At 32.8% G+C, this 288,358-nt stretch overlaps 10 protein-coding genes and 1 non-coding gene across 17 annotated transcripts in view; 6 read left to right on the top strand and 5 right to left on the bottom strand.

Moving 5' to 3' along the window:
- The window catches only part of LOC126776565 (biotin--protein ligase), a 17,428-nt gene extending 9,987 nt beyond the window's left edge, over nt 1-7,441 (bottom strand). Inside the window, exons 1-8 of one of the 2 annotated variants that reach the window (XM_050499186.1) lie at nt 7,015-7,441; nt 6,600-6,859; nt 6,191-6,344; nt 3,309-4,164; nt 2,234-2,429; nt 1,711-1,835; nt 687-713; nt 1-127 (exon numbers count right to left, since the gene is read on the bottom strand). The exon at nt 1-127 is cut by the window's left edge and continues 6 nt beyond it. In XM_050499186.1, the coding sequence (XP_050355143.1) occupies nt 1-127; nt 687-713; nt 1,711-1,835; nt 2,234-2,429; nt 3,309-4,164; nt 6,191-6,344; nt 6,600-6,859; nt 7,015-7,150 (1,881 nt within the window). In that variant the 5' untranslated portion in view covers nt 7,151-7,441. The remainder of the gene's footprint in view (nt 128-686; nt 714-1,710; nt 1,836-2,233; nt 2,430-3,308; nt 4,165-6,190; nt 6,345-6,599; nt 6,860-7,014) is intronic. The other variant, XM_050499187.1, reaches the window with a different exon arrangement.
- Nucleotides 7,442-11,490: 4,049 nt separating this feature from the next.
- Nucleotides 11,491-22,399, top strand: LOC126776589 (uncharacterized). Of its 2 annotated transcripts, none has more exons than XR_007669959.1 (8): nt 11,491-11,659; nt 13,899-13,954; nt 14,026-14,160; nt 15,522-15,660; nt 15,994-16,055; nt 16,787-16,935; nt 17,388-17,527; nt 21,993-22,399. XR_007669959.1 is itself a non-coding variant. In XM_050499235.1 (8 exons), exons 1-7 carry the CDS (start codon nt 11,575-11,577, stop codon nt 17,517-17,519), a joined length of 744 nt encoding a protein of 247 aa, XP_050355192.1. In that variant the 5' UTR covers nt 11,491-11,574; the 3' UTR covers nt 17,520-17,527; nt 21,993-22,399. The 2 variants fall into 2 exon arrangements, 1 of the variants encoding a protein (XP_050355192.1); XM_050499235.1 differs by having other exon boundaries at nt 16,787-16,921.
- An 87-nt stretch (nt 22,400-22,486) lies between these two features.
- Nucleotides 22,487-31,247, bottom strand: LOC126776590 (mediator of RNA polymerase II transcription subunit 29). The gene is made up of 5 exons (XM_050499236.1): nt 30,945-31,247; nt 30,585-30,646; nt 30,332-30,416; nt 28,286-28,384; nt 22,487-22,707 (listed from the first exon to the last, which is right to left on the bottom strand). Exons 1-5 carry the CDS (start codon nt 31,143-31,145, stop codon nt 22,591-22,593), a joined length of 564 nt encoding a protein of 187 aa, XP_050355193.1. The 5' UTR covers nt 31,146-31,247; the 3' UTR covers nt 22,487-22,590.
- A 380-nt stretch (nt 31,248-31,627) lies between these two features.
- Nucleotides 31,628-35,485, top strand: LOC126776586 (DNA repair protein RAD51 homolog 3). Its single transcript, XM_050499229.1, has 7 exons — nt 31,628-31,769; nt 31,934-32,064; nt 32,416-32,522; nt 32,593-32,759; nt 32,839-32,967; nt 33,806-33,997; nt 35,121-35,485. Exons 1-7 carry the CDS (start codon nt 31,725-31,727, stop codon nt 35,151-35,153), a joined length of 804 nt encoding a protein of 267 aa, XP_050355186.1. The 5' UTR covers nt 31,628-31,724; the 3' UTR covers nt 35,154-35,485.
- LOC126776582 (annexin B9) lies at nt 35,161-51,137 on the bottom strand. 5 transcript variants are annotated; one of them, XM_050499224.1, is made up of 8 exons: nt 50,998-51,137; nt 50,701-50,738; nt 49,905-50,081; nt 43,129-43,333; nt 40,642-40,871; nt 38,630-38,726; nt 37,481-37,662; nt 35,161-36,379 (listed from the first exon to the last, which is right to left on the bottom strand). In XM_050499224.1, exons 2-8 carry the CDS (start codon nt 50,728-50,730, stop codon nt 36,329-36,331), a joined length of 972 nt encoding a protein of 323 aa, XP_050355181.1. In that variant the 5' UTR covers nt 50,731-50,738; nt 50,998-51,137; the 3' UTR covers nt 35,161-36,328. The 5 variants fall into 5 exon arrangements, with proteins under 5 accessions (XP_050355181.1, XP_050355177.1, XP_050355178.1 ...); XM_050499220.1 differs by having other exon boundaries at nt 50,701-50,735; nt 50,994-51,092; XM_050499221.1 differs by having other exon boundaries at nt 35,161-35,953; nt 50,701-50,735; nt 50,994-51,092.
- A 2,850-nt stretch (nt 51,138-53,987) lies between these two features.
- On the bottom strand, nt 53,988-60,315 carry LOC126776570 (protein Pixie). Its single transcript, XM_050499196.1, has 12 exons — nt 60,245-60,315; nt 59,800-60,014; nt 59,284-59,499; nt 58,648-58,855; nt 58,283-58,469; nt 57,625-57,746; nt 57,362-57,462; nt 56,995-57,172; nt 55,752-55,873; nt 55,242-55,438; nt 54,461-54,695; nt 53,988-54,154 (listed from the first exon to the last, which is right to left on the bottom strand). Exons 2-12 carry the CDS (start codon nt 60,010-60,012, stop codon nt 54,107-54,109), a joined length of 1,827 nt encoding a protein of 608 aa, XP_050355153.1. The 5' UTR covers nt 60,013-60,014; nt 60,245-60,315; the 3' UTR covers nt 53,988-54,106.
- A 4,472-nt stretch (nt 60,316-64,787) lies between these two features.
- LOC126776587 (copper homeostasis protein cutC homolog) lies at nt 64,788-66,621 on the top strand. The gene is made up of 4 exons (XM_050499230.1): nt 64,788-65,015; nt 65,689-65,834; nt 65,915-65,950; nt 66,028-66,621. Exons 1-4 carry the CDS (start codon nt 64,985-64,987, stop codon nt 66,601-66,603), a joined length of 789 nt encoding a protein of 262 aa, XP_050355187.1. The 5' UTR covers nt 64,788-64,984; the 3' UTR covers nt 66,604-66,621.
- A 2,786-nt stretch (nt 66,622-69,407) lies between these two features.
- On the bottom strand, nt 69,408-178,640 carry LOC126776579 (uncharacterized). The gene is made up of 8 exons (XM_050499213.1): nt 178,362-178,640; nt 90,234-90,469; nt 85,956-86,167; nt 75,855-76,030; nt 74,694-74,800; nt 72,458-72,645; nt 71,055-71,167; nt 69,408-70,369 (listed from the first exon to the last, which is right to left on the bottom strand). Exons 2-8 carry the CDS (start codon nt 90,434-90,436, stop codon nt 70,145-70,147), a joined length of 1,224 nt encoding a protein of 407 aa, XP_050355170.1. The 5' UTR covers nt 90,437-90,469; nt 178,362-178,640; the 3' UTR covers nt 69,408-70,144.
- Nucleotides 178,641-196,141: 17,501 nt separating this feature from the next.
- Nucleotides 196,142-196,214, top strand: Trnar-acg (transfer RNA arginine (anticodon ACG)). The gene has a single exon. It is a non-coding gene; the product is annotated as a tRNA-Arg (tRNA).
- A 4,314-nt stretch (nt 196,215-200,528) lies between these two features.
- Nucleotides 200,529-207,551, top strand: LOC126776609 (uncharacterized). The gene is made up of 3 exons (XM_050499258.1): nt 200,529-200,825; nt 205,597-205,795; nt 207,404-207,551. Exons 1-3 carry the CDS (start codon nt 200,642-200,644, stop codon nt 207,549-207,551), a joined length of 531 nt encoding a protein of 176 aa, XP_050355215.1. The 5' UTR covers nt 200,529-200,641.
- A 25,410-nt stretch (nt 207,552-232,961) lies between these two features.
- LOC126776571 (transcription factor SPT20 homolog) lies at nt 232,962-285,145 on the top strand. The gene is made up of 6 exons (XM_050499197.1): nt 232,962-233,087; nt 275,229-275,347; nt 281,193-281,242; nt 283,022-283,211; nt 283,325-283,579; nt 283,995-285,145. The coding sequence occupies exons 1-6, from the start codon at nt 233,063-233,065 to the stop codon at nt 285,075-285,077; spliced, it is 1,722 nt and encodes a 573-aa protein (XP_050355154.1). The 5' UTR covers nt 232,962-233,062; the 3' UTR covers nt 285,078-285,145.
- The last annotated feature ends 3,213 nt before the right edge of the window (nt 285,146-288,358 follow it).

Here is a 288,358-nt window from a genome sequence, read left to right as displayed (position 1 = left end):
GAATATCGCGACGCCACTGTTGGTAAGATCCGTAGCCTGGAGCAAGGATGGAGTACGCCATGTCTCCTCCGACGCCAAGACTTGGATGTCGAGTTCATGACCAGGGTGCCCAGTATACTTTGATGGCCTGAATTATTTCGTTATTTTAACCAGTAACCAGATTAATATTTTAAAGTCATAATTATATACATTATTAAAAAAAAGAGGATTAATAGCAACACATTATTACCGGAATTAAATTATATCAATATTTTCTGAATTAAAAAGCATTTTTTTTTGTAAGAAATCGATTACAATCCTAAAAATATGTCTCTAAACATGCTTTATTGGGTAATTATTTAAGTCGTAACATTACAAGAAAACCAAACTACTGCTAGTTTTCCTTTTAAGGATTTTCAGCTGAAAAGTCAACTGCCGATATTAACAGAAATATCAAATGCATAATGTGATTTGTTATATAGTTTTAAATATATCGATATCAAGCAATTAGCAATCTGAAAAACCAATACGATTTTTTAAATAGTAATCATTTAAAATATCATAAAGGTGATGTACAAAAACAAAAGAGGCAAAATCACGTCACTACACATCAATAGCAAATACGAGTAAAGAGGTTCAGTAGCGATATATACATACATACGAAGCTGTTCATATCTATATACGTATAATAAAAGCGTATTGCGTACCAACACATATTAGCGTCCTGACTCGCTCTGGAAAACCATCAAAACTCTTAAAATAATATATATCACATTTACGACTATCTATATAAATAATTTTTTTGTTTTTCCTTAATGTATATAGTTGGAAAAAGTTTTACGATGACATAATTAGTAAAAGTTTTACGGTCACGATTTCGACTCCCAGTCTTGAAAAAAAAACATTATAAATATTTTCTCGCTCCATCGTCGACCACATCTTGAATCGAGACTATTGCGATTAAGTGCAAGCATATATATTACATCAATTTGATGGTAGGGCTTTGTGGAAGCTCGTCTGGGCGGGTGGTACCAAACCATCCACTTATCAGATATTCTACCTCAAAACAGCAGTACTTAGCATTGATGTGTTCCGGTTTGAAGGGTGAGTGAGCCAGTGTAATTACAGGCACAAGGGACATAAAATCTTAGTTCCCATGGTTGGTGGCGCATTAGCTATAAGCGATGGTTGACATTTCTTACAATGCCAATGTCTAAGGGCGTTTGGTGACCACTTACCATCAGGTGGCCCATATCTAGTGGTCTATGTCGGATGGTGACCACTCACCCATTACCGTCTACGTGTCTATTCTATAAAGAAATAATCTAAAGGGTTTTTCCACGAATTTACTGTTGCGTGATTAATGAAATCCTCTAAACGACATTGTTCCACATTTTTGTACCAATCTTTCCCATAAATAAAGCATCAATTATTTTAGCACATTTACGTACGAGTTGAAAATTTAATTAGCTGTTGACCTCAGATCATAGGAATCATCATATGAGCTGAGCTTTCAATACATATATTCAATAAGATGACAACAGTTTATTCCTTAATTTAATTTTAAAAAGTATTACAGATAGGATTTAACTGCTATTTTTGCTGCTGGCAATCACCTTATAGAAAAAGTAAATAAAACACTTTTAAAGCTACCATCAAAAAATCAAAAACAGATAACATATAGACATGTCATAACATATATCATATATATAAGTATGTAAATATCCTTACTGTCTATCGCTTTCAGTCGAAAATTGTTTCTTAGCAGGGGAAGCTTGGTAGCAGAATATATGGTGCTTCATCTTGACCGACTTCCACTTATCGTATGAGAACTGAACTACTTCATTCTCTCTTATCTGTAATGAAGGAGATGGATCTAACTCACTAATAATATAAAAAATACGACAAATTTTAAGTACTTAATAATATAATTTAATTCTATTTTATAGCATTTTTTTGACATTTGGGATATCTTGAAAACTTGACAACAAAACATCGAAAGAACTTATTAAAAGTAATCTCTCGCTATTCCTTTAGAAATACTGAATGATGTTTGAACCCTTCCTATTTATTCCGGAGCATAACCTTAGAAGTTTCAGGAGTGATCCGCCCTTGCATTATGGTAAAGAAAAACGGATTTGAATATTCTGTTTATTTAACAAGTTACGGTGATAAGCTACTTTGCGTTGGACGAAAAAGGACAAAAAGACGCTAGGGTTGGCCCTACGCCCGGGGAGGGAGTAGTCCGGCGTACCTCGGCAGTCTTGTAGTGCGGCAGCACGGTGTGCAGCAGGTCGGAGCAGAGCGCGAGCAGGCGGCCGCCGTCCAGCAGGTGCGCGAGCAGCAGCGGCGCGGCTCGGCCGGCGCAGCCCGCCACCGCCACCAGCGCCGCGCGCCCGCGCCACGCGCCGCCGCACAGCGCCTCGCGCGACACGCTGTACACCGTGTACCTGTACACGCCCGCGACGATCGACAACGAGCTTTTCGTTAAGGGCCATTCGATTTCGCTCACATTTCCTCCTTCACGAATGTATTGAATTTATGTAATTTGTTTTTCTAAATATTTTACTATGCTTATGCTTAATCCTAGGGGATATTCAATAAAACTTATTTAACATCCATGAATTGAAATATATTGGTAGAAGAAAAAATAATTATAGTGTTATTGCCATTTATACTAATGTCATAAAAAATCGGATTTGATTACAAAAATAAACGTGTTTAACTAGAGAGAATCAGAGAGTGCATCTGTTTTTGCGTCCAAGTTTGTGCACTATAATTATATTCTGAACCACTGCGCGAATTTGGCCATTGCTGCTCCTTTGAACCGCAAGGGCCGAAATCGATTAGGAGGATAACAATATATAATTATATAATTTATCACTTTAGACGGACAAGACCGAAACGGTTATTGATGTTATAATATAATTTACCCAAATTTGACTGCCTCGTTGGTCTAGTGGCTTGATGGAAGGCTGCAGATCCGGAGTTCCTGGGTTCAACTCCCAGGTCGGGCCAATAAAAAGTTATTGAGTTTTTCTGTCAGAAAATTCTCAGTAGCAGCCCGGTGTTTGAAAGTTGGAAGTGTGCCTCGGAAAGCACGTAAAGCCGTTGGTTCTGCGCCTTTACTCTTTCCGGTCGTGTCGGATTGCCGTCCCATCGGATTATGAGAGTTAGGGAATAGAGAGTGCACTTGTGTTTGCGCAAACACTTGTGCACTATAATATCTCCTGCGTAGTTGGCAAATCTCTCTTGAGATTGGCCGCCGTGGCCGAAATCGGTCTGGAGGACGTTATTATTATTATAATTTACCAAGGGATTGAACTTACCTATCGCAATCTAAAACTTTCTTCAGAGACGCTTCTAAATTATCTCTAGCCACTATACTATCCGAATAAATTAAAACGTTCGGTGATTTAGTATTCACTAATGGACGGGAACTTTTCATGGACCTTGGTGTCATTTGAGACGGTGAACTCTCTGGAGTCTCTTCTCGTATATAAGTTGTCGTCTCCATTTGACTCTGAGGCCGTTTCGGAGCGGTCGTACTAATTACCCGTTTATGCGTCGTTATTGATTTTATTTGACTCGATATATTTAACAATGACGATGAAAGTTGACTAGTTCCCTTCTTTAAATCCAATTTCAAACTAGACTTCTTTGGTGTTATGTTGTGTTGTATTTCAACGGTAACATTTTCTAAAACAACTTCTTCAGAAGCTACATTTTTTTTCTCTGGTGATTTCCCTAAAATCTTTTCGGGGGATTTACCAAGTTTTTTCTCGGGTGATTTATGCGGTACTTTATCAATCAATTTCTCTGCCGATTGATCTGGTGACTTTTCAGATACTTTAACTTCTGGCTTCAGTAACGTCTTAGAAGTCTCAGGTTCTTTAATGTCTTCGTCTGATAGAGATTTCGTTGTAATTGTACTTACATCAGTCAAAGTAACATTTCGTCTTCCGACGGTGGTATCATATACTTTGTCACTCCCTCCGTTCATTTCCACGAGGCTCCTTCTGTCGGACTTAATGTCAACAACCTTTGATAGTTTACGTAAAAGAGCTGCGTGGACAGGCCACTGAAATTCTTCACGAGACTGTTTAAGACTATGTTGAATTTCACTTCGGAGACCTCTCATCGATAAATCAGTAGCTTTGTTTGGTTCTCCAGATATTTGAACAGCTGGAAAATATTTTTTATATAAATCGGAAATAGAAAATAAAACTTTTTATATTAATATTAAACTAAAATATTAAATTAAATAATATATTAGGTCCTTACATATGAAATTAGCGTTTTGTCGTACTGACCACTTTGATCTGAAATATCTACTCTTTGGTTAAGAATTCCAAATTCAAATTTATAAATTCATTTAGCTGGTACATTTGAGTTTTGAAAACAGTCATTCATTTGTTTTTTCCTCATTATTTTTTTCTTTGGCGTCGCTTATTACCGCACAATGGCAAACATGAAATATTGGTATAATTTACGAGTACGAATTCTACCGTGGTACCAGTGCTGCAGAAACAGCTCGAAGGATTGAATTGGAATGATGTGTGCGGCGCTGGTGTCGCAAAAGAAAGCACGGTACGTTTTTGGTTTCAACGTTTTCGTTCTGGAAATTTCGACCTTCAGAACCGACACAATAATGAAGAGATTTTAAATCGAATCATTACTTGTGATGAAAAGTGGATACTGTACGATAATCGGAAGCGCACGTCGCAATGGCTGAACCATAGAGACCCAGCCAAATCCTGCCCTAAACGAAAATTGACTCACAAAAAGATACTTGTGAGCGTTTGGTGGACTAGGGCCGGTGTCGTTCACTACAGCTTTCTGAAATCTGGCCAAACGATTATGGCAGATATCTATTGTCAGCAACTGTAAACCATGAAGGAAGAACTAGCAACGTTGTTTAGCAAAACAACCGAGATTGGTCAATCGCTCTAGGCCACTGCTGCTTCACGACAACGCAAGACACACAAAGCACAACAAACAACCACTAAGTTAGATGAGCTACAATTGGAATGTCTGCGACATCCACCATACTCCCCGGACCTTGCTCCAACAGATTACCATTTTTTCCGGAATTTGGACAACTTCTTACAAGGAAAATTCAACTCCAATGCGGCAGTCCAAGCCGCCTTCAAAGAGTTTATTGATTCTCGCCCCCATGTTTTTTTTAAAGGGGTTAATGAACTACCCATGAGATGGCAAAAGTGTATAGATAACAATTGTGCATACTTTGATTAATATATTTTACAAAAAAAAAATTGACTTTATATTCCTCCCGGACAAAACGCCAATTTCATATGTAAGGACCTAATATATGCAAGCAAAGACATAATTAAAAAACGGATATTCATAGACGTATATTCAAATATAGAAAAGTTATCTTGTATCCTAAGCAACACTACATGTTAATAGTGTCCTTGATTATCTTGTGAACAATTAAGGAAACTACACATTCAGAGCAAATTGAGGAAACTGCTATAACAATCTGTATTTCCTGTTACATAATTAGAAAAAAACTCATTCATCAGTTCAGTTCGTTAAAATTATTTTATAACCAATACACGAGTAATGCTGCTTCTGGCATGATTAAATTACTTTGGCTTTAAGTTATTTTCTTATATTTACAGACATGCCATAAACTCAGTTCACATTTGAGTAAATATCAATCTTCTCCATGCCTGTACTCTTTCCGGTCATGTCCAATAGCTACCCATTGGAATTATAAAAGTGCAATTTAGTTTATACATAATTTCTGCACAAATGTCCAGTCTCTATTGAGATGGCTGCTATCAATGATCATCAAAACAAATCAGCTCTAAGGTAAATTTATTTATTTAAAATATACTGGCAGATTGGCAAATGCGCCACTTGATGGTAAGGGGTCGCCACTACTTATAAATGTTGACACTAAGAATATAGCAGTACTCGGTATTGTTGTATTCCGGTTTGAAGAGTGAATGAGCCTGGAAAATCACAATACTAAGTATGGCTATTTGGTAGTAAAATATATGATGAGTGGGTGACACCTATGCAGCCGGTCTTGCACTTTTGTGCAAGCCCTACCAACATAAAAATGTACAAAGTAATTTTATGATTTATGTAAAATTCAGTATGTGACTTGTGTTTCAGTCAATGCCCTTCCTGTGTAGATATAGTTTCAATTAAAAAAAGCATGATAAATAGTCATACTTACTTTGTATCCTAACAACTGGTAACTTGTGATCAATTATGAATTCTCCGCCAACAAAATGGAGTCCAACAATACTAAGATTTTCCATGTTCGTTTTTAAAACTATTGCTAAATGAGATCCAGCTTTCCAAGCAATTGGCTTTCCCATAGATTCCAACTAAAACAAAAATAGCTTGTTATACTTATGAAACTCAGCAAAAGATTATATATTAGAGAGCAATTGCATAGATTACATAACAAGATTACATGAAACAAAATTTAATTAAAGAGATTTTATATGTGAATTAAGGATTGATCCAGTATTTCTTAGCTCTGCATAATATCAAAATGTAATGAATGCAATTGCAGTATGTGAAACTTAAATTAAATATATTAGTCAAAGATATTTTGAATGTAAATAAAATTGTCTTACACGAATTATGTCATGATATGAACTATCTTCATGTGGCTCCATTTCACACTCAAATAATAGTTCAAGATCTAATTCAGATGACGGTGTGACATCCTCAGAACCTAAAGGCAGCCCTCCCCCACAAGAAACCCAATCATTGATTTCAATACACTGAGTTGGTTTCATACTACATATTCTTGAAGCATTGGTGTAGTCTAGGAGATCACATAAATATGCGTTTTTGGGATTTGTACATAATTTCGAACTAAGAGTAGGTGTTTCTGAAATAATCAATAAGGTACAAATCATAAAGATTATGAGCAATGTAAAAAAATATATTTATTTTATTGAAATTCTGTTAGTGACAGTGCCAAATCAAAAGTCATATTTATTAAAAGTATTTTTATTACTGAAAAAATTATTTGATATTACGTACCTGCCGCATTTTCAGGCACTTTACAAAATGCAACACTTGTGTTACCATTTAGAAACTCTAAAAGACGAGCTCGAAATGAACGGATACGCCAAGTTTTTATAAAAGTCATTGCAATGTAAATTGGTGTAAAAAGCATGCTTATTGATTTTCAATCAAGGGCACCTCCTCTAAACAAATCACAAAACCATTTCACTTAGTTTGATCGATATAATATTGGACTATATTCAAAAATCTCTAAGAATTTCAGTATCGATTCTAAAGTCCATTTTTTATGCAGTTATAATCCAATAATGATTATATAAAAATAAAATAGAATCACCAATAGGTACTTAATCCAATAGACATTTAGATTTAAAGTTTAAAAAACTTAAAAATGTTTCATTAATAGGGATAAAAAATTAATTTTGAAATTCCGTACCTAATTTCGCATTTTACAAATGCTCTAGATTTCCCAAACTAAATGTCATTTATGACTTTTTGCATTAACCATCAAAGTCAATTGTATTAAAGTTGCCAGTATTAAAAACCGAATTACATAATAACATTATGCATGATGGTAAATGCTGATATAATCAATTTAATTTAACTTCTTTTTACAAGTCATTGAATATAATATATAATCAAACTATCATTTTCAATATGTTTAGAACATAGCAGAGAATTATATTGCATACATAGAATCATTAATAATTTTATTTAAATACATTCTAATCGCAATAACGAATAAGAGTGATTTTCTTATATAAATCTATAATTATTTTATTATTAATGATGATAATACAGAGATTGTATGATTGCATCGCCTATGTGCCACCAACTGAGATTCTGGTCTTGATCTTGAAGATGTCATATAAACTTAGTGCCTATAATTACACTAGTTCACTCACTCTTTCAAACCGGAACACAACAATATTGCTCTTTTGAGTCTAAATATTTTTTTTAAATCTCAAAACTTTACTACTATCAAGGTAGGACTTTGTGTAAGCTCGTCTAGATACGTACCCACTTATCACTTATTCTACCGCTACACAGCACCACTTAGCAATATTGATAAATTTCTACAATCAAATATAATGTACTTTTTTATTACTAATTACTGTGCGCTTACTAGGTATTCACAACAACTGTCACTGGTTTTCTTCAGAGTGACGGATATATTGTTGCTGGTATGATGTCTCGATTGTTCGTTTCGCGACGCCGTCATCTCCCCTCAAGAAAAGGCTTTGGCTGGGATCGAACCTCGGCCCAGTTTTTATGTACTCAAAAACGAGAGGTGGCCTTAGCCCAACTGTGGGTCATTTACACGCTGTTACTTTTACTTTATTTTTTATATAATATATATAATTATATTTAAACAGTATATTAAGCTCTTTTATAAAAATAGACAAAAGATTAAAAATGGAACAAAATGTATTCGTTTCAAAAAATTGACATTTGTCTTTTTTATTAACCACTAGGAACACTTGCATAAAAATAATTTCAACTAATACACATATTTATAGCATTCGTGAGTTACGCGGTCATGAGATCTTGATAAGGTGTCCGATATAAGGTTAAAAACTTTTCGGACATGTGCTTTATCATAGTAGGCAATATAGATAGAAAAGTACGAAATTGTCGTATTTTTAATTCAAAATCCACTGCGAATCTTAAAATATTTACATGTTATACTTTTAAATTAGTACATAAAAATAAACTAACGCAAATAATGTACTTATTCGTTGTTGCTTTTATGTGGGACTAAAGGACAAAATTATAAGGAAACGCCGTGTACTGTGTTGTTATTTAATAATAATAATAATATCTTGGGACATTTTTACACACGGCCATCTGATCCCAAATTAAGCTTGAACAGAGCTTGTACTATGGAAACCAGACAACTGATATACTACATATACTATTTTTCTTTTGTAAATACATACTTATATAGATAAGTACACCCAGACTCAGGAGAGACAGACATGTTCATGCACACAAATATTTGTCCTGGGTTGGACAACGGACCCACAACCTTCGGCGTGAAAGGCCATCCACCAACCATGCCAACCGGCTCGTCAGTCTTATTTTGTTGGTTTCTCCTTGTTTCGAGGGCCCTTTCTTGAAGTTCCTCTATTAATAACTGTGTATAGCCATTACAATTAATTAGTCCATTTGGGAGAATTTTATAAAGTTATATTATGAAAATATTTATTTTTTATGTTAACATGAACCTTTTGGTTAACGGGGCGATTTTTAATGAAATACACTTTTTTTAAATTATTATATAATAAATCAAATATATATCGCGGCGCTGGAGTTGATATTTCGATTGCTAAATTGCATGTTGCTTTCTTCTTCAGACGAAGGTAAGTAGGAAAGAAAGGTACATATATCGGAAGTGTTTTTAATATATAAAATGAAGTAAGGAATAAATTGCGTATCAATTAGGTATTGAATTTAATTCATTAGTAATTATAAAAAAATAGTCATTTAATTTTTATATATTAATTTATGCAGATGCAATAATATTTAAAATAAATAAATTTATATTTGCGCGCCAACACCACTGATATTTACCACAATAAAATAAGTCAAAATGAGAATAAATACTTGATAATTACAAAATTTACTGTATTTAAAAATTGAAAACGGAATATTTTTGAAAATATCTTTTAAAACGTGTGTGTATGATGAACCCCTCTTTGTAATATAATAAAATGATAACATAACATAAAATGATAACATAATTATAAAACATAGAGGAACCCTCTGTCATTCAAATTATCCAGAACAAACTCCCTTTGAGTTACTTACACTGTTGAATAGTCGATAGGTAGGTACTTTTTGTACATTTACTTCGACATAATATTGTCAACATATTTTTTAAATAATCTTGTTGTCCCAGCGTCACGTGTCTTCGCCGAAGATACCAAGCATAAGTTCAAGCTTCATCATTAATACTACATGGACTTACTTCATGTTTATTCTGGTGCTCGGCAGTGAAATAAAGTTGTGAGGACACCTGCATATGACGGATGAAAGTCTGACACATGTGTAACTATGTATCAGCATTGGACCAGCTTAGTTGAATAAGCTTCAAAAGAAGAAGAGGCCTTAGCTCAGTGGGACTGTTGGATGCTACTTTATTTTATAAATACATAATATTTTTACTTAAAATCATATCAAATCAACTCGGTGAAACTCGGTGGTTATTCTTTTCCAATGTTGCAATCATATTCAATTAAATTTATATAATAATATATAATATAATCTTGCCTGAAAGACAAAAAGTAGTACTAAAAGAGTCCAGCTTGAAATTGGCTAATTCTTTGCACTTACACTTCTAGCATGTTAGAAAGCCTATATGACGAAAATGTTTAAATACATAATACCAGGCTACAATTTAATTACCCCACGAATTATTATTTCCCTAGAGTAAATAAATATCTACAACTTAGTGTTGGTGAAAAAATACGGAACTATTGTACTCTCGGGACTCGCCTGTAAGTTGTAACTTGCAACGTTAATAATGTAAAAGTTATGTCGCAAAGTCCAAAACACAGTGTGCTTACTTTAATATTGGTATTGACTCCAGCAGAAATAACTGCGCCATTTTGGAAAATGATAAGTTTCAAAAAAATATGTTCAACTTTGACTATGTATACATATTTATATTTATATTAATAATTATTTATTTATTTGACAAAAACAACAGAGGAGCTTTTGTAACAGATACTGTTTATTTTACCCATAAAAAATTTGTTACTTGACACAACAATAAAAATATGAGTGAATATGCTATAAAAAATTCTATTTATATCTTACGACGCGCCGTTTTTAGTCGTGAGATATTTGGGTCTTTCAAGGTCGCGGTTAATGCTCGATCCCCCAGACACGACAGATATAGGTACACTCAGGCGCTACCCCTACTATATTCCAAGTGAAAATTAGAATATCTTTTTTGTTATTTTGAGCAATAACGGTTAAAACTTAATATTATTCAAATACCTACTCTTCCTCATATATTACGATCCAAAAATTCAGTGGTGCTTGCCTGGTTTTGAACAGGCTATCACCGGTCGAAATTTACACGTTCTAACCACAAGGCCATCTCTTAATACAGAAGTCTAAAATAATTTGCAAATAACCGCATTTGATAAAGTGTGATTGATAGACGGAGGGCGACGAAGAAATTATGAAGATTTTATTTTTAAATTAAAAAATCAAAAAGTTTACAATCCATAAATTAAAAAATAAACCTGTTATCACGAATTTTGTTAAAGTAATGTTCACCGGAAAAACTACTAAATTAACAAAAGGTAAGGAATTTAAAATATTAAAAGTGTAACTATCAAAAAAAAAAATACTACCTGCTAGATGAATGAGATGCTTCGGTTATGTGTGAACGGTTAATATAAAGGTGATTAGTCGCGTCTGTTTACAAATTTTATATCAATTCACAAATAAATGAAATGGATAATTATTTACTTTCCGTAGTCAAGCTTCGGACAGCGTCGCGAGTGGACGATTCATAACAATATTGGAATAACGCGTATCACTGTGCCCGCGATAGTTACGAAAATGGAGTTAAATTTTATAACAACCCTTATTAAACACGATGTGAACCACAATGTGAAACAGTGTTTTAAAACGAAAAAGCCTTTCGGTGAGTTTTATCTGTATAAATATTTTCAAAATTATCAAGACATCTAAATAGTCTCATCTTAAAATATTTTTATTATTAAAATAATATATATATGAATAAATTATATTAATACATAATTTCGTTTATATTTTGTATTCTCTTTTAAGCATTTTTAATTAATTTTTTTCACTTTGTATGAACATTCGAGAGCTTTTTTGATGGAAGTGTATCGACGCTTTTAGTCGCATCTTGAGGAATCTCAAAGAAGCTTCTAAATACCACTACTAATTTCTACGTAACATAACATAACGAGTAGTCAAAATAAAAAAGACCAGTAAATATTGTACTTTAACATTTAAAAAATTCAAAAAGAAAAAATACTTTTTACAAACAATAAATTAGTGAATCCTTATATTTTACCGAAAGTAAAGAGACAAAACACTCTTATGAGTTGTTTGCTCGTTCGATAAGAAATCATTATTTATGTTAAATAATATTTAATAGCTAATAGAGATAGCTGTATTGCTTTGATATAATTATAATGGAATATTGACTCTTTGCACTTAATGTTTTATGACGTTTTAAATTATTATAATAAAAGTGAAAACACGTTTATAAAACAATGACATTTGGAACCGTGATTCTAAAATTAAATTATTAATTATCTTATTATGTGACGGCTAAATAAATTACCTGTTTGTGTTAAATAATTTCAGTTTAAACTTAGTATACAAGATAAATAATTTAAAATATATAAAATATTATTTTAGTATTATCAAAATGGATATTCATGATAATATCGTTTAATTCCAAGCCTTTAAAAAGCAATAAATTAAATGCAATTTATTATAGCAGTTCATTGAACTTAAAGAACTGTTTACGCGTATTATAATCAAATACGAATAAACTAGGATTCACTATTTGCACGTAATGTTATCATAATTTACGTAGGAGTTGCCTAATTAAGTTTAAATGGTTGTGTTCTGGATACGTGACTCAGGGCACAGTGTCAATATTTTCGAGCAGTTAGAAGTTCTAAATGATGCCGGACCGCGTCTCGCTTCCCTATTTGATCGTACTGTGTACCCGAACCGGTTATGGTTCGTATTAGTTTTGATTCTATAAAGATTTAAAAAAGTGTTGAGTCCATTTTAGAATTCGAAATCTATGTAGTGTGATGTACTCATTGCGTTTTGTAAAGCTTGTGTAACTCATAGGTTTCTATATAATGAAAATATTTTGCCAGGACTTGTAAACATATATTAATTTTTCTTTATAAAAATCATAAACAAACAAAGTTCAAAAAGGTTTGGTTTTAGTCTAAAATCTTTGGTTTTAGTCCTATCAATTATATTAGTTTATATATTGTTCACGAGAACGCTGACTATCCTGTAACAAAGATAATAATTTGCTCATCCTATTCATTCATAGAAACATTGTCTTGTAATTTTAATCAAAAAATAAATATTCATATTTCATATAAGTTAAGCTCGACATAGCATACAGTTTTATATAGCTTTCTGTGTGAATAAAAAACTTACTCACTCTTTCTTATTAATTTGCGAGTAAGGAATTCATTATTCAATACCCTACTCTCTTTTTTTTATACATGATTTCGGTTCGGACCGAAATGTTTATTGCTTTACAGAGGAAATCTATTCATACTATTTCTTACATAGATATTATTTGAAGACAGGAGACCGCGGAAACGCACGAAGGCAAACCTGCGGGTAAAAACTATAGTGGTATAAAAATACGAAAGAGGTTGACGGTGAAGGAAAACATCGTGAGGAAACTGCATGTATCAAATTTCACTCAAATTCTGCCACATGTGTATTCCACCAAACCGCATTGGAGCGGCACGGTGGAATAAGCTGCAAACCTTCTCCTCAAAAAAAGGAGAGGAAGCCTTAGCCTAGCAGTGGGACATTCACAGGCTGTTACTGAATATACAATAAGTATATATTAGACTAACATTGTAGTCAGATAAAAATGAAGTCTTTTGCGATATTTAAGCTAAAAATAAATCTCTTAAATACTTTCGAGTAGTTACCGCATAATACGATCGTGAAATATCAAAAATTAGTATGCGACATTGTTAATTATAACATAGTGTATCATATATATCATTGTAAGTCGATTTCCAACAAATTCATAATTAAGATTAAAGTGAGTTCTAACAGAATAGCATTACTGTATTCAAAAATTGCAAACGTGTTTTTTTTTTTATTATTTTATTAACAAATTCTTTTTCTTTCAGTTACTAGAAAAGAAGAAGTAATGGCGATCAAAAGTAAATTTCCAACTAAAATACCGGTAAGTAGTGTAGCAATTATCGTTTTTCTGTAACATGTGATAGGGTCTATATTAAAGTTTATTTGTTTTAGCTTATTGTTGAGAGATATCACAAAGAGAGAAATCTACCAACGTTGGACAAAACAAAGTTTCTTGTCCCGGAAGACATCACAATGTCGCAATTCCTAGTGATTATTCGTAACAGAATTAGAATAAAACCGAATCAAGTGAGTATACAAATATAATAAATAACACAAGCTGCTTAAAAATCTTAAAAAACAAATTACAGTATAACAAATATTATTACGAAGAAGTATTATTAAATACTAAACAAAACAAATCTATAATTAAATTTAAAAAATATCATAACAGAATAATTGACAAAAGAAGATAATGGTACTAACTTTTTTAAAATAGCTTAAGGACGTCGCCCTTTTAAAAATATAGCAATGTCTTCCTCATACGTGAGGGTTGTCATTATCGTTATGTGCCTTTTGTCTTGTTTATTTAACTATCCACTATTTACATGTTAATTATGACAGAATTATCCGAAACTCGCACGTAGCCTTGTAGCGTTTTTTAATACTATTACTACTACTCAAATCAAAGATTAGGATGAGACCATAGACAATTTAGTAATATAGACTTTCCATGATTTTTCATACTTCTAACATATATTTTTAATCTCGTCAAACAAGCTTAGCTTAAATATAGCGTTCAACAGAATCTACATTATTATCGACTACCCCCGTTACAAGATAAAACTTAGTTTTGTTTTATACATTTTACACATACCTACAAATCAGGATAGAGTAGTTAAATGTTTACCTTTAAATTTTATACTGATTACCTTGGAACACACGTGACAATTCATTTTCCACAAATATTAATAATCTATGAATAAGCGAAGATAATAATAGTTACAAGAGATAGACGTTTGAACGGAATCGAAAAGGTCATGTTCTTGATAAATAACCAGTAATTATAAGTACCTGAAAGTCGCATGACGTTGACACACGCGAGAAAAACATTTCTCTTATCTAAATCACGATTAACTAATCAATTACAAACAGCGCTAACAAGAAAATAATTATCATTACTTATCATAATTGGTATAGGAATTGTTACATATGTCAATTAACATAATAATTACTTGACAATTAGGTTTGAAACTTAATTATTTTATGAGCTTTACGCATCGTTTCGATTCGTAACATATACAGAGATTACAGATAGAACCCACGAGATCGCCTTATTTACGTGCCTTACACGTGTGCACATATTCTTATGCAGTCCGGTCCGAACTCGACCGGATTCGAATGCAAAAATACAAAATTGCATAATTCCGTTATTGTTAACTATAAAAACTCTTTGAGAGAACAAATCCTTTTAGCTGGTACAGAAAAAAACATTTTTACGTACCTGCTCTTGTAAACTCTTCTAAAGTTGTTCTTCTTAAATTAATAGCTACTAAATAAGATACACTTGAACTATATATCACTATAACCAATAAATATAAATATCTGTAGAATTGACCAAAATGACTCTAGCTCTAGAAGTTTACATAATTTTCGTTTTAAATTACTAGGCCCTCTACCTGATAATCAACAACAGATCTATGCTGAGCATGAGTCTAACCATGGCGCAGGCGTACGAGCTGTATGGTGATGAGGATGGTTTTCTTTACGTTACCTACGCATCTCAGGAAGTTTTCGGTTATCAAGATGGTAAGTTACTTAATAAATAATATTAATCGTTAGGGACGTTCATTAGAAATCTTTGAAACAGTGTTTGTACACTCACAAAAAAACATAGTTTTAATGAAATCTGTTTGTAGCTTACTCTTGGTCCATTTAATTATGTGAGCCAGACATAAACTTACAGAGCGTGGGGCAGCGGCGTTCACGACCTTTTTGTTAATAAATAAAATGGGTACATAACCCATAATAGTATACAGAGATATATTTTGGAGAGAGACTTGAGAACCTAACAAAGAAATTGACAAAAAACATTGTTGATATTAAAAAAAAAAGTTTCTTAATCGCATTTGTTTTTCACAGACATGACGGGATCTGACAAGGAAGTTCAAGTAATTAGGGACAGATTTCCGAATAAAATACCGGTGAGTAGACCTCCTAGTACACCTTCTAGTTTTGTCAAAGATCATAACTCAACTATTGTAAATAATCCCATCGTAAGAAGCAACTAAATAAAAAAATATATTTACTGAAAAAAATAAGTAAGTTCGTTCGTTATCAATCCAATGGCGCCGTATCTATCCATAATCTATTTTTAAAATAACTGTATGTACAATTTTTTTTTTACTTTATATACTATACTATATCTAAATATAACACGTAGAAAAAACGTTGTAACTGATAGTCTGGGGATGACCTCAATGATAATAAAAGGTTTAACTGATAACCTTTTTCCTTTCATTTATTTATTTTTATCAATTTTTATAAGTGATGCTACGAATAGTGTTTCGACCGAATACCGAACGGATCGGCCACCATTATATATTGTAAAATGGAATGACTACCTCATTCCATTATACCCTAGGGAAATTTCGAAACTACTGAATTTTTATGAACCTAATTAAAATTTATGTTAATAATTCATTTTTTTGGTCTTCGTTGAAGGACAACAACATGAGAAAATATGCTTAAAATGAAATTCTTCTACATATTTGTTCACCTGGCACCATGTGTACCATTTCGCAGTGATGTACACGTACATATATATGTATGTAACATATATATATAAGTTATATAATTAAGATTTATTTAAGCACAAGAAATTTATAACATGTTATGATTTATATTTGTACTTATATCAATTTATTTCATTTAGTTATTCGTGGAGAGATTCGCCCGAGAAAGAGAAGTTCCAGTACTAGGCAGGAACAAGTTCTTGGTGCCGCAAGAACTCACTATGTCTCAGTTCCTGTACATCATTCGTACTAAGATGAAATTAAGAGACTCTCAGGTATATTTATTTAGGTAAATTAGTTTAATGAGCAAAGCAATTTAGTTAGGTCATTGTTTTATCCAATACCACGTTTTTGTCATAATAAAATCGCAACAAAGCCAACTCGAATTGTATTGTTTGACACATTTTTGCTAATCAATATCAAATAAAAACTACAATTTTCAATCGAATTTGTAAACAAAATTCCATAGAAATAATTTTGCTTATGTAATGTAGCTACTTCATAATTTAAACAAAGATAAACAAATATTTAAGACTAAACATTTTCATGTTACCCGATACATAAAAATAGAAAAAAATGTACATTGAAATGTGATACCTCAATACGACATATATAAAACTTTAATAATTTTAGGCATAGTGAAAATTCGACAATGACTGTAGGAACCTACTTGGAGAGAGCCTAATTGATTGATTGATTAAATGTATTTAACTAAATAATAATTATCTTTTTGTGTAACAGGCGTTGTATCTGCTAGTTAACGACAAAGTGCTCGTGAGCCACAGCATGACGATGGCTCAAGCGTACGACCAGTTCCGAAGCGCGGACGGATTTTTGCACATAACTTACGCCGCGCAGCAAGTCTTCGGTTGAAACTCATGGTAAGTTTTTATTAAAAATTAACTATTTTTCCAAATTAGGTATTTATATATACAAAGCAATCCACAAACCTTGTCGAAGATTCATTTTTCACATTCCAACAAAGACATTCAGACTTACACGTCTGAACAAAGAAAAACTAATTATAAGAACTAAAAAAACAGTACATAGATATCCTACGGCTGGTATCTGCTCTTACGAAAGAGCCTATATTTTTAATTTGGTCCACTGCGTGCAATGTATATAATATGTGTAGAAATTCTGCCACATATTGTATATTCTTAGTGGGTCCAACTGCCTGATGTATGGCATAATATACCACATATTATCAATTTAAGCACAAAAAATTTCGGTGTACCTCGCACGGATTCGAACGAATACGTACTTATTCCAATGTCATATAGCCCCACAGGTACTAAATCACGCTTGTCACTAGTTTTGGTTAAGTTATATTAAACAATAGCTTAAGCGGATAGCCAGTTAATAGCCAGCTTTGTAGCTGGCTATGTGGACCCTGCAAGTAAAAATGAAATTCTACAGATAATGAATTATATAAAACAAATATACTAAAGAGCCTAAGTCATAGCAAATCATTTCATAAAAATGTAATGATGTCAAATAATGCGTCATAAAGGCAGTAAAGCTTTGCAAGGTCACTAATGTGTGCCTTAATTAAAAAAATAATTAAGTAAACAGGAACAAGGACTTCCGTTGCAAAAGACGATAATAAATGTTTACATCCATACTTCGCACTCTCTCGATACAGATACTTACATGTACATAAATAGTACTTTTCCGCCGGTGCCGTAGGTATCGCTTTTACAAACAAATTTATAATTACATTAGGAATTAATAAACTAAGAATATACTAAATAATCAGGACACAGTAATTCATAATAATATAGTTAAAAAATAATTCATTTTAATGAGTTTATTTAAAATTTAGAAAACATCCAATCTAACAGTTGGGTCCTAAGCATTGAACTTTGCTCACCAAATAGACTCAACGAAACTTCGAGACGGTTCTATACTCATCGAACGTCGCGCGGGAACATTCTCGAGAGCGGCACCCACGAAACAATAGGCAAACGTCGTTAAGGAGTTGCAATTAAATTCAAAAGTTTCCATTGTTGTCTCCCGACGATTTGTACTTTTCGATACGCATAAAATATTTAATGGGGTTTATTCCATTAATTTAAAAATACCAGAATATTATAAAAAAATAAATAGTGGACAATCTATAGATATTTCTTAGTGACTGTCCGGGGTCCGACATTACAGACATGTTATGTTAAATTGTATATTCGCTTTATTACGAGTTTATTGATTAACATTAAAGCAAAAACCGGGAAAAACAATATATTTGAATTATTATACTTACAAAAAGACAATAAAAATTTGGAAATAAGGAGATAAATTATTAAAATATATAAGAATCGGTGATCCAAAGTTCCTAGTGCCTCAATAATCTGTTTGAATTTTATGATCCGATTATATTATATACATTGATATTCTGATAATCATAGCTATAAATTATTGAAAAAAATATCAAACGCGAGAAGAATCGACGAAAGAAACTCAATGAGATTAATTTTAACACTATTGGGGCCAAAGATACGACACATTCAAGGTGTTTCGCATTATGATTTACTAGAAAGAAACCTATGGCTTATCCTTCACATACAATACAAGAAGGTTTGGAGCTTATTCCACCACGCTGCTCCAATGCGGGTTGGTAGAATACACATGTGGCAGAATTTCAATGAAATTAGACACATGCAGGTTTCCTCACGATGTTTTCCTTCACCGTCAAGCACGAGATGAATTATAACCACAAATTAAGCACATGAAAATTCAATGGTGCTTGCCCGGGTTTGAACCCACGATCATCGGTTAAGATTCACGCGTTCTAGCCACTAGGCCATCTCGGCATCCTTCCTTTTCCACCCTTCACATACTGGCAATTCCCAACAATTCCCTCTATAATTTATCTGCTACATTATAAGTTGCTATAGATATGTATAAATATATTTAAATTATATAAAAGCTTTCCTCCTTCTGCCAAGGGAATAACTTTGACCTTGAAATGACATGACATAATTGGACGAGATCTTTAATGATACCCCAGTATTCAGGATTCGTGACAAAATGACGGGTTGAAAGTCGGTAAAGGTATTATCAAAAATTTAAAAGTCAAATTTAATTGTTTGTATATCTATACTCGTCCTGGCTCCTCTCATTGAATTAAAGTATAGGTACAGTTTTGATTTATTATTTTGTTTTGATAACGTTCATCTTACAATACATAAAGAAAACATCTTCACGCCAACATGCATAAAGTTGATATGGCAGAAAACATACTTATTATGCTATACATTTGAATACGTCAAGTCATTTTATGCAATAACGATATCTTAACCGCTGTTAGCTAGTTTATCTTGTAATTATTAGTTTAATCATACATTTCAGCCTTCACTTCTTAACTTTTCGTCGAAAGTTTTTATTGTAGTAAAATGTTGTATGATTTTCATTTGCAACTTATTTGTTATCAAACAGACATAGCCCACCACTGGCATGTGGACCTTCACCAATGAATCCACAAAGCTACATTGGAGCAGCTAGGTGGAATTAGGTCTTGTCATGTATGTAATGTAACTCATTAACAGGTTGTTTACTTACAAGTATATTTGTTAATAAAATCACTTAAAAAAAGTCACACTATATATGAAGCATCTGCAAATGTTACCAAGCTGATTGATTCTATTTTAATAAAAAGCAGCCTGTTGTCAAGGAGATAACTTTAAATGTATTGTCCATTGGGCATTATCATAAAGGGTGATTGTCCCCACTTTAATCGACATAGCAACCGGAATTATTAAGTAATGTTATACTATCGCTGTAATATTAGCACTTCTATGGTATTATCTTTTCATGTTTCCATGTAACGGCCATTCAACTTAAAAATTAGAGATAATGACTTTAAAAGCTTAATCAGTTGTAATTTTTAGTTACTAAGGACTATTAAATACATTATGATTTCGAAAATTCCTTTTGTCAGTATACAATAATTATTGTTTATCTATTATAACGTAAAATAATGCTTAATATTAGTTATGCATAATTTTAATAAACTGAAATTATCAACAAACTTGCGAGGAAGTGTATTTTATCTTATTATGGTTACGCTCCGAAGAATTGCAACCCTCAATTAAACTATAATAAAAATCGTTATAGTAATAAAAAAAATTCTTTGTATTTAAGATAAATGTTAAATAATTGTTTTATAACTTACATGAATTATTTAATTTACATTAAATATTTTATTTCAGCTTATCATCTTTAGATCATTGGTTTTTAAAAAGTTTTTAATTTTAATGGTTTCTTTTTTTATACAGATAAAATATGTTGTATAAATTTAATTAAAATGCTAAAATCTAACCATGAATTATAAATATAGGCTACTAGTTAAATCAAAATGGAGAAGGTCACGGACGATAACTTATCTCTAATATTTCACTAAACGTCTAGAAATGTATAAACTGGCTTTATTTAGTCGCCGCGGACTGAGTTCCTGGGCCCGTATTATTCCACGGCACTCATCAATAAATTATTTATGTCACAATAATAACTTTATCTCGGGTCGCGTACACAAACAACAGGCCGAGGAGCGAGGACTTGATAAGAGCAATTTATGTCCTTTCTTCTATCTACAGCCCCCCAAGGGCTGACTAGGTGATTCACATCTGTCAAGATGCTCCTAAATATATATGTATATATACCATATATGTATGTTATGAAGGATTTTTTCACAAGCTGGTAACAATTTATTTATATCCAAATTATTTATATTTTTAAATTATCAGTTTGACGTTTAAATTAATACGATAATTATTATGTTTTGTGAACTAAAAATATACTTAAGTAGGTACTTTAGTTTTACTGAATATATTTCGTTACTATTGCAGTTATAGAATAATCCATTATTACGGATTTATTGTAGAAATATGAACTACTGTGATGCTGATTGTGTTGCTTAAAATATCTAAACTTGGACAGGATTATAAATGTAACAAATCTCCATATCATGGAGTTAAATATAGCAACTATTTTGGTCAAATTCACACCAATATCTAAAACATACAAGTAATAGTCTGTAAATATCCTACTGCCGGGCAAAATGCTAGCGGATACAGCCACCGTCAGGCGGGTCCACGAGGTAGATGGATTGTTTGACAAAAACTAACAGAATTTCACCCAACACATTTTTACACGATATTTTAATTCACCGCTTAACAAAGACAACGATAACTATTAGACTGTTTTTTATAATTGCGATAGCAAAACCAAGTAACCTATCTATTGAAATGAAATTTCGTTGGTATTTTAGTTTTTGAATACTATCAATAAATCTGATTTGAACTTTCTGTAAAGATTTATTCTCAATTAATACCATCTTATTAATTACAGGTCACCCCAAACTTCCCGGTTACGCGAAGATATGAAAACTGGCATTTAATTAAATGATTATATTTTAAAGACTGATAGTATTTTATTTTTGTGATAAACTTAGCATTGTAGGATTTTAAATTATAACCATTATTATATTTGGCTATATCGTTTATTTCAATGAGGCCTGTTCCAAATAAAATGTATTTAGATCATGTTATTATATTTTATTATCTGTGTATTTGTAGTGTTTTTTTATTATAATGATTCAATTGTGTCATATTTGTTACTTATGTTATTGTATAATTTTTCAATTTTTAAGAATATTTATGATCTCAAAAATTATAAGAAATATATTGGTGTCTTAATTTCCCCTGTTTTAGAAATAAGAGTGGAAATATTTTATATAATAATTGTAAATAAAAATTAGTTATTAAAAAAAATGTATCAACTTTTAAAGGATTTATTATATTTAGGAGTACATATATAAAATTATTTATCAGAAAAATATCCAATGAAATTAATTATTCTTTATTAATTTAGCATTAAATTAGACTTAATGGATACAGATTATACAATAAATATTCTTCACTCTAGAATGTGTTTCATTTCCCTCTGGTCACTCTGCGGGGGAGATGTTTTGCGCAGCGGCTACTAATGTGTCGTGAATATCTTTGGCGTATGATATTTGTAGGCGAACTGTATTCAAATACTGCGGGTAGCTGAGGGTTGTCTCCTGTTAACAAAATTTTATTTTAAATAAATGATTATATTATAGATTCTATTTACTAGAAAAGTATATCATATTAATTAAAGTACTTTTTATAAAGTTAAATTTGTAAAGTAAATTTACCACAAACAAACAATCTTTACCCGATTTTTCAATCGAAACTAGAGTTTATTATAAATATTAGCAATGATGCATGTATTTATGCCATCATCATATGGACATGGACAGATTTACTTTACACAAATAAAATAACACATACAAAAGCAACCCTTTAACACGTACGAAATAAGTAACAGCAAAAAATTGCGGTGCACTGTACACAGCGCCGTGTTGCGGCACAACGCCGTGCCATCTCCCGCCAGCGGCACCGTGCCGTTGCCAGTGCCGCACCGTAGACCACGCCATATATGAGTTCACGCCCATAAAGTCTTTAGGTAATTTCAAACTACCTCAAAGATTGCTTACTATAAAATAAGCGCCATTACCAATGTCACACCACAACACAAAATGAATTTCATGTCGATAATTTATAAAACACATCTGTTTACTTTATTTGTAAATTAAAATTAGAAATTGGATAAACGTAGACAGTGTGTTTATAGTTTGCGAGCGTATACTATATTTTTGTTGCTGACTGCGCAGGCGTCAATACGACGCGACAGTCACAATCATTTAGTGCAAGGATACAAGGATTTAATTACCGAGTTATATTTTATTTATAAAAATTCAAACACACAAACTAACACAGTAAAAGTACAAACATTCTTTCCGTCTGATATGAAACAAAAAAATTGCTCGCTCTCTTAATTTAATTAATTGCTAATCTTTTTTTATAATTTTTTGTTTTATGTGTTCAAAAAATTTACTGTAATTTGAGTATAACGCTAGAAATAAAGGTATAAATTTTTTTTGCAGAGCGCACCATAATAGTGTAACTAATACCCAAACAATACTAGGTATGGTCACGATGACTGTGATAATATGGATATCCTACAATCCGATCTATTGAAATCGGCTGATACTACATCATATATCCTAGAACACCTAGGCGTAACCACAAGTGCACTTTCATAATCAGATTATATATTCAGACGGAAAGTCCTTTATGTATGTATTTTTACCACTGCCAACTTCAAGCCTCCAAGCTGTTACTGGAATATCCTTGAAAGACATTGGCTTGACACAGGTTTTGAACCCGTCGGGCCATCGGGATGTTCAACCTTACCTAGCCACTAGACCGACGAGGCTATAAAAACCTATATCAAATTCCCCTTTTAAAACTATTTTTATACAAACAAAAGAGATTGTGAATTACTTCCCGGTGAACAAATCATAGTAATCATCTTGCTGTTCTAAATCCGGCTTCATATACAATAAATTTTCCACGGAAATGTTACTTTTACAAAATAAAGGAAAACTACATTAATTAGAATAGTTCTGATTATATAATCGCTACTATTAAATAAATAAAATAACATAATAAATAATTTACAAGATTAATGCGTTATATGCTAAAAATATCATGGCGCATAACAATTTTAAATAGAACTTAACATGAAATATATCTATTTTTTAAATGATTTATTTTATATTTTTGCAGCAAGTATTCAGTTTAAGGTTGGGAATTTAAATAAGTATGAAATGATAACACTAATAATACTATTTAATAAAATATCATCATCATCAGCCGAAAGACGTCCACTGCTGGACAAAGGCCTCCCCCAAGGATTTCCACGTTGGCCGATCTTGCGCTGCCCGCATCCAACGGCTTCCCGCGACTCGTTCTAAGTCGTCGGTCCACCTTGTAGGGGGCCTGCCCACGCTGCGTCTTCCGGTTCGTGGTCGCCACTCGAGAACCTTTCTGCCCCAGCGGCCGTCGGTTCTGCGAGCAATGTGCCCCGCCCACTGCCACTTCAATTTAGCAATTCTTCGGGCTATGTCGGTTACTTTGGTTCGCCTGCGGATTTCATCATTTCTGATTCGATCTCGCAGAGAAACTCCGAGCATAGCCCTCTCCATTGCCCTTTGAGTGACCTTGAGCCTTCTTATGAGGCCCATTGTGAGCGACCACGTCTCTGATCCATACGTCATCACTGGCAACACACACTGGTCGAAGACTTTCGACTTGAGACACTGCGGTATTTGGGATGAGAAGATATCGTGTAGCTTCCCGAACGCTGCCCAGCCGAGTTGAATTCGACGATTTACCTCTTTCTCGAAGTTGGACCTACCTAGTTGGATGGTCTGACCTAGGTAGACATAGTTGTCTACAACTTCGAGTGCAGAATTTCCAACCTTGACTTGAGTGGGTGCAACATGGATGTTCGACATGATTTTCGTCTTGTCCATGTTCATTTTTAGACCCACTTGTTGGGAAACCCTGCTGAGGTCATCGAGCATAGTGCCGAGGTCTTCCAAGGTCTCAGCCATAATTACAATGTCATCGGCAAATCGAAGATGAGTGATGTACTCGCCGTTAATATTGATGCCAAGTCCGTTCCAGTCCAGAAGCTTGAAAACATCTTCCAATGCAGCGGTAAACAGTTTCGGAGATATCACGTCTCCCTGTCTTACACCTCTCTGCAGTTGGATAGGTTTTGAGTTCTGATCCTGGAGTCGGATCGACATGGTGGCGTTCTCGTACAAGCACTTTAACACCCTGATATACCGATAATCAATTTGGCACCTTTGAAGAGAATTCAGCACAGCCCAGGTTTCGATCGAATCAAAGGCTTTCTCATAGTCCACAAACGCTAAGCAAAGTGGCTGGTTATACTCCTCAGTCTTCTGTATAACTTGCCGCAGCGTATGTATGTGGTCTATGGTGCTAAAGCCTTTCCGGAATCCGGCTTGTTCGGGTGGCTGGAAGTCGTCAAGCCTTTGCTCGAGACGATTCGTAATGACTCTCGAAAACAACTTGTAAACATGACTCAGCAGTGAGATGGGCCTGTAATTCTTCAGAAGGGTTTTATCACCCTTCTTAAAGAAAAGTACCACCACACTTCTGTGCCATGCTTTTGGCGTTTGACCTTTGGCAATGACGGAGTTAAAAAGCCTCTGAAGAGCCCTGAGGATCGGTGTACCACCCGCCTTCAGAAGCTCGGCTGTAATACCATCATCACCAGGTGCCTTGTTGTTTTTGAGTTGTCCGAGAGCCATTCTAATCTCGAAAAGACTGACGTCCTGAAAATCTTCAGTGTAGTGTCGGGTTAGTCTTGCTCTGGGATCTGCAGCATGACTACTGACAGGTGATTGAGCTGTCGTGTACAGCTGACCGTAGAACTTCTCAACCTCTTCCAACAGCTCAGATCTTGACGTGACTATTCTGCCATCCTCAGTTTTCAGCCTTGTCAGTTGACTCTGACCAACAGACAGATCTCTGGCGAACACTTTAGAGCCTTTGTTCCGCTCGATGGCCTCTTTAATGCGCATTGTATTAAATTGGCGAGTGTCGCGAGTTAGAGACTTTGAAATCCGTCTGTTGATCAGCCGATAGCCGGCAGCATCAGCTGGGGACGTCAGAATCATTTTCCGTCTTTCCTCCATAAGCCGTAGGGTAGAGGCAGAGATCTTTTTGGTTCCTTTTGTACGGCTGGTCTTGAAGGTCTTAGACCCAGCCGTACGGACAGTTTCCACAAGCCTGTCGTTGTATGTGTCCACTTCCTCGCAGTCTGCTAGGCAATCGAATCGGTTTTGGAGTTCGAGCTGAAAGGCTTCGGGATTTCGGATTTGAAGAGGTGATGGTCGGAGCGTAGACTTCATCAGTCGGGACCTCTGGAGTTTAACATTGATATTTAACGAGCCTCTTACGAGTCTGTGATCGCTCCCAGTTTTGACTGCATTGATCACGGAGACGTCATTAAATATTTGTCTTCTCGTCGACAAGATGAAGTCTATCTCATTCTTGGTTTTCCCATCAGGGCTCACCCAGGTCCATTTACGCTGACCTGGCTTCTTGAAAAAGGAGTTCATCATAAAGAGTCCCTCCTTCTCCATAAAGTCGGCCAACATCTGGCCCCGAGTGTTGCGGTCTCCAATTCCATGAGGTCCCACCTTTAACTCATCACCGAATCGTTTGCCCAGCTTCGCGTTGAAGTCCCCCATTACAACAGTGAAATGAGTCTTGTTGGTATGTATGGCTTTAGATAAATCCTCATACATGACCTCAACCTCATCGTCGGAGTGTGTCGAAGTCGGCGCGTATACCTGTATGACCTTCAAAGAATACCGCTTGGTGATTCTGAGTATAAGGTACGCCACCCTAGCCGACACACTCTCGATTTTCACAACGTTGTTAACGAGGTACTTGTGGACTATGAACCCGACACCACCTTGAGACAGTTGATCGCCCTCTCGGAAATAGAGAAGGTTACCGGATTTCAGGATCATCGTATCCTCCCCCTGTCTTCGGACTTCGGATAATCCGACGATATCCCAGTGTAACCTGCTCAATTCTTCCTCCAGTTCGATGATCTTCTCGTCGGTCCGCAGTGTACGCGTGTTATATGTTGCCAGGGCCAGAGGTCGTCGGTGTTGGTAACACGAAATCTGCCGGGGATTCTTAGCACCCCCTGCCCCGCCGTTACCACAGCTGTTACCAAGGCTAGGAATAGCAGGGCTGCCGGGGACTAGGGGCCGTGGTTTAGTTGCGCGAATCATGAGGGGATATGCCATAATCGCCACGCTTGGCAGACGGGTTGGCGATCGCAGTAAGTTAGTCATAGTACTCAGAGAGACGCTGCTGCCCGTTCTCTGGTGTATATTCCCTCGGGTCGACTTCTACGCCCCCCACGGGATGAGATGGGGTGGTGATATTCGTCGCCGTCACCACACGGCAATGATATAAAAATAATATATAAAAATAATAAAATATATAAACTTGGATATTTCGGAAGTGCCAAATGGTCACCCTGTTGACGTATGAGCGCCGTTAATACATAGCTACGCAAATAGACCGCGGAAGCCTTGGAGATAATAATATTATTTATTGCAATATTTTATAAACACTTCTTGATAACCGAGGTTACTTTGTATTCTCGATAATTATACAATTTTAAGGCTTTATACTGTAGCTGATATTAAGTTATAATATTCCAATTCATTAAAATAAAAAATATTACTAATTAAAATATAAATTCATCGAATCAGAATCGAGCCACCACATCACGTAAGTAAATTAAAAGCCGAGCAAAACCAATTATTTGGATCCCACAAGATGCATTGGCATCAGCACTTAGCACTTCAACTACCCGTATAAGTTAACCCTATACCAGGAGTTCATAAGCATTTTCAAGGAGGGTTCAGCACAAGGCGGGCTGCGGATTGTACGTGCTTTTACTAGCAGTGTTATATGTATTTATATCTCAATCCTGAAACCTAAATTGTGATGTTGACTGGCAATAAACGTGCAGGTATATTAAAATAAATATCTCAATCCTGAAACTTATGTGATGTTGCCTGGCAACATTCGTGCAAGTAAAATAATATTACAACAAATTAAAAATAGGATACATGCCGATTTCAATTCCGTAATGAACTATTAGTTAATATTAATTCATAAAGGATAAAAAACTGTTTTAAATACCTGACTTGTAGGTCCTGAATCCAGTCGCGATGGTATGACAGTGAGTGGAAGGTAATGAGCAGCAGACTGCGCTTGTTGTATGCAAGTTATCGCCGTTCTCTGAGAAAATAAAGAAAAACTAATGGTTTGTGATGGGCTCGAAAAGTATGTCTTTATGTATTTATTATGCGAAAGAATAACTATTATATATTATTCAAATTAAAGACTAAAACATTTCAGATTATATTTAAATTTTTTGGATGTAACCGGTGAGGTTTGTGCTGTTACAGAATTCACTATTAATTTTTTTTTCTCGTTACAAACCCATGAAAGTTCCTTGCTAAATTAATATAACCGTAATTATTAAAAAAAAAAATAGTGCTATGCACCAGTGACATAAAAATAATCTGTCAAATAAGAAACAATAAAACCGGAAAATAGAATAAGAAATTAAATATTGACGTTTTATTGTGATAAATTACAACTGCTCGCTTACAATTCGCATTAAGAAGTTTCCGCTCTGATAAGACTCTTTTGTCTTTTAAGTGTAGTTATACTTATTTATTATGTAAACACACCTATCAATAAGGGAATAAATAAAGCAGAAAAACGCATTAACGCAATCGTACGATATATCGCGTCAATGTGATCTAAGTATAAAGCTACTGCCACACTTGATGATACTTGTGTTTTAGAACACTTTCATATTTTTCTTAATGAAGATGTAAAACTATAGCAGCTATTATATTTTATATATAATAATTGGTATTACTATACATATTTGAGATCAAAATTGACTTCGACAAATTTTGGTCGACCACCATGAAAATTGTCACATTTTTGCAGCGATGCAGCTCTTCAACCGATTACCATGACAATTGGCATACATTAAGAACGGAGAATATAAGCGCAACTCGTATCAGACAATATTTTTAAAACAAATTGAATAAAAAATCCAAAATTATAAATTTCTGAATACATGTTAAAAATATATATTAGCGAGTACAATAAAAACAAAAACGATATAAAATCCCTTGCGTCATCACAACTAGAACTTAACTTAAAGACAATGGAAGATGGGGGGAAACGTTTAAGTATACATTATCATTATTAAGTTATTGCACTTTAACTTCTGTGACAATGTGACCTTTGGAGCTTCTGATCATTAGACCATAAATCTGCTAATATATACTCTCACTACAACAAAATAATTAAATAACTTATTTTATAACTATGTAAACTTTTAGATAAGTGAATGTTTACTACACATTAAAAACTGTAAAAGGTATGTAATTTTAACAGAAACGCCAATTTGTCTTATGTCTGAGTGTAAGTATCAACTTTGTGTATCATGATATATAAGTAAATATAATTATTGTAATGCATCCATATCGAAAAAAAAAACAATATGAATTTGAATATAGAAGCTACTAATGCAAACTAGGCCTTACCATTAAGAGTACATTGCTTGTTATTTGTTAGAGCGATAGAGTCAAGCAAAGACATCAATGATAAGGGTCTATAATAAGTAATTCTGATTGGTTGCCGGGTCAATAAGTTAATTGTTGCTCTTAGATGAATTCAAACATATGTTTACTTGGATCGTTACATAGTAACACTGTAGGTACATAAGAAAATTATTTAGAAATTTCCAAATGACTATTACATTTAGGTGACAGTTTATAGGATTATCAACATGCCTTTCACCTGTTCATAACAAGATTACATGTATCGGTCATTTGAATGCCACTTCATTGTATAATAATTGTAGGATATATAAAGATACTGGCATTTGCTTATTAACATTAGTCACAACATACATATGAAAGTTTTTTTTCTAATAAAATAATATAATAATAGTAATAAAAACTCTATGGGCGGTAAATTAATATTGTAAATACTATTTAGAATATGAGATTGTTTTATTTTTCTGAACCATTTGTCAATTGCTGTCAATTTAAAGAGTATATTAATGCTGCTTTGTTTAATTATTAAAATATTTGATTATTTAATACACTTATAATTCTTAAAAATAAAATATTAAACAAAAATCTGACCTTAACTTACCAAATGAAGTTCCATTTGATCACAAAGTGAAAAGAACTCTTCTAAATTTTTATCAAACCTTGGCACGGGATTGTCCATACCTTTCCTGTTGTTAAAGATTTATTTTTTTATAAAAAAGGATCACTGTAATATTTTGTTTCTATTTATCAAAATTTTTCACCATCATATAGTTTTTAAGACTTTATAAAATGAAAATTTTATATTTTGTTCATTTTAATGTTTTTAAATTTGTATTTAATTTTAAAATACTTACTGAGTATTTGAATCTATGTTGTAATTTTGATGTAGAATTTGTGCTGCTGATTTTAATGTCATCTGTAAAAATATTTAATTGTATGTTAAATTTGTTTCTTTTTATTAATATAAAAAAATATCTAATAAGCAATAATAATAAAACTAGCAATCATAAAGTTTTTTAAGAGAGCTAAAAATTAACCTTTTTATGAAGTGACTTCATAAAAAGAAATACAACTCAAATAGTTTTTTTAAATAATTATATATATAAAATATTTTCATATAAATATCAATTTCTCCTTGTTCTCTTATTTCACTCTTTATAATGTAGCCTACCTATTTAAAATGAATTTAAGTTATTAAATGACTTACTACTTACAGGTAAGGATTCACGTAAGGAACCCATCAATGTTTTCACTTTAGATATATTATCCATCTTGTCCTGTTGGGGCTGCTGTGGCATTGCTGGCTGCATTTGTTGGGGTGAAGGAACGGGCATAACTGATACTGGCAATTGCATACCAACGTTAGGATTAGCACCTACTGAATTCATGGACACATGCATATTCATTTGATTCATGATGTTAGTGCAAGTGGGATATGTTTTGCAAATTTCTTAATTATAATAAGGGTAGTCTTTTCAGTAGTTTTGTTTTGATTTAGAACTTCAAATTTAAATGTCAATCTAACCAATATTTGACACTATTCATTAAAAAATATTTGACGTTTCATTTAATGTGCTGCCAACTATTAATACATTGCATGTAACGTTAAGTTCAATAATTTCAAAAATATTTTTACATGTGTAATATCATTGGTTTAATTTAATTTGTTTATGATTTTAGAATTATTTTGTTCAAAAGTAGATTTATACGTAATTATTATAACTAGGTAACCAAGTTCACTCGAGTTTTTGTGATTTCTTTACAAATCATAACTTTACCTTAAGTCCATACAAAATTATCATTTAACAAGGGCAATACAGGCTTATTAGTCAACAAAGCAGAAGGTGTATTGGTTCGAAATTAAAATTAAAAAAAGTTTTCAAATTGAAGTTTTGATTATATTTAAATTTTTAGTCTTAGCAGTTTACAGTTTGCTTAAGTTTGCTTCAATAAACTTTTGAAACCTATGAAAATTAGGTAAAATTTTTTTTACAATGAGCTCTGATTTTAAAATATATAATGCAACAGAGTTGTGGCAAGTAAGTAAAAGAATTATAATTACAATCATCAAAAATATTTATACACAGGTACAATTTTTAAAATCTTTAAATATTAAATTAAAAGAACTTACTTACTAAATGGATTATAGTTTATGTTTATCCTTACTTTCATTGATAACTATGCCATATCTGCGTATTTTTAGATTGAAACCAGCGTACCTTCTATACCTACATTTAGTCAAAATCTTGATAAGGCTCTTGGTAATGATGGAATACAATTGGGTTCTCTGACAGAACTTTTAGGCCTACCGGGTTCCGGGAAAACGCAACTATGGTTTGGATGCTATACGTACTTACAATAAAAATATCTATATACATATATGCGCGAGTCGCATACGTAGAGCGAACGAGAATCGAGAGTTACTTACGCCGAGCGAAGCGGGCGAACAACACCGCCTGCTTCGCTCGGTGTAAATATAATGCTAATAATGATTTTTATTAACATTTAAAAACGTATGTTATGCCAGTTTTACAACATAATAAATTTATATTTGTAAATTAAATAGACAAAATTAATTAGAAAATAATCATGTTTAAGCATTTCATATTTTGAAATAAGAGTAAAATTAATATTATTCATAAAGTTTTCCTGACATTATTATTAAAAAAATAAATTTGTTTATAGTTTACAACTATGTGCTTCTGTGCAAGTACCTAAAGTTCTAGGTGGACTCAATTCAGAAGCTCTTTATATAGACACCAACTCAAACTTTACATTCAATAGATTTAAAGGTAAGTATGTACATAAATTAGTACTTAACTAGGCACAATACTAGATTTGCTGCATTATTTTTTGCTTTAGAAATATTATTTTCTAGCTTAGCAAAATGTCAAAGGATAATGGATTCCTCGATACTAATAAGAGAAGAAAAAGCCTTAAAGAAATTTCATTATGTCAAGGCAATTGGTCTTGAAAAGTTTTGTGCATTTTTATACCAACTACCTAATTTTATAAGGGATAAGCCAAATGTAATAAACATTTTAAATAATTTTAATGATATGATATATGTAGATAAATATAAAGTATAATATGTTATTTTGTTTACAGGTGAAACTCATAGTCATAGATTCAATAGCATTTCCATTTAAAGACGGCATTTCCATGAAGCAGAGAACAGGATTGCTTTTTAGATTGATGGCAGATTTACAAAAGTTGACTTTAAAAAATCAAATTGCTGTAAGAACTTTTCTAATTGATATTTATTTTTAAACCAGATTATATATTTATTATCTGATATATGTAATTTTATATAATAGTTCATGTATTTCTAAATATCTATTTTATATATTAATGTGTAGATTCAACTGCAAATATATCATTTAAGTACAATCATAAAAATTAAATAGTAGTTAGGTGCGTCTATGCTTATTGGAACAAAATTAATTTTATAAAAACAATTTGACCTTTTCTTTTCATAAGCATAAATGATTTATACTTACTCAAAGTACAAATAATGTAGGTGAAAAGAAAAGTAAGTAAAATGAATTAAAACTAACTTATTTATAGCACTGCACTGATAATAATTACCATGCTCGATAATTACATGTAAATTGCTACTCTTATTTTTTAATTGTTTTTTCAGTGTTATATTTGAATCATTTTAATTAGTTATTTGGTTTAAGCAAAGTAGAATAAGACCAACCTAAATAAACCTATGAGTGTCGTAAGAGCCAAAGGCAATTCTTGTTAAGTACATCCATCAATCGAGCTCATAAGCACCTCAAACACCCATTTGGTGACACGGAATTAATTCACTATCAAAAACATTTTTACAGATTTTTGTATGCATTTTGCTTACTTATGTGCAATATCCCATATAATTTATTAATTGCTTGCCTTCATCCCCTATGACTGCAAGCGACTGAAAAATAATAAACCATGTTTACAAGATTTTAATGTAATTGGAAATAAGTTTATTTTGTGTAGTATTTTTTTTAAATATTCAATAATTCCTTTTTTGAATGTATACTTAATTTTTTTTTATCGAAGGATAACTTTAACTATAATTTTTCAGGTGGTTTTAACAAACGAAATGACCACCAGAATTGGTCTGTCAACAGGAGCAATAGTTGGTTCTTTAGGAGACACTTGGTCGCATCGTTGTAACATGCGAATCCTTCTTTCCGCTCCAGAGCCCCTAGAGAATATAAGATTAGCTGCGATTCTTAAAAGTAATATTGTTGCAGAAGGCGTTGCAAAGTTTCAGGTAAACATATAGTTTATTTTCTCTAATATATAGTAATGGAACTACATATCTCGGAAATATTTTAAAATCGTCTCACCTTTCCCCTCCAATTCTTTAGAACTGGTAATGTAGTTATAACACTTACAAAATAACTGCTTAGATGAAGATTATATTATTGATTACTGGGAAAAGTATGGTGTCATTTTAAGTATGCCAAGTGCCAAGGCATAGTATCATGGAAAAGATTGGATTTTATTGTTTCCCAGTAAATATTGTTTATAGTCTCACATTGTAAAATAATTATTCCTAATAATACAGTCTTTTATAGATTGTTTATCGAAAGTTTATTCAAACGAGGTTTTTTCATTTTCTATCAATATTCATTTGAAATATTTTGAAACAAGATCCAGAACATATAAATATTCTACACATCTTAATTTTGATCATGAAGTTATAATCACCATCTTAGAAATTATTATAAATGAAATTTGCATTACTGGTTTATTCATCTCTCTAATGCTGCTGATGCCTGCAATTTCCGATATAATGGAGGAATCTAATCGCCCATATCCTAAAAATTTTCAATAAACTATGCAATATTTTCTATTTACAATTCTTCTAGCTTTACAAGCTTTAATGTTAAAAGATCACTTTCAAACTAAAGCCTGATAAATAATTTCATGCCTATATGCGTTAATATAGGCTTGGATTAATGCCAGACGAATATTGAATGATTTTCAAAGTAGTTTCAATGTTTGAAACAATGCCAAATACACTTTAATATTTTTTATTTTCCTTCAATTGTTTTTACTAGCTTTGCAAAGTTATCTTTAAATGTTTTTATATTGTTTATACTTAGAATTAAAAGTATAATCGTGCATTATAGTAATTAGTGTTAAGCATAGTATTCATTGTCCATTCCAAACCAAAATGACATGTAAAAAATACGAAAATAATTTTACAACGCCTAGTACAACTTTAGCTCAAATTAAGTTCTAGAGAAAAAAAATGTATTTTTAGTTCTTTTATACTTTAAACTTTAGAATTTGTCATTACTTTGTCGTTCTTTTATATTTCGCACATTTTATTACTAGAATGGTCAATAGATGAATAATTTATAATTATTGTATTTTTGTTTTTTCAGATAACACACGAGGGAATTCGGGACGTTCAATAAAATACGATTGAAACATACATAGTTTTATTAATAATGTATTTATGTATATATATAATACACCGTAAACAAAACTACAGCACCAATAAATATCTCATTTTCACAAAAATATCAAGCTTTTTATTTCTACACATCTCAACAGTTATATAAAGGCAGTTTCATATCGGAACTTAGCTTTTTATGTGCAATACAAACATTCAGTACATTGAAGTCTTATTATGCTTTTTCTTAAGAAACAATAGTGAGTAACACCCTTTTGTAGTCTCCTTTCGTATCATCCTGCAAAATATTACATTTGTTTCTGTAATAGAACTATTCGATAACATGCATTTTTTTTAAAACATTAATAGAAAAATAATTTATAATATGCAAATAAAATATATAATTTATTTTGCAGGATTAAGCACAAAGTGTGACTAGCACATTCCTGAAGTCACCATCTAGGTCATCCTGTAAAGATATCGAAAAACCAACACTGTAACAGTAGCAAAAATAATACAGAAACTGGCCCATAATTTCTATAAATACATCACACAGCGTGCAATTGAGATTAGCATGAGATTACAAATCACACATGAGATTAAATAATTAATATAACTTAAAAAAATAATAATCATTTTCAAAATGCATCAATAAGTAAATTGTACCAATACATGTAAATAGGGTACGACAGATTATAAATATTCACACCACAGGTTATACATGGTAGTGGCGGTTGTAACATAACTTATTTAATCTGGGGTGGGGTAGCCTTAGTAACACATTGTAGATAGGAGATGACCGAGTGAACCGTCCATCTCCTCCTGAAAAATGGGAACAACTACTTGTAAAAAAAGCAACCTCCACACTGAGGTACCAGGCACCATGCACTCGCGACACTAAGGTGTTAGCTACTGTGCAGAGAAAGTTACGTGACAATGATAAACATAAGCAAAATATACAGATCTTTATGAAAAATAAAATTTACACTCGGCATGGATAACCTAAGGCTTGGTCATACTGAAAACAATTTTTACACTAATCGTCTTTGAGACATAAGGATTAAATATATCCAAGTTTGTTTTCAGTGTGCTCGTACCCTAGCACTTAAGAACCTAACAATTGACAAAAAGAATGTAGTGAATTAAAATCTAGGTGATCTCATTCGTTGTCTCCAAGACCATCCTTGCTCACACAATTTATTCAACAAGAGTCAGTAAAGCCTTCTTGTAATCCCCGGAAGTGTCGCCCTGCAATCAAAATGTTTCACTATTCTGAGCGCTGTCTTATTATTTTGTCGAAAGCAAAAATCAGCAGTAAAACTATGATTGTATCTTTTGAATCTTTTTATATCCCCTATATATCACGGTAGGAGTTACAGGAGGGTTAACTTTTCTGTTTTTATCTACTCCCTTAACCCGATTTTGATGAATGCGTTAGATTCCTAGAAGCGCCCTAGATGTCAAACACTGTATGGCTGACATCAACAAAACATATTAGAGCGAAGGACAATCTTTGTATTTTAAAAGCGAAAATAAGCTGTTTTCGTTATGGAGGTATTCGGAGACCCCACTACATTTTGATTATTTGTAATAACTTTAATTTACGTATATGTTTAAAGGAAAATAAAGAAATTAATTGTTATCAGACAATATAACATAAACATTTCTAAACATTACTATTTAATTACACAAAACAATCAATAGAAAACATGATCTTTAAAACAATATGAATACACAAAACAATTGTGACTATGAGGAGTACAGGTTTTATTTATATATATATAAAAAAAAAATACTATTCCAATAATGAAATACATAAACAGATCTGTATAAACAAATTATTTGCTTAAGAATGATGGAAAACTCACAGTAAATGGAAGAAAAATGCAAAATGACATGTTTTTTTTTTCTCATGCTGATTATTTAATAAAAGTAAAGTAAAGCATACTGTTATGTAGATAACTTATTTATTATTTTATTCATATCATAGAAAGTATGGGTCAGCATCTTGAAAATATTTAAAAATTTATAATTAGGTTTTCCATGCTATTAGTAACAAAACAACACTAATATTTGGGTTAGTTTGATACAAAATGTTTAAATCTAATGAATGATTACTGCCCCGCTACACAATGATTTCTATTATGTGATGAATGTGGGTTATACACCTTTAAATTTTGACTACATAAAAATTAAGAAGCCAATAAAGTAATTTTTATTTATTTAGCCGTATTGGTAGCTATCAAAGTATGTACAGCGTTTAACTAATTGAGCAACCAATTCAGCTGTTACTATTAATAATGTATAGGAAATAAATGTTATTACAAATAAAAATAAAAAATTACTCACAGCGATCCACTCCTCCAGGGGCTTGCCATACTTTTCTAAGAATGCCTGTTTGATGTCACCGAGATCGATCTCGGAGCGGCTGACGACAATTCTGATGAGGGTTTTGTCGTTGGTACCCAAACCCTTCATAGAGTAGTATAGACGTTCCGCGAAGAAACCGACTTTGCTCTTCACACACTTGACTGGAAGTATAATTTGTATGTGTTAATATTGTGTAAGATTTCAGATTTTGAAAAAAATAGCGCGGTTAACACGTTTAAGTAGGACAACATTTAATTTGAGTCAAAGTCATGATAGCAAAAGTATATGTTGATTGTCCTAAATAAATTATATTTCGTTGAAAAAAATATGAAAATCATCCTATTAATTTTAGTCTATCCTTATACTTATGTATAAATAACTATAAATATGTAATAGATTTCTTAACGTCCTATAACTTCTCAAGCTAATTTCCTAACAATACATAAGTGCAGTAATTTAACAGTACAAACAGAGCCGGTTTTTTAACACCGTGATATATAAAAAGTATTTTTTTTATACATTTGGATTCATTGACAAAATCGTCGAGGTAATTCCGTGCTCTGTAACGAAATAATGGATGTATGATTCAACGCAAGGTCATAGTTAACTTCCTATTCTAGTTACAATCTAACCTTCACTTCTTATACGTCATTAATGACTCATTATGAGATTCACTCAAAGTTTTTAGTATTCCTTGTAAAACGAAACACAAATACCGAATTCGTTGTTTACCTGTGACACTTTGACAAGAGCTGTGACACAATATAAAAAAAGTAAAGTTTTTTTTGGTTTTTATATCCTGATTGTAATTTTGTTATATTGAATGATATAAAACCTTTTTCCTTAGATGTTAAAGAACACAATTTTTTATTCTATTTGTGTTACCTAAAATATACAAATTATAAAAATAGCATCTTTGACGCAGTTTATTAGAAATTCACGAAACAAGTATTTTTAATGCCGTAACAACATTTAGTAATTAACAATAAAGTAGCCCGATCAAGTGTAAAGAGAAAGTGTAACAGAATAACGGAATACACATTTTTTTAAATCTATTTAAGACGGTACTTTTATAAATGTTTTCATATAAATGCGGCTGATATTTAGTTAATATACGTATGTACATACCGATAGCAAGCATGCCTTTCTCGACGCTTCCAGAGAATTCCTTCTTGATTGTCTCTTCAATATCTTTGCCAGTCAAGGCCTCGTATTCAGCGAAGATCTATAACCACACAAATATGTTAATTTAGAAACTTGCTAGTCCAAGTGTTCAATTTAATTAACAATCATTTTTATTGCACTATCCTAATATTTTATAAAGTGGTGAAAGCTGATTGTTAATAATAACGCAAATCCTATTTTGGCATTGCTCTAGCTGGTGGTTTGAGTCAACCCCCATGTAGTTGTACTTTCGTGGCCGATTAATGGATGCACAACAAAAATTGTCTAAATAGGCATTTTCAAAGGTTTTAGGTATCTTCCACTGTGATGGAATCGACAGCACGCTAGATTAATTAAAATATTATAATTTATTGTACATAAAAAAAATTAATGTACATCAGATTTCAAAGATACAAGTTTAACAACAATAAAAATGGAAGAGATTTTTTACATATACACATTTTGTGTGTGTGTGTGTTTGTGGTTTAAATTGAAACTGATTCCTCAGATACCACGTAGTTTATTTTCTGAGCCGAAGCGACTAATTCATATATCGTATCGTTAAAATTGTATGAAATTATGAATAATTCAATATAAAGATGGCTGTGGCTATCATTAAAATTAAATGTAATGCATAAATGATTGTATACCTATTGATGAGTCAGCCAGACTGGCGGCATATCAATGTTCATTATAAGTCTAATTCATTATATTTTACACGTACATAATGTATTGTCAGACATCGGACGTGTTTACTAGCCGTAGTCTAAAGATGCAAACCAACCTTTTTTCCTATTTGCGTTTTTGTCTTTATTAAAAAAAAAGAAAATTACGTGACATTTTAAAGCCCGCCATAATTTTGTAATATCGTATTCGTATATAATTTATGTTTTTTTTTACTAAGGTAATATTCTCCCTGATGAAACGATGACAGCTTGCACAGATTCAGATACCGTAAAAGTCGTAAAACGTTATTTATTATATTGCTTGCAACACTTATTATTTTAAAGTCATAACTATTTAAAAAATCATGATTAAAACTAATAATATTAAAAACATTATGTTAATTAAATCTGTATGATAAGAACGAGGAAAATACTTCCATATTGATTTAACAAAGAATGTTTCTCCAATTGGGCTTTTGCATGCGATTTATTTATAGCTTATTCGTCATATTTCTGGCTTTCAATCACTTGAATGGCTATATCGCATACAATGTATGTATTTAGGTGATTCATGAATAAGTCTGTGACTGATTTATTCTTAAGACATATATTTTATGAATAACATTTATATAAATATTTTTTTATTCTTATGGTTCTGTAATTTTCTCTGTAAGTGATTTAAATGTAAATCTTCTGAGAAAATAAATGTCTTTAACCGTATATATCTTTTTAAAACTTATTTCAAATATTTTTAATATAGACGAAGTTATTCTTAATGGATGACATTTTAATTCATTGGGGTAACATTAAATAAATGGAACTCGATTTAATAAACTTCTCAGTTTCGTAGTAATATTTTAAATTAGGTAAGATTTCTTCTTAGTACATATACTCTTAGCTACTAAAAGAATATGTATAAAGGAAGATTTTTAAATTAAAACATAACTTAAGTAAATGGTGTTAATTAATTTTTAATTATATAATACATATGTCGGGCCGGTTGGCGTGGTTGGTACATATTTGCCTTTCACGCCGAAGGTTCGATTTCCACCCAGAAAAAGTATATATAAAAGAAAAGTAGTATATGTAGTATATCAGTTGTCTGGTTTCCATAGTAAAAGTAAAAGCTCTGCTTAATTTGAGATCAGATTGCCATGTGTGAATAATGTCCCAGGATATTATATTATTATCAATAAACGGTACGAGATATTCCATTGACAACTGAACTTGAATTTCTAAAAGTTTTTCTATGGAATGTATCTTTAAATATCGCCTAACTGTGGAATGCAATTAGTTTACTTAATCACTCACTTGTCTCAGCTGCTGATAAGAGCGTGTGATAAGGATGGAGTTGAAGACAGACTCATCAGTGCCCCATTGTCCCTCTCCGGCTGACGCCAGTGCCTCAGCGTCCGCTTTGGCCGCGCCCTCGTCGACACCCGCGTTCTCATCGCGGTTGGCCATGCACAGGGACACGCATAGACGCTTGAAGTGACCCGAGGTGTCACCTTTAAGGTCCGACTCTAAACTCTTGCCGTATACTAAAAAAATATCAAAGAATATATTGACAGCATTTTTGAACTCAGTATCTTCATAATAATATATAATAACAAGCTTGCCAGTCACGATTTTGTGCTGATGAAATAAGAAAGTAAAAAAATATTCTGAAACCCGATCGCACCGCCACTTACTGGATTTAATCTAAACCAACCAGGGACCCACCCACAAAACAAATATCAAAATCAGTCCAGCCATTTCGTAGAAATACAGTAGAGTACACGTAGCGAAGAATTATATACATAAACATACATATATATAAATATACCTAAAGATAAAAATGTTTGTTAAAAATATATTATTATATGACATCTACCAACTACGACGTCAAAAAACGCTTCTTACTTAGCTTTTTTTTTCTTAAACAAAAAACATTTAAATCCAATTACCATTAATTAATGAAAGTAAACGAAGTTTCTGCAAAAGCTTATAAAGAATAAACGTATAACCAAACTCTTTAGTAAAGTTAAACAATTTTATTAGTCTAATTACGTTGGCTCACGAACGTTGCTTTTCCATTGTCTATGAATACAAATGGCGCATGACGTTACTATACATGACCTACTAACTCATGGTCGGCGCCAATATAATGATATGCGAAGTAATATCATAATTTGTATTATATTCGTCAATTAAATGCAATAAAAAAAAACGGCCTTATAAACGTTGCTTAAAGAGTTATTACTTAAAAATGCTGTGTCTTCTTCTTTCAAATTTCAAATCAATAATAACAGAGAGAACGAAATCAATGTTTAAATAAACATCCGCTAAGTAAAGTTTATAAGTAAGGCCGTAAAATTGTAACGCATCCTTTCATAATTTTTCAAATAAACTATAAAGACTATTTGTATAGAAGATTCATTAAAATTTATATAATAATAAATTATATATAAAATATTTTCACATTCATTGTTATGTATAATATGCATTTTACGCTTTCAAAGAATTCATATTGTTATTACTGAGCCATCAATTGGTTATTAGTCAAATCAAAACATTTACGTGTCAGAACATGTCTTTAATAAAATAATTTCACATAATAAAATCGTTATCAAGATTCAGCAAAAGAAACAGTTATAATATCACAAGTAAGTATTAGATATATAAAACGCGAAGGTGCATTATTATGGTATTAATATACCTACTCTGTCATATACTGCAACCATTTTATTGATTTTAAACATAAAATACGTAAACGACAACACGCTACAACGTTGAGTGTCGTGTAGTATGTACTTGTGATCTATTAAAAAAAAGCGAGAATCAAAACAGTGGTTTAATTTTGATAATTTTGAGTACAAGTTTCTATATAATATTTCTAAATGTAAAGTTTATGGCGCAATAATAAATTACGTTATTGCCGTTACGTGTATTGCATCGAGTCTTAATTCTTATTAGACTTAATATTTTAACTTCGTTAATAATTTTTGAGTTAAACGCATTATAATAATACGTTATATTTATGTATGGTTAATGTAAAATAATCGTTTTCATAAAAATACGGTATAAACCGTGCGCAGTGCATTAGGCACATCGCGTGCAAGTTTGAAAAGTAATTTTTTCAATCCGCGATGTCCCAGAGGTATAAACATTAATCGAAAATTGAGGATTCAAACCCAAGCAAGCACCATCGAATTATGGGAAGGGAACCTCAATGATAAATGAAACTTCACATGGCAGTTATGCCTCTATGATGTCATAGAAACGTCAAGATTTTTTTTAAATTAACATAAATTCTTGCTTACATTAATGGCGTCAGGAATGCCAGCGTTTTCACGATTTTATTTAATAAATTGTAGTAAATATAATTACCAATTAATAGAAAGTTATCAAACCAATCTATGTAAGTATGAAATCATTATTATCAACATGGTTTATTATATATATTATATAAATATATAAAAAAAGTAATTAGTAATATCCTTTTTTTATAAGCGGATTTCACGGAATGTGTATAAATATCTTGTTTATAACGGATTAATTTAATGTTGTTGATGTATTTCGTAACATCCTACTCGAGTAAGACATTTTATTAACGATACAATACTACAATGGCGTTGTGCGTTCGTTTTCGGACCCACATCACAATGGTAATAAAACTTAATTTAGCTCTGAAATAATTTTGAACACTTAAAGCGAATAGAAAATGTCTTAATCAAGAACTGCACGAAAGGTATTTAATTATGTAAATAATCTAGCAAATATTTTTTAGTGTCATGTGTTAAAAAAAAAATTACGTACGTTGTTCATAAAACGCTGAAATAGTCCTTATGCCATAGTTAGATAGGGTGCAAAGGATTTCAATGATCGCTTCTTCATCAGTTCCTATCCCCGCGACCGCGTCATGCAACTCCTTAGCGTAGAAGTGTGGGAGGGGAGTCATAAGAGCTATTATCACGTTCTCGAGGTTACCGCCAAGTTCGCTCTTCAATTCACTGATGAGGTCCTGTTAAAAAAAAAAAGTTATTTGCATATCAAAGGCAACATTTCATTCATTATTTTTCTTTAGAATAGACTATTTATTTTTAAATCACAATTAATATAGAAACATTTACAACATAAAACTGAATCTAAAAAATCAAAAAGGCATCGGTGACTAGATGAAATAAGTATCTGTACTTCATACTTCAGCATTTATTATTATTCTAATTTCAGTTACTACCAAGTAATGTGAAATTTTCAAGGAATTGAGTATTAAATAGTATGTACAGGCGGATGTTTTGTATAATCTTCTACTTATAGGTTAATATAAATACAAGGCTATAATTATATTACTCATAATATAATGGCGCGCATACTTTAAACCATGACTGAAGAGAAAGCGGAGCAGAGAATATTAACAATATGACGTTCATCGATAAACTATGTTAGGAATACGCCCAATTAGTTAATAAAAGTAATAATTGTCTATGGTTAATAAAATAAATTATTTATCTATTATTTTTATTTGTAAGTAAGCAAGAGGGCTATGACTCAGAGCGAGTGGGATCTAAGCCGGATGCCTTTACAACAATAAATATGCATATAGAGTAGTTAAGAAATTATATAGACTAGAGTTAATGTTATAAGTATAACAGAATATCCGTTTAACGAACGATGTATTCAATTAATTTTGTTGTATCTTAGAGTATTCAATCTTTATAAGTCTTTAAAAGGCGTCTTTAACAGAAAGTCTGACAAATGGTCAATTTTGCTACACAATAAAATTGTAGGAGGTATTAAACTTTTGCAAATACTATCAAAGCGCAGTCAACCTTGGTATCGAAGATGTTCCTATTGCCTATATACCTATACCCATGTTATTGCTTATTTAATTGATGGACACGACTAACTAGGTACTGAGTTATATGCTTCTTTATCGGTTTATCTATATGAAACCATAGACAATTTACTACTTTTTATTCATTTGACGTATACGAAACACAACAAATCGGAGTAAGTATTGTAAATAACAGACACTCTTTTAAATACATTTTATTGATTAAAAAAACTAATCTGTTTATTTTTGTAAATTTTTGATTGGTCATTAAAACCTTTTTTACTTCGGTCATAAATAGAAAAATAAAATCTAACATAGTTATTATAATTATTGATTTGAAATTCTGTATGTATTAATTATGATTGTATGTTATCGTTTTATATATTATGATAAGGCGTGGTTCTTTTTAAAGGATTTAGCATGTAATACGTTCATTTAAATGTATAGTCTAATATCGAAAAACTTTGATTGATATATACTTTATTTATTTATTATTAATTTGCATAAATTATGCAAATGAACACATGAAATGAAATTAAGAGACATCAATTCTACAATTGAACACAAATAGATAAAAAGATATATATGATATAATAAAAAAAAATTGTTAAAAGTAATTTGTTTGTATTATAAGTATTTAAGTTGCATTAAGCCTAATTCATCACAGGACAGCTAAAACTACCTAGTCTAGAAAGCTGAAATTTGGAAAGTTTTAGAGACTTTTAGAAAGACTTTTTTTAAAAATTAGAGCGAGCCCTGTAATTAATTAGAATGGTGTTGAATATACAAAAGTCATAGTAAGCCGGCTGATGTTGACATCAATAGTAGATCTTATAGCTAAAAAGCAAACCGACCGTCAGCTGCCCAACTAGCGATGGGTTTGGCTGTGGGAGGGTGCGAAAGTGATAAAAAATAAAGTAATAGTACGCCGGTTGAAACTTTTCTCATGAATAGTTAACATCATACTGAACTGGAAAATAATCATCAGCTGCATCATGGACGGGGGATTATATGTCAGCTGATCGCATGAACTTGTAAAAAAATATGAAAAATAAAGTCACAGTACGCCGGATGAAATTTTACTATGTCATTGCATATATATTTCAAAGTATGAAAACAATAATCAGCTGCCTGGGTGGTGGTGGAAAGATCGTCAGCTGAAGCATTAAAGATTTGAAGTAAGCCGGTTGATGTTGACGTCGATAGTTGGCTCCATGATTTGGCTCGGCTTAAAATCACTACCTAAAATGCAACACTACCTCCCGGAACTGGCTGATAAAGAAATATTGTACTATGTATAAACACGAATACTCAAAAACATAAATACTCTTGCCGTAAGAAACGGTTTTAAAAGACATCGATGTTTATTTCTTTAATGACGAGATAATTATAATAATGATATCTAAAACTGTTACACCTTTTGCAAGCTTGTAAACTGTCGACTGTGACAACTTGGCAACTATGTAAACAATGATAAGATTAAAACATTGAGCGAAGAAAATAACTAGCGGCGTGCGATATCTGACCCCACGATGATTAAAATTACACTAATATTAAATTTTCTACATCTTTTTTATTTTTACGCATAATACCGTACCGTTCTTACTTATATTTTTATTATTTATTGCCGTGTTCTGTTTATAACGAGCAGTAAATTGTTTTAAACACCTTAAAAATATATGACTGAAGTTAGACATTTTTAAACATTTATAAAAAAATGTATTGGGAATCTATAAATGCCAAATTTCGAGTCTATTGGATAAATTATAATATAATGGATAAATTTGGCATAGTTACTTTTTTCGTGACCTGCGACGCTCATTAAAAAATTTTATGCCAAATTTATTAAATTATTTATACTTAATGAAGAATTACTTTGTATGAATTTTACTCTTTGCCAAAATAAGAGGCTAAAATATTTTTATCTGCCTTATTGCAAGTACTAATAAAATGAATTAAAAATGTACATATTATATGTTTTTTTTTAATCTATGTATAAAAAACAGGTTTTTCGATATATTTTTTTATCATTAGGTTGAAAAATCTATGATTGCAATTGAATATGCAGACTACATTTTAACTTCTAAAAAGAGTACAAATGTTTGACGCGGATGGTTTTAACCGTAGCCGAGTACAAACAATGCCCCAAACACCATTACCATAGCAAGTCTGACTCAGTACTTAGTGAATAAGGAAAAATTATCAAGGCCGAAATATTAAATATTTTTAGATGCCATTGAACAAATATCACTATTACTAAAGTTATAATGCCTTAACGATTAACTTGATCAACTTGGAGAAGTAGACGCGACGCTATATCGTTAAAAATAACTTCAAAACCAGGGGAATCCTGCTAATTTACAACGTTTGTATCATACATACTTGATTATATTCTTCACAAACATAAACCTTAGTTGAATCGTAACTTGGAGCGAGTTTTAATCATTTTCACATAGTCACGATACGTTACCGAATCCGATCTAACTTCGACCGAATCCTTTTTTTTTTTTTATAGAATAGGAAGGCGGACGAGCATATGGGCCACCTGATGGTAAGTGGTCACCAACGCTCTTAGACATTAGCATTGTAAGAAATGTCAACCATCGCTTACATATCCAATGCGCCACCAACCTTGGGAACTAAGATTTTATGTCCCTTGTGCCTGTAATTACACTGGCTCACTCACCCTTCAAACCGGAACACAACAATATCAAGTATTGCTGTTTTGCGGTAGAATATCTGATGAGTGGGTGGTACCTACCCAGACGAGCTTGCACAAAGCCCTACCACCAGTATTACTGGATAGTTGTTAGTTGAATAGGAAAACGGTAAACAGCAACGATTACGATTGTAACAATTTCTTAGAAGAATTTCTTCGGAGCATATAATTGTTTATCAATTTTTGTAAAGAATCTGATAAATTAGTGTAACCTGGTTAGTTATAAATGGACCTGCATGTGTGAGAAACCTCTACTGATAATTACAATAAGGTCCCAGCTCATTAGAATGAAAATTCCTTTGTTACTGTGTATAATTAAACCTTTCTAACTCGGAATACTGTAATTGAATAGACTTTGAAGCGCGTTTTGACGATAATGTTACAAGATTACTGCATCAAAATAATTTGATTCTATTATAAGTTTGTAATTTATTAAATCATAGACTAAGTCGATAATGTAAAAATGTACATGGGATATGTCATAATCATTTTGAAGGAATATAAAAGATATTAATATTTTTAAGTACCAAACCACTGGACGACGGAGCTTGGCTCGTCATTCTTTTTTTTTTTTTTTTGAAAAAAGATTTGAGTTTTTTTAGAAAGTTTATATATAGATAAATAATAGGCAATATAAGTAATTGCTCATTTAATACGATAAGATTTATTACAACTGGCGTAATTGTCATTACTTTTGCTGCGTGTTTTAATCCTATTTTGCAAAGTTATCATCTCCATCCGCTATCAGACAAAATGATGCATCAATGAAATCAGACTTTATAAGAAAATTCATTCAATTGTATTCTCGTTAAGGTATTAAGTGTATATTCTTAAAAGATTTACTTTATCAATCTTGAAGCGTTTTTACCGACACGAGAACGGTATCGGGTTTCGATACATTAACGGCTCACGTTAAATGAACAAATATGAATAACACATTTATTGATTTCGATCGCTGACCTAGACTTGCTGGCTCCTGATCTATTGAATGATTCGTAGGAAGTTTATATAATTTTTTTTTAAAGTTTAAAACGTAATATTAAAAAGTTTCGTTACCAGTATAGATATATAAGTTTTTTTTAATCTGTATTTATAAAATACTAATTCGATATATTATCGTCCTGTATTTCTAGTTCCTTTTTTAAAGTAAATCCTTAAATATTAATTTATTGAACACCTACGCAATAATAGTAAAAAACTTTTTAAAATATTATTATTGTATATTATGTAGTTATCCGATGTTATTGCCTGTTATCTGCATTGCAGGTTTAAAGTGTACAGTTGCGCTGAATGTAGGTAGCATACCTTAGAATGTAGGTCTTTCGGTTCATTGACTTAGCACGAGATCGTTTTACTTAACAATTTCAGATTTCTCAGAAAATAAAACATTGAAAGTATTGACAACGAAACATTTGCACAGTTAGCTTACTAGCGCTTTACAGCGTATAATTCAGTATTTATAGACTACCTTAGGGGTTAAATTTTAAAAATTCTTCTTTAGGCTAACTTACTCTGTAAAACGAACCCATATGTACATTTTCAAGGTGCTAGCGCCGGTAGTTCGGGCTATACATTGATGTCAATCAACTATTTTTATATATATATATATATTTTTTATAGAATAGGAAGGTGGACGAGCATATGGGCCACCTGATGGTAAGTGGTCACCAAACGCCCTTAGACATTGGCATTGTAAGAAATGTCAACCATCGCTTATAGCCAATGCGCCACCAACCTTGGGAACTAAGATTTTATGTCCCTTGTGCCTGTAATTACACTGGCTCACTCACCCTTCAAACCGGAACACAACAAGTATTGCTGTTTTGCGGTAGAATATCTGATGAGTGGGTGGTACCTACCCAGACGAGCTTGCACAAAGCCCTACTACCAGTATATATACTGTATTTATAATTGATTAGTTAACAACACCAAATTAAAATATAATAGGGTATCATATTTACTGCTATAAATTAGATGTTTTTGAATAATAGTAATAATAATAATATTACTACAACTATTACGTATATAATACGAATAAGAAATTAAATTAGAAATTACTGCATTTGCAATCATTTCTTGAAGGTATGATTCCAAATTCAAATACAAATTATGGTAAAACATTATATTATTCTAACCGCGCAAAGCCAATAAATTTCATTTTAAAGAATAAAACTTAATTTAATTATGTTTTTAGTAGGGTTGCCAACAAATTAAATAGGTTGTTATGTGTTTTCGCAAAATGTTACAGCATAATATCTCACTGCTAGTAACACTAACTTGGTAATTGTAAATGATAATTGATAAGTGTGGGATGAGCGTGAGTTACGCAATCTAAAATATTTAGTGTCAAAATTTAAATATTATTCATTCAAGAATTTTCAAATCATATATATTTTTTAATTTCCAGATTAAATTTACTGTAAAGCGATCGTTTCGAAATTTAAATACAACCGGAAAGAACCGGACAAATTTCTACGATGTGAGTCATGAAAGTTAAGGAAAAATTTAGCACAAATGTTATTCAGGATTTAAATGAATGTTTGTTTAACATTTAAAAACACGGTAGCCCTTAATATACGAGGGGATATCCGAACCGTCGCGTAACGCCTATGTAATCCAATCGACTGTGCAGAAATCTACTCGTAAGTTATTTGAGGCATAAACAAATGTAATAGTCGGTAGTAGTAGTAAACATTTATTTTACTTTGACCCGCGGCTTTGCTTGTGTGGGTTCAGTATCGGTACCCCATGTTCTGTCTGTACCTCTGACGTATATGTAAACTTTTTAATTTCAATTGATTGAACTGTAGAAACGTGAAAGCGTGTCAAACAAACTCACTTTCGCATTTATAGTACTATTAGTTAGGATTGCGCTTGAATGTCATGAAAAAACTTTAATATTTTAATATATTAATTCGGTGTTCTTTCGAGTTCAATTGAAGTCGTGCTTTGTGATAACTAAATTACGCCTTAATCGTATCAACCTTCCCATGTCAATGAGGTCATTTGTCTTAATAAAATTATAAGTGTAAAAATTACCTTTCCATAGTTAGTTTTGAAGGTTTCGGCGATTTCCAAACGTTGAACGATACCACGGCGGCAAAGGACGTCGATGATGGCCTTCTCATCGGTACCGAAGCCTTTCATGGCCTTGCGGAGCGTCTCCGCATCGGCGGCCGCTTCGAAGGGTTCCGCGGGGTAAACCGTGGGCGTACACTACAAAAAAAAATGGTTTGTTATTTTATTTGAGTGCCTACCGTACTTATGTACTAATGTAGTGTGGCTTCCTTACTTATTTTAATCTAAATATTTTTATTACTTGTACTATTTTATTATTCGATCCATAATTGAAACTGCAGGTGAGTTATTTATTTCATAGTTTGTTTCTTTCATTGTATCTGGTCAGTCTTGCGTGACGTCAGATAAATTGCAGGTAAGTTCAGAGTTGGAAACATTTTAAGTATTTACGTAATTAATACGTAGCTATGTTTTATTCAATTATTTTGTTCCATATAAACTTGTTTTTTTTCTTCAATTTTTTTTGTATATACCTATTATACAAATTATATTAAGAGTATCAAAGCTTTCGATTCATCTATATGGAGGTAATTTGCCAATTTTGGAAATTAAAAAAGATTCTTAGAAGAAATTGATTAAATTGTAAACAAACTAAAACCTAAACTTACAAATCAATTGCCACTCTATATTTAAGCTGTTTACACATTAGTTCTCTTATAAAACCCGCTTTAGCGTCAACCTTGCCCCGAAAAGATGACATCATCTCATGAGAATCGATACAGCCATAGATTGTTCCACAATGTAGGAGGAAACTTACCTTGTACGGGTAATACTGCTGTCCGCTCATGTTGTCTTCTATAACAAAAATTAAGTATGGATAACAACGTGAAAACTTAAAAACCAAACACTGGAACGCATTTACGCTTTACAAACTAAAAATAAACTACAATCACGATTCACGCGAACCGGCTTTTTCGCTTTGCAAACAAAATTGTGACACAATAAGCATTTATGTGAAAAAAAGTTAAAACAAACGTGACACAAGATTTGTTGATATTATTAAACGAAATATTTCTTTATATTTTTAATGTGGAAATGAAATATAAATACATACTTTTATTTTAATCAGCGACACACCCAACCAAGACACTAGTGAATTCCGAAATAAACACGTCGTTCGTCGAGCGCTCTCGGAGAGGTCGGGCGGAATCGTAATCGTGGCGTTTTTGTTCTCCCTCTCACTCACTGCAATAAATAAGGGCTTATCAACCATTGGTTACACCAAAAATAAACAGTATTATAAGCTTACAGATATAAAACTTATGGACGTAAATTTAACTGTATTTACTAATATTTTCTAGATATGTGATATCTTTAATAGATTTCTTTTTGCAATCATTTGAAATGTGTTTCTTCAATGGACAATTAGTAACCTATATAAAGTTTTTGCAGTGCAAGTTGCATAACTATCTCTCGTTAATTTCTCGTATCGGACGTTCAGTATATAAAGTTCAATGTAAAATACATATTAACATTTAATTTAATTTTATATCAACATTAAAAAATGTTAACAGCATATGGTCCACGTAAGCGATGATGTCATTGGCGTCGCTCAGGCCCGCGGTTGCGCTACGGGGCCGCCGGCCGGGAAACACTCCTAACGCTAAGAGACTCATGTCTTATATCATCGTAACAGGTTCCTGTTCTAGAATTTTAGGAAACCTTAAATATTTTGGTGAAATTACACGCTTTATTTAGGTAGTGGATATAATTAGCATCCTTTTAACTTAAGGAAATTTAACAAGTCAATACAATATGCATAAATGTGTAAACGTTCATCTTGTTAGGCCTGAAAATTTTCGTTGTCAAATAGAATTTCGCAAACATTTTTACATTTACCAATTAATGAAGTTATGAAAAAGACACATCAACGACATTCTAAATATTTTAATTTGCTGATAGTACAGCCCTTAGTAGTACCTAGTTATCAGCATAATTTTAATTTGGGCTTTTTATTCCGTTTATAGTCACATTAAGATTTATAGAAAGCCTAGAATTTGTAGGTGTTTAATAAGGGCATGTATATACTAATAAAATTAATAAACTAAGGTAATTTTAGTGTATTTAACTTCACATTGCGAACCATTGGTAGCTTTAAGTTTTACTGACTTTAGATAGCTAATCAATGAATTTTATAATAATCCTATAAAAATAAACCTATTATATATTAAAATATGGACGCAGAAAATTATGTTTTAGCAGTTAATATGTGAGTAAAAATCGATTTGTTACGTGGGTCAAAGGTATGGCATGACGCGGTAATCGTCAGATCTTATTCACTATTATTAGATCATCAGCCTAAAGGAAAATCATGAATCAGTCTACATGAGGTACACGAATATAATATGACGATGTATATGATTGTAAAATGCGATGAATAATAGTAAAGGTGTGTGTCATGTTTGACTACAGGAACAAAGCAGTACCTATAGTCTACACTGCTGAAGTTATTTGTGTTGTGACTTGTAGTTACTGGTTGTGTCACGTTCTTTTGTTAAATCAGTTGCATTCTATCGGTAATATTTTCAATAAACAGGTGTATTAATTAGTACCACCTTAAGGATGATTATTTTTTTCGTGTATAATCTACTTCAGCGATTATATAGCTACATCGGTTTTTTTAAACTTATCGAGAAGTATATATATTAAAATAGTTTAGTATAGCGTGCCTGTAGATACTAATTTTAGACAATGCTATGAAACACACGAAATATAAAATCTTAATGATTAATACTTACATAAAATTTAATTATTAAGTCTGGTATGGTGTAGGAATTAAATATGAGATCGCTTTATGTTTTTATTTGGATTGACTTGGTACTATCATTAAAACTTCTACAATGGCACAACAAATAAAAACTTTTTTCTAGAACTTTAGTGTATTTTTAAATATTGTGCGTCTTAATATATATAGTTTTCAAAAAACACTTTTAGGGTGGAAAATACTTAAAGACAATTTAATAACACTAGTCTATACTTCTGACAGAAGTGACCTTGGAATTAAAAACAGGAATGGTCTTAGTTAAACTAAACAAAACAATCTAATCGACAAATAAATTTTGTTCTAAAAACAAGTTTTGATATAAGTAAAAAACTAACGAAAATGACCGTCCAATGTAGCTCAATGACTTTTTTATTTTATTTAATATTATCTTAGGCACTGTATCTGAGCTTCGTGACTTTTGTTTATTCTATTTGTATAAAATTGACTGACTTCTCATTTAAGATAAATTTTTATAAAGTTTAATTTCTAACGACGAATTAAAAGCGTATTAAAAAATATTAATAACATAGTTTCCATATTCTAATATATATTTAAATATTTATAAAATTAATTGGTGCTTGTAAGCTATTACTTGAACTTAAAGTATTCGTTAAGGTTTTTTTTCTTCGAGAACAAAATTTAGAAACCACGTTTTCGCAACATATAGGCATTACTTGATGTACAAAATTCTTAATTTTCTCGCAGACATCGCCGAGTTCGAGTAGCCGATTTAATCTCGGGTTGCGAGTCACGTATACAATATAGTTGGAAGTTTTCACGGTTACAAAGACGTAAACGTGTATAGTAATTTAAATAATTATTATTAAATTATTAAAAGTGTAGCAGCGATGGGAATATATCATGTATATTATGTACAAATAATTTCATTAATAATAAGTGTGACATGCTATAAAAGACGAACAGGTAGTACATTTAATAAAAAAAGTCACATCTTATGTGGTTGAGAATATAATTCGTTAATCGTGCAAATAAAGCTTAAAATAAATTTATAACATATATGAATAGAAATAAGAATTTTTTTAAAACACAGGTATGTAATTATTTTTGAAGAAGAGTATTACATGTATTATTGATATTTTTAATAAATGTATTAGTTTGTATTTTTACTAAAGATTATATTGTTTTCTGTTACTCTTATGTCATCTGTTATTTATATATGGTGCAAGTGTTAAATAAATAAAATATTTAAATTATTATTACATATATTTCTAAATAAATTATTAATATATACTATATATTTGAAATAAAGAAAATAAACATTGTATAAAATTGATTTATTACAGTAATACAATTATTTGGAAATACACAGATGGCAGACCATCAACGTTGTGACAGATACAAGTGCTTCAATATATATAAATATTTTTTATAATAGCATTTAGTCTTCTAAGAAGAAATACTGGCCTGCTCGTTTCTGTTCTATGTCCTATAAAAAAAATTGTATTTAAGACACATTTCAAATTTCTTATATAAATTTAAATAATATTTTTAATAAAATGTATACTACTTTATATTAAGATTTTATGATAATCATGTTATAAAAGGTTCTAAAATTTAATATAAAAAATATCTAAGAATCTTTCAAAATCTTGGATTATAGATCAATACACAATGGGTGAGTAATATTATAAGATTTTTTTCATTGATATACTCAATTTATCCATGACCAAGTTATTTTGCATTTGTATAATTATTGAAATTAGCTGTAATTTTATAATAAATGCAACCATACCTTAACAGAAGAATGTTTATTGATCCTAGGTCTGAAGTTGTTTGGATCCCTTCTGAATGTAATACCCAATAATTCCAAGAACTTATTCATGCCATTGAGTAGAGACTGCGGGGCATGAGCCGTTGCGTTAGAGGATGGGGTTCCCTCAAATACGATGACTCGGTCAGCAAGGTATGTGGCCATGATAAAATCGTGCTCGACTACAAAACCTGTTCTCTTGGCATGAAGGATGAACCTGGTAAAGAGATTTATTATACATTTTCTACTTAATGAATTACACAAATTATTAAAAATGAACTAGAACAAACAAAACCAATAAAACAATCATCAAATAAGTTATAAAGGTAGAATCAATCAAAGTCTATTAAGTAATAATAATTAAATAAAAAAACATTTAGGTTATAATGAAAAGAAAGAACTAAAACATATTTTATCAATAATAATTTATAAGTATTAAACTTGAATTATTGTTGGGATTAAATTATTTTTTATGGCACTTAGTATTTCAGATGTAAAAAGAATTAAAACTAATTGCTATTCTGACAATACGGTTAAAACATATGGTTTACAGACAGAACAGAAGAACAGAACTACATGCATTCATGAATGGAGTTTTATTGATTACTACATTAGCCATTAAATTCAGCCCTTTATTACTAACATAGACACTTGACATTTCATCTCTTTTATAATTAGGATTTCCATCTATTAAATTTTTTATTGGTAAGTGGTAAAATAGTTAGTGGTACAATTGAAAATAATTAAATTTAGAAATATTTACCTTTTTATGACTTTAGCGGCAACCAAACGCTGTTCAGAATCGAGGTAAGCAGAGGGTTCATCAATAAGGTAGACATCAGCAGGCTTTCCGAGACAGAGCACCAGTGCGACACGTTGCAATTCACCACCAGACAAGTTTTGCACTTCTTGGTCCATTATTTCTTCAATTTTCATTGGCTTCATCACATCTGTTATGAACTGAAATTAATGTTATGAAATGTAATTTTATATGTTGAATAGGTTTTTATTTGTGATTTGTGGCAGACAAAGAAATGGACTATCATTCAAGTGGTCACCTTACCCCATACACATTGAATAGCATTGTAAGGAAACCATTTTATACAATAATCAATGTGTTGCCAGTTATATTTGATATTCGGGTAATAACACTGGCTTACTTGAGCTTCTAATGAAAACAAAAACAGACAAAGTATACTGTTAAACAGTAGAATAACTGATGAGTGAGTAGGCATTTTATTATATATTTTATTATTTAATTAATTGTATTTACCTGAGGATGTGTGTATGCATCTCTTATCTTGTCATGAAGCAAACTGCGCACTAATCCTTGGGATTTGGGTGATATTTTCTGTGGCTTATAACTAATATGTAGCTGCGGCAGTTGGCTAGCACCTACAATGAATTATGGAAATTATTTATGTTAATGTTGGAAATTTCTTTATTGTACACAACAATTGTAGTTGTAGTATGCATTAGTGTTTCTGTCATTAATTTGATCAAGTAGGTCAGATATTATGGCAGTATAATCAAATTAACAATTGTAAATACATCATTATTGTATGCAATCTATAAGACTTTTTTTTCATATATAATCACATAATACTCTATGAGAAAAAAAACAGATTTTATCAGTTTTTACCTTCAGATGTCATAGATGATTCAGCATGTTTCAGACACTTTTGAAACACAGGATGAAAAAACAAATCAAATAATTCAGTTCTAGCCATTATTAAGATTCAACGTTTTATTCATCAACTATAAATTTACCATTAGCCTATATAACCTCCACTGTTTAATGTCATCTACATTTTTATAGTAGAATTAATTAATTAATTTTAAATAAGCGTATTTTCACGACAATAACATTCAAAGAAAGTAAGGAAAACCTTTTAAAGTATGTAATTCCTTCAGTAGATTTCACGACAAAACCAAACATTTGACAAATGACGAAAACTTGACAGTTAAATAATTTGTGTTGCCACTTTATAATGTTATACGCAATCGGATACGTTAACTGAAATAAAACATTTCTTGCATCGATGTTGCATTATATGCATTACGCATAAAGCATTTTTTTTTAATTAATAAAATTAAATTGTTATAAAAAAACAATGTTTTTTAATGTATACATATATAAAGTAGTACGCGGTTTCAAAGTTCTTTTGGTACTTGTAAAGCTGGCCAAACACAACGTAACGTCATCGAGGCACGGAAAACATAGTTTTATCTTTTATTATATTATTTAGTTACTGAGTTTAACATTAAAGTTTTGCTATTTTCGTTTTCAGATATGCAGACTTCATAATCAGTATAATATAATGTAATTTATATATATATATAATATAAATAATTTACCCTTGCATGAAGGAATCTTTTATAAAAATGTTGCTAAAATTCTATAATAAAAATATTGTTTATAAAAATCTCTAATAACCTTAAACACAAAATAGGTATATATATCATTGAAAAAATTATCTATTTTTTGATGCAAAAAAAATTTGTAAATGGCTTACCTTCATCTGGCTCCAAATTACCGGCTAACATTCTAATGAATGTTGTTTTACCAGTACCATTTTCACCAAGCAGTACTAATATCTCAGAGTCTGAGAATTCTCCTTGAGCCACATGCAGGCTGAAGTCGCCCATTGATTTGTTCATTTCTGGATACTCATAGTGGTTCATTCTTTTTATCTGTATTAATATTTTAAAATTGGAATGATTTTGTCTGTGTTGCTTTTGTTTATGTGCAGTACATGCAGTATTCAAACTTAAAAAATATCTGTCTAGTCTAGTCTATAGATCTAGTTTTATATTTACTCAATGTTAAAAAATCCCAACTTGTTTATACATAATAAATGATAATACATAAATATAACATACCTCTTCCTCTGTAGCAGATTCTGCTACTTTAAAGACAAGTGATTCTGTTCTGAATCTCATATTTTCAGTGGGCACAAACCCATCAAGGAATATATTTATACCTGCAAATATGAATCCATTTATTAAGTAAATTAATATGAAAATTACAATAATATTAAGATGTGAATATGAGTATAGATATGGATATATTTATAAATATGCTGGATAATGAATGAATACACTAGTTTATAGTAGTAAAGTTTCTTTTTTCTATTAATACTTACCTTCTCGAACAGAGAAGGGCATAGTCACAACACCATAAGCACCGGGAACACCGTATAAGCAGCAGATGAAGTCTGACAAATAATCCAACACCGATAAGTCATGCTCTACTACAATAATGAACCTGTTAACAATTTTTTTCAATTAAGATACATAAATAAGCAATTTATTAAGGTTTTTCGCCATTTATTTTCAAGTATTGAGTTGAATCATAATGAATTCAAATTTAAAAAACATGATGATCTTAAAATTAGAATATAAAGCTTGTATAAGGAACTCAAATTTGAATGAGGAAGATACATCACATACATGTATGTCACTTCATCACTCAGATTGTCAAGTTTGTTAGTGAAAGATTTACTTTCCTTTGAAATCAAAATATACTACTTCATGTAGCCTATATTAAGAAAGTATACTAACCACTTGTAAATAGTCATATTTAAGTTAAAGCTTAAAATTTTTACATTCTATGAAGAGGACCCATCAAGCCACCCAGTTCTTTAATAAAGTATGTAGACAAATTATTTATAGAACATTCTTACAATACTTATGGAAAGTGTTTAGATATATGACTGATACTAATCTAATTATGCATATTTATAAATTCCTAAAGACTAAGATACTGTTGGCATTGTGGCAAATTATTATCATATAACTTACTTATCAGGGTCTATAAGTGAGCGTATAGTTCTTGCAGCATTTAGACGCTGCTTGACATCCAAATAGGAAGATGGTTCATCAAACATAAATATGTCGCCATTTTGGATACAAACCATGGCGCAAGCGAAACGTTGCAGTTCACCACCAGATAATGCTGCAATTTCTCTGTTACGAATATGTGTCAAATCTAAAACAATGACAAATAATAGAAATTGTACCTTATAACATTCTTTAATTTTTATTCAATATTATTATTCATTTTAAGCGGTTACTTACTCCAATTATTACTTACAACATATGTATTTTGGGAACTAAAAAGGAAATTAAAAAAAAAAATTGATAATAATAAATTGAATGATACCTACCAAGCATTCTACATATTTCAGGCTGATTTTTTCTTTCATCTTTCTTATCAAGCAATTGTCCAACAGTTCCTTTGACTGCTTTAGGGATTTGATCCACATATTGAGGTTTGATAAGAGCTTTTAAATCATCTTCAAGGATTTTGGTAAAGAAGTTTTGAAGCTCTGAGCCACGGAAATGAGACAGAATCTCTTGCCAGTCTGGAGGATCCTGATAATTATAATTTATAATTTTTTTATTTTATAAGTAGTTAACAATAATATAATAAATAATAAATTAAAATTGTACTTAATGTTATCAAGTATTTACTTAAAACATACATAGAAATAACTAATGCAAGTAATTACATCAAATAATAATTAACAATATATTTAAAATAAACAGAGCAATATTAAATAAAATAAACACTGATATTAATCAAATTTTTAATCCACTTCTAAGGATAATGAAAGCTTTAGATCTTTAAACACTTTTAATTTATGCTTTTATTGTTTCTGCATAAAATAATCTTATAGTATATACTTTACTTTATAATATTTTTGTTTTGAAATTTCTCTAATAATATATATATAATAAATTTCTTTTTTTTATGTATACCCTAAAAATTAATTATATATAATATTTATATAAAGACTCACCGCATATCTACCCAAGTTGGGTTTCTGTTTTCCAGCAAGAATCTTCAAAGCAGTTGATTTTCCAATACCATTCTGACCAACAAGACCAAGAACTTCACCTGGTCGAGGTATTGGTAAACGATGTAGTTTAAAAGAGTTCTTTGAATATCTATGTGTTGTATGCTTCTCCAAGTTTGATGGAATATTAATGATGGTGATGGCATCAAACGGGCATTTCTAAAAAAATGAATCCTCAAATAATTACATTGTATAGGTGTAAATAATAGTCTAAATAAATCATGAATCGATAACAACTTAATTTGATTTATTTTGTTACATAATAACAAAAAAAAAGTCATTAACAATAGATATTAGTAAATTGAATAATGAAGATGTTTATATATACAATATCTATACTTGTGGCTGTTTATATAATAGATATAAGACATCCTTAGAAAACAGAAGTACAATTTATGGGCGTTAAGAAAATTTATAGAAACTTGTATAATTGAAAGTTTACTGTGACATGTTACAAACCTTGACACATATACCACAACCGATGCAAAGCTCCTCCGATATTGTAGCGATCTTGTCGTTCGGAGTTACCTCGATGCACAGTTTACCCATACGCACCACAGGGCAACTTTTCTTGCATTCTTGCCTACATCTTTTGGGCTTACAACGGTCAGCATTCACGATTGCGATACGTGTAAGTTTGTCTGTCTCTTCAAAAGCTTTTTTTCGAGACATCACTGTCAAGTTAAATGCACAAATTATAACACAATAATCAATTTTAAGATGCCTTTTCAGTATATATTTCAGTCAATATGCCATGATTTCCAGGAACCTTAATATAACCTCAATAATTATCATATGGTAGACTGTAATAATAAACTAATTAAAAGAAATTTTAACCGAAATAGATTCATTTGAAAGAGTCATTTTTCTTATATATATAATGTATTAGAAAAAATCATAATACCTAATAAAATACAGCGAACGTTGGCTAGACTTTGCCTACGTTCGCGTGTCCTTACGTCTCGTAATGTCAAAAGGAACAATATTAAAGATTGTTACGTTCAAGTGAAACGCCAAATAAAAAAAAAAAGAACTGTTCGGATAATCCATCAAGAACTGTCGAAATAAATTTTATATTCATTGAAAACTCTTGTTTCAGTTAATTTATTTTATTTTATGACATAAAGTATAACTATACTATAACTAACTTAATGTTATGTTTTCATAAGATATTAACTATGTAAAAAATAACCGAATAGGTATAATAAATTTATTCTAAGAAAACAATTAAAAAATAATAATAAGCCTCCAAAAGCCCAATGCCGCATGGTATATGGATACTTGCAAAATAAATAACAAATCACTAAAAAAATTATAACCACCACAAGACCACAAAATCAGAAATAATAAAACACCATCGCTCTGAAAGTACTGATACGGTCTTAATTTCGAAGATGTACAATAAGCCTGCAGGACTGACATAGTCTATATATTATTCTGTTGATGTAGTGATATTAAACCTCATTTAGTCTTTATTCTTTTATAATATCATATGTCACTTATTTATTATGTGGAATAAAACCTTCAAGTCAAGGTTTTGTCTTATTACAATTTATTCCACATAATTATTTAATGTATTTACAAAATGGATAAATACTTAAGACCTGATCGTTTAGATGTTGATCCCTCCAATAGTTTCGCACCGAAACATTGGGAACATTTGAAAAGAACATTTGAAAGCTTTCTATCGTCTTCTGATTAACTTCACACGGCTGAAAAGGTACTTACTACTCATAAAAAATTGGATTTACTAATTAACCATGTTTCATCAAACATATTTACCTATATAAGCGAATGTTCTACATATGAAACGGCACGGGCCATATTGGATAAACTATCTATAGACACGCTCTAGCTACGAGAAAACAGCAAATTGAAGAGTCGATAGACAACTATTTCGTATCAGCCTTTTGCCGTCCACTGCTGGACGAAAGCCTCCCCCATAGAACGTCAACCATCCCGATCTACGACTATTTACAAGCTTTAAAACAATTAGCGAAAGAATGTGATTTTAAAAATGTTGATGCAGTAACAAATAAAAATGATAATATACGTGACGCATTTATTTCCGGAATTCAGTCCAATAAAATAAGACAACGTCTACTTGAAAATTTAAACTTATCACTCGATGACGCTTACAATCAAGCATTTTCTCTAGAAATAGCTGAAGTTAGTTCGCAAAAGTATAATATCAGCGTAAATGCTATTCAAAATGATTATCTTAAAGTTACTCTACTCTTGTACGACCACACATCTGAATATGACAGTACAAATAGTATTAAAAGAGTAACTAATTTTAAACGGAAGTGCTGCTTCTCCAAGCTCATTAAGAAAAGCAACTCTGCCTGCCTACATAAAAGGAATAAGAGCACACGCTCTAATCGCAGTTAGCTTTATTGATGAGAATCTCTTTAAACGATGCGGTTTGAAAAGTTGGTCTAGTAATAAAAGTATTTCAATAGCATCAACTGATTTCACATCAGTAGTTGAGGGTGAAATTACTGTACCAGGTAGAATACTAGATCACGATTATGAAGGTTTAAATTAGTTATTGTAAAAAACCTATGTGCTGATTTTTAGCTGCTGCTAGAAAGTATGGCCTCACTATTAACAAAGATAAAAGTAAGTTCTCTCAAACTACAATAACTATTTTAGGCTATAATATTAAGGACCAAGTTATAAGACCCGATGCAAATCGTCTTCGACATCTGACGTCCTTAACGCCACCAAAAGACTTATCGTCTCTACGTAGGATCGTAGGTATGTTTGCACACTACAGTCGATGGATACCTAATTTCTCTGAAAGAATTCACGCTATATCTCACAATAAAATATTTGTTATTATTATTATTATTATTAAATAACTTTATTGCACACTCACAGCGAAAAAAGAAAAGAGAAGCCATATTATATAAATAAAATTGTGGACCTCAACATGATGCGTGCAAGGGCGGTCTTATCACTCAAGTAGTGATCTCTTCCAGACAACCCTGCATTAAGATGCTGGCAGGACCTAACGTGCGAGTGCACTGTACATACATATATATAAATGTAAACAATACATACACAAAGATATATATATATATACATTTATAAACCATACAACATATATCAATACATATATGCATAAATACATACATACATATATCTATTTACAATACAAACATTTATAACATTAAGAGTGGACAGATGAAGTGTGAAGGAACTAGATAGGTTACAGAGATAGGTAATAGTTTTTAGTACGAATTTTGACGATAGAAATTGAAGAGGATTGACGGATATCTGATGGAAGTGTATTCCACAGTCTTACTGCTTTTGCCGTGAATGAGTTAGCATATAGTTTAGAGTGACATATAGTGACATAAAATATTTCAATTCTCTGAAGATTTAATACAAAGATTTCAATCTCTTAAATCAGACATCATGAAATCTGCTTTGCATGTAATTGATTATAGTCTTCCTTTAACTGTCGAGACAGACACCTCTTATCATTCTATTGCTGCTGTTATCCCAAGATGGTCGACCTGTCGCTTTCTTTTCTAAAACATTAAATGTGACAGAACAAAATCATTCAGTCATTGAAAAAGAAGCTTATGCGATCGTAGAAGCTTTAAAAAAATGGAGACATTATCTAATTGGGAAACCTTTTCGATAAATAACTGATCAAATACCTGTATCATTTATGTTTAATAATAAATTGACAAACAAAATTAAAAACGACAAAATACAGAGATGGCGCTTAGAATTAGTACCATTTAAGTACGACATAATTTAGAGGCCTGGTAAAGAAAATGATGTTGCAGATGCATTATCACGCATATGTTCCGCAACTAAGGAGATACGAAATTAATTTCATTACATGAAGCTTTATGTCATCCTGGAATTACAAGAATGGCTCACTGGATTTAAACAAAGAATTTACCATACTCTATCGAATACATTAGAATCATGACAAGATCTTGTCGTGTTTGTTTAGAAATAAAGCCTAATTATGTACGAAATCCTTTTCCCAGTCTTAACTTAATTAAAACAACAGCTCCATTTGAAAAATTAAGTGTAGACTTTAAAGGAACAATTCCCAGTAATACGAAAAACAACTATATACTGACTGTAATTGATGAATATTCGCGTTTTCCGTTTGCTTTTCCGTCAAGCCATGGTTTTTGGTATGCCATGTTTTATACATTGTGGTCGTGGTAGAGCATTCATGTCTTCCGATTTAAAAGAATTCCTATATAATCGTGGTATGGCCACGAGTCGAACTACACCATACAATCCTCAAGGGAATGGTCAAGTAGAACGCCTTAACGCTGGTGTATGGAAAGCTATGCAACTAGCATTACTCTCGAAGAACATGTCCTTTGGGAATTATTTGCCTCAAGGCAGGGCTAATTCCCAATTCTGAATAGACATGTTCTTGAATGTAATGCTTGAGCATTACATTAAATCCGTTCTCTTCTTTGTAGTGCTACAAATTGCACGCCAAATTTAAGAATTTGAATCCTTAAATGAATTTAAAATCAACTTTTTATTTTCAGGATGCAAAAATTTCTAACATTATGCCAGATCAATCTACCATATTTGATGCCGTTGCCGGTCCATCCAGAATTTATATTTTAACAGACTATAATGCAAAAATCACTCCGACCAACCGACCAATTCAGCAATGTTGTGTGCGAGTCTTCAAAACAAAAAGGTGATTGGAAAAGTATCTATAAAATGCACTGTAGTTCGAAATTCCCGTCTTAACTTCTATCTCTAGTTTTTGTGGGCGGAATATAGGTGGTGCTGGTCGCTAAAAAACATTTTCCTCAAAAAATTTGAACGAAGTCATCATTCTTCTCTCTGAGTGTTCTGTGGTCAATCCAGTGCTGCCAACTTGGGGGTTTTACTCCCAGCTTTGGGGGGAATCAAGATGTCCAGGGGTTTATTTAGGGGGTACATTTATTTAGGGGGTCTATTATTCAAGATTCTTTTTTCATTAAAAAACATATGACTATACAATTTATATTAAGCCTCAAACGCAACCAACAAACTAAAACCAAATATTAACGGAAATATCAAAAAACTATAATATATATAAATTGAAATAATCAGCTCAATGGTCAGCGTGCTTGTACAACATGTGGGAGGCCCGGGCTTCGATTTCTGGTCACCGAATGAAAAATAAAATTCGTTTAATTCCATTGATATCATCATTAATATTATCAGATCATTAATTATGATATGTAAATGTGTAAAATGCACCCATGCATATATAAATACAACAGCTATTTTATATTACTTGATTGTATTTTTAATTTGTATTTGAAATTACCTCTGTGTGTAATTTTTGTTGTACCAAGTGAAAAAAAAATTAGGGGTTCTTAATCGATATTTAGGGGCATTTGAAGTTGGTCCTAGGGGGAATATTCTGTAGGAGTTGGCATCACTGGGTCAACTATAAATGACATTTCAGCGTCAAAATACAACCCTTGTTTATTTTATTTTTTATACTACTATAAATTATGTTTGCGATGTTATTTTTTGTTTATGATTGAATGCATATTAGTTATGTACTCAATGGAATTAATGAACTTTTTACCTTTCTAAGTGTAGCAGTAAGTGTCCAACGATTACCAGTTGAAGTGTTGTGTTCTATAAAATGTATGGAGAACAATATCCATCAGAAGCTAGTATGTGAAACATTTGGTTATCATTTTTCCTAATTGACACATATAATACGAGATTTATACATAAATAATTGATTTAATTATATAATGTGGTTAATACTTAAGATTTATAGTAAAAACGTCGTAACAATAAGTGTTTTGCTGCTTGGAAACTTATGTAAATCAATTTTACTGCATAGTTTAAACTGATAGCTGACTGCTGATTACTACTACTGATTAAATCGTCTACTAAACCTTAAATAGAATATATTTAAATTAATTTATTTGAATCTCTTAGCTCACTGTAACATACCTACCAATAAATACTATTTAATACTAAACTGACTGAATTTTAATTTAATAATAATATAATATTTATAATATCGGTATTTTATTGGAATGTATCACAACAATAAATAAGTTATTCCAACCATGTGTAAAAGGTACACACTGTTTATTGTTAAATAGTTGATAATTGGAACAGCACAATCAATTGGTTCTGATTCTGAATTTTCCAGAACATTCCTTTATATGAATCGATGAAACTAATTTGTATCACGGCCACAAAATTGTAATATTAATAATTTTATTAATATTACAAATTAATAATTTTATTTATTTTAAATTGTAATAATAATAATTTGTCTCTATATATTTAAAAATAATTATTCATAAACAACATTATCTTTTATTACAGAACTCAAATTAGAAGTATGTATCGATAGCTTGGAATCTGCAAGAAATGCCATACAGGGAGGTGCAGACGAGTTAGAAGTATGTAGTTCACTTGCAGAGGGTGGTCTCACTCCTTCACCAGGCCTTGTTAAGGAGATCTTGCGACTAGTCAGTATAAATGGAGCATGCAATTATTTTACATATTTTATAAATTATTATACTGTATCATTTCAATTACATTTTTCCAGGTTATAAATAAACCGGAAACTCCGAGAAATAACAAGGTTTGTTTTATGAAATGTTTATTCCGTAAAATTTGAAACATGTGTTAAGAAATTATAGTTTTTTAATTTATTTTTAGAAACCAAAAGTGAATGTTATGATAAGATGCAGAGGAGGATCAGATTTTTGTTATACAAATAATGAAATGGAAACAATGCTTGCTGATATCGAAATTTATGGAGTTTTTGGTGTCGATAGATTCGTCTTTGGAGCGTTGACAAAAGAACAGGAAATTGACAAAGAGAATTGTATGAAAGTTCTGAACAAAGCACGTCCTATACCAGTCACATTTCACAGGGCGTTTGATTTGTGTAAACAACCTAAAGTTGCTATCAATGATATTATTGGTTTAGGTTTTAATAGAATCCTGACCAGTGGACAAAAACCTTCGGCTGCTGATGAAACAGCTCTGCAACTACTTGATTTCTTATTTAAAAAATATAATGATAAAATAGAAATAATGCCCGGAGCTGGTGTAAACTGTGATAATGTCACGTTATTTGTTAAGTCCGGTTTTAGTATTATTCATAGTTCTTGTAAAAAAATAAAGCAATTACCTGATGTTGGTGGAGATTTGAATATGGGTAGCAATAAAATGTATGTTACAGATGAGAATATTGTAAAAAAAATTAAACAATATATGAAAATAAAGTGACAGTTTGAATTTGGGTTTTTTTTGGGTTTTTTTTTAGTTTTTTAGTTAATAGAAAAAAAAGTGTAGTGTTAAATGTCTGAGATTGTCAAATTTAACAAATTAAATAAAAAATAAATAAATGTGCATGGAATATAAATATGTAGTGAATATGTAAGAGATATCTATGAGTTTAATTATTATTGACAATGGGTACTCCAGATCGGGATGTTGCAGCTGTTTTTAAAAAATTGCGAGTTAACATTCTAATTAAGACAATTTCTCACGTCCTTGCAAAAAAAATCCATGGTTTATTAAATATCATTAAATGACAGATTACGAACATTGCATTTCGGCACGATACCGAAATTGCTGTAGGTAATTGAAATAATAATTGATGCTCGTAAACCTAGAGTTAGTTTTATTTTTAATTTTGTCTCATTGATATATAAAAAAACCCGGGTTTTTTATATGTCAATGTTCTGTTTACATCTTTTTGCGGGATAACTGCTTATCTTTGTAATGTCAAGTACATTATAAAGATAAGCAGTACATACATACATACCATCGAAATTGAGATCTCATTTTAAGAATATATTGTGTTAGTCATGTATTTCATAATTATTCCAATTTATTATCTATTACTAATGTGTTTTATTTCAGCCTGCGAATGCGGTGTATTATTATTCACCAGTTAGGTATCCATGAACTATGCACCATTTTTATGTTTCAGAAAACAACTTTTTATCGTTCTCTCCAATCTGTAATTTGTCGTTCTATAATCTATCCCTTGGGCGTACTCGGAAATGGGTATAGAAAAAAAAACGTTTTTACTTTTGCATTTTTAAATTTCTTGCTTCGTGTTTATAAGTGATGAGTTAAACATTATATACGTATAGTAAACTCTTCGTAGTTTTAACAACATAAATAACAATTCCTATTTTTGTTATACGTAAATGAGCAAATAAAAAACTAGCAAATACTTAATAAAAATTTCTTAAAGACGTCAAACCAATAAAACGGTCATCGGTCGGGTTCGTGACACGCCCCTGCCAGATCCTGGTCTCCGGCGATACTCCCCAGTCTCCAAGTAGCGTTTGTACACTCTTCGCACTGCTGAACGACTTAATTTTAGTGTTCTAGCCACATTTCGCTGACTTAACCCCTCATGAATAAGAGCTACGACTTGAGCAGCTTCTGCTTCAGTAGTATCCATTTTTTATGTTTAAACTTATTAAAATTATTGTTTTAACAAAGTTTCATACACTTAATCAATAATAAACATCGAACCGAGATGACTCCGCGTTAAGAACTGGAAATAAACTAACCATGCACTTTGTGCACAAAGTAACGTTTTCTTATCAATACTTTAAAAATATTCCAAATATCCTCAATAACACTTACAACTCCTCCAAATCAATATCAAGTGGGTAATAAAATGTTAAATGTATGTCCCATAAGTAAAACAATCCACCTACGTCGTCGCATAGTTAAGATAACAACTTTGTAAGTAAAAAAATACGGGTGGGTCGATTTTTTTGGCGGCCAGTGTAAATTAAATACAACCTAGTTGTGGAGATTTAAAAATAAATAATAAAAAAACTATCTCGATAAAAATCGCACGTAATTTATCACATCATATTTTTCGGAAAATATTTGCGCGTTTTCGTAATGGCGCCATTAGTACCCTAGAGCATAACGGATACAATATCGGAGCGAAGACCTAACGACTCCTGTTATGATGACCTTTAAGATAAAAGTAATAACTATAGTTTTACATTCAATTTATACCCTTATGCATTCCGGGCTTATACCGTTCTAATTTTTCATATATTTATTAAAATACATACATAAAGAACACATGGATAGTAGCCGACAATTGTCGGTTAAAATCCTGGCAAACAAACATATTCGTAGTTATACTCAATGATAAACTTATGTTTTCTTCATGTGCTTACAATTCAATTCGTTAAAGATAAAATCCACATTTATATCTGCCAATCGAAGTAGCCTGGTGAAGCGCAAATTTCTTCTCTTTTTTTAAAAATTAATTTAAGGTTTAAACGGTAAACAGCCCTTATTTTAATTATTTTAAATATAAAATACTATTCGAACTATATTAACATATTAACACTGTTAGAAAAAATGGGTTTGGTTTTTCAAAAATTCGTCTTTAGAATTGAATGGCTCAAAATACGAAAGTACAATATGTCAGCCATAAGGTTGTTTAGAATGATTGATGTAGAGGGAATTTTTCAAAGGACCACCGAGGCGAAACTTTTGTTTAGGTCGCGTCACTCCATCGCTCCCTACCATTTTCTCCCATCAATCATGGCACACATACATTTAAATAAAATGTTCCTAGTTTTTCGGGATACATGATATGATACATATATGCTCACACTTTATTCTAGACAAATTTTCCGTAATAGACAAAAAATCAGGGTTGTATGTACTTGATTTGTGTTTTAATTATATATTTGTGGTTCGTTTTATGTGTTTCCTTATTGTAAAATCAATAAAAAATTAGATTTATATACTTAATGAATTAATGGATTTATATAATGATTGATTTATTAGAAAATTTGGTTCTTAAATAGGTTTCTTATGTTATTTCTAGTATCCGGTTTGCACGTTTGTGGGAGGAGGTAGTTGGTAGGTATCCTATTTTCTGTATCCTTGATATACTGTATGCAAAATTTCATGATGATTGGTTGAGTTATTTAGTCGTGAAGGCGTTCGAAACAAACAAGTTAGTAAACAAAGTCAATTTCGCATTTATAATATGAGTTAGGTTAGTTACTTAGACATTAAATAAAACGAACATAATAAAGGATTAATTTATTTACGTGGATCCAAGTGAATTTATATTAATAGTTACAATAAATTACATCTAAGGTATAAAATAAGGCTGTATTGTGAAATGTGAAAACGCTTAAATTTAAGGCAGTTCTTGTTTACCGTGTCGTGCAACCGTGGGCTTATAATGTAACTTATTAATTATAAGTTACAAGACAATACCTCTTTTTTTAGACTAATTATTTACATTATTAATTACACTATGAAGCTCCTAAATACCTAATGTCAAATTGGTCAAATTGCACAAGTTAAGGGTAAAGCGATTTATTTTATATGCAAGCGAATTGTTCTTCATTAATCTATTTCTTACGTTAATTCGACTAGTTCAGTTAGTGCATAAAACACTTTTAGTATTAGGTAAGTATTTTAACTAGTATATTTTTATAGGTAGTATAACTTTTTTTTAATATTTCCATTAAAATATTAAAAGAATCAATATAAATAAATTATAAATATTCAAAAGGCAAAATATAAATTACTCAATGAAAAATATATCGTCGATCATTAATATAAAGGTAATTAAATTTTGTTTTTCTGGTTTATTTTGTCATTTGCCGATTAAACTTTTTTCTTGTATCAATTGTGCATTATAATATTTTTCACATTAAACAACTTATCCTATGTCTATTTAGTCTTTCTAATAGTATTTTAGTAATGAGTCTTATAGATAATATATTGTATTGCTATTATTATCCGTAAAAATTGACTATACAATGACTGAATGTCTATTGGTCTTCTTGTCAGGAGCATAAGGTTCTAATTTCGCTGGCTCGGTGTTTAAAGCGCTATAGTCTACAGGAAATGGTGGCTGTGGCAGGGAATCCTTCGGCGGAACGAGCACCCATTGCCCCGGACCGTTGGGATTCTTCCCCATCAACCAGTTAGTGAAACAGTGAACGTAGGTACCATAATCGAGGATTAGGTAGCTATTCTGAAAGAACAGTTAAGAATTATCAGGGAGTATGAATATACGTATAAATAAGCTTGATTTTGGCTCGATTATTAGTACCACACCATAGTCGTAAGTGCATCTATCGGTCACGTGTTTCAAATCCGAAATAAAACCACAAAATTTTTCAGTGTCTAAAATTATTTTCGTATTTCTTAATGGTATCGAAAAACACTGTAAGGAGATCTACTGTGTTAAAAGAAATATCTTTAACTTGTGGAGCATCGAGTGGTGGAAATATATTTGAAAAATTTTCTGTATCTATTTTCTAACAACGGAACAATTATGGCCACTAATTTTATTGTATAAAATATCCATTGTCAAGTGCCATTAGTTGGTAACGTTTATCTTATATGGTTGCAAATCACAAAGCCCCAGTACATAACAATTGAGTTTTTCTGTAAAGATATTCTCAGCAGCAGCCCGGGTAGTTGGCAGTTCTTACACGCCCATACCTAATAAATTCTGTTGGTCCTGCATCTGAACTCTTTCGAAACGTGTTGTATTTGTCATCCTATTGGTTTATGAGAGTGAAGTAATCGAGAATACATCGGTGTTTTCACATAAATTCGTGCACTTTAAAATCATGAGAGTAGTGGTCATCTCCTTTTGGAATAACCGCTGTGATGGAAACTATAAATACGAAATGAATATAATATATATTTACACTGGTCATTCTGTCATAAGCAGTATCAATAATTTCTTCGACCCTGTTAGCTGGCAGTCCGATCACGGAGCGATAAAACGCGGCGAGCGCTGGCTTCTTTATTTCTCCTGCATCTAGTGAGCAGAACAATAAATTTGAGAATAAAATATATTTTAAACTATTGCAGACATTAGAAACAAAAATATACTTGAATAATATCCCTTTAAAGAATTTTGTAGAAAAAGTTCGGAAGGCCATTAAGTTTATTTGTTATGTGTGTTGTTGTTTAAATCTTAACTTAAACTTGTTTAAATCTTACATAAGCTTGATCAATTCTCTAAACTGAGAATTATCTTTAGTAAAATGGGAATAAAATAAAATAATTATATCTAAAGTATGTTTTATCTACTTCAATATGTATAAATTTTATTTAGCTACGCATTTTCAAGCAACATTTCAATATGAACAGGCCTTGACCTATTTATTTGTTATTATTCATTTATGTAGTGTCTTACGCATAGATAATCTTTAACGTTTTGTTTTTGCGCCTTAACGCTTTCATTATTTTAAAGAAATAACCACCAAATTCACCATTTTTTAATTTTACTGCTGCTTCACCCACATGCATGTCCTACACATTGGGTCGTATGTTTTATAACCAATTTTTTTTTGTAACCGTGACAACTTTCATAATGATTGTTGGAGTAGTTAAGACTTGAAAGTGTAACAAACAAGCAAATAAACTCACTTTCATATTTATGTTAGTAGAGACTGCGAAAAAATATTAATTTAAGGATTTATATTACCTATTTCATTTAATGATTATCTTTTACAATTTTACCTATTTATTACGATAATTCAATCTATATGTATTTTTCTTCTTAATTCGCAATGAGAAAAGTACATATTCGTTCGTGTTCAGATGAAATTAGCTTGTTCTTTTTCTTCCGTTGGATCCGTCAATTAAAAGGTACTCGTGTTTAATGAAATCCGTATATTATCCAAGTTCCCAGACTTTTCTTATAATTAGTATTAGGATTTTCTGATGTGGCTAAAATGAGGTTGGTAATCAAAACGAATTTTGCGTTCAGAATTTATATTAATTGGATTTATCCCGTTTGTATTTTCATGATATTTTCGTTGTGTTAGATAATAAAGAACTGTAGAACCTTTTTTTAAGAACAAACTCGAAACTCGGGAAACGGTCGTGAAATGTCAGAAAACAATATGAGACGTTGATCATAATAATTATAATATTTCAAAAATACACTCTTCCAAACCGTTATCACCATAAGTCGGTCAACATATCACGGGTAAGTACGAAGTAAGTAACTCATAGAATAGCACTGCAGACCTTTTGCTCCTTAAATATTTAACCATTGCTTTTTAACGAGTACCTTTTACTCTATTGTTGAAATACTCACTTTCTCTATCTACAACGTGAAAAAGAATCTTGCAGAGGTATTGTAGATAAAGTGGCAGATCGACGAATCGGCGCATTCCATTGAGATGTAAAGCCCATCGCGCCAACCAACCTTCAAGCGTCGTCCTTCCCGGTATTCCTCCGGCTTCAGGTCCGCAAACTCGTCTGTAGTATGGTAATTCGGCCCATCTGTTAAGTAATAACTAATTTATACAATACAGACCCGGATTGAAATTGCCCGAGCAAGCCTTAAAAGGTTGGAGAAGGTTTTGTGCAGCCGTAAACTATCTATAAAGCTCAGACTAAGAATATTCCACTGCAATGTCTGGCCAGTAGTGTTATACGGTAGTGAGGCATGGACTTTGCAAGCTGACACCCAGAATGTCTAGAAGCTTTTGAAATGTGGTGTTACCGCAGAATGCTCCGTATTAGCTGGACACAGAAAGTTTCGAACGTGAGAGTACTCCAGCGCGTCGCCAGTAGCTGGAAGTTACTGCTCAAGAAGAGAAAAACCGAGTATTTGGGCCACGTCTTGAGAGACGAGCGATACCAACTGCTAATGATGGGCAAAGTAGAGGGCAAACGACGCACTGGAAGAAGAAAAAAGTCCTGGTTGCGCAACATCCGTGAATGGACGAAGATCGCCAGCGTGGAAAAACTATTTCGCTTGGAAAAATTCACTGAGCTGACGGCCAACCTCCAGTAGTGAAGAGGAACAAGAAGAAGAAGATACAATATAATACAAATATATTTTTTTCATAATAATACCCAAAAAAATAAGATGAGAGAAACAGAAAAAAGTTGCCACAGAAGTATAACGTTAAATAGTATTATATACAAAAAATAAATATAAAAAATGCTAACATATTATATAAGACGAGCTCGATTTACGATTGTTTTATATAATATTAATATGTATATAATCACTAAATGTAAAATTAAACAGTCTGGACAGGATGAGTACTGCTGCAGCTTTATGAGCGTTAGTTCAATCTAAGTTCCACGCGATGGGAAAAAAAAAGCACCATCGTTGATCTAGACACGCGGTAGCGTGTCAAGCCAAGTTCAAGCTAACAGAACTGGCGAGCACTACCGTGTGTAATATTACACGAACCATTTCTAGACACTTTTGACCCCATTATAACTCAAAAACTATTTCACATAAACTTGTCAAATTTGGCTCATATATTGAAAGTTGCGAGATACATATGTGCTCCAAATTTCATAAACATACCTCAAACGGTTGTTTTTTTTTTTTTTTATAGAATAGGAAGGCGGACGAGCATATGGGCCACCTGATGGTAAGTGGTCACAAACGCTCTTAGACATTGACATTGTAAGAAATGTCAACCATCGCTTACATATCCAATGCGCCACCAACCTTGGGAACTAAGATTTTATGTCCCTTGTGCCTGTAATTTTACTGGCTCACTCACCCTTCAAACCGGAACACAACAATATCAAGTATTGCTGTTTTGCGGTAGAATATCTGATGAGTGGGTGGTACCTACCCAGACGAGCTTGCACAAAGCCCTACCACCGGTATATATTAACTTATATTATAGCCTTCACAAGTTCTAAAGCTGTAAGTTCTTATTTTATTCTTCCGAAATTTTGGCTTGCTGTTAGAAACTAGCCATCGAACATAGGGATCTTCCATGACTGATAATAATTCGTAAATGAGAACTAGCCAAGCTTAGAATCTTAGGCTTCAATATATTATCGTAAGTTATAAGAAGAAATGATATTTTAAGTTGTAATAAAATATTTAATATTGTTATAAATAAATTTCAGGACTGACCATTGAATTTGGCACCCATTTAGATTAATTTCTTTTGTCGTTGAAGTCAAGAACCAAGGTATGTATCATAATTTTGAACTAGGCTCTCATTTCAGATTTATGTTTTTGATCGGATTGAACTATTTATAACTAGTATCTAAAAAACTCTGTGAGTAAAATTATGTTTTTTTAACATATGTATAAATATATTTTAGAAAGGATAAATAATTTTTATTTTCACATTCAGTATGAATTATAAGAATAGGTATTGAAATAACGTGAGAAGAATATATAATTTAATTTGGAATTATTAAGGTATCTTTGAAGTACCTCATCTTAATAAACGTCGCATTTGTATAATATTTCAATTTCTGAAAACGAACTCTAATGCCGATAAATTGCGGTAATTCGTTATGGCGCTTTTGCTTACCTTTGTGTACAAGATCAGTCAACTTACTTGGGGGGCAACGGATTGAGGAAATTCTCGATGAATTCCCTCTTAACTTCCAAGAGTATGTGAAACTCGGACGAGTTTGTCGACCAGTCGGCGAAGTGGGCCAGCTTCTGTAAATACCTCGCTAAATTAATTTAATTGATCCAATTTCTTACTGCTAATACAAAACGCTTAGGACTGTTTTATTTCAATTATTCAGTTAAATTTATTTTTTTTAAATTACATTATTCAATTATGAAATTGCTTTTTTCTATTTTATTAATGCTATCACAAGTACTTGATAAAATATTCAGATTTTTGCATAATCAAATTCATAAAACTTATTTTATTATTATTTGATTAAATCCTAGAATTAATTTAAATGAATAGGTAGAAAAAACACGACACAACCGCACAACCTTTTTTGTACAAATCAACAAAACGATAATCAGATTTTTTCACGGTTTAACATTAATCCCAGGATCCGATTAGTGCCGTTTCAGAATGAAAGGCTTACAAAGAAACTTTTTAAAAATTCAATTTATAAAAAGTTAATTCCTTTCAATTTTTACAGCTTACTACACAGATAATTTAAAAAAAGGATGAAATGTTTTTTCTTTTAAATAATTATAAAATAACTATTTGTAATTTCGCGTTTGCTAATTTTATTGATACATCGCTAGATTCAATATACAAGGCTCGCTTGTGATAAATTTTATTTTTATGTAGTTATTAAGCCATAACCAGCATTTATTAAACCTTAATTTGATATTTTATTTCTATATTTATTTGAACATGAGTTTTATGGTTAAAGTCTTTTTTTATAGTATAGGTAAGTGGACGAGCATATGGGCTACCTGATGATAAGTGACCACCAACGCCCATAGACATATGTAATGTATATAAATGTGTACAATGACAATATATTTAATAGAAATGTTAATTATTGCTTACATCGCCATTGCGCCACCAACCTTGGGAACTAAGATGTTATGGCCCGTGTCCCTGTATTTCCCCTGGCTCACACACCCTTTTAATAAAAATACCAAGTACTGCTGTTTTACGGTAGTATATCTGATGAGTGGGTAGTACCTACCCAAACGAGCTTGCACAAAGCCTACACTTGGTCATATTGTATATGTGTTAAATAAACTTAATCCGTGTAAATACTGAACTATTGTTTACCTCAAAAAAGTTATCGAAGTCCTGATCACAGATGACATCATCGCGGTCGTGGTCGAGAAGCTCGGTGAAAAATAGAGTCATTTTGTCTGATTGCACAGAACTTAGTTGAGCCAAAGGTTGTTCTTCTTCTAGGTCTAAGCACTCCAGATCTTCACTGCATCGGTTTACCCACGTCGCTATTGAAACAATAAAACACTTACATTATATTATTTGATCCATAAATATATTTTATTGGCAACAGAAAGTATTTTTAGATTATTTATTTATTCCTAAATGTTTTGGAACCTAATTTATTACAAATCGTTACTGGCAATTATTACATGCATATTTGAAATGTTTAAATTGTAAATGTCTGAGAGAACGGTTCCGAGAGAAACGTAAAACTTGAAAACAAAAGATCTGCGATTTCGCTCTGAGCAATCTACAAGTTCTCTTGGTGTTCTAAAATAATGTGAATTTAGAACAAACAGTTGCTCCTTTTCAACCGTTTCAAGGACCAGGATCGCAGAAATTGCTTTGATATCGTTCCCTTGAAGGTTGCTTTTCTAAGTAAAGATGGGATTACAACTTACGATAGCGAAAAAGCCCATTTCGCAAATCGAATGCCTCACACGTAACTATCTATATAATTTAATGTTTTTATGCACTTACTAGTCAAGCCCGCGGCTTAGTCCACTTATGTTTTTGGCACCGTATGTTAAAACGTGTATGCAAAATATAATGATGATCATATTTAAGTTAGACATAAAAGCGCAATAGACATAACAAACTTACTATCACATTACACATACATAAATTTGATTAATAAAATTTGAATAAAAACACTTGTACAGCGATAACCCTGTTATCATCGTTATATATATATATGTATATATATATATATATAAATATATATAAATATATATATATATAATATATATATATATATATATATATATATATATATATATATATATATATTATACTTATCTTTGGAATATAGTATTAGAGCTCTACGTAGGCTGTGGCGGTAGATCACCGCACTGCGCAAACCATTGTGTGAGAGTTAAATTAGACACGTGATTATTTGAAAACTGAGATGTTACACGTAGTATGTGTAGAGTAGAGGAACTATTTGGTCAATAACATTGCACAGGTATATTATCCCTGTTTAGTATGAAATATTCTTCTTCGATGTCTTCATATTAATTACCTGTTGTTAAGGATTTTATCGCTTGGCATGGGCAGCATTTGGCAACCTTCGTCAAGTCCTCAAGTCGTCTGTACCGCAATATTTGAAGACGAAAGTCTTCAACCAATGCGTCTTACCTGCCATGACATACGGTGCCGAAACGTGGACACTAACTGCGGGACTAGTCCACAAATTCAAAGTCGCTCAGCGTGCTATGGAGCGAGCTATGCTCGGGGTATCTTTGAAGGATAAGATCAGAAATGAGATTATCCGGAAAAGAACCGGAGTCACCGACATAGCTTGCAAAATTAGCAGGCTGAAGTGGCAGTGGGCTGGTCACGTATGTCGTAGGACCGATGGCCGTTGGAGCAGACGAGTCCTAGAGTGGAGACCGCGAATCGGCAAGCGCAGCGTAGGGCGCCCTCCAGCCAGGTGGACCGACGACCTTAAGAAGGTGGCGGGCACCAACTGGATGCGGAAGGCGGAGGACAGGGAGCTTTGGCGCACCTTGGAAGAGGCCTATGTTCAGCAGTGGACAACGATTGGCTATTGATTGATTGATTGATTGAAGGATTTTATATTCGAATAATCAATATTGATACTGCAAAGAATTAAGTCATATGGTTGGTCTACCAATATTAATAGTACTTTCTCACTCGGCTCTATTGATACCAAAATATAAAAAAATGCACTTTTTCTGGAAAGACACAACACATAACCTTAAAAAGCAAATCTTTATCTAAAAAAAAAAAAAAACAGAAATTGTTCGAGCCGTTTCCGATTTATACATTATGTTTGTCACGGTAAATGTCACTAATAAGGTAATAAATAATCTTCATTATTAATAATGACCACATTTTTTTGTTTAATGTGATAGAAACTTTGAAATTCATCACTTTTACCGGTTGTTATTAATAATATAATTGAGAAACTACCTCGTTGGTGGATTGATGTAAGGTCGCAGACCTGGCGGTCCTGGTTTCAATGCCCAGGTCGGGCCTATAAAAAGTTATTGGGTTTTTCTGTCAGAAAAATTCTCAGTAGCAGTCCGGATTCTGGAAGTTGGAAGTGTATGCACACCCGTGCCTCGGACAGCACGTAAAGCCGTTGGTCCTGCGCCTGAACTCTTTCCGGTCGTGTCGGATTGCTGTTCCATCGGATTATGAGAGTTATTCAATAGAGAGGAAGGTCTGGAGGAAATTATTATTAATTGAGAAACACTGTTTTGGTTATTTTTAATTGGTAGGTAACTAAAAGGTTAATATGATATGATATCACAGTACTTACTCAATAAAACTTACAAGTTATGACAAGACTGATTTCAGCCACGGTGGCCATTCTTGAGAGAGATTTGCCAACTACGCGTGACATACTATAGTGCACAATACATAGGCCTACTTCGTATTCCCCCAATTTCACAATCGAATAATGGGACAAAAAAACGGACATGGCTTTACGCGCTTTTCGAGGCACGGGAGTAAACACTGCCAATTTCCTGACACCGGGACTTCGTTTTAATAAGCATTATTAATATTTAGAAGGAAAATTTAGAATCATAATTAAAGTTTATAATAATATAAGTATTGTCCTGTACATACTACGTAGTATTATATTATGTAAAGTTACTCGTATAACGTATTTGATTGATAATTAGCGTCACAACTTACGTTTACGCACAACAAGATATCCGTGCGTTCAACAGATATGTCTAGTGGTTGGCTTAATGTGTCTTTTTATTATATGTATGTTCTTGTTTTGCCAGTTAAATTCATGAACACGTGCAAATCTTTCATGTATTTGTTGAAGTTTTAGCTTTAAGGCCTCATTTGTATCTGCGCTATATTTTTGTATTTGTTCAATAAATTAAATTGTTTAATAATAAGGTAATAAAATTATTAACGAAATAAATAAAATAATTCAAACTGCTACATACTGTTGTTCAATTCATTGTCAAATTTTTTAGGTTTATATAAATAAATGAATAAATAATTGAAGTGTCTGTCTATGACTTCAAAATAACTGTCTCTTTAAGTTCATATTTATTTATGGATATTTGCGAGGTACCAAAACGAATGCAACAATTTATTTATTTACTACAATTTATATAATTACAGTAATATATTAAACAAAATCAATTAAGATTTTGATCAATTAGATATTATATATTACTGTAATTATGTTTTTAAAATCTCATCCAAACTATGAATATAATAATTTCTGTTACTGGGTTATAGGACTAATACAGTTATATATATAGTGCACAAGATTTTCTAAAACAAATAATACAAAATTATTGCCTCCACTGGTGACAGGATATCTGATTCATTTTTCGCAGAGATAATTAAATTCGAAAATGCTGATAGCATTCACGCCACCTTTTCACGCGGTCATAATTTGTGCATTTTGTAACTATTTTAATTATTGGTTTGTATATACTTATTTAAATTCTCAGTGTGAATAATTTGAATGTAAATAATTGTATAAATTTCAATAAATGGGAATATTTTATGCAGTAATGTATTGTGAACTTTAACTATTATACAAACAACAACTTACATCCTCAGTGTATATGGGTGGTGGTCACCACTTACCATCAGGTTGCCCATTTGCCAGTCGGCCTACCTAATTCATAAAAAAAAAACAAAATTAATTGGAATAATTATCTGATTTATTGGCTATAATTTTATGAACGTATTACAAATGATATAGTTATATACAATTATTGTATTTAATAAAGCGTTAGAACAATATTTATAAACTAGATAAGAAGATTGATAAAGAGAGAAAACATATGTAAATCACTAGACAATCAGTACTTTAAAAGTAGTTCACGATTTTTTTTGGCCAATCACAGAAAGTTCCAGATAGCACTAACTCTAGTAAAAACTGAATTGGATAGAAGTATGTTAGAAAAGGAGACAGTTTGATGTTGAAATAATATTTATTGCTAGCAAACCTCCACATATTATCTATAATTACGAATATACGCAACGCCTCACTTATTTAATATCAATTACGATTGTACGCTCCGGCACAGTGAAAATTGATTTATCAGAGCCACATGCGTCTGGTACCGAATCACCATATTTAACATTATAAGGAATCAAAACTTTAAGTTCATTATACATTTTATACCATACTGCTTCACGAATATTTAATATCTTCGGTAATATCCTGATATCAACAAAATCATCAGCGTTGTCGCCTTGGCGCACAATTGTGTATAGAACTCTGTTCTTTATCCTCACTTCGATATCCATGTCGTCTAAATCGTAAAGTGAATATTTAATCACGTAGCCGAATTTTTCATAAACTTCCGAGGTTCTAACGAAATTTTCTAAGCATATTCTTCTCATGAGTTTATCAGCGGAGAAGATTAAATCGGCAATTTTATCAAAGTATGCGTCTTGTGTTATGTATCGGACAGTTTTGATATGTGATAATGCACTCGATCCATGACTCCTTCTGTGGCAGTAACAAAACTGGTAGAGTTCGAAAATTATTACAAAAAATGTTAACCATTTCATAGTTAAGAGATTTATGCTCTGGTACGATTTCGCTACGAGTTTCCCGTTCAAAATCGACTTACTGACTGATAAACACTCGTGTAAACAGACACGGTTTTACGAATTGAATTATTTATATAAGAATTATTATTGCTGCGTCTATATTTGCTTATTATTATCAACATAACACATGTAAGTAACATATTATAGTCCAGGAGTTGATGGAACAAAATGCAGGAAAATCTTGAATAATCAGATTACTGATGACATTCAAAAAGTTGAAAACGCATTGTAAAAAATAATATAAAATAGTTTAATCATATATAACAGTAACAGTAACAGCCTGTTAATGTCCCACTGCTCTGCTAAGGCCTCTTCTACCTTTTGAGGAGAAGGTTTGGAGCTTATTCCACCACGCTGCTCCAATGCGGGTTGGTAGAATACACATGTGACAGAATTTCAATGAAATTTGACACATGCAGGTTTCCTCACGATGTTTTCTTTCACCGTCAAGCACAAGATGAATTATAATCACAATCACAATTTAGCACATGAAAATTCAGTGGTGTTTGCTCGGTTTAAACTCACGATCATCGGTTAAGATTCATGCGTTCTAACCACTAGGCCATCTCGGCTTTGGTATAATCATATATGTATTTTTATATATTATATAGGCAAAATCGGCATGTGTATTGTCAGTGTGATCACAGTCATTATATAAACCAATAATGCATTTATTGAAAACGTTAGGTGACTAATTAATTTTTGTTTTTTTTTTATTACTTAATACCTAATATGTACATTTTGTAAGTATATCGAAAAGCAAAAAAATGCTTGGACTAAATTATTAAAATACATGATAATGATAATATCCAATCGGAAATAATTGTACCCGGCCTGTAGAAGCTGCGTTTTTTTTATCATTCATTTTTATCATTTATTAAATGAACAATAGTAAGCTACAAACGAGTAGTTCATGTATGATTTTTTGCTTCGTATTTTTTATAAGGATATAAAATTATGTTTTACTTTATATAATACTGTGCTACGGCTATATTATTCTGGATTATGGCTCGTCCCACGTCATTATGCCTTGTCGCAAACTTGCGTGAGCGTGCATGGGGTTGTGTGTGCCGTAACACGAACTTTAGACATAAAGAAAGAAAAATTATTACAGACAACAGTAAATACAAGTAGTAATAATAAAATGAGTAAAAAATTGGAGGGTCCTCGGAAATAAGTGTAAGAGTAGAGGAAATCTAACCTAACCTAACCTAATCCAGTTTGACTCATAGGGCTGAGATGCTTGAGACTGAGGCAACTCTCTCGAATGATGTCGTCGTGTCGATGACGTTCTCGTCGCGCTCGTTCAAGTAATTGGGTAATATGGCGTTGCAGACGTGGACCGAGGTAATATCGCGTTGAATATTTTTTCCTTTCCATTCCTTGTTGTATAATCATTGCATATTACTTTTCTATTCTATAGGATATGGTTGAAAACGATTGTGGCTTGTTGAGAATTTGCAGTGAAAGAGCTCGGTGTTCCATTACTTAAAAATAATTTCGGTCCGCGGCTTCGTCCACGTGTGTGGGGTGAGAGGGGTAGTAACCTATGTCTTTTTCTTTAAGTTCATTAAGAATTTCATGAAGATCAGTTGAGTAGTTAAGATGTGAAAGCCTAGCAAACAAAAAAAAATTTTAAAGACTAATTAGTTTCCAAACGTACCAATTAGAACATTAAAGTCAAGCTTAGTTTATTGAACTTATAATACAGACATAATAGACCAGGGTAGGTTTAATATTATCGTGAAGTAGATCATATGTACGACCTACCTACATGTCATGTACATGTATGTAGGAGTACGAGTAGACTATTTTGCTCTAAAATAATTTATTTTCTTATGTACACATATCAACGACCTTTCCTACACTTGATAAGGTTGGCTGTGAGCATTAGGCTTTTTACCTCATACTATTATACAATATATATTTTTGTGTTATACGATATGTTAGAGAATTATTAATATATAATTGATAAGATGAAATTCGTTTACGAGTTCATACACACATAATTAGTAATATATAGTTAAGTTTTAATACTATCTTAAACGTAACTTAGGATCGGCGATATTATCTTAATTTTTATCGTATGCTACAAATCGAAATTTGCTGGTCAAAATTTGTTTCAGTTTGTCTCTCTGCTAAGCCTTGAACGTCAGGCAGGTTTGATAATTTTATGTTTAAGAGGTGGATATACGTTGTTGACCTTATTCCATTAATCGTGAGTGTTACCGATTAAAACCCTCATGCAGGCCAACCCCTTTGCCAATGCTTACTATGTGCCTTTGTCTGTTCACCTCAACGTTACTTCCTGCATTGAATTATTTGGCAACAGAGGAGTTGCATCGCGATTTGTATGTATCGATTTTGAAAAAAACTCATATTCTTTTATGTACCTTCTTACACGATAGTAAATATTACCCGATAATGAAAATATTCTAAATTCTACTAAGCTTGTCGAAGTACTTTCGAAATGTCATTTTATAAGTTAAGTTATCGTTAATTAAGTTACCATTTTGGAATGTGCATTCCAAAAAAAGGCCATCAGCAAGAAACTTGGATTGGTTTAATGGTTTAGGAACGCATACGAATACGAACGAATGTATAAGTTCCTTTGCCAAAATTTATAAAAAAATGATAAGCGCGTCACCGCCCGTTGTAGAAGAAGAATATCACTTTTGGCGCGAAGTTTGGGTGGTTCGAACATACAATTATCTGAATTGTCATTTTTAGTTGGTTTTGTTAGCATTTAAAGTAAATAATGATTGTTTTGTTTGTTATTTGTATAATTTTTATTATAAAGTCAAATACTTATGTATTCTTTTTAAAAAAGTCATTTTGACTTCTGGTTTGTAAGAATATTATATAGAAGATTGAATATCGAAAATCTCTAAGTAAAGCAAAATAGTTTAGTACCTTTTTGCATCTTTTCACAAGAGCAGAAAAAAATGTGTGAAAAATGCTAATTCACATATATATTCCAAAATTGTCAATAACGGTTATTGAATTTCGACCACTGAGCGAACACTGAAATGACGTCAACGAGGCAAAAGTTGAAGTTTTAAAGTTTTCCTGTTTAAAACAAAAATAATTTAATTGCTAACAATGGAAGCTAAATTTGCGTGTTTGCTTCAGTTATGTATGGAGACATGAACCAAATTAATTACATTAGCATAACATTGCAAAACAAGTCCCGTGTAAAGCAATCATGTATAACGAATAACGAGCTGTCCCGTTGGTCTAATGGGTAGTTTATATGGCAGATCCTGAGGTCTACGATTACAACCCCGTTCTAAGTCATTAAAAAGTTATTTTTATAACCAGAAATTCAACTACTACTGCTAGTGTAGAGTCTAGAAATTGGCAGAGGCTGCAAATTGGTTGTGCCTTTACGTGCTCTCCGAGGCATGTAAGTGCACACACTTCCAACTTTGAACCTGTTTAAACCTTGGGATCTGCGGCCACTCGACTTAAGAGGCAGTCCTACATACATTTTTATATATTTGTTATATGTCATAACGAACTAAGGTTATTTAGTTTTAGGAAAGTATATTTTGCGGCGGTCATTATTCGAAGCCATAAAACGTATACCACATAAATTCAGCCATACGGACAGGGGTTTTCAATAAAGTTTCCCACGAGTACTTTTAACTCGTGTGTTTGATGTACGCTTCGTCGTCATAAATTAGGGAACGTAAGCATCGAGTAATATTTATATCTTAGTTTTGGCATAAAATCTTCTTTTTAAATTATTTTATGATATATTCCAAAAGTGTAAAAACATTGAAAAGATTTTATGCACTCTCTCATAAAGTTCAAATCTAAAATAAACTGTTATTCCTGAATTACTAAAAGATAGATCAAAATATGTATATTTAGAACGCATTTGTAACATAAACATTTCATGAGTGGAGACAAATCAAACGTATCCATTCGAATATTTCTTTATTCACTGTGACTCGAGAAAGTACAAAGAATAAAACATGACTCTCGTTTATTACTGCAGTCGCTGAATTGTGTCATATTTCACAAAAGCATTATCCAAATGCAAGTATTTGCACATGCCATAGCAAAACATTTCTCATGTTACAATAATTTACTTGTATAATAAATAATTTTCATACAACATATATCATATTGTAATAAGGGAAACGATAATTAAGGAAAATATGACTCATTGAATGTTCAAAAGAAAAGCGGTAATGTTCTGTCGCTGAAGTTTTAAGTTGCTTTTAATCGCTCATTCGATAAAGGATTTATAGCTCTCTTATATCTCTAGCCAGCGGTATAATAATGAACAGTTTCTTTGGACTTTTATAAAGATATCTTTATTACAATGAAAATTGATTGAATAATCAATGCTTGATTTGTTTTTTTCCTCTACCTGCTTTCTTCCGTTTAATAACTTTTATATTTTCGGTTATTTGGGATTTGACGTTTCTAGTTATCATGTTTTTAAAAGTATAGTAGCCTATTTCTTTTGAATTACTTTTTCTAGTATTCATTTTGATGTTCTCGCCACTTTTCAAATCTTTTTTTACCTTGGGATTATTTTGTTGATTTTTCTCAACTGTATCCTTTTTCGTTTCGTTATTCATTTTCTCAGTTTGTCTAATTATTTTGATTGCAGAAAATGATTGAAAAAGCTTTGAAAATCTTCATTATATTAAGCCCACTGGTTTTAACCAATATGTATTTGTCAATGTCAGCGATGTCGTTATAAAATACGTTTTTAGTTGAAGTTTTTAATATAAGGAAGTAATTAACTTTATTATCTAAAATGCACCGATCGATCTCCTTTGTGTATTATAGTGTTAGTTGTATATAATGTTTGTGGGATTCTCCTTTCTACATGAAATTGGTGAAATTGTAAATAAAATAACTAATTAAAAAAAATATTCGTTCATTTTCATGTACAATAATTTATACTAATTAAGATATTAAATATCAAAATCGGTTTTTAGTAATATGTACAAAACTAATAACAGCTGGATTTCTAGAGAAGATTTTTGATGTGATTTAAAACTTCATATTCATTTGATAGATTACTTTTTATACTAATAATATAAACGTGAAGAAGTACTATTCAATAGGTGAGTATATATAGCTGAGTGAGTAATAATCGATAGGTGCATTAATACAATTTGAAAAAAAAATAATGCGTTAGGCAGTTCATTTATTGATAAAATTAAAAGAATATATAACAACATGACACAAAGCACGAGGAAACTGCGCGGCGCATCTGGTTATTATAAAAAAGAAAACTTTGATTTGAATACATAGAATTAGCAGCTACTAGCGATAGGCTTAGATATTATTAAGAGGACGAACGCCGTAAGAACTTTGAAAAAGTAATGGACTTACTCCAGACGTGTACACTCCATCCATGATGTTTCTCTTCTTCACTCTGCCCTGCCGCCTGCATCTGGTCCTCCGCTCCCTCAGCCTCAGGCAAAGTCCTCCATCTTTTCAGCAACTCCTTGGTTTTATCTTTTGTTTTATCGCATGCTTGTTTCCAGTTGGTGAAGTATTTTCGTGACACTTTTGGACTAAGCGATGTCGATTTTGAATCTTGTCTGTGAAAAATGAGTATTGTGAATTTCGTACGCGTTCTAATTAATTATCATATTAGCCGTGTATTATCTCTTTTTTTTCTAACTAATATTAATTTAAAAATAAAAAGTGTTATTAATACTATAAAAAAAGGTTCAAAGGTTTAAAGTGAAGTAACATCCTGCAAATATTCCACTGCTGACTTCTTTTTTAGGTAAAGGTTATGAGACTACTTGTTAGCTTCGATAGCTGCTTTTGTGGTGGTAAAAATAACGAAGACTTTGGAAATTGAATACTTGTATTAATGATAAATAATTATAAGAACTGATGTGTGTCGCGCACGCGAGTCGAGACGACAAGTGAAGTAAAGTTGGTAGGCGCGTCCCCGCACCCCGCGACGATAGATAGTGAAGCGCCGCAACACTACTACACAACGCGGCTCCAATGCGGGTTGGTATACGTGGCAGATTTTCATCCGCCACATGCAGGTTTTCTCACGATGTATTCCTTCACCACCATGCACGAATGAATTATATACGCAAAAGAACCGCATTAAAATTCAGCCGTGCATTTCCGGGTTTGAACTCAAAGTCATTGGTTAAGAATATTGTTTTCTTATCACTGGGCCATCACGATTCTTCCAGTTTTACTAAGAGTCAAATTTGCTAATTGTATTCGTTGCAATGAAATGTAAAATAAATAATCTAAGCTTTCCTTTAGAGCATGAAAACATATAGAAGCCGGAACGCGTTTGCGTAAGGATATTTCTCGAGTGTGAGCGCGCGGGGTCGAAGATGAAGGTTCTATTTCGTAAAATCTGCGCGAGTATACTCTGAACTGCACTTTGCACTCAATTTAACCTTGAATTTTTGGTGCTGTATATTGGATAGTCTTGTACTTTCAAATAATATTATTATGAGGAAAGAAGAATACCGAAAACTGATTAGAAAAACCGCTTCTTTATTATAAATAGTATATACTACAGCGCAGTGTAGACATTATATAAAATCTAAATCAAAACACTGGATGTTTATGTAATACACGATGTTTAAGATGGCAAAGAATATTGTTTATATATAATAAACAAGTGGAAGCCGTGTAACTTTAAGCCACTTGAAGAAAAAATACTGCAAAGTGCTCGTTTACGTAGCAAGCTTCCTTTTCTTGTAGGAGTATAAAAGTAAATTGCTGTTTATCTTATGAATTCATATCTTGTAATTTTTATAGTAGTTCTTTCGCTACATAAAATTTTCAAGTTTTATGTATGATTGTTATTAATATGTCTGCTGTGTATCATTTTTTAGTGTAGTGTAGTGTAGTTAAATTTCAGTTTTAAAAAAATGATATTTAAAAATATTCTTTAAAAAAAAAACTTTTTAAAAATTGCCATAATTTGTTGTGTTCAATAGCTTAGTATAAATATATTGACTATTGTATACCATATAAAATATTTTACAAGTTTTACCACCCACACACATCACATATTCTACCGCATAGACTTGTTGCGTTTCGTTTGGAAGGGTGATTTAGCCAATGTAACTAAAGGCACAAAAGACAAAATATTAGTTTCCATCAGGTGGTAAAATATATATATATAAAATATTAATATATATTATTGATTTAAACCTCAAAGTTTTACGACACAAAATAAAGCTAACGCGAAAGGCGCCTCACTACACAATCTTTATTGAATAATAAAGCTAAATAAGTTAAAGCGAAAAAAAAAAATGCATATGAAAATGTTCTTGCAAAATCTCAACGATATAAAACTATAACAAAAAAGTGAAAATATAAATTTACTCAGCATATCTGAGTGTTATTTTACGATCTCTACAATAATTTCAGAGGCAATATTTTCAAAAGAACATCAGCGTTTCTCATTTTAGTTTAATCAAGTATTTGGCTTGCATCACGTTAATTAAGCCGTCTGCATAATCTATCTAGTCTAGTTAATAAGCGTCTCTTTAATCTAAATTTAGTGAATATTAAATTATTAACTATTAAACTTACAATTTAACTATTATAGGAGATACACATCGTTATAATTATGTTGTGTTGGAAACAAAGTGTTATACGACATACGAGTAAGTTTAATTTTTCTTATCGTGTTTATACAATGAATGTCGCGTATTTTAACCAAGATGGTATATTATTCCGAACCGAACCGAAACAGCCTGTGAATGTCCCACTTCTGGGCTAACGGCCTCCTCTCCTCATTTTGAGGAGAAGGTTTGGAGCTTATTCCACCACGCTGCTCCAATGCGGGTTGCTGGAATACACATGTGGCAGAATTTCAGTGAAATTAGATACATGCAGGTTTCCTCACGTTTCCTTACGATGTTTTCCTTCACCGTAAAGCACGAGCTGAATTATAATCACAAATTAAGCACATGAAAATTCAGTGGTGCTTGCTCGGGTTTGAACCCACGATCATCGGTTAAGATTCACGCGTTCTTACCACTGGGCCATCTCGGCCATGGTATATTATTGTTGTAAACATATTATGATACTTCTAAAAGCATAAATATTTTCTTATAAACATTCTAAATTTGCAATATTTGTAGCGTTACCCTAAAGGAATATGCCGTGAGATAATAGTATTAAAATAACCAAAATATACTAATCGAGCAGTATGATGCAGTATGCTAAATATTTTGTTATTAAATAATAATTATAATAATGTCCTCCAGATCGATTTCGGCCACGGCGGCCAATCTCAAGAGAGATTAGCCAACTACGCAGGATATATTATAGTGCACAAGTGTGTGCGCAAACACAGGTGCACTCTCTCTTCCCTCACTCTCATAATCCGATGGGACGGCAATCCGACACGACCAGAAAGAGTTTAGGCGCAGGACCAACGACTTTACGTGCTTTCCGAGGAAAGGGAGTGTACATACTTCCAACCTCTGGACTCCGGGCTGCTACTGAGAATTTTCAGAAAAATCTCTCGACCTAGGAATTGAACCCAGGACCTCCGAGTCTGCGGCCTTAAATCAAATCAAAAGATTCGTGTAAACTTTTATCAGAAGTTTTTAAGTGTGTACGTACGTATCTAGAGATAAACGGTTGAAAAATAATAATCAGTTCTTTTTATTAAGCATTTTTTCTTACAGAAAATAGGCAATTTGAGTGAAATCCCTTATAATATTTTTAACCATGTCATTGCTTTTTAGAGATTAACGACATATTTGTAATTTGTATCTCATCGATCATTCGCCGGCTGGGAAATAAAACATGTTTGCCGCCTCGTTACCTTAATTACTCGATTTAACTGTTGTGTAAAGACCTGAAAGGTATTTTACTATTATTTAAATTGGACGTTAAGAAATTAGACAGATTTCGAATATGAATTATTCGCTGTCCCTTCATTTTCTTTAACCTTTAAATAATTTCCTTCTTTATATATGAAGCATTAATTAAGCCTGTAGCCTTACTATAAAAAAATCAGAAAACCTTGTGCAATTAAATGTGCTTTTTATTTAGAACTTTTTCTTTGAGTGTTCATTTTTAATTGTGGCCGTTGCATGCCAACAGTTTCCATTGAAGAGAGTACAAGCACCTAACCTCTTCGTAACTTTAGCACGGTTGTTAATATTTATATTTCAATGTATTAAGCAGTTAACATTATTATATACATATGCCCACTTTATGCCAAGACGTTTTATTGCATCAAATTTGATGATGATCATACATTATATATGTGTAGGGAGATATGGGTAAGTCGGAAAACGCGATAAAGTTTAAGACCGGGCAAGTACCACTGAATTTTCGTGTGCTTTGCGTTTATAATTCGTATCGTATTTGCAGGGAAATATGGTGAGGAAGTCATTTATTGGATGAACTTATACCTCATGTAGAGCAAAAAACTGGCATTGGAACAGCTCGGTCTAATAAGCTACAAATCTTCATATCTTATTTTTAATGCTAATCAGTAGACCTATTATGTAAGACAAATTTGAAACTTTTAAAAGTAACCTTTAACTTAATAATTAATCTATTGAAATAACGATTCTTTGGTGTTTGTAAGAACCTACTTGAATAAAGTATATTTTGATTAGTTTATAGTATCTGCATAAAGTCGTTTACCGTTCAAACGTGTCCCTCGAACATTCACTAGCTCTGGACAGTCGTCGCTCTCTCTTCAAACCATCATCACTTGGTGACTTGTCAGCTTTAATTTCCTTTTCCGTCCTGCTACTCGATCTTGACGTCTTGCCTACCTCGTCTTTCTTGACAGCCGGGTTAACGGGCGACAAGTTGCCCGGCTTATCATGTCGTTTCATCTCCATATTTCAACGCGGACGGTCATCGTCGCTGTTCGCCTTTGGAAGAAAAAATATAGACTATTTTATATGTTCGATTAAATATTGAAATTTAATAAAACATCCTTGACAAATATTTGTAAGTTTAAAAGATAATAGAATAGAAGATGTAAAGCATCTTCTATTCTATTATCTTATACGCCAAAAATAGTTGCAGAAGGTTTACAATATTATTTAGTACAATAAAGGTTAATTGAATAATCAAGGCTTGATTTGCTTTTTTCCTCTACCTGCTTTCTTCCGTTTAATAACTTTTTTTTCGGTTATTTGACGTTCCTAGTTATATTTAAGTAACGACGGTATATTTGATAATTTTTCTTGAAAGCAGTTACTAAAACTAACAATTTGACATGTTTTATTTTAATTAAAGTTAAATCAAAATTAAAGAATATGCAAATACATTCAATTATTTAATGCATAAATAATTGAAAGCTTTTTACACTCTTATATATCAGTAATTTAAAATACGAGACTCCTCGCATGACATTGCATAAATGCATTAATAGAAATGTCATTACAAACATGTTTATGTATGAGATTACATTTATGGTACATGTATAAACAAAGGTGTAAAATGAAGCTTAAAATGCTTGAAATTTATAAAATTAATTAGAAGTATAGTATTTTAAACGTAAATTTTACATAATGTAATCGTAATAAATAATCGTCTAAGTTAAAATCAAGAAAAATAATACAATAATCTAACGACACGTAAGTTTAAATTTATTCAGTTTAGTAAATTATTGTCAGTATGTTCTTATACGGAGAGATATTTTACGATAGCGACGGACGTAGTCACGGGCAGAACATCTCGTGTCTATTATGTATTAAAAAAATGAATACAAAAAAAAAACAAAGTTATGCTAACACAGCTTTAATTCTCGTGCTATGATATGAATTTTTCATTTCAACTGTCGCTCGCTTGGATTTTTAGAATATGCTCGGGCTCTATTTTATTCTGCTTTCAATGGATTTATAAAAGTGAAAATTTGTGTTATAAATGTTATGTTTCAATATTGTTATAGTTATTTGTGTATTAATAGTTAGTGCATGCTGAATAAAAAAAAGAAAACACGTAAATCGCGACGTATTTATTTAAGAGCATATCTTTGAGATCTTTGAGAGAGAGCGGTATTGACGACTCTTTCTGTAGACATTTTAAGCCACGAAAGTCAAACCTACTTTATAATTTGCGATAAAATATATATTTACAATTTCTATAAGTCATCGTAACCTTTTACAATTTATTACGATATATTCACCAATCTTTATTAAAGTAGCGTGATAGAATACTCTCAAATCCTCATCTCCTCAACAGGAGCGTTTGCCCAGCAGCAGAACAATTACAGACTGTTACAATTGTCATCAACTTGCAATCCTCAAATGCAAATTGTGACGGTTCATGCTGTTTCGCAATAAAAAACATGGAGGCACATTAAAATAATGTAAATAAATTTGTAGACAAAATACAAAATTTAATATAAAAAAAAAACATAATATTTGTGTTCATAATATTATTTGGTAAAAGAGGCAAGGCCGCCTCACGTTTAAAACAAAAACAGTGACCGCCTTTATAAATGTCAGTCTACGTTTGTAAATATTATCTTTTCATTAAAAAAGGACTATTATAAATTTTGCCCTTTGGCTTGTGAATAATAAAATGAGACGTCCAGTGCTCTAATGGAACTCGAATATAACAAATTATTATTAATAAGTTCTATTGGAGTGAAAGCCATATTTGAATCCACAATTAGCCATGTCTTGAAATATTTACCATTTTTTTAAGTAAACAAAATATTTGGTATAGTCTTAGATTTTTTGGTTTTAGTATAAGGGGTACTCGTAAAAATTGATTAATTTCATCAAAGGAACAAAGTGTACAAAAATTGATACTTTATTTAAAAATAAAGTTAATTAGTATTATCTTATACTGATAATATCTAATTGTTAGACAAAGGCTTATTTCCTGTTAATAAATTTTTTCATGGTACAACGATCTAAATTTTATCGTATCAATTCCATAAAAATGCATAATAAGTCGATCTTATTGCTAATCGTAAGTAACGATGTCTACCAGATTACTTGATTGAAGAAGCTATAGAGCATATCCACCATGCTATTTTAATATATGTTTGTAGGTGTACATGTGGCATTATTTCAACTGACATGGCAGGTTTTTTTTCAAAAGCAAGATATGATTTATAAATCTAAATTGACGTGTATGTACACTGCACATGAAAACTCAGCGGTGCTTGTCCTTATTCGAGCCTGCGATCTTCAGCTACGATATATATATCCTATCTAACATTCCGATTGGCTATATTTACTTAATTATTCTGAACAAATAAACAAAATTAAATTTGACGCTTGCATTCATACAAGATCTTGTAACATTTTAACAAGAATTCACGAAGCCTCTCGAAACTTCTCGAACGAGGTCGTGTGCCGGAGGCTGCAGACTGACACGCTAGCAGCTCCGTTTACATAATAAGATGTCTTTGGAACAAACGAGATTATTGTTACTATATCTATACTAGCCATAGTATTTATTGTGCCATATAAATTTATCATTTAAAAAAAAAACGTAAATAAATTAAAGTTAATAAGATTAATGCTTGATCGAAACAAGAATATTTAAGCAATTTGTAAAATTAGATAAATATTTTATTAAAATAGTATTAAGCAACGAAATACGCACACTGAAGTAAGTAAAAAGCGGCGGCGAAATGTATGATGATGACGGCATAACAAAGCGTCATGCCGTTTGCCGTATCGGCAGAGCAGTCGGTCTTATACCCAAGGCGACAAATAAGTTTCAAGTTATGGTCACAAAATGTTTCATATGAAAATTATTAACTTTGAAACACTATGCGAAATTAAGAGAGCCAGCTCTTTTGAAGCATTTCAAACTGAACTCGCTCTATTCACTACCTAAAATCTGAAAAAAAAAGTTTAAGTTTAGTGTTAAGTAAGCGTGTTGCTTGTTTTTTTATAAATAGTTAATGTATTCTCAGAATCATTTCATTAATTTATTTGTTATATATGTTTCACAACAACAGTATTTATAAGGTTATAAATGCAATAAATATTATATATCAAAATAACTAAATTTATATACATACATACTGACTAACTGACTGACCCGCTAAAACTGCGATTTCGAAAAGTGACTTTCTTATATTTTTTAAATATTTAATGTTGGTATATTTTTAAGAAACGCCTAATTTTTTTAAAAACCGATTTTGCATAATTGCCATAAATATACAGCCTATTCCAATTACAGCAGGAGTAAAGACAATTAACAACTTTGTCTTTGAATTGAATTGACGTTATCTGATTGGTCGAGATTTTAAATAATCTATGGCATAAACATATCAGTATCCTCTGAGGAATACACTGAACGCGGCGTTTGAACAAACATTTCACAAAATCCATCCAAAATTTTTAATGTAGTAAAAATCTCAATGTCATTCAATCAATCTTTTTTCAGTAATAAGGTAAGCTTAACACCAATATAAAGTGACAGCTTCGTACAACGTTAACCCAATTGCTTTAGCGCTGCGAAGGTAATCAATTTACCCGTCACTTCAATATCGTTTGTTTGTTCTACCTGTCGCCTGCACACTGCTCTGACACACACCTACTGGAACCTAAATGCATTTAAAAGCGACATTAAGTAGAAAGCCGGCATGTCCTTTGTGTATTTTTCATTAGGGTATTATGGAACTTGATGTAATTTGCACTATGCAAATACATTTCTGAAATATATTGCCTTCACTGGTGAAAGGACTGAGAGAATCGGCGATTCAACATGGAACTGCTGGTATAAATCATGTTTTATTCACAATAACGATGTCTACAGTAATTAATTATAAAGAGTGCTTAAATACAAAACTGGGACTCATTTAATTAATTTTACACTTTGTAGTATAGATTTATAGAAGTATTTTATACATTTACGAATGATTTTACAATATTAAAAAGTAAATTAAAAGTAAGTAATTAAAGATAGGTAAATAATTTTATTATTTATTTTTCAATCAATGAATGTTATGTTATATGTTTCTAATTTTCAAACAAAGTGATTTTAATAAATTCAACTAGCTGTAGAATAAATTTTAAAATAGTTAACAGGAAAATTATTTTAAGCTTTAAATAAATACATTAAACATTTGGAATTTATTTATAAAATGTATTGTTACTGAATTGTTAATTATTCAATTAGACCACAAAACGTCTATGTACATATTTTCGTATTGTTTTAGCTGTTGTTGTTAAACTTAAAAATATATTTTTATACTAATGTAAATTAAAAATAAAAACGTTGAAGGCATCTAGTAACGAACGTTATTCTGACGTCACATGATGTTCGATGATCATGCATGTTCGATGAAATTCCCGGTGGCAGGTGGAGTTAACTTTACAAGAAGAGAAGACGCATTCGCCTAAAGCGTGCCATATATAGGCTGTTATTTTTATTTTATTTACTTTTGATATCACAACGTGGTCTATGATATTTGCAATGTTTCTACATATCCTTTGAGTGGTTTGTCGTAATTAGTGACACAATAAATGGAGCACTTCATTGGGCTTAGCGATTTCGTTATCGCTTTGTTGGTCCACTCTTGGTGTGTTCGCAATTAAACGATAATAGTAACGTATTATTTAGACGTGGACTGAACCCGCCAATAAGTCAAATATGTCAAAAACAACGCAAATGTTTATGTCGTTTGATGTGTAATTAAAACCTGATAATTATGAAAAGTAATATTACACATTACATAGTATATATATATATATATATATATATATACATCAGAATATCATTCGTTTGTATATATATTATTTTAAGCTTAATAATAAAAATAAGGGCAAACGAATGATATGCTGGTAGATAATGACCTCGTTTGAGAAAAGTGTAGTAGCAGCACTTTTGTAATTTCAGTATATTTTTCTGTCTTTTCGTATTCATGGACTTAATTAATAGTAATAAATAATAACATAACATTACGAATTAATAACAACTCTCAGAACATTATGGTAGAGGTTTGTGCACGCCTTGGTAGGTACCACCTACTCATCATAGATTCTATCGCCAAATAGCAATACTTATGTATTTTTGTGTTCCGGTATCAAGAATGAGTGAGCCATTGTGGCGTACTGGTGCCAATTTTTATGAGCGGTAGTGGTAAAAATTAAAATTTCCAAGTGGAAGTCTCCTTGTGACTGGTATGTAAGAGATTATAGAAAACGGAAGCTCACCCAATGAAGAATGACTACTGTTATCCATGAACACCTGCAATTCCGGAGGGCATACAGGTGCATTGCCTGCTTTTAAAGAAGGAATGAGAGACTTTACTCAATGATTTCTATGTCATATAGGTTCGGAAAAAAACGCCGGGGAAAGCAGAGTGGATCTGTAAGCTAAGAAATACAAACATGTGACGATCATAACCAATGCTGAATATGAATGTCATCAGGTTTTGCCGCAATTAGTATAAGTTACATCGAACTATAACTTAGCGTGGTATAATTTCAATACCTCTTGGGATCAACATTTTCTGGTGCCACAACTCATGAGCTCAACTTGTAAAATGTAACATTTATTACAAGTAATATATTCTTCTATTTTATGTTATATGTTCTTTTATTTTTATGAAACATGTCAAAACTACTGTATTAAAAAATTCATTATGACAGATACTGTTATTTTATTTATTCGTACTTATTTAACAAGTATTGAATTTATGTATATATAGCGTTCAAACACATGAAATGTAATAGTATCGATATACCGTATTAAGTTTCGTCGGCATTAAGTAACTTTTATTACCATGAGTTAAGAGTGATAAGACTTATTGTATTGAATCTATGTCTCTAATGCAATGTCGAGGAAATACTAGCCGATCAAAATTTAACGGAATTTTGTCCCGAACGGTAACTTGGACAAAGTTTGCTACTTAATGAAACTTGATTTCTAAGTTTATGCTATTAATTGCTCCCTTCAAATTGTTGGGAAAGTGTTGAGTAGCTGGTAGAATTTATATAGTTTTATAACGGTGATGTTGCAGACGTTGCTTAGCTGCTGTTTAGTGAAACACTGATTTGTCTCTTTCCATTATTATTGATTTAACATTCGACAGAAGAAGACACCGCATTGTTTAACTAATAATCGGCTAAACAAGGTTTATAAGTGAGGCCGTAGGTAAAAGAAGCGCTATTATATAGATAATTGAACTTAAACGGTTGTATTAACCTAGTACTTATTATTAAGTAAGTAAATGCCTGTAAATTCAAAATAAACAACTGGGCTAAACTTATTTTGAGAAGAAAATTTGCTTATTCCACCATGTTGCTCCATTGCGACACACAAGTGGCAGACATTCATCACACACATGCACCTTTATAGTCAGAACGAGATGAATTATACTCACAAATTTTAAGTTTTATTTAACTCAAATATAAAAAAAAAACTAAAAGACGCCGAAATGTTGGCATAGAAATTCTCACCTAGAAGCCAGACAGTATTTCAGAATTTTATAACAGTTTATACACTAACTCACAAGCATTTTAACTATATAAAGTATTAATGACTAGAATATTATAATTGATGAGTAGGTAGACGAGTCTGCACCAAGCTTTTCAGTGATCTTGTATGCACATATTTATATTTATAATAATGAAAAATGTTCTACAATGATCACTATTCCAATCTAGGTTAGCACAAACTAATTAGAAATAATGTTCGCTACATATACCGTTCATATAGTTCAGAATTATTAAGCCGCAAGGAAAAAACAGTAAATACAAGCACGGCGGCACGCCACTATAACGTTCTTATAAGCGGCACTTTTTAGTAATTGTTAATTAGACCCTCCCTTACATTTGCAATGTATTCGTGACCTAAATTACTTTCTCCTTAAATATAACTTCAAAGAACAAGGGAAAATTTTCGGAGGTTATTACTTGGTTCTGTGGACTTTTTCTATATTTGCTATTTGTTCTTTTGTTCAGAGTCTGATGAAGGATTTCACATAGATACGATTATCTTCAATAGGATTTGAAGAAAAAAATACAGTTAGGTTTATCACCCCTATTATTTCCTTATTAGAGTTAGGGATATGAGATTCATCAGACATCGAAGCAGTTTTTTATATACTTAACATTTAGAAATATGCTTCAATAGGTCGTACTAAATTAGTGCCCATGTAATAACAAGGGCTCGTTTTTTTATTATTATTTCTTTAATAACATTGAAGCTATTTATGTCCCGTTCCTTTATTTAAGGAATCTTTATTTTATATCATAGCTTGGTCGTAGGGCTTTATGGAATCTCGCTCGAAAAATGTCGCTCGTTTGTGCTGGTACCACGCACTAATCAAATATTCTACCACCAAGCAGCGTACATACTTTATATTACTGTTTGAAGTGTGTTAGAGCCACTATAACCTCAGGCACAAAAGACGTTATGTCTCATAACGTCTTAACTTACAAGCTTGGTGGCGCATTGACGATGTAAGGGATGATTTATATTTCTTACCGTGGCAATGTCTATGATCAGTTGTGGCCACTTTCCTTGTAGCTTGATTACCAACCTGATTTCCTATATAAAATAAAAAAAAACATCAGTAACAGCTTGTTTCTAAGTAACAAACTATTAAAGACCTTTCTAAATTTTTTTTAATGACACATTACATGGGACTTCGAAACTTACGAAAAGTATTTTTTGGGACAGTTTTAAAATTACGTCATAAACAATTCTACCATTCGTAAGCAAAATTAATCTTTTCTTGAATTAATTAAGCCATCACACAATTAAGTAAAAGCACGAAAATGATATTTAACACTACGTTATTCAAATAATACAATAAAATAAATAGAGAAAGTTCAATTTTTACCCTCCGCAGTTTTTTCCAAACCTTATCGTATAATATAACCCCTGCCTTATAAGCCCTGAAATACTTCCGTCACGACAAAAAATCGATCGACAATAATATAATATGCAAAGGTTGGCTTCGTGAATGTTTGTAGGTCAGGTGTAGAGCGAATGATTTGTTTTTTCGATAGCATAAAACATATCGATAGAAATGCCAGTTACGGCAGTTTTTTTTAAAGTTAATAACTTTTCGGACTCGTTTAGCGTACAGCTATTAAAAACGAATAACAAAACTGTGCTAGGTTTTGGTATTGCATTGAAAGTTGATTTTTCGAATATATATATATTTTTTTATACAAAAATATAGTTTAAAATAGAGTTTTTATTGAACATAAAAACTTAATATGAATTCAAATGTTTATTTTTTAGGTTACTGGTCTTTAGTTTTTTTAAATAATCAGCCATTGTTTATACTTACTCGAAAACTGAATAAATATTTTGTATAAGAATGAGAAGTAAGTTTTTTCATTGTTCTTTATAACTTAAATCACTGGCACAGGCTACAAAAAAACAGCCAATGTTAATAGTAAATGTACAAATCTATATAGAAAGATCTATATTTTTGGGTTACCACCGGTAATACCTACGTTGGTATATCGTTATTGTGTATCGTGAGAGAACAAAACAGTACCAACGAAGCATGTGAGTAAAATGAGAATGCTTTTACTATTGCAATAAAAGTAGTCGAATTTCAGAACGCAATTTGGCTTTTGTGTGTTCAGCATTTTTTTTTCTTTGTGTATTTTTAATATTTGTAACGTTACTAAATTTTTTATTTTATTTAGGGCTATCCTAGTAAGTTATATACTAGTAGATATTCCTTCTAAATTATTGTTTTGTAAGTGTTTTTTTATTTATTATGTATGCATACATTCTTTAATTTATTTATTTTGGAAACAAACGGTACAATTATATTAAATATAAAAAAATAAGATATATCAATAAAACTTAACCAACACAGTTCCTAATATTAAATCAAAACATATTATATTAAAGACAAATATTAAGAGAAATAATATACAAGTAAAATAATAATAAAATAATTCATTAAGGACTTCTTCAATATAGTGATTTAATATAACAATAATAATTTAACATAATCAGACAAATTTTGTTCTATGAGTTTTAACAAAACTTAATACAGTTTCCTTTCAGATTTTTATTGATTTCTCTAACACTCTTAACGTCTATATTTAGGAGTGAGTAGCTATGTCACACACAATAATATTTGGAAACAATAATATTAATAATAATAATTACAAGGTTAATAACTTGTTTTACAAATAAATCTTTATATATTCGATATATGTATATATTTCCAATACGTCTGAGAGTTTAAAAAAATACATTTTTGTTTGTTTTATTTTTATTAATTAACAATTATTTTATAAATATTTCATTCAAAAATCTCTACTTCAATAACACTTAAGATTATCAGAAATGAATCTCGCCGCAGCCCTTGGGAATTTTCCTTCAGAGGTACTCGTTATTCCAACCCCAACTATATCATTACTAATTTATTATTATTTTGACCTTCTATAAAATCAACTCTTCGTAATCATACTGTTTTCTTTCCGTTATTTAGATTAAAATATATGTATACGTGATGTTAGATTACAGTGTTTGTATATATTGAAAATGTATGTTTGTATTGAAAAGTATTTTTATCGGTTTTATAGTATCTTGAAAACTATTGGACGAATTGTTCGGAATCAATGTGACAATTCCCTGACTATTTTTTGAAATATAACTAGTGTCGGCCCACTTGTCGAAATTCCATCATTATATTTCGTTATGTATATGTGTAAAAATTGTAAAAAAAGATCATATATGAATTTGCATGATCTGAACATGTATTTCTATGCTCTCTAATCCTATATATAATAATAGATGTCGGTATATCTGTTTAAGTTCTTGTTATAGACTTCGACATCGTTTTACTGTATGCTTTCATGGAGAAGATTTTAATACTTTCATTTCATACACTTTGTTTTTTATAAAGAAGAGTTTGGTAGTCATTATTCAAATTAAAACCATTTTCTACTTATATAATATAAACATATTTTTACGTACTCCAAATCTGATCAATGGAAGTGGTTATATTGTGATTTAATTACTCACATTGCTAACAATAACGTATCACTTTTCTGAAAAATTAATAAAAATAATTCAGTTATAAAGATAGGTCAAGAAATAAATTAATAAAAAGGCATAAAGAAAACAAAGGACTTTTTTAAGTGAATATGCAACAGCCCGTTAATTTCCCACTGCTGGACAGTTTCATCTACTTTGAAACATACTACACCATGCTGATCCAATGTGAGTTGGTGGATACGCATGTGGTAGACTTTCATCCGACACGTCCCTCACGATGACCGCTGCGCCCGGGATTCATTGTAATGTGCTTAATTTGTGTTTATATGAATAATAGGGTTAAAACCTGGTACTGGTGGTAGGGTTTTGTGCAAACTCGTCTGGGTAGGTACCACCCACTCATCAGATATTTTACCGCACAACAGCAATACTTGATATTGTTGTGTTCCGGTTTGAAGGGTGAGTGAGCCAATGTAATTACAGGCACAAGATACATAAAATCTTAGTTCCCAAGGTTGGTGGCGCATTGGCTATGTACGCGATGGTTGACATTTCTTACAATGCCAATGTCTACGGGCGTTTGGTGACCACTTACCATCAGGTGGCCCATATGCTCGTCCGCTTTCCTATTCTATATAAAAAAAAACCCGCGGTCTTCATAGACGATTAACATTTAATAATTAAAGTAACATCCCTTATATTTTGAGCTACGACTTAATAAAGACTACGTATATAGTTGATACTTATATTTTCCATAGATGCATACAAAATGACAATGCCGTTAGTCTAATGCAATCAGTCAGTTAGGATCAATAACCCAGCCAGGTCAGTATATAGTTATTTGTTTTTTTTTTGTCGACAAATTCTCACTTTTAGTAGTGGAAATGTTTATAGTTGTAGTGTTCATGAACGCTTTCCAGTCTTGCCATGTTTCCCATTTCGTTCGATTATGAGAGTGATAGAATAGAGAGTGCAATCCTGTGTATACGCACATACCTGTGCACTATAATATGCTCTACGTATGGCCAGTCCTTGACAAAAATCGATCAGCATGACATCATAAAATATTTTCATAGGTTCTTAAATAAAAAAAAATGTGTTGATGAACGACACATAAAATAATTTTAATTTGATTTTTTTAATTTGAATCAGATCGATCGCCTAGAAGCTTCTATTATGGAGATGGTTATAAAAGGCTTCCAACCAGGTCAGACTATCTTTTAATAGATTGATTGAAATTCGTCCCAATTGGTGTTGAACACTCCGAGCGCTTGGCGGATGAATTTTTAATTGGCCAGTTCCATAATTTGATTCACTGTCTGGTTCACGTTTGAGTTACGGTAAAGCATAAATAATTGCAAGTTTATTTATTTAGTTTTAATCTAATTAAAAAAACACGCGGCATTATTAAAATGAATAAAAAATGAAACATTAATAAAACTTAACCAATTGTAGCTTTTATTTCATTAATAATATATTAAAAGGATCTTTCCCTCGGTACAAAACGCATAAAATATAAAACAAATAAATAATAAAATTAAGCACAGCTACCATTCATTATGATCTAAACACGCGGTAGCGTGTCGAGTTAAGTAGCTAACAGACCTAGCGAGCAGCACCGTATGTAATATTACACGAACGATTTGGAGCCACTTTTGACCCCCCTCAAAAAGTATTTCACATAAATATGTCAAATTTGGCTCATATATTAAAACTTGCGAGATACATATGTTATCCAAATTTCATAAACCTCAAACGGTTATTTTTATATTAACGTCCAATTTACAAACGTTAATCTTCATTTTTATCACTGAGTGACCTATAGATCAAAACTCTAACCCAGTTCCAGATGACCTAGAAAGTTCAAATTTGGCATTCAGATAGGTAGTTGGATGAATACAAAGGAATAAAGCAGATATAAGTAATTTTTTATCATTTTGTTATAATTTTTAAATTAATTGATATTATTAGGAACACTTACTTATAGTGCCTGTAATGTAGGAATGAGCAATCAAAATTGATGACAGCCGATCTTTATGTGGATTTTAAGGTCTTCACGTGAAGATGAGTGATAAAATAAGAACTTGTGAAGGCTATAATATAATTCGTATATGAAAACTAGCCAAGTCAGACCTTAGGCTTCAATATATTATCCTAAGATATAAGAGGAAATTATATTTTAAGTTGTTATAAAATGTTTTATGTTGTTATAAATGAATTTCAGGATCATTGAAATTGACACCCATTTAGATCTCACTTCTTATGTCATTGAAGTTAACAAACAAGGCATATATCATAATATTGAACTTGGCTCTCATTTCACATTTATGTTTTTGATGGGATATTCATAACATATTAAAAGAGAGATGAAATATATCATTATTTATATGGAGTTTATTGTACTGGGCATAACTAATATACATATGTAAACATTTGATGTGACAAGTAAATAAAAGTGGCAAAAAATATATTTATAATTCTAAAACATATAAACAAAATTATTATTAATCAGGTATTTACAAACCTAACCATATTGTTTTATTTACTTAATAATATTTATCACAAGCATTTTATTGTCATTTGGACACATTATAGGGCAAGTTGTGTTTGCGTTAATACGGTTGTAAATTAACTTGTTCAATATTTTGTTTTAATTTAACGAACGCTAGCTAACCTAATTTTAATAAATACATTTTAACTGCATATCATATTATTTATTTATTATACGAGTATATAATGTATATTGCTCTGTTTATTGTCAATTAATTGCTTATACTGAAATTATATGTAAAAACATCGCTAAAATAAGCAATAAGCGTTTCATGCTACCAAGTTTCTGTAATTAGTTTTTAGTTTTATTTTTAAAAGTATATATTGTAATTGTAAGCAAAGTTATTTTACATTAAACCTAATGAAATCGCATACTAACTCTCTCAAACTCATTTATTCTTTGACTTTAAATTTACTATATAACAAGAACACTACTAAAAAGCTAAATCGCAAGCGATTTGAAACGCTTGAACAAATTTTCAATAAAAATAAATTCAATAAAAGATAGCCACCTTTCAAGTTCTGTTAATTCAAGCGTTTAGTTTAAGCCTATTCTAAACTCGTCTTTCTTAAATAACCATATTACTGTCGTTACTTTCTGGGATTTCATAACTAAAAGTTAACGAAATTCTTCGAAAAAAGGTGAAATAAAGACTATGAAAGTCTAAAAGACTTCACACGACGGCACGATGTAATTTCCTCTAAGACACAAACGACCCGTTTCGAACCGTTGCATTTCGATAACGACCTTATCATGGAGGACATTGGAAAATGAGAAACTCTTTTTAAAATAAATCTCTAAAACTTTAGTACGATTGGATAAAAAATATAAATATTGACATTTAAATATGTATAATATAATATTTTAATCAACATAAACTGTACCAGCAATCTTTATTGTAATTAAGTCAAACGTTTGACAATATTATCGCACAGCTTAGCCTTAATTTTACACATGATGATAATGTTTTTCTTCTGAATGCCGTTATGACAGAATTTTCAACGGACATATTAGAAAAGGTCAATTGCCCGACTCAGGATTTGAACCTGCACCTCGTAAGCTAGGACTTAGACCAACAAGCCATTCCCTGTAAGAGATAATATTTGGAGGAGACTTTTGTTTTGTAACGCTGAGGCGCAAAATCCTTACATAATGAAAGGATTTGCGAGCTTTTATCCAAAACCGATACACCCTCACATCTACAAATAATCCAATCGTACAGTTCAAGGTACCATTCTTTATAGGACTCGGAGACATATAATACGTTTTTAAGGTTTGACGAACGCGTCGCACTGAAAACACACGTAATCCAAATTGATGTAGAAATATTTATTCTTCCATCACTGTGTAATAAATTTTATAATTCATACTAATTGATTTTAAATTTTTAATCTGAAAAGAAACATGCGAAGTTATTCCTTTTAAGTCTTGTCGTTGGGTTATCCATAATTTACGTAGCAACGGATTTAACGGTTCTTGGAAAAAAATAATTAATATAGTTTCATAGTATTTCGAAATAATTACCGCCTTTCTTTAATAATGAACTCGAAACAAAACGTCCGGTCACGTGACTGAATTTTAAATTTTAGAACATCTGGAGAACACGTTTTATGTTTATTATTATTATTGCTGATTGGAATTGTAACAAATGAAGGTGACTATCAATCATGTAAATGTAAATAACATGATAATGCTGGCGAGGTCTGTCTGTAGACAATTACATTTACTTTGAATATAGCAAAGCAAAAAGTATTACATTTAGCCCACGGGTTCAGATTTTTCCTTGTTGATTTTACTTTATAGTATTAATAAAATATTAATATTTTAATTTCAATCAATCATTAGGTTTTTTTGCATACATGTCAAGGGTGAAGAAAAAGACAGGGTACTTAAACCTGTTCCCCCTCACACGCAGGAGAAGCCGCGAGCGGAAAGTAATATAATAAAAAATAAGCTAATTCTCAGCATGTGTTGAAATGCTTTTTTGTTAGAACTTTGTGCTATAATCAAAAATAACTGTACAAAAGTTTCGATTTAATCGGACGAACGATGCGTGAACTTATGTGTCTCGAATACGAACGAACGAATTTCATGTTGCTGCTTGTTTTAAGCAGCAACATGAAATAGAGCATTATAATCTTAATAGAAGACCGTACGTTCATATCCAAACTCTACTGAGATCACGTGTTTAATTTGTGTTTATACTTTCCTTACACAGTCATACATGTATATTAATGCATTTACAGAACCAATATAGCGTTACTTGCATTTAATGTATCACTGAGTAGTCAGGCATGAAATTGCAATCAAGTACAAATCTAATTGATTTCGGCTTATATGCTTCATCGGTTCTTGTTTAATTAATAATCTCATCATATATGTTGCACATCATATTTATAAGGAAAAAAAATAAAATTAACTTTTTTGATACTAAAAATATAACATTAAACATCATAGCAAATTAAAATACATAAATTAAAATTAATAATAAAAATACCTAGTGGAACACCATATGTAATAGGTAGGTCTTGGATATCTATGTAAAAAATAGCTACACACTAAATAATTGATAAGCTGTCCTTCTATTGCCAATTCTTTCCATTTTGTTCAGGAACACCAGGACACAGGATAAGCTTTTGGCATAGTCTCTGTCAAAAGCCTTTGCGATGCCTAAAAATGTAACAACCAGCAAAATATCAGAGACTGCCTGTGCTATCAATTTACCAAATATAGATGACAAACAACAATATTGATGTGTATAATTGAATGATTATTGTATATTAATGATCTTTTCTATAACTTAAGTTGGTGCAGGCAGAACTGTAATTGCTTACACAGTCTCTATATATATCTCTGGGGTAATGCAGCCGATATTAATACGATTTTTGTACTGCAGAAGAGGGCTATTTGTGGAATTTGTAACTTAGCCCCAAAAGAATCACTAAGATGTAAATTTAAAGAAATTAAAATAATGACTGTCGCTTCTCAATATATATTTGATAATGTTATATTTTTTTTTTTAAGTGGTAGTAGAGTCCAAACGCGACGACGGCCAGTACAGTCGGGAAGAATGTTCTGTACTAGCCGTCCCCGCCTTGCCGGCCCGCAAGATGCCTCTTCACGCCTCGTTTGAAGGAACCCGGGTTGTAAGAGGAGGGGAACACGTGAGCTGGTAAGGAATTCCATTCTTTGGTAGTGCGGCAAAGAAAGGAGTTGCCAAATTTCTTTGTGCGCGATGAAATTGATGTCACAGTTAGGCGGTGACATCGAGAACCAGCTCGCGTGGACTTAAGAAGGAAGGGGGAAGCAGGAATTAGAGAGAATAATTCCTCAGAGCACTCGCCGTGATACAGACGATAGAAAGCGCTCAGTGCTGCTATCTCGCGACGCAATTGTAAAGGTTCAAGGGTGTTTGTGACCTTTACGTCGCCAATAATGCGTACTGCACGTCGCTGCAACCGGTCCAAGGCCTCCATTAGGTACTTAGCAGAGCCATCCCAAAGGTGCGAGCAATATTCAACGCAAGACCGTACCTGTGTTTTGTATAACAGGCACAGTTGTTGTGGCGTGAAAAAACGCCGCACCTTGTTCAGAACTCCGAGTTTTCGTGAAGCTGTTTTTATAATAGCCTCGATGTAATCCCTTAGACTAAGGTCGCAGCGAACGTCCATCCCCAGCATGGCGATTTTGCTTTGTATCATCAGCGGTGTGCCACAGAGGGAGGGATGAGGGTAAAATGGTGACTTTACGCTGTGAGAGCGCACACCTGTGTTTTCTTGGCATTAAACTCAACAAGATTATCAGAACCCCATTTGGCGATGAGCTCTAATGTTCTATCGAGTTCAATGACAAGATTCTCCCGCCTCTCCTCAGTTTCCGCCCGCCCAGCCACTGCGCGTCCGTGGTAACCACCATGCACTGTACTATCATCTGCATAGCAATGTATGTTCCCAAGAGAGAGCATATCATTGATATGCAAAAGAAAGAGTGTGGGAGATAGCACAGATTCCTGGGGGACCCCAGCATTCACTACATAGAATTGTGAAGCGCAATCATCTACTAAAACACGAAGGCTACGCTTGTGTAGGAAGCTGGCAATCCAGGTGCATAGCTGAGCAGGCAGACCATATGCCGGTAGCTTGGAGAGAAGACTTCTGTGCCAGACCCTGTCGAAAGCCTTGGAGATATCGAGGCTGACAGCCAACAATTCTCCATGCTTGTCGATAGCTTCACCCCAGAGGTGCGTTACGTACGCTAGAAGATCACCTGTGGACCGTTTTGGTTGAAACCCGTACTGACGATCATTAATTAGACAGTGATCTTCTAGGGAATGGATCAGTTGGTTGTTTAAAATCCGTTCCATCACCTTACAAAGTACTGGGGTGATAGCTATTGGCCGATAATTTGCCGGGTCAGACCGATCCCCTTTTTTGGGAACCGCTTGCACATTAGCTCTTCTCCAAGCCTCCGGCACACATCCCGAAGAGAGAGAAAGTTGGAACAGGTGCGTTAACACAGGAGACAGCTCCGCCGCGCACTTCTTCAGCACAATGGCTGGTATTCCATCGGGACCGCAAGCTTTCCGTATATCGAGTGATTGCAGCTCCGCACGCACATCACGTTGCCTGATTTTGATGTCAGGCATCGTGTGGCCACATGATGGTATTGTTGGTGGCTGCGCACTACAATCATCGATCACAGAGTTGTCGGCAAAGAGTTTAGCCAGGTCGGCTTTCTCCTGCGGACTGTGAGCTAGCGATCCGTCCGGATTTCTGAGCGGTGGCAGCGAAGGTTGGCAGAAATTGTTTTGCACAGACTTGGTCAGATGCCAGAAGCGACGGGAGCCCCTAGGATGCGAAATAAGGTCATGACCAATCTGTACAATGCGCTGTGCATCCGCTCTCGTGTATGCCTTCCTACAGGACTTGGAATTTTTATTGTAGTTTGCTTTCAGTGAGTCAATGTTAGATGCCCCGCTAATGCAGCCGTTGATCCACGCGCGATATGCCGCCTGCTTAGATGACACAGCGTCGGCACATTCACGAGTGAACCAACGGTTACGCGTACCCCTATTGATGAGATCTGAGCAAGGAATGTAGTATTCCATTCCTAACATGATCTCATCAGCAACAGCAGCGGCACTAGCTGTCGGGTCATTCCCACTGAAGCAACGTTCATTCCAAGGGACTGACGCATAGTAATCGCGCATACCGTCCCAATCCGCCGACTTATAGTGCCAAACGCGACGTTTGCATACCGCTAGTGACGGCAGCTTGGCCTGTGGCACTCTGGTAGAAATAAGGCCGTGATCCGAAGAACCAAGTGGAGCTTGAACCACAACCTGATATTCCAGCGGGTGAGAAGTCAGCAGAAGATCCAGTAGAGAAGGCGCTTGCCCATCAATGTCTGGGATCCTGGTGGGCTGATCAACCAGTTGGGTCAAGTCGTGTGTGAGAGCAAAAGCATGAGCAGTTCTTCCAGCATGGTCAGTTTTGAGGGATTTCAACCATGATTCATGGTGAGCATTAAAATCCCCCAAAAACACCAATTCCGCGTTAGGAAACTGCTCTTGCGCAGCATCTGCCACCCGACTAAGATGTTCAAATAATCGGCTTGTCTCCAAGTCACCATTGTGGGATCTGTAGACGCACACGTAGACTCGACTCTGACGAACCAGGTCCACACGTACCACCAACATGGAGAAGGAGGGGTCCTCCAAGCAGCGCAATCGGTGACAACAAACATCCGCCCTGACGAACAAGCATACTCCGGCTTTCGCTTTAAAATATTCTTCAAGGATGTAGCCGGGATAGTTAAGGTAGCTGGTGTCGGCAGGGCGGAGTATTTGCGTCTCCGTGAGAAACAACATTGCTGGCCGTGCTGTCTCGAGATGGTGGTGGACAGCGTTGAGGTTAGCGTGGAGTCCTCGGATGTTAGAGAACTCGACCTCAAACAGCGTGGGTATGGTGGGGGTGTGCACCGCTGAACGACCGTTATTTCTTATTTGCGCTACCATTTAGAAAAATAAGGAAGCGACGTGAAGCGAGCGACGTATTGCCACGATAGGGATGGGCAAAGTATGGAGGCGTGTTTTCCCAAATGTTTTCCAAAAAGGAAAATATACTGATCCGCCGGACGGAAGGGCCCCCGAACCCCCCCGGAAGTGGCCGCCGGGACCCCACCTTCCGGTCACCAACCGGCACGACGGTCCACCCCGAGATTATGCGTGGCCTGGTGGGGCAGCCTCGCGAGCTGGTTAGGCACGCTCGGGCCCCTGTACTATGCCACGGGCGGCCAGCGGAACAGCCGTTTCTTCAGGTCTCCCTGTCCGGTAGGTCAATACAGTTTCCCCCGGCATTGGTTCAACAGCCGTCTCCACCGGACCAACACCCATCGCGGCAATACTCGCTCGGGCACTGGCTGTACGCTGGCTGACCTCGAAACGCGGCTGCAAGCCACTTCACGAGTTTTTCACCATGCGTACGGTGGTAACAAGCCAGGCGGATATTATCATCCTACCACCATAAATGTATATGTTATGTTTGTACACAAAAACATAAAAAAAAAAACTTAGAAATTGTGACGTACATACTGTTAACACCAGGAACAAGTATAAACTTACAACCACTATTACCAGATTACACAGGGTTAGTAAGTCTTTTATGGGACAATGTGTACGCTTTTACAACAGAATCCTAGAAAACGTTAAAAATATTCAATTGTGAAATTTAAAAGAATCGTTAAGGAACGCTTGTGTAATAAAGGATATTACACAACCAATGACTTTTTAAATAACACAGCTTGGGAATGAAACGATCGCCTCCAGGTTATTTCAAATAAAAAAAAGTATAGATAATTCGGCTGTTGTTGTATTTATTGTAAAGGATGAAATATAAAAAAAATCCGCTGAGTTTCTTTCGCCGGTTCCTCTCAGGTCTGATGTGTTTATTTCCGAACCGGTGTTAGTTTTATGACAATCAATAAGCAAGTGTAACGCTTCTATATTGAATAATTATTTTTGACTTTTGACTTTTTGACTTGAATTTGAAAATGACGATTCATTTGTGCTTGTTATTTATGTAATTTGATTTAGCATATAATTTACATAAAGAGAAGATACAATTTTTTTATACGTACATTTTATTATATATCATATTACGTATGTATATCATATGATATTGTAATATCATGTAAGCTCTGAGGTGCTTGTTTACCCCCAATCTTCGGTTAATAATCACTTGTTCTAACCACTGAGCCGGCACGAGGTCGGCTCTTAAATGGTATATACCATTTTCAATTTGTTTTACGTACTAATCTGTGTACACTGCACCGAATACAATCGGTATAGTTGAATTCCGATTCAAAGCAATTAGTACAAGTTTGTATCTGCTCGTCTGGTCTGGCGTCAAATCGAATAGCAATAACGTCAATCTGAAACGTCTTCAATAGATTTATTAGTAGACAGTAACAAATGGACTATCATTAATTAATTATATCTATGAATTATAATGGTATTCATGTTAATTAGGTAATTGTTGTTTATGTATGTATATATAAGTATTTATTGCGGTCTTATACAACCACAAAATTCTTGTATATTTTGCGTGTTATACGTGATATTCTGAATTAATGAACGAAGTTTTGTGTCGTTTAGTTCATTAATAAACAAAAAATACAATTTAGCATGAAGCATGATCGCAGACAATTGACGTACCAGTAAAAGTATTCCCAAGTAGGTTTGACGTTAGTTAAGCTTTAAAAATTTGTCAAATCTTATTGTTGAGTTTGTACACTCCGCTGACAATTAAACCAACATCTATGTATATATATATTTATCAAAATCCTGAAATTTTATTATTTGTTAATAAATTATTCCAATTCATTGACCACACTGATCATACATTAAATATAGGTTAGGATATTAATGGGCATTGATCGTTCCTAACCATAGCTTAATTGATCAAAATGCGTAAATACCCTAATGCGAGTTACCGAATACCCAAACCATATTAATACCTTCGAACAATTAAAATCGATATTGTATTGTTAATCTATATAATGCTTATAATAAATAAGCAAAATTGTGGACTAATTTGCGTCAAAAACACGTCATATTTGTCATGAAACGACTTTTAGACAGCGGCATCATCTTTAGTTCATTTTCTCAAATTTTAACTTTTGTTATCGACATTTTGAATGTATCATTGTTCTAGTAGCGAGTTTATTTGGCCGCATATTCCGAAGATCTTGGCTTAAACTAGTGTCGGATTAGTGAAAAGATAAGCCTTTCTGTCGAAAAAATTCAGTAGCAGCCCGGAGACTGGAATTTGGCAATGTTTACACTCCCGTATCTCTAATAGCACGTAAAACCGTTTGTCTTGCATCTGATTTCTTCAATTATGTCAGATTTGTTGTCCTATCGCAACATGAGAGTGAAGGAATATAGTGTTTGCATGCTTAAATACTTGATCATTATAATATGACCTGCACAGTTGCTTAATTTTCTTTGAGAATGGCCATGGCTTATACTCGAAATCATTTACGACGACATTCATATCAATCATTAAAATTTATATTATTATTCAGTATTTTTTTATTCACGTTTCAGGGTTTCCGAATCTAATATACCTTACACATGTATATACTTCCTTCAAAAATTTCATGCCATCCTAATTAAAAAATTAATGGAGTACATTTATTTAAAATTTAATGAGTACATGGTACATGAAATGATCAATTAATCATCCCTTACTCAATGGACTATGACTTTTTAACGAGTATTGACGTAAGAGCAATCAATTTGTCGATTGTTTGTTGCGGGATATTATTTCAGCTTTCCTGTAAAAGCATCGTAACTTCATGTGATATCATATTGTATGTATAGCTTGTTTAAATATAGATAAATGCAGTTTATATATAATGTCCAATAGTTGTAAGGGCAAAACAGTTTTGTATTACAGTACACATAGTGTAATTTTTAAAAAGATATATTTTAGATAATGATATCCTTGAGTCAAATCGTCGATCTAATAAAGGTTACGCATCGGTATGAGTTACGAGAACACTATTTCATACTATTACTCTATTATATCTGTGGCTGACTAAACTCTTAATTATAAGTATATAAAGGGAATTTAGACACCTAAGTAAGGCATCGATGGAAGGAATAAATTGTAAAGGTTTCTTAGAGGAATAACTACTATTAGCAGTGGTTGTACATCTATAAAAGTAAATATTTAGCAGCAAAATCGCATAAAAGAATAGCATACTTCTGTATTTATATGTCTTATTTAACAAAAATACAAAGCATTTAACATTTAGAGTACACAGTGCGGTGTTATCGCTAAAGAACAATCACTTGCAGGCCACCGTGAGCAGAGGAAATAGTCTAGTGACGGTATACGTTCCCGTTGTATGTGATTTGATACGGCCAAGATAAATATTATAGATGAGATATATATCAATTTTCACAAACAAGTTCTACGTAATATGTGCATAGTATAATAACTCTAAAGTCGATCCTATTGCTTTCAGCAATCTCTTCAGATAAATTTTGATACCTTGATTATTTAGTATAAGTAGACTTGTATATGTTTTATATTTAAAAATAAGAAAAGACTGCTTAAGAGATATTTTGTTTGAAAGAAAGCGTAGATGATATTCCTATTTCGTTATTATCTGATATTTTGAAGAAATTTAACCCATAGATATATTTTAGGACACGTATATCGAAAGTCTAATCCACTCATTAAGTGTACAAAAATTGTTTTGTACACTTAATGAGTGGAAGGAAACCAGAGAAATTTTATAATAACGTTGTACATTTAGTTAATTTTGTATTATGCTTGAGTATTTCAAACAGTAGTATGCCATACTGGTTAACGTGTATATAGCTACGACGTAGCGTTAAATAAAATATCCTGTAACTTTCCTCAAAGGCAATTATTTAAATTGCACAACTAGTGAGATGTAGCGTCAGCTTTATAATATAAGCTGACTCTTCCCCGAGGTTTCACACTTTTTTTTATCGCTGGAAAAAGGCGTTTACGCGTTTCCCCCACTAGAAGTGGGGGGGTATGTTGGACTCGCCGGCACTGAGCATGCGCCGGAATACCCACTAAAAAACCAGCAATACCCACGCCGCCTTTTCGAGGGGCGTCACGGGATCGCTTGCGCATACTACCGTGACGTCCCGACGGTTGGCCCGTCCCTGCAGACCTCCAAATCCTAGGGGGTTCTCGGGGTACAAAGACCCCCTAACCCCGGCAACACTTACGGCGAGAGGAGAAGATGCGCATAGCGCCGACGCCTTCTCCCCGGTCTTCTTCGGCGAAGCGATTCAGCGGAGGCCCTCTCCTCACGCTCCCGCTCCGCTGCCACCTTCTGCAACATGACATTTTCGCAGAGGGAGACCGTCTCCAACCAGCACCTCTTGCTACCAAGCATGGAGTTTATCACACACGGCAGCGAGAGGTCTCCACCGACTAAAGCCGCCAGGGACAGGCACTGAGGTCCCCAAGCGGCACACTCCATCAGAGTGTGGCACGCTGTGTCCGAAGGCGCACCACACTCATGGCAGGAGGGCGTACCACGCCAGCGTATAAACGCCAACAAGGTGTTTCCGGCCCTCCTACATTGGGTAGGAGGAAGTTTCACCCTAGTCAGATTTAGCCTGCTAAATAAATATATTATTTCATATAACGTTCTTAAATGAAAGAGCTAACCCAAAGATTGGTAGTCACTGGGCTTAGGACAATTATTGAAAACAAAATTTCAAGCTTTAAAGATAAATAGATATAGCTGATAAGGATTTTTTTTCGATCTAGTCTGTCGAAAGTCTTAATTTTTAAAAACAGGTCAGAGAACGCTTTAAATGATTTTTCAAACTCCAATAAAAACTTTGGACGGCAACTTGATAGAGTAGACGGAGATTTCGCCCTCACCTTTAAATCAAGGCAACAGTTACAAATATACCTATTACGTGTTTTAAATGCTATTATATATTAGGATAAAAACTCTTGTGAGATCAAGTGAGTTACGAAGCAATGATTACATCAATTCAGAAAACAAGTCGGGTATAGAATAAATAATACTTTTGAAGTAGGAATACATTATCATTATAAAAAGTGAGTCGAAAAGTAAATTCTAATTCTTCTACTAAACTCGCATCGTCTTCTTTATCCTTAGGAAATAAATAACAATTACTTATATACTCAATGCTCCATCAACATTGGGAACTAATATGTTTATTGTGCCAATATTTACAATGGCTCACTCATCCTTCAAACCAGAACATAAAAAATACTAAGCTATTACTGTTGTTGTCGGGCTGTAGAATATGTCATGAGTGGGTGGTACCTACAGAGACGAGCTTGCACCAAGTTCTACCACCAAGCAAACTTTTATAAAATTATTATTTACTCTCATAAACATTTACTATGCACAAATATAAAGAAGTAAGGACGATGCTCACTTACTATTGTACTTATTGTGATCAAGAAAATATCTCGATAGCATTGCTAATAGTATTGATAAGAGATATTGACGTCATACGATACTCCATTTGAAAAGGTCTTATTATAAAAGCTCTCAAATTATCCGATTCAAATGGAATGAATAAATAATATGACAACAGCATTACAAGGACGCATATTTGTTAAATAAATTATATAAGATAGTTATTATTATTATATAAAGTGACTACTACCGACCATGGACACTTGCAATACTAGGAGAGTAACAGGTACGTTGTTTTTTTTTGAAGGACAAATTATTTTTAATTATTGGAAAAGACATTAAAATATAAATAGATAAAAATTCTCGTTCTATCACACTAAAGTAAAGTTAAGAAACTTTTACGGTCTGTTAATATACCACTGTTGTGCCAAGACTTCCTTTCCTTGTCAATAAGGTTATTCAAATTATCCCTTGTAAAACTTTAAACGACGTTTTGCGATTATGTGCTATTCTGCACGAACTCACTTCATTACTCATCCGTGAAATATTGATCGATTTATGAGGATATACAATGCGTGCATGCTTGAAATGTTATGACTATCATGTCAAATGTCGCATATCACTTTCTGAAATTTCAGGACCGTTTTCTGCGTTGAGTTTCGCGTTTGTTTTTACAGATTAGCCCTACTATTCAAAACTTATATACTTACGTTGAAGTTATTTACAGAGAGTTCTCGGATGTTACAGAAGTATATTATTTGAGCACACTTCCATTATTTATTTAGAAAATAGAAGAACATTCGTCAAGAAAAATACAAACTGTAAACTTGTTTAAAGTTTCAAATCTTTTGAACGCAACTTATCCAACACTTAAAACTGGGTCATCTTCTCCAAAAATAGGGATTATTCAGAAGTAAGGCAAGTATTCAGTAAGAAAATTACATGCACAATTGTTTTTTTACCATTTGTCTGTATAAAGTTATTAAGTTTATAGTTTATTAAAGTTAAATTTTTTAGACCAAGTGTTTCAAGTTGAAAAAGTCAATAACACTTAAAACTTCAGCGACGAAATGAAATTAACCATTAATTTATTTATTACTTATACTAGATCTTGCATTATAATTGTAATGCAGCTTGATATTAAAAGGATCACCATAGGTAAATATGGCGTCAGTTTTTAAAATTTACTTTTGATAATAATATTATAAATGCAAAAGCTGTCTATCAACATTTTCAGGACTAAGCCAATTTTGATAAACCCCAAGGTATAGGGCACACTTTTTTATACCTAACACCTCCCCTCCTAATTACTATGTTTTTTTTTTTAATATTAGGTCCTTACATATGAAATTAGCGTTTTGTCGTACTGACCACTTTGATCTGAAATATCTCTTCTTTGGTTCGATTAACAGCCAATCGTTGTCCACTGCTGAACATAGGCCTCTCCCAAGGTGCGCCAAAGCTCCCTGTCCTCCGCCTTCCGCATCCAGTTGGTGCCCGCCACCTTCTTAAGGTTGTCGGTCCACCTGGCTGGAGGGCGCCCTATGCTGCGCTTGCCGATTCGCGGTCTCCACTCTAGGACTCGTCTGCTCCAACGGCCATCGGTCCTACGACATACATGACCAGCCCACTGCCACTTCAGCCTGCTAATTTTGCAAGCTATGTCGGTGACTCCGGTTCTTTTCCGGATAATCTCATTTCTGATCTTATCCTTCAAAGATACTCCGAGCATAGCTCGCTCCATAGCACGCTGAGCGACTTTGAATTTGTGGACTAGTCCCGCAGTTAGTGTCCACGTTTCGGCAACGTATGTCATGGCAGGTAAGACGCATAAAGACTTTCGTCTTCAACCAATGCGTCTTCTTTGGTTAAGAATTCCAAATTCAAATTTATAAATTAATTTAGTCGGTACATTTGAGTTTTGAAAACATTCATTCATTTGTTTTTTTCTTATTATTTTTTTCTTCGGCGTCGCTTATTACCGCACAATGGAAAACATGAAATATCGGTATATTTACGAGTACGAGTTCTACCGTGGCACCAGTGCTGCAGAAACAGTTCAAAGGATTAATGATGTGTACGGCGCTGGTGTCGCAAAAGAAAGCACGGTACGTTTTTGGTTTCAACGTTTTCGTTCTAGAAATTTCGACCTTCAGACGTCCCCGTGGATGGTCGGAGATTAAAGTGAAAAATGAAGAATTAAAGGCTATTGTGGAAGCGGATCTATCACAAAGCACTTCAGAGATAGCTTCAGGCTTCGGGGTCAGTGATAAACTGTATTTATTCACTTGAAGCAAATCGGGAATTTTAAAAAAACTTGAATGATCATCATGAATTGAGTGAATCGAACTTGCAAACACGCGTCGACTGCTGTGCTACTTTGTTCAACCGACACAATAATGAAGGTTTGGCTGAAGGCCCAGCCAAATCCTGCTCTAAACGAAAATTACCTCAGAAAAAGTTATTTGTGAGTGTTTGGTGGACTAGCGCCGATGTCGTTCACCACAGCTTTCTAAAATCTGGCCAAACGATTATGGCAGATTTTTTTTTTTTTTTTTATATTCGCCGGGAGGGCAAATGACTCTACTCCACCTGTTGGTAAGTGGTAGTAGAGTCCAAACGCGACGACGGCCAGTACAGACGGGAAAAACGTTCTGCACTAGCCGCCTTCGCCTTGCTGGCCCGCAAGATGCCTCTTCACGCCTCGTTTGAAGGAACCCGGGTTGTAAGAGGAGGGGAACACGTGAGCTGGTAAGGAATTCCATTTTTTGGAAGTGCGACAAAGAAAGGAGTTGCCAAATTTCTTTGTTCGCGATGGAATTGATGTCACAGTTAGGCGGTGACATCGAGAACCAGCTCGCGTGGACTTAAGAAGGAAGGGGGAAGCAGGAATTAGAGAGAATAATTCCTCAGAGCACTCGCCGTGATACAGTCGATAGAAAGCGCTCAGTGCTGCTATCTCACGACGCAATTGTAAAGGTTCAAGGGTGTTTGTGACCTTTACGTCGCTAATAATGCGTACGGCACGTCGCTGCAACCGGTCCAAGGCCTCAAGTAGGTACTTAGCGGAGCCATCCCAAAGGTGCGAGCAATATTCCACGCAAGACCGTACCTGTGTTTTGTACAGCAGGCACAGTTGTTGTGGCGTGAAAAAGCGCCGCACCTTGTTCAGAACTCCGAGTTTCCGTGAAGCTGTTTTTATAACAGCCTCGATGTAATCCCTTGGATTAAGGTCGCAGCGAACGTCAATCCCCAGCATGGCGATTTTGCTTTGCATCACCAGCGGAGTACCACAGAGGAAGGGAAGAGGGGAAGATGTTGACTTTTTCGCCGTGAGAGCGCATACCTGTGTTTTCTTGGCATTAAACTCAACAAGATTATCAGAGCCCCAATTGGCGATGAGCTCTAACGTCCTATCGAGTTCAATGACAAGATTCTTCCGCCTCTCCTCAATTTCCGCTCGCCCAGCCACTGCGCGTCCGTGGTATTCACCATGCACTGTACTATCGTCTGCATAGCAATGTATGCTCCCAAGAGAGAGCATATCATTGATATGCAAAAGAAAGAGTGTGGGAGATAGCACAGATCCCTGGGGGACCCCAGCATTCACTACATAGAATTGTGAAGCGCAACCATCTACTAAAACACGAAGGCTACGCTTGTGTAGGAAGCTGGCAATCCAGGTGCATAGCTGAGCAGGCAGACCATATGCCGGCAACTTGGAGAGAAGACTTCTGTGCCAGACCCTGTCGAAAGCCTTGGAGATATCGAGGCTGACAACCAACGATTCTCCATGCTTGTCGATAGCTTCACCCCAGAGGTGCGTTACGTACGCTAGAAGATCACCTGTGGACCGTTTTGGTCGAAACCCGTATTGACGATCATTAATTAAAGAGTGATCTTCTAGGTAATGGATCAGTTGGTTGTTTAAAATCCGTTCCATCACCTTACAAAGTACTGAGGTGATAGCTATTGGCCGATAATTTGCCGGGTCAGACCGATCCCCTTTTTTGGGAACCGCTTGCACATTAGCTCTTCTCCAAGCCTCCGGCACACTTCCCGAAGAGAGAGAAAGTTGGAACAGGCGCGTTAACACAGGAGACAGCTCCGCTGCGCACTTCTTCAGCACTATGGCTGGTATTCCATCGGGACCGCTAGCTTTCCGTACATCAAGTGATTGCAGCTCCGCACGCACATCACGTTGCCTGATTTTAATGTCAGGCATCGTATGGCCACATGCAGGTATTGTAGGTGGCAGTGCACTACAATCATCGATGACGGAATTGTCGGCAAAGAGTTTAGCCAGGAGATCAGCTTGCTCTTGCGGACTGTGAGCTAGCGATCCGTCCGGATTTCTGAGCGGTGGCAGCGAAGGTTGGCAGAAATTGTTTTGCACAGACTTGGTCAGACGCCAGAAGCTACGGGAGCCCCTAGGATGCGAAACAAGGTCATGACCAATCTGTACAATGCGCTGTGCATCCGCTCTCGTGTATGCCTTTCTACAGGACTTGGAATTTTTATTATAGTTTGCTTTCAGTGAGTCAATGTTAGGTGCCCCGCTAATGCAGCCGTTGATCCACTTGCGATATGCCGCCTGCTTAGCTGATACAGCATCGGCACATTCACGAGTGAACCAACGGTTACGCGTACTCCTACTGACGAGATCTGAGCTAGGAATGTAGTATTCCATTCCCAGCATGATCTCGCCAGCAACAGCAGCGGCACTAGCTGTCGGGTCATTCCCACTGAAGCAACGTTCCTTCCAAGGGACCGACGCATAGTAATCGCGCATACCGTCCCAATCCGCCGACTTATAGTGCCAAACGCGACGTTTGCATACCGCTAGTGACGGCAGCTTGGCCTGTGGCACTCTGGTAGAAATAAGGCTGTGATCCGAAGAGCCAAGAGGAGCCTGAACCACAACCTGATATTCCACCGGGTGAGAAGTCAGCAGAAGGTCCAGTAGAGAAGGTGCTTGCCCATCAATGTCTGGGATCCTGGTGGGCTGATCAACCAGTTGGGTCAAGTCATGTGTGAGAGCAAAAGCATGAGCAGTCCTTCCAGCATGGTCAGTTTTGAGGGATTTCAACCAGGATTCGTGGTGAGCATTAAAATCCCCCAAAAACACCAATTCCGCGTTAGGAAACTGCTCTTGCGCAGCATCTGCCACCCGACTAAGATGGTCAAATAATCGGCTTGTCTCCAAGTCACCATTGTGGGATCTGTAGAGGCACACGTAGACTCGGCTCTGACGAACCAGGTCCACACGTACCACCAACATGGAGAAGGAGGGGTCCTCCAAGCAGCGCAGTCGGTGACAGCAAACATCCGTCCTGACGAACAAGCATACTCCGGCTTTCGCTTTGAAGGATTCTTCAAGCGTGTAGCCGGGATAATTAAGGTAGCTGGTATCGGCAGGACGGAGTATTTGTGTCTCCGTGAGAAACAACATTGCTGGCCGTGCTGTCTCGAGATGGTGGTGGACAGCGTTGAGGTTAGTGTGGAGTCCTCGGATGTTAGAGAACTCGACCTCAAACAGCGAGGGTATGGTGGGGGTGTGCACCGCTGTACGACCGTTATTTCTGTTTTGTTGCGCCATTTGGGAAAAATAGAATGGAAAAGAGACGTGAAACGAGCGATGCATTGCCACGATAGGGATGGGCAAAGCGTGGAGGCGTGTTTCCCCAAGTGGTTGCCAAAAGGGAAAATACACTGACCCGCCGGACGGAAGGGCCCCCGAACCCCCCCGGAAGTGGCCGCCGGGACCCCACCTACCGGTCACCAACCGGCACGACGGTCCACCCCGAGATTATGCGTGGCCTGGTGGGGCAGCCTCACGAGCTGGTTAGGCACGCTCGGGCCCCTGTACTATGCCACGGGCGGCCAGCGGAACAGCCGTTTCTTCGGGTCTCCCTGTCCGGCAGGTCAATACAGTTTCCCCCGGCATTGGTTCAACAGCCGTCTCCAATTGGACCAACACCCATCGCGGCAATACTCGCTCGGGCTCTGGCTGTACGCTGGCTGACCTCGAAACGCGGCTGCAAGCCACTTCACGAGTTTTTCACCATGCGTACGGTGGTAACAAGCCAGGCGGATGTTAGCATCCTACCACCAGAAAATATCTATTGTCTGCAACTGCAAACCATGAAGAAAGAACTAGCTGCTAAACAACCGAGAATGGTCAATCGCTCTAGGCTACTGCTGCTTCACGACAACGCAAGACCACACACTGCACAACAAACAACCACTAAGTTAGATGAGCTACAATTGGAATGTCTGTGACATCCACCGTACTCCCCGGACCTTGCTCCAACAACAAGATTACCGTTTTTTCCGGAATTTGGACAACTTCTTACAAGGAAAAAAATTCAACTTCGTTCAAAATGTTTATTGATTCTCGCCCCCATGGTTTTTTTGTAAAGGGATCAATGAACTACCTATGAGATGGCAAAAGTGCATAGATAACGACGGTGCATACTTTGATTAATTAAATATATTTTACAAAAAATAAAATTGACTTTATATTCCTCCCGTACAAAACGTCAATTTCATATGTAAGGACCTAATATACTCAGATATAGATGATAATATCGTTATTTTACAAATGAAGAAAAATTAGTTGCCTTGAAGGTAATTCATTCATCAGAAATTAAAGATAACTTCAGTAGGTAGGCGGTTTTGCTGTGTATTATATATATGTATTTATCATGTAACATATTAAGAATTAAAGTTTGTGTTATATTATATTGGAATAAAAATAATACTAATTCAATTATTTCAGAATTTAATTTTTATTTGACCAAGAAAGCTTATGTACTTATTACGTAAACGTGAGAGAACTTGTAAGTTAATATGATGAAAAACTTAAAGTACTCGGTCATCTGTTCAACTTTTATGGTGCGGTTAAGTCCCTTTAAAAGAGAAATGTTCCTAAAGGCTTCTCAACCCTTTGCGGAAGATAAATTTCAGTATCTCATTATTATGCTGGGTAATGTTCTGTGAAATAACTTGCACGTTTCCCATCCAAAAAGGGGTCTAAAAATAGCGAGTCTTGATGTTTACAAGCTGTGTAAATTATAACAACATTATAATTAATACAATTTTAAATCTATGTGAATTTGTTTTATCAATTTTATTTACGGCTGTCTTTAAGCGATAAGCAATGTTCGTTTAATCATAACGCTTGTCATTTCTTTTTTTTTAATTTCTTGATCTAACATCCTTGATTTTGTTCTAAGTAAACACTAAATGTCAATGTCTTTAAATTATTAAATTAGCAATTAAATTGATAACTTTAATTATTTTTGGAAAATCTTCTAATTGGAATCAATTATGTGTCGAATATTAAATTAATCAAATAAATGAAATAAAAGTAAATATTATTCGTACGTAATATTTAATTGCCATTTCATTAGATAAATAATGAGATGATTCTTCGAAAATTACCGAAGCGATTATATCAAACAGTATGCTCAACCAACATAATAAAAAGATATATATAAGGCAAGGACAACACATCGGTGGATATTTGAATGTATAAAAATACATAGCAGGTTCAACGACATGTTATAATGATATTTAATTAAATTAATATCTTCTCAAAATGAATGAGAACAGACTCCACGCTTTTTGTTTCTACTATTTTGATGTCGCACGTTTTGTTTTTTAATGTTTTTATTTTGAACACGAGTGTTTTTAATAATTAGGTAATGTAAAAAATTAAAATTAATTATTTATTTAAAACGAAGAGTATCATTTCGAACTATTTGAATAGTTAAATTGTAAATTTAAAAATATTTAATGTTAGATATTACGTAATATGGAGACAAAACCACTTCCGTTTACACTAAACTCCGCGAACTAATGAACTTATACTCAGACCCTTGGTCCTTGTAAGTCCCGTGAATGTGTTTGTCTTAATAATGAAGTGGTCCCAATTTTATATAAATAAATAAAGTCGCTTGTATGATGTTAATTGTTCGTTCTGTTTATTTTGGCAACTAATACATGAATTAGGGATGGGAACTTGTCAAATGAAATGGTATAAAATAGTATAACCTATTTTATAAATAAATAAATAAATTATATAAAATAACATAACCTACATTACCCGTGAATCCGTATAATTTGAATTATTCTTGTCATATTGCCTTTATGTAATTATTTTAATGTAAATATATGTCAATACTTTGTAGATTAATATTCAATTTAATCTTGTAAAATTACAATTCAAAAGCGCTTACAAAACTTATGTAGTTATTTTGATATTTTGTTTTTAGGTGATTTTTTACCCCGACACAAATCGAGACAGAAAAAAATAATGGAAATTTACTAGAAATAAAAAACCGTCACCAAACTTCATAATTAATATATAAATAGATATAATTAAATTAAATATTAAAATACCCAACACGAAAAAAATCTCTAAAAAGTAAAAACTCAAATAATCAAAACTTCAAGACGCTCGATTGGAACGGACGCGGCATTAATATAATGGCCAACACATTACACATCTGCGATTTGCCGACGATATTGTCATCATGGCGGAGACTCTGCAGGATTTGGAAGAGATGCTAAACAGCTTGAGCGATTCTTCAAGACAAGTAGGTCTCGGGATGAATATTGAAAAGACCAAAATTATGGCAAACCGTCATGTATCCCCGAGACCAGTGGTCGTAAATGGCTCTTCCCTTGAAGTTGTGCAGGAATATATCTACCTGGGCCAAACTATACAACTTGGCCGGCACAACTTTGAGAAGGAGGCTAAAAGAAGAATACGTTTGGGCTGGGCGGCATTCGGGAGGATACGTCATATTTTTGAATCGTCGATCCCACAGTCGCTTAAGACCAGGGTCTTCAATCAGTGCGTCCTACCTGTAATGACTTACGGTGCCGAAACGTGGACACTTACCGTAGGACTGGTCCACCAATTTAGGGTCGCTCAGCGAGCAATGGAACGCGCGATGCTTGGGATTTCTCTGGCAGATAGAATCCGAAATGAGGACATTCGCCAGAGAACTAAAGTCACCGACATCGCGCTTAGAATTAGCTCGCTGAAGTGGAAGTGGGCTGGTCATGTCTCCAGGCGCATTGATGGCCGATGGAGCCGACACGTGTTGGAGTGGAGACCACGCTTAGGCAAACGTAGTGTAGGACGCCCTGTGACAAGATGGGCCGACGATTTAAAAAAGGTGGCAGGTTCGGGATGGATGCGGACTGCTCAAGATCGGGATGGTTGGCGTTCTATGGGGGAGGCTTTCGTCCAGCAGTGGTCGGCAAAAGGTTGAAAAAAAAAAAAAAAACTCAAATGTGTTTGTTGGCCATTTGACTCTGTTATAAGTACCTAAATAATATTTTAATGCAAGCGTTGTCGCGTCTGAGGACCGCAATTTCTTACAATAAGTTTCTAACAGAAAAAAACCGCACCAAAATTAGTCAACTCGCATAAGAGCTACGATGCCACAGACAAACACACAAAGAAAACGCGTTGAAACACACCTCTATTTACGTCGGGGCTTAAAATATCACTGAAATTCAAATATAATTTTTAAATTAAAAAATAACTATTTATAACCACATTTTTCTAAATAGGATAAATTAAATACGATATACCCAGCTTTTTGCAATTAAATCTGAAGTATATAACGTCAAGATGTGACAGAATTAATTCATAGAAGACAGTTTTCATAAAATTTAATTACAATTATCTTTGTTTTATAAAACTAAATTTTTTAAATCTAACTTAGAAACATTATGGCAATATATATAGGTCAGACACTCGACCCCGTGCTTCATTCAACATTTATATTCATTGTTATAACTTCACCACAGCACCCTTACTTAACGAATTATAAACCACATATGTTGTGTAGTACAAGCTATTCAAAACAAACGTATATACTAATTAGTAGTTTCAACTTAGTTACATTATTTTCTTGAAATTTAAAATGATCTGACCGAATGTTGGCGTGGCAACGGGTCGCCACATTATATAATAATAATAGGAAACGTCTAATACGATGTTCTATTAATAATAATAATACTAAAATCATTTAATTCGATCAAACGAGGATCATAAATACAAAACAATAAATAGTTTAAATTGCCGTGGAGTACCGGCTTAGAATAGTACTCCCCCAATCTCATCCCGTGGGTGTCGTAAGAGGCGACTGAGGGACAGGGAAAAGGGGGGATGGGCAGCAGCGTCCCCCCCCATAAACATCTTACCCAATACTGCGCTCGCCAACACGCCTGCCCAGCGCGGCGAGTATGGGCAAACCCCCACCTTAATGGCAGATGCGCCCAAAAAAAGGCCCCCAGTTACCGGCAAGCCCGCTAGGCCCGACCGAGGTAGCGGTCGCGGTATCGGCAGGGCAGGGGGTGCTAAGAATCACCGGTTCACGGCAGGCTACTGTATAAAACGACTGCACATGGTAACGTACAATGGACGCTCGATGAGGCTGGACCATCACCTCGCCAAATTAGAAGTAGAGTTAAGTCATATAAACTGGCATATACTGGGGTTATCTGAAGTCCGAAGACAGAGAGGTTTTATGGGCAGTTGTTCTCTTCAAGATCGGATAAACCCGTGGGAATCAGTATTGATGACCAGCGCGCCCCTCTTATGCGCCATTACTCCGAGGAGCTCCCGGTCGTTGACCAAGGCGAGATTAGGGCGGCTCTAGAACAGCTTAAAAACAACAAAGCTCCGGGAGATGACGGAATCACAACAGAGTTGCTTAAGGCAGGCGGGACTCCGGTCCTGAAAGAGCTAGCAAGCCTCTTTAATTCCGTCATCCAACATGGCAAGACCCCGGAAACGTGGAGGGGAGTGAGGTGGTACTGTTTTTCAAGAAAGGTGATAAAACCCTCTTGAAAAACTACAAACCAATCTCCCTCTTGAGTCACGTGTATAAGCTGTTCTCAAGAGTCGTCACGAACCGTCTCGCCAGACGACTTGACGAGTTCCAGCCCCCAGAGCAAGCCGGCTTTCGATCAGGCTACAGCACCGTGGACCACATCCATACTGTTCGGCAGATTGTGCAAAAGACCGAAGAGTACAATCAGCCGCTGTGTATGGCATTTGTGGACTACGAGAAAGCCTTCGACTCCATCGAAACCTGGGCAGTGCTCGACTCATTGCAGAGATGTCATATCGATTGTACAACGCCGCTACAATGACTGTCCACATCCAGGACTGTAAGACGAAGGCGATCCAACTGCGCAGAGGGGTGAGACAGGGGGATATAATATCCCCGAAACTGTTCACCAACGCGTTGGAAGACGTTTTCAAGACGCTGGATTGGACTAGGTATGGAGTCAATGTAAACGGCGAGTATATCTCACACCTTCGATTTGCCGACGATATCGTCATCATAGCAGAGTCGCTGGAACAACTCACCGAAATGCTGCGTAGCCTAGGCGAGTCTTCCCGGTGTGTCGGTCTCGGTATGAACTTGGACAAGACCAAGATCATGTTCAATAGGCGTGTCGTGCCGGGACCGATATACGTCGAGGGGAAACCTCTCGAAGTTATTAGTGAATATACCTACCTAGGACAGATAATACAAGTCTGTAGGAACAACTTCGAGAAGGAAGCCGATCGAAGAATTCGCTTGGGATGGGCAGCATTTGGCAACCTTCGTCAAGTCCTCAAGTCGTCTATACCGCAATGTTTGACGACGAAAGTCTTCAACCAATGCGTCTTACCTGCCATGACATACGGTGCCGAAACGTGGACACTAACTGCGGGACTAGTCGACAAATTCAAAGTCGCTCAGCGTGCTATGGAGCGAGCTATGCTCGGAGTATCTTTGAAGGATAAGATCAGAAATGAGATTATCCGGAAAAGAACCGGAGTCACCGGCATAGCTTGCAAAATTAGCAGGCTGAAGTGGCAGTGGGCTGGTCACGTATGTCGTAGGACCGATGGCCGTTGGAGCAGACGAGTCCTAGAGTGGAGACCGCGAATCGGCAAGCGCAGCGTAGGGCGCCCTCCAGCCAGGTGGACCGACGACCTTAAGAAGGTGGCGGGCACCAACTGGATGCGGAAGGCGGAGGACAGGGAGCTTTGGCGCACATTGGGAGAGGCCTATGTTCAGCAGTGGACAACGATTGGCTGTTGATTGGTTGATTGAAATAGTAAAAAGACAAAAATTACAATAATAATATTCTACAGATTTTACATATTATAAATTAGATTAATTTTATTCGAATTAAATTATAATACCAAATTAAAGTTATTTAAATAAAATCTCAATTAATTAAATCAAAATAAAATTTGAATTAAATCAAATCAATTCAAATTCACTCTAATCAATAGAAATACACTATTTACGGTTAATTGTCACTAAGTGTAAGGTGTATGTCAGTTGATGAGATGTCAGTTGACATAGACCTTACAAACACCTCACTTATTCTACCGCTCAACAGCACTACCTTATATCGTTGTGTTCCAGTTTAAGGGGTTAGTGAACCAGTGTATTTACAGGCGCAAGGGATTTGAATTCTTAGTTCCCAATAATGAATTCTCAATAACAATAATTACATTTTAAGGATTAAACAATAAATCTACTACTACATTTAAATATTAAGAATCAAAAGCATGGCTCATATTTCTTAAATCGCGTTATAAGGAATACTTAGAAGAAGAAAACTAAATAATTTTTTGTTAAAAGTAAAATCACAAATATCTGTGAATTACAATATTCAAAATAAGAATTCTTTGAATTAAATTAAGTAAAACGGACATAGAGTATTCTTTATTACAAAGTGTTATAATAATAATAAAATGCAAATATAAATGTAATGTTTATAAGTGAATTTACATTACACAAAACCCATTTTATGATAGTAGTAAGACAGTTATATTCATTTGCATTCCATGTATGCAAAACAGAATAACATAGTAGATCTATTCAGAGTTGCTTCGGATGGATTGTAAATATCCCGTAGCCTCACCGATCCGTGAGAAGACAGACATCAGATTTTAGTGGATAATATTTTTTAGATTTCCATGACGATAAAAAAACGGGCTAGCTTATTTAGATGCAGATTATGAGGTTACTATTTCAAATTCCGTGGCAGGTTTAATAAAAACAGTTGTTTTTTTTCTGTTAAGATATTTTCAGCAAAAGCCTAGACTTAAATATTGAGCAATTCCACTCTCGTGACTCAGATAGCGCGTGAAGCCGTTACTCCTGTGTGTGATCTAGATAATCTATCTGTTTATAAGTTGTGCACACGGACGTACTGAATCGGAGAGATGCAGCAGCAGTAATCAACTGTCCATCGATTTACTAAACACAGTTTATAATTTGAATAATAAAATTGTTGCCGTATTGGAATTGTAATGTGACATGGGGTAGTTTAACCATACATATAGTTATGTTTATTGCAAAGCATCAAAGCACAGTTTGGCGCAGTGCCAGATACATGAGAGACCGTAAATGCTAATAACAGTTATAAAAGCAGTAACGGAATATTGCTCACTTCTTTTGTATTGCATCTGAAAATAAGATTATATGAATTAAGTTAAGAAAAAACTATGCCTTGTTATTTTGTTATATATTATTATTAGATTTTCTTTTAAATAAATGTTCATATATTTTAAGTTTCTAACACGCCTATTACGATTATATGTTATTCAACTTTTAGAATATATCTAATGCTCAAATTATTCGCATTCAAACATCCCAGCTCTCCAGCTTTATAGCATAAATAATATGTTTAATAATAAATATAAGGGACGCGAAGGGTGCGTACTATATATAAATCCATCCATCAATCTATAGCTTTAAATGTTATCTATATATAATTTCGTAATAAAATCGTATTCTAAAAGGTATCTTTATGTCATGAAGTATCTATATAGAAATATTATTACTTACATTTCATTTGTTTTTTGATTTCGGAATGTAAATAGTTTTCAATTGCCATTCTTTGAGCTACTATTCTTTATTTTAACTACTGCTATATTTTAAATATGGTTTTACGTGATAATGTATTGTTTACAGTGAGCACACGTTTTTATTCTACGTCATTGACATTTAATCTGAAAGAACAAACGCTAAACAACTCAGACCATGATTGTTAAAAGTTTAAATTGTAATGCGATATTTACTTTAATATTATAGGACACGTACATCAAAAGCTTTTGAACACTTTATACGAATATACACTAAAATCAAATTATGATAGAATAGAAAAAGTGCCTTTCTTTATGCTTACACTTGTTTCTGCCCGTGACATCGTGCGCTTGTGAAAGGGGGTGGTGTTAGGTGGTGGGAGGTGTTAGGGACCCTATGTCTTATTCTGTACCTCGAACGTACGTAATAGATAAACAAACGCACTGTCGCATTTATAATATTAGTTATTTTTTTTATAGAATAGGAAGGTGGACGAGCATATGGGCCACCTGATGGTAAGTGGTCACCAAACGCCCTTAGACATTGGCAATGTAAGACATGTCAACCATCGCTTATAGCCAATGCGCCACCAACCTTGGGAACTAAGATTTTCTGTCCCTTGTGCCTGTAATTACACTGGCTCACTCACCCTTCAAACCGGAACACAACAATATCAAGTATTGCTGTTTTGCGGTAGAATATCTGATGAGTGGGTGGTACCTATCCAGACGAGCTTGCACAAAGCCCTACCACCAGTGAGTATAATAATAACACACATCTGTCAAGATATTCTTAGTAACACGAACACTTTCCCAAAGTCATATAGTCACACTTATAATATAAAAGTTGGGCATGAGTATCCTGAGGGATTTTCAAAGATGTTTTATGATCAGTCTCGTTTGACTGAACGATCGTCTCGTTAAAACTTAGTATTTCAACGAACTTTATAAGTGGGGAGTAATGGTTTAAATTGTTATGAATATTTTTTTTATCAAACATATATACGATAGAATAACATATAATTGATTAAGTGTGTTAATAAAAGTATAAATAGTAGTATGTTAAACAGACTATTAAGGAATTGAAAATTGAATATTTTATAATCTGTGGTTTATGTTAAAATTATTTTTGATAAGACTTAGCTGACCATATTTTATTATTTAATGAAACAGTATGCCCATTAATGTTACAGTTTTAAAATATTCAGATCAGATCGTTTTGTAGGGGTTTATTTAGACAATAGTGCATATATACTTTACTTTGGTTTTGATCCCTTTGAATATAAAGACGAATGTATTAGATCAGTATATATATATACATATACCCTTTAATATAATATGTATAATATTACTCTGTAATTCCATTATCATAGATTTTCTGTTCTATTTTGATCGATTAATAGTAACCATACACGCTATGGTATTATTAGCATAATCATATGATTATAATCATAGGTAATCTTATATGAATCTGACATGACTTATATTATAAGGTAGCTTATAAAGAACAAGTAATTACATTTTGTAAAAGTAATAATTGTTGCCTACTATATAAATAATTTGTCTACAGTACAATATGAAAAAAGGATGTAGGGTTGGTGCAAACATGAGCAGATTTTTCTAGTTTCCTTAGAATGTTTCCCTTCACTGGCGAGCAAATTCATTCGTGTCTGGGTCTCATAGAAGCCCACAATCTAAAAAAATATAAAGTAGGAGAGCCTGAATTATAAATTTACAAAAAAACAAATAACGACGTTTTATTTTTATTAAATGCTTGAAAAACGGTTTACTAGCTTTAGTACAATCCTCTGGGAATATTGAGATCAGATGAAATAGTAAAAAGATTTAACCGAAGCGAATCCGCTTTTATCTTGACTGCAGCTAATCAATTTGATGCGCTCATCCGCGAGGTGCTCTCGCTAATTACTATCCATTGAACTTCCTATCGCAGTTTGCAGTCATTTGTGCTATATCAAATTGCAATATATGTTACCAAAGGGAAAATAGGATTTGTATTTGAAAATGTTATCGAAACTTGGAAGAGGTTTGTGTCAGAATTACATCAAATACATGCAGATTTCTTAAAGATATTTTACTTCCGGATAATATGAATTATAAACATAAATTAAGCCAATCAAGACTAAGAAGCGCTTGCCTGAGTTTGATCTTAATTTTCCGTTAAGATTCATATATTGTAACCGCTATTTTATTAGCATTTTTTATAAAACGCTTATGACATCTTTGTTCATGGCTGATGATGATGTTTTTATTTTATAAGCATCGTAGTAGTAATGATGTTATACCAACGATATTTTGTTTTCTTATTTATATATTAGCAGCCGATCAAGCGCACGTATACTGGCTTCATGATCAGCGCTGTGTCCCAACGGACACGGTATTTTATGCTGAGTGAAGACTATTTTGGGAACCCAAAAACAGTAAGTTTAAATATTTATCTTTTCATATTACATACTTTTTTTATTGTTATTGATCGTTACTTAATCTTAAAATATTATTTCTTCGCCTTTTTCTATATTTTTTATCCTTTCATTCTTTCTATTTGTAAACATTCCGTTATTCGTTATTCTGGAAGTTTTACTAGCATGGCATAATTATTTGTATATCAGATTAAATATCTGTATATAAACTGGGCACAATCAAAATCAATCAATCAACAGCCAATCGTTGTCAACTGCTGAACATAGGCCTCTCCCAAGGTGCGCCAAAGCGCCCTGTCCTCCGCCTTCCGCATCCAGTTGGTGCCCGCCACCTTCTTAAGGTATCTTAATTCTATTATATTATCGTTCTTATATTGTATTCTTCTTATCGTTGGACGATGTAAGACATGGTTAATATTTCTACCAGTTCCATTATCTTTAGGTAGTGACCGTCTGGTGAGACCATCTGAATATTTGAAACAAAGTACTGGTGGTAGAGCTTTGTGCAAGCTCGTCTGGGTAGGTACCACCCTCTCATCAGATATTCTACCGTAAAACAGCAGTACTTGGTATTGTTGTGTTCTGGTTTGAAGGGTGAGTGCGCCAGTGTAATTACAGGCACAAGGGACGTAAAATCTTAGGTCCCAAGGTTAGTGGCGTATTGGCAATGTAGGCGATGGTCAACATTTCTTACAGTGCCAATGTCGTCGGGCATTGGTGACCACTTACCATCAGGTGGCCCATATGCTCGTCCGCTCTCCTATTCTATAAAAAAGTAACTAAAAATATTTTAATTATAAAAGTGTACATCGTTCATTTCTAAATACTAGAAACCACAATAATGGAATATCGATCGCATTTTCTACACCAGCTTTAGTCGTCGACTTATTGATTTCATTACCAACAGTAATTTTCGAGGTCAAATAATTTATTGATCTAAACCGTGACATCTCTGAATAAGTAAATAACTAGAACGTCCTTCAAAAAGCTTTAAATTTCATCACGACACTTTCAACAACTGTCAATTATAGCGTTGCAATGCCTTTAACAAATTGCTTTATAGCTATTATGACTTGCGATTAATCGAGTCGACTTATAATCGAGTAATCGTTGTTCTTATTTGTGTCGCTGATAAAGTATACTGGATCATAACTAATAATTTAATACTATATCAATACAATTAGTATTATAATAAATGCTTCTTTTGAAAAATTGATTCAAGTTGTTTTCTTTTGTTGAAAGATATTATAATCAAACACGCTTAAATATTCTGCATCAAATTCTAACTCAAAGTCATTTATTCAACGTAGAAGCATAACATTTGCTTATAGTCAAAATACTGGTGCTTAGAGTGTACCAATTCTCATGGCGATCGTATAACTATAAAGAAGTTGATGTGCTACAGCGCCATCTGGTGGCGAGTTATAACATTTTTATTAGTATACAAACCTTTTCCATAAAAAATACGTTTATGTGCCAACATTTATGATAATCGGTCACATGGCCACACAGTGTTTATAAATATAGTATCATAATTAATACTTAAACTGGTAGGTCAGTAATTTAAATAGGTAGAGACTTGCATATCAGGTGGTTCTAATAATTAGTGATCATTATCGCCCATATACGTTAGGGCTTTAAGAAATATTAACCATCGCTTACATCGCCAATTTTCCTCTTACCTTGGTAATAATTGGCTATGTCCCTTGTGGCTTGTGTTACACTGGCTTCTAACTCTTCAAATCAGAACACAACAATGGCGGTCTACCGCCAAACAGCAGGACTTAGTATATTCATATACATATTCTAATATGTGAGGAGTGAGTGGTACCTATTTAGATCGCTTGTACAAAACCCTGCGACGAAGTAAAACTGTACGGATTTTCATTCGAGTTTTTTAGCAATTCCGACGTTATTGAGTAATAAACATTTAAACATAAAAATAAAAACCTTCCCAATTATTTTTAGTAAGATAAAAAAATCGATTTAAGTAACAGTTTCATTACGATTCCGATATTTCTAATCACTAAATAACTTTAGGCTTTAGGGTAGTACTTATTAAACAATAAGAGACCGTTAGTATTTGGATCTAACAGAAGGACGCATAACATCTGTCGACCTAAACAGAAACTAATTTTAGATATAGTGACTAATAGTACAGTTCAGCGTTGGTTAAAATGGTCTTATATTCTGGGATGTATTTTACTGTTAAATAAATAAATAGGCTTTATTTATTTCGAAAGGGAAGACACGTTTTTATCCTAATGCTTACTGGTAATAAATGCGAAAGTAAGTATGTTTGTTATATACCACGTCGTGACTACTCGACTGATCATCATGAAATTTTGCATACATGTTGTCAGGGATACATAAAAGGTCATAGGGTAATACCACCTCTCCCTCTCATACGCGGGCGAATTTATTTATTTTTAACCCTCGATATTGTATACGTAAGATTGTATGGTATTATATTATAGTAATTTTAAATTGGCGTAAGTACCAATTTTATCAAAAGACACGTTATTTCTTACAGTACTAGTATTGAATTCAAAGCTCAAATTCTTATTCTTCAATTAACGGCGTTTTTAGAAAAAACATCAGAGAAAACTTGATATCCTTACAGTAATTTATATTTCTAAATAAGGGTATAGTATTATTGGTAATTTGTATAAAAAAGTGCCTTTATATTGTGTTTAAGTAGACTTTTAAATTGTGTGCGTGTGTCTATAATAGTGCCTTTTAGATTAATTATTTATCATAAGCAATTATAAATGTTAAAGTGAGTTTGTTACGCTCTCACATTTTAATTACTTGATCATTATGAAATTTTGAATATACGTTGACGGGGTACAGAAAAGTACATAGGATAGCACTTATACACGGGTGAAGTCATGGACGGAAATTAGTTATTATATAAAGTTGAAAATGTATTACCTATATAAAGTTTACACGCGCTAATCTGAGGATCTATCAAATAATTAAAAAATACGTTTTGCATTAGACAGTCCATTAATTAGAATAATAGTAAAAGTATGGAACTAAATCTACGACCCATGAGAGCGGAGCAGTAACGCTTAACCCAGATGAAATCACGTGAAGCAGTTAGTGTACGTACACGAGTATATGTATATGGCAACCTCATAATTAAATATAATAATGGTATCGTTATACTCAGATTACCTTTATGGCTGCAGGTGCCAATTCCAGTTCAGGCCAATATAATCTTTTGAGAAATTCGTACTAGTTTGTGGTTACGAAGTTTGCAGTGTTATATTCCAGTTCCTCGGAAGTCACGTAAAGCTGTTAGTCCTGTGAATGATCTCTTTCCGCGCGTGCCAAAAACAAAAAGTCAACGTTCCAAGATATTACAATATTATATTTAAAAAAGGTCTTGTTAATAAAATATAAAATTTCAATGAATATTTAAATTAAGAAAAATGTATTCAATGTATCATAGAGAGATTTTAACCGGACATTGTGAATTTATATAATTCAAATAATCATTAATTAATCTCGTACCCGGCGGTGACGAAAAACATCGTGGTAAAACTGGCATGTGTGGAATGGAAGTCTGCATGGTACCACCACCAACCGGCATTAGAGCAGCGAAGTGGAATGTGTTTCAAAATCTTCCTATCAAAAGGAGAGGGTCATTATCCCAGCAGTGGGATATCAACAGGCTAGTTAGTTAAATTTTTATGTGCTTATGAATTTTTTTTATACTACAGAGTTCAAGTGGCATAATTTACAGCTTTCAGAAGTGCGCTAGACATTTAAGTAAGGCATTAAAATTTCAACTCACTCGACACTCAAAACTAGGTTAAATTCTCGAAGAAACGAGAAAAACCTGGCAACTGACACATTCACAAACAATTTCACATTTTTAGTCTGTGAATGAAATCCTGCAAAGTACTTAAATAATATTTTAATTTGGTGCTTCAATATTGGAACATATTAATTATTTATACTGTCGTTTTTTGTTTCATAATATGTGCTATAAAGTTTTGTGTTTTTGGGGGAAATGTGAAACGCATAACTATTAGTCTTTTATTGATTGTTCGATTATTCTTAATTCGAATCGAATCGATTTGGAACCCTTTCATGCGTTCAAAGTTTTATTTTTATTTGAGCGTAAATTTGTTAAGCTATAAAGTGAAATGCTTGAATAGAACTACTTGAGTAAACTTCGTAGAGAACAGAAAAATACAATTTATTTTATAATGTTAACTAATGTCGCTATAATACGATATTTAGTAGAGCGTGACATTCAGTATAATACGAATACGTGTCCTGTCGGCACGTACATACATATTATAAGGCTTGTACATTGACATAATTAATTATTTTATTTTTAATTTGCATAAATTATTTTTGTTTTTATTTTTTTAAGTTGACATATTTTTTCTGCTGTAACTGCTCGGTCATTTGAGTATTTTACGGTCATGTCAACGCCTTAAAATAGCAAATGGCAGGGTCGTCAGCATCCCAACTATTCGTGTTAGGAGATAAATTCAGCTCGTTATTATGCTGTGTAATGCAGGACTGTCGACCTTCTAAATTATTATTTAAACGGACCTAAAATTAGCTGTGTAACCTGTTAAAATATTTGAAACATACATACATATTATTATAAATGTACACAATGTTTTTAAAATTCCTAAGCATTATATATATTAATTATAAAAATTAAAATATTTTGTATTCAAGTAGGCGCAACAAGTATTTGGCGCATTGATATTATACTAATTATTAAGTATCTACTGTATCAATTAAGTACAGGAATAAAATATTATATTACCTTTCTAAAGTGCACTCGATTATTTTTTACATATTTTCTGTGTTTTATTTATTTTTAAATTAGTTATTCCATAATATGTATAAGGAGAATAACAGCGTAAATATGCAATGCGATGGTCATGATTAAAAAGTAATACATATGTATAAATAAGCTATAAACATAACTTCATGTTTGTAGTAGTGTGATAGATACAGTGATTAAAACTGGATTGAACCAGTTTGCGCTAGTGCCTTGTACTTGCATAAGTAGCGTTAGAAGTGTCATTTCGTTATAATTATTTTCTTACTAATTAGTCCATAATAACATGTAAGGGAAGAAATGATAACATATGTCGCACAAAAGTCACATTTAATATGAATGCTGTAATGAAATTTAGCTGATGAAAAATGTAGTGTCATAACTGTCGAGGAATGAAGAAATGTTTGTCTACATGCTATTGAAGAGTAATTTCAGGGTACAGATGTGGCCTTAGACACAAAATCAGGACGATTTATCAATACTGATGATTTATCGGATGAAAGCGAAGGTGAGGATGATTCAAAAACTTTGGAGGTTCAATATATCATAATAAAAATGTTCGTTGTAATTGAATTTGTTTATTTATTTATCTGCTGACGGTGAACTACTACACTACAAACCAAAAAAACGTCTATAAGCTGATTTGGCTGTAATGAAAGAATTGAATGAAATTATTTTACTTTTGTCCTTACTTTTGACCCATTAAAATGTGTCCATAGCAACTGAAAAGATACATTAAAATTTTAAATTTATTTCAAAACGTTTGGTCCCCTGTCAACCCGTCAACCCGGAAATGGGGCTTTTGACAATATACGTAATTCGGAAGGAAATACCCTAAAACACAAGCCATGTTTCGGAGAAAAGGAAACGAATAAAATATTAACTTTATGCTGTTTATCACCGCTATTAATAAAATGATTCTTGCATGCAACTTTATTTTTTATTTTTCAGTTAAATATTAAACTAAAAAATCTTAATCTTACGTTGCTGTATCAAAGATAACGTTGAATCAATTGTACCTGTCCTGTGGGTGGATCGTAGATGTCGTAGATGTTAGTTAATCTAATCCAGATAAAATTTATACATAATGCAACAGTCACACATACACACAGACACCACAAATTTTATATATGTATTGGAGAAAAATAACAGAACATAAGTTGCGGTTCAAAAAGCTGCAGGTTCCGAGTCCTTCGGCTATTGTCGTACCCACTCCTGATACAAGCATTAAGCATAACTGGAAAAGAAATACTAGAAATGGGAACGATAGGATTATTTTTTTTAAATACTTTGTGTATCCGCAGTAGCGCTCTTAATGTTTTTATTGCAAGGAACAACTCTCAAAGTATTTTTTTTATATAGATTAATATCAGTGTTTGTTTCTCCTTTATTTCTTCATTAATTAATATTTAAGATTACTAGAATCACAGTCTGAATATGTTATTAGTTGTATCTAACTTATGTTAGATAGTTTTCCCTCTATATTCTTTATTTAATGTAAGTATATACATATGTAGATGTGGACCTTGTGGATGTTTTACTGGTGGTAGGGCTTTGTGCAAGCTCGTCTGGGTAGGTACCACCCACTCATCAGATATTCTACCGCAAAACAGCAATACTTGATATTGTTGTGTTCCGGTTTGAAGGGTGAGTGAGCCAGTGTAATTACAGGCACAAGGGACATAAAATCTTAGTTCCCAAGGTTGGTGGCGCATTGGCTATAAGCGATGGTTGACATTTCTTAGAATGCCAATGTCTAAGGGCGTTTGGTGACCACTTACCATCAGGTGGCCCATATGCTCGTCCACCTTCCTATTCTATAAAAAAAAAAACCTATTGAAGATGCTTATAATAAGTATATAATAACATTTAAATATCAGTTCTACGAGTGTGCTTAGAAAAGTATAGAATAATAGTTTTTATGATTCTCATCATCTATGTACAAGGAACTACCTAACAAGGGGGTAAGTTATGTGGGCTTAGTGTGTAATCGACAGATTGGAAATGGAACTTGTTCAATTTCCGACTTTATTGTTTGAATTCTCATTAAGTTATTATTTAATGTTAGTAACCAGTCTTCTTATTAATCCATTATTATTTCAGAGAGCAAACCTGGCGAAGAAAACAGATGGACCATAAGTTTGAGGTTATGATGTATTAATAGTTCATAAATAAATAGTTATTATATTAAATATAATAGAATTTTCTTCAACCAAAAAGAAGGAATATTAAAGTGAACAAATCCATTTATTAATAAATTAATACAATTATTTAATTATATACAAAATTATATTCCAAATAAATATAATTAGACACAAAATTCTACATTAATTCTGCGTTCAGTCCACTCAGCCTGAATTAAAATATAACAACTTTTTTTTTATAAATACATGAATATGAATTAAAAATAACTATAAAATATATTCTATATTCTATAACATGACAAAGAAGTTAAAAAAGTATTAATTACTAAAAATGTTGAACTGTAATTAGAAACAAACAAAGAACTTTAAACGGTCTAACTTAAACGGGTTTTACACCAAAATGAACTATTTTATTATGACCTACCGTTTTACTCGCGGATTTGCTAGCATCATTATTCGAAATTGCTTAATGCTATGTTTTTTCCTTTTTCTTCAAAAAATAAAAATATATATTTATATATTTCATCCTCTTTGTCACTAGCTTAGGGGTTAAATTTCCAAAAATCCTTTCTTAGTGCTAACCAACTGTGGAAAAGGAATTTGTATGCAAATTGTCATAGTGATAGCCCTAGTAGTTCGGGCTGTGCTTTGGTAGGTCAGTCAGCCAGTAATTCTTTTATATATATAGATGTAAACTATGTAAAATAAACAAGCAGTATCTAGGTCGGACACTTGATCCCTAATTACATTAAATATTTACATTTATTCCCTCGGCTATGCCTACTCGACTACACTTTGCTTATTATAATTTCATATGACGTGTTTCGAAGGTTTCATTAAAATATCTGTTATGGGATGCTTATAATGGTCTAGTTTTTATATTTTACGACTGACCATGAGGTAATGAGTCGAAATGGCGTCCATTGCGGCTTTAAACACGGGCAAGCATCAGTGAATTTTTATGTTATAATTCAGTTCGGATTCAGTAGTAAAAAAAACATGCATGCATGTGTTGGATTGAATCCTTTTATGTCTATTCAACAACTCGTATTGAAGTAGCATGGCGCAAGAAGGCTCAAGGCTCTAAAAAATAAGTCTTAAAAAATAGGCGTAGTTGTGGGACATTCACAGGACTTACTACACTTTGAATTTCTATTTCATCTACTTAATTATTTACACGTTATTATTTATTAAAAAGTAAGTAGTGAGTGCTCTTGAGGCATTCCTAGTGGAGCTATAGGAACAGACACGGTACTCGACTTAGAATTCGATAGTGAAGTAAGTTATATGCGATGTTGACTACAATAATCATTATATTTAAAGAATACACGAATCAAATTAGTGTATCACCTTTAGTCGATTTAAATATTTTACGATTGAGTATCGAATGTTTAATTTGTTTAAGAATCGCATCGATATGCGCGCTCACGTTTTGTTCACAATTGCTGTTCAGCCGTTCGGATGCGAGGCATACGCTCGTGGAGTCACGCTTGTTGTCATGATATCAAACAAGACTTTAGTTTTTTTAACGTACCAAAATTATATATATATATATATATATATATATTTAATACATAAGGGTAAAAATTTATATAATGAAATCACTTGAAAGCGAGTCAAGATGAGTCCATATTTGAGCATACATAAATGCGTTTTTGTCTGGACACTAGGAAGCCTTAGATACGCAGGCACCTAAATATAATAGCATTTTAAAAGCCCAGTCTTTAATAGTTACGGCCTTTAAAAGTAATATCATGAAATCACTTTATGGAGTCAGTCGAGGTGCGTCCGTATTTATTTATTGGATAAAAGAGCGAGCTGTGTGTGCTTCGATTCTTGGCTGTAGTTAACTGACTTATGGGTGACTGAATGTGTTATGGGAAAATGTGACTCAATTATTAACAAGTAGAAGAGATTTTTTACCCGACTGGGTTGTTAACTCTATCATCAATTGTTCAACCAAACATTGCATTTTACTATGACATAAATTGACATTTAATTTTACAGGGTTTAAAGAATATAAAACCTGTAATACAGTTGTCAGTATACAGTTAAAGATACGATTTCCACTATTTACCATGTAAATAGCATAACAGTGGATTTCAACTGAGGTGAAACTGACTTTGTTTCACAAATCCACTGGATGAAAAATATGTTTTTTTTTTTTTAACAGGGCCTGGACTGGCGTACATCTCACCAAAGTTCCATAACGTAAGAGACGTGATAGCTTACCATCATTTGTCCGCAAAAAATATTTGCAATGAAGTTTGAGAGTTATAACATAGATATAATTACACGTACTGTCATAGAATCAAATGATATCTTACATAACCATCATAATGATGTCTAACCAGTTTGCAAATAATGTTACCAAGATCAACGCAAATGTTGAGTTCAGTAAGAATTCAACTTCTTCAAGTCAACTACGTAAATTGTATTTACCAACCATTTCATGTTTGTGCGGCAGAGAAAAATTGCAAGGAAAGTTATAAATTTTTTGAGTACATTCTATGATCAGATTGGTGCAGCACATGAATGATTTCTATCTCAGATTAGAGGCGACTCTTTATTTTGATAAGAAGAAATAAAATATCCTGAATCTACTTATTTTTACTGGTGGTTTATAAATTTTTCAGCGCTATTTGTAAACGTTTGTAAGTGCGTTTTTGAAAATGCAAGATTAACTCCGACATAACTGAGTTTAACTAACCAGTTTTTTAACCAGTGTTAAAAAAAAAAACAAAAAATGCAGTGGTTAAGGCCCACCTAGTGATGTAAGTCTCAGGTTCCATTCCGGCCCGTTGAACCATTGTTGTCCCCACTAAAACAATCTTAACGCTTTATTGGAGGGGTAAATATGAATGTTAGCAATTTCCTAAACTTTTTTTAAAACTAGTTTTAGCCACTTTGCTATAATTTCATAATTAGATTTGATGGTTCATTTTATAGTTATTTCCACTATGAATTTCATTTTCCGGTATAGTAATGAATAGAAGTTGTGGTGTATAGGCTAACCTTCGCTGTGAAATCTTCAAGAGCGTGTCGCTGTTCAGCTTCGCGTGTGACCTTATTTTGGTATTTCGAGTACAGCGAGATATAACTTGCAATATATTTGAAAACTTTTGTTAATTTATTTATTTATTTATTTAGTGTACAGGAAACAAACAGTGAAATAATTACAATAAAATAAAAAATATAAAACAATTCATAAACCAAAACAGTTTCCATTTATAAATTAATCATAAGTAATTACAAAACAAGACATTCTTCATATTTAATAGGTGCATGAAATTATATAATTCATTTATATAATTTAATTTAATATAAATTTAATTTTTAAATCAAGAAAACATAATTTAATAATAAATAATCAATTTATAATTAATTAATTAAAAATGCATGAGTAAATTAAGGCTCTTGAGAGTATAATATTTCTTTTACTTGCAGTTTGAATTTTTTAAGGGAGAGATGAAATATATCACATTCAATAAATGTTTTATTGTACTGTTTAGATGATCTATTAATAAATGCATTTGCTGCATATTTAGTCTTTGTCAATGGAAAATCAAAAATAGATTTATTGCGACTACCAGGGCGAGGACACTTGATATTTATTTTAGAAAGGAGATAAGGGGAATCAAATATGTTGTGGATCAATTTATATAAAAACACCATATCACGTTCAAGTCGTCTCTGTTCAGTTGTCGGTATCTTTTCTATTTGATTCAAATTATTTATAGACGAAAATTTTAAATATTTTAAAAACTTTTCCTGAATATTTTCGATGAATTCTATATATTTACTATACCGTGGATTCCAGACAGTGCAAGCGTATTCTAGAATAGGTCTCACAAATGATTTATATAAAAGAGCAAGCATACGAAACGCTTTAGAAGTTATGGAATTTATGTGTTCATCGAAAAGAAGTTTAGAATCGAGTGTTATTCCAAGATCTTTGACCACTGATACACGTTTTATATCATCTTCCTTAAATCGGTAGTTGTAAATGATCACTTTTCTTTTTCTGGTATATGTTATACAATTACATTTCTTTATATTCAAAAACAGCGAATTGGTAGTACAATAATCGCTAAGTAAGTTCAAATCTTTTTGCAGACTAATACAATCATCAACACTCTTAATAATTTTATAAGTTTTTGTATCATCAGCATATAATAGAAATTTAGAAGATGCAAATACCGAAACAACATCATTTATATATATATTAAAAAACAGTGGTCCAAGATGTGAGCCTTGAGGGACTCCAGATGGAACGGGTAGAAAAGATGAGCAATATCCTTTCACAGTCACGGCTTGACTTCTATTCAATAAATATGACTTAATCCATCTAAGGAGGTCACCATGTACACCGATGAACTCCATTTTTGCTATTAAGATAGAATGAGAGATTTTGTCAAACGCTTTGGAGTAATCGGTGTACACAACGTCCACCTGATATCCTTTGTCCATTGCAGTCAAAACATAGTCAGTGAATTCACACAAATTAGTTTCAGTTGATTTCTTGTTAATAAATCCATGCTGCTGGTCAATAATTATGGGACGTATGCTTGGAAAGATTTTGTCATAAATTATACGTTCAAAAAGTTTTGGAATTGAACTTAATTTCGAAATAGGACGATAATTTTTGATATCATGTCTATCTCCATTTTTAAAAATAGGCACAACATAAGACTGTTTCCAAATTGAAGGCATAGTACATGTATGAAGGGAAATACAAAACAATAAATGTAAAGGAATAGATATAGTCATATAGCATTTACTTAGAAAAAGAGGTGGTATACCGTCGGGTCCGCTACCTTTTTTAATATTTAAGGTTTTCAAATACTTACGAACATCAGCAAGTGAAATATCAACAGATGACAAATTAATTGTATTAGCATATCCACTATTATTTTGACTGTTACAGGAAAAATTGTTAAGATGTGTACTATGTTCAAAGGATGTATAGAAATATTCATTAAATAGATTGCTTATTTGCTGACCGTCACTTGTTGAGATATCGTTATAATATAGCCGCTCAGGTATGTCATTTGTATTCTGTTTGGTCTTGACAAATGTCCAAAAACACTTAGAGTTTCTCAAAATATTATTTTCCGCAAAATCAAGATAGTTATCGTAGCATGTCTTTTCAACCCTTTTTTGTCTATCACGAAGTAATTTAAAAGTACTGTAATCACTGTAATTATCATACATTTTCCATTTTTTGTGATATTTTAGTTTTTCTTTAATAATTTTAATAAGTGCAGGAGAATACCAAGCTGGATACTTACTAAGATCAACAACCACTTTAGAAGGAATATTCTTTGTAATTATATCATTGATTATGTAATAGAATTTCTCAACGGATGTATCAATATCATAGTAATCAGAAATAACCGACCAATCAATGTTAGCCAATAATTCATTAATTATTTTATAGTCAGCTTTATGAAAAAGTTTAACAATACGAGGAGGGCTAAGAAAGCTACTAATGTTAATATCTATTAACATAATATCCAACGTGGGATGGTGTAAATCTTCCTTTACTAAAGGTGTTTCACAGCGCATAACCCTACAATTTAAGTTACTGAAGACAAGGTCTAATTGGCGATTATTGATGTTTGAGACTAAGTTATATTGGGAAAAGTTATTTAAGGACATGAAGGAAGACATTGCATTGACCATTGAGTTTCCAATATTCTCACAGAGCTCAGCGGATGTGGACGAAGGAGACCAAATAGCACTGGGAACATTAAAATCACCAACTATTAAAAATATATCTTTCGGATTCAATATCACTAATTCAGAGATACGTTCATAAAAGTTCAACTGATCTTGAAATTGTGAACCCGACTGAGGAAAATAACAACAAAAAAATCTACAATTAACGGGCTCACCTTTTGTCCTTAAAGCTACGCATAATGAAAAAACGTCACAGGAAACAATATCGTTTGACGGCAAAAAGACAGGGTCTTTAACAACGAGTCCGTTACGCACCGCAATCAGGACACCGCCTCCCATTTTATCGTTACGTTCATTGTAGTTACGATCACATCTATAGACCGAGTAGCGACTATCAAACATTTCTGAATCAAAAATTCCAGGTAATAACCACGTTTCAGTTAGACAAATTATGTCATGTTCACAATTTAATATATTCGAAAAAAACTCAGAAGTTTTTGTTCTAAGACCTCGCACGTTTTGGTACAAAATCGCTATTTTGGATACCATTGCGAAATAAGTAATTTATAAATCATATAAGACTTAAGAATTATACTAAATACATTTAAACTGACCATTTCATCTAAATTAATTATAATAATTCTCCTTTCTAAAATTATACAAATAGAATAAACCTTAAACAGATTTAGCAGTTTCATCTCTCTCTCAAAGCCTAATAAAATTACAATCAAATAGAAAAGCCAACATAATTTTAGTAAATTTATAAAGAAGCCACCAAACGTACTTATATATAATATGTTGGATAAATTAATTGCGCGTATTACAATTTTTTTAAATCACATTCGTTAAGTATATGAATAACTGGGCTAGTGTCAGTTTTTCTAGCCATAATAGAACAGTTTTTTACCCAAATATACGTATATTTTTTATCGCGAGCTATTTCTTTTGTTTTACGAAGAAGCGCCTTATTAGCACTTGTTAGATGATCGTTAAAGTAAACACGATTAGTATTTCCCACGTAGCCAAGGTCGCAAGCCCTGATATTCTTCTTTGCTCGTAATCTAGCAAGGAAATCATCCTTCTTCCATCTAGACAAAAATCGAATAATTACGGGTCTTGGTTTTTTAGAATCATTGTTTTTAGGGGCCACGCGGGTTATAAAATCGATGTCCGAATGACTGTAAGCTGAGTGATCCACCAGTTCCGATAACTTATTCATTGTTGTCATTAAATTTTCGTTTTTGGATTCGGGAAGGCCAATAATCTCAACATTAGAACGCCTGGACCATTGTTCCTTATTATTAATTTCATTTTGGAGGTTTATCATAGATAATTGGCAGTTTTTTACATCGGAATATAATGCATCACACTTTTTTATCCCATTCTCGGCTGTTTCTAGTCTCTTAAGAATCGCATCATGAGTATCACTTAAAAATTTCACAGAGTTTTGGAGTGACAAAATTTCCTTTTTAACATCCTCAAGGACATTTTGAAATCCAGAAAAAGCCTCTTTAAACTCAGATTTAATAATATTTCGAATTTCATCTCTTGATATTTGTAGCGCAGTGAGATTTACCTTATGTGTATTTTTTTCAGAAGACGTACTCTTATCAGTTTTTTGCTTGGACCGCTTTGTGACATTGCGAATTGGGGTATCAGATTTGTTGTCCCGAGAATTATTTGAGGTACACGATGAACACCGCCAGGAGAAAAAAAGTTCGTTTGTTCTCTAAATTTTGTAAAATATTGGAACTACTCATATTGAATAGGTTATTCGTGTTAAATTTTGTTTTATTGTAAATTTTTGCATACGAGTAAGAGATAACTCGAATTTTTATTATAAATTAAATAGTATTACTAACAATAAATTAATAAACTTATAAATCGTTTCATGAGTACATGCATAATTAAAATGCAATTGCTTCTATTTATCCAGAAACTAGCCATTAAAGCCTGAATCCCGAAGCCCTGGGACAATTCTCATTTGTATGGAACCACTAAACTATTTGGAACTCTACTATTTTCTATTCAGATTTTGATGCGGTTTCAAATTATTTTACAGCATAAAATAGCGATAATATAAATTATTGGATTATGGTGAGCACCGATACCATCCAGACTAGAGGAATCCAGAATCCCACTAAGACAACTAACACCCCTTTAAGGAAGTCAAGTGGCACACATTACAAGTAATGAAGTCATCTGGACTGTACGACGTCAAAATTTTTAATCCTGAAATGTACGATTGTGATACTGCCTGGCAATAAAAATGTAGGCGTAAACCGAAAATACATATATAAGAAAAAAATAAAAAAAGGATCAAATAAAAGCCTTATAGTAGAAATTAAGCTGCCTCGTTGGTTTTTATCTAGCAAGCTATTTAATAAGGCTCTAGATTCGGTTAAGCCGGTTTGGGTAAACAAAAGTGGTTGGGTTTTTCTGAGAAGAAATTTTCAGTAGCAGCCTGGATTCAGGAAGCCGGCAGTGTTAAACTTCCTATTAGCGTTGTTTCGAAGAGATGCAACTTATACCAATGGGTGCTTTATATTCCGAAGCAAAAGTGAATCACAGATATATAAAAAGGGAGCATACCAACTTGTTAAGTAGCAGATTGATAATGATTGTTTTCATTTATATAGTGATATTTATTAATAGTTTTGTTGTGGTACCAGAATACCTTTTAGGAGCAAATTTACATTACATTAGTTGGCATGGCTTATATCGAAGATTGCGGGTTCAAAAAAGGACAAGTACTGAGGGGGTTTTGACGAGATTGATTCGTCCTATAACTCATTTACACAACTAATGAAAGAGAAGATCGTGCAAAACAGGTTATATAAAGTACTGGTATATTTACATACTAATTTATATATAATATCTGTCTCCCTTATCACGCTCGTGAAGAATTTTTATTCCAAAAATTCCATTTATATATCCATATCTTTATCTAGGTCTCAGGCGACATAAAAATAAATTAAATTACGATCGGTTTAGCAATTTAGTCTAGATGTAACAAACAGACATTTGCTTTGACAATTTACTTTTGCATTTATAATATTAGGAAAGATCGTTATCTTTCCTAATTTCCTGAAATAGTTAATAATTATTAACTATTTATATTGTTAATAATTTTACAATATTAAATTACAGAGGAGTAGCTTTGGTATTTTCTAAAATTAAATCAGATCAATGATACAGTTTGCGATTTTCGAGTCTTGACTCGTGACCTGAATTATTCGGAGGCTCAAAATAATACAGTTGCAAGGAGAGGAAATTATTAGGTGCGGGTTCAACGTGCTTGAGGAGGCGGTTATATATAGTGGTAAAAATATTCGGGAACATTTTTTCATATTTAATGTGCTCTTTGAGATTTTAGTCAAAGGTTTGTTTGCATATTTTGACTGTTTATTTTTCTTGTAAAATTTATTTAATTAATATGACGTATTTCTGGTGTATAATATAGTAAAGTATCAAATGTCTTTCTGGTGAGCAAATGCCTTTTCTCATCTCGAGCTGTAGGTTTGGATCTGATTTCACCACGCTCTAATGTAAATTGTTCGATACCACTACGGCAGATATTCTTTTGACACACCAGACTTTTCCGTGTTAGAATCCGTAAATTTCAGTTAAGATTTAGGTGTTCCAACCACTAGGCTAAGTTATAATATACATAAATATGTAAACGAAATGATATAATTATTAACTTTGTTTTGTTACAGTACTGGTGTGAGAATAATAAATTTATTCCAACAGTACTTGCACCGAAATACAAGTAAAGTTCATTCGTTCGAAATTGTAAAAACATTTCGAATTCCGAAACTAGATATATTCAATCCCGCGAACCCCTGAACTGACGTTTTTTTTGGGGCGGTAACATATGACTGTACATTGTGCCAACTCGAAACATGGACGACAGCCAGAAAAGCCTTTCCAAAACGTTTTGAATAAAAGAACTCAATATATAAACTTGAAATACCGCTGTCTTCGGAGACATTATTTTAAATTGCTTTCCGTATTTGTATTTTTTTTGTAAAATACATCTTTTATCATTGTCACAACTTTTATTATTTATTTGCTGAACGAAATAAATATTTTACGTATTGCCATAAGTTTTGCTTTAGCAATATTTCTTATAATATTATAAATAAGCTTAATATTTTCAATTGTTGTAGAGAATAATGTTTCTTTGTTACGGTTTCATGTCTTAACTACTCAACTCATCATCATAAAATTTTGCATACACTGTGTAAGGGGTATAGAAAAGGATATAACGTACTTAAACACTTCCCGTTTATATACAACGTTGTTTTCAAAGTGATTAGTCAATTTAAATTACATCACATAAGAAACACGACATATAGTATATATACTTACTTGTATATAACAAGTACTCGTATCTTAAACTTCTATATATTTTAGTTGGGCTATATATTTTAGAAGCATAATGACATGACAATACAGAATAAATAACCCGAAACCAGTATAGTCCGGAAATACTATATAACAAGCTATTTAAATTATATTGATGCATGTCTAAGTGATGAAATGTGTTATCCATGAATTTGGGTCAGCTAATTCAATCAGTGGTGGTTCTAAGCTTAAAGTCCGTCTAAATCTATTTTCTGAAAGTCCTATATTGGTTCTTGTTCTAATAAAATAGGCTTTCGAATGTGATGAAACTTATCCACTAAAGTTAAGTAACGAGATGACTGAATTTAATTCTGCCTACATCCTTATATACTTGCTTTGTACTTTGAACGTAATACGAGAGCGTATTACCTAATTGTGTTTTAGGTTATTTTACACAATAATGCCTCAAGCACTGTTTGGTTAAATCTTAAAAATTATGTGTGTTTCGGCCTTATTTTTACTTATTTGTACATTTATTATTAATCTGAAAAGAACTGCTGGTGTTAGGCAACTGTGTCCTGATAACGTGTATGCAAAATCTCATAATCGGTTGATTAGTTGAAATGTAAAAGCGTGAAACAAATAAACGAACTCAATTGCTCATTCATATTTTAGTCAGGATACAATTTTTTTTTTCAAATTTGAAACGTTAATTTATTTTATAAGTAGATAATGTTTGGCATGCGTTGCGATGCCTTTTTAAATTTTATTGTACCTAAACAATCTAGACAACTCGACCTAGTTTATAGTACAACGTCAGAAACCTTCAAGTTAATGTTAATAATAAAAACATGGAACAATCAAACAGACAAAATTTTTATATAAACATAGGAATACTTTTCACTATACTAATTATAGATGTTCTTAACTGCTTGCAACCTTTCGGATCAGAAAATCAGTCTCCATTCTCCTTAAATAATATAAAAGGGAAATTATTTTACAATCTTCAATTGTTTCTTAAACATTTTGTTTTAATTTTATGCATATGCTATTAATATTTAAATGTTACTATCTTTGTACGACTACTTAGGTAAAAATGGCATTTATATTTGACGGCCCTACTTATAAACGTCGTTCAGCGAGTGTTTAGTGAATGAGTTAAATAATGCTGTCTTCTTCTTCCAAATGTAAAAATCAATAATGATAGAAAGAAATAAATTTTTTTTTTTTTTTTTTTATAGAATAGGAAGGCGGACGAGCATATGGGCCACCTGATGGTAAGTGGTCACCAACGCTCTTAGACATTAGCATTGTAAGAAATGTCAACCATCGCTTACATATCCAATGCGCCACCAACCTTGGGAACTAAGATTTTATGTCCCTTGTGCCTGTAATTACACTGGCTCACTCACCCTTCAAACCGGAACACAACAATATCAAGTATTGCTGTTTTGCGGTAGAATATCTGATGAGTGGGTGGTACCTACCCAGACGAGCTTGCACAAAGCCCTACCACCAGTAGAACTTAGTGTATAACTAAACATTTAATGAAATAAGTAAGGCCGTGAATGATATATATTCTTGGGCATATTTCGTAATTATATCCGTTACTCTTTTCCTTCTGTTATTTTTATATTTTTTTAGTTCTTTAAGGCTTTGTTAAAGTATATTTTTAATAAAAATAACATATTATAAATATGCTGCATATTAAATATCCCTCGACGCTTTTTGATGGGAAGAAATGTTAGGTATTTTTATATCCTCACGCTCTTTTTCCTTAAATAAATGCGAAAGTAAGTTTATTCACCTTTTTGTTATTGTTACTTGACACGCGGTTATAAATGAAATTTTACTGTGATGTATTTAACAGGAATTTGTTTTTACCTGTTTAAATTATAATTGAAAAATTCCATCCGGTAAAAGCAGCAAGCGGTTGAAGCAAAATTGTGAATGTAAAAAAATAGAATAACTGGCTATACTATAAATAAGTATCCCACTGCTGGGCTGACGCGTTTTAGGAGAAGGTTAGGTGGATATATATGTTGCAGATCCCAGAACCTCTGGGCCTTACATCTAGCTACTAGAATAATGAGGCCGGTCCCAGGTCGGGCTAATAAAAAGTTATTGGGTTTTTCTGTTGAAAATTCTCAATAGCAGCCCGGAGTCTTGAAGTTGGTAGTGTATACATTCCCGTGCTTCGGAAAGCACATAAAGCCGTTGGGCCTGCGCCTGAACTCTTTCCGGTCGTGTCGGGTGTTGCTGTCCTATCCGAATTATTATGTGGCAGACCTGACACAGGCAGGATTCCTCCTTCACATCTCGTGACGCTCCACGTTAAGACGGAAAAGGTACCGCTAGTTTTTTAGTGGGTATTCCGATATTCGGGGGCGCACTCGGCGCCTTGAATACCGGCGAGACCCCATAACCCTCCAATGTTCCCCTGGGGGAAACGTGTAACGCGGTTTTCCAGCGTTAAAAAAGGCAGGTTTCCCCAAGATGTTTTCCTTCAGTGCCAAGCACGAGATGAATTATAAACACAAATCAAGCATATAAATTCACTAGTGCTTCTCCCGTGGTTGAACCTTTGCTTAAGATCCATTTTCTTTCCACTGGGTCAGCTCGACTTATTCGATAAAATTTTATCTAATAATATATTTTCTTCTATTTTCTCATAAAAAAACCATTTATCTCCGATAGATAGTTACGACTTTTCCCCGGTGACCTCTCTGAAAATATCATCCGGTGTACGTCAATATTAAACTTTATATTTCCCGAAATCAGTTCCAACTTTACGGCGAGTGCTCTCCATCAAAACAGCAATACGCTACATGACTAACGCATAACTTCTGAAGACAGCACATTTATCGTGGAAACTCATTTATTGACAAACATATGAGAAATAAAACCTAGCTTTGAGGGTACTCTATTTATAAAGTTTTTACTGTTATAGAGTTATTTCTTTAAGAATAAATTCGAAATAATCGTAGAACAAGATCGTGAAATGTCACATGGTAGCTTGCATTTATAATTTATCACGTGGTCGAGAGGAAACCTGCATGTGTCGAATAAAATAGGGCAAGCTGCACGCTAGTGAAATTAACTTTAATCCTTCTTGTTAAGAAGAGGAGGGCTTTGCCTTATGGTTCAGATATAACTTTAGTTTGTGACAATTAAACACGAGTTAATTTATAAAAATAATTGTGCTACTTTGTGAATTTTGAATAATTACTTGTCGATAAAATTTAATTAAATTAACTTAAACAGCTTTTTTTTACAATTAATTTAGGATGTTAGACAAGCAAATAGGTTATGTGATCGTAAGTAATCTATGCCCATATAGATAAATGAAATTTAATTAACACATCTTCACAAATTACAACTTCTAACAACAATGCGCTGTCAACAATAACTCCGAAAAGCAAAGTTATTTATCAAAATTTATTTTCGTAATATAACATTCTTTGTTCAAATATTTTTCAATTAAATATTTCATATCCAGCTTTTGTAGTTCACAACGAGAATTATACGACACGATGTCAGCTTTCGTTACTGGCTACATACATCAAATGAAGCCTTTTAAAACTACTTCACGTTTCAAAGGGTATAAAAATGGAATTCGAGCCAAAAAGTATGCGGGCTTTAATCTTGTTGGAGGCGTACTATTTGAAACGGATGGGATTCATACCTGCCTAAAGGAAAAACAACTGCATATTGAAAAAACGACTGGATTCATTTATTTTTAGGAAGGCACACTAGCGATTGGGTCGACTGATGGTCCTTCGACAATAGAAACTGAAAATCAGTTGCGAGCCTTCGAACTGAATAGAAACTGAATGGTACACCTGTTCGGGACACATAATGGTAGCAGACATTGCAACATAATATGATTATATTTAGATAATTTGCATTTTTTATTGGTTTTTGTAAATTAGTGTTATTTTTTTATATGCGCCTATTTTATATAAAATATTTGTATATAAGATGCCTCATGACTGCCTCGCTGCATTAGTGGCTAGCTTATAAGGTAATTCATGAAGTTCTGGTTTTTCTCGGGCCATTAAATAGTTATTAGGTTTTTGTCGAGAAATATTCAGTAGCAACACGGAAATTAACAGGGTTTACACCCTTGCGCCTTGGGATGAGCGTTTAGCTCTAATTCTGCCCCTAAATTCTTTCCGGTCGTGTTGGATGTGCTGTGTAATCGGATTATGAGAGTCTACTTGTATTGGCGCAAATACTTGCGCATTTTAATAATTAATAATAATTCCCGCGCATTTGGCTCTAGTCTCTCTTCAAAGCTAAAAATCCCTCGTGGCCGATCTGAAGGATATCAACAAAAAGGTGTGAATTATATTAAGCCACAAGTTAGGTTGTAACACTTTCAGTCTTCTATTGGATACATTTCGGAGAATGTGCTGAGGAATTATACAAACTGATTCCTTCCGCCCCTTTTTACTATCGAACGGCCAGGCAAAAGCGACCAAACCGCCATAGGTACACAGTGGAAATTCCCCGCCTACGTACGAAGCACTTTGAATCTACATTCATCATTCGCACTGCGAAACTTTGGAATGCTTTGCCTGAGTCTGTATTTCCAGATAGGTACAACGTTGGTGTCTTCAAATTCAGGGCTTAGGTTTCTTCTAGGCAAGCGTGGTACATCCTAGACCGTGTCGATGCTTAAGATCAGTTAAGTCAATGGTCGACTTTAAACGCTATTAAGTGTAAAAGAAAATGTTAAACCACAAACTTTATCAACTATGTTTTGTCGCATGTATGATCTAGTGTACATATCCTCTATGTTCACTTACCATTCAACCTGGCTTGCAGATGATTTCACATAATTGGTGAGTGAAGGGTGTTCTGTGATCAAGTATTAACTGAAGCTAAGGAAGTGAGTTCCAAGGTTCACATTATTTTAGTTAATTTGATCATTTAACAATTGTTGTCCACACTATTTATACCCAGTTCCGAATATAAAGCTAGCGCGATTCAGAAATATAACATATTGAATCAGCGCCATCTGTTGTTAACGGGTTGTAACATACTCCGGGCTGATTTTATTTTGATTGCTATTGACGATTAAATAACGAACTAGCACAAAGCACTTCCAAAAAAGAAGAATTTAGTTAGTAGTTTAGTAAGTTATTTTAAATTTTTAAAGTGAAACTTATTTGGGTGAGGGTAGTTAATAATTACAAGGTCTCATTAAATTACAACACTTCTATGTATCCCATCGTTTACAGTTACTTACTTACATGTAATTTTTTTAAACACTGTTCTATTTTCGAATTATGTGTTCATTTTCAAATACCATATAGATAAAAAAAAATGTAAATTAACAATGCCATTTTGAAAAAAGTACATTGTCTTACTTTAAACGTAATTATAATTGAAGTATTAAATTAAAAACACAAACACATAAATGTAAATTATAGTCGATGTATTAATAAATATTGAATCGTTTCAACTGCATTGCTCAATTCGATTATAAATGGCAAACGTTAATGGAGCTGCCAGGGGCTTAATAAATTGGCGAAATGACTTAGATCGGCAATATTTGCGGCTAAAATATAAGACAGTAACGGATGTGGATAGCACACAAATAATACTGCTCAATAATGTCGTCACTTTCACATATTAAGACTTTAATAATTAAGTTACTATAATATACATATACGAGTATATACTTCTTATATAATTATACAATAATCTTCGTCTTGCAAAAGATTATAATCTTACAGCGGATATTTAAGCAACGAATCCTTTTTTTTAATGCTGCTATTATTCTTGGCACCTTACCATGTGGTCATGATTTATGCAGTAAATATTTTTAATTTGGATCTGTCTTATTTATAACAATCTTTACATGTCTATTTATTTGATATAAAAATACTACGCATAATAAAAATGTCTAATAATATTAAAGATTATATTCAGCTATTAATAATTATAAAAATATTAATCTTTTATTGATTAGGAGTGCGATACTGGAATGCGGCGAAGTTAGCTCTTGTAGCGAAGTTTGTTATATATATGCATTTGAGCTTTTTTATATGACAAGTCTACAGTGTCCTTCGTTTTCAGTAGAATGTTTCGTAGCCTGTGTATATAGAGTTATGATTTTCTAGTGCGTTAGAGATGAAGCACTTATACAACCGTATATAAAAGGTTTTTGTCAATGGTGTGTAGGTCACGAAGCAAATAATTGCTCTTCACTTATTTATTGCCCTTAACTACACGTTTCCTAACACTTTTATTATATTTTGTATACATTATTGATTATATAATTTTGTTATCATATAATTTTAAGATATGCACTGAAAGAGAAAAAATAATATTTACAATAAAGATTTTGTACTTTTTCTTTTATAATGAAAAGTTAATATTATTATGTTGTCGTAAATAAAATTTGTTAGGATATCAATAATTCCATATTATTTCTATTTTATTATGCTGCAATACTCATGTTTGAAAACATTCATTTTCACAAACTAAAACAACAATTTACTTTCACATTAATCTAAAAGCTTTTAAATTTTGGAAACTTCTGTTGCATTACTGTATTTTGAGTGTGAATGTTTTTGAATTGTTTTGTTATTTACATAAAAATATTAAAACATGTATACATACATGTTTGAGATTAATAAGCTTCGACACATTTTGACCAATTACCATAAAAAAAATCAAATAATATATACTCGTAATAATAATTACTCGCGATAGCTCAGTGGATAAGTGGGCTGTATTGAGATGTGTAGATATTAGGGTTTCCTTATAAACTGTAGTCTTACTCGTGAAGACACTTCTTCTTAGGAATGCTCCTTTCGTCTTTAAACACAAGTAAAGAACAAGCCAAGGAATGGGTGATAGTTTTCGGATAGAAAGATAATATTCGTTACACTAGCTGACTTTAAAATACGGCTCTCATACTACACACACGTCGTCGCGGCCCACGCGCGAAGTAAAGTACGTCATAAGTCAATTGATCGCGTTGTTATGACCAATAAATATTTGTCGCATAAAATGACATTTAAACAAATATAACTTCATCTATATTTTATCCCGGGAAACGAAACACAATTGTCATCAGGTGGTGGTGCAGAGTCTGGGTGGAGAATGATGGGTGTGAATTCAGTCAGTTGCTTAGTCAACATTGGCTGACACACTACCTGGCTAGGAACTGCTTAGCGCTTCAACGTCTATAACGTTTTATCAATACCGTTTCGTATCGGTTACCTTCTTAGGCGATATACACTTATGATTAGTGACTTATTGTGACTCATTGTTTATTGAAACGCACGATTCGATAGGGAGTCGTCCATACAATGTCTTCAAAAAAAGTTTATCGTTTATCTTGTGACTTTATTTTCGACCAATCATTAACAAAAATGGTATTACAAGTTACAACTTTTTTCAAGCACCTCTCATATACATATATGTACATAAATTGAATCACTATACTATTTAATATATACAATTTTATTAAATAAGAGTTGTTTTTAAGAATACATTTTTTATTTCTGAATGTATGTATTCTTCTAAAAAATTTCAACTTTCACAAACTTAAAGGCCCACGTTTACCAATGTAGAGAATTACTGAAATGGAACAAAAATCTGAAACAATCTCAGAGATTGTACGATTCCGACCATTGTGAGAGTAATACCTCTCGTTTCTCAGATTTTTCCTGACATATCATATCAATAAATCAAAGCTTTGTGCGAAAAATAGATGATATATCGCTTAGAATAGAGAATAAGGCCGAAGTGGAATCAATACACTTAGTATTAGCACAGATCTATATATCATATAATAAAACAAATTATTGTTATGTTTTAACATTTTCACTAAAAAGATTTTTTAAGAGGCTGCTAGACATGATAGGTGGGAGCTGCGGTAAGCATTTGTGACGATTTCTCAGCGCTGGTACCACCTACTTACCAGTTATTCTTCAGCAAAAGTAATTTATTTTACACAAATAATAGAAATTGTTAATGTTAGGCCACTTGATGATAAGTGGTCACCAACGCCCATAGATAGTGGCAATGTAAGAAATGTTAACCATCGCTTACATCGACAATACGCAACCAACCTTGGGAAGTAATATGTTATGTTTCTTGTACTAGTAATTACACTGGCTCACTCACCCTTCAAACCGGAACACAACAATACAAAGTACTGCTGTTGTACAGTGGAATATCTGATGAGTGGGTGGCACCTACCCAGACGAGCTTGAAAAACGCCCTACCACCAGTAAAAATGTTTTTACAGTGCAATTGTCTATGGGTCACTTAATGTCGTCTGCCTTCATATAATAAATAAAAAATAAAAAAACTTGTCAATTTTAATTACCGCTAAACATGACATGTTTTAAACACAACATTGCATTGTAAATACTTAACTTAATAATGCGTACCTAGACTCGTATCTGAGATCATTATACCTTTTCTTATCTCTTTATATTTTGAGGCTTCCTTTGTTAATGATAAAAAGAAATACATCGAATCTGACGTTCGAATATCATTTCTAATTTATATTATAATATAAGTACTTGTAATATAGACCATTTATAGTTTTGTTTTGTTATAGTTTCGGTAAATTGATGTTGGATATTCTGATACAAAAATGGAATCATGTTCGTATATTGTATTTTGTTGAAATCTTACGCTGTTTTATGTAATGATGTATGTCAATGTATATAGATATGTAGTAATGTTCTAATAATAGATGGTTTGATTTATTAATCTTTTTAAGCGTTTAACATTATCATCAAAAACAAATACATTTTTAAAAGTTATATATACAATTCCAATATATATGTTTATTTATTATTACACTAATGACTTCATGAGTGAAATACATAAATACACAATATATGCATGCGTTACAAATATCGCGAACCAATTTCAGTTATATTATAATTAACGTAACTAGAACTTTTCAAAAGGTACTCTGGCCTTTGGAGGGGGCGGGTAATGTGCGATTCCTATACTCAGAAAAACACCTGCGAAGTCAGTCCGTTGCACGTAGAGGCTACATGATCTCAGTCTTTATATGGGAACCTACCCGCGGCCCCTTTTCCTCCCGTTCTCTACTGCGCTCTCGTGTAATTAAAAGACTATACAGACACAATTTAGAACTATATCCTTATCTTAAATTCTAACGGTAATCGAGTCAGCTCGCTCTATGTAGGCTTAAAAAAGGGTTATATTCTAAAACACTATAGTACTGAAGAATAAATTGTAAGATAAAAAAATAACATCTTTAAATTATTATGATTAGAACTAAATATAGGGGAGAGAGTAATTTCTGTTAGCCTGCCTATTTAAGCCGACTATACCTTTCAACACTTTAGTACTAAATTTTATATGCTTATTTCTCTTTTCAAACACTTTTGCTTGCCTTTTTTGCGTGATTTCGTCTTGGCTCCGCTACACTTGGTAATAACAGTAATTTATTTATTTACCGATGGATGTATATAATTTTGGAAAAGGAAGAGTAAGAATCTCAGCCACACCGCTCCAAAAAAAAACATCAATCCATTATATGCGAGTAAATTACTATTTATTAATTACTAAGTTATTACCTAATACACATTTACAAATTTGTAATACAGCTGTGGATTCCATGCCAGATATGAGGCTTGAAAGATGTAATTCTAGTCGCAAAGCTCAAATTCCGAGGTCCTGTAATCTAACTCCAAGTTTAGTCAATAAAAAATAGTCATAATTTTTTTCCATCTAGAAATTCCAATAGCACCACAGAATCTAGAAGTTGTCATTGTGCCTCAGAAAGCACAAAAAGCCGCGGTTTGTCTTTAGTATTTATTTACTTAGGAGGTAATCCTATATGAGATTATTACATTACGTATTATTTTACTTGTAACCAAAGCTAAAATATTAGGTCTTTACGCTTATTACCACACAATGGAAAACATGAAATATCGGTACGATATTTACGAGTACGAGTTCTACCGTGGCACCAGTGCTGCAGAAGCAGCTCGAAGGATTAATGATGTGTAAGGCGCTGGTGTCGCTAAAGAAAGACCAGTACGTTTTTGGTTTCAACGTTTTCGTTCTGGAAATTTCAACCTTCAGACCAACCCCGTAGACGGCCGGAGACCAAAGTGGAAAATGAAGAATTAAATTAAAGGCTATTGTGAAAGCGGATCCATCACAAAGCACTTTAGAGATAGCTGCAGGCTTCGAGGTAAGTGATAAAAATGTATTAATCTACTTGAAGCAATTCGGGAAAGTAAAAAAACTTGAACGATGGGTACCTCATGAATTGAGTGAATCGAACTTGCAAACACGCGTCAACAGTTGTGTTACTTTGCTCAACCGACACAATAATGAAGACATGTTAAATCGAATCATATTGTGATGAAAAGTGGATACCCAGCCAAATCCTGCCCTAAACGTAAATTGACTCAGAAAAAGTTACTTGTGAGTGTTTGGTGGATTAGTGCCGGTGTCATTCACGACAGCTTTCTAAAATCTGGCCAAACGATTACGGCAGATATCTATTGTCAGCAACTGCAAACCATTAAGGAAGAACTAGCTGCTAAACAACCGAGATTGGTCAATCACTCTAGGTCACTGCTGCTTCACGAAAACGCAAAACCACACACTGCACAACAAACAACCACTAAGTTAGATGAGCTACAACCGCAATGTCTGCGACATCCACCGTACTCCCCGGACCTTGCTCCTACAGATTACCATTTTTTCCGGAATTTGGACAACTTCTTACAAGGAAAAAACTTCAACTCCGATGCGGCAGTCCAAACCGCCTTCAAAGAATTTATTGATTCTCGCCCCCATCGTTTTTTTAGTAAAGGGATCAATGAACTACCTATGAGATGGCAAATGTGCATAGATAACAACGGTGCATACTTTGTACTTTTTTATTTTTGTTTAATATATTTTACAAAAAAAAATTAATTTTATATTCCTCCCGTACAAAACACCAATTTCATACGTAAGGACCTAATAGAAATAAACGGTTAGTTCAAATTTATATTAAATTAAAAACTACAATTCGTTTAGTTAAAAATTAATGTAATAAGCATAAAGATGAGAATATAATATGTGCATTTTTGCATTTGCATACGTATGTGTGTGTGTTAAAAGAATGTGCACTACTGTATTTTTTTATGTTATAAGCAGACGACCAAAATTGGCACCTGCCGGTAAATTAATTTTTGTCAATAATTAACAAAGGTACAAAGGTTAGTTTTCATAAAATAATAAACTTTTTATTAATTACAAAGCCAGGATAGCCTATTTACTAATCAAAAATCTAAGTTTTAAATAGAACTAAGCTTTTCCATTATGAGGAAGCATATTTAATTTGTTTAAATCTAATAGTCATAAAGAATCCTTATAAAAATTATTTGGGAAGCAAATTTCAATTAAAATGCAAATGCTGGCTTTTAGATCCTATGAGTTTTGGTAAGAAAATTTAATTTACTTTGAATTCTTATAACTAAACGAATTTTATACGTACATTTTCATTTAATTCATTTTAGTATTCAATAGTTATTGTTTTTCGTTTGAGTGTAAAGATTAAGAGATGATTTTATGAACGTTTTGAGACTAAGCAATTCAAATACAAAATAATTCAAAAGCATATTTTATTGTAATCTGCTATGAATCTTTGTTATGACCTCTTTCATATTGATACATCGAATGTGGCGTTAAGAAAACATGCTAAAGTAACCCGTAATTAAAGTGAAGGTAGGTGGATTAATGTGTGATAGATTAATTCGTCATACGCATTTTTCGTCGCGTTGTTTTTCTTCGGCGCAAGATAAATAAAAAGTCAACTTGCTTGCACTGATGCGCGATATTCTGTTAAGACTTGCGTGCTTTTTGTAATCATAGTGTACGACCTACGGGCCATCTTACATTTTTATGTTAAACGTGATTGAGCCAATGTAATTACAAGTAAAAGAAGGCAGCGCTTGACAGTTTAGGAAATATTTTATGTATATATTTTTAATGTTTATGAACGGAGATGACAACTCACTACCCATTATTTGCCAAATATATTATTTGCATCATGTGAATTGACTATGAGAAAGAGTAAAGAATTCATGTTTGCAATGAAAACACTTCACGTGTAAGTAATAGCTAACCGCTCGTTGCATCAGCTCGTGCCAACAGTCTGTAACACATTTTAGCTTTCAAGGCCTCCGGAAGAGTTCGGAAAGCACTAAGAAATTCAACCCAATACTCAATAATCGGATGCTTTATACGTGCATACCATTTGTGGTTTTAAGCTTACTCAATTCTTACATTAATCAATACACGATATTATTACATTTGATATTCATAAATTATTAAATTAACTAATTTTTAAACTCGAGTTTCTTTTCTTTTTGTACAAATCGATTCTTATAAGTCTCAATCAAATAGGCTGCCAGTGTTTATATCTCGTAGATATCATCATCATCACAATTCGATTTCTTTTATACAAATTATTTGCTATTTTTTTCTGCTGAGTTGGTTTCCCGCAAAGTTGTTTCTTATGGTGCTAAGTGCTTATTGTATTGATGTATCCGCTTAACATAGGATATTGCCGTAGTCTATTTTTTTGGACAAATGACATCCCCATTAGGTTAATTGTGTTAAATAAAATGTCTGGTACGTAGGCAGGGTAAGTATATAAATAAGGTATGTTGTAAAAGTGCGCTGTTATACATAAACTTTGTAATGTCAAGTGGGTTGTAAAGCTAGTTAGTTCAGGCTTCCTTGGGGACCGACTGACGTCTTCGTGAGCCTCGTTTTTCTAGTAGCTCACAATTTGCGCATTGTATTTATTATAATGACATAACTCTTATTGTAAATTAAATTCAGGTAAGTTGGAAATTAATTTAAATGCCTTATTAAAAAAATCGGCTTCATTATTTCTCATTTACGTAATAAAGATATACATGTCACTAGAGGTTAAAGAGTAGGCGAATGAAGTGGATATGATTGTAAGCGGTCAAATACGACCTTTCACTGGCCCTTTAAGAAATATAAACCATACCCTTACGATACGCCGTCAAATATAAGATCCAAGATGTTATTTCAACCAACATCCAGGCTTAATAACCAACACCCTTATAATAATTCAGTCGGGTAAAATGGCTTGATGAAAGTTACTACCTAATATAGGTGGTAATCTTTATATTAATAATTTAATTTATTTACCGCCAAAGCGTTTCCATAAGAATTAAGATCGTATGTCCCTTGTGCCCGTAATTACACTGGTTCACTTAAAATTTAACCGGAACAAATTTTTGTTTGTCGTTATAATTATTATTTAATTTATAAGTGTGTGATACCCAGGTTTTCCTATGACCCACCATATTGATTCTTATTTTGTACAATTTAAGATCTGGTTTAAGTTTGAAGATGAAAGTCTTCAACCAATGCGTCTTACCTGCCATGACATACGGTGCCGAAACGTGGACACTAACTGCGGGACTAGTCCACAAATTCAAAGTCGCACAGCGTGCTATGGAGCGAGCTATGCTCAGAGTATCTTTGAAGGATAAGATCAGAAATGAGATTATTCGGAAAAGAACCGGAGTCGCCGACATAGCTTGCAAAATTAGCAGGCTGAAGTGGCAGTGGGCTGGTCACGTATGTCGTAGGACCGATGGCCGTTGGAGCAGACGAGTCCTAGAGTGGAGACCGCGAATCGGCAAGCGCAGCGTAGGGCGCCCTCCAGCCAGGTGGACCGATGATCTTAAAAAGGTGGCGGGCACCAACTGGATGCGGAAGGTGGAGGACAGGGAGCTTTGGCGCACCTTGGGAGACGCCTATGTTCAGCAGTGGACAATGATTGGCTGTTGATTGATTGATTGAAGATCTGGTTATATTTACAACCATTCTTATTATTCTTCTAAGTTATCTTAAAAACTCATGCAGGGAATGATTTTTAACGTAATTAACTGAACAAGTTAAAAATGTAAAATGAAAGTTCGCGAGCTTAAGTAGAAAAAAAGGTATCCAAATTACATCGGACGGAATCGATTTTTAAATTGAAATGTATTCATTGAAAACTTGCCAGAAAGCATCAGATTTTATGAGAAAATCATCGGAAGATTGGTTGATTGAAAACGTAGACAAGAAATGGTTTTAATCAAATTTTAAATGAAAAATATCAATAATATTTAATGATTTCTAGAGTTTAGCTATAGAACGAAACTGTATTCTTATAAAATTATTGATATAAAATCTGGAAATGATTCTTTCGCAAACAGCAATACGTCGTTTTAATGTGTTCCAATATGAAGAGTGAATTAGCCAGTGTAATAGACACAATATAACATCTCATTTTCCAGGGTTGGTGCCGCATCAACCGCATGTAAGGATTGGTTAATATTTCTAATGGTGTCAATGTTTGTAGGTGTTGGGGGCCACTCGTGGTGGCGTGGTAAGGCGTCAAATTCTGTAATACAAATTATATAATTAAACAATAATATAAAGCAATTATGAAGGTTCTCCAGTGTACTATTTAAGCATTTAAAGCTGAAAGCGTTATATTTCTGTACATGTAATAGCTGTTATTTATACGCCTGTATTTCCTTCCGCTTTACTCCTGATACATGATAATGGCTCGGATAACCGAAAGCGCCTTTTTTGCCTTCCGACCTTTTGCCACAGATAGCATTATGTTATTTATTTTAATAACAAAACGCTAGTATTGTCGGTCAAGAATTTTTTATGAAGTTATATAATAAATAATTATATTAAAGGGCTTATTTCAATGTTTTTATAACGATAATTGTTAATGCTTTTAAGTTTGAATCACATTAAGTAATAGAAGATAATGATGATTTGATTTGGTAAAAGGGCTTTGTGCAAGCCTTTCTGGTTAGATATTACGGACTCATCAGTATTCTTCTGCCAAACCGCTAAAGAGTACTGGCATTATAATGGAAATAACATCGTTGGTGGCGAAATGGGTGATGTGGAGTAGAGGTTAGAGGGTTTTTTACAGTAAATGTATGGTGGTGTTTGGTGGTGATTATTTACCAGCAAAATTATCAATAATATTTTCATATTTATATTAACTACTTGTTCTATAATATATTTGTCAAATTATTATTAGGTACTAGACTTTTCATTTTATACAATATCATTTGGCAAACAATCGTTTTTAAATATAATTATTAGTTTTGTTCAGAATATAAAAATACAATTGATTTAAATATTTAGCACTTATATAAAACAAAACATTTACGAATTGAATGTTAATCTATAAAAATAATCAATAAAAATACATTAAAAGCAAAAATATCATATACTAGCGTAAAAGTTTATGGTTGAAACAGAAGCAATAAAGGTCTGGATCCATTGTCATATCTTGGATTCTGTTTAAAATTTTAATGGCGGGTACCCGCAGCCGCTTTATATATTTATCATACTTTAAAACAAGAGACCATGTGACATTTCAACATTAAATTTTAGTCGATGTGAACATCAAGCGTAGAATTTAACTCAAATAACTTACGGCCTTATAAACGTTGTTTAGCGAGTGATTAATTAATGTTGTGTCTTCTTCTTTCAAATGTAAAATATATTATTATCTCACTTATATAAACGTTGCTGTATAGTTAAACACTGATTTATCTCTTTCAGTCATTATTGATTTGACATTTGAAAAAAGAAGACGCAATATTGTTTAACTAATCCCTCGCTAAACATTGTTTATAACGATCATGTTTATTATCTAATTAGAACAAAATTAAGTACTTTTTAAAATTTCAGGCGCTATAAAATACAAGCCGTGTCAGCTATTAAGTTTCACTTGCTTACTTATTCTTAGAAACGAACATGAAAATTTAATGTGTTGTTATGTATTCTAAGCTATTATGTAAGAAGAAATTAGTAAATTACCCGAGAAACACAATCGTGAAACATCAGAATGGTATATGCGACATTGACTTTAATTATTATAATATTTAAATAAACACATAAAAAAGCGTATATGTTTCAGTCATTTTTCAATATTCTTACGATATGTCGTTATGAAAACGTAGAGTTTTTGTTTATATATTGCACTTATTTATGTTATTATTGAAAATCTGGTTAAATACTTTATGCCTAAAATTTCATTCTTTTTTTTTAACCCAATCAGGGAATTTCGTTTAGATTTCATATAAAATCCTTGATATCAATTTTGAATGGTTTAAATTTACTAATAAACGTAGTACATTAGTGGAATAGTTTCACAATTCCTTGTCTTCTTTTTTCGAATTTTAAATCACAAATGACAGAAAGAGAGAAAACGGTATGTAACTATTCACCCACGTTATAAATAAAACCATAAAGTAAATATTCAAAACGAGCATAAATACTTAAATTATATTCATAAAATTGTTAATTTTTTTGGGCTATGTTTTATAAACATATTTATAACGTTTGTGAAAAAATATATTTTTATGTCTTTCTTAACTCATATATGCTCAGAAATAATGAGTCATCACTTTTTTTTACATTATCTTGCTTATTAAAGAATTTAAACTAATACTGTAATAGTATTTTATAGTTTTTAGTTTTAAAATGTTTTATCAGTGTATAAAAAGACAATATGTCTACCCATATAAGGGTGTTAAAAGAAGTAAATAAATAGCGAGCCGAGTTTCAGTTATCTAAAACTCAGATGCTGCATAACATTAAATTTAAACAAGATCATGTCGCATTTCTAAAGCTTCGTACGGATCTCTACGGCCGTTTGTGTAGCGCTGGCATGAAATTTTAAACTATGTATCAAACAGTTCAACTAGGTTATGTAACAGGTGTGTCTACACGCGACATATTCGTGGAATGGTTGATTGAATTTATCGCATCTAAAATAAATTGAGGTTTATATCAAAGCGAATTATAAGCGGCTGATTTTAAAGATTAAGAGACAGCCTGTAAGTTTCCACTGCCGGGCTAAGGCCTCCTCTCCCTTTTTGAGGAGAAAGCTTGGAGCTTATTCCACCACGCTGCTCCAATGCGGGTTGGTGGAATACACATGTGGCAGAATTTCAGTGAAATTATACACATGCAGGTTTCTTCACGATATTTTCCTTCATCGTCAAACACGAGATGAATTATAATCACAAATTAAGCACATGAAAATTCAGTGGTGCTTGTCCGGGTTTGAATCCAGGATCATCGGTTAAGATTCACACGTTCTTACTACTAGAAACGCGTTCTTACCACTAGAAACGCTTTCTTTCAAAAGATTAAAACTATGTCTATTTAAGTCGTACAATGTATATAATAATGTCCAGAGGGTGGATCTACCAGTTATCTGTCCGATAGCTGGTTGGAATCACTACGGGTACGCGACCCCGGACTGGTCTAGCTACTAGTGTCACATTCCTGTATCTTCCGTCATCACAGTATCCTTACCCCTCTCCTTGATACGCTGTTTCCCAAAATTATCCCAGCGTCACGGCCTTGCTCCAACGTCCCACTTCCCAACGGCAGAGACGTCAACACCGAGTCTCTAAAAAAGAAGGAAAACTAATATTAAACCCGGAGCGGTGCCTCCGTTTAGGCGTATTGACTCGTCATTCCTGCGGATCCTGCTGGGGACGAGGAGAGGGTGGCATGGGTACTGGGCAAGCCCGTGTTGCCATAAAGTCGCCTGGTCCAGGCGTAGCAGCATCCACGGAGAGGACACTTCGCTCACCTGTCTTGCAGGTGGAAAACAACACGGAGAGTGGCAGTCACCGGTTATAAGTCAGCACGAATAGGCGTAAGTGCGGACGCCAGGGGCCACTCTTGACAGTAGGAGGATCCATCGTAGATCCATTGATCAGCTACCGCCTACTTTAAGTCGGGCAGCCCCCGATCAATAAGATACTGATCCGCCTCAGCGTTAACTTGTTCCGCCTGGGTGAACGGAACACAAGCCTTAGCCTTTAGCTAGACGTTGACGCTGTGACATGAACCACATGCTCAAAGAAACAAAAATCTCAAAACCCACACCAACGCTGCTTACATGCGCTTTGCGACATGGAATGTCCGAACGATGAGGACAGGCTTCCCGAACACCTACGGAAGCTCCGATTGCGCCCAAGAACTGCGCAAAACTTACAGTATCGACGTGGAGCTTAAAAGGCTCAATATTGATACTGTAGCCTTACAAGAGACCAGAACTGAAGACGAAGGGTCTTTGCGTGAAGCTAACTACACTTTTTACTGGAAGGGCAAGAGTTCCTTGGAAACACGAGAGCATGCTGTAGGTTTCGCAGTTCGAAACCATCTTATCAACGCCATAGAGACACCTGTAGGCGTTTCCAAGCCGAGGATTATGGTCTTGCGTCTAAACACAAAAAGCGGCTTTGTCACGCTAATTTCCGCTTACGCACCGACGCTTAGTTCAAAACCTGAGACTAAGGACCAATTCTACGGCCAGATCGATGAGACAGTGCGCAGGGTGAATCCAACTGACAGACTGCATATTTTGGGTGACTTTAATGCCCGCGTCGGTCAGGGCACATCAGCCTGGCCTGAATGCCTCGGTGCACACGGCATAGGCAAGCTTAACGACAACGGACAACGACTTTTGGAGTTTTGCTCAAGGCACCAGCTGTGTGTTACCAACTCCTTTTTTAAAGGCAAAATGATGCGGAAAGTCTCGTGGATGCACCCTCGATCTAAACACTGGCACCAATTAGACCTTGCTCTTATAAGAAGGAGGGATCTACGGGAAACGCTCCACACGGGGGCGTTTCACAGTGCCTAGTGCGACAACGATCACAGCCTCGTTGCTACTAAAGTCCGACTTGTCCCTAGGAGAGTCCATTCTTCCAAGTCACTCGGTCGAAAAAAGATAAATCTTTTCAAGACTCGTGACATGGAAGTAGTGGAGTCATTTGGGGAACTCGTCCGCGAAGAAGTTGCAACTTGGGACAGTACGGCATCAGCGCAAGTCGAATGGGAAAAAGTCAAGTCTCTTCTCACTGACACTGCAGGCAAGGTTTTTGGCTATCATAAGGCAAAATCTCATGACTGGTTTCAAGAAAACGAGGAGCACTTACTTCCCTTGATTGACTCAAGCCGCTTTAAATTTTCGCCTTAATCCTTGCGATGTGACGCGTGAAGATCTCACGAAGGCAAAAGCCTCACTCCAGCGTAGCACGCGTTTCTTTGTAAATGCGTATTCGACAAATGCTACCTTGGGTCGCATTTGTCGAGCAATCTCTTGCTTGATGCAGAGATCGACTTCCGCATCGGCAAAGCAGCCTCTACGTTCGGGAGGCTCTGTACAAGGGCTTGGGATAACAGACACCTTACGGTAAAAACGAAAATGCTTGTTTACCAATCATGTGTCTTAAGCACACTCTTGTATGGAGCAGAAACGTGGACAACGTACGCAAAACAAGAACGCCGACTAAGCACATTTCACTTGCGCTGTCTTCGGAACATTCTGGGCATCACATGGCAGGATCGCGTGACAAACGAGTCTGTTCTAGGCGAGGCACAGCTGCCTAGCATCATGGCCATTCTCAAAAAAAAAAAACGGTTACGGTGGCTGGGACACGTGCATCGAATGGAGCAGACTCGTCTTCCAAGGCAAATATTACTGGGAGAGGTTGTGGATGCAAAAAGGTCTGTTGGGCGGCCTATGCTCCGTTACAAAGATTGCGCTAAGCGTGATATGGTTGCGTTTAACATCCCTAGTAATCGATGGGAGAAACAGGCAGAGGACCGTGCCAAGTGGCGACGCCTCACGAAGGTCAATCAAAGCATGACGATGCCTGGTTTAAATTACTAAAAGAAAAACGCACTAGGCGTCATGAGCGGGCTTCAAACCCCCGCCCATCTGGGGGCGCATACACTTGTCGAGAGTGCGGCCGAAGGATCCTCTGTAGCATTGGTCTTTTTAGTCATGAACGCAAGTGCCTTCGCGATGCCGCTTAAATCATCTGTCAAAAATGCAGAGGCCTATATGTATATAATACTAGTTTGTGCTTATGGCTTCACCCACTTGATAGAGGGAGGGGGGCAGGTATTAGGAATAACTTGCGGTTCAAGTTTGTTTCATACTTATTTTATTTCATCAATCATCAATCATCATCATCATCGGTTCAGTGGTTAAACCGTGAAAGCGCAACACACATATATAGTTACTTTCACATTTATAATATTAGTATAGATGTACATTATATGTATTCATACCAAACATTGATTTATTGATAATCGAAGATGAAAATTATCATAAAAATTCGAAAAAGAAAATACTGAATCCGGAACTCTGTTCTGAGAACAATCGGCGAAATTCAGCGTTTTTTACTATTTTTATTAACTTCTTACTTGTATTTCAAATAAACGCCCAGATACAGTTTTTTGATAATACTTTTAACCTTTTCCGTTTTCCGGAGCAAGTCCAGTTCATATATATGTAAATAAAGTCACAAGTTAAGTTTTTTCTTATTGAAAAATTTCCCGTATTAATATTGTAATAAATTATTTCATGCAGAGACAAGGCCTGAATAGTCTCATATTATAATAAATATTAGGAGAAAAAACTGCTAAAAGTATAATACTTTTAGAAACCTGCTAAGAAACGACGATCCATTTTTCTTCTTAAACGCTTATAAATCTACATGAGCCCTAAAATCATTTATGAAGAAACATTAGAAGTGTTCCAAATTTAAAAAGAGGGAAACAAAATTTAAGATTATAAGGATAATATTATTATAAAATACAAAATGATAATATATTTTATTAAGTAAGCGCTTCATAAACGTCATTTACAAAATTGAATTAAATTGTGTTACTGGTTTTAGTGATTACGATTATATTATAAACTGGCTGGAAAACCAGGATCTTTTTTTAATTTTAACTTATTGGCTCAGTCAACCTTCAAACCGGACAACAACAGAAAGTATTGCTGTTTGGCGAAAGAATAGGTCATGAGTGCACAAAACTTTACCAGCAAGTAAACCTATTATCCCTACCAACTATCTAAACGATGTTTATGTGTATGACGTCGATATAACATAAATGACGCAAATCTTACTGGTGGTAGGGCTTTGTGCAAGCTCGTCTGGGTAGGTACCACCCACTCATCAGATATCCTACCGCAAAACAGCAATACTTGATATTGTTGTGTTCCGGTTTGAAGGGTGAGTGAGCCAGTGTAATTACAGGCACAAGGGACATAAAATCTTAGTTCCCAAGGTTGGTGGCGCATTGGCTATGTAAGCGATGGTTGACATTTCTTACAATGCCAATGTCTAAGGGCGTTTGGTGACCACTTACCATCAGGTGGCCCATATGCTCGTCCACCTTCCCATTCTATAAAAAAAAACCGTCTAGTTTTACTAACTTAATGCATATCGTTAAAATTTACATTTAAGTGTGCTTATTCAGGGACATGTATTTATCACGTGGTGTCAAAGCGGCGTTTGGCTTACCGCCAGAACTTCAAACGACTGACGTAATACTAATGTAGCCAAAAATCGTGACCGCCATAATTCAGTTCAGCTGTACCTCGCGAATTATGAATTTGTCGTAAGTCCGATCCAGGTTTTGTTCATAAAGTAACAGCCCTGTCCTAGTGCTGGGCAAAAACCAGTTCTAGAGGAAAAGACTTGGAACTTATTTCATTACGCTGATCGACTACAGCTTGGTGGACAGTTCCGGCAGAATTAAATCTCAGATATCTTTATAAATATTTAGTTTGTCTTGTTTTTTATTAATGTTATATATATGTAGTTTTACATTTCTTATGTTTGTAGATCAATTTAAAGGGGTCAGCATGATTAGCATATTTTTTAAGAAATAGCCGTAACAATATTGTGTGTGTAAAACTGATGAAAACATTTCTGTAGTGAAAACATTGTACAGATTGATTGCAAGACTGCAAGTCCTAGGTGGCTAAGATCTAAAGCAAGTCTAGTAGCAGCAAAGTTAGGAAGTTGACGGTGTAACCAACCGTACACTGTACCCCTTGCCAGTACTCCTTAGCCTTAGAACCTGAGTCTGAACAGTCATGTCACGTTGCATCGTGTCTGATGAGAGATCAGATTATGAGAGTGATAATACCGAGAGTGCACCTGTGTTTGCGCACACACTTGATCACTATCACATCTCTTGTGAAATAGACATTTTTCCGTTGAAAATATCGGCCGCAGTTGAAATTGGTCAGGAGGAACAATATAATTATTTTAAATGTTTTAATAAAATTGTATGATTTATGTATGTAAGCGAAAGTTACGGAAACCTGCAACTTAGCGAATAACTAAGTAACTTCGAGAAAAAATATACTTCTATAAATAAGATATTTATAAACTAAATAATTGAATATTCGATTCAAGTTTGTTCTAAAAGTAAGATTATATATAACGCTTATTTTGATTTTCTTAAAGTACAGTATAAAGTTACGTTGATATAATTCTTTTGTTGAGCGAGACATCTCCATTTTTGAACTAGTCTTTACATCTCTGTTTCATATTTGGTGTATAAACTTGCACTCTACTATGCGGTGCCGTTGCGGCAGACAAGACAAGATAAATACAGGTGATTTTTTATCATAGAATTATTTACTTATTGGTCCCAACCATTGATTATACTAATAAAAAAATAAAATTTTATGTATTTAGAGTTAATATATAAATTGAAAAATTTTCACATTTATTTATTAGCTTGATCTTTATGTAATTATGTAATCGGGTGATTTAATGTATATTTTTTCACCATCTTTAAGATTTCTGATGAGCTTGAAAAGTAGCGCTAATAAATAACCGATGACAATATAATAGTTTAAAAATTTTGGTATAAGTATCCTGGCCATAACAACATTAAAATGACTGGCATTATATAGGTTGACTACGTGGGGTTATTTTTGTTTTTATTAAACTATTTATTTTTCTTATGACTTGATATAATTTTTTGTATAACGGACATCCTTTCTCGTGTGGGAAGTGACGACGTGTGCCGTGTTTTAAGTTCAGGTAATGTAGCAAGCTATGATTCTTCTTCTATCCCCAAAATACTGTATATTAAATACTCGTCCCTTGGAACATGTTCTTCATATGCGAAGAATATATACTGCTACTAAAAACGGGGACTATATTATAATATAGTTAGTATTCAGATATAATTATATATGATATAGATTAATAATAATCCAGATGGCCCAGTGGTAAGAACGCGTGAATCTTAAGCGATGATCGTGGATTCAAACCCGGGCAAGCACCACTGAGTTTTCATGATCTTAATTTTTGATTATAATTCATCTCGAGCTTTACGGTGAAGGAAAACATCGTGAGGAAACCTGCATGTGTCTAATTTCACTGAAATTCTGCTACATGTGTATTACACCAACCCGCATTAGAGCAGCGTGGTGGAATAAACTCCAAACATTCTCCTCAAAAGGGAGAGGAGGCCTTAGCCCAGCTGTGGGACATTAACATGCTGTTACTGCATAATATATTTAATCGTAGTTAAATTTTATTATTAATCGCGCTACTATAGCTTGCGCTTCGAAAGCGCCTTGACTGAAAATTTGTTTTAATTAAACTCTTTCTAAAAAATATACGAAACATATATATTATAATTATATAATCTATGGCTGTCCTGAAACTAGAAACAAAAATAAGCAGAAATTTTCATTTCAGGTTGAATGATTGAATCGGTAAACAAGCAATCAAACCAAACTTACCTCTTTATAAAATTAGTATGACGTTATATTTAATTATTACTTCGTATTTCTGTTATTAGATAAAATCTTTTGAAAACTTGACAAACATAATATCAAAGCCGCACAACAATATTAATTTAAACTAAAACGGGGTTTCCTAAAATAAGCTCTATTTTGTACACGACAACGATAGTTTTTCTATGAAATAACAAAGATTTTGAAGGGATGTTATCGATTGTGCATTCAAGTCAGCTGAAAACATTTTCTAGTGCAGCGTGATAGGAAAATTGAGTTTGATTTTTACCATCGAATATTCTTGACGACGAGCTTAGATTTGTATGCAAGCGTGTTGTTTATACAATTTATTTTTCCACTGCTTGTGATATAAAGTATATTATTGCGTTCAGTTTATGTATTAAATTTTTTTTTTAAGTTATTACGTCTGTTGCAAGTTAAGAAAATAATCATTATTTTTATCTATCTGAATGTTTGTTCAGGATCGTGTTCAAAACGAGTAAAAATTAAAAATAATTACATTGAGTTGAGTGAGAAAATTGCCTATTATGTCTAGTAGTGGTATTTAAATAGCTAAATGTTGACATGCATTCATTAAATATTGGCATTAAGGTAATTTGCCTTCGAATGAAATTATTATTTATGTAATCGTTATAATTTTAAAATTTAAGAATTTTGTCTTGGGTTAATCAAGAACTCAACGCCAATTAGAATGTTTCACTTGTTAAAACTTTCTTCAAAACGTTGAAGGGAACTTTACGATGAGAGTAACTTTTCTCTTGCGTGGTAATTTAATTTTTTTTTCTTTATTCTCTTCAATTTTTAATCATTAATTCAAACTACCGTTCGCCTAATAGTGGAAATTTATCTATAAATTAAAAAAAAATCTTTCGTTTCTCGGTTTTACTTTTTATTTTTATATAAACTTATAATTATAATCTACTGTATTAATGTATGAAGAGACGTTTTTATTGCAAAACTAAATGAAAATAAAACTACTCAACTAATATGCATAAAATTTATATGAAAAGATGCAGCGCGTTTCGTTTAACCCGCTTTAATTTTAGACTATTGACGTACCAAGCGTGATTTTCAGGTTCGTGTATAAGATAAATTATGATTTTTAAGTTAATTATTATTTTAACTGTATTGATTTTCTTGATTATATTGCAAGGCAGCCGTCGTAGTTTTAAGTCCTTATTAGCATTCCCTTGATCGTTTCACACACTTATTATAAAAGATTTAAGGTAACCGATTTAACTATTTATCTAGTCTTACAATATCTTTCATTTACATAAAAAAGCCGAGATGGCCCGGTGGTAAGAACGCGTGAATCTTAACCTATGATCGTGGGTTCAAACCCGGGCAAGCACCACTGAATTTTCATGTGCTTAATTTGTGATTATAATTCATCTCGTGCTTTACGGTGAAGGAAAACATCGTGAGGAAACCTGCATGTGTCTAATTTCACTGAAATTCTGCCACATGTGAATTCTACCAACCCGCATTGGAGCAGCGTGGTGGAATAAGCTCCAAACCTTCTCCTCAAAAAGAGAAGAGGAGGCCTTTAGCCCAGCAGTGGGACATTCACAGGCTGTTACGGTTACATAAATAAAACGTTTTCGTCTTGGGTCCTTTTATATTTAGTTATCTTTCGTCAACTTTTTCGTATTTTAATTCTGATATCTATTATAATTAAATGATAGATAAAAAAATAGATACCAGGACAAGAGAGATGATTAAATTATGTTTTTTTTTCCACCATTTATTCTGCCGCTAAAAAGTATAACATTGTATTGCTGTATCAGTTTTGACCAGCAAATTAGCCAATGTAATTATAGGTACAAGATATAATTAGATGCCGTATAAGTAAGTAGCTGGGCTAAGGCCTCCTCTCCCTTTTTTTTGAAGAGAAGGCTTAGGAGAAGTTTCAGGAGAAGATGCCGTGTATGGCGGCACAATGATTGCCAAAGGTTTTTAAAGTGTCAGACTGTCAGTGTCTATGGACGAAGGGAATAATTAATCATCCTGAAATTAAGAAAAAAACACTTGTTCTACCAGAGAATTGAATATTAGTATTAGTAGTAATTTAATACTGTTATTGCATTTCACAATTGACGGCAGTGGGGTTTTGAATTCCACGATGTTAATCATTAAATAAGCTGTGTGTCAACATACCTAATATATTATGGTGCACTAATCACGCAAGGTATTCATAGATTGAATACCTACGTCCTATGTACCAGTCGATATTATTATATCGATATATTACATACAAATATATGACTGTTAACCAATGGTCGGTTTAATCAATTAAGAGTATTTCATTCAACTTAACAGGCTAAAAAGCTTATGGAGATACCATCCACACACCACATACTCTACCGCCAATTACCAGTATTCTTGTGTTCCGGTCTGAAGGTAAGTGAACCAATATAACTACAGCATAAGGATACTAATCTTTGTTCACAATGTTGGTGGCGCATTGGTGGTGTGAGGGAGTGGTTAACGTTTTTACAATGTCTATGAGTGATGGCGACTACTTACAATCGGGCGTCCTGTGAAAAAAAATATTATTGATAGTGTAAGCATTGTATTATTATAGATGTAAAAAGTAAAAGTAACAGCCTGTAAATGTCCCACTGCTGGGATAAGGCCTCCTCTCCCTATTTGAGGAGAAGGTTTGGAGCTTATTCCACCACGCTGCTCCAATGCGGGTTGGTGGAATACACATGTGGCAGAATTTCGATGAAATTAGACACATGCAGGTTTCCTCACGATGTTTTCCTTCACCGAAAAGCACGAGATGAATTATAAACAGAAATTAAGCACATGAAAATTCAGAGGTGCTTGCCCGGGTTTGAACCCACGTTCATCGGTTAAGATTCACGCGTTCTTACCACTGGGCCATCTCGACTCGTCTATAGATGTAAATGTGACCACAAACATTTATACAAATTCCCATTTGCGTTTCTGTTATAAATAAAATCATTTATTTAATAATATGCACGTTGAGTATTTTTTTGTTTTCAAATTGTTTTTTAGTAAGCTATGATTAAGTGATCATAAATTTTCTTGGCGCGTAGTTTAAGCGAAAAATCGCGTGTTTCTTGAACTATATGTTCGTGTTTTCACTGCTGAGTAAATAAATGAGGTAATAATAATGATATAAGTATATAACTTTATACTACATAATAAAACATGTTTAATAGACCTCTTATTATTATTTCTTATATCATATTCACATGTATACTATATTGCAACGACAGAAAGATCACAAATGTATAAATTAAGGGCGCGGACACCGTGTAATGGTGCACGGTGCAGCACGGTGCCATGTACAGTGCACCAAGTCGGAACACGCACCACCCATCTTTTCTAATACAGTTTTCGAATTTCGTTTTTCTTTATTGTCCGTGTCGTCGAAAGATGAAAAAAAAATTGTAAACATCTTTCCATCCTTCTATTTTAAAAATTTTATCTTTATAATCCTCGTTTGTCTTGTCCGAGAACCGTTTGTGTTGTCCAAGAACCGGAGGTGCATTCACTAGTGAAATTAAAAAGTCAACTTCTAAATTGTAAGCCATTTTTATTAACATGTGTGAACTAAGTAACAGCAAAACATAAACTAACGTGCGATACGATGCACCATCGTATATAGCACTGTGTTGCGGCACGACGCTGCTCCGTCGCCCGATAGCGCCGTGCCTTTACGCGGTGGCCGGCGCCGTACCGTAGACATGTGTCCACACCCTAAAGTTTATATATTCCATGTGATTTGCACTATAAACAATTTTGATTAACATAACTTTATAATACGATAATATTTAACTAATAATTTACCTCCTTGCATTTTACTCCCAAACTTTTTTTTTATAGTATAGGAAGGCGGACGAGCATATGGGACACCTGATGGTAAGTGGCCACCAACGCCCATAGGCATTGGCATTGTAAGAAATGTTAACCATCGCTTGCATCACCACTGCGCTACCAACCTTGGGAACTCTTGGGAAATCGGGAGCTTTGGCGCACCTTGGGAGAGGCCTATGTCCAGCAGTGGATTACGAAAGGCTGTTGATTGTTGATTGATTGATATAATATCTGATGATTTTGAAGTTCCAATAATTCAGTCGATATTCAACAAACAATAAACGCCATTCGTTCACGAATTCAAAATAAATACCATAGGCTATCATTGATCTTGACCAACGTTGTCATGTCAATTCGAGATCAAAGTTTGTGTATCTTTATTCCTCAGCGTTCATTCATGTTGTTTATATACTTTCAAGAGCCAATATAGGCTTTGTAGAATTACAATTACTTTTTCAGGGGACTATACAAATAGTTCTGATTTACAATATTGTTGTTATTGATAATACAATAATAGATACAAATACTAATTTTTAGATAGATTATAAATAGGCTTTATTTGTTCATTGACATTGTCCTTATTTAGGCTTATATACCTTATCATAAACTATATGTACTAAAAAAATATACAGAATAAAACATTTTTGGATGGCATTATCATTATTTGTATATTAAACACGAATGTCAAAATGAATTCAGTAATACCCAGTGATAAGACTATCTGCAAGGTCGTGTGGGTTACCACATCAAATATTTTCAGCAAAACATCGAAACTCTACATTGATGTGATCCGGTTTGAAAGGTGAGTGATCGATATTAATTTTGTTGGCAGCACAACGAAGGTGTAAGGACTCGCACGCCCATTTGTTTAGCTACCTTCCTAAAATTTATTAAAAATGTTACATAACTCTTTAATTATATTTGATTTTACTCGATCATATTTTCCACACCTTTTGTTAAGTTGATTAGTCTTCAATAGATATTATAAAAAGGTTAAGCTCCAAATCTTCACCTAAAAAAAAGAAAAGCAGGCCTTAGCCCAGCAGTGGGACAGTCAGATATTATAAATCAGATAACTTACGATAAAAAGTACGAGGTACGAGCAGGTTAATTATATTTAAAATATTTTATAGAACACAATAAGAAATATTATATGAAGTATTTTTGTTCGAAGAAATTTTTCGTATTTTGTTTAAACGAAATACGAAAAGCGATATATTATACTACAGGATAGGTCAGGCTTCTTTAATATATTCCCTTGCTACGAATCTGTCAATGGCTAACATTATGAGCTGTGGTCAGATACAAAGTTGTGGTGATTGGATCCGTGTGTAATTTCTATAGCGATATATATTCTTACTTATATATCTAGTTGACAAATATTTTTTGGAATTATTAATTAATAAATTTAATTGTCATGTTAAAACAACTTTGAAGTTTGATTTTATTAAACACAATATATAAATAGCACATCTGGCTGTCTCTGGAAATCAAATTAGCAAGAATGAAAATTTTTCTTATATTATGATTTATGCTTTAATTGAAAAAAAAAGGTCGTGTACAACTTTGAAAGGAAATACAAGTTTATTGAGAGTTGAAAAGACACTTTTTCACAAGAAATACTGTTAAATATAAAAGGCGTCAAAAACAGCTATATTTTTATTAGTATTATTTATTATACGCACAGGTCATAAGCTCTATAAGACATAGAGGCTTAAAATTTTCAACTTCCACTTCGTTGAGCCAGTAGTTAAAACACTTGAATCTTAACCACAGGTTGCGAGTTAGCATGTGATTAATTTGCGTTTATAATTAATTACGTGCTCCCCGGTGACGTAAGATATCGCGAAGAAACATTCATGCGATGCAGGATAATATTCTGTCATATGTCTCCACCAGAACACATTGGAGCAGCATGTTGAATGAGCTCCAAACCTTTCACTTAAGAATAGGCTTAAAATCAACAGTTCGTTCACTGTTACTTTAGTTTCTCTTTATTCCATTGTGTTGAGGTACCTTTAACATAATTCAATCGAAACAAATCCAAATAAATATAGATATATATGTTTTTAAGATCACCTTATATATATTAAATTTAGGACACTTTTTGACGTACAGGATTTTTTTTTATTTTAATTTTCCGTGGGCGAAGTTGCGAAGCTTTGGTAGTGATTAAACATATATATAATAATATTATTATATATCATATTATTTAAAAAATTGAAAATAGTATTCTAAGCAATTAATAATAATATTATACAGCTCTGTAACTAACAACAGGGAATTATTTGACCTTGTATTCCATTATTATTGTACCCTATGTGGTATGGGGGTTAAACGATCAATATTATGCTTGTAAGGCTAGTGACCGAGTGATGGGCGGTCGATATAGGCATTTTATACAGCAACGCTTCCAAATGAAAGAAAGTTAAGAGATTCATTATATTTTTGATAGTTGATTTTGTTTTGTACATTTATCCAATTGCGAATGTTGATTACATTCCAATCTCCAATTGTTCCAATTTTAAATTGGAATGTAGTACTTCCGAGTAATTTAAACTTTTTGAATACGTTCATTATTGGAATGGAGACTTTGTCGATTATAACTTGGAAATTATCATTGCTTATTTTTACGCAGGAAATATATCGTTTAAGTGGCTTTAAGATATTTGAAATTATGTTTTAATAAAAAAAAATTGTTTCTAATTTATATTAAAGTTGAAACATATTCAAATGGAATTTAGACATCGCGGTAATAGTTTCGAATTGCGTCTTGTTCTTATAGAATACTTGTCTAATGAATTTCGTAAAATACTTACAGGAAAGCAATACAATTGTGTCAACTAGCTTGAATAAACGTAACTACTATACATAAATGGGTAAGTAAACGTTATATTTTATTAAAGCTGATGCAAATTACAAAATAAATTGTAAATTGTGCGCGTTTAACAAACTTAAGTAAAGCCATTCAGATGCAACTTACTCAACACTGAAACTAGGTTAATTCCTCGAGAGCCACATTCAAGGTATCTTCACACAGGTCATTTTTAAATTGAAATTATTATAATAAAAACCAACACACAATACTAAAAAACTTTCCCGGAATTCATTATTTATATACACATTAAAATATTTTCAAACATTGTTATAAATGATTTTATCAGTTTATATTTTATTTTAGAATCATTTTAATACGACATTCGTTATTATAAAGTTAAGAATAACGTGTGTAGCGTTACAGACCGGAACACGTGTGTCCTGAACCGCGTTCTGGCGATAACTGTCGTTAGTAACTATTTCTCTGCTGAAAATTGAAAGAGGCTGGCAAGGCATGAACGCCTGCAAACGGCTTTGTGGTTATTATTGCAGTGTTTCTACTTCCGAACGAGAATGTGTCGTGGAATATTGCGTATCATTGTACTGTTGCCTGGAGCAAACTATCGCCAAATAGTTTTTCAAGTTACATTTTTTATGTGTAAAGTTTCAGACATAAAATCCATATAAGTAGTTTTAGCATTACATTTAATTAGTATGGAAGGATAATAATATTAGCATATAAATTGTTTTTTTATTTTCTATTGTAAATGGAGGTGTACATCATATTATATATCTACAAGCAATGTGTCTATCATATGATAATAAATTTGGTTGAAGCTTTAAGTACTTGAAAAGGTGTAATATTTATTCGTTTTTATTTCACAATAAATTTAAGAGAACATTTCGAAGAACTCCCCTGTCCTTTTAAGAACATAAGTTGTCTTGACGTAGGTGGGGTCAAGTGAAAGATCACGTTCTCCGAAGGCATCCTTTGTCCTTAAACTTTACCAAACATTCATATTTTATAACAAACATGTTTGTTTGTGTTTGTATTTAAAGTAATTTTATGAAATATGAGATAAAATTATATAATAGTTTACCGAATAGTACAAAAACGTATATGAGTAAAATTCTTTATTTAAATTTTAATTTTATATATATATATATATATATATATAACATTATATATGTTATACGCAATATATATATATATATATATATATATATATATATATATATATATAGCGTCATTGTAGGCATGTACTTGTACTACCACAGATTTTACGACTGTAATTAACTATGTATATTATTTAATATGTATTGCTCATTGTATAAGTGAACTGTAAGGTTCTTTATGAGTAATAAAGTTCTTTAACCTGAAATAAAAGCTAATGTAGTTGTTACCTCATTAAGAGCCTTTAAGCAGATCATTATGTTTGACATGGAATTAGCCTGGAACCTGGATGGACATGGTCATATAAATTCATTATTTTTCGAAAAGTTAAAGCACATAAGCTAGTTAACAATATTTGTAGATGAAATGCTTAAATTATTCAAAACTAAGTAACACGCGCTTTGTACAATAGTTATATTGCTTCTTTATTTCCAACATATATACACATTATGATTAATGCTATAAATGCGTAAGTAACGTAGATGGACCATGAGGTAAAGGTAGTTTTTTATATTAATAAATTTTAAAGGTCTTCATTGTTATACTGGAAAGTACATTAAAAATGACTTTAAATGGATGTTTAATTATTACTTTGGTAGACAACCTTCCTATTACATTAAGTTAATTCCCTAAGTATTTCCTAGTAAATTAAGGAAGTAGGTGTTAGCAATATGTCAAAACTATAAAAAGTACTAATAATTGTCTATGATCTCATCTCGATATCTTTCATATAAACTCTGTAAAAATCAATACATTAATAGTATATAGGTACATGAACAGAGACTAAAAACCATAATAACAATAATACAGTAGGAATCACTGTGCTAAGCTAATGCGGTTTGGTTTTCTTTTAACGCCTCGTTTCATATAAATATCTCATAGCTGAGCACTGCTTGACGTTGTAATGTGAGCTGGTAGATTCAAAAGTAGTATGTTTATATCCGACACATGCAATATCCCCACGATGTTTTCCTTACACAAATTAAGCACATGTTTGAATCCGAAATTTCACGTGTTTATTTTGAATATTTAAAATCTTGGCTCAGCATGAATGTTAGAAAATGTATAAATATAGTACTTGAATAATATATAAGTATGTTCGTATTTGAAAATGCGACTTGCGGTCAAACTGTTCAGTCTATTAACTTATTAATTATTGTAAAACTGAAAACAATATATTAAATATTACAAAATACTAAAAATATTAACTCTTTCTTAATTTGAATTCACATTTCCTTTACTTATTTATTAATTTGTGTCGCACAGTAACGGTGCAACTGATCTTAGTCCTATTATTGGTTGATATGATTTTTTTATTTTATTGAATAGCTAGGCGGACGAGCATATGGGCCACCTGATGGTATGCAGTCACCGACGCCAATAAACATTGGCATTGTAAGAAATGTTAACAATCGTTTACGTCACCAACGCGCCATCACATTGACAATTAAGATGTTATGTCCCTTGTGCCTGAAGTTACACTGGATCACTTACCCTTCAAACCGGAACACAACAACACTAAGTATTAGCCAATCGGAAGATATCTAATGATATTAAAATGCACAAAGCTCTATCACCTGTAACTTTACAGGATAAAGAAAACAATAACATTTATTTTCTTTATCCTGTAAAGTCTTTGTGCAAGCCCGTCTGAGTAGTTACCAGCAACTCATAAGAAATTCTAACGCTAAATAGCAATACTTACTATGTTTAAAGGATGAGTCGCTATGCTTTTTTAAAAACAAAAGACCGATGGTACTTTTAAAAATTATCATCATAAAATATGTATTCCTCATGAAATAAAGGCATTTAAATTTTTTATTGTATCTAAAAAATAAGGTATTCCAAGTGATAAAAGATTTAATATGAAATGCAAATAAAGCCTTAAGGCTCACTCACTGCTTTAGATTAACCAGCTTTTTTGTATTTTATTAATTCTTTCTTATTGAATAACTTTTATAAATAAATAATTTTATTTGCCTAATTTAAATAATAAGGGTCGAATATTTAAGTTATTTTAAGATTTACTTTGTGAAATTAGTTTAGACGGAACATGTAAGGGATTGTTATTATTATTTTTTCTCAAAATAGGTAAGTAGACTGGCAAATGAACCTGATGGTAAGTGAATACCATCGTTTATAGACATTGGCATTGTAAGACATATCAACTCTCCTTTATGTGGATGATGCGCCAACCTTAGGAACTATAATGTTGTCCCTCGTGCCTGTAGTTCATTGGCGCACTCATCGTTCAAACCGGAGCACAACAATACTAGGTATTGCAGTTTGGCGGTATAATATAAAATAAGTGGTTGCTACCTACGCAGCGAGGTATTGTTATAATTGGCCTTTGGATTCGTATATACGCCAATATACTATTACCTTATTAGTTGTGACTGAGTTAACTGACACAGACCTTGCCACACGAGCCTTCAGGCGGACAGTCACTACTATCTTACGAAAGATATAAAGATGAGATTATAGACAATTTTTAGTACTTTTAGTCTAACATATTCATATCATAGTTTTGACATATTCCTAATAGCACATATCCCCAAGTAAGGCTGTTGCTTAAAGTCCATAAGCTTTTACAGCCATCTTAAAAGGTTAGTGGAAAAATGTTTATTGTCATGCAATCATTTCGCCTAAGTTACGAACAGTGTCTTCAAATGCTTGTTAACATGCTATTATAATTAAAAAAAATGAAATTTTGTAAATTTAATTTTCGAATTTCGTAAAAAACTCCAGTGGATCCTTATTAACCAATAGGCTTAAAATTCACAGGAACACTTATTAGTTTTGCTTTTCAATTTTATCCAATACAGTTATTCCTCTCTATCTCAAAGAGTGGATTAAGTTTGGGAGTGTGATTCACAAGCGTCCTCTTTACTTGGATGAGAGGCTACTCGTACAATTAATTACCTATTGTTATCGTTCTTCTTCCTTTTCCTAATGTCCTTAGCTGGTGAAGCCTCGCCTTCATACACAATCGGTAGCTCTTTAAAGAAATTCAGAAAAGAGATAAACATATACATAATACACTCATATATATATGCCGTAACCGTAACAACCTGTGAATGTCCCACTGCTGGGCTAAAGGCCTCCTCTCCTCTTTTTGAGGAGATATATATTACTTAGTTTTGCTCAGGAGACCTAAAACTACTGCGAAATCAACATCAATTATAATATGCACAAAACTGAACATTATAATAAAATAATCTTTGATATAATATAAAGGTAAGTTTATTACAGTTCAAATTAATATATGATTACCTTATGTATTTAAGGTCGATGTTCGCGGATTCGATACCAGTTTTCATTTGGTTACAATCTTTGGAGGTCGTTCTATCTTGATCGGAAAGCACGATAAGCATTTGATTTGGTTTGTTATTAATCGTTAACTAAAGGTTTATTGTTGTTATTTATTGGGTCCCTTGTTCGACAGTAGATGCAGAGGTGAGATTGCCACTGCTTTATATAACAAGTCATAAATTAAAGGAAAATTTTTATAAGACTATATTAAAAAATATCAAAGAGGCCGTTGACTTTTTTTTTATAGTAGTAAGTGGTTACCAACGCCCATAGACATTGATATTTTAAGAAATCTAAACCATCGCTTATGTCGTCAAAGCGCCACCAACCTTGGGAACTAAGATGTTATGTCCCTTGTGCCTGTAATTACACTGGCTCACTCACCCTTCAAACCGGAACACAACAATAGCAAGTACTGCTGTGTTCTATTAGTGGGTGGTACCTATCCAGACAAGCTTGCACAAAGCCCTACCACCAGTAATATAGCATATGTATGTCATATGTAATCATAAAATGTATTTTGTGATGCTACTTTGTAATAAATACATGAACATTCAAAAGTTAATACATATTGTTTTTTTTTTATAAGAGACACACCAAATGAACGGTTAATATGTCTATCTGTATCTAGGTAGAGATATGATATGAGTATAATGGTAAAAATATTTTTTTTGATGGTTATGATCTAGATTATTCTGTTTAAGTATGAACGTAGAGTCTTAATTAGTTAAGAAGGCTTTCGGATCGCTGAGAAATAAAACGAAATTTTACGGAACGAATGAATTGCCCGTATTTTTATTTAAGGTGAATTCGTATAAATCCGTATACTTGAGGCAACTTTTCATTTCATTCGTTTTTATTTAGGTTAGATGAAATTGTACTACACACCCATGTCATGATTATTTCATGCACATGCTTTCGGCTGTCCGTTTGTTTATTTTTTTCGTATTTAAGTTCCGTTTTGAACGAACATTATCAAAGAAATATAATTTATGTTTAAATACGTTTTTCGTAGCTTCTTAGTAAGACCAATGTATTACAGTACGAAATTTAAATTTCGCTTGTTAACTTTTTTTACAGAATAGGAAGGTGGACGAGCATATGGGCCACCTGATGGTAAGTGGTCACCAAACGCCCTTAGACATTGGCATTGTAAGAAATGTCAACCATCGCTTATAGCCAATGCGCCACCAACCTTGGGAACTAAGATTTTATGTCCCTTGTGCCTGTAATTACACTGGCTCACTCACCCTTCAAACCGGAACACAACAATATCAAGTATTGCTGTTTTGCGGTAGAATATCTGATGAGTGGGTGGTACCTACCCAGACGAGCTTGCACAAAGCCCTACCACCAGTAAACCACTTTTATCAAAAGAATAAAACGTTAATAAATTTTAATAAATTTGTTTTGATCCTTTATAATGTCAATGACCAATAAGCGCTTAGATTAAAGCTGAATAAATTATCCTGACTTGGACCAAAGTTTCAGGATCTGAGATTCATGTTAAAATTCAAATTGAATATCATTATTATTACTATGTTAATGGAATGCTTTTGCTTATTAATACGAAATTCCAGATTGAAAACAGCGTGTATTTCACAGAAGCACATACAGCACTGCATTCCTATTATATAAATCCGCTTACTATTTACCTACATATATAATATACATATTTGTGAGCAGCATTCCAACTTCCTTCGTGACTACTTCATATAAAGAGACACATATGGTTTTAACGATCTTGTGGAAGTTTAAGAGATAATTTCCAGCCAAAAGTATATTTTAAGTCTTCGTTAAAATAAATTTAATTTTGAAAGTTTATTTTACGAAATTACATTTAAAAATTGTATTTATGCCTTTTTTATCAAATGTTATGTTGATTCAATTTTATTTAAATTCAAATAAAATGATTATTATTTAGTACAAAAAAGAGCCCAGATTCTTAAAAGAGCCCACTGGTTAAAATCATTTGAATCATAACAGACGATTCAGACTCGTCCGGGTTTCACCTCTCTAGACTTAGCAGGTCTGAACTTTCATGTGTATAACTTGTATTATAATTCATCATGTGCTCAGTAGTGAATAAAAATATCGCGAGGAAATCTATATGTGTCGGCTGAAAATTTATCACATCCAACAAAACACAACAGCGTTGTGGAATGTGCTCCAAAAGCTCCTCAAGAGTGGTACATTTAGAGGTTTATAGTGTATTTACTTTTGTTCAATTCTCTAACATAAACCAAAAAAAACATATAATTTGTGATATAACCTTAAAATTTAATTTATATTAATTATTTTATTAGCACTGTTTTCTGTTATTACGCTCAAAAAGCAAACATTGGAATTTAATATTGATGATTACTCGTAATTATATAGTTGGATGAAACCACGTCGATACAAATTAAATTAAAACCTCTTTATAATTTTATCTACAAATACAGTAACAGTAACAGCCTGTGAATGACCCAATGCTGGGCTAAGGCCTCCTCTTCCTTTTTGGGGAGAAGGTATGGATGGAGAGAGCTTATTCCACCACGCTGTTTCAATGCGGGTTGGTGGAATACACATGTGGCAGAATTTCAGTGAAATTAGACACACGATGTTTTCCTTCACCGTGTAGCACGAGATGAATTATAATCACAAATTAAGTACATGAAAATTCAGTGGTGCTTGCCCGGGTTTGAAACCACGATCATCGGTTAAGAATCATCGGTTAAAATTCACGCGTTTCAACCACTGGGCCATTTCGGCTTTCTATAATATACATACCATCTACAAATATACAATAAAAATATAATAAAAGTTATAATTTAAGAGATATTCAATCTTAATGGTTCTGTATCAATAATTAAGTGTCATTCAAAGATAACCAAGTTTAAACAAGTTATAAAGGTGAGCCGAATATCTCGCTGAGCTTTCTTATCTCGTAAGATGTTCCAATGTACTTAAGGGCTAAATACGGTAAGCCTATTGTTATATAGCTCTTTGGAATCAAATGAAATCTATTCAATCGGATAAATAATTTATTTAGTGTTTAATAATGTGTGTCTGCTAAAATATGAGGACGAAAATACTAATGTAGCGCCTGCCTAAATTAACTAAGCTATAATGTTGCCATTTGTGTTTGCTCTAATTTTTAAGAAAAGCTCTTAGTTAGGTTTTACGTGACAACGCCAACGGTACTTTGTATAAATTTATTTAATATAAAAGTTGTAAAACGTTATTGTAAAACAAAGTCTAGCATATTTATCAATGTGTTATATTTCTTTCTTATTTTAAATTAGTATAGGAAAGTCTACGGAAAAATTTATCACCCGATGTTAAATAGTTACCATATGGACTTTGCAATTGGATGGAACATTAACCATTCCTTACCGTCGGTGCTTATCATCAATGCGCCGCCAACTGAGCTAAGACGTTACGCCCATTCTGGCTGTAATTAACCTGGAACCACTTCAAACCGGAAACAGGCTACAAGTACAAGACTGTACTAGCGAGTAGTTACATTTAAAAAAAATGTATGCTTGTTAAATATATGCATATTATATAATAGTACACTGTATATTACTTTGCTAATCGTATCATAATATTTTTATTGTTAGTGTTTTTATCTCTATAAATAAATATAATTTTTTTTTATAGAATAGGAAGGCGGACGAGCATATGGGCCACCTGATGGTAAGTGGTCACCAAACGCCCTTAGACATTGGCATTGTAAGAAATGTTAACCATCGCTTACATCAACAATGCGCCACCAACCTTGGGAACTAAGATGTTATGTCCCTTGTACCTGTAATTACACTGGCTCACTCACCCTTCAAACCGGAACACAACAATACCAAGTACTGCTGTTTTGCGGTAGAATATCTGATAATAATGCGCTTGGTAAAGCTTTTCGCCCGTACTACCACATAGGTGCTTACTTAGCAATAATACCAAATATCAGTCGGTGTCTAAGTGTTTCAGTACGAAGAGCAAATAAACAACTATAATGAAAGGCACTAGGGACTAGCACTTAGGATCCCTTGGTTGGCAGAGCATCGACAGCGTTATAAGTGGTACATCGTTAGTGTCGAACGACCTCTTATCAGCGGTGCATTTGCTTGTCTGCCTTCCTAATATATAAATATTATTTCTAAATAGTATGCAATTTAACCTAATTCTATCGTGGAGTATTAAATTAAGATACAGCTTAATATTTATTTATTTAATCTATCCAAATAACAGCTTAGCATATAACAAAAAGATATAAGAAATAAAGTAACAATTACGTATCAAGTTTGATTTATATTAGCCCCGGTATCAGGTGAACAGTATGACGGTAGGATAAACATATATTCAGTTAGGCTTAAAGTGTAATATCTTTTATATATTAATGAATGAGAAGAAGTTTTTTTATGTAATGCATAAACCAAAAAACTGCTAAAACAATATACATAAAATATACCAGAAGTTGCAGCGCGTTTCGAAGAAAGTTTAAGTATATAATATTATTACATATAAGTAGCTGCTTTCCGCAGTTTCATCCGCTTTAAATTTAGAATGTTGACATGACAAGCGTGAATTTCGTGTTCTTGTTAAATAATAATAATTGGCATTTACATGAAATGAAAGAGTTCCGTATAAAAACATGTTTTGTGTAACAGATGAAACATCAAGAAACGAAATGAAAAGGCTGCCCGCGGGATACGAATTTAATACCAAAGGCAAACAAAACAAGCCGCTTATAATAGGATCGTGGTGTTTTTTTAGCACAATGTCTTTTATTATATTTGGTAAATTCTTAATGCAATTTTTAAATTATTTTATCTTATACCGGTAAAAGTCTCAGCCTAGCTCAATGCCCAGCCTATATCAATACGCTGTATATCCAGTAGGTACATATTTCAGAATTTTATACATCGCACACATGCTACGTTATGGTGTTTTCTTTTACCGTGCACGAGATAAATTAGAAACACAAATGAAGCAGATGAAAATTCTTTGGTGCATAATAATTTTCGGACCTTTTGATAAGATTTATTTATAATTGTTTATTTTACTGTTTTACATATTGTTGTTCTTTTTTTAAATTCGGTTGGTTCCCAATACCTCTTTCCATCATTTCTGGATGTATCAATTAATTTTGAAGAACCATTCTAAGGGTGAAAAAATAAGGTATTAAATTTTTATGGGCACGAATTATATTTGAAATCGGGTTTGTTTTTTTTAAAAACATATTCCGTGTTTAAAAAAATGCTGTATATTATATAACAAACTTAATCTAATGATATAGTCTTAAGCTTAAACTTAATAAAATTATATAATATTATGTAAATTTTACAGCTAACGATTATCTTTATCTAATAGTCATAATGTAACAGCCAGTAATTGTACCACTTTGACCTCCTCTTCTTTTATGGAAAAGATTTGGAACTTAATCCACAAGCTGCTTCAATGCAGTTTGGTGGACATATGTGAAATATTTTCATACAACACGTGCTGGTTTCCTAACAGTGTGTTTATCACCGAGTACGAGATGAATTACAGACACAAACTAAGTTCATATAAATTCAGTGGTACGCGCAAGAGTTTGAACCCGCTATCTTCGGTTAAGATTCACGTTAATTTAACCACTAAGCAATTTTATAACGAATGGAGTTAATGATTGCCAGATTTCAAAAAGGATCTCATCAGTTATATGAAATAAACTTTTATGTAATATGTATTATTTATCGATAAAAAAAAGTGTTTTTGGTGGTTGCTCTTGGTTGAATGGACATTCCAAACACAACGCTTGATGATTTAAAAGTACTTGTTAAAGTCTTATGTGAATGAATATATTTAGATTTTTATTTCACACGAATTTAAATTTTCTTAACATTTTTTTAAACTAGTCTATATTCAAGGTCGTATAAAAAACTTTATTAATATTATTTTAAATATTTGAAATTGTAATTTAATTCAATTTATCAATGATTAATATGATTAAATATCAAATAAATAATATGTTTCTTTCTTTTTGTTTTAAACAAGTCATTATAGTTAACAATTGTAAATTATTTTTTGCTGCAGATACCGAGTCGCTACGGTGAACGTACCAAATAACGGTTCCTCACGCAACAGTTTTTGCTGCTCAAGTGCATTGACTGGAACCAAATTTACTTGATGACCAATCATGAAGCCGATTCTAAATCGCGGTATGAACATTTTTAAATAAATAAGTATATAAGTAACTTAACGTACCATTCTCTCGGGGAGTCCGATGCTGTCGGGAAGACCGGCCGTGGCGAGGGGCCGGACCTTATCCTCGCCGTTTCACAAATTCAAAATCAGTAGAGCGGCCTCTGCTTCGTGTATTCGCTTGTTAATGTTAATCTCTTGTAGTTAAGTTAACCGTATGTATGCGTTAAGATTAGGGACCCTCTTCTTCACCGTAATCGGTCGACAGCATGTTTGACTTCCTTTTTGGTCACTGAAATGTCTTGACTGCAATGAAAGACAAAAGGTAAACAAAACGAAAAAGGGATTGAAGTTGACTTTTTTATATAAATATATGATTTATTTTAAAGTCAACTATATAATATATATAAAATAATAACTGACTGACACATTAACTCACAGCCCAAATCACTAGAGCTAGTAATAAAAACTAGCTATGAAAATTCGCTTACAACCCGTATGGAAATTTCAATAGGGTAAAAAGTACAGAGTAGGTTAGCACTAAGAAAGGATTTTTGAAAATTTATTTTGAAGAAAGAGCTACGGACATTGGTATTTAATACTGAATTATGTAGCGAACGAAGCCATATTAATTCCATTAGTTCCATCTCAACCATCGAATAATATTTAAATTTATAAAACAATTTTGTTATACATATTAACATATATACCATAGAAGGTATTGTGGTTAAGTACTATCTTCTCAAAAATATGAAGTGAATAAGATTCTAACAAAGTATGAAGTAGTTAAAAGTGCGTCATTTTTATTTACATTTTAGAACCTAACCAATGGATTGATAGCAATCACTCATAGGTATTGCATTGCATTTAATAGATATTTAATATTTATTGATTTAATATATTTCATGAAGCAATGAAATAATTGCTAAACTGCTATAATATTTTGTAATATTATAAAATAAATATATTGTAGTAATTGAATTATAGTTATTTTCAAAGTGTATTTGTATGATAATCTCTATCTACCCTAAGTACGTGCATTTACTCATATTAGGTCCTTAAATATGAAATTAGCGTTTTGTCGTACTGACCACTTTGATCTGAAATATCTCCTCTTCGGTTAAGAATTCGAAATTCAAATTTATAAATTCATTTAGCTGGTACATTTGAGTTTTGAAAACAGTCATACATTTGTTTTTTCCTCATTATTTTTTTCTTCGGCGTCGCTTATTACCGCACAATGGAAAACATGAAATATCGGTATATTTAAGTGTACGAGTTCTACCGTGACAGAAAAAGTTACTTGTGAGTGTTTGGTGGCCCAGCGCCGGAGTCATTCACTACAGCTTTTTAAAATCTGGCCAAATGATTGCGGCAGATATCTATTGTCAGCAACTGCAAACCATGAAGGAAGAACTAGCTGCTAAACAACCGAGATTGGTCAATCGTTCTAGGCCACTGCTGCTTCACGACAACGCAAGACCACACACTGCACAATAAACAACCACTAAGTTAGATGAGCTACATACTATAGTTACGTACTTACCATACCTTGCTCTAACAGATTACAATTTTTTCCGGAATTTGGACAACTTCTTACAAGGAAAAAAATTCAACTCCGATGTGGCAGTCCAAACTGCCTCTAAGCGTTTATTGATTCTCGCTTCCATGGTTTTTTTTAGTAATCAATCAATCAGGGATCAATGAACTACCTGTAATGAAAGTGCATAGATAACAACGGTGCATACTTTGATTAATTAAATATATTTTAAAAAATTGACTTTTTATTCCTCCCGTACAAAACGCCAATTTCATATGTAAGAACTTAATATTTGTACGTTGTGTATTTATAGAAATAAAGTAAATATATCTCCCTGCTGGGGTAAGTGTTCTACTTTTGAGGATAAAGTTAGGCTCGAGCCTATTTCCCTACACTGCTCCTTCGTAAGACCGAAGAGGACCCTGAAAGAGACTATTTTTTTCATGTAGCAGAAGTTCATTCGACATACCGGCTTAAATGCGCAATCTTCGATACAGACACACTCTTATCACCAGTGGAGGTATTAAGACGGCAGTATATTTTTAAAATGTGTTAGCACTATTACTCCAAAGTCCAAATGTTCATATAATTGTTTAAGTTGCAAATGGCGCAACGTATTTAGTAAGCTATGCAAAATACATTGTACGTGAATGTGGCTGTTACGCCGTCGACCGTGTACTGTACTACTAGAATTATATTGCTATATTACAAGAACTTCTAATTACATTAACCCACTCATTGTTTTTATATCAGAATAGAACGATACGATTGCTTTTTAGTATTATAGCCCTAAGTGTAACTCTTTTTTTATTACTTTCTTTTCCTTTATTTATTTAAAAGCGTTTACTAATCAACTTGATTGGTTTTATATATTCTTGTTGCTAGTCACGGGCATGCATAACAATAAGATCGTGGCCGGCTAATGGTGTAGAGTTTTTGGTAATTATATAGCGTGATTTAATGTTTTAATAACAATCGTTTTTTTATAACAACATGTGTGGCCCCGACTTTATTCTAGTGTACATTAAATTTGAAGATACAAAGTATAAAGTTTCGTAGAATGACTCTACTTTTAAGAAATTTACAGTTTATTGGACTGATGAGTGCATCAGTGGTATATGGGATAATAATTAATCATAAATATGCCTTATTTATTAAGTTAATATATATTTAACACAACGAATAGATTTATTAATAAAGGTATGAAATATAGATACATAATTATATCAGGTTTTTTTTCTGAATTATTCACATTATATATTTCTACGATTTCTACTACTATTGAGCACGTGATGAATTATACATAAATTTTGTACTCAAGTATGCCTAAAATTTATCATTTAGCTTTAAAGAGGTCTTATTAGATTTTTGTATTCATGTATTACACGTCTACTTGATGAATAATGGTCACATCCATCCCTAGACTACGTATAATTTTTTTTTAAATTTGGTTGTTTTCATCAAAACTATAGAATATAATACATCAACGGACAATACGTTAGAGGATATTTGAAAAAGATTTTTTTTTTTCATGTTCCGGTAAGTTTATGACCACAAGATGTTAAATTTCTTCTGTCTATAATTGATCTAGATTTTTTAAAATTCAAACTTTTAACATAACATTAACAAAAGGTATTATTGTTGCTTATCGGTATAATAATATTAAAGAAAAGGGTGCTATGTAAATAAACACACACATACACGGCTTGCAAAAACTTTTACCACCAGTAATTTTTAAAATATTTCATATAAAGAATAATCTTAATTATATGCATGCATGATGTCATAAATTAACTTTTTTCATCTTAAAAATTTTAATAAAGTTGCGTATGTAGTCGTGGGAGTTGGTTAGCAACTGTTTATATAGAACATTGAATAGTTGCCATTGGACCTCCCTAAATCTAACCAGACCATTTTAGCCACTAGCGCTAACTATTATTGTGTACTTTGCAGACAGCTGGACTAGATAGCATTAGGCTCAGCGCATACTCACTGTGATGATTTATACATTTAATGAGAACAACAAATCAAGTCAATATTTCATGAGAAGCATATTTGATTCGTTATTTTACAGAATTAATTAAACGTAAAGCTTACAATATTTACTCACGATCCAATAAAACATTTCTGAGTTCCGAAAGTCAATTGCTATCATTAGGTCGTCATTTAAATAAACCAAAAAGTTCCAAAAAATATCAACTATATATATTGGAGTGAACAAAACGATAGCGTGATTCAGGATTTTTTTTTAATAATAAAACAAATTGGTATATAAAATATTTTAACGGCATTATCAGTTTAGAATTAAGTTTGTACTGAGAGTATGAAACTGGATAGTAATTGAGTGGATAACATTTATATTAATTAATTATGTATTTATAATGATTTTATGCAATATACGTTTTATTTAACATTCTGTATAAAAATTAATTATAGTAATAATAATCTAGGACATTATTCATACACGGCCATCTGATCCCAAACTAAGCAGAACTTGTACTATGTAATTTGTCGGTATTATAGCAAAATATGTAAATCTGTTTTGAATTTTCACAATATGCATTTGTATTTCATTTCGTGCGGTATGTAAATGCGTCTGCGTGTATTGAAAGGAAGTCTGATGTAGTGTTTTAATATATTTACCAATATTCAATGAAAGAACTCGACAGTATACGAAATATTCGAGAACAAAATGTGAGTAAGAAAAAAAAATCTTTGAGATATTTTGAATTTGGAATCGCAAGATAAATGTTTAAAAGCGCATTATTGATTGTTGGTTGATTGTGTGATTACTCGACTCTCATCCTAAACTAAATTTAAAAAATAGAATCGTCTGTCTTCAAATAAAAACTATGTCATTACCCTATTTTATATAATTGGATATACTATAAATAAACTTCGACAAAGTCAAAATAAAATTTTTATCTGTTTTGTATTTAAACCTAATAGCTGTTGTTTATATATTGCGGTAAGAAACCAGTGTATCTGATGTGTGTTTGTCTAACAATACACAAATAACTAATATAACTCATATATGACAAAATGTGTATTTGGCACTTCCCACTTGTATTTACAGAATGTTTCCATGCTAATCTTCTTGTTTATATTCTGCAGTTGCGTTCCAGTTTCTAATTGCTAGATTTGTGGGTTTCTAACTAGTCTCCAGATGTGCTCACGTGGCTAAGCATCGTAATTAGTTCGTTTGATAAAACAACGTTGTTTTGTTTAATTTATCAAAATGTGTACTTAGTATTAGTAGTTTTTACACTAGCTATCCGATACGACTTTGCGTGGGACAACAGCTTAGAAAATATAATATTTTTATTTTGCAGAAAAGAGCTCCTCGGTCATTTTATAATCTCGAAACTCCCTTCGGGATATTTTTAACGACGTTGGTATACTGACATTTGCGTCACAATATGCTTTTAATAATAGTACGTGTATATGCACAATAATATGAATATTTTTGATAGAATAAGCGAAAATCATTGTCTAAACGCGAGAAGGCTTCTATAATCAGGTTCCGTAAATCCGAAATATATATTTAAACCTCATATTAAAACAAAATATTAATAAATACGGCGAATACTCTATAAAACATTATATATTATTTGGTAGTAGAGCTTCGTGTAAGACCGTTTTGGTTAGTAGCATCCATTCATCATATATTCCACTGCCAAGCTATAAAACTTTTTATTATATTATAATCTTATTGTTGTGTTCCGGTTGGAAGAGTGACTGAGCCAGTGTCACTTAGGGCACAAGTGATATAACATTCTTAGTTCCCAAGTTGATTGCACATTGGTAAAATGCGAGAAAATATGTAGCAATACAAGAAAAGTCGATTCGTTTAATGTAAACGATATCCTACTGTTACGAAATTTAATAGGCACTGATTAAATATAGTAAGGTACTATGGTCGCACGTAATCGAGTTTCTCTACAAAAGGATATCCTCTTTACATAGGTGGAAACCTGTAAATATCAGTTCCAGTACTTAACATATCGAAATAATTAATTTAACGCACTAAAAGACTACGAACCGTAACTGGCGACCCAATTTCCATGTTACGTATGAAGTGTTACGTGTAATCACGTAATACACGCAACGAATTTATAACGATTATACTTGCCCTTTTAAAATCAAATATATAACTCTTATCGTAATAAATATATGGCTTAGAATAGCGTTATAATATAGATTTGTAAATGTAAACACTTGTTGTAAATGCCTCATATATTTATTTGGTTTTTATCTTCATTAAACAGCACTGTGACTTTAAGTCGGAGTTTAAACGTTACGATTAAAAATGGAACTTTTTTAAGTAAAATGTCGGATTTTCCCTTAGTTTAAAACTTAATACTGGTATATTATAATGTTACTTTTGTTTGATATTATAAATAATCTAAAAAAACTAAAACATTAAGGAACTTTGAAATTAATTTTATAAAAAAACTAAATATTTAATAATTAAATAAATAGTACCTAATGTTCAATATTTCGTCAATTAACTGGAATTATTGTATTATACGTACGAATAGCAAATATATATATATTTTTAATTTATTAATGTCTTTGTTGTTTTAAAAACAAGATAAAACGTACCACATCGATATTAATGTCTAATTTGAAAACGTAATTAATTATTGAATTGCAGTCGTATCGACGAATTATCGTTTAAAAACAACGTCTAAAGTTTACATGACAATCGAATACATGGATTTTCCTTTCAAATCCACAAGTTTCTACATTTAATGTTGCAAATTGGTTAGAAATTGTGGCTTTTATAAACCATTAATGTTCAGAATGTTCATTGGAGCTGTTTCACAAACATTCAGAGATACGAAATGCTTGATTTGGTCCGACTACAAGTTTCGTAACGGCTTAATAATATTCTGCGACTGTGAACCGACACACGCATTAATAGAGTGACAGTGTGAATCGGCTTTAAATATTCTTTTTTAAATATTCAAAAAGGAAAATGGAATTAAAAATCGTGCTCTTACTAGTGTTGTGTTATTGCCAATTAGCATTGCAAGGTGAGTTCTTTTATGCACAGATTAAATAAAATAAATAGTTATCTGTTATAATTCATAATCAAAGTTCAATTTTCATCTTTAATTTTTGACAGTAGGGATCGCGGGGCTTAAGTAACTTTATTATTTTCATAAGAATTAATATTCACTTGCATAGAAACTTACCGGCTAAAACTTAAAATTATACTGTTACAAAAAATGTACAATTCTAACGTGCTTAATAAGAATAGAATATATTTTATTCTAGAAGTAACTGGAAATAAATATTTTTGCCTAGACTTACACTTTTATATACACATGTTAAATATTTATATATACATACTTTCGATTTATATATGTGTAAGTGCTTATTATTCTAGTTTAAATTTCTTTTAAGAGATAAGATGAAGAAAATATGGTATTTTCAAATAATTGCAACAAATAACACAGATATGAATATAAAAATGATTGTCATTATTGACTTAATAATTGACAAAATTTTGACTTGACAACTATGTGTATGAACTTGTAACATTTTTTTGAAGTAATGTCAATCTAAATATATATTGGGAGTTTATTATATAACATACATATATATTATAACTATTTTAATTTATATATCAATTATTAAAAATAAGATAAATATTTATATGATTTTTAAATTAGTATATTATTTTAAAAGATAATTGAATAATGTTCTGTCCTATTACGTGATGGAAAATTAGAGCTAGTACTTCATCGGCCCTGTGGCGCAACGGATAACGCGTCTGACTACGGATCAGAAGATTCCAGGTTCGAATCCTGGCAGGGTCGCTTAAAATATTTTTTTTTGATTTTTTTTCTTTAACTTTTTTTCAGATATTTACAAAATTATTTTTATAGATATTATTACTTTTATAACAATGTGTAGTGCTGAAATTAACTTTCACATTTTAGCAGATATCATTAATAATTTGATACAATATTAACATACATTAATTATTTTTAAATAAAAAAATGCATTTGCTTTAACTTTGAAATAACGAGACATTACATTAATACCATGAATTTATAAAAACTCGATGTTGTTTTCTAAACAAATACTAAGTTTATAATATATTATGCCATTAAGCTTTTTGGGCTCAGGGTATGGTGCATAAAATGGTTTTATAAAAGGACTTTGTTATAATTCTCCCTTGAATACGAATATACAGGAATTTTAGCCTTATTCTCTTAAAAATGGCTTTTTCACTCGCGATTACAGAATCCTTAAATTTAAGCTTTAAAAGTCGGTGTCGTGGACATAAAATTTATTTTACTGCAGAGATTGCAACAAATTAAATTTAACATAATTTGTTTTATAAATAACATTCTTTTGTTCTTGCTGGAAATAACTATTCTCTTTTTAAAATTAAGTTATTTTATAAATGCCAATAAAATTAATTTATGGCCTTGATATTATTCACAATTTAAATAAGTACGAGTATATATTAATATATATTTTGATGTAAGGTTAAAAAACAAAACATTTTAATTTTCTTTTTAATGTTATAATGTTAATTTAAAATGACATAGAAACAGCTTTTGTTTTAGTATAAAAAACGTACAAATATAAAACATCTGTTCTTCTATCTTAGTAAGTTGGAAATAGCTACATTCTTAACCTTGTCAAGTTGTTGGTTGGTCTTTGCTTTCGGTTCTTAGATTACAAAGGCTGTGTGGCTTACTTTAACGTGAGATATTTTTCACGTAAATTATATATCGAAAATGTATTTTCAAAAACATTACTTTTACTATAAAAATATAACTAAATATTTTTCTATGTTAAAAATAATTTATAATTTTCCTTGTTACTTATTATGTTTATAATAAAGTAAGGTAACTTTTAATTTAATACTTTATTAGCGTATTTTATGCAAAAATCTCAGATATGTGTATTTAAATCATTACATTAGGAAATAGATCTTTAAAAATATATCATTACTTACAATCATTACTTAAAATACAGTGAAATAGTTATTAAAGACAAAACTGTGATTTGTATATATTAAAAATGATTTTTTTTTTATATTCGCCGGGAGGGCAAATGACTCTACTCCACCTGATGGTAAGTGGTAGTAGAGTCCAAACGCGACGACGGCCAGTACAGACGGGAAAAACGTTCTGCACTAGCGGCCTTCGCCTTGCCGGGTCGCAAGATGCCTCTTCACGCCTCGTTTGAAGGAACCCGGGTTGTAAGAGGTGGGGAACACGTGAGCTGGTAAGGAATTCCATTTTTTGGAAGTGCGACAAAGAAAGGAGTTGCCAAATTTCTTTGTTTGCGATGGAATTGATGTCACAGTTAGGCGGTGACATCGAGAACCAGCTCGCGTGGACTTAAGAAGGAAGAAGGAAGCAGGAATTAGAGAGAATAATTCCTCAGAGCACTCGCCGTGATACAGTCGATAGAAAGCGCTCAGTGCTGCTCACGACGCAATTGTAAAGGTTCAAGGGTGTTTGTGACCTTTACGTCGCCAATAATGCGTACGGCACGTTCCTGCAACCGGTCCAAGGCCTCCAGTAGGTACTTAGCGGAGCCATCCCAAAGGTGCGAGCAATATTCCACGCAAGACCGTACCTGTGTTTTGTACAGCAGGCACAGTTGTTGTGGCGTGAAAAAACGCCGCACTTTGTTCAGAACTCCGAGTTTCCGTGAATAAAACATTTTCAATTAAGCAAACGATATGCCTGCCTGGAAAGGCGACGATAGAGTTCTGGCACATATTATCTCTTATTGTCTCAGTATCTTTAATGAAATAAAAATGTAATAAAATCTCTTCAAGTACGATGGTACACGCACTTTTGCATAAGGATTTAACTAAATTTAACAATCGTATAGGGTACCAACTGACTCTACTGAAAAGCGGCATTAACCACAGTAGCAATACTGATATTATTTTGCTTATTATTGCTTGAATATAAGCGTTCAACTTAAGTATAGTATAGTAACTTTTTATTCCACGTCAAAATATTTACAATTTAAATGTTTCTTAGTCGTGTTAGTATATTTTAATTTATTAATTATATAAACTTAAGCAGCGAATGTAACGGTAATTAATTAGACGATCGAAAGAATTTGCAAAATGTTCATAAAAATTGTGTTGTCAGTTATGATTTTGCAATTTTTCTATTGTATTCATCTGAAATTAGACACAAAGTTCGCTACAAAGCCTCAAAGATGTGTATCTTAGAGGATGGTAATTCCATTGTCTTGTAGGGAATCAAAGGCCTTCGTTTGCCTCCGCATGGCCCCAATTTATGAAATAGCCTTTCTTAATCAAGCTTGCAAACATTTGCAAGGCAACACGTTTAATAGCGTAAAACGACTTTAAACTGTTTTAATTAAAAAGATAAATTCTAGTTATAATATTAACTCGGTAAATTTATATTTCTCAGTAAGCAAGTATTAACAGTTTTTAGTAGATCATGGTTAAATATTAAATTATAGATAAAGAAAAACCTTACTTAATACCGCGTTGATTTAGTGGCTAAGTTTATAAGAAACCAGGCATCTGGATGTGCAGGCATCCCGAGGCCTGGGTTCAAAACCTTGGTCAGTTTTCTGAAAATAAATTCTCAGTAGCAGCCCGGACTATAGAAGTTATTATTGTCAACACTTACTGGCCTCGAAAAGCACGTAAAGCCGTTGGCTTTGCGTGCTTCAACGCTTTGTGTGATTGATTGCGGTTTTGTCGGATTATGAACTAACCCGATTTTTGAATCTATCATCTGTTCAGCTTAATCGTACCAAAAGTATTGCATCGATATTCCAATTAAAAATATTTGCAATATTTATTCACAATATTTAAACAAGTAAAGCCGTTGTCACTGGGCTTTAACGCTCTGTGTGTCTGCTTGCGGTTTATCGGATTATGAGCGTGAAGGATTTTAACTCATGAATCCACTGTCAGCTTAATCGTACCAAAAGCGTTGCATCGATATTTCAATATGAAAATACTTGCAAAATATATTGTTTTTTTTTCTAGATTTGTTTACCATGATATGATACGTTTTAGGAAGAATTAATTAAAATGATTTTCATCAGCCTAATTCAGACGAGATGAAATGTAAACCCCAATTACTTGTTTGTCTGTGGTGGGTAATAGTGGAAGATTCTTTAAATATTACCTGGGGTTGAATTATGACTTAGTGTGCTTTTTAACTTATAGATGAATTTATGATGAGATGTGTAGTGTAGTATAATAATAATGTAAGGAACTGATAATTGTATATAATTTGATCTTATCATATAAAAACATTTATGTGATGTCGTATGTAAAAGACATACGTTTATTTATATACATATTTTTATTTTTTATTAAAAATTAATATTTAAATAATATTTATAAAAATACACAAATCTATAAAACAACGACACAAAATCGATACAGCTATACTAAACTCCCAATACATTATAGTTACATAATATTAATTTATATGCCTCACCTTATCAAGGCACAACATTAAAGTGTATTTAAAAATAATGGATAGTGGAGACAAAATAGTGGGGCGGTGACAGTTGCACACGAGTGCAGTAATCTCGATGTCGTTCACATAGAATAACGCTTATAGGGTAGTACGGTAAACATCGCGAAACTTCTTCAGTAATTAATTTGACAACTAACATAAATAAGTGAAGAAACCAATGTGTTTCATATACGTAAATATCGCGTTTTTTATGACTTTATCGATTAAATAACTTCCTACAATACGTTTCGTTGTTCCAAGGACAAGCCAATAATTTTTGACGTAAATTGTATATTAAGAACTTTCAACTTGTAATTCATATGCAAGGTTATATCGTATATTGGATTTAGTTCATGTATCTTATTTAGTGGGCAATCAACGCTCTCTTTACGTGCAGTTTAGTTACTCCTGGATTTAATTACAACGTCTTCAACATAATTGTGTCATAGCGTTTTAAAGAATTCAAGGAATGTTCTAGTATTGTTACTTAATCGTTGCCACAACTCCTGATGACTAAAACAGGTAACGAATTATCGATACGGTGATTTAGTAATGCATAGCTGAATGATTACAACACCTACCCCAACTAGGCTGTGATAGACACGGTCAGTTATAATTGAATCTCACACTAAGGTCGTCGTGTATTAGAAACGGATTAGACGCATCGAATTCTCTACCCTCGGATCGCGTGACCTCGTATTGTACAATTTGTTCTGAAGTAACAAGTTCTTAAGAAGTAAACTATCTTGTAAGAAATGGAGTTAATGAAGATTTTTTATATTTGGATTGTAATATCATTTATTGTGCTACAAAGTGCGATGGTGGGCACGGAACAGAGTGCATTCGAACTGCCGGTCCAGTTGGTGGGATTTCCTTTCATAATATTAGCGGTTAGGATCACCAATTTCATCAAGAAGCTATCGTACGCCTTGAACCCAGGTAATGTTACAAACTTATCATTAATTTCATAAGCAATCATTAATATTTTTATATCTTTAAAAATTGAGAGTGAATTAATAAGTTATAACTATTAAAAAATATATGATACTAATGCCACGATGTATACTTTTTTATATTTAGAAAACTGAACTGAACGATTTTATGTCATATATTTTCCATTTTTTATTGGGATATATAATATTTTTTTTTTTTGTTAGGCTTTTTAGGGATTTATAAATGATTATAAAATGATAGCAATAATGAGTTACTTACAAAGAAAACGTTACAATTAAATTAACAAAATAATATAATAGGTTTTATATTATTTTAAATTATCGGATAATTTATTTTATATAAAAATATTTTTATATAAAATTCTTAACATGGTAATTGGGCCTTGAGCGACTTACGAACATATGTATATTGAGCAAGTCGATGTTTCGTTTCGCAGTTTCTGATTCATATTAAATTGTCAAGATTAAGAAACTTTGAGATTTATGTACGTTTATAAAATCATTATATAGTTTTACACAAACGTATATTTATCTAAAGTGGTGATTATTATAGATTATACAAATATGACGTTCTAATAGATACATAGCCTTACTTATAATCGTTATTTAGCGAGGGCTTAAAAACAATGATATATCCCCTTCCGTCATTATTAATTTAACAATCGAAAGAAGAGGACGCAGCATTGTTTAACTAATCACCTTTAAACAATATTTAAAGGTAAAGCTGATAAAGTTTGCTAAATTTAACGAGTATGTTACAAAACGCCATGTCGTAGCCGTGTGATTCAGACTGAGAGGTATAGAGCCATCTCAAGCGGTAATTTTGCTAAGAGCATCATCATGGATTTATCGGTCGAGTACGTAAACGTCTAAAAGTATGATTGCGATAAAATAATAAAACTGTAACCGCTTAATACATTTTCTTAATAAGATATCAAATCAGTTAAATACATTTATAATTATCAATTCTTCAAGAACTAATTAGTGATATCAAAAGCTGGAGTCTCGACATTAAATAAATAAATAATTTATTTGTCTGCAATACTATTTATTGATGCCAATAAACTTTTCTTTCTTTCTTCTTTCGATAGCTCGTCGGCTTACAGGCGGATTACCGATGTGAAAGTCACAGGTTCTATCTTTATATATATATATATATAAATATCTTTATATATATATATATATATCTTTATATATATATATCTTTATATATATATATATATATATATATAAAGATAGAACCTGTAAAGTATATATATATATATATACTGGTGGTAGAGCTTTGTGCAAGCTCGTCTGGGTAGGTACCACCCACTCATGAGATATTCTACCGCAAAACAGCAGTACTTGTTGTGGTGAGTGAGCCAGTGTAATTACAGGCACAAGGGACATAAAATCTTAGTTCCCAAGGTTGGTGGCGCATTGGCTATGTAAGCGATGGTTGACATTTCTTACAATGCCAATGTTTAATAGCGTTTGGTGACCACTTACCATTACCAACTTACAACAGTATAAACGAATTTTCTATTAATAATTAATTTATTTTATTTATTGATAAAACGATTTTTTTTTTACAAAGAATACTCGATTAACATTTTAAAATACTTATGTTTTTTTTTTAAATATATTTATTCATTTAACGTACACACTAAACTTACTTCATAGAATTGTTTACGAGACAACCTACTTGCAAATGACCGCTATGACATAACCGCCAAGAAGTGTATTGACCAACGAAGTGAACCTGAGAACGAAGCTTCGTGACGTCCAGTCTAAACACAGCCTTACGCTTACTTACACTGTACTGTCACTGTAGAGCAGTACTCGCGAAATTCTCATTATATATTTAAAGTTTGTTTTGAATATTATGAAATTTAGGTAGTGGTTAAAATATTCATATATTTAAGAGGTTTTCGAATATATAACCCGTTGTTGCAGTGTTTAGTTTTTAAACAATGGAGTTGTATAACATATTTGTGTTTGCATTTTTGCTATTAATTATTCTCGTAAATGGACAAGAAATGTTCTTTGAGTTGCCAGTACAATTAGTCGGCTTCCCGTTTATCGTCGGAAGTGTGAAATTGACTAACTTTCTGAAAAAGCTTTCCTATTCACTTAGTCCTGGTAAGTAAATAAATTTTTAACTGATTTAAAAAAAGTATATTACAATTAAAAAAAAACTATTTAAAAGACAGACAAGTGGCAATAAAACGCTTTCCAAGCTATTCAATATCCATTAATTCGTTGGAGTTGTAAAAAATACACGTCGTCCTGGATTGTCCCTGTCATGGCGTATGTGTAAAAGCGTCGCGCAATTCATTAATTGTTTTCGTTTTATTGCATTTTGTATCTGAAGCGTAATAAAAAACAACTTTTAAATTTCGTGAAAAATAAAAGGAAAGTGTTTATTGTTGTATAATTTGGGTTCATTAAAGTTATTTTATCTGGGAGTATTCGACATATTTCGCCATTATTGCGTAATAGGTAGGAAAGTTGGAATTGTTCCCGAAATGCCAATCATTCATTGACAAATCACTTATTATAATATAATAATAAAGTTTTGAACAATTTTTAAAAGTAAAAGTTTGTATTTAGCTTTTTTTTCAAGTTTAATTAGTATTAGAGGGAATCTGCATGTTTCTAAATAAATTATTGGGCAATTTTCCAGACACACATTTAAATGAGTTTTGGCTTTGAAATGTAAATTATTTTAACATTAGTTCCTTGTAAATCGAACTTTAATAAACCTTATATTATTTTGAACGCTCTTTACAAATTATTATTGGAACATACTGCTTAAAATTTTATATTTTTGAATGAATTACGAATATTCATTAAAATTATACTGATAGGAACGTGATATTGCTTGGTTTTAAACTGGGAAGGATGGAATTGTTACTCCATTTGTTTGTTAATGATTGGTTATCTTGCATAAGTAAATTTGTCTGCCTAATGAAGTCTAGTGGTTAGCTTTAAGGCCTCAGGTCCCAAAGTTCTGGGTACAATCCTCAGGTCAATAAAAAATGATTGGGTTTTTCTCCCGAAAAATCTCAGTACCTGCCCGACGTCTAGAAGTAGCAAGTGAGTACACCAATGCCTCGGAGAACATGTAAAGTCGTTGGTCCAGCTCCCGATTTCTTTCCGGTCGTGTCAGATTGCCATTTGATAATGAGAGTGAGGGAGTATGCATCTGTATTTATGTACATTCTGCACTATAATATTTCCTGTGGCTAATCTCTCTTGAGATTGGCCACCATGGCCGACAATCAAAACAAGGAAGACGTCAAAAGATAAGCAATTCTGTTGTGTTAATTATTATATGATGATGACGTGGTCCTTTTGATTAATTCTGAGGCTAGGCGGGAAATATCGTTGCTCCTGCAGCTGATTTCTCTGCGGTCGTGTAGGATTTCATTGCCATTGGGCTATGAGAACGTCTGTCACAATCTAAGTTTCAGGGTTAAAAACTTGATAGATACATAGTATTTAATATTTAATTTTATAGTTAACAATTTAATATTGGCTGTACATAAATATTAGCAATGGTACATAAATATTACCATATGTGTGAAATGTTATTAAACTTATTATTGAATGCTATTAAATATTATGTTATATTATAATTAGGTAAATTTAAATGTACGTAAGATCGAATATGTTACGAAATATAATAGTTGTTTTAATTACTAGTATTTAATTACTGTAACAACATCAAAATTTACAGTCAGACGGTTTTACATTTTAAGCAATATACACATAATAGAATACATAATAATCATTATATACATTTATTATTATTTGAATTTAGTGTTGTATTCATGATAATATAATTTGTTTGAATTTATAATTGTTAGAACATGCGTCCTAGGTCAGGATCTGTTATGTGGGGTATTTTTTTTCCCGATAAACTGTTTCCGCGTGACACTCCCTTCTGTTTTAACAATAATCGTAGTCGATTCAATAAAAATCTATTATATAATCAAGTATTATTGCTTAACGTAACGTAACTCTATATATAAGACAAGATACTGTTTCGATATATATATCATAATAATAAATATGTTTGTCTGTCACATTAGTATTCATTAAGAAGCAGCGAGTTATACCGGTTGAGTGTCGTAATAGGTATTGAAAACAATGTTTGCACTTGATTCATCGCATATTGGATATATGCCGGAAAAAGCTGATGAAAATAGTTCGAGTGAATTAATTTATCAGTTCTTACGTGCATTTCTTATAAATAGACTATAGAGGTAAGTTTAGGAAAAATAAAGCAAAGAGAACATTATTATTATTAAATATTTCGGTTTATAACGTTAGTTATCGAGGAGTATTTCTTGTGTTTCGAGAAGTAAAACTTTAAATTGATCTAAAACAACAGAAACAGTTTGTAGATTTATCAATATTGTCAATTTTCAAATTAATACGAAATTATTATTATTATTATCGAGAGCGGAGACGTATGGAATATGTAGGACTTATACGAATGGTTCAAATTCGGCAATCTCAGAGGTTATCAGGTGCTAAATTTGTGTTTGTTACATTATTTAAAGTTAAATCAAGAGTTAAATATTGTGAATAAAAATATTTAAAATAATGAATAAAAGTCTTTTGCCAAGTCTTTTGTAAAGCCATTTGTATCCCTACTGGAGGAGCACCAATTTCCTCCTTATCAGGAGACTAGTCTTAGAACAGCAGTGGAATATTTTTGGGCTGATATCAACTGTTATTTATTTTCAATTTGTTTTATATTACAGCGACATACCGATCCAGAAATCGTCGGGAGCTGACATTCGCAAGCGAGACTTCTGATCCATTTGATGCACAAGAGGTGGAGAAATATATCACCGCCGAATTCGGCGCACGAGCTTGCGTATTCGAGCGTGTGTGTGCGCACTATGCGACACGAGCACGCACACAGCCTAGACCGCAAATGGATTGGCCTGATGTTTTTAGGTAATGTTTGAGTATACTACAATATTAAAAATGAAATTGAAGTGATACAAATAATATTGCTCAGTTAGAAAGAGAAAAAAACAATAATAAGTTCCATCAAAGTTGATCAAAAAGCGAAAAATACAGAAGGTTTTATGTTTTTTGTTCATTCAATATTAATTACTAAGACAATAAAGGTCGTCACCCTTACATTCACATTCACAAAAGACAACCTTGACCTGAAGAACAACCCATCCAAATCCATAGGTTCTTATGTTTCGACACGAATTTAAATATATTTTTCAAGGACACATGATTCGGGTCAAGTAATAGCTAGAAAGAATTCGCCAAGTCTGATAAGTGGGACAGTGATGTAATGACTACGCAACGGACGGCCGCGTGGTCTCGTCACGTACGCCTGACCATCCACTGCGTTCAAATACTACCGTTTTATATATTTCGCCAATTTGTGAAATAGTCGTAACATAGCTCTATTGATTGATAATATATATATATATATATATATATCCTCTTATGTTTATAACTTTTATATAGAAAGCTTTTACATATATCTCTTACTGTTAAACGGTGTTCGTAAGAAACACACATGTCTGTCACTGATACGTTATTTATATTATTATACGTTAAATAATTTGACACCTAAAATTGGTTTCCAAAAAATCCTTTTCTTTTAACGTAGTAATATAAAGCCTATGACTATCTCGAATGCTTATTATATTAATAAATAATTATTGTTAAAAAAATCGGATTAGTAACTTAGAAGATTACCTCCTACATACAAACTCATTCCTTATAATATACTAGTATATATAGATGGTTGCTTATGAAATGACGTAGATGATAATAAAGAGACCATTAATACGACTTTAATGAGTTCTTAATTTAAATACATATTATAAACACATAAAAAAATTGTATTTAATTAAATACGAAATATCAATTGTGGTAACAAATTGTTTATCTGAAGGGAAATCAAGGTACTAAAACGTATTTCAATTGTATTTCCAGTCTAGTGTATAGTGGGTTTTAGTTGATCTAGGCTCGACTGAGGTGAGCCGGTATTATGTAAGACCACAGAGAGACTTTCACTGCTCGTGTTATTAATTTGTGATAATTGATTTTGAGCTCTATTGATTAAATTATTAAGTATATATCATAAATTTTATATTAAAATTGAAGATTTTATTAGATAGACTAATTTATTCCTTATTAGGATATAATAGAGTTTAGTTTTCAATGTACGTATGGAGAGGTGTTGTCGTATCTGCTTTGTGGTTACGATTATAAAAATTACCGTCGGCGATGGTTCCGTATAAAGAAGATTATTGTCATTTTCACAGTATTTTATTATGACGCAATGCTTATGACAATTTATTGAAAGTAGGAAGGCAAATAAAAGTTACATTTGTGTTACAGTTATAATGGCAACACATAGTTGCATTTAATCTCTAATATGCTAAACTAATATAATAAATATTTTCTACGTGGGGATAAAAAATAGCAAGTGATGTCTGTTCAGATGGTATCAGCTAAAGAATATATTCATTCTAATTTGCTTAATTTGATACATTATATGTACATAACATCTTATTTTTTGCCTTTTTGCAGCCAATACAAACGTTCGCCAGATCAAGCTAAGGAGCTGTATTTATTGAGTGTATTTCTCGGAGACATCGTAGGATCTCCGCAACTTTGTCACCAGCTTGGGAAGAGGAGAGGCTGTGATGAAACTCTTCTAGGAAATAGTAAATTATAACTTGAATACATAGTTTAATAAGAAATTAATTGTTGAAATCTATATATAAGTAGGATATTACTTTTAAATTGGAGTTTTTCTTAGTTTTTAATTAGAAGCCATTTGTTTGTTCAACGATATAAAATCCCATCGTGTGTTCAAAAATTTAAAGTTTTTTTTATTATAAATAATATATATATGTATATATAATCTAGGGCTATAGTATGAATGATGTAATATAGGGATTAAATCAGATTAAACTTATAAAAAAGCAAATCACAAAGTTCGCAAACTACGAAGGGGTTGACGTGATATTCTGTATAGAGATAATTTATAGACCGGAGGTAAGCATAGGCTACATTTTTGTTACATTTACATATAAAGGCTTTAAGAGTGAATATTGCTCAAAGTTTTATCTTTGTCTTTATAATACAGAGTGGTAAATTTTTACATCCCTTATTATTTACTTAATAGTTCTAATTTTAAAACACATTTTTTATTACAGACGAGATATGCTGCTTATATAGATATATTTTAGTTTAAAAATGTACCCGCATCCTGATAGAGCGGGTTGATAGTTACCACATCAATCAACGTGATGTCATATATTTTAGGTATATAATACAATAGATGAAGTGTTGTTACCGCAATTGTTAAGTTTATATACAATAGCAGACTCTGTTATACGTGAATATCGCTTTACTTTACTGCATAAGGTCCTTTATCGACCTTTATTGCATAAGGTCGTAAGTAAATTGAGAACTTAAAATCATCGTATCTCTTTGTATTATTTTATTTATAAATATACGATTTTACAGTTAATGTGGCTTCGTGTGTGGTTAGTTGAGCAATGATTCGTATTTTTCTTTCAATTGTCAAATTGATGATGACAGAAAGATATAAATACGCGTTTAACTAAATATCCGCTATATAACGTTTATGAAAATGGTCATTAATGATTATGAATTAAATAAATGTTTATTTGCCGTGAATATTTTACTAAAATAAACATAAAGAGGTAATAAATTCGTTAGGTCTATTTTTAATCAAATTTATTGTTACTTACGACCTATTGTTATAATAATGTTATACTAAGAATAAAATTACTTTGTAATCTATGAAAGAAAACATGATCTAGATTATTTGGGAAAACGCTTAAAATGCAACGTTTTCAGAGTCATAAATAGTCAAGTGTTGCATAGATATTATGCATGCATGCATAAAACATCATAAACTATTAAAAACGCCATAATAAGTATCTATTATGTAAATGATTTCTTAAAAAATTTAGAACGTTTCGTTTTTGAAAGTTTTCGTTGTTTTGTTATTAGTCGTTTCGAGTATATTAAAATGATCCAAAACAGTACAGTACTGTACAGTAACAGCCTGTTAATCTCCCTGGGCTAAGACCTCCTCTCCTTTTTGAGGAGAAGGATCCAAAACATGATATGCTATTTGCGTCAAGCGAAAAAGTATTGAAAGAAATTTTTTTATAGCTGTGTTGAGACGACACGTGAGTAAGAATTTGATGATTTATTAGAAAGTAATATTATTCTTTACACATTAATATTGTAATTTGTTTAATTAACTGAGAACTAGTCTAGTTATTGTTGTTAAGAAGTTAAGATTGTCTTGAACTTTAGTCAGAATCTTCAAAGATTTTTGGGAAGAAATCAAGAATGTCATTAACTCTTCAATTCCTTTGTAGGCGAACCAACTATGTTTTCGCCCTGTTCATAGGTATATCGTAATAAGTATTTTTCAACAATAAAGTATAGATAGGTTATATATATTAAAAGCATTATTATAATATGAAATTGTAAATGATATATGTTGTAAGTAAACTATGTTACCTAATGTACCTTTTAATTTTATAACATTAGAGCTGTTCTATAAGAACAAATGTCAGAAAGCGAAATGTAAATGCGAGTGTAAAAATGACAAGATTTAAAGAATACGCGCATCAATTAGCTTATAACCGTTAATCGACTTACGACATTTCATAATTGAGATATCAAGTTAGTTCCTACAGAAGCGCTGATGATCTTGACCAAGTTCAAAATGATAAGGAAGATTTAAAATAGAGATAAAACATTTTATTATAAATAATCGGTATTTACGAGGATATTATGGCATGGTTCTAAACTTAGCCGGTATTTGGGCTTATTGTAGTAAACATTTTTATAGATTAAAAAAAATGTATGAAAAAATTAATTGTTATTAAAGGAATGGGATGTATATGCAATAATTTTGTAGTTTAATCTTATTAGAGAATATTATAAAGTTCTCAGTAAATAAAAAATAATATAATCTAATTTCTAAGATAGATAACTATTTTTTATATTGAATTTGAAAATATTGAAATTTTCTCCTTGTTTTTCTCGGTAAAACACTTTATAATTGGTTAATTATTTTATTATCTATGTTAATATTTGTTAAAAAAAATTGATACCGTGAATTTTTCCTATAAGTTGCCACTTAATTTGTCCTAGGATCTAAATTTCTACAAGTGCAATTTCTTGTAAGTAGATAATATTATTGAATTTAACAATACTTACTGCCTTACATACATAATAAATGAATACTTATTATGAATTGTTTTTTTTTTCTTATTTTAAATATACGTGTCACATCTTCACTATTTAAAATGACCCAATAAAAATATTTGTTTAACTTTTATTATGTTATATGTATATAAATATTTAAAGGGTTTTCAGATTTTAATCGATTCTCTTCTAATTGCTTTTATATAATAAAAATAATATTTCACATTTAACATAATGTTTATTTTATTACGAAATGTTTTAAATCATATTGTTAAGGATACCGGAAAGAACAGACCATTTTCGGGTAAATCATACCTTAAAGTAATAATATTTTAACGCGACCTAAATTTTATATCGAAACCTTTTTTTCGATTATTACCAACTATTTGTTGGATTATTACCAACTATTTGGAAAAAATCTTTAATTACGCCGATTTATAAGTCTGGAAATAAAAACGATATAAAAAACTATCGCGGTATTTCTAAATTGTCAGTTATTCCAAAACTTTTTGAAAAGATTGTCTATGATACGATATTTCCATTATTAAGGCCTCTACTTACCTGTAACCAACATGGTTTTATTAATAAGCGACCCACTGAGTCCAATCTGTGTGAGTTCTTGCATACAGTATTGAGTGCTATGGAAGTTGGTTTCCAGGTAGATGTCGTATACACTGATTACTCGAAAGCATTTGATAAGATATCGCACAATTTGTTATTACAAAAACTTAACAACATCGGTATACATGGTGACCTTCTACGTTGGCTTACATCTTATCTCCGCGAAAGATCTCAAGCCGTTGCTATTAAAGGATATACGTCTAGTTTTATTCCTGTAACATCGGGTGTTCCACAAGGTTCTCACCTTGGCCCTTTACTTTTTAACATTTTTATTAATGACGTAACTAATTGTTTCAAAAATTCTCAAGTTTTATTATACGCTGATGACACTAAAATTTTTAAGATAATAAAAAATAATCAAGACTGTTTTTATTTACAAGAGGATTTAAATAAATTAGGACAATATTGCATTGCTAATAATTTGCAGCTTAATGTTGACAAGTGCTGTGTAATTACATTTTCGAAAAAAAAAGAACAAATAATTTTTGACTATTCCATATTTAGTACTAAATTAAAAAGGGTAACCGAGGTGAGAGACCTTGGGGTACAACTAGACAACAAACTTATATTCGATAAGCATATTGAGGAAATAGTGATGAAGCCATATAAAATGCTTGGATTTATCTTTCGGCAAGGGGCAGATTTTAAAAATATTCATACCTTTGTAATTTTGTACAATGCTTTCGTTAGATCACATTTAGAGTATGCGTCAACTGTTTGGAATCCACAATATGCAAAATATGTCAACTTAATTGAAAATATACAAAACAAATTTATCAGGAGGTTGCGATACAAATTTACTTTTCCTGACTCTGTTTTTATGCCACTTGAAGAACGTAGAGAACAAAGAGACCAAATGTTTCTTTACAAAATATTAAATAATTTAATTGATTCTCCATATCTGCTCAGTGAGATTTTATTTAAGTGTCCTCGTTTTAACGCTCGCTCTCAGGATACTTTTTCAATACCCATTTATAAAACTAATTATTTCAAAAATTCTTTTATTCTAAGATCTTGTAATAGTCATAATAGAAAATACAACCACATTGATCTGTTTAAAAATAGTTTAAGTAAATTTTATAATCTTGTGAAAAATACTTATTAGTAATTAACCATAACCATATTTACGTTAAAATTTTACTTTGTCATAAATAGTTATATTTTATGTAACATCAAAATTAGTCCACTTCCCTGTTAAAACAGTAGTGGAAACTTAACTGGCATAAGTGTTAAAATATGATTATTATATTAAGTTGTAATATACGATATGCTGTATGTTTCCCTAATAAATAAATAAATAAATAAAAAGAAACACTTTTTCTAACTTATTATAGTATAATATAATTATTAGTAATGTATGTTTAGTAACTAAAATTAATCGTTATATGTTTAATTCTCACTTGTATTTTTTAGTCAATTTCAACAAACTTAATTATATGGTTTGTATATATACACTGTGCTTAACATACAATGTTTCAAGCAATTTTTTTTTTCAATCGGTAGGAATCTGCATGTAGTATATATATACAATTATATAAAAAAAGCTTTCACGAAAAGTAAAATGACTCACTGGAAAACTACTATAAGGAATGATTTTTTTATAGCGCCATCTAGTTGCGTAAACGTGTACTACTATGTGTATGTAGTACTATTACAAACGTCTTTAATGCAAGTACTGTTTTAAAATTGCTCAAACTTTCTATTTTAGCTAGGAATGTTGTAAAAGTAAACTAGATGGCATTATTACATATTACAACTTAATAATATTTCTTAAAATTGGGTTATTAAAAATGATATGGCATAAATCAATATGTTTCAATATTAAATGAACAATTCTTCCATATATATTCATATATAAGAATTAAATGTGTGTGTGTATTATATTTCGTATATCTTGAAAACGACTAACGTTTTGGGAAACATTTTGTATTTAGAAAATGTATTGTTTTTTAAGTTTATTTCTAATTTTTTTCTCTCTGTTTTGGATTTACATTTTATCTAAAATCGGACCTGAGAAATCCTTGCAAATACCTGGTATATTTTTTTTGCTTGGCAATAAGTAACAACACTACCGTTTTACAAAATAAACGTTACTGAGACTAACTAAACAAACTAAACAAAATCTATTCTATACTTTTATAAGTTCGATCTGCATCTTCGATATACGGGATAAGTTAGCTACTAGATCAACAAGATCTATGTGGCATCTATAGACCATTCCAATCGAAGGCGTAAAGATAAATAAGCCTTAGATTTACATATTCCATGCGATTTGCTAACAGCCCCTCTATATTATGCGATACAAATATTTATTAATTAATATATATATTTTTTTATAATACAAAACTATTCTACTGAACTATTTATGACCACTTAATTTTTTTAAGTTTCGAATACAATTTCGCTCGCATTCATAAGGCATCACTTTTCGCAAATCTATAATGAAATTCAGGGTTATAATATTGACTGAGGTGTAAGCGCGGAACCGACATGAATGTAGGACTTAGGTATATTTCTCGCTTCGCCGAAAAAGACCGGGGAGAAGGCGTCGGCGCTATGCGCATCTTCTCCTCCCGCCCTAAGTGTTGCCGGGGTTAGGGGGTCTTTGTACCCTGAGAACCCCCTAGGATTTGGAAGCCTGCAGAGGCGGGCCAACCGTCGGGGCGTCATGGTAGTATGCGCAAGCGATCCCGTGACTCCCCTCGAAAAGGCGGTGTGGGTACCGCTGGTTTTTTAGTGGGTATTCCGGCGCATACTCGGCGCCGGCGAGTCCCACATACCCCCCACTTCAAGTGGGGAAAAAAAAGGACTTAGGTATATAAAATTTCGAGTATAACGAATGACCTTACTTGTACGTTTGTACGTTTTTTACGGATGTTCAATTAAACACTGATTTATCTCTTAAGAAATGAATAAATGTTTTACATAGAAAATATAGTAAAGCAAACTTTTTTATCGTTATTATAAAAATTAAACGAAAGTGTTTTATAAAAAATACTTAATATCAGGCTTAGATTATTTATTAACAGTAACAGTTACAGCTTGTGAACGTCCCACTGCTGGGCTAAGGCCTCCTCTGCCTTTTTGAGGAGGAGGTTTAGAGCTTATTCCACCACGCTGCTCCAATGCGGGTTGGTGGAATACACATGTGGCGGAATTTTAATGAAATTAGACACATGCAGGTTTCCTCGAGATGTTTTCCTTCAGTGTCAAGCACGAGATGAATTATAATCACAAATTTGAACCCACGATCATCGGTTAAGATTCACACGTTATTACCACTGGGCCATCTCGGCTTAGATTATTTATAATTATAATTAATTATTTACTTTTTGTCTTAATAGCTTATAAGATTTCTAGTAAAAAAAATGTAATGCTTAGAGGAGAAATTTATTCTCTTATGTTTTTCATCAAACTCTTTAAATATAACAATACAATATTTTACTTTTAACTTTGAACTAGATTTATCCATGCAAAATCAAACAGAGTTCTTCTTAACAACACTCATAGGCGAAACCATAAGTTTATATAATGACATAAGCAAAACACTGCTACAAAATTCTTTCACTAGGCGTAGAAGGGGTTGAAAAATTGATTTACATTAATCATGGACAAAAGAAAAATAGGCGACACAGATATTTTTTCCGCTGTCGAAGACTAAACATGAAATGTTATAAGCATGTGAACATTTTATTGCCTTTTTTTGTTTACACGTTATATAATATATATATGTAAGGCGGCAGACCCGGTGGTCCTGGGTTCAATTCCAAGGTCGGAAGGTGGTGCTATAATATCTCCTACGTAGTTGGCTAATCCCTCTTGAGATTAGCCGCCGTGGCTAAAATCGGTCTGGAAGACGTTATTATTATTAATCTCAAACGATAAATAAAAGGGAGCTGTACATAAATTTACATACTTCACGCTTTAATAGGCTTCCCAGCTTCATTGGTGTCTGTTTCCTAACGAATATAACCTGGCCTCGTCAGTCCACTGGCTAGCTTTTATGGCTGCAGAACGCGAGGACTTGGGTTCGAACTGGATCACCTTCGACACTTTCGACCGTTTTATGACGTGGGTCGATTTAATTAACTAGCGTAAATAATATAATTTCAAACTCATATAATATAAAAAACACCAAAATACAACAGTGTGAATAATGTCTTAGACAGTTAAAAAGAGGATCGTTGTTAGTCCATTAAACGAATAAAAAATAAAATAAAACACGTAACAGTGTATATTATTGGCACTTTTTAGGATTTTATTAGATTTTTTTATTGGATTTTAAATTATTCATGTATTTTACGTTTTTTGTATTAGTAATTGTTCAATTACAAGAATGATGGAAATCTCTCAGAGCGATTTTGTTATGGAAAACATTGAATAGATTACAAATATATCTTCTAGTATAATATTTTCAAACCCGGAGATGCTCCATCGAATTTTTATGTGCTTAATATGTGCTTATAATTAATTTCATGCTTTCGTGCAGTGACGTAGGAAACCTGCATGTGTATAATTTTATTGAAATTCTGCCACATGTGAATCTACCTACCCGCATTAGCGCCGCATGGTGAAATAAGCCTCAAACTTTAGTGGGACATTCCCAGGCTGAGACTTTTACTTTAAAATAGTATTCATCCTGAGAAAAGGGAATACATAACTATCAGCACCGTTCGGTTTTTCCCGCGTTAAGGGTTAGTCCGTGTCCGTGTAAATGTTAGCCTGATGTTATAGAAAACAAAGAAAATTTCAGACACCATTCTGTGAAAGAAATAAGTATCAAGTAGAAAACTTGATGTGAATCTGCACTTGCAGTCAATCATTTAAAGTTTCACCGTTTTTAACTCTACTCACGTTGAAAACATACCAACATTTATTTAAACATTCCGCGGGTGAAGACTTGTAGCGTTAGTTTTATTATATTTATAGAGAAACCGTATAAATTATTTGAATGCAGAACTAAGCGTATGACGTAATGATAATAATCGTTTAAAATTTCTTCAACTTCCATTGTTAATGAGCCACTTCTAATCGTGAGCACTTCACTGGCTCTTAACGTGACTTTCAACATTATTTACCAACATGATTGAGCAATCATATTATTTCCTTAAAAATGGATCAAGACCGACATTTCCTTTCCGTTGTGTGTCATCACAATTGTCATCATAATATTTTTGTACATATCGTGCAAAGTTTATATAACGTTACAATATAACTCTACTATGACTTGTCGTTTTACTTGATTGGAATTTTTCTCACTTTGATCAATGTCCACGTTAATCAAATTTCGAGCACGTCAAGCGTGTCTCGACGATAAAATCATCATCAGAAAACAGCACTGTCCTTTTAACTCAATATTATTGTCTGTTAGGTGAAATCAATAAAAAAGAAATCGGCAGTAATACTAATGTTATTGGAAAAAAATCCCAGGAACATTTTTGGCCGGTATGTATGTTGGCATTCTGTAAGAACTGACTAGAAACTCACCGGACGTAAAATGTCAGAAAGTAATATGCGTCATTGACCATAATAATTATAAAATTTTAAGTGGGTGCGTGTATTACGCAACAAAATAGTATAGCGACATTAGTTTTTTAACATTTCACGGATGAGTAATGAAGTGAGTTCTAACAGAATAGCACTGCAGATTAGAACTTAGTGCCTCGAAATCTGTAGCCTTATATAATTATTATACCAACGAGGCTGAAAAATGTTGCCAGTAGCAAATTAATTTCAAGTTTTTACAATGTGAACAAAAGTTTTTTTATCGAAAATATTTATGATTTTTTTTTGATTTATATAATCAAAAATAATAAATCGTGAATTTTGGGCAAAGATTTTGGCCATATTAAGTTGAGTGAGATATGGAGCTTATTACTTTGCTTTACTACCTCCGAAACATTTGCAGGTTTTCTCACGACGGTTTTCTTTATTATCGCATACATCACATGTTACATTGCTACCAGTATTTTACCGGTGGTAGGGCTTAGTGTAGGCCCGAATGGGTACTATAAATCAAAGAACTGTTAAATTTATTTAACAGTTATTTCATTTATTGAACGTGACTACAGGCACAGACATAACATCTTTGTTCCTTAGAATGGTGGCGTATTGTCGATGTAAGGAACTGTTAATATTTCTAACAACGCAAATGTCTTTAAGGAGCAGTAACCATTACCAGATAACTCATTTACCAGTCCGTTTACCTATTTCATAAAAAGCTATGTACGATAGATGAGCAAAAGACGCTTCGAAATTCAATAGCCTATACTCAAATGTCAAAAGCAGTCGCCGTGTAATTTTCGCCAGTTATATTAACAGGGCTACCCATCTTACTTCCAATTTATGGGTACTAACATTTAAGGCGTAATAACCCAGCGGGTTGGGATGGCTCTATTTTATTCCTAAGCCTTAACCAAATATCACTTTAAGGTTAATGGAAAAACGAAACGTAGATTGTGATGCTCTCTGGTAATAAATATGTGGACACATTAAAACAACATTAAAAATTAAAGATAAAATACACTAAAGGCACGGACAAGACGCCTGTGGAGATACAAATACAATAAATAATTAAACAAAGAAGGTAAGGAGGTAAAGGAAAGAAAATACCTCGTGAATAATTGTATTTATCAGTTTTATGTGTTCATTAAATTGGTATATCCACAAACAAATACTAAAATTGCAAATTGGAATAAGCTCCAAATCAAGTTTTAACGTATTTGGAAATGACGACTATTATTAAATATGCGTTGTGTTGGACCATTTGTGTAGGTTCAGACAGAAAATTTTACAACATAAGCTACAAGCTTTAATGACCCTTTCTATATACTAAATTGGTTTTCTGTATTCTTTTCATGCTTGGTGAATAGACACCTTTATTATCATTATTATTTAGAGATAGTGTTTCTTTGAACTTGAAACGTACAATTATAATATTCTAACACCGTACTAACAAATCGATTCGTATCTTTGAATGTATAAATATAAATGGTTGGCCTTACATATAAAGCCTTAGCAACTGTTTAGTTAAATCATGATTTCTCTCTTTCTGTCATTATTGATTTTACATTCGAAAGAAGAAGACACCGCATAACTAATTACCCGCTAAAAAAGTTTATAAGGCCATGTATGATTTTTTATACTCGATTTTAATCATTATAATATAAATAATATCTTATCCTCATCAATCAATAAACTCGATAATCAAAATAAATAAAGATTAATCTAACGCCCACGTGTTTGGACCTCGATTCGTTTCTATAAAGATTTCGCAAATAATTGTATCGTTTTTTTATTTCGTTCATGATATAACTTAAAAACAAAAAGATGTATGGTTATAGTTATAGCGTCTAATTACGTTAAAATAACATGTTTAAGAAATAGCTAGTATATAATGTTTCATAAAAAATGAAACATATATTTTTAAGTGATTGATATATAAATGTAACCTTGGATTTGATATATAAAAATAAATTAGGAAAAAATTAAGAAAGTTTAAACTTACAATATAATAACTTAGTGTATTGTAACTTTCTATATTGTGTATACGGTAATGAGATTTTGACATCAAAAATACACCTGTATAGATCTGCCTCAAATAATATTAGTTAGCTTGTACGGTTGCCGATCACGATAAAAAAAACGAGAGTTTTTTTTATTAGCAACTGGTAATGTTACACTTCCGTGCCTCGGAAATCATATATATCTTTTCGATTGTCGGTTTTAATCGCTATCAATGAGACCGAGCCCTGTTTATTTAAACAAGATAGCTGGCTATTAAATGTCGCAACAAGTCTACTATTCCCAAGGTACATACATTCTAACGAGGCAACCCTCGCATACCTACCTAGACTCTGATTGTTTCCTTAATTACTTCTGTGCTCTGTAATGTCTTAAAATAGCCAAAATTGGGCAACCTCTTTATAAAGCAGCTATTTGTTTGTAATGTTAGTTATCCATACTAATAATATTGGATACAGAAATGTGTGTCTATGGTTCGTTCGCACGTCACTCTTTGCTGTCTTATGTTTATGGATCGAACTTTACTTGGTGGTAGGACTTTGTGCAAGCCCACCTGGGTAGGTACGACCCACTCATCACATTTTCTAAGGTTAAACTGCAATACTTAGTAGTATGAAGGGTGAGTGAGCCAGTGTAACTTCAGCTACAAAAGAGATAACATCTTAGTTTCCGAGGTGGCGTGGTGGTGGCGCATTGGCGATGTATGGAACGAATAATTTTCTCACGGCACCAATGTCTAACTTTGGTGATTACATAACATAAGGTGGTTCATTCCCCAATCCCTATATAAAAAAGCTTTACTAAAAATATTCTATACACAAATGTTTGTTCATGGTTTGTTTGTGTATCAAGTGAAATAGTTAACATTAATTGCGAAAGCGAAACCGCAGGACAATCACATATTTAATAATTTAATAAGTAATTATTATCTCGATGGTTTTAAACGGTTTAAAGATTATTACATAGTGCATTCATAAACGGCGATATTAAACACCTATTAATTATTTATTACCCTTTAGTTATAGATTTTCTTAATGTGGATTTGCACAATATATGAAATAATTTAGGATACTTACCTAGCGCCTTTCAATTTTATTAAGAGCTTCTCACGCTTAAGCTGACTGCCAAATTCTTAGTAAAGTGTTCCACAACAATTAATAATTTCAAAGGTTATTTCAATTTAAGATATAATATATTATCATTGCAACAAATATTTATATTATTTAATAATAATAATATAATAATATCCTGAGACATTTTTCACACACGGCCATCTGATCCCAAATTAAGCTTGTACAAAGCTTGTGCTATGGAAACCAGACAACTGATATACTACATACATAATACTTTTCTTTTGTAAATACATACTTATATAGATAATTACACCCAGACTCAGGACAAACAGACATGTTCATGCACACAAATGTCTGTCCTGGGTGGGAATCGAACCCACAACCTTCGGCGTGAAAAGGCAAGTATCTACCAACCACGCCAACCGGCTCAAATCAAATTATTTGAATTGATAATTGTGCAATAAAAGGATTCTCCAAGTGGAAGGATATTATTCTACCATGTAAGCCTTCTGGTATGACAGATATTCATTAGTGGCGGCAGTGTTCCATCATGTAAGGCACCTGCTCGTTTGCCTCTCTTACATAAAAACAGGCAGCTTCAGTACAGATGGACGATCAACTTTTGACAGAATGTTATCCGTGTCATGCAGGCTTCAGTCAATATAAATATTAACTACTTAATATACTACTACTTTAGGCCTCTGCATCTTTGAAATATGATTTAAGCGGCATCGCGAAGGCACTTGCGTTCATGACTGAAAAGACTACTGCGAGAGAGGATCCTTCGGCCGCACTTCCGACAAGTGTATGCGCCCCCAGATGGGCGGGGGTTTGAAGCACGCTCATGACGCCTAGTGCGTTTTTCTTTTAGTAATTTAAACCAGTCATTGTCATGCTTTGATTGACCTTCGTGAATAAGGCGTCGCCACTTGGCACGGTCCTCTGCCAGTTCCTCCCATCGATTGCTAGGGATGTTAAACGCAACCATATCACGCTTAGCGCAATCTTTGTAACGGACCATAGGCCGCCCAACACACCTCTTTGCATCCACAACCTCTCCCAGTAATATTTGCCTTGGAAGACGAGTCGGCTCCATTCGATGCACGTGTCCCAGCCACCGTAACCGTTTTTTTTTTGAGAATGGCCATGATGCTAGGCAGCTGTGCCTCGCCTAGAACAGACTCGTTTGTCACGCGATCCTGCCATGTGATGCCCAGAATGTTCCGATGACAGCGCAAGTGAAATGTATTTAGTCGGCGTTCTTGTTTTGCGTACGTTGCCCACGTTTCTGTTCCATACAAGAGTCTGCTTAGGACACATGATTGGTAAACAAGCATTTTCGTTTTTACCGTAAGGTGTCTGTTATCCCAAGCCCTTGTACAGAGCCTCCCGAACGTAGAGGCTGCTTTGCCGATGCGAAAATCGATCTCTGCATCAAGCGAAAGATTGCTCGACAAATGCGACCCAAGGTAGCAAAATTTGTTAACCACTTGTAAAGGTGCACCGTTAAGCAAGATGACTGGTTGCTCTAAACATCCTAGCGCTAAAATAACGGTCTTATTGCAGTTTATGGACATCGAAAAGAGGTCGCACGCTCTGGCAAATTTGTCCATTAGACTCTGGAGTTGAGCTTGGTCATGAGCAACGAAGGCAGCGTCGTCAGCGAAGAGGAGACTATCTACAAATAGGTCCTCCCTGTGGCGTTTGGACTTGAGCATTGAGATGTTGTACAACCTACCATCGGTTCGCGTGTGTAAGTGGACGCCTTGCTGTTCATCTCCAAAAGCAACCTTCAGAAGCACCGAGAAGAATATTCCGAACAAGTTGGGGGCCAGTGCACAACCTTGACGAACACCACGGCGTACGTCGAATGGCGTGGATGCGTTGCCATTGTGCAGGACGGTGACTTCCATACCTTCGTGGAACGATTGCACTATCCTTAGGAGTTTTGAGGGGCATCCAACTTTGACAAGAACCGAGTACAACACCTCTCTGCTCACGGAGTCAAAAGCCTTGTTTAGGTCTACAAATGCAATTACTAGGGGGGTATATTGCTCCCTACACTTTTCTTGTAGCTGTCTGAGTGAAAATATCATGTCGGCAGTTGACCGTTGGGACCTAAAACCACATTGTGCCTCAGGGTATACGTGGTCGGCGAGTCTTTGTAGTTTGCCTAAAATGACCCTGGCAAAGGCTTTACCGACGATGCTAAGAAGAGATATTCCGCGGTAACAGTTGCAGTCGCCACAATCGCCTTTGCCTTTATAAAGAGTGACGATGTTAGCATCTCGCATATCCTAAGGGATGTAGTTTTCTTCCCAGCAATTAGCCAGGTGCCATTCGACTTGCGCTGATGCCGTACTGTCCCAAGTTGCAACTTCTTCGCGGCCGAATTCCCCAAATGACTCCACTACTTCTGTCACGAGTCTTGAAAAGATTTATCTTTTTTCGACCGAGTGGCTTGGAAGAATGGACTCTCCTAGAGACAAGTCGGACTTTAGTAGCAACGAGGCTGTGATCGGTGTCGCAATCGGCACTGTGAAACACCCGCGTGTGGAGCGTTTCCCGTAGATCCCTCCTTCTTGTAAGAGCAAGGTCTAATTGGTGTCAGTGTTTAGATCGAGGGTGCATCCACGAGACTTTCCGCATCATTTTGCCTTTAAAAAAGGTGTTGGTAACACACAGCTGGTGCCTTGAGCAAAACTCCAACAGTCGTTGTCCGTTGTCGTTAAGCTTGCCTATGCCGTGTGCACCAAGGCATTCAGGCCAGGCTGATGTACCCTGACCGACGCGGACATTAAAGTCACCCAAAATATGCAGTCTGTCAATTGGATTCACCCTGCGCACTGTCTCATCGAGCTGGCCGAAGAATTGATCCTTAGTCTCAGGTTTTGAACTAAGCGTCGGTGCGTAAGCGGAAATTAGCGTGACAAAGCCGCTTTTTGTGTTTAGACGCAAGACCATAATCCTCGGCTCGTAAACGCCTACAGGTGTCTCTATGGCGTTGATGAGATGGTTTCGAACTGCGAAACCTACACCATGCTCTCGTGTTTCCAAGGAACTCTTGCCCTTCCAGTAAAAAGTGTAGTTAGCTTCACGCAAAGACCCTTCGTCTTCAGTTCCGGTCTCTTGTAAGGCTACAATATCAATATTGAGCCTTTTAAGCTCCACGTCGATACTGTAAGTTTTGCGCAGTTCTTAGGCGCAATCGGAGCTTCCGTAGGTGTTCGGGAAGCCTGTCCTCATCGTTCGGACATTCCATGTCGCAAAGCGCATGTAAGCAGCGTTGGTGTGGGTTTTGGGATTTTTGTTTCTTTGAGCAGGTGGTTAATGTCACAGCGTCAACGTCTAGCTAAAGGCTAAGGCTTGTGTTCCGTTCACCCAGGCGGAACAAGTTAACGCTGAGGCGGATCAGTACCTTATTGATCGGGAGCTGCCCGATTTACAGCAGGCGGTAGCTGATCAATGGATCTACGATGGATCCTCCTACTGTCGAGAGTGGCCCCTGGCGTCCGTACTTACGCCTATTCGTGCTGACTTATAACCGGTGACTGCCACTCTCCGTGTTGTTTTCCACCTGCAAGACAGGTGAGCGAAGTGTCCTCTCCGTGGATGCTGCTACGCCTGGACCAGGCGACTTAATGGCAACACGGGCTTTTCCAGTACCCATGCTACCCTCTCCTCCTCCCCAGCAGGATCCGCAGGAATGACGAGTCAATACGTGTGGTGCTGGTTTGGCCATAGGTGACTGGCTTACGCCTAAACGGAGGCACCGCTCCGGGTTTAATATTAGTCTTCCTTCTTCTTTGGCGTGACGCTGGGATAATTTTGGGAAACAGCGTTTTAAGGAGAGGGGTAAGGATACTGTGATCACGGAAGATACAGGAATGTGACACTAGTAGCTAGGAGCAGTCCGGGGTCGCGTACCCGTAGTGATTCCAACCAGCTAACGGACAGATAACTGGTAGATCCACCCTCTGGACAAACTAATTAGTAACAATTCATTAATATGAAACGATATATTTTGTTGATTTGTTACATAACACGATAAAAGGTACGCAACAGATTTGCGCGTGAATCACACTTTATTACACTTCACAATTAATATCATACACAAAGTACTTTATGGAACGGTAAGACAGATCCGTGACCTCACTCGACCGATGCTTTGCAGAGAGTGTTCTGCCCGGACCTGAGCCATACCATCACGACTCTTTAGTTGTTTTTGCTACCAATGCACCAAACGAACTCTATAACTTATTAATAATAATAATGTAATCCAGACAATGTTCGGCCACGGCAGCCAATTTAACGAGAAATTAGCCAATTGCACAGGAGATATTATAGTGCACGAGTGTGTGCGCAGACACAGGTATACTCTCTATTCCCTTACTCTTATAATCCGATGGGACGGTAATCCGACACGTCCGGAAAGAGTTCAGGCGCAGGATCAACAGCTTTACGTGCTTTCCGAGGCACGGTAGTGTACACACTTCGAACTTCCAGACAGCGGGCTGCTATTGAGAATTTTCGACAGAAAAACCCAATAACTTTTATCGGCCCGACCTGGGATTTGAACCATCTAGCCACAAGACCAATATATATATATATGGTATATTTATAAATATAATGATATGATTTTCATTTTATATCTTTATATATCCTACAACTGTTCAAGTATCTATGATATTACAAAACGATAAATATTTAGATTCATGAGTTTTTGTTGCTGTGTAGATAGGCCTATAACCGGTTTTGCATTACGGCGGATATCATTCATCATATTATGTACTCAACTCGCATCTGGTATCTTGCAGCTTATGACACTTGGGGCGTTATGGAACTAGCGCGTTTATCAGAATCGTCGCTTATGAAATGCTAATACATACAAAATTGTTTCACCTTCACCTATTACTATTATATACTTTTAGAATATAAGAAAAGGAATATTTTACTTCGTAATATTTTTTGGCTTCGAAAATTCAATGACGCTTTAAATGATCGTTAAAATTATTAACGCTTAATAGCGTCAATAGTTCAATTACGAACTGAAATATTACGAATTTCTTAAGAAAAGGAAAAATGAATTAGCCAATTTTGATGAAACTTTTTATTTCGATACGATAAAGAGATCAAAGATGTGCTATGTGAAAATACACGATGATATCGAAATGAGGATTTCGTAATAGTATAAAAAAAGAGCCGCAGGAATAAGTATAATTATTTCATTATAAATGTTGATATTATTTTAAGTAAATAAAACAATAATAAAAGATAATTACCTTTATGATAATTTTTAACCTTCATTATTGTAACAAATTGGGTAACTTGATTTAGTAACATTATATTATGTTCGTTATTGTTCTAATTAAGACAGTCCATATTAAGGCCATTGTTTCTACAAAAATTTAATTAAATTAAATATAATATTGAAATTCCTAGAAAAGTTAATAAAAAATTTTAGTAATTATTTCTTGAACCTTGATATTAATTTAAAAAATAATAAACAAATAGCTTAGTAAATGTTATTTCTAACATTCTGTCGATGTATCACAGCCCGTCTTTTAATGTTTTCTTTTTAAAGAGGGAAGGTGAAGTCTTGGAATATTAGTGCATAATATTATTTATCTCGCTCTGGTTTACCAAATTGAGAAGCAAGAAAGAGTGAGATAAACAGTTTCTTTATCGACTATTTGATTGTTTGTAAAAAACGTATTAAACTTGGAATTATATGTTTAAAGAACTTTAACATATTAAACTCAATGTACTATCAAAACTTCTACAAACACCAATAGCTATATGGGAAATAGGGTCAAAAATGACATCGCTTAAATGATTTAAAATTTATTTTTAAATAATTAAAATGACAGTTAATTACAAGAACAAAATAACTATCCGTATTTACAAGACAAAACCTTACTCAATATTACTTAAATGCTAAATCAAAGTCTAATTCAAAACGTAAATACTTATATACATACATAACTCTTTATGTCTGAAATAATGGATTAAATAATGGAATATGATATTCAATGTAAGCTTCATAAAACTAATTGCAACGTAATCAATATTTGATATGCTTATGATGTTATACAAATATACAGAAGTAAACAAATTTCATAGAAAGCAATAAATATTAGCAATAAAGTAATTTAGTAAAAACTAAAGCTGAATACAGATAGTAATATAAAAAAATAAAGCCGTTGCGGGTCGCTACGTAAATATCTTCGTTACAAAACTTCTCGGCTCCAACAACAGGCTCCCTATATAATTTAATATCGCTTAATGGCGTCTGTAGTCACATTTGATACATCGACAATCTCCATGCAACCTTGAGATAGGAAAGGCAAATTTAGTTTATTCTTTATATAAAGAACGAATTAAGTTTAGAAACGGTTAATTAAAAGACAATTGTCATTTTTTGGTAATTACCAAGATGCTTTGAATGTAGGTTTTCACTAATGACAAAATTGCAAGTTGTATGATCGTCTTGAGTTGTGTAAAAAAAATATAACAATAAAAACATAACAACTCTAGTTTATAATATGTAGCCGTAAAAAACTTAATAGATTACTAAAAACGATCTTAAGGTATAAAAATTTAAACTTAAAATAATAGATAATGTAACGAAAGAAGTTAGAGAGTCGGTCGGGGTTTGTTAAGACTAATGTCGATTTGATTTTTCTGATATTTTTTAGAAAAATATTTAAATGTAATGGTTGAAAGTAATATGCAAAGATACATATAAGAGCACACAAACGCCAAGATATACGTAAATTGAAGAATCCAAGCGATCGCAAAATCGAAAATGATCTAATTGGAAAATGAAAATAAAAAGTTAAAACAGCAAAGCAAACTTAATCATATACAGTTTTCATTCGACCGAAGTAAAGCCAGTTTTTAAACTTGTTTGAGTAATATCCTGTTAATGTCCCACTCCTGGGCTAAGGCCTCCTCTCCCTTTTGAGGAGAAGGTTTGGAGCTTATTCCACCACGCTGCTAGAATGTGAGTTGATAGAATACACATGTGGCAGAATTTCAATGAAATCAGACACATGCAGGTTTCCTCACGATGTTTTCCCTCACCGTCAAGCACGAGATGAGTTATAAACACAAACTAAGCACATAAAAATACAGTGGTGCCTGCCCGGGTTTAAACTTACGATCATCGATTAAGATTCACGCGTTCTAACCACTAGGCCATCTCGGCCAAACTTGTTTAATTAGAACAATTGATCATGAATGAAACGAAACCATAAACTATCACAAACTTCAATAAGGTTTCCTAGGAAATTGCAACATCAAAAAAAGAGTATGTAATATATGGTTCTAAAGTTAGAACGGTTTTATAGTCTCGATATTCTCGGAATCGACATAATGCATAATAGTCTACAAATAAAAGGTAATTCTTTACTACTTACTCTACCTTACCCAGTAAAGACTAAAGTAAATTTACTGGTCTCTTGGGTCCTGTAAATGTCACATAAACGTCGTCGTGAGCATAAAGAACTCGAGAGAAATTCTTACAGTTCCCCATTTTCATTGGTATTAGTATATTTTTTTACATTTAAGCCTTTTAATGGTGAAATTATTCCATTAATTCGTTATAATATGGAAACGTACTATTTACTCGTATATATATTTGTTTTAAGGAACTAGGAACATGACTAATTGCAACTTATAATACTCATAAAGTTGGTTTTTAAGACTAAAGATTTAGAGCCTAAAATTACTAATTAACTAAAATATCTAATTATATTGTAAAATGTTTAAAGTAACCACCACCTTGCCCGTTGGAATAAGAATATTGTTCGTTCTTAAATAAAATTATACTTGCACGTCTAGGTATCGAACGCATTTTCCCCTGTAGCATGTGTATCGCCAACATTATTTTCACATTACATTATAATCATATAAGCGATTAATTTTTATAAAACATATTACTGAATTTCCAAATCTCAACTTCAAAATTTTCCAAAACTCCACTAATTCAACAAATATGAATTTATCTTTAAACAAGTGCAGATTGTTGTTATATAAGTTCATTAAAAATAGATTGAAACTTCGGATGTACCTAATATTTTATCTCTCATTAATAATTTATTATTGACGCAGGACCAACACAAACGCCCGCAATTTCTAAGCTTGAGGCTGTTGGAGAAAATTCTATAACAGAAAAACCAATAACTTTTTATTGTTCCGACCCGAAGCTGGAACCCACAACCTCAACAAAAGATCTATAGCCTTAGTAAGTAAGAGTAGACTAATAAGAGCTATATTTACAAATATAGATGGATATATATATGATTTTCGATATTGGTTAGTTTTAGGGTCGAAGCGTGAAATTATGATTATTACTTTTCCTCAATAAACGGGCAATCTTAAGCAAAAATAAATATTAAAATCTGACACTAGTCGATTTGAATATTCATTTTTGAACTAAGCTTTAAACTTTGGTTTTCTTTTCACTTTATTATTTTAAATAAATAATCTAATTTTAGATTAATATTGGTTGTAATTTCTTCTAGATAGCTATAGTTAGTTATTATTTTGTTATATCACAATTACAGATTAGAAGTACTTTTATTATAACTATTGCTACTTATACTACTGAGTGTTCTGAATAAATAAATATATAATATTATTATAAATATTTAATATTATTGAAAACATAATTAGTTTTTATAACGTTTCCATTTTTTAAAATTACATAAAGTTTGACGAGATACTCAATATTACAAAGAAATATATTTTATTTATTTTATTTTATATAATTTTACTTTACTCACGATAAATCTTTAAAGATAAACATTAGAAGGATATCCATTACGATATTTCTCTAGAACATCTGATTATACGTACATTTGAAGTCTCAGAGAAAACAAAAAAAAAAACAAAATATTAAATGAAACTATGTTCGTATCAATAGGTATTTTGTTGTTAATGTTTATCCATTACAATAAATCTTGCTAAGAAACGTGGAAAGAATACTTGACTTGGAGTACTCCGAATAATGACCAGAGATAGTTAGAACTTAGGATTTCCTCTTCCTCTTATTGATTGTAATCAGATAATTTGTCCCATTGTGAACTATCTGGTTATCTAGTTATGTTGTAGTTGTCTATATATATAGTTTCATATATCTGTTGCTAATTTATTTTGTCATCTTTATAGTAAGTTATAAAAAGAGCCGAATAGCTGAAGGGTTAAGTTAATATTAATCGAAGATTGTGGGTTCAAAAAGTGAATATCACAAAATTTTCGTAAAAAGCTCAAGTGGCTCCCAATCCTCTTTCACACGAATGAGTTTCTCCATCTTCTTTACTCTATATTTTTTCATCCTTCAACTCCGCTTTATTTAAAAGAGCGTTTTAAATTTTTAAATTCTAATAATGATCGAGGTTTTCGTTATGAAGATAATTTAATTTCCGAAGTCCTTAATCATTCAATATCATATTATACTTATTCGTTTACCGTTGAAGCTATTAGTTTGTGGAAATCTCTTCCTATTGAAGACGTGCACAATATCTTGCTTTATTTAAAACGTTATTCAAACAAAACCATCTTGCTCTGTCTATTTCGCGAGAATTTAATTAAATTGCTTATAATTATATATATTTTCTTGTTCTTAATTTGTGTTGATAAGTCATTTCGTGCTCGGTGGCAAAGGAAAATATCGCTAGAAGCCCTTCAACCCACATTGAAGCAGCGTGGTGGATTAAGCTCCACCAAAGGATAAGTCTTAGGATTAAGAATTTATGAGTGGTGACATATTTACATACTGTTATTATTACTTATTTACATTAAATAATTATTTATTTAAAAAATATTTCGTAAATAAGTTTATTAATTTGATCTGCCCCTTTTTCAGTCTGCACTCTGCCGACCTATTTTGACTAAATTAATAAAAAATAAGATCAAAGTCTTCCGCCAGAATATAGCGAGAACAGGCGACATTAATCGTTATTGAAGTTTGACAGGTGATTTTGTTTAATCTTAATGATGACTTAGTTGTGTTTATATATCAAGTAAAAGCTCATCAGAAGTGTATATTTCTTACATTCATTTCGAAGTCATTTGCGAATTTATTACATAAGTTAATAGCTTTCAATCTAAATTACTTTATAATTTTGTCATCAATGGTATTATTAATAGTTCCACCGTAAAGTTTATTAAAAATTTTCCACAATATTTTAGTTCTTAATAAGATCGAATATTTTTTATGAGGTAATAACATGGTGATCAAAAATAGATTTAAAAAATTGAAACTCTGAATCCTTATATTAAAATTTCTTTGTTGTTTTATGAATTGTGACCCTTAACATTATTTGACCCGTTTTACATTTAATACTAATACAATAAGCCGAGATGGCCCAGTGGTTAGAACGGGTGAGTCTTAGCAGATGGTCGTGGGTTCAAACCCAGGCAATAACCATTGAATGCGCTTACTTTGTTATTTTTTTATATATCGGGAAAGCAAATCACTCCACCTGATGGTAAGTGGTAGTGGAGTCTAAGTGACGGCGGCTAGTATAGTCAGTAAGAATGTTCTGCACTATCCGCTCCCGCCTTGCCGGCCCGCAAGATGCCTCTTCACGCCTCGTTTGAAGGAACCCTGGTTGTAAGAGAAGGGGTGCTGCACACGTGTGCTGTTAAAGAATTCCATTTTTTAGTGGTGTGACAAAGAAAAAAGTTGCCAAATTTCTTCGTGCCCGATGGGATTTATGTCATAGTAAGGCGGTGACATCGAGAGCCAGCACGCGTAGACTCGTGAAGGAAAGGTGAAGCGGGAATGAATGAGAATAATTCCTCAGAGTACTCGCCGTGATACATTCTATAGAAAGCGCTTAGCGCTGCTATCTCTCGACGCAAATGCAAAGGCTCGATGGTGTTAGCGACCTTTGCGTCGCCAATAATGTGAATCGTACGTCGTTGCAACCGATCCAAGGCCTCAAGTAGGTACTTAGTGGAGTAATCCTAAAGGTGCGAGCGATATTTTTAACGCTAGAAAAACGCATTACGCGTTTCTCCCACGGGAACAGTGGAGACTTGGGGGGGGGATGTGGGGCTCGCCAGTGCCCAAGGCGCCGAGTGCGCCCCGAACATCGGAATAACCTTTCATACCCGTACAAAAAGTAGTCAAATTGACGAGCCGGTTTGCGGTTGGTGGATGCTTGCCTTTCACGCCGACGGTGGTCGGTTCGATTCCCACCCAGGACAGATATTTGTGTGCATGAACATGTCTGTTTATCCTGTGTCTGGGTGTAACTTCTTATAAGTATGTTTAATCTTAATTTTTTATAAGTATGTTTATTTACAAAAGAAAAATAGTATATGTAGTATATCAGTTGTCTGGTTTCTATAGTACAAGCTCTGTACAAGCTTAATTTGGGATCAGATGGCGTGTGTGAAAAATGTCCCAGGATATTATTATTATTAATTAACTTGAATATGTGGCTTAATTTTTAATGAAATATATATTTATATCTTATAAAAAACTATGTATATCATGTGGCATTGTTTACTCGTATCTAAGGTTTCAGTAATAGTGTAATGTTCTCTACCATTCCGAGTAATACACGCGATACGATGTAACGCGGAAGGATAGTACATCTAATTTATGTCATAAAAATACTGTCACAATTGCTCGTGACGATAATTTTTATGTATATGAATGTAAGTGTGTGAGTGTAATAGTGTCTTTGTACGCGTGTGATACGACGTAGAGCTTATAAACTTTGAGTAAGCTTAATAAACTTTGTGTTGATCTGTCTAGACTCAGGACATGTTAAAACAGAGTCAATTTGAAAAGCAATTTAGTAATTATTTAAAGTAATCGTTAATTTCAAAAATAGAATGTAGAACGAAGGAAGATCATAACAAATGTATATATACTACAGATAAATCAGCTTGGAGACATTTTTGTATTTGTAGTAGTTTGTTTAACTATCGTATGCCTCGAATTCTCGTACAAGTAGCGTTAAAAGTGTAGTTTTGTCTATTATTTTTTCCTACTAATAAAATATATATAAGGAGAAGTGAAATTATACGTATAAAAAAAATAACAATGAATATGAATGCTGTAATGAGATAAGCTGAGGAAAAAAGTAATGTCACAACTGTAGTAAAGTGAAGAAATGTTTATTTACATATTTATTCTATGGAAGAGAAAATAATTTGAGAATAGAAAAGAGGCCTAGTTACAATATCAGAATGAGTGATCATTAAGATACATGATTGAGATGTAAGGATGAGGATGACTACGAAATGTCTGGAGTTGAAGAAATTCATGATTAAAAATTATGTTTAATATGTGTAATATCAAGTACCCATAATAATATATAATATAACTAGGTATAAAACGATTGTAAATCAGCCTCCTAAAATTCCATAGTTCGAAAATGTTAAAATGAGTAGGTCGCATACTAAAATGTTGTGTAGACTTCGCTCCGGTCATTACCCTTGTAACAATTTCCTTTTTCTCATAAAAAAGGCTGATTCCCGTAATTGTAATGTTTGTGGTAAGATATCATGTTTTAGTAGAATGTAATAAATTTAGAGACCCTAGGGAAGCATTGATAAATAGATATTCAGATGTGTCGGTTAAATGTCGGAGTTATGCAAAGTGCTTTATCAGATCCTACGTCTACAGTGGCCAAAGCAATATGCAGTATGATGTCTGTCTGTCAGTATGTAACGTAATTATAAATCCTATAAGATAAAATTTGATATGTAAGATTGCTTAAGGTACGATGGGTTTGACATGCCGCAAGGATAAAAAACCCGTTAAAAAAAAAGTACCCATAATAATAAAATAATATAAAAGTATTTGTTAATTTACTTATCTGCTGACGGTGTACTACTAAAAACGCAAAAACGTCTCCAAATTAATTTAACAGTACATATGAATTTGTAAACAAAACAATATTCATACAGCTGATAGCTATAGGATAAAAATATTTGTATCTGATAGATGAAAAAAAAAAGAACCAAGTCAATAACAGGTATACACTTATGACAGGTATAGATCTGTCATAAGCAAATTGAACTGCGGTTAGATCGTATCTAAAACTTTATTTTGAAAATTGAAATACGAATACATAAAAGTTATTTTTCTGTTGGTTTCTGAAGACTACTTTGTAATTTTGTCATATCAATTTGTGTCTATGGCAGCTCCGTAGACATTAACCATTTTTCGATTATAAAACCTTTTTTTTAAATCCACGATTACGATTACGATTTCGATTTAGAATAATTTATATACATTGGTGTAAAATATCATTTAAGTGGCCGGCTTGTTTTATAAATCACGTGTCATAACCGCAAGGAGCAAAACGCCTCTTGTATACTAAGGGTGCTTTCATCATGTCTTTTAAATATTTAAAAAATACGATTTCCGTTATATATATCAAACCATTTTATAACATCCGTATCAATACCGTTAGTTATGAAAATCATTTCGAGGTAATATCCAGTTATTTTTTAGAACGTATTTGATCATGATAATACAATCGTGTCTCTCAGTTAATTATTAAATCAACCGATTATGTATGGTCGCACGTCCAGTGTCAACAAACCCTTAGCTTCCCGGTCGTCTCCTAGGACAACCCCACCACGTAGAAAGTGAATGCGCCCGCGCCGGCAAACGCGAGGCTGTAACATACGCGGATTGGCGGTCACGCGCGACGAACGCCGCCGCAAATAACGAACTCCTAATTTCAAATCTTCATAGTATTTTGTGCTAGTGTTTCTATTTTAAATAAGAAAAATGAAGACTATTTTCTTACTCCTAGGTAAGTGTATTACATATATTATTTTCAAAATATTTTTATTAACATTTTTTTATTGGCTTTATTATAAACTACCATAGAATTTCAGTTGAAATAAAAAAAAATACTATATAATATAAATATATATATATAATAAAAAAATACAATATCTCACAATTTGTCTAATAACATAAATACACATTCAAAAAAAATATACTCATTGAAAAAAATAACAACAAATTTAAATTAAATATATTTTATATTATAATTTGAAATAATAATATTGCACAATAACGTCAATAAAAGTCATATTTGTTATTCAATTAGTTAAGAAGAACTTGACTCATTACACTTGAATGCGTAGTCAGTCAATGGAAAATGCGCGGGAAAGTGTTATGATCCACTGAAGGAATTCATAACTTTTTATTTCTTATCAATAATAATAAGAACTCTTATTACGCTCCAATTAATTTGAATATACCTATCTTACATTTGAAACAGATCTAAGTGATTTAACTAAAACTTAAACAACATAAAAAATCTTATTTTAATTTGGTATTCTTTATATGAGATTAATAAAACTTATTTCATTCAAGATATTGCGATGTCAGACGTACAATAAGAATAAAATTTGATCAAATTCCTAAACGTCAAAAAAAAAAAAAAAAGAATTTCAGTAACATTTATTTTATGTATTCTTGAATAGATTTCATGTAATCTTGAATCGTAGTCTTTATACATTTTTATTATATTTCATTTAAATTAATAAAGTAATTTGATTTTTTTATATTTATTAGTAACTTTATGGACAATTTAGATATTATATTATTCATGTTTTTTTTCCTATTAACACATTAACTAGTAGAAGTTTTATTGTACGTTTTACGACAATTGGGAAGAAGCCGTCGTAAAAAGATCTTCACAAGTATTTTGTTTAGGAGTACTTAAATCTTATTATTTTTTATACGTCTTTATACTTAGAATGGAGAAATATATTATTTTAGTTTTGTATTTATCTGTGTGTGAATCAAATTATAAAAGTGTTCGATTTTTAAATAACATGTTCTCGAATGAAATATTAAAATAAAGATGTTTCATATAAATTTCGTCTAAGTACAAGTATTTTCAAATTATATTGCTGCCAATTGTGAACATATAATAATATTATAAATGTCAAAGTTTAAAAGGCATCACAAGAGATCACGTGACCCATCTGCTTGACTAACTTCTTACAAAAAAAGGATAATATAATAATTATTTTACTAATAAATATGTGATTTATATTTTTACCGGTGGATATTTTTAAATATCGACTTTGCACTTTGACGTCTGACATATCTGCAGCGACGCTTGAAGAGCTAGTCTAAGAAAATATTCGAAACTCGATAAAGACCTCGATCGAGTAAAGTCAGAAAGCGACATTGATTGCAACTAAATTAAAACATTGTTTTTATACAATATTTTAAATTTACACACATCAAAATACTAATTTGTCTCGTATATTCGTTTCTACCGTAAACGATTTTAAACATATTTTTAAGATTGGTTCGAGTATCGTGTGAAGTTTGTTTTTTACGAATAGCTTTACACATACTACGTCAACGATTGGCCGTTTGACTTTTTTTCGGATGGTTCATGTTTTCTGAGCGTTATAATACAGTATTCATAGCTGTGGTCTCAGATAAAGTGTCTAAAAGCAATCTAATCGTAGGAGATATTTTAATATGTAATATTCAGACTACTTCCTCTTTCAAAAAATAATTAATAACATTTAATAATAAATAGCCAGTCTTATATATCAGCAAAATATAAGTATGTAAAGTACAAACCTTAAGCAAGAATATGAAAATAGAAACACTATAAATAGGAAACATCGGAACAATACAACGCATAGTTTTTATCGACTACGCACGAACAATGGCTGACCGAGTGATTTCTTATTCGACATCACTAAGACTCTCAGTTTAAACGCATACTGTAGAAGTATTGTCATGTTATTTTAAATAAAAACTTTAGTTGAAAAGAGATATATATATATGGATAATAATAGATAAAAAACAATGAATTTTGTTAAAATAAAGAAAGTACACTGTAGTAACAGTTATAGCCTGTTAATGTCCCACTGCTGGTCTAAGGCCTCCTCTCCCTTTTGAGGAGAAGGTTTGGAGCTTATTCCTCCACGCTGCTCCAATGCGGGTTGGTAGAATACACATGTGGCAGAATTTCAATGAAATTAGACACATGCAGGTTTCCTCACGATGTTTTCCTTTACCGTCAAGCACGAGATGAATTATACACACAAATTAAGCACATGAAAATTCAGTGGTGGTTATAGGATTGTATGCTTTATTAAAAATTAAATTTCTATTAAACATCTAAAGTATAGGCCTAATAATATAAGCAGAAGTATGATAATGCTATTTATCTATCGATATCGATATTTTATAATTCACTTTATATTAATTTCTAAATTTTTACCCGTTTTATTGATTATGCCGGTAATGATTATTAAAATTAAAAAAATGGTTCTTTTGGTTTTGGTAACCTGCAATTAGCCATAAAAATAATATTAAGAAAAAAAAAAACTATATTGCGAATGTTCTAAGTTCAGTTTACACAAAGAAAAATATTCCATAGACAACAAACCCTGCCGTAGTATAGGCTATTAATGCCTTTACTTTACTAGACGTATTAAATTTAAGTTAATTAATTAATAATAATTACAAGCCTGGTTCAAATCTAGCCCAAAATAAAAGTTTGTTTTCAGTTTGTAAACACAAACGAATATTCGAGATATATTCAAAATATCATCTGAATCGGGTCGCATTCCCTTTCATTAATCTTCTCCAAAACATTCCGCCTTCAATTTCCTTTGAACAAATATGCAATTTCCTGATTTTGCTTTCAATGCCGCCTCGATATTTCCGCATATGTATATTTCAAAGATATTTTGATGTATCGTAAAGTTGATAGATTTAAGGTTAAGGTTACAAGCTGAAATAATTTGAACTTTGTTACTGATCTTATTTTGTAGTAAAATGAGCTTTCAAAGAAAGCAAACAGTAAATATTATCCAAAAAACCTTAGGTTTATTTTTAATTTTTATTATTTAAATTTTTATTTTATTTTTAAAACTGAGCTTCGAAAACTGTAATTATTCTGCCTTAGCAAACTATTTTTTGTACGTCGAAACGTTCTATAAAAATTAGAAGTGCAATTAACTTTGATGTTATCATTGTTTGTGTTTTATACATTATAAATATTGTTACTTTTGTAAATAAATAAATACAGCACAGAGTATGTATATACCTCAACACAGATACACTCTCTATTCCCTTAACTGTATCAATGGATGGGACATAATTAAAAATATCTTTTCATATAGGCTCTGACTTTTTAATAATCTGTTCACAAGGCTGTCAATAATTAAACGTGAAGCAACCATTGGAATGTGGATTGTACAGAGAAGAAACTTACAGGCTCAAATATATTCAAAAATTACGTTACAAATAATACGGAAGTTGGCTGGCAAGATTATCAATCGTAAATCATTATGTTTCCTTAACAATTTTAAGAACAATACACAAGCGGCAGTAATAGTGTAACAATTAAAAGATACTGATCACACTCTCATGTCAGGCCTTGTATTGTGCTATGCGTATTCAAGATTCCTGTTTTTTGTTTGCGAAATCATTAACGAACGTAGCATTATCTAATAACTGGGGTTAAGGAAATTCTTAATTGACATCTCTTACGATAAAGTATTCATTAATTTTTCTTTGTGAATTTTTCATTAAGGTTCAAGTCCTAATAACTACGACCTTTTTTCTACTAAACAGATTGATATTGGGATTAATTTTTGGTCTTTTTTACATATGAGCCTATGTAGTTTGAAGGTAATGAAGTTATGAGGTATGGCTGAGATAGTCAATTGACTATCTTATAGATCTGCTATAAAGACACAAATACAAGTGCTTGTATATGTGTGTCTAAGAAACATCTGGATAATATTTGAAGATGTCGAAATTATGTTAATCTCTAAATTGTGTGATGGAGATATTTAATTATTAATAGGAGAATTACGAAATACTTTGTTGCATCATGTAAAAAGTGTGTAATTGTACTAATACAATTTAATGTTTTTTTGCTAGCTTAGACAAGAAAATATTTAATTCAAGTGATAACGTTGTCATAAATTCATTAATAAATTAATTTCAAGTTTGTCACTCATGGGCAAATCAACGAGTCATCTTCTTGGTTATGTTAATATATCTAAGAATTTTATGTATTATGTATATTATATAAAAATAGTCGAGTTGATCTAGTGGCTTGATCATGTTATTATTAATCGAAGATTGCCGGTTCGAAATCGGGTAAATGGACACTGAATTTTCATATGATTTATCTGTATTTATAATTTATATAGTGCTCGGCAGCAACGGAAATAATATGTGGGGTGAATCTCTGCTACAATCTTATCTTCCATCCCGCATTGGAGTAGTGTGGTGGAATAAGCTCCATAGGTCTTTTCAAGAGGCCTTTGACTAGCTAGAGATATTTAATATATATATATATATATATATATATATATATATATATATATATATATATATATATATATATATATATATTATAACTATATTGGTATATATAAATATAGAATAAAAACAAACAGTAAAATAAACAACTACTAAAATATATAAAGCCAACAAACACATCTTGTACGTGTATCCTAATCTGATACGAATTAGTTGTCAATTCTACAGAGCATCGACGTATTACGGAATCCAAATACCTTCGGATTGAAGGTCTTACGATACTTTCAAAGGGATTTTGTGTATTTTATTCGTATGTAGGGTAGTAAAATATATCGGTTCGCTTTATTTAGTAACTTTATAAAATTTAACTTTGATAAAATCCGCGTATTTCACATTATTTTTCCTTAACAATACATTATATGTTTTCAAATAGTCTTTGCATTTCATTTTTATAAAGATAATAATTAAGTACAGCTTTTTAATCTAACACAGTTCGACAAATGACTATTTTTTTATTAAGGACGAGCGTATGCGCCACCTGGTAGTAAGTGGTTACCAACACCCATAGACATTGGCGTTGTAAGAAATGTTAAACACCGCTTACATCGCCAAAGCGCCACCAACCTTGGGAACTAAGATGCTATGTCCCTTGTGCCTGTAATTACACTGGCTCACTCACCCTTCAAACCGGAACACAACAATATCAAGTATTGCTGTTTTGCGATAGAATACCTGATGAGTGGGTGGTACCTACCCAGACGAGCTTCTATAAAGCCCACCAGTATTAATATAATAAATGCGAAAGTAACTGTCTGTCAGGAACGCTTTTGCGGCTAAACCATTAAACCGATTTGGTATAAATTTGATATAAAGCAAGCTTAAAGCGCCAAGAAAGAACATATGCTACTTTTTTATACGTACGCCTCTAAAACGTGGGTAAAAGTAATAACTAATATTTAAAAAAAATCTCTGTTCCGTAAGACATGTATGACTCATGATATTGTTTAACTATTTTGCTGTTTATTTTTGTTTGCTATTTGTACAAGGAAATTGTTAAAAGAACCATCATATCAACAGTTTCGACTGTAAATAATTGATTACAGCTTAATAACCGCTCATGCATGTGTATCGATTTGATTTTAATACAAACAAATTTCACGGTTTATACAAATGAGCTTTTTATTAAATCTTTTATTGTCAGATAAATAATGATCCTTGAATATACAGACAGATACAATACTTACAATATTAAATACATATGTATATTTTAATGATAATATCCATAAAAAATATGTTTAGACGAACAGACACGATTTCGTTATTTAAATTGTTGATTACATTTTGTATATAACATAATATTTTATGATATCGTTTATGTTCTTTTTTTATTTGAACTACTATATATTGGTATTAATTCCGTATTCGAAGTTAAAAGAAATAAGATGAAATATGTTGTTTTTTCACACTTTTTCAAAGTAAAATATTTATTTGACTATTTTTATTTTAGTGACCTAAATATTAAAAATATAAAATAATAATATACGTTAATAAAATTACTAATTCGATATAAAGCATGTACTAAACGTTTTTAAAATATCTATTTCTAAACTTAATATTAGTATTTTCATATATTTAATATTTATACTTCACAATGAACAATATACACCAAACATTTTACACGTATTTTATATGACAATAAATATAGGTTGCGTAATTACGGTTCATTCACTCGTTTTATTATAATACAAGTACATTGGGTTAAAAGATTAATCGACTTTTTGTGGCGAGTCAGGAGCTTAAAGATATTATATTTTTATAAGGATACGTTTGAAAAAAGAAATGCTGATTTTCTTTTAGTAGATATTATCAGAGGCTAAAAGCACACATGGTTTTGGTTTGATGGAATTGAATTTTCAATAATATAATTAATACAATGCTCCACTAAGCAATATGAAAGTGTCCGTAGCAGTAATTTATCTTTCCATTTATCTCGCTCACGCCGCATTATACTCGTATTAATATATTAATATATTTAAAACGGATATATAGCAAGCGAGTAGACCTCGCCTATACTTGAGCACAAGGGTGTGGCTTTACAGGTGATTCTGTCGAAGGTGCATTTGTTTCCCTTGATGGCATATTCAATCCTGTAATTTTAGATGGACATTATACTTACAAATAGCTTTTGTTTAAGTGTCTGACTTAAATAGCAACTATATGCCGACGTAGGATATTTATTAATGCTATAATATTTGTCATAATTAACGAATATTTAATAATTTATCACAAAAAATCCTCCATTATCTCTGCATGTGTTTTTGCGTTTTTTCAAAAACTGCACAAATAATTTTCATATTTTTTTAATTGTGAATCATAAAATTTTTCATTCATTAACACAGAATCATAAAATAAGGCGGCATATCGCAAGTGGATCAACGGCCGCATTAGCGGGGCATCTAACATTGACTCACTGAAAGCAAACTATAATAAAAATTCCAAGTCCTGTAGAAAGGCATACACGAGAGCGGATGCACAGCGCATTGTACAGATTGGTCATGACCTTGTTTCGCATCCTAGGGGCTCCCGTAGCTTCTGGCGTCTGACCAAGTCTGTGCAAAACAATTTCTGCCAACCTTCGCTGCCACCGCTCAGAAATCCGGACGGATCGCTAGCTCACAGTCCGCAAGAGCAAGCTGATCTCCTGGCTAAACTCTTTGCCGACAATTCCGTCATCGATGATTGTAGTGCACTGCCACCTACAATACCTGCATGTGGCCATACGATGCCTGACATTAAAATCAGGCAACGTGATGTGCGTGCGGAGCTGCAATCACTTGATGTACGGAAAGCTAACGGTCCCGATGGAATACCAGCCATAGTGCTGAAGAAGTGCGCAGCGGAGCTGTCTCCTGTGTTAACGCGCCTGTTCCAACTTTCTCTCTCTTCGGGAAGTGTGCCGGAGGCTTGGAGAATAGCTAATGTGCAAGCGGTTCCCAAAAAAGGGGATCGGTCTGACCCGGCAAATTATCGGCCAATAGCTATCACCTCAGTACTTTGTAAGTTGACGCGCAGTGGCTGGGCGGGCGGAAACTGAGGAGAGGCGGGAGAATCTTGTCATTGAACTCGATAGGACGTTAGATCTCATCGCCAAATGGGGCTCTGATAATCTTGTTGAGTTTAATGCCAAGAAAACACAGGTATGCGCTCTCACGGCGAAAAAGTCAACATTTCCCCTCTTCCCTCCCTCTGTGGTACTCCGCTGGTGATGCAAAGCAAAATCGCCATGCTGGGGATTGACGTTCGCTGCGATCTTAGTCCAAGGGATTACATCGAGGCTGTTATAAAAACAGCTTCACGGAAACTCGGAGTTCTGAACAAGGTGCGGCGCTTTTTCACGCCACAACAACTGTGCCTGCTGTACAAAACACAGGTACGGTCTTGCGTGGAATATTGCTCGCACCTTTGGGATGGCTCCGCTAAGTACCTACTTGAGGCCTTGGACCGGTTGCAGCGACGTGCCGTACGCATTATTGGCGACGTAAAGGTCTCAAACACCCTTGAACCTTTACAATTGCGTCGTGAGATAGCAGCACTGAGCGCTTTCTATCGACTGCATCACGGCGAGTGCTCTGAGGAATTATTCTCTCTAATTCCTGCTTCCCCCTTCCTTCTTAAGTCCACGCGAGCTGGTTCTCGATGTCACCGCCTAACTGTGACATCAATTCCATCGCGGACAAAGAAATTTGGCAACTCCTTTCTTTGTCGCACTTCCAAAAAATGGAATTCCTTACCAGCTCACGTATTCCCCTCCTCTTACAACCCGGGTTCCTTCAAACGAGGCGTGAAGAGGCATCTTGCGGGCCGGCAAGGCGAAGGCGGCTAGTGCAGAACGTTTTTCCCGTCTGTACTGACCGTCGTCGCGTTTGGACTCTACTACCACTTACCATCAGGTGGAGTAGAGTCATTTGCCCTCCCGGCGATATAAAAAAAAAAAAAAAAATTTACGTGCTTTACGAGGCACAAAAAACCCAATAACACAATAACGAGAGTCAAACTCAGGACCTTTCAATCTGCGGTCGTATAAGCTAACCACTAGACAAGGAGGCAGACAATAATACAGAAGTATTTTATATTTTTAAATCTGCTACCAAGAATGGTATAGTTTTAACTCATACATGTAATAATTGTCTTTATATATATCAGCATACATGTTTAATTATCTTTGTTAGCTCAGGTCTGCGGTGAAGGAATACAATATGAGGATTTCCTGCATTTGTCGTTGGAAATTCTAAACCCAGTGTTTACCCAGTATTTCCACCTATGTATTGTGGTTGATGAGATTCGGAACTCCTTTTTTTATGGAGATTTATGCATATTACACATATATAATTAAGGGAATATCATGTTTATATAACTATAGTCATATAACACAATTTCTTTATACTGAGTTTAATTAGCATGGCCTAAAAATATTCTGATTTAGGAATCGTCACCATCATTTTATTAAATTCCATACCAAAATTATATTATGTAAATGTACGTAAACATACAAAATGGATAATATTTAAAATGTTGGTAGGATATAGTTAACTTTAAACGCTATTTTCCCGTCACATGTGAAAAATGTAAGAAAATTATGAGAAATATCCAGGAATGTGTTACGTGAGATACGACGTGACGTACATTTTTGCAAGACGCTGTAAAGATGTGAAATATTTCATAAGGAATTTTATCTGTTCGATAAGACAGATTTCAAAGTGATTCATATTTCGTTGGGAATAAATTTAATAAATAAAACAAATTCTGTATTTTGTTCATTTTCTCTGACAAGACTTGATGGTTTTACCAGTCTGTTCTTGGAGTCAGATTTTCGGTTCCGGTCATTTTAATAAAGTAATGGTAAATGAAACCGATGCGTGAATAAAAAGGCAATAGATCGCAAGGATTTCTCGACAAGCCCGATTTAACCTTTAAATAAAAATGCTTATAAGAACTTACTTCAATGAAAATGAAATGAAGCTGAAAAAGAAAATATGAGTACTATATATGTATGTAACTGCAGACATAGATGAATGGAAAAGAAAAGTACACTGCCCTAACCCAAAAGAAAACATTTTACAAATTTTATACTTTTTCCAAAAGAATATATAACCATATTTTTTAATGCTAGCTGAGACTACATTAAGTTATAAATACAGAACGGTAAAAAACAAAAAATACATTAAATAATAATAATAATCACAAGATTTAGGTCATATACTCTTTCGATTACATCCAAGAAAATAAGTCAGTTTTGTTAAGAATAAAATACTTATTAAAAATTATAATAACGCACACATTTTTAAGTAAAATTTTAAAGTATTATTTTCCTTAGTCTCGCCTGAGTTCTAAGAGGATGTCAAAATGTATTCAAAGACACGCCTACATGTTTCATATTTAAGCACACAGCCTTCACACAATGTACAAAAATACTTTTAGCTTGTTGAAATATAACTCGCACGTAGCTACAAATTATTAATTATTAACTTAATAATCCTGGTGGTAGGGCTTTGTGCAAGCTCGTCTGGGTAGGTACCACCCATTCATCCGATATTCTACCGCAAAACAGCAGTACTTGGTATTGTTGTGTTCTGGTTTGAAGGGTGAGTGAGCGAGTGTAATTACAGGTACAAGAGACATAACATCTTAGTTTCCAGGGTTGGTGGCGCATGTAAGCGATGGTTAACATTTCTTATAACGCCAATGTCTATGGGCATTGGTGACCACTTACCATTAGGGTGGCCCATATGCTCGTCCGCCTACCTTACCATAAAAAAATCCCAACATTATAAAAAGGTTTATTTACGAAAAACATATAATCCGTGTGGTACGACATATCTCTCTGTAAAGTGTTTTTATGTGCCTCATATATTATTATGTTAACCGTATCGTTCGTAGGTAAATTTAAAGGCTGTATATACCGATCGAAATCCTAGGTTGAAATTTCAGTTTGGGTAAAAAAAATATAGCTAAACTTTTCTCACAAAACCCTCAAATCTTGGGTCAGGAGGTATGAAGTAGACAAATATAAATTCCCGTATCTCGAAAAGCACGTTTTTTTTTTTTTATAGATTATATAAATGCGTACAGCCGTTGCAGCTTAGGTCTTGCAGTTGGGGTCTAATTCTACTAAAAAATTGTCACTTTATCGCAATCCAATCGCAACGAATCGAAATATTTGCCTATTCTACTAACATAACGAAACAGTTATGGTGTCATCTCATTGGTGAAATTGAAGGAATAGAGTGTGACTATGCATGCTCACACACACTTGTGAACAATAATATCTACTATGCAGATTGCGGGCACGAGGATTTTTTTATAAAATATATTTTAACGTGTTTATTATGTTCAATCAAACCAAGTTTTATATAATTTCAAGCAAGATGCTAAAAATGTATACGATATTAAATTGAAAAGCGCACGTCCACTTCCTGTTGCGCATTTCCGTTGCATTCACGAAATTAGTCTTACAAATTGAGATATTGAGAGATAGCATCTTACAGACTAATGTATTAAGAGAGCTCAGAATGGTGACTTACAATTTATTTTTATTTAATGGTGGATTGCACCCTTTTAAAAGAAAGAGAGATTCATCAAAATATAATATAGTATATATAATTTTCGTCAGAGGCTGAGCTCACGTGTTGGGGGGGCTTAAGTCAGCGGAGGTCTTGCTTGCTTCATATCATCCATAACGATTCAGTTGTTTAGACGTGAAAGTGTAACAGGCAGTCAGACGAACAGACAGACAGAGTTACTTTCACATTTGTGATATTAAAATAACAGTAACAGCCTGTTAATGTCCCACTGCTGGGCTAAGGCCTCCTCTCCCTTTTGAGGAGAAAGTTTGGAGCTTATTCATTTATTTATTAGTAATATTAAAATAGATCGGCTTGAATTGGCATTAAAATTAAAATATTGTAATGCCGTATCTAACCACATTACAAACTTATCTTACGTTTATATTTTTAATATAAAAACTTATTTATAAGGTAGAGTATTTGAAATTCAAGGCATTGACTAAATATGTTTAACAAAAATATTAATATATATGGTTATTGAAGTAAATATGTTATGAAATTAATGTATCTTACTCGCTTCCTCATTAAGTAAATGAATAAGACATACATAAACAGGTTAGTAAAGTAATATCCTGTGCGACTAGTAACGATCGGGACCTTCTACGTTTAGGGTAACTCTATACCACGGAGATGACCCAAAGATATACTATAAGACCGAAAGATATAATATATAAAATGAGTATAAACAAACAAAAATATGTTTAAAATGAATAAGTTTTTAACTGGTTTTCTTATATAGAAGCCAATCCGATAAGCGAGCTTATGATGTCATATATCTTTTTACAGGCTTTTTAAGAGAAACAGTTATATATAAATATAAAAACAGCTTTATGTTATATAAATCAAATGCAACAAATAAAACATAGGAAACAAAACTTAATACGTTTCCATTAAAAAGTTTACTTAATTATTACAAAATAATACTAGCCATTACTACTGATAATATTGTACCTATAATTTTATATCTTTGAATATATTAAAAACAATTATTTTAAGTTTCTATTAATTAACAGCATACGGTGATATGTGGACCAGTTAGTTTATCATTCATTCCTAATATAAATCTAATATCAGATTAAAAGTTAAAATACTTTATAAAATTGAGTATGAATTTCAAATAGCATATTGTTTTAACTGTCATCCACTAGTGTAAGACAGCGGCATGCAATATTTAATACTATATTATACGATATAAAGCCATATGGAGCGATGTGTCATGTGAAAATCCAGCTCTCATGCACAGTCGTCCAGAAATTATCGTCTTCCGTCTGTACTTTGTTATTACGCAATGTTATCCAATGCTTACATAGCAATCCTATCCCCATTCCTTAACGCATAAAAAACCAGTTAAATTCTCATTTATTAGTGGTTTGCGGGTTTATGGGGATGCAATTTACATATTAATAGTAAGCTTCCTGATCAATATTTATGTTTTCAAACTCATTGCTTGTACAGACTGTTCAAATGGCAGGGGAGTACAGATAAAAAAAACAACTTTGATCTTTAATTAAGATGACATAATTGGTCGAGATCTAAAATATAGTCTATGGTATGGTATGGCTTTGGAGGTAAAACTAAAATGGATATAAGTAGTTAATAAATAATGATATATTGATCAAAAATCATTTACAATATATAATAGAGCAATTAATAAATCTAAAATGTAATGTGTAAATTTAAGATATTTTTGTTATATCTAATTATTCTGCCATTGGAATAGACTACAGATGGAATACTTGGGCGGCAATCGAGCGGTCACGGGCTAGTATCCTTCAGATTTGATTAATTTTGCTTGTTTTGGAATTGCGTATAGTTAACAAAGCTCTACAGCAATATTGTGGCTTTGGGATTACAATATTACACCGCTGTGTGTTCATTATATAATAGATATAAAGTCTATTTAATTGAATATATAATATTCTGTATATAAATGAATATATCTTATTCATTAGAGTTTTTGTTTTGTCATTTATACTAATACTTTAATGTATAATGGATTTATATTTGAAGGATTTTTTTATGGCAATGATACTTTATCTCGTTAGGGTATAAAGAAAGCGGGGTCGGGGTAATTAAGAGAACGGCTAAAGCCAAGATAATTTCAGATTTCGCTCACGCGTCTCTTACCTGCTCCTCTCGGCGCGTGATCTCATTTCTATGCTTTTTCCATCTGCAACGACCGCTAGAATTGTATTTAATTATTTGTTTTCGCATTGGTTATAATTTATCTCGCACTAAGCTGTGTAGAATAAAAATTGCGAAGGATCATGTGTCTCGGATGCAATTGTACCACATATAGCCCTAATCTTCTTCTAAAAAGGAGTAAATACTCTGTCTGCTGCAATGCTACTTTTCAGTTTAACTGCCTCGTTGGTCTAGTGGCTTGATATAAGGCCGCAGACCCGAAGGTCCTGGGTTCAATTCCCAGGTCGGGCCAATAAAAAAGTTATTGGTTTTTTTTTGTCAGAAAATTCTCAGCAGCAGCCCGGAGTCTGGAAGTTGGAAGTGTGTACACCCCGTGCCTCGGAAAGCACGTAAAGCCGTTGGTCCTGCGCCTGAACTCTTTCCGGTCATGTCGGATTGCCGTCCCATCGGATTATGAGAGTTAGGGAATAGAGAGTGCACCTGTGTTTGCGCACACACTTGTGCACTATAATATCTCCTGCGTAGTTGGCTATCTCTCTTGAAATTGGCTGCCATGGCCGAAATAGGTCTGGAGGACATTATTATTATTATTATTTATTACTTTTCAGTTTATTTTTGGCTCTTGTACGTGTCGAAGTTTTTCTAAAGTGAAAAGTAATATTAGGTATTACGTACACACGTAAATTAATTATGAAACAATTTAAGAAGATTAGTATTCATATAATCCTCTACTTCCTTATATCAATCAATCTCTACTTCCGTAATTTGGTAATGTAATTAAGCTAATTTTACGCTTCATTTGAATTATAAAAAATTAATTACATGTAATATAATTAACGTTTCGCTTTACATCGGAAATTGTATTAAAGAAGTTATTTTATTTATACATATTAGCACTAAAATTATATTTATAAACATTAATAGAGTTAAGTATTATATATTTTACTACAACTTACCATCAGGTGGAGTAGTCATTTGCCCTCCCGGCAAATATAAAAAAAAAATAAAAAAATAAGTTACGGATTCCATATGTCTATTACTATATATTTTGTTGTCTCATAAAAATAAAACTTTGACCAATAAAGTTTCCACACATAAATAAATGAATGAAAAACAAAAATAAAATTAATATATTATTTGTAATAAATTACTATGGTAGTGGTGACCACTCACCATCAGATGGCCCATTTGTCTGTCCTCCTACATATGTTATCAAAAAAACTTTAAGGAGCATAAAGGTAACTAGTAGTATATCTCATAAAAGGCAATTGAGACTTCATTATAATTATCATACATGATAAATAATAAGGTTTTTAGGCAACAAAATTAGCACAGAAATATTTGAATATTCTTCATTGGTTCATGGAATTGGTTCACCAATTGTTCGTGTGACCTTGAGAATTCGGTTAACTGGTGTGGGAATGTTCCAACAATGTTCCGATGGTAGTGTTCCGTGACCTCCGTATTGTTTTTAAATTCTCTCGTTCGCGTTTCTTAATATTGTATAACATTAAATTATATTTGTGGGAATTAATTTGCGGATTTGCGGTACGACCCAGTTCATTGTCTTGTTACAGACGTTTTAATAAGTAATTACGTTTTCATTATTTATTATCGTTGTGTATTTTAATATATTCACTAGGTAATATCGGATATTTATTTTATAAAGTAAAGTTATAAATTGTCAATGTCGTACTGCTGGGCTAAGGCATATTTTCCTCTTGAGCAGGTTTTGGAGCTAATTTAATCACGCATTCCCAATGCGGGTAGGTACACATGGTACACATGGGGTACATTTTCATTTGATATATGCATATCCTTACAATGTTTTTATTTATTGCCGAATATACTTATACTTGTTATTTTTATGCTTAGCATATGAACAGAATGTTATAAATAAGATAATTAACATTAATTGTCATCTCTAATATGGCAGCCGATGCAATATATAATGAGCAATTTGACGCCCTATTGCCGATGTCAGTAACGGCGGCCTTTATCAACGGATAATACTCAACTGCTTAGGGTAATTATATAGTGCACAAGTGTACAAGTAAACTTCGGGCTGTATTGAACATTTCTTGGAGAAAAATCCAATGCTTTTATGTGCCCGACCTAGAACTTCAAACCTTTCAAACCGAAACCTCATGATCTGTAGTCGAAGAGGCAAACCACATTATTATCAATTATGATATATATAAAACATTATGATTAGAAGCTTTGACTCACCACAGTTGTCAAACTATGTAAGTTCCAATTTGGAATTATTAACTAGTTACAAATGTATCATAATACTGCGGATATTGTTTCATAACTAACCTTCATACAATCTTGAATAAATCTCTAGATACTGAGTTGAAATTAAATTGGAGCTATATTTACAGTGCCTTGGCAAACTGGTCTAATTTATTAAGAGTAAAACGAATCCATTTGTTTGTAGCCGATAGCGCTTAATCACTTAGACGCACCCACTTTGCTTACTAAATCTAAGTGAAAAAACAGGTCAGTATTTTTATTTACTTTAGTTAATGATAGCTCATCATTCATTTAGGAATGGGATTGGGATCAAAGATTCTTTTGTTTCTGCTTTCTTGATCAAAGTATTGCAGGCTATTTGATTTGTGTATCGTCATTGTTATTTCTCTTGATACAAATCAAACCAAGTTTTCATTGTATGTACTTACCTTAAAATCGAATAAAAAAATATAAACGTAAATATTTTTTGTAATATGGATACTTGTTCTGGTTAGTGACAGTTATAATAAAAAAGACTTTCATCCAATCACGTTGACAAAAAACATTAACTACTCAAAGTTTTAAGTTTGAACAACAAATTATTTACAAACTAATACATTATAAGTATAAATAAAATTGACATCAAACCAGCGTTCGGTGATATTGTTGCCTTATACGGGAGAAAAAATAGGGTAAACAAATTTGATATTTCTTAATTATTATATGTATTTAAGCATAGAGTATATTTTAGTGAAATAATTCTTGGTATTTTCCTCATCCTTATTTCTCTTTTTTTTAATATTCATACGACAAATAGATTCTATATTTTAAGCATAACATAAGAGTACATTTGCCAACAACGGTATTACTTGCATCTTTACTATAAGGTATATTTTTTTACATATACGAATATCTCATTGTGCAATGTGTTAACAAATTTAAACGTAAAACTAAACAAAGCGCTTTATTCATGGACGAGAGTATAACAAGTGGCTAGAATGTGAGATTTCGCCTTTATGCACATACTTTTTAGTACATTTTTTTATAATTCTTTTCATTTATTTTTCAATGAATAAAAGCAAATACTGAAATGTGAAGTTTTACTATTTTAAAAAGAAAACACGATTCATAAACCAAGGTCACAACTTCAAATTCGGGTATGCATCAATTGGTTTTCTCCTTAATAGGAATAATGTACTTACTAACTCATTTAAATTATTTTAGCTTCAATGCTATTCATATACATTTCAATGTCAGTCTTATCTTTCTCATTATGTCATTGACGTATAAAAAGGAGCATTTTGTAAATGTTCCACAGCTGGACTAAGGTTTTGTATCCTATTTGATAAATAAGCTTATAATTTATTCGAACACGCTTCCCCAATGTGGTTTATTTAACACACATTTGGTAGGTTCTTATTTAATGATATATTCCTTCACCGCCGTGCACGAAATGTATTAATAACATATATAAAGCACATTAGTCTCAGTAGTTCTTGACCGGGTTTGAAGGTTTGGGTTTAATCTTAACTTAACGTGTTGTGACTACTAGACTTTTCGCCATTTATATTATTATTATAATATAATACAATTTATATTATTTTACTTGTATCGTTAACGAAATTTAAAAATTAATCTATTTATAAAAGTATCACGATACACTATTACAGAGCATTATGTTAATTAAACTGAACTAAATTTGTATTTATTTATATTATATATATTTGCGAAAACAAATTATACCTACAAGAAATATTGTGTCGTTTTCCAATACTGTTATCATAATTCATAGCTCGAAATCTTCTAACAATATCAAGAATTTACAAACAAAAACAATTCAAATCTAGTATTAACTGCCATCATATTATTATTGCAAAGACAAACATTAACAATAGCACATAACAAGCTTAACTAAGCTAATATAAATATGTATATATAGAATATATGTCCCATGCATAAATGGAAGGTGAAAATTCAATTAAATGCAAATACTCTTCGTCCGTTATCCATTTGCTTACCTTCACAAGCCAATACCGCTCCTGAATGGAATGAAATCCTTTGATTTAAACTTGTATATTTAGGTCATATTCATTCTAGAAATTCAATAGATTCTGGCTATTTGTTGTTTGAACATTGAACAATTGAATGTATAGAATTTCCTAATGGAATACGGTGAATGTTTTGAACGTATTTATTTTACTAGTGTTGTGTTTATTTTAGCTTTGTGTTTTCATTTTAAAATTTACGGATTAAAATGGACTTAAGGTTTTTTTGTAACGTTTTATTTTTGGAAATTTCGTTTTTTTTTAAAGATAAATTTGATAACCCTTAACAGGAAATTATGTTCTTTTCCTCGGACAAGTTAAGGTAAGATTTAAGCCCGATATTGGTATACGTAGGTGCTAAGTACACAGCCACACAGAGGCATATAATCTAGGATCATTAATTTATACATAATAATGAAAAAACAAGAAAGTTGAGTGAAACACGTTATACACAGATATCGTAACTGTTCCCTTACAATCAAAGTCTAATAGAACAGCAATCAGATAAGACCAGATGGAGATCAGACGCAGGTTCAACGTGCTTTTCGGGGTAAAATACAGCGGTTACCAACTTTTTAACTTAAGGATGCTACTCACAATTTAATGACAGGAAAATTAAATAACTATCATTCGTATGACCTGGGGTTTGAATCCGGGACAATCAAATTTACACCCTTTTGAGCTAGTCGCAAGAACAACGGGGTTGTTAGAAATAACCTAAGGCAAGGTATTCGAACATCTGACTATCTATGTAGCGATCTATCTAATTATTATTACCACTCCCGGAGCCCATAATTTCCGCTAATAAATTCGAACCTGCAATATAATAATGCTTTCACTGTTCACCGCATTTATAATGGCAGCGGCTCGCTAACGACAAACTAAATATTTCACATGCTTGTTTGAACATAATTACGCCATACAAAGTTTTAACTGCATGGAATTCTTTGAGTTTAATTTGATGTCATTGTATTACTGTATTAAATTTCTGCTAGTGACATCTTGTTACAGAAATTATTTGTTGGATGTGAGAATCTTTTGTTCGATAAATTGCTCTTTCTGGAGACAGTCTTCAAATTAACGTCATAATAAATATAAAGGGGTTTTCTTCTAAATAGTACAACATATTAGTATCCTTCAATTCAGTAGTCAGGTGAACATAGTGACAGAAAAATAACTTATTTCTGTAAAAAGGCTTTTTCACGTCTTTTTGTTTCAGGAGATTATTCCACTAGGCTTTTCGTGACTATACTTTTTTACGATACGAGGTTATAAAGATTACAAATATACAAAAAAATACGCTCAAAACATAACCTATTTATTGTCGTCGGTTAAAAAGAGTGTTAACCTGTTAAATTCAAAATAATAAAAAACATAACTCAACTCTTTGTTACCGAGTTATAACGTATATTTTTAATAAACAACACAAAATGTACGTGTAATACTTATTCATATAAACAGCTTGTTATATAAATACTATTAAATTTCACAAAGCCGCTGTGACACTTTCACTGTAATATCTCATAATAATCTTATTTTGACCTTGTGTCAAAAATATAAACAATGCTTTCCACTTTCGAGGTATTTTATGTTGCATTTAATAATAATCATGTGAAACAAAGAAAATAAATAATAATGCTAATCTTCTGATCAAATTTTGGCCAACGAATGTCTCCTACGCTAGAGATATAGTACATAAGTTTGTGCATAAATACTAGTGCACTTTCTATTCTCTCACTCTCATAGTCTAGTGAGAATCGGGATGGCTATCCGACACGACAGGAGATCAGGCGCAGCATCAACTGCTTTTTGGTCCGATCCGTAATTTATTTATTTATTCGTACAATCCCATAGAGTCCCATAGAGATTTAGTTTAACATTAACATAACTAAATGTTGTGATTAATAATAAGTCAACACATAATGGATATAGTAAAAACAAACAACAGTTAAATATAACAAAACGAATAATCATGTGCATGTCTAAATTTCTTTACACAATTTTAGTTTTTAATGCATGGGTAATTAGAGTTATATTACGTTGTATATCTTAAACGTCATCATGGAATCGTATGTTTTTATTTTAAACACGTTTATTTGTGGTAGCTAGTTTTGCAGAAAAATATCATCTTTACCACGAAGAAAGTTTTTCTATTAGGTAAAATGACTTGCGTAATTTTATACTTAAAGTGTAATGTTGGTTACATTTGATTGTAGCATGATTATATAAATTGATGTTCAAATCCTAAGTCTGAACAGCTTAAATAACTCTTTTGCCTTGGTTTAAAAAAAAATCTAATTTTCCAAGTCTTTGTTTTAGTTATCAATTATAATAATAATAATAATATCCTGGGACATTTTTCACACACGGCCATCTGATCCCAAATTAAGCTTGTACAAAGCTTGTGCTATGGAAACCAGACAACTGATATACTACATATACTACTTTTCTTTTGTAAATAAATACTTATATAGATAATTACACCCAGACTCAGGACAAACAGACATTTTCATGCACACAAATGTCTGTCCTGGGTGGGAATCGAACCCACAACCTTCGGCGTGAAAAGCAAGTGTTCTACCAACCACGCCAACCGGCTCTAGTTATTGCTTACAAAGATATTTAGAGTAAATGAATTTATAATCTACTAGTTTTCGGCCGCGATTTCCCACGCGTTTTTGGGGTAGGCAGGTGTTCGGTATAAAAAGTAGATATATCCTTCCTTGGGGTTCATGCTTATTTTATAGCAAATTTCATCAAAATCGGGTCATTAGTTTAGGCGTGAAAGCTTAACAAGATAGAGTTACTTTCGCATTTATAATATTAGAATATTATATTTATAGTATCTTTTTTATATAAATAAATATGTATTATTTTATTTCTAGTTAAGTATTAATGATAATATTTAAATTAATTTTTATCATACAGACAAAAGACGTTTTTTGCAAATTGCAAATTAATTTGTTTTCTAGATTAGACAAGACAGCATAATTGTAGAAATGTAACTGATAACAAATCTTTCTGACATTAAAATGTTTATTTATTAAGTCTTTGTGCAAGCCCGTTTGGGTAGATACCCACTCATCGGATATTCTACCGATAAATAACAATATCAAGTTATGTTGTGTTCCCGTTTGAAGAGTGGATGAGCCAGTGTAACTACAGGCTTAAGGGACATAACACCTTCGTTCCCATGGTTGGTAGTGATGACAGAACCGATGTCTATGGGTAATGCACTCACCACCAGGCCCATTTGCCCGTTTGCATACCAATTTTATAAATATAAATGTAAATGAAATAAACACTTAAGTATAGATATTGTTATAATTTAATGCATAATATAAATTATTGTTAAAAATTTCGATTTTAACTTTATATTTCCTCATATTTGACGTATCATATGTAAATATCAAGAGAAGCTATATAATTAGCACAAACTAAAAAATTATTTTCATCTCAAAAGGTTAACAAAAATGTCTGTTCACACAAAAATATGATAACAGACTTCGTTATATGCATGAACGAGCTTCATGCGGCCCGCTTCTCGTCAATTAAGTAAGCAGAGGTAGGATTTAGTAATTCTAATTTTTGTAAAAAATGTTTTATCACGTGCTATTTTTGGTTAAAGAAATTGTATATGTTAACACATAATGTATTTTTAACGTGCTAAAAAGTTTTATTTCATTTTTATTCCAACGATCATAGACATTTAATTGTATGAATCATCACTTTCGTCGCCAGTGCCACAAACTTTGGGAACTAAGATCACTCTCCCTTCAAACCGGAACACAACAATACTAAGTACTGCTGTTTACCGCAAAACCTATGAATATCTCATGAGTGATTGGTGGAAACCAAGATGAAACTGATGACAAATATAGTCAGGTAACCTGCATGTGTCTTATAATATTCTGCCACGTGTGTATCCATAAAAAATGCAGCTTGGTTTCCATCAAACGGCTTAAGCTCTAAACTTATCCATAAAATGAGAATTGCTTTTGAGCTTTTGCCCGGATTTTTTTTTTATTCAAACATGATAACACAAGTAACGTGGTTTATAAATATATATTTATTATGTAATTAAACATATAGTGTGTTAATAAATATATGTGTAAAACAAACATTTTTTTACGATATTGCGATTTGCTTGAAAACTTTAGTAAGGTTACTTGATACAAAGACTTAAGATTATATTAGGCCACATGGTAATGTTTACCGTCGACAAATGTTTACTTATACAGCAAAATGCAGCAAATATATACGGAAAATATTAAGGCAACTGTCAAAAGGAAAGAAAATAAATTATCTTCACAAATAAGTATAAAATAAGGCTTTGTGTATGCCCGGCGGTCACATGTAATTAGGGATATTCTTATCATTTGATAATAAAAACGAAACAGAATTATAAAATGGAATAATCTTACATAAGAAAGAAAATGATTAAAATAATGATGAACAGAAGTGAAAGTATTTATTTGACCGTTGATAATTATTTAAAAATTAATTGATTCGTGTATCTTTATTTTAAAAAAATAATATTCCCATATTAGATATATCAGGAAAAAAACCACCTATGGGAACAATACATTTCATCAATGTTTGCCGATGATTTTCGAAGCATAGCGGTAAATTGTGATCCAAATTAGGGATATCCTATCCTTTTTTTTATAGAATAGGAAGGCGGACGAGCATTTGGGCCACCTGATGGGAAGTGGTCACCAAACGCCCTTAAACGTTGGCATTGTAAGAAATGTCAACCATCGCTTATACAGCCAATGCGCCACCAACCTTGGGAATTAAGATTTTATGTCCCTTGTGCCTGTAATTACACTGGCTCACTCACCCTTAAAACCGGAACACAACAATAACAAGTACTGCTGTTTTGCGGTAGAATATCTGATGAGTGGGTGGTACCTACCCAGACGAGCTTGCACAAAGCTCTACCACCAGTAAATCTTTTCATCCTGAAAAATGAAGTCACAAACGCTCTTAAAAAAGCTAAAACGGGAAAATCAACCGGACCGGATAACGTTCACATAGAGGTACTCAAACTTATTGAAGACGAAAATATTGACTTCCTGATTAAATTCTTTAACTTGGTATACGACTCTGGCCACTTACCCAAAGACTGACTAATCTCAACTTTTATTACGCTTCCTAAGAAGACCAACGCAAGAAGATGCGAAGAGTTTCGACCGATTATGAGCCAAGTATTGAAACTATTTCTGAATATCATCCACGAGCGAATAAGAGCTAAATGCGACGAACATCTCGCAGATAGTCAGTTTGGTTTTCGAATAGGAGTGGGCACGAGAGAGGCTCTTTTCGCAATGCAGGTTCTCGTACAAAAATGCAGAGACATGCAACAAGACGTTTTCCTTTTTTCATCGATTACGAAAAAGCCTTTGACAGAGTACTGCATGACCGTCTAATTGCAATATTACATGATATCGGCTTAGATGACAAAGATGTACGTATTATCCAGAATCTGTATTGGAACCAGAAGGCTACTGTACGAGTTGGGCTGTATATTATCACCCACGCTATTTAATTTGTACTCGGAACAAATAATAGCAGAAGCAATTGAAGGCCAAGAATGTGGAGTCAAAATAAATGGCCGGTATATTAACAACATCAGATACGCTGACGATACAGTCCTAATAGCATCATCTCCTGAAGAGCTGCAATTAATTATGAGCCGTGTTAATGAGTGCAGTGAAAACGCTGGTCTGAGGATGAACCTATCAAAAACGAAGATCATGGTGTTATCTAAACATAGCTTCGATGACATTGTTATCATTGTAGCAGGCCAAAAAATTGAGAGGGTGCGCAAGTACAAATATCTGGGGACATGGCTTAATGACACCTGGAGCTGTGAACAGGAGGTAAAGACTCGCATCGAAATAGCTCGAAGTGCCTTCTGCACGTTGAAAAAAGTACTCTGCAATTGCAGACTTAAGATCCCTGTGCGCATACGACTCCTACATTGTTACATCTGGCCTATACTTCTTTACGGATGCGAGGCGTGGACAATTAAAGAAGACCTCAAAAAACGTATAGAAGCTTTCGAGATGTGGGCTTATAGACGTATGTTGGCCATTAGTTGGACTCAAAAGGTCTCGAACGTGGAAGTTCTGCGACGCGTCAACCAAAAACGGCAACTTTTGGAGACTGTCAAGAAGAGAAAAGTTGCATATCTCGGACACGTGCTTAGGCATGAAAGATATGAACTTTTGCAACTGATTATGATGGGAAAAGTTGCCGGAAGGAGAGCTGTTGGGCGCAGAAAAAAGTCTTGGCTGTGCAACATCCGTGAATGGACGGAAATATAATGGACGGAATTCGCGAGTGCTGCCGAACTCTTTCGAAAATAATAGTACTAATAATGCTACAAATTAATGAAAAAAAAATATTATCCAGATCCATCTAGATTTATAATCGTGACATTTTTCTTCTAATGAAGCTACGAATTATAAACATAAATGAAGCTAATGAAGACTCAGGTGTGCTTGTCCGAATTTAGATCAGCGCTCTTCCGTCAATAAGTCTACGTGTTCTCAATGGGTTATCTCGGCTCAAGCCGAGATAACCCATATATTATATACTTAGCTTATTACTTTATCTAATGAGATAAAGTAATAAACTAAGTATATAATATAATTCTATGTCAATTGTTAGTAGAAACTAACAAGGCAAATTAAAAAGAAATACTTCATGTATCAAAGCATATTCTATTTTTAAATTAAATAAAAAAATACACTGCTTATAAAGTTTGAATGAATAAAACCTGTTTTAATGGTCGCTCACATACGAGTCGCCCTTTCCTCAAACCACACTATGAAATGTTTTTCTTTTCAAAATGCGAACTCTTTCAAATGTGTTTAATTAAGTCTCGGTGAGAAGTCCACGGCTTTCATACAACTCCCATTTAGTTTTTAAGCTTCCCTGAAAATTGTACGCTTAACATTTCAAGTAGAAACTCATTATTCGTCAAGAAAATGTCCCTTGTTCCAAAAACACTACGAGGACCTTTTTAAAAATGAAATAAAATACATTATTTTCAATCAAAGAATTCAATGACTAATAATAGTTTAGATTTTATTTATGAAAATTGTGCAGGCAGACTAGCAAATGGGTAACCTGATGGTAAGTGGTCATCACAGCTCATAGACTGAAACTGTTAGAAATATATAGGGATGGTCCCTACATCGCCAATGCACCACCAACTTTGGAAACTAAGTTGCTATGACCCTTGTGCCTGTTGTTACATTCATGATACACATACATGATCATGACATGACACATAAAATAATAGTCTCGGTGTTGCTATATACGTATAGTACGTATAATTCAAATAAAATGATATATTGAGGTTGGGTTTTATAACATTTCGAGTAACCTATTATTCTAAATACAAAATCTTTTAATATCAAAAAGTTCAACCTAAATATATTTCCAGTCTATGCACTTAAAATTGGACACGCTTTTATTTACGTAATACAGTAGCCAGGAAATACACTACAATTTATATTCCCATCGTAATAATATGCCTGTGACTTTTTTTATGCGGGCTCCGCATTCGCGCCGTGAACGCCCGTAAAGCGGGCTCCAGACACTTGTATGAATCATGTTGTAAATTCACGCCACTATTGTACCGCGCATAAAAACATGTACTACACACTCAATCGTGCATAATTTTAGTTCAGTTTAGTTCACACGCTCAACGAGCAAAGTCACTGAAATATTAGCTTCTGCTATATCCGTGACCTTTTGCGCTAAGGCTATAGAAGTGGATTGTTTTCATGGCTTATATTCACGCGTCAGTGTTCCCAGGCCGCGAACCGGTCGTGAACGCAAATGCATTCAGAGTCACACCGTTAATGTTTTAAAGTGCATATTTTTTATATTTTTTGTATATATTAGTCAAAGAGATGTTGCCCATGTTATTATTAACGTGGCGATTAATTGAATGGTATAAAAACTAGTCTCGCGGCGGGTTACTACTGGATGCTATGTTTTTATGTTTATCGGTCAAACGGTGTAAACGGATTGTACTCTATAACAGATATACCAAGAATAATAATACATGTCATTATATTTACTTAAAGCGCACAGCTATAGCAGAAACTAATATTTTAGCGTAGATGTTTGTTAAGTAAACCTAAAATATATGTAGTTGTGAACGATATTATTTTTTAACGCTGGAAAAACGCATTACGCGTTTCTCCCACGGGAACAGTGGAGATGGGGGGGGGGATGTGGGGCTCGCCAGTGTCCAAGGCGCCGAGTGCGCCCCGAACAACGGAATACCCACTAAAAAACCAGCGGTACCCCTTTCGGATTGCTTGCGCATGCCACCGTGACCAGAATTCATACCCTGATTCAAGCAATAGTCTGGACCATACTTTAATTTAGCCCTCAAAGAATTATACTTGAGATTGTTGAATTAAATGAAAATAGAGTTGGCTCGGAAAATACGAATAAGTTATAATACTCTAGCGAAACATAAGAATTATTTTTTTACGTCCAATATATATTATTATTTTATATTATTATTTTTAGCGTAAGTTGTATCTAATCTAGGTTATGAAATAAGAAATATTTATGTACCTTTCATACCCGTACAAAAAGTAGTCAAATTGACGAGCCGGTTTGCGTGGTTGGTGGATGCTTGCCTTTCACGCCGACAGTGGTCGGTTCGATTCCCACCCAGGACAGATATTTGTGTGCATGAACATGTCTATTTGTCCTGAGTCTGGGTGTAATTATCTATATAAGTATGTATTTACAAAAGAAAAATAGTATATGTAGTATATCAGTTGTCTGATTTCCATAGTACAAGCTCTGTACAAGCTTAATTTGGGATCAGATGGCCCTGTGTGAAAAATGTCCCAGGATATTATTATTATTATAAAATTAAACAGTAAAAAGGAGCCGCTTTTAGATATTTTATGACGATTTTATGACGAGACGTAATATGTGTTATCATTATGTCTATCTTTATTATGAAAATCAAATTAGATTTACATTGTACTTTGAATGTTGACAATGTTTGTTTTAGGTTTTAATATAAAATATTTTTTAAACTAGATTTACTGAAAATAATAATTTGAAATACAATATATAAAATTTTAAATAAAAATTTCGACAGCGTTAGATGTTTATATTTAATATATATTTTTTATTTGTTGGAAATAAATAAAACTCAAACTCATTTAGTTAAATATTTTAAGATTATTTATATCATTATCATATTGAGACAAATTCATTCATATCATTTTCTGTTTGTTTTAATAATTAATTAATTTTGATTTCAGTCACCTAACCTCGTTATTCTTTATTATTTTATTTGACTCCCTCGTCTAGTAGATAGATCCCGAGGTACTGGTTTCAAACATTGAGTTGGGCCAGTAAAGAGTATTGAGTTTTTCTTTTAAGAAGTTCTCATTAACACCACCACCAGTATGGAAGTAGGCAGTTTTATTTCCGTGCTGGTGGTCCTGCGATTGAATTTTGTTCCTTCGAGTTGAATTTTCCATCCCATCAGATTACGAAAGTGAAGGAATAGAGAATGTACCTACATAATAATATGTCATCCGCTGTTAGCCAATATCGGTCAGGACATAATTATCATTATTAAATATTCCTGTCGACATAAAGTCTATTGAGTGTATATTTAATTTACGCGATTACCTCTAGGTAACCAATATTGAATGACATTAAATTTTGTATAATATTTAAAGAAAATTTGACGTCTTGAGCATAAGCTATGATAGTTTATGGACGAAATCACTTTCGCAATTTAGATTATGGCTAAAATTATTTTATAAAATAAGTCATTACTACATGTCAGTATAATCATTATTTTAATTTATTTTATATGAAATTGTTATTTAATAGCCATATTACAAATTACAAATAAACGAACAACCAATTTTATTACAGAATTAATTAATGATATTATAACAAATTAAATCAAAACATTATAAAGTAAATCACATAACTGTTATTATAGTTTTTTATTGAACTTTCTTTTCGTTACATTTATTTGCCATCGTTATAGCAGTGTATTTGCGTCTACTGGTGAGTCTAATAGACTGGGACCAATAAAGTTTATATAAAACACTTACAAAATTACACTAGCGTGCCACGGAAAACTCGTAAAGCCATTGTTCCAGCGACTATACTGTCTGCGGCCGTGCCTGATGATTGGCGTTTAATGACATCTGTTGTATAATATCTGCTGTCCAATTATATTTGCGGCTGAAACCGTCAAAAGGACAACATTATCATATCAATTGTAATGTAAACGATATATTCCAAAACGGTTCACTTAATAATATTACGTAACTATTATTACACGTTAGTAAGGCTTAATATTATGCCAGGGCTCTTTATTTATTTGAGTTTGTAGCGTATTTTTGATATTTACCCAATTATATTTTTGATGAAACTTTATATGTATTAAAAATATTGTCTCCATATATTACCATCATTATATTTAACTCTTAGTACAGATAATTTATTATGATATCTCCACAAATATTTTAATGGTAAGTGGATCACAATGTCTATGGGTGGTAGCCATAGATATTAGATATAAAGATATAGTGATAAAGGTTGTAGGGGTCAGATTGGAGTCATCGTTTCTAAAACCAGTATCAAACCTGTATGAAAGCAGTTAAAAACATGTCTAAATTAAATTCACGGCCTCTTGGGACCTTGAAAGCTCTTATTTAATTAACATGATGTACGTTACGTTTTAGTTCAAGACGGCACTTGAATCTTAAGCGAATATCGTGGTTTCTAATTATTGCTTGAACCGTTTTATATTTCATTTATGCATCATTTCAAACGATGGAAAACAATGCATGTTGGCTACCACACCACTTTCCAGCTATTCATAAATAGATCAGCTTTGTGGAATAAACCCCAAGTCTTCTCCATAAAAGAAGAATATATAAGAGAGAAGCCTTTGCCAGCTGTGTGATATTATTTTACTCTTTTAGACTTGTGCTTTAAATTGATAAATATGTACAAACTTTCTAATACTGCTCTATTTATCTTGTACTTGCTCTATTTATAATTTAGTATCTGACTAACTGTCTGTGATTGATAAATATCATCCACTGGATAATAATGGAATACCTTGGATCTGAGCAATTTAATCGCAAGCGAAACTCGATTATAAAACCCAGAACTTTGTAACGTTGAACTATAATAATTATATATCGTCTTGATTATTATATGACGTTTGTTGTTCGCTGTTGTTTTAATTTGAATAGTTTTTTGTTTATGTAACCTAGGAAGGAAATATAGGAAGAGACTGTTTATAAATTACGATCGATTATTTTTATTATATAAATTACAATCAATTGTTAGAAATTGTATAGTTTTAAATTATGATTATAGAACGTTACAATTAATTGAACGTTTTAATCAAAACAAGCATTATGTATTTTATTATATAATAAATATATAACATTCTTTATGTAATAGTATTGTGGTAGTAATTTATATCATATACGAATTAAAACGAAGAGCAAACATTTGAAAAGCCCGCCTCGCTAGTACTATCAATGTTTGTTTTTTTTTTTAATTTTAATAATATTTATGAATGTCGTATCATACACTATATATTTTTATACCATTTAGCAAATTTTTTTTAATTAATTTTAACAACCATTACAATAATTTTTCGCGCCAAATTCTTACTAAATGACACTTTAAAGCCTTTAACTCTCAAAATTTTAAACCCTCAAGTTTCTTCCTTTTTCGCTGCATCCTTATGTAAATATATCTATATTCGTAGTTGCTTGCTCTTCATTCTAATATAATCAAATTCACGAATGACAATGACACTGAATTGGACTTAATTTTTTAATAATATTAATAACCACGACAACACCTTTTAACGCCAAATACAAACTGTAATTTTACTTAAGTGACAGTTTGCTTCAAACTGTCAACACTGTCACAATTACCAAAATTAGACACCCTGAAGTTACTCCTATCGGCTCCGTAAATTTTACTAAAATTTTCCATAGACAAATTTTCGTATAATATGAACATAATAAAATGTACATTAAATCAAATTAACTATAAAAGCAACACTGTCACCAATAACGCAACATATTAAATCCATTTCGTTGTTTTAAGTGATTATTTATGCTCTAAATAACTGATTGGATATCGGATGGTAATCGATGACTGATTTAGCTCTAATTAGTCTGATGAATCGCTTTTGTTAACGGGACGATATTATCTGATTACGTTTTGATGTAGGCTTTCACGGTTTCCGGACAGAGTTCGTAATTAATCAATGTCTATGGTTTGTGGTAATTTTTTTTTTAAGTTGGTACTTCACATCTTATTAGTTTTCGCCCGCGGCTTCGCAACCGTTTTTGTGAAACAGATAGTAGGTATGAATAAGTTGCATGTGTCCTTTCTTGGGGTTCAAGCTTGCTTCATACCAAATTTCATTAAAATTGATTAATGGGTTTAGCGTAAAAGCGTAACCGACAGACAGGTACTTTCGCATTTATAATATTAGTATATCTATAAAGGCCCAAATCGTTAGAGTCGGTTTCATAATTGACAAAATAAATTTATACACAAGAATTGCTTCTTTAATATTACAAATATGACATTAATATTTCCTGAACACGCCTCTTAAACTGATCACATTGCAATTTTGAAATGACATGCAAACTAGGTTAACATGATGTTACATGAAGTTCTGAGAGATAAAGTTTTTATACATATACATACATATGAGTATATAACACACATTTACGTAATTTCAGTTTTTAAGAAATTATGAAATGTGAAGAAAATTATTACCGATACAATGTTCAAAGGAAGGATTGTTTGTACGCGACGCAATCTCATTTTATTTATTTGTTTATATTTATATAACGACATTTATCTTTTTCATGTTGCACATATTTAACAAATTATTATGAAGAATATGGTATAGTTATTTTAACTATAATATGATAATTAATACCAAGCGCTTTTACGCTTTTTTTTTGTACTATTGTTTCAATAGCGCAGCAGTAAGTGATTTACGAAACAAATGTATGTTTGAAATATGGGCGACATGCGACAGAAAAAGTAATTTTTCGCGTTAAGAAAATGTTATAAGTGACAGAAGATTTTTATTGCTATTAATTGAATTCAGATTTATGAATTTGAATTTTAAATTTAATCCGGTTTTCATTTGAGAATATCTCGAAGTAACAGTCTGTGAATGTCCCACTGCGGAGCTAAGGCCTCTTCTGCTTTTTTGAGGAGAAGGTTTAGCTTATCCCACCACGCTGCTCCAATGCGGGTTGATGGAATACACATGTAGCAGAATTTCAGTGAAATTAGACACTGCATGAGTTCACTGGTTTTCTCACGATTGTTTCCTAAACCGTCAAGCACGAGATGTATTATGAACACAAATTAATTTGCTAGCCCGGGTTTGAACTAGGCCATCTTGGCTTGGAAAATATCTAATTAATATTAAAACGAATACGTAAATATAAAACACGTCCAAAAACGATGGAACATCAATAGTTGTAAATAACACTCCACACTAAAATCGGTTTTTTGTTATACACTTCAATACAAAAGATAGAAAATGATATTTAATAATTCGCAAGTCATTGACCTAGTTCACATCATATGATTGTATTCTTAAGAAGTGCTGATGACCTCTCCTATTGATAGGAGGCAGATGCGAAAAGCAATGACTCAGTCTAAACAGTTTCTAATTATGCTAAGTGAATTAAAAGATGGTTAAATCGAACTTAATTGGGAAAATAGAACGCGTTCGTCGTGTTTTAGGTAAGCCGAGGACGCGTTCAAATCGTCGTCTTTTAAATACACCAATGTTTGTTTTTAAATGTAATTCGTTGACCTTTAAAGGTAATGTTAATAAAAAAAATGTAATGGAATGGTAATTTAAAATATTTTATATATACATAGAATAATATTTAAATACATACATCTTAGTGGATTAATTAGACTAATACATACTATTTTGTATTTTATGACATCTAAAATAAAATAATGTTTAATTATATATCAGGCACAAGCCTGAGCCATATTTGTAGGGGATATAAGAACATTCATATCGCTTTGAAAAAAACATAGTTTGCATATTTCTTTCTTCTATTTGTATTCAAAAGTCGGTTAGTAGTTATCGGGCCAGTTAAAGAATAAACAAAATAATTAAATAAAATGGATTTCATATTGATACCAATTATATTTATTTACTTAATGATCAAAAAGTATTCATCACAACATTACAAAGAACTGTTAAACTATGAGTAACTCAATTGAATTTATTTTCGTAACGAATTTTAGTACATATTTTTAAAAGACAATAGTATGTCACTAGAAAATTCCTTGACCCTCAAAACTGACATAGTGTACCAAATACTCGTGACTAAGTGTATAATTGTGTATTATACGCCATTAGGAAGTTACTTTTACTGGCGAGGAACGCGACGTCGCACGCAACACTTTCGACTTTCTGCGCAAGTGTGCACACGACATAACGTTTTTATCTGTGAATATCTTCGAACGGTGGAATGCATTTAATAATTTGTATTGAATTTTGATTCTTATCACAATTAAGACAAAATTATACGCAATAATGTAAATTAATAAAAAAATAGTTTTATTATATATATATATATATATATATATATATATATATATATATATATATATAATATTAATTTTGTATATTATTGTTTTTATAATATGTCAGTAGAGCCATGTGCTCAAAAGATTAAGCACGTGTATATTAGCTAAATTTCACAGTTTCAAATTTAGGCTACCTTAAATTTTTGCACTGCTAAATTTTTTATGCAATTGGTATCGTACCAAGTAAAGGAAAAAGTCATGAGTAAAACTACACGTGAAAGGATCGAATAATATGTATTTATGTATTTATATACATGTATATCTTGATGCTAGCAGTAGAACAATGCGATAACTTAAGCTTCACCTTTCTCTTTAACAGAAGGGAATAACATTGATCCGGGTAGTAACTCAACTTATTTCTAAGTCGCTGACATATTTGTATAGATACATAGATGATAAATCAGCAGGTTTTAGCTGCCTACTTCGTTCCCTTGCACGTTGATTGTACTCATAAATGATTGAACTGTTTATTTTCCTTAAAAATAAATGTAATTATTTATCTTAATGTATTAACCTCTTTCGATATGATCCAAATTTAAAAACAATATTTGAAAAATGTTTTATAAGAGTAACTACAACTAAACATAACAAATTTATAGAAAAAACGCGCCGTCTAAGAGATTGTTCTGTGGCATTGTATCCAAGACGCTGGCATTATTATATCTCTGCACCGCTAGACCCAGCCTTTGGGCTCCAGAAGTTTAAATTATACTTTTTAAAAATATGCAATGCAGAAACAACACCATGCCTTCATATTTGTTATAAAGATCTAACAAAATATTATATAATTCAACTAACCTCTTGCATTTTGTAAACAAAACGCTATTTGCTAAATGGACTGCATAAAAAAAGCTTATGAAAATAAAACGCTGTTTGTTTCACGGTATTAAAGTGTAGCAAATTGAGTTTGTTGATTACAAAGTGAAGTAATCAAATAAAGCCGGCTATAACTATATTATATGCCCTCAGCGTTTTATGCATTTTTATTTTATTCTACACTTCCTTTGAACTATAGAAATTCACACTTTGTACGTGTGAAAAAAAAACATTTTTATTTATTTTTTATACAAGGCCTACTTATTAGTAACGTACAGAGTATATATATATATATATATATATATATATATGTATGATTTAATTATTTGCCGTCCCATCGGGTTATGAGAGTTAGAGAATAGAGAGTGCACCTGTGTTTGGGCAGACGCTTGTGCACTATAATGTCTCCTGCGCAGCTGGCCAATCTTTCTTGAGAATGGCCACCGTGGCCGAAATCGATCCGGAGGACATTATTATTACTATTATATGCGCAGGTAATTTTATAGCGCATAAGTTTGGCGCAAACTCAGGTGCACTGTCTATTCTCTAAGTCTCATAACTTGATGGGACGGCTAATAATGAAATCATACATAAAAATGGGGATAATTTAATACAACTAGATAGAAATCATGCACAAAAAAAAACAGCTTTATGATTTCCACATCAGAAAGTCAAAAGAAAAAAGTCAATTGCGAAAAATCCTTCCGAGATAAATTCAAAGTCACAAAATCCTAATCATTTTTATTTTATTATATATAAACTATTAGTATTATTCTATCGCGATGACTTCTATTCTCATGAATATGTAAAATATTCGAGTAAAATAAAACTCTACCGCTGTATCACCTAAATATTCAAAAGGCAGGACAATCAAATTGCTCGCAGCGGCGGAAAGTAATGCAATTACGAAGTCATGACTGTGTTCGTCTCTCGCATCTGCTTACTGCACTTCAACATTTAACTTGCAAGTTGCAGCCTTGAGTGCTGAGGACAATCACGAAACGCAAATGCTATAACTTTTACGTTCTTTCTTTATAACGTTCAACTAAAACAGAAGATCGTTTAGATCGCCTTATATTTAATTCAATACTGTGACACTACTTCGATGACGATTCAAAAGTGCCTTCAATCTATTCGAGTAAAAAGATTTTATTGATTTGATTGAAATAAACTGTGAGTTCCGTGATTGAGTCATTTTCTATCTCTCGCATCGACTCAGTACACTTTAATATTTAAGTTGAAAATATTTAAACTTGAACAGCAATAAAACTCAATTGCTATTCCTTGCCATTATTTCCATTAGTTAAAAAAACGGATTTAAAATTCTTCAGTGGTATTTTGGCATTTGTTATTTACTTTATTCTTTTTTTTTCATTTTATGTGCTAGTTGTTTATCTTGGATATTTAAATACAAATTCTATTGTTATTATTGTTGGTTATATTTTATAACTATGTTTGTGATTTTAATTAATATTTATTTATGATCTAATTATTTTATTACAATTTTATACGTTTGTATAACTATCTAATTAGCACAGGTTATATAAAGTTTACGTAATTAAATTTTACTTCAAGTAGATTTTACAATGTTTTCTGTATAAGTTTTGTCAATAACTATGGAATTATTGCATTACAACTTTAGGTTGATTTGGAAATACACTGAGATTGAATCTGTAGAAAGTCATGGATTATTTTGAACTCTTCCGTTCGCTTGCAATTGCTAACTCCATTTGTTATTGTGTCATCGAAAAACTCAATACTTCTTTTGAACATTTTACGATCGCCTAATACAAAGCAATAGCTTTCAACCTATTTATTTAGAGAGACAGAATATTCTTACAAAGAATGTTCTTAGTAAAAACTAAATATTTTCTTCCATTTTATGTATATTGTATTAGTATGGCATATGCACTATAATTTAGCTTTATACCTTAAATGCATTTTATAGGTATATATGCTTATGTTAAATTATTTTATGTCATTTGATGTATATCAACATTTGTCGTTATAAAAAGTCGTGGAAAATAGGCCACGACGGCTTACCACAAAATCGTGGTCATAAAATCTGATTATAATTTTGAAATTAATTTGCATTATCTCATTCGCTGACAAAATAAGAATTTAATTTGATAAAATAGGTATTAATAATAAAATAGGTATTAATAAAATAGGTATTAATAGGAGAGTACGTGTAATAGATTGATCAGTGCAGTCGATGTTTTATCTTCGATTCAATTTGGATAACAATCAAAATTAGTCTAATTATTTTCGAAATCTTTTCACTTAGATAAAATATTTCAACGAATTAATTCAATTTTTTTAATTTTAGTATGTTTAGAAAAACTAAGTTTTAATAAAAATAAACTAACTAACTAACTTTAATAATATAAAATAAATTTAAAAATAAAAAAATAAATATTTATATTTATATGTTATATACGATTATATATGATTTTGGGTATGGGTAAGCATGTCGCGCTAAAAATTGCCTTTTAATTTTCCGCAGGCGAAGTCACGACGTATAGAGCCACTCGTAGTAAATTATAAACTGAAAATTATAGATTCTTGAACCAATCATTTTGTACTTAAATTTTAAAAACAAATTTTATATCGAAACCAACATACGAAGTATAAAGACACAGTCACACGCTTTTACATACTTATCAAATGTTGAATGTTGAAACTACTATGATAAAGTACTATTCAAAATATATAGCAATTCTCTTACTGCTGTTATTTCTCATTCCCACTGGCGATGTGATTGCATCAGTTCCCACGCTGAATATTTTTGGTGTCGTTTCTGATGTCCAAGTAAGCGACAGTTCCTGGCCTTGGTGTAAGGAAACACGTTGTTAGCATTCTAAGATAGTCTCAGAGTAAAATGTTGCCCTATCCATTTTAAACGTAAAATGTTCTTCGAATTTAAAGGTCAGATAAATTTATTACACGAATAAGATGATTTGATTAGGATCAAGTTAAATATCTCTTAATTATAATTTATCTGAGATTTAGTTTATATTTTTCGGGTTTGAGGCTGAAGTCCTGCTTTTATAGTTATTATATACAAAAATAAATATATCTTGTTTTACCACGCCATGGATTTTCAATATGAGCCGGTGTAATGATAGGCACAATACAACAAGGGCATATATCATAATACATTATTGTCCTTGGTTTAATTGGAAAAATACGAAATTGTTCAAATAGTCAATTGTTACTGACTGTACATGTTGATTAATGCTCCTTTTCCGTAGTAAAGAAACGTTATTTATATTTCCTCACAAAAGGAATTTGCTTGCGACTTACAGCTTTTGTAAAAAAAGTTGAAGATAAATTAAAGTGCCTTCGAGAAATTTTACTAGATATAACCAAAAGCAGTGAACTGTTTACTAGGATTAAAATACTAGGGTTTTATACTTTTTTCATTTTGCTCAGCATTAAAATCTAAGCTGTAGGTTTCGAAAGAAATTTTATCATGTTTATCTTTTTTGTAGAATATATCAAGACAAGATGATACGATCGTCGGGTATCCACCATCACATCTCCGTGGGCTTGGCAAGACCTAAAGCATTATTTCCAAAATTATTCGTCAATCAGACACGAAACTTCTTGAATTATAATAACATATCCATATGAATAGTATATAGCTGAAGCGCTTGTTTTATTTAGAACTATTTAACAAATTCGAGAGTTTTATTTAACAGAAAAAATCACCTTATGTAGTCTATTTATTAAGAACAGTCAAAGAGGGAGCAATAACGTTTGTCGCGGTTAAAACTGCGTGAAGCAGCAGTGTAATTATGACAGCGCATTTATGTAACTGGTACTCTAGGGTATCGCGTGTATGGTAGCGAGACAGCTATCTGATTTTGTTTTAAGAAGAAATCGGAATGTCACCAACACACTTCTATTTATTTATTAGACAACAATAATACTTTCTTTCGAAAAATGGACATAAGGAGTTCAGGTTTAGGCCCTCCTTAATCTTTAAATATAAAATATAGGTATTTGCTTACATCGTGACGCAATACATTAATATTATGTGTTGTAAACTAATAAATCAAGATGGACTAGATTATATTTTTATTCGCATATTAGTGTATCTTTTGTTTGGACGTTAAAATTTAAAAGCAGAGATACACATTTGCGATATAACACAATTTGGTACTGCATCTTTTGGGGAAAGTGCCTATGTTTTCTGTCAATTAAGCTGTGTGAAATAAAATTGTCTTTTAAGCAAATTGGTTATATACTGTTCATATTATTGTATATGTCACGCTAAAGTACGTTTGCATTTTGATATAAATTACATGTAACAGATACATGACTATTCAGTCGCCCATAAAGGTCGTTCTTTATAATTTAATATAATGTTTTTTTAGATACTAATACAGAGAATAAACTTGATATTTTTATTAGGTAATAATTAACTATAATATGTAACAGTAACAATAACAGCCTGTTAATGTCCCACTGCTGGGCTAAGGCCTCCTCTCCCTTTTGAGGAGAAGGTTTGGAGCTTATTCCACCACGCTGCTCCAATGCGGGTTGGTAGAATACATATGTGACAGAATTTCAATGAAATTAGACACATGCAGGTTTCCTCACGATGTTTTCCTTCACCGTCAAGCACGAGATGAATTATAAACACAAATTAAGCACATGAAAATTCAGTGGTGCTTGCCCGGGTTTGAACCCACGATCATCGGTTAAGATTCACACGTTCTAACCTCTAGGCCATCTCGACTTTTAATATGTAGTAATCCAGTAATATAAATAGTAAAATAGTAATAATACTTTCTTTTGAAAAAAGGTCACGAGGAGTTCAAATTAAGACCCTCCTTAGCCTTAAAATATAAAACATAGGTATTTGTTTACATCATGACGCAATAACGTAATAATATAATAAACAGTACATAAGATAGTGAATTGCCACTGACACGCTGCGCTGTTGACACTCCGATTTATTATTTATTTTTTATTTCTTACTTATTTATATAATATTTATATATTCTTTATTGTTCTACTTTTAAAAACAAACGAAGAATTCTAAATGTTTGAAATCACAACAGTATAACTCTATAGCAATGTGTTTCGACCCTTGGACTATAATTGTTGTACTTACGAAATGTCAGTGTAGGTTATGGCAAATACAAGTAAAACGAATTTAAATATGCTTAAGATCACATATTATAAATCTGTCTACGCATTCATATTCATAAGGAAGGCATATAATTCGTTGATGTTTTGTGTAAATTAGCTCCAATATGAAAATAGTTGAAGATCTTGGAAAAAATCATGCCAACTGGGAAACTTATTGGCGTGCGCGTCATTAACGAATCGCGTCATCGGTATAACGATATAAACATTTTTATTTATATTCTTATTCCCGTGCGAAGTTAAATATAAGTAACATTTATTCAGCCAACCGATAAATCAAAGATCAAAGATAAACGTCTTTCTACCATTAATATAAAAACACTACAATTAAAAAGATGATATCGACGTACCTGTAAAATGTTAGTGGAACAAAGTTAACGAGCAGAGCAAGCTTTCCTAGTCGTTCGAAAGGTCTAAGGTTAGCCTTCTGTAACAGGTTTAGCTGAACTTTGAAAATATCGGCTTGTGGAAACTACTCGATGTCGCTTTAGTGTTATAACATTAGCGGTAACTGTTTTTTTACATATTATTAGCTAATTTGTTTGCATAATATTTAACCACAAATTATGGCATATACGATGTTGTATAACGTAATGTTTATAGAAATTATTAACTTCTTATTTGGATTTAATATTCTCTATATTTCGAAGAAGCGCGAAAATGTACCCTAGAGGATTGTCTTTCTGTGTTATATGTTCGTGATATAAGGGACATAACATCTAGGTAGGCGGACAAGCATATGGGCCACCTGATGGTAAGTCACCAACGCTCATAGACATCGGCATTGCAAGAAATTTTACCCATCGCTTACGCCGCCAATGCGCCACCAACCTTGGGAACTAAGATATTATGTCCCTTGTGCCTGTAATTACACTGGCTTACTCACCTTTCAAACCGAAACACAACAATACCAAGTACTGCTGTTTTACGGTAGAATGTCTGATGAATGGGTGGTACCTAACAAGACAAGCTTGCACAAAGCCTGGCGGTAGGGCTTTGTGTAAACCTCATTGATTAATATTAAATTTGAATTTAAAAATATAAAAACACTATGGTCAATATGTTTTATATATATTTAATGAATTTGTGAGGTGACAGATAACGAATACCACAAATGATTATGCTAGCGTTATTCAGAACCACAAATTAATCGACTTGCGGCATCTATTTACTGGGTTGGAAATCACATACAATTTTCTTTATTTGACATTAATTTTGCCGGTCAGTGTATATTGATTACATTTTTATGGTACTATATTTATAATATTTTAAGAATTACAAGGCAGTCTGTAGCCTATATTGAAATTGTTGAAAAATCTATCGAGCTATCCGTAGTTTCTATAAGATTAAGAGTTTCTTCTTGATTTTACTAAGTAATACTAACTTTTGATTCACCGTTGAGTTTGAGTTACGTAATAATTCCCCACAGCTGTTGTCGCGGCTTATTTATATTGATACAAACAGTGACATAATGTTGTATAAACACGAGAACTATAGATAAACTTATAACAAGTTTCCGACTCTGCGAAGTTAATACATCCTTCGTGTCGCAATGTAATTAGATTCTATAATTATATCCCGCAGATACTTTTACATCTACCATTAATTATTTCAAAACTAACGTTAAAAGTATACAAAAATAAGGTACATTATTGTATAATTGAATATGATTTATTATAATATTATAAAAAAACATGAATTTAATATTCGTTGATTCACATGCAAGGTTTATGAATTTAATTGTAAACAATTAATGAATTACTTATACGTCTGTTTATAAAAAAGTAACTAGTAAGTTGCTTGCCGGTTCTTACTGGTAGTACATTGCTAACCAGCTTACTGACCTTAAATACACACACAGCTATATATATAGAAAATATAAAGTAAGTGGGTGGTACCACCCGGAGGCATACGTTCAAAGTATTAACACTATTTTCTCCATACCTTTGTATTGTGTGACAATATTATTTTTATTAAAACCTAGTATCTATTTATTTATTTCATAATAATAAATGAATACAAATTTCAAGTTAGCTTTATTGCAAAATCTCTTGTGACTTGCTGTATTAATCATAATATTCACAGCAAAGCTTGCACAAACTTTATTTAGAACGGAAAAGGAGCGAATATTATTACGTTTAGATATTTGTAACAGTAACAGTAACAGCCTGTTAATGTCCCACTGCTGGGCTAAGGCCTCCTCTCCCTTTTGAGGAGTAGGTTTGGAGCTTATTCCACCACGTTGCTCCAATGCGGGTTGGTAGAATACACATGTGGCAGAATTTCAATGAAATTAGACACATGCAGGTTTCCTCACGATGTTTTCCTAGCACTACTGAATTTTCACCAAGCACTACTGAATTTTCATGTGCTTAATTTATGTTTATAATTCATCTCGTGCTTAACGGTGAAGATATTTTTATAATGTATTATTGTTCATAACGTATTTTAAAATAATTATAGTAAAACACGTTATTATTTTGTTTTAAATACAATTGTTTGAAATTATTAAATTAAAATTTAAAATAATGATGATGACGTACACTACAGTGTATACACAACTACAATAATGTATTAATTAGTATTTTATAATATGAATATATATTATCTGTGTATCTATCCATCTGTCATCACGAATGACATACATCGCGGAGCGCGGGAAAATAAAATATACATATATATTGGATTGGCGCGAAATGAAGACGGTGTGTGTGCATAGCGAGCTGATGTAAAAAATATAATATGTATTATTTCATTTGTAATACCGATCTTACGACTTGAGTTAAAGCACGGTTAAAGAGTGAACATTACAATGTCCTTCTGACCAACTTCTCCGATCGACCGTTCACAAGAGAGATTAGCCAACTGCGAAGGACATATTATAGTGTGCACTTTAAATTCTCTCACTTTTATAATCCGATGGATCGGCAATCCGACATGACCGGAAAGAGTTCAGGCGCAGAATGGCTTTATGTGCTTTCTGAGGCATCTGAGTGTACACACTGTTAATTTCCATATTCCAGGCTGTTACTGAGAACCTTCGACGGAAAAACTTATTATTGGTCCGAGCCGGTGTTTGAACCCAGGAACTCAGGATCTATCGGCCTTAAATTCTGCCACTAAATCAACGAGACAGTAAACATATCATATGTCTGATATTAAATAATAATCAGTTAACAATAGATTGAAATATTTACAAAATGTAAATAAATTCAAAAATTCCTTAATTTACTTTGAACGTTTTATATTTTATTTTATTTTATATATTATGTAAATAAAGACATTAATAAGTAAGTAAACTTTTTATACAAACTACTGGAATTTAATTCTTTGTATTGAAATTATTTTTATCCCTGGAAATAAATGAATTGAAAAAAGATAAACAAACTATTAATCAAATAAACTTGCTTCTATTGAATGTAATAGCACAAGAATTGTAAATAGAAATAAATAATGTCATACGTTACTTAAATACTTCATTTCACATTATATTATCGTATACTACTTATTGTAAAGGATGAGATATAAAAAAAATCCGCTGGATTTCTTTCGCCGGTTCTTCTCAGGTCTGAGGTGTTTATTTCCGAACCGGGGGTAGATTTATGACAATCAATAAGCAAGTGTAACGCTTCTATATTGAATAAAGTTTTTTGACTTTGACATGTAAACTTCTCTAAATCTCATTATAAATTGAAGCTTATTCTACCATGTTGCTACTATGCGGTTCAATGGATATTTATACGGTAAATTTTGATGTATTATAAAACATGAAAACTCAGTATTGCCACGATTTTAAATCGCAATGATTGGTTAATATTTATTCATACCACTGGGCCATCTCCGCTCCGAAAGTTTAACTGAAGTTAGACATAAATATTCAAAATTTCCCATGTTTTGTTACAGCTCTCGTCCTGTGCGCTCGCTCTGAAGACGCAAACAAAAAAGTTGAAACGCAAAACAAGGACAAAAGACAAACCGAGGAAGGCGCTCCCCATCTTGTTTATAGAACAGCTAGGAAACAGGTGAGCTTTAGCTTTAGATACTATTATATCTCTATCTGTGTATAACAGACAATAATTCAAAGGTGTCTGTTGATATTGTTATGTCTTAACATTTTACGAACGCGTTTTTTTTTCTTGTACAATAACATCATAAGGCCTTACTTATAAACGTTGTTTAGCGGGTGTTTAGTTTGAAGAGCCGGTTGGCGTAGTTGGTAGATACTTGCCTTTCACGCCTAAGATTGTGGGTTCGATTTCCACCCAGGACAGACATTTGTGTGCATGAACTTGTCTGTTTGTCCCGAGTCTGGGTGTAATTATCTGTATAAGTTTGTATTTACAAAAGAAAAGTAGTATATGTAGTATATCAGTTATCTGGTTTCCATAGTAAAAGTTCTGCTTAATTTGGGATCAGATGGCCGTGTGTGAATAATGTCCCAGGGTTAAAAAATTAATATTAAGTGGCATCTATTTATATCGAATAGTAACACGCATGCATAAATTTAAGTGAACTTTAGTATATTCAATACCTCATTTAAATACATTTAATAAATTACTTGAAAAGTCTTAAAAATACATTTTATCTCGATCTTTAGTTAAATGTAACAATGGAATAACGTTAGCCGAAATTTACATATCAACCTCATTAACAAATGTTTTATTTAACAAGCGGTTAGCTTATCAGTGAAAGGCATCATTAGATAAACCAACACCTTTTTTTTTTGTAACAAGTAACTGAAAAAAAAACTTAAAACAACTAATGCTTCCTCTCCTTTTGAGGAGAACTTTTAAGATCGGTGGGTAAATTAACAAGTTACATAAGACATTTAAATAATTGTTCACAAAGACAACACAAAATGAATACTTAAATAAAATACAAATCGCACAAAGTATGGCAATTAAGAAAAATTCAAGCCCACAGATAAACAATTTTTATATTTTTATATTTTTGCCTTCGTTATATCATTTAATTGAACAATAAAGATTTGTAGATAATATTTATTTCATTTTGTTTAGTCTGAGTTTTATTTTAATTTGTGGATTGTTATCATATTTTAAGTTATTTGGTACAAGTTTAATGTTACATCAATAGGAAGTTCATGAGTACACAGTAGGTAGGTAGCTCTTGTGCCTATAATTACATTGTCTTACCCGTCAAACCGGAACACATATAAACATTAATCAAATCAAAATATTTTTATTTAAATTGACTTTTAGAAGTAATATTGAATCGCCAAGCGCTACCACCGATTCTGAAGATGGATTCTACTAAATGAATGAATATTCTTTATTTAAAAAAAATGTATAAATTAGCAATAATTCCAAGCATTTTTACCAGATATTGAGAAACGAAATAATAGGCCTTTCTAATAAGATTATTTATAATAAAAAAATTAAGGCTGCTTAGCACCAACTTAGATAAATACTGCAGAATTCATATAAAACAAGTAACTTGTGAGCAACGACTAATGGCTTATAAACAAGGCAAGAATCCATTGGCTTTGCTTGACCGCGCATCTCACAATACACGACGACCGCGACCCTCTTGAGATACCGTTTACATTGTTACTGATTTAAAGTAAATACATATATTTATTTTATATTATATCTATGTAATTATTTTTTCGTATATCGTTTTTTGTTGTACATATATAGCCGAGTAGCTCAGTGGTAAGAGCGCGTGAATCTTAACCGATGATCGTGAGTTCAAACCCGGGGAAGCATTACTGAAATTTCATGTGCCTAATTTGTGATTATAATTCGCCTCATGCTTAATGGTGAAGGAAAACATTGTGAGGAAACCTGCATGTGTCTAATTTCACTGAAATTCTGTGTATTCCACCAACCCGCATTGGAGCAGTGTGGTGAAATAAGCTCCAAAACCTTCTCTTCAAAGGGAGAGGAGGCCATAGCCCAGCAGTGGGACATTTACAGGCTGTTACTGTTACTGTAATGTATAATCATTATTATTTTAACTGTATGTTCTTATATGTATAAGTAATTATTATGGTTGTTACGTTAAAAAATCTTTGAATTTCATTGTTATTGCTATTATTGTATTGTAATTGATATTATTGTATATATTATAATCTAACAATAAATGAATAAAGACATATAAAATATATAGTATATTTTACATGTTACATTCGTATTTAATAAATATATCTTTTTTTTTTTATAGAATAGGAAGGCGGACGAGCATATGGGCCACCTGATGGTAAGTGGTCACCAACGCTCTTAGACATTGGCATTGTAAGAAATGTCAACCATCGCTTACATATCCAATGCGCCACCAACCTTGGGAACTAAGATTTTATGTCCCTTGTGCCTGTAATTACACTGGCTCACTCACCCTTCAAACCGGAACACAAAAATATCAAGTATTGCTGTTTTGCGGTAGAATATCTGATGAGTGGGTGGTACCTACCCAGACGAGCTTGCACAAAGCCCTACCACCAGTAAAATATCTCGATAAATTATGCTTTTCAAATTTATTTTCCTAACATATTAATAATATGAATAATTAAATTTAACTGGTTTTTCAGTCAAATGTTCCTTGTGCTAATATTATGTCCTATCGCCTCTCACTCCGACCTAGATTTCATCACCTTCCTTTGACTGTCGCTACAAAGCTAACGACCGTACGATATTTACTTATAGATAAACTTTAAGTAAGATACTACTATTGAAATAATTTTACTGACATCGATAACATTTCTGGTTTACGAATACTATGCAAATATTTGTTATTTAAAATGAACCGACATGGCATACTGGATAAAATGGATATAACCCTGGGGTCAAATTTAAATTAGTCTTTTAATGTATCATATTCATAACTTGTCTCGTAATCATCGGTGAAGAAAATTATTAGTATTAATATTTTTAAAATAATTAGTAATAAACAAATATTATAATACGAACGGTATCCAGTTAAGCGATATGTTCAACTGAATATAATAATACGCCTTACCGTACGCGCGTTCTCATGCGTCAATTTTTGAATATCTCTTAAAGTAATGGATGGATCAATTCTACTATACGAAACGAAACGTAATCGTTACCGTTTAACCGTTTTCCTATTCTACTAACACAACGATTCAGTTGTGGTTCGGTCGGAATCAGGAACGTATCGTAACCGTCATAAATTTGTAGAATTGGCCCCAAGTTACGATCCCTTGGTCGAAATTGTAAATTGCTATCGGTAACTTTCATTTAGAGTAAACGATTAAAGCTAATCCAAAGACCGACCGACCGACGACCGACCGTTAAGATTTTTAAAACAGTATTTCACATGGAAGTAATATTTTCACTGATTATAAAAATTGGTACTTGAAAGATGTATAAACAAGGCAATTAGAGATTTGAGGTCAGTACTTTAGATTTTCATTTCAACAACTTTCTATATAAAAACACTGTCACAATACACAATCCACTTAATTCGCGAAACAATATGAGGTATTGTTTTCTCATTAAAAACAATAGCGAAATAATGAAAAAAAACAAAATTCAAAAGAATTGCCATCTGTTATATTTGGAAAATGGATAATTATGAATCTTAAATTCGAAAACAAGCTAATAAATCAATAGGCCTATAATAAGAATAAATTCGAAACTCACGAGTCATGAATTATCAGAAAGTAATATGCAAAATTGTTATAATAATTATAAAAATACTCGCATCGAAATAGTATATCACCATAAGTCGTTTTTCAACATTTCATGGGTGAATAATGAAATGAGTTCTTACAAAATAGCACTAGTATTCCCTACTCTTAAATATATGGCATTTTTACTAAGTCTTTAAATGTAAAAACTCGGTATTCTATATAACAAAGTAATATGTCATATAAGTTGTTCTTGCCCATTTTTATTCCCTATTGTTTTACTCCATCTCAACACTTGGGTCACGAAGATTCTCCAAACAGAATTCTTGTTAAGCGCATCTATCGATCGACACGTAAGTGCCTCGGCCACCAGTACGCGGGCAAGTTTTTATCTCGTTTATCATGTATTTTCTTGAAATATGAATATCCAATGGATATCCGTGTAATATATACTATATCTTATATTTATAATAGATAGATGGACTGGCTATTGGGCCATCTGATGGTAAGTGGTCACCACCGCGCATAGACATTGGCGCTTTAAAAATGTTTACAATTCCTTACATCAGTACCTTGTAAAAAAAATCCATTGTGCATGTAATTACAGCGGCTCACTCACTTTAAACCAGAACACAACATTGCTAAGAAGTGGTTTCGTGCTGTACAATAAGCGATGAGAGCGTGGTACCCAGACGTCCTTGAATAAAGCCAACACAAAATGTTTATAAATAATTTAAATAGTTTTGTTCAGTTTCTGATAAATTAATTTCATAATTATTCTATTGGATATAAACAGAACACGGATAAAACCGCAAGATGCAACGTGTTATGATATTATATTCCATATTCAAATTTAATGGTGGTAATGGTCAGTCTCTATATATGTATATACCTTCGCAAAATATTGTTAATATTATCATAATTTTCATAAAAATATCGTCGATAAACCATAGCATTCATAACGCGATCAGAATGTTGCTTTTGTCAAGTTTTAACTGCATACATATTATGAGACAAAAAAAAAATTCTTGAAAATCGAAGAGAACGAATGAAGTACCTATTGTCTTTTTTAAGAAATGAAGGTTTTTTTTAACTTAAGAGATGAGACGAATTATTAGTGTTGTATGTAAGAGATGTAATTTTGACCTGAGATTGCTAGCTGAAATAGTGATAATTTAAACATGTCTTACTATATATGGGTTACTTCACAATACAAAAATATGGAGTTCGTATTTGTTGATTGAATAAGTGTTTCTAGCCTATCTGAGTTTATAGCTGAATCTTTGATACAATCCGGAGGCGGCGCACTCAATGACATAAAAGTTCTTGAATAAAGTATATTTCGATTTTATTCGCAAATATGGCTTGTTGGAATAGCGAGTGTTTTTGCGCAATCTGAAAAATGAATATTTTAATTGAACCAAATACCTCGTATTACAACTTAAATGATACCTTTGTTCAAATTGTAACGGAAACACAAAGAAACGCCTTCTATTTCCAAATGTCCCAACATTATTTCGTTTTTCTAGCCTTTCACCGGCGCACGCGCATCTAATGTAATACATAATTACAGTATTATTCGTTACATGCACTGTTGTTGTTAATTTGTTACTGCGACAACGTTACATTACAAAATACGGAATTTAGTATAATATGTAATTAATTACATTTTGTAACGAAAGTACTTTTAAAATGTTGACATCGTTAATGTATTCAATTATATTGTAATTTTCATATATTTTTTTGTATATAGTTTTCCTTTCACATGGTTTAAATATTTACCTCATAATGTTGAGAGACTGTTATTAACATACATTTCTTAAAGGAACAGATTGTAAATAACCCACTGCTAGACTCAGGGCTCCTCTTTGTTTGAGGATAAGGTTGAAAGCATGTTCTACTACGCTGTTCCAATGCAGATTGGTGGTATACATGATAGATTTTTATCCACCACATGTTTTCCTTCACCACCAACCACGAGATTAATTATAAACACAAATTAAGCATATGAAAACTCAGTGATGCCTACTTAGGTTTGAATTCATAATGTTGAAACGATGTATTTCGCGTGGGTTTTGTGTTTTACCTATTTTGTCTAGTATAGTAATTTGAACCCTGGATTGGGCCAATTATAGAAAATAATTGGGTTTCCTTGTCGAACGTTTCTCAAAGCCGGAGAAGGACATACTCAACGTCTTTGCATCAGCTATGAATAAAATGAACTCTTATTAAAAAAAAAAAAACATTTCTTTTTACAGGAGCAAGTGGCGCCAGTTGAAGAAAATCAGGAAGAAGACAAAGGGCTCAGGTTAGTTTTGCCTTAATATTATTACTGATAACAATAAATTAGCTATTAATAAATTGTATATATATTTTTTGTACTCATAAATTTAATTAAACTGGATAGTAAAGTATATTTATGAGTTTATTCCACCACGCTCAAACGCATCCGTTGATTAACAAATCCATACATTTTTCTCGATTTTTTTTACGATTGTGCTTGGGGTGAACTAAAAACACCAATTCAGCTTACGAAAATTCAATGTTGCTAGCTCAGGTTGGAACCTGCAATCATCTGTCTAGATTTACATTTAACTACTGGGCCATATAGGTTTATAATAGACTTCTAAAGATGTACTGGTAGTTCTTTAAAAAAAAATAATGTACGATGAATATGAGAGACGTATCGATAGCGGTTTTTTTAATAAAAATATAGGTCAAATGACTTGAGCATTGAATGCAAATACTACACTAATGAAGGGAGAAAAAATTATGATTCTGAAAACGTGTAAAAATAAATTATTTCTGCACTTTTTTCAAGATAGATTTTATATGTGAATTTTGAAAATAATTGAATTTTACCTTTCGAAAATTGTAAATGTTGTAAAAGTTACATATGCCCATATAAAACTACCCACGCAAAATGTTGTCATTCTGAGTTGGCTATACTTATTGTTAAATTAACTTCATGTAAATTCTAAATATTGTTATTGTGGTTGGGAATGGTGTGTTCTCCTATGATTGGTAGTACATATTTAGTTTACGTGAATTTAAAGCATGTGTTTGTTTTATGTACAACTCTTGGAGATCCCATTAAGTAATTTAATACCTTGGTAGGTCTTATCTAATAACGATTAATAGCCTGATAAAAGCTAGCACATATTATGTGTGTATTGATTGTACATGGAGTAGGTTTTTATTCTACCCACTTTGTAGATTTGTAGTTATAGGTGGTTGGGCCTTTAACAAGCCCGCCTGAGTAAGTACCACCCATTTATCACATTTTCTACCGCCAAAGAGTCAGTCGCAAGTGAAGTTGTATAAAACATGATATTTGATTATTAATATGGAACCATCAATAATATTTAGTCATTTAATTGAAAATATTTTAAACTACAGTTGTTTTGTTTGAATACGTTTCATTCACGTTTCATTCATTTTATGAATAACTTATAACATAACATTTAGCTACCGTAAAACCGCAATCTAAGTATATTGTGTATTGAAATATGTATTGAAATCAATAGAAAAAATAACACGCAAATAACTAAAATTGTAAACAAACGATAAATTAATTAATTAATAATTAAACATTAATAAATTTAAAACGAACAATAATGAAGCGGTTTAGTTTCGATAGATCTTAGACTAAATAATATTGAAAAAGAAATTGTGTGGGAAACATCAATTAATTTCACTTATGAAATTAACGAACCTTTCTCTAACAACCGAACCGAATCAAAATTGCGTGTTTTGTACAACACTTAATACACGATTAATTTACTTTGCAGAGAAAATATATTTCCTCTAGATATTAATCATTTTTTAATGAATTTCAATTGTAACAATAACATTTTGATAACCATTTAGCTTCATACAATATAATTTCAGCTTAAAGCAACCTAGGCAAGGTTACATTTTTACAAATTTATTTTTCAAAATTACACTAAAAATACGCAAATAATTTGAAGACTATAAATATATTTTCTATTATGGTCTAGATTACTATATCTGCACCTCAATACATCAAATCTAAACATATCTATAGAATATTTATTATCAAGACCTCTCATTTCTTTGTTTATAGGGATCCCCAAGAATACCGGCCAGGGCAGGTGTTCTCTGTCAATGCCCAGGAGCTATTAGAATTACAGCCAGAGAGGAAAGCACCACTTTCAAATACCCAACAGCTGCAACAGTTATATGCCAGTCCCCAACAGGAACAGAGACAGAATATACAGCAGTTTTATTATTTGGAACCACAATTAAGTCGTCAGGTACGAATTCATACATTCTAACCTTTTTAACGGGCTGTATACACAGACAAATCCTCATCAAATTACAATCAATAATTTTACGATTTTGCTTAAAATTGTTTATATCATTGCAGGTGGCTTTTCAACCATCTCATGCCGTAATTGCAAGGCCAAGCTATTCATCGAATGGAGGCGAAGCTTCAGTAGGCGCAGCACTGGCAGTTAGTGATACTGGTGCTAATTCAGCTGAATCATTAGATCAGGAATTATTAGCTTTCTTGGGCCACCAATTGAGGCAGGATGATGGCCGTCCTCAAACGTTCACTCAGCTGCAACAAACACCGCAACCTCATTTGACAACACAAAATTCAGTACCTCAATACCAACAGGTGACAAATACATACAATTTTCCGTATTTCCTGCTAGGTACAATGTTGGTGTCTTCAAATCCAGAGTAAACAGGTTTCTTATAGGCAAGCGTGCTACATCTTAGACCGTGTCGATGCTTAACATCAGGCAAGTCAACGGTCAAACGCTGGCCTATTAATTGTAAAAAAAAAAAAAAAATTGAATCGTATTTACAATGTAAGCTATCTTTTAAAATGTAGTAGATAAGCTGAAAGCTTATTTTAAGTTTGATATAAACTTACGTTTTGCGTATTATATATACGTTTACGTTTGTATTCATTTTAAATATATTTTTTAAAAAAGCTAGATAAAATAATTTATTTTACCAAAAACTTCCATATAAATAAATTACATACTATTGAATATTATTAAAATTTATTGTTTTGATTTTTACAGGTGGATGTTCCATATGTTCCAAAACCAAGTAAAAAACCAACTAAACTCCGACCAAAAGTACAAATAACCCCAACACCAACTTCAGCGGCACCACAACAATATCTTATTGAAACAACAAACGTCCAACAGCAACAACATCAGCAACAACAACATCAACAACAACAATTTAGACCTATTACACAAAGTCAAAGGGTACCGCAGACACTTCGTTACGTTCCTATTCAGTCAGCTCCAACAGCTCTGCAACAAACTTTATATGAACGTCCAGAGTCTCAAGGTCTTAAAATAGTTCCTGCACCCAAGCTTCAGCAGCTTAACCCGCAATACAATTACAGAATTCAGTACCAACAAGAAGCTTCACCCAAACAATTTAGAATTATTGAAACGCCTCGAGCTCAGCCTATTAGGCAAGAGCAGCCTCGACTTTTAACTTCGAACGAAAGGCCAGTTACTTACTTGAAACGTTTCCAAGAACCAGAAAAATTGCGAGCCGCTTCTGATCAAAATGTTCATGAAGGTTTGCCATCAGTTCAGCGCCCTACGCAAATTCCTGATCAATATTATCTCCACCCAATGTACAGATCAAATGAACAAAGGTCAAGATACGAATTGCAAGGTATGGCTCTAAGACCTATGGAACAGTCTCGCAGTATTGACACAGTAAAGACACCATTATCTGCAATATATGTCAGCAAGAATATTACCCCAAAGAAAGTTTTAAGGCCTCTCATAAGATTGGATCAATCATCGAAAGTTGAGTATCCTCAGAGAGAACAAGCTTATAGGATAGATCCACAACAGCATTCGGGAACAGAACAAGTAAACGTTGAGCAACAAACTCAAAGTCTAGAAGAACAAAGAGCACGCCTACCTCCGCCCAGAAATAATAAAGCGTATACTCCAGAAGAATTTGCTGCTTTATTAGCTGCTGGATACTCGGTAACACCCGTACCAGTTGGCCAAGCGAATCATCAGGTAGCACAATCGAGATCAGCATCTGAAGCAATAACAGTTCAGCAACGAAGGCCTGTCTATAGCAGACGCCACCATTACCTTCCATTGAGAGGAGACGACGCACCTTAAAAAACTGAATGATGATGTACATAATATTAGATATAATTTTAAAGATATAAAACACTAATACAAATAAACATGTTGTTTTATTTCCCGTCAGGTGAAATAAAAGTAATAGGAATATTAAAAATGAAACATTAAAAGAATTGATATTATTACACATCACGTCGTCACCTTATTTACATTATAATAGATTGAATTTCCAAGTTCTCTGTCAATATTCTGAGGATGAATTTCAATAATTATATAAATGAACAAATAAATCCAAATAGACAAAAATATTCTCAAAATTATCTGTCAATATTAAAATTTTAAGCTCAAATAATAAAACCTTTTTACAATAATGAAAATATAATAGACGGAAATGTCTATAAATACCACGAAAGGAACATCAACAATCTCATTCAAACAATCTATCAAATCAAATTCGTCGTACAATATATTTTCTGAGTTTATTTGGAGAGCATGTATATATGTCCGACCCCGAGGCATTGTTAGTAACTCGCTTTGGAATGTTTTCCTGAATGAGACATTGTAACAGCAACGAAAAAAAATCGAATGCCAATTTTAAGCGAACAACGAAAAACAAGTATTTATTTGCTCGGTAAATTTCAAATTTATAATATAATCGATTACATTTATTTGTGTATGTACCTAGATAGGTACATCTCGATTTACATTACTCGTAAATCGAGATAATATTATAATAGAGAAGAAAAACTTTATTGTACACATGTTCTGTTTTGTAATGCATTTTTGTTTATTTTATTCTAATATATATGAGTGGACACCATTGATTTGATTTGTTGGGTTTCAGAATGAACGACAAAGTTCTTCATCTGATCAAACAATAGGGTTTTTTTAATTTATTACCTGATAATAGCCAAATAGCTGTTTTTTCATTATCCGCGCAACTAAAGCCCTTAAAGTAGTTAATATTCTTGCTAATAATAATACTTTGAACCCTCCATTACACAAAATGCTATTTATTTTTGTATGTAACTTGTCAAATTAAACATGACATCGGAATGGTAGCGAGGGAGCGATCTTTAATAAATCATTTTTGTGTCTTGGGAATGTAAAATATTTATACTTATTTCGAAACACAATTTTCACACAATTTATGATGTTGATTGATGGCATAAATTAATCGTTTAATAATGTAATTAACGTCTTTTACTCAAAAGTAATTAATCAGTTCACTTTAAAATAAAACATCCATTATATTTGTATTAAAAGTAAAATTTTCAGGTAAATAAATTAAAATTTAAATTTAAGTTTCGTGTTGTGTTCACTTCTATGTAAGGCGGTATAAGCCTCATTAACTTAGAGGCATTCGGATCATCTAATAGTGGGAATCCTAAGATCGATTCTGGCTCCTTAGGCTATTGCCAAACACATTCCTATTCCAGACCTCGAGTGTCATGTTTCAGATGACCCTTTAAAAATCATCTTTTTGTCTATTTGTCTGACAGAGATTGGGGAATAATAACGCCTTTGCACACTCATTTTACCTGTTAATACAAATTGTGCTCAATGAAGTGTAATCCATTATATTTCATTATAAAACAAAAGGTAATATGATTAACCTGATATAATCTTGGATTTGGACTTTGGATATCTTGGACAAGATCGTTTTGAACAATTTTCAGTAAAGTAAGAGTAAGTGCAGCAGGAGCGTGAGGAGAGCGCTGACCGGCTCAGCCGAAGAACACGGTAGTCTGCTCAAGCGATCCCATGAGGCCTTCCGGAAAGATGGAGTGGGCATTTTAGCGCAGTTAGCGTAGGTGAGTTTCACATACCCTTAATGTGGAGGAAACGCGTTAAAGCTAAAAAAATTCAAAATTATTATTACACAAAACTACTTTGATCTATTCAGGCATTAATAATTATAACTATTAAAAATGTCCTCCATCAACGTAAAAAAGTACCGGATTTCGAGAACCGATATTATTTGCTTGTTAAAAATGACATGTCAGATACACGCCAATGTTATTGAAAAAGTTATTTTGAAAGGTCGAATGTTCATTTTAAAAATGAAGTACTATAGTATTTATAAAAAAAAACTTAAATACATTTTGCCTCTGTTTTCATTAATTACACTAATGAAGCGTTGAATATCATTTTAGATCTCCGGTAACCGGTATCAGTTTATTTTTATAACTAAGTTATAAAAAGGTTTTAATCATTAGATGTTCTTTATTCCTTTCATGTGATATCGTGTAGCAGGAGATAAATTGTAATGAAATTCTCAGCTACCCTTAAGAGATGAGTGTGTTATTTAATATGAGGAAAGTCTTAGTCCCTATAAATAGAATACCTTATTTGTAATTCGCTATAGATTAAACCAAGTCTAGAAAGATTTTTATGTTTTCTTCCAAACGCTTGAAAATATGCGCGTTTAAAAAAAAGGCGGGATTAATTTTATTTCAATATAGTGTTTATTTATAGTGAACACCAAGAGTATTGTTGTATATATTATTGATGTAAACTGAATAGGAGAATTCAAAATCATTTTCATTCATGTAATAAGTCTTCCGAATCTATACTAGAATAAAAAAACTAAAAAAAACTTTACGCTTGCATTAAACAATAGTTATGTTAATAAATCCGATACTACAGTATTTTGATAAATAACTTTATATATGTATGTAAATTCCAGGCTTCTGTAGAATGTTCATATCTCGTCGCTAAATGGAAAACTGAGCTTAGAATCATACGAAATTAGAAAAGTTAGACAAGTTTACACTTAATGATATTAATGCCGCCCGTTTAGACGACTAGCTCGACTATTTTGGTATTTGTTTATGCATAGCTTTGTTATATTACTTTGGGTTAATTCTATATCTATTAAAACTATATTGACTTGTCAAATCTATGCTAATATTATAAATGGAAAAGCTACTTTGTCTGTTACACTTTCACAGCTAAACCACTTAACCGATTTTGATGTAATTTGGAGGAAGCCACAGTCCAGGAAAGACATACGACACATTTTATATTCAACACCTGCCTCGCCCCCCCCCCCCTAACACTAAACTAGTTTACTATAGATATATAATTTTGGAGCTAGAATCATTTCAAGACATTTTCTAAACACTATTAATACTCCCATCTGTCACAATACATTATTTACAACAGTAACTATTCCGAACCGAAATAAACTTCTAATTAATTTATTATTTATATTTATACTACAAATATAATTATTAATTTTTTTTTTTTTTAAGACAACACTACCTTAAGAAACAAGATTTATCTAGTTTTTTTATTTCATTTTTGGGAATGAG

Source organism: Nymphalis io, chromosome 20 (assembly GCF_905147045.1).
Source record: "Nymphalis io chromosome 20, ilAglIoxx1.1, whole genome shotgun sequence".
In the NCBI taxonomy this organism is placed as follows: Eukaryota; Metazoa; Arthropoda; class Insecta; order Lepidoptera; family Nymphalidae; genus Nymphalis; species Nymphalis io.
This window is presented reverse-complemented; position numbering and strand designations above follow the sequence as displayed.

Excerpts from the sequence above, each read along its gene's own strand:
- LOC126776589 (XM_050499235.1), top strand. The coding sequence starts at position 11,575 with ATGGAGTTAAATTTTATAACAACCCTTATTAAACACGATGTGAACCAC. Across the intron at positions 13,955-14,025 it reads AATTTCCAACTAAAATACCG|CTTATTGTTGAGAGATATCA; the intron begins GTAAGTAGTGTA and ends TATTTGTTTTAG. Across the intron at positions 16,922-17,387 it reads TGAAATTAAGAGACTCTCAG|GCGTTGTATCTGCTAGTTAA; the intron begins GTATATTTATTT and ends TTTGTGTAACAG.
- LOC126776590 (XM_050499236.1), bottom strand. The coding sequence starts at position 31,145 with ATGAATCAAATGAATATGCATGTGTCCATGAATTCAGTAGGTGCTAAT. Across the intron at positions 28,385-30,331 it reads ATCAAATGGAACTTCATTTG|AGAACGGCGATAACTTGCAT; the intron begins GTAAGTTAAGGT and ends TTATTTTCTCAG. Across the intron at positions 22,708-28,285 it reads ATTCAGGACCTACAAGTCAG|GAGACAACCCTCAGCTACCC; the intron begins GTATTTAAAACA and ends TTTTGTTAACAG.
- LOC126776586 (XM_050499229.1), top strand. The coding sequence starts at position 31,725 with ATGAGCTCTGATTTTAAAATATATAATGCAACAGAGTTGTGGCAA. Across the intron at positions 31,770-31,933 it reads ATGCAACAGAGTTGTGGCAA|ATTGAAACCAGCGTACCTTC; the intron begins GTAAGTAAAAGA and ends GCGTATTTTTAG. Across the intron at positions 32,968-33,805 it reads CTTTAAAAAATCAAATTGCT|GTGGTTTTAACAAACGAAAT; the intron begins GTAAGAACTTTT and ends ATAATTTTTCAG.
- LOC126776582 (XM_050499224.1), bottom strand. The coding sequence starts at position 50,730 with ATGAGCGGACAGCAGTATTACCCGTACAAG. Across the intron at positions 43,334-49,904 it reads TCAAAACTAACTATGGAAAG|GACCTCATCAGTGAATTGAA; the intron begins GTAATTTTTACA and ends TTTTTTTAACAG. Across the intron at positions 40,872-43,128 it reads TTCAGCGTTTTATGAACAAC|TATACGGCAAGAGTTTAGAG; the intron begins GTACGTAATTTT and ends ATATTTTTTTAG.
- LOC126776570 (XM_050499196.1), bottom strand. The coding sequence starts at position 60,012 with ATGTCTCGAAAAAAAGCTTTTGAAGAGACAGACAAACTTACACGTATC. Across the intron at positions 58,856-59,283 it reads CCAACTTGGGTAGATATGCG|GATCCTCCAGACTGGCAAGA; the intron begins GTGAGTCTTTAT and ends TATAATTATCAG. Across the intron at positions 55,439-55,751 it reads ATGCATACACACATCCTCAG|TTCATAACAGATGTGATGAA; the intron begins GTAAATACAATT and ends CATTAATTTCAG.
- LOC126776587 (XM_050499230.1), top strand. The coding sequence starts at position 64,985 with ATGTATGGAGAACAATATCCATCAGAAGCTA. Across the intron at positions 65,835-65,914 it reads TTAAGGAGATCTTGCGACTA|GTTATAAATAAACCGGAAAC; the intron begins GTCAGTATAAAT and ends ACATTTTTCCAG. Across the intron at positions 65,951-66,027 it reads AAACTCCGAGAAATAACAAG|AAACCAAAAGTGAATGTTAT; the intron begins GTTTGTTTTATG and ends ATTTATTTTTAG.
- LOC126776579 (XM_050499213.1), bottom strand. The coding sequence starts at position 90,436 with ATGGAGATGAAACGACATGATAAGCCGGGCAACTTGTCGCCCGTTAAC. Across the intron at positions 76,031-85,955 it reads ATGGAGTGTACACGTCTGGA|CGACGTGGGTAAACCGATGC; the intron begins GTAAGTCCATTA and ends TTGTTTCAATAG. Across the intron at positions 72,646-74,693 it reads CTCAATCCGTTGCCCCCCAA|ATGGGCCGAATTACCATACT; the intron begins GTAAGTTGACTG and ends ATTACTTAACAG.
- LOC126776609 (XM_050499258.1), top strand. The coding sequence starts at position 200,642 with ATGGAGTTAATGAAGATTTTTTATATTTGGATTGTAATATCATTTATT. Across the intron at positions 200,826-205,596 it reads ATCGTACGCCTTGAACCCAG|CGACATACCGATCCAGAAAT; the intron begins GTAATGTTACAA and ends TTTATATTACAG. Across the intron at positions 205,796-207,403 it reads GATTGGCCTGATGTTTTTAG|CCAATACAAACGTTCGCCAG; the intron begins GTAATGTTTGAG and ends GCCTTTTTGCAG.
- LOC126776571 (XM_050499197.1), top strand. The coding sequence starts at position 233,063 with ATGAAGACTATTTTCTTACTCCTAG. Across the intron at positions 275,348-281,192 it reads ATAGAACAGCTAGGAAACAG|GAGCAAGTGGCGCCAGTTGA; the intron begins GTGAGCTTTAGC and ends TTCTTTTTACAG. Across the intron at positions 283,580-283,994 it reads CAGTACCTCAATACCAACAG|GTGGATGTTCCATATGTTCC; the intron begins GTGACAAATACA and ends TGATTTTTACAG.